At 37.2% G+C, this 267,220-nt stretch overlaps 1 protein-coding gene and 1 pseudogene across 1 annotated transcript, besides 1 other annotated feature; both read right to left on the bottom strand.

Annotated features, from left to right (window-relative positions):
• Positions 38,443-38,737: a silencer, noted in NCBI's record as "tiled region #1727; K562 Repressive non-DNase unmatched - State 24:Quies". NCBI's record gives its function as "represses a minimal TATA promoter and a strong SV40 promoter by Sharpr-MPRA in K562 cells {active_cell/tissue: K562}" and the evidence as "EXISTENCE:reporter gene assay evidence [ECO:0000049][PMID:27701403]".
• GRXCR1 (glutaredoxin and cysteine rich domain containing 1) lies at positions 78,711-216,656 on the bottom strand. The gene is made up of 4 exons (NM_001080476.3): positions 215,719-216,656; positions 146,235-146,477; positions 88,950-89,015; positions 78,711-79,008 (listed from the first exon to the last, which is right to left on the bottom strand). The coding sequence occupies exons 1-4, from the start codon at positions 216,100-216,102 to the stop codon at positions 78,829-78,831; spliced, it is 873 nt and encodes a 290-aa protein (NP_001073945.1). The 5' UTR covers positions 216,103-216,656; the 3' UTR covers positions 78,711-78,828.
• Positions 216,751-216,973, bottom strand: RN7SKP82 (RN7SK pseudogene 82; annotated as a pseudogene).

The raw sequence follows: 267,220 nt of genomic DNA, 5'->3' as shown, positions 1-267,220 counted from the left end.
GGTGAAACCCCGTCTCTACTAAAAATACAAAAATTAGCTGGGGTTGATGCGCACACCCGTAATCCCAGCTACTCGGGGTGCTGAGGCATGAGAGTCGCTTGAACCTGGGAGGTGGAGGTTGCAGTGAGCCAAGACAGCACCGCCGCACTCCAGCCTGGGCAACAAGAGCAAAACTGTCTCAAAAAAAAAAAAAAAGAAAGAAAAGTTAAGAGAGTATAACATGCTTATCACTTATTGCTATTGACAAGAAAGGAGATCCAAATTCATCATGATCTCGTCTAGCCTGTACAGAGCCAGATTCTTGTCCTTCCTTTTTTAAAAAAATTTTCTTTTTTCCCTTTTTTTCCTTCTTTTCTTTTTTTTTTTTTGTGGATTGAAATGCTATGAAAAAAATCAATTTTCTATTTAAGCAGTTCATTACATCTTGAAATTTCACAATCACCTAGACCAACACTATAAGCAAAACCAATCTATGGCTTCCAATCTCTTCCAACTCCTACTTACTATATACGTGAGAAAAAGAAAGAAGTCTTTCTATATCAGTAATGGTAACAATAGTGACTATTTTGTTATGACATTCTTCTATCTCATGCCTTCAGTTATTCCTTGGGGGCTCCGCAACATAACCTCAATCTATTTATGTGACTTTTCTCCCATTGTTCTACAATTGAGAGATACTCATCTCCTTATTGTCCCCCAAACACACCTGGTTCAGGTTTATCCCTAATCCTGTTCTGTTCTATTTTCTCTACCTAAATGCATTTTTCTTTTTTCCCTATCTAGCCAAATGATTTCTATCCTTCTACCATGAAGGGTTTCATTTTCCAGAAAATCTTAGATTTAATTTATCTGGCCCTCTTGTAATCATCTGTACAATTTACTACCTACACATTAATTGCTATATTGCCATATTTGCTTATCTATGGCTTAGTTACTGAACTGGTTTATATCCATTTTCCCCCACTAGGATTTTAAGGTATTGGAATCGGGAATTATCTGTTGCAGGCATTTTTCCCCTGGAACTAAGCTATGCATATACAGTTATTTAGTAAATACCAAATAAATTAGCACTTGGTTATTTTATTTATGCCTCACCTTAATCAATAAATTTTACATGGCTCCACGAATTACATGCAGTAAAACAGTAAAATGTGTATGTATGTATATATGTATATATATATATACACACACACACACATATATGCACATCAGTCTCATATATAAAGATTATATTTATATACCAGGAAAAAGAAAACACAAAATAGTTGCCAATTATCATTTTATTAAACTACATATTTTATTTGTGTTTTATATATATATATAAATTGAGAAAAAGCAAAATACAAATTAAATAGGAAAGTAAAACAAAAATATATATGTCTATAAATGCATGTCTCATAAGAATCCACCAAGATTCAAAATAAGGGCTAAAATTTTGTTCTAGGATTTCTGACCACTAAAGGAAAATAAGTCCAGACACATGGCACGTGGTTTTCATGTTTTATAAGAAAATACTCCCAATTTCTTAGAAAAAACAAAGCTATTTCTAGAATAAATTTCTAAAAAAAATTTTCATAATGTCCAAATGAAGAATAGAACCTTGAAAGGTGATAGGTAAAATGGTCAACAGCCCTCTAGAATATGGCGTTTTTTCACAGATCCTCAATTAAAGCTAATGCCATAAATGTTAACTCCATCTCAGTAAACTTCAGGTTTTAAACATAACTGCTTGCCAGACTGAATAGATTGAAGAACATCATTCTAAATTATACACTCTATGGAGCTACCAGGACACATATCAAATTAATAAAAATAATTTAATAACATATATAATGCCATTCTAATTTCATTCTAATTCATTAAAACAAACCTATATCATAAGCATTTTTCTGTGTTTTCTCTATATCAGAAGAAACATATCTAAATCATACCAAGATGGCTAAAATTTTATGCTATTTAATATTGTGATATAATCTGTTCTCTCTGCCCCTTGCAGTCCTGCTAAACTGCACACCTTGGTAATGGACTTTTAGCTCATGCAGATTAACCTCCATTATTCCTGTCCATAGTTTGAAGGCTGAAAAAAATTCAACAAAATTTACAAACAATTATATTACTCTTTTTAAAAAAACTTTTATTTTAGGTTCAGGGGTACATATGCAGGTTTGTTATAGAGGTAAACACCTGTCACAGGGGTTTGTCGTACAGATTATTTTGTCACCCAGGTACTAAGCCTAGTACCCAGTAGTTATTTTTTCTTATCCTTTCCCTCCTCCCATCCTGCACCCTCAAGCAGGCCCCAGTGTGTGTTACTCCCCTCTTTGTGTCCATGTGTTCTCATCATTTAGATCCCACTTATAAGTGAGAACATGTGGTATTTGGTTTTCTGTTCCTGCATTAGTTTGAATTACTAGGTATATTACATTACTTTTAACAGGTATCTCAACACATTGATAAAGTGGCTGGTAGTAGAACAGCCATGTCTAAAACCCACTGTATCCTTGTTTAAGTATTTGCCAGAAAAACTCAGACCTGGAGATGTTTAAGGAGGAAACAGTCATGAGGTCTAGTCGGACTGTGTAGCAGACTGACTGACCTCAAATTTGAAAGGAGAAAAGCATCTCTCCTCAGAAAAGAGAGCACATAATTTGGGGCCTATCCAGGTGGGAATCTACCCGTGGAGTTGATTAAAGGAATCAACTGGTGGAAATGGAGCCCACCAGTCAGACCAGAACTGATTCAAGTTCTGGGCACAAAATGTCCTTGCTCATAACTTGTCCATGGGTGGGGTTAAAAGTGAAATCTCCAACAGATACATCATTTACCTATCTGTTAATAATGCCAGATTTTGGTCTTAATGCATTAGGAGAGGTCTTATTCTTATTAAATTGGCACAGCTCTCTCCACATAAAAGACAAAAGAGCACATCATCGTTCCAAGAGGGCATTTAAATCTCAAAAGATGCTTATCTGTATGTTAGGGAAGGTACTTGCAGAACCCCACACCCACCCTTTGGGCAGGTGACAACCGATAAGGCCTTATCTCAATGAGCATGAATTGGTGTATATTCATAAACAAAAAGTAGTTTTAAAATAGGTGAAGATATAAAACACAAGGGAGCCACACTATGTGTACAAATGCCTAAACTCCGACTCACCTCTCAGTTTATTGTATTTCAAATATAAAGTGCTTTGAAATATAAAATCTATGAGAAACATTAACATATTAGAGCCAACATATGGGTACATCATATAAAGACAATCTTAGTCAAGAATAGTATTAAAAACGAATTTGACAGATATTAATTAAGTCATTATCCTTTTTAAGATTAAAGTAAAATACAATTTTGTGATTGTGCTGACCCATAGCTAGTTTCTGAGGTTTTTAAGTCTCTCTGATTACAACATTCTTCTCAGGAAAGCACTTTACTTACACATGGACCAATATGCCACATATGTATGTGTGTATTCGCATTTTTTAGAGCTGTCATAACAAAATACCACAGACTGAGGGGCTTAAATCACAGAAATTTATTTTCTCACAGTTCTGGAGATTAGATGTCCCAGATCAAGGTGTCAGCAGGTTTGGTTTCTCCTGAGGCCTCCCTCCTTGGCTTGCAGATGACTGGCTTTTTACCGTGTCTTTGCATGGCCTTTCCTTTGTGTGCATACGTCTCTAGTGTCTCTTCCTCTACATACAAGAACATCAGTCCTATTTGATTAGTGCCCCATCCTTATGACATCATTTAATGTTAATTACCTCTTTAAAATCCCCGTCTCCAAATACAGTCACATTCTAAGGTACTGAGTGTTAGGGCCTGCATTAGCCCGTTTTCCCACTGCTGATAAAGACATACCCAAGACAGAGTAATTTATAAAGAAAAAGAGATTTAATGGACTCACAGTTCCACATGGCAGGGATGCCTCACAATCATGGTGGAAGGCGAAAGGTATGTCTTACATGGCAGCAGACAAGAGAGTGAGAGAGCCAAGTGAAAAGGGAAACCCCTTATAAAATCATCAGATCTCATGAGAGTTATTCACTGCCATGAGAACAGTATGGGGGAAACCGCCCCCATGATTCAGTTATCTCCCACCAGGTCCCTCCCACCACTCGTGGGAATTAGGGGAGCTACATTTCAAGACAAGATTTGGGTGGGGACACAGTCAAATCATATTAGGGCAACAGTATATGGATTTTGGGAGGTTGGAGGGGGCAAAATTCAGCCCATAACAGTGTGTATGTGTTTATTATGTGACTGCAATAAAGATTTACAAAGCAGTACTTACCCATACTCTATATTATGTGACCTGATATTGTCTTTCGATTCTAATACATTGTATTCTTCAAACAAACAAATCTTGGTTGTGACCCACTAGTTTAATTTTGTGACCCACTAATGAGTTGCAAATTGAAGTTTGACAACATTGACCAAGTATATCTGGACAAGTATATGGTCCACTGAGTTCTTGGAGTAGGAGAAACTGTGGGGATATTGGATGAGGTCGTATACATGGAGTAGTAATCACTAAAGAGTCAGCCAATTGAAAAATAATAGTAACAGTATGTTAAACATTATTTCAAAGTAGACTATGATACTGATTTTAAAAACTCTAGACTTCTGAATCATTGAGTCAAGAATAGGAAGGTAATTGCATTTGGAAAATTTCTAAGCTTTCTCGCTGCTGACTTAGAGAGGGATCACCAGTGTGACTTGGCAAATGCACTTCGAAGATGCAGGAGACTCTGCCAACCCAGTGAAAGGAGGCTGCTCAGCATAAGTACTAGATGTAGAGAAAGAGATCATGGGAGAAAAATGTGTTCAAGAGATGTTTCATCATAATCTAGCCATAAAGTCTTATTAAATCATCCTTCAGAGAAACTAGCCTTTCCATCTTTGGAAATATTATATTCTTCTAGGCACAGTGAGGACTAACACTCCATATGAAAGTATCCTGTCTGGGTTTCCTTGTGGTCTCTAGATTGTAGTACAATTTAGTAGTGGCAGCTTCTTATGTCCTAGATATGCCATTTCTCCCTTGGGCCTCGTAAGTTCATTGTTATTTCTATAAACCATTGACAGGCAAGCATTCTCTCTCCTTAACATCTGCTCCTCAACTGTTCTCTGTTCGTATAGTGCTTCAAATACTCTTATAGTCCTCTAGTGCAGGCACTGGGCTCTTTCTGAGAATAACACTTTAGAGAAAAGAAAAAAAATTAATATTTTTAAACTGGCAAAAAGAAGCATAATGTGTCACACTCTAAGACATCTACATTTGGGTAGGAGAGTCATGGCACAGATTTCCAAACTTCAGCTTGGTCTGTATTCCCTCCCACAAGGGTCCTGGTACAAGTAACTAAAAACTTGTTATAAACCCTAGACTCCTCATATTCCCAAAGGCAATCTGGTGCCTGGTTTTTCCCTTTAGATAAACACACAAATGTGTGTATGTATGTTTGCACACTTGTGTGCATTTGTGTATTTTTGGTGTGTATACCAACACACACACACACACTCACACACATGTATAGGTATACACATACATACATACATACACATGTGAATATACATGCATATGTTTATTCTGTAACGTCTTTTACATAAATATCAAAGAGCCATTCCAATGTCAATTTACCTAAACCCACTCTCCAGTGAGGTAGGAGATATTGCTTTCATTTTTATAAATAGACAACATATAGAACATAATTTTGACATCTCCCCCTTTATTTTAAAAGGTTAAAAATAGATCAAAACAAATCTCATCCCTTTTATTCTTTTCCTATAACAATAATTTCATTACTTTGTTAACTCTGAATATCTACCAGACTTTTCTTACTAAATTCAGTTTTTTAATGCTACGAAAGCAATCCAAGAACAACACTGAAGGGGAATTATCACAGTTTCTGGTGACTAAAATCACTCAGTTTTTGCTGTCTGGTTCATCCCTGAGGTTTCTTAAGAAGCTAAAATGTTTATTGTGACACAAAAGCCAAGTTCTATAATGTCTTCCTTCACAGCAGAGTTGACTAAATGCTTTCGTTTTCCCACATAGAGGTTTCAAGGCAATAACTTTGCATAGTAAGGAGAGTTGTCATAATGTCATTTTCAGGAAAGTCAAACACACATAGTGATGAAGCTGTTGACAGAAATATAAGTGAATTATGGCTTGGCAAAGCATGAAGCCATTAAAGGAAAAATGTCCTCCAAGTCATCCCTAAGGATCAGCAGATTTTATACATGACAGCTTTTCTTTGCTTAATGGAGTTTCAATGGGAATTATAGTAGCACAGTTTGCATTACACTATTCGTTATTTAACATGTTGAAATATGGCTCCTAGTCAGAGTAAGTTCTAGAGAGAAGCGGGAAATAAGGACCATAGAGACTTACCTAGAAATGGGGATTGAAATTCCATTTAAAACCCCATGTTCACACTTGGTGTAAGTGATATTTTAGGGAGAAACACTTCCCTAAATGAGTGATAGATTGGATGTTTCGATGGATTTTTTTTCCAACTCTAAGTTCTCTGAGTTTTTTAATAATTTTACATTAGACATTGTTAGATCTTTAAACTGAAGTTTAGAGATCCTTAAACTTAATACCGACTTGACTCAATCAACTTGACTCATAATTAGGACTAGTTGTTGTCTGCTTCATATCCAAAACATTTATTTGTAGAATCCAGCTAATACCACTGGCTTCCAAAGGACAAAGATTCAAAAGACTAAATTATAAAAGGTAACAACATTTTTTTTTTGAGACTGAGTCTCGTTCTGTCGCCCAGACTGGAGGTGCAGTGGCGCAATCTGCAAGCTTGCAGTGAGCAAGCTTGGCTCACTGCAAGCTCCGCCTCCCGGGTTCACGCCATTCTCCTGCCTCAGCCTCCCGAGTAGCTGGAAAAGGTAACAAAATTATTTATTGTGTACCTTGTTTTGGCCATATGCTGTGTTAAAGGTTTTATTTCACAATTAATCGTTTCAATTGCCCTGAGACAGCTGATCCTCTTTTTTCCCTTGGTACCAGAAACCAAATATTTTTAAAAATTACATGAAGACTATGAAAGCTGTTTTTTTGTGTCTTAGAGTTAATAGGGTGAGTGTTTATCATAGTGTTCTAATTTTATTCGAACTTTTCTTACTCAGTTTATTCCAAACACCTTTCCTTTCTGTAAAGTAGTTCAGAAAGTCTTCATGTCCTGGCTGAATTTATTCAGTCAAACCAAAAGGAGAAAATGCTGTTTAAATGCTGTTTAATACGTGTGTGTGGGTGTGTGTGAGTGAGTGTGTGTGTAGAGTAACATATATATATGTTTTATATATAAATAAAAGTTTATATATAAATATATATTTTTTATATATCAAATATATGCTTATATTTTATATATATATAATGTTTTTTTTTCTTTTTGAGACAGAGTCTCACTCTGGGATTACAGGCATCTGCCACCACACCCAGCTAATTTTTGTATTTTTAGTAGAGATGGGTTTCACCATGTTAGCCAGGCTGGTCTCGAACTCCTGACCTCAAGAGATCTACCCACCTCGACCTCCCAAAGTGCTGAGATTACAGGCATGAGCCACCCCGCCTGGCCAAAATGTTATATATATATATATATATATATATATATATATATATATATATATATATATATATACACACACACACATACATACATACATATATATAACTATATATAAACATATATATAACTATATATATAATTTTATTTATATATAAAAAGTTTTATATATATGTTACTTATTATACATCATACTCATTAAACATTATATTCATTCAACATTATACATTATACTATGCTTGACCAACTATATCACACCTAAAAGCTACTCATTTATATATATATATATAAATCTATATATATAAATCAAGCATAGTTTCTATTAAGAATGTGTCAGTGTCTTTGTGTTTATTTTAGAGTGTAAATACCTTGCTAAGGTCACCTGGATGATGGTTCTGCCATGAGCTCCAAGTTCTTTGTGATAACTTAGATGTCCAGCATCATGTACAATCATGTACAGATCCACTTGAATAGAGCATCACTGTATTTCTATGACTATAAGCTATTAAGGAGTAATCATAGATTGCTGAGTAGAAGATAGCAAACCAGTTTGACTGAATTGACATGGGTAAAACCCTTACTTGAAATACGGGAGTAAGTAGTATTGCTTATCTGGAAAACTAAAAGTTAACATTCAGGAGAGTCTAGAGAGATTCAGTATTGGCAGAGAAAGTAAATTGAAATGAGAATGAGAGGATTTGGTTGTTAGGGGACTAGGCTCCCAATCCTGGCTCTCTCCACCTGGCTTTGTGTCATTGGGCACATACTGGGTCTTAGTTTTACCTATAAAATGGGTTGTTGGATTAGATTTTTTTTACATCTTCAGTTGCCCCTTTTTTCTCCCATTTTAAATCTTTTTGGAAGCTCTAAAAATGTACTAAATTGAATACTTGACTACATGGACAGTTCTGCTGTTCCTTTATTTTACCCAGTTCTTCAATTAAAGCTGATTATGTCACAATTGATTTCATTGCAGAGATCACTGGTCAGGTAAAAACACAAATTGAGTCAGTTTAACTTATTAGCATAAGTTAATATATGGGAGATCTTGGCCATTTATGAGTTGTCTTATTCTTTCTTCTATGCACCTGCCACACTTTATATATATATATATATATACACATATATAAATATATACCAATTACATAGATTTTAGCAACTGATACGTTGTATTGTCCTGTTTTATACCTAAGAAGCCTGTAATTCTCACTGCCTGGATAATGTGGATAAATTTTTTAGTGTCTTGGATTGAGATTTGGCTATATTTCTTTATTTATAACTTTGTAGACTACAGTTACTGAAGTGAAGGTTTGCTACTGATTTATGAGTAATGGGTGCTAAAATAAAGTATTACCTCATATTTTATTTATGAATATGTTTAAATATACCTATTAGGTCAAGTAAATCCGAACCATGGAAACTAAATATCTGTAAAATAGTTAAAGTTGAAATTCGTAAGATCAGCAAATATAACTATAGCTCTTTCTACACACCAGATATTATTTTAAGTGCTTTAGAGATATAATCTCATAATTTCCACAGCAACCCTTTAAGGTCAGCACCATACTGAACCTCATTTTTCGGAGAGATTAAGTAACTTTCGACACAGCTGACAAATGGCAGAGTTGGGGGTTGAACTAAAGTAGTCTGAAACCAGAGTCCACATCTGCCTGAACATGAGAAATATTTTCCTGTCTTTAAGTTAACCAGTAAAAATGAAAATAGATGATTTTTTATAAGATTAATTTTTCTAGAGCAGTATTGGCAAACTAGTACATGAGGGAATTCTAGCCTTCTGTTTTTGAAATAAAGTTTTATTGGAACACAGCCATATGCATCCATTACATCTTGTCTATGACTGATTTCACATTACAATGTCAAAGCTGAGTAGTTACCACAGAGACTGTATGGCCCACAAAACTTAAAATATTTACTATGCTACCTATTACAGAAAACATTTGCAGACTTGTGATCTAGAGGAATCCTACTCAAGTTTCTTCTCTTTGAATAATCAGCCTTCTTCCAACCTTCCTCTTGTAAATCCATAATGAGAAAGTGTCACTGATAATATATATTCACATCCATTCTGCCCATGCCAGGATTCAAAACATGGCATTCTTTTTGCCTTTTTTTTTTAACCATTCAAGCCAACTTTCTTATCTATTTCCTTTTCTTTCAATCATTTAAAAAAATTTTAAATCTTTACTTTGTTAGCATTTATTTTATTTTTCATATATGTAATATTAAAGTCCACATTTAACTCTGATTAAAATATCTTTCATATCTCATATTTATTAACATATGTAGTAGGTAAGTGACTTTCTTTTTTTCTTCTTGTGCTGATCTCGAATCAGTCTGCTCTCAGATCCATTCCTTCCCCTTCTTTGGCTTTACTCTCTATCGGAGGGGACCTGATCCCTGCAGCCTTTATTTAAGAGATTCCTCAAACAGATGGCATCCAGCTGGATTCAACAATAGGAGGCCTCTGGAAGACGGGGAGGTAGGGAAAAGCCAAAGTATTTCTTGCCCTCCTTGCACCTACTCCATGGTTTATTGTGGTTCCAGTTTACTAGATGATGGGGTGGGAGACACGGCTACAGCTCATGGATTCTAATAACATCCTCTCCCCGCTCTGGTCCAAGCCTCTTGATATGGCTAATTTCTGTACTGTCTCATCACTCCATTTGGCTTTGTTGCCTTTCCATCTCTTGTATAACCAATTCCCCTGCATTTAATTACTTTGGGTTCTTGAAGTGATTTCTTTTTTTTTTTTTTTAATACTTTAAGTTTTAGGGTACATGTGCACAATGTGCCGGTTAGTTACATATGTATACATGTGCCATGCTGGTGTGCTGCACCCATTAACTCGTCATTTAGCATTAGGTATATCTCCTGATGCTATCCCTCCCCCCTCCCCCGACCCCACAACAGTCCCCAGAGGGTGTTGTTCCCCTTCCTGTGTCCATGTGTTCTCATTGTTCAATTCCCACCCATGAGTGAGAACATGCAGTGTTTGGTTTTTGTCCTTGAGATAGTTTACTGAGAATGATGATTTCCAATTTCATCCATGTCCCTACAAAGGACATGAACTCATCATTTTTTATGGCTGCATAGTATTCCATGGTGTATATGTGCCACATTTTCTTAATCCAGTCTATCATTGTTGGACATTTGGATTGGTTCCAAGTCTTTGCTTTTGTGAATAGTGCCGCAATAAAAATATGTGTGCATGTGTCTTTATAGCAGCATGATTTATACTCCTTTGGGTATATACCCAGTAATGGGATGGCTGGGTCAAACGGTATTTCTAGTTCTAGATCCCTGAGGAATCACCACACTGACTTCCACAATGGTTGAACTAGTTTACAGTCCCACCAACAATGTAAAAGTGTTCCTATTTCTCCACATCTTCTCCAGCACCTGTTGTTTCCTGACTTTTTAATGATTGCCATTCTAACTGGTGTGAGATGGTATCTCATTGTGGTTTTGATTTGCATTTCTCCGATGGCCAGTGATGGTGAACATTTTTTCATGTGTCTTTTGGCTGCATAAATGTCTTCTTTTGAGAAGTGTCTGTTCATATCCTTCACCCACTTTTTGATGAGGTTGTTTGTTTTTTTCTTGTAAATTTGTTTGAGTTCATTGTAGATTCTGGATATTAGCCCTTTGTCAGATGAGTAGGTTGTGAAAATTTTCTCCCATTTTGTAGGTTGCCTGCTCACTCTGATGGTGGTTTCTTTTGCTGTGCAGAAGCTTTTTAGTTTAATTAGATCCCATTTGTCAATTTTGTCTTTGTTGCCATTGCTTTTGGTGTTTTAGACATGAAGTCCTTGCCCATGCCTATGTCCTGAATGGTATTGCCTAGATTTTCTTCTAGGGTTTTTATAGTTTTAGGTCTAATATTGAAGTCTTTAATCCATCTTGAATTAATTTTTGTATAAGGTGTAAGGAAGGGATCCAGTTTCAGCTTTCTACATATGGCTAGCCAGTTTTCCCAGCACCATTTATTAAATAGGGAATCCTTTCCCCATTGCATGTTTTTCTCAGGTTTGTCAAAGATCAGATAGTTGTAGATATGCGGTGTTATTTCTGAGGGCTCTGTTCTGTTCCATTGATCTATATCTCTGTTTTGGTATCAGTATCATGCTGTTTTGGTTACTGTAGCCTTGTAGTATAGTTTGAAGTCAGGTAGTGTGATGCCTCCGGCTTTGTTCTTTTGGCTTAGGATTGACTTGGCAATGTGGGCTCTTTTTTGGTTCCATATGAACTTTAAAGTAGTTTTTTCCAATTCTGTGAAGAAAGGCATTGGTAGCTTGATGGGGATGGCATTGAATCTATAAATTACCTTGGGCAGTATGGCCATTTTCACGATATTGATTCTTCCTACCCATGAGCATGGAATGTTCTTCCATTTGTTTGTATCCTCTTTTATTTCCTTGAGCAGTGGTTTGTAGTTCTCCTTGAAGAGGTCCTTCATGTCCCTTGTAAGTTGGATTCCTAAGTATTTTATTCTCTTTGAAGCAATTGTGAATGGGAGTTCACTCATGATTTGGCTCTCTGTTTGTCTGTTATTGGTGTATAAGAATGCTTGTGATTTTTGTACATTGATTTTGTATCCTGAGACTTTGCTGAAGTTGCTTATCAGCTTAAGGAGATTTTGGGCTGAGACAATGGGGTTTTCTAGATATACAATCATGTCGTCTGCAAACAGGAACAATTTGACTTCCTCTTTTCCTAATAGAATACCCTTTATTTCCTTCTCCTGCCTAATTGCCCTGGCCAGAACTTCCAACACTATGTTGAATAGGAGTGGTGAGAGAGGGCATCCCTGTCTTGTGCCAGTTTTCAAAGGGAATGCTTCCAGTTTTTGCCCATTCAGTATGATATTGGCTGTGGGTTTGTCATAGATAGCTCTTATTATTTTCAGATACATCCCATCAATACCTAATTTATTGAGAGTTTTTAGCATGAAGTGTTGTTGAATTTTGTCAAAGGCCTTTTCTGCATCTATTGAGATAATCATGTGGTTTTTGTCTTTGGCTCTGTTTATATGCTGGATTACATTTATTGATTTGCATATATTGAACCAGCCTTGCATCCCAGGGATGAAGCCCCCTTGATCATGGTGGATAAGCTTTTTGATGTGCTGCTGGATTCGGTTTGCCAGTATTTTATTGAGGATTTTTGCATCAATGTTCATCAAGGATATTGGTCTAAAATTCTCTTTTTTGGTTGTGTCTCTGCCCGGCTTTGGTATCAGGATGATGCTGGCCTCATAAAATGAGTTAGGGAGGATTCCCTCTTTTTCTATTGATTGGAATAGTTTCAGAAGGAATGGTACCAGTTCCTCCTTGTACCTCTGGTAGAATTCAGCTGTGAATCCATCTGGTCCTGGACTCTTTTTGGTTGGTAAGCTGTTGATTATTGCCACAATTTCAGCTCCTGTTATTGGTCTATTCAGAGATTCAACTTCTTCCTGGTTTAGTCTTGGGAGAGTGTCTGTGTCAAGGAATTTATCCATTTCTTCTAGATTTTCTAGTTTATTTGAGTAGAGGTGTTTGTAGTATTCTCTGATGGTAGTTTGTTTTTCTGTGGGATTGGTGGTGATATCCCCTTTATCATTTTTTATGGTGTCTATTTGATTCTTCTCTCTTTTTTTCTTTATTAGTCTTGCTAGCGGTCTATCAATTTTGTTGATCCTTTCAAAAAACCAGCTCCTGCTGGATTCATTAATTTTTTGAAGGATTTTTTGTGTCTCTATTTTCTTCAGTTCTGCTCTGATTTTAGTTATTTCTTGCCTTCTGCTAGCTTTTGAATGTGTTTGCTCTTGCTTTTCTAGTTCTTTTAATTGTGATGTTAGGGTGTCAATTTTGGATCTTTCCTGCTTTCTCTTGTGGGCATTTAGTGCTATAAATTTCCCTCTACACACTGCTTTGAATGTGTCCCAGAGATTCGGGTATGTTGTGTCTTTGTTCTCGCTGGTTTCAAAGAACATCTTTATTTCTGCCTTCATTTCGTTATGTACCCAGTAGTCATTCAGGAGCAGGTTGTTCAGTTTCCATGTAATTGTATGGTTTTGAGTGAGTTTCTTAATCCTGAGTTCTAGTTTGAATGCACTGTGGTCTGAGAGACAGTTTGTTATAATTTCTGTTCTTTTACATTTGCTGTGGAGAGCTTTACTTCCAACTATGTGGTCAATTTTGGAATAGGTGTGGTGTGGTGCTGAAAAAAATGTATATTCTGTTGATTTGGGGTGGAGAGTTCTGTAGATGTCTATTAGGTCCACTTGGTGCAGAGCTGAGTTCAATTCCTGGGTATCCTTGTTACCTTTCTGTCTCGTTGATCTGTCTGATGTTGACAGTGGGGTGTTAAAGTCTCCCATTATTATTGTGTGCGAGTTTAAGTCTCTTTGTAGGTCACTCAGGACTTGCTTTATGAATCTGGGTGCTCCTGTATTGGGTGCATATATATTTAGGATAGTCAGCTCTTCCTGTTGAATTGATTCCTTTAGCATTATGTAATGGCCTTCTTTGTCTCTTTTGATCTTTGTTGGTTTAAAGTCTGTTTTTTCAGAGACTAGGATTGCAACCCCTGCCTTTTTTTGTTTTCCATTTGCTTGGTAGATCTTCCTCCATCCTTTTATTTTGAGCCTGTGTGTGTCTCTGCATGTGAGATGGGTTTCCTGAATACAGCACACTGATGGGTCTTGACTCTTTATCCAATTTGCCAGTCTGTGTCTTTTAATTGGAGCATTTAGTCCATTTACATTTAAAGTTAATGTTGTTATGTGTGAATTTGATCCTGTCATTATGATGTTAGCTGGTTATTTTGCTCATTAGTTAATGCAGTTTCTTCCTAATCTCGATGGTCTTTACATTTTGGCATGATTTTGCAGCGGCTGGTACTGGTTGTGCCTTTCCATGTTTAGTGCTTCCTTCAGGATCTCTTTTAGGGCAGGCCTGGTGGTGACAAAATCTCTCAGCATTTGCTTGTCTGTAAAGTATTTTATTTCTCCTTCACTTATGAAGCTTAGTTTGGTTGGATATGACATTCTGGGTTGAAAATTCTTTTCTTTAAGAATGTTGAATATTGGCCCCCACTGTCTTCTGGCTTGTAGAGTTTCTGCTGAGAGATCTGCTGTTAGTCTGATGGGCTTCCCTTTGTGGGTAACTCGACCTTTCTCTCTGGCTCCCCTTAACATTTTTTCCTTCATTTCAACTTTGGTGAATCTGACAATTGTGTGTCCTGGAGTTGCTCTTCTCGAGAAGTATGTTTGTGGCATTCTCTGTATTTCCTGAATTTGAAAGTTGGCCTGCCTTGCTAGATTGGGGAAGTTCTCCTGGATAATATCCTGCAGAGTGTTTTCCAACTTGGTTCCATTCTCCCCATCACTTTCAGGTACACCAATCAGATGCATATTTGGTCTTTTCACATAGTCCCATATTTCTTGGAGGCTTTGTTCGTTTCTTTTTATTCTTTTTTCTCTAAACTTCCCTTCTCACTTCATTTCATTCATTTCATCTTCCATCACTGATACCCTTTCTTCCAGTTGATCGCATCAGGTCCTGAGGCTTCTGCATTCTTCACGTAGTTCTCGAGCCTTGGCTTTCAGCTCCATCAGCTCCTTTAAGCACTTGTCTGTATTGGTTATTCTAGTTATACATTCGTCTAAATTTTTTTCAAAGTTTTCAACTTCTTTGCCTTTGGTTTGAATTTCCTCCTGTAGCTCGGAGTAGTTTGATTGTCTGAAGCCTTCTTCTCTCAACTCGTCAAAGTCATTCTCCATCCAGCTTTGTTCCATTGCTGGTGAGGAACTGCGTTCCTTTGGAGGAAGAGAGGCATTCTGCTTTTTAGAGTTTCCAGTTTTTCTGCTTTGTTTTTTCCCCATCTTTGTGGTTTTATCTACTTTTGGTCTTTGATGATGGTGATATACAGATGGGTTTTTGGTGTGGATGTCCTTTCTGTTTGTTAGTTTTCCTTCTAACAGACAGGACCCTCAGCTGCAGGTCTGTTGGAGTTTGCTAGAGGTCCACTCCAGACCTGTTTGCCTGGGTATCAGCAGCGGTGTCTGCAGTACCACGGATTTTCGTGATCCGTGAATGCTGCTGTCTGATCGTTCCTCTGGAAGTTTTGTCTCAAAGGAGTACCCGGCTGCGTAAGGTGTCAGTCTGCCCCTACTGGGGGGTGCCTCCCAGTTAGGCTGCTCAGGGGTCAGGGGTCAGGGACCCACTTGAGGAGGCAGTCTGCCTGTTCTCAGATCTCCAGCTGCGTGCTGGGAAAACCACTGCTCTCCTCAAAGCTGTCAGACAGGGGCATTTAAGTCTGCAGAGGTTACTGCTGTCTTTTTGTTTGTCTGTGCCCTGCCCCCAGAGGTGGAGCCTACAGAGGCAGGCAGGCCTCCTTGAGCTGTGGTGGGCTCCACCCAGTTCGAGCTTCCCGGCTGCTTTGTTTACCTAAGCGAGCCTGGGCAATGGCGGACGCCCCTCCCCCAGCCTTGCTGCCGCCTTGCAGTTTGATCTCAGACTGCTGTGCTAGAAATCAGTGAGACTCCGTGGGCATAGGACCCTCTGAGCCAGGTGCAGGATATAATCTCCTGGTGTGCCATTTCCTGAGCCCATCGGAAAAGCACAGTATTCGGGTGGGAGTGGCCCAATTTTCCAGGTGCCATCTGTCACCCCTTTCCTTGACCAGGAAAGGGAACTCCCTGACCCCTTGCGCTTCCCGAGTGAGGCAATGCCTCACCCTGCTTCGGCTGGTGCACAGTGCATTGCACCCACTGTCGTGAGCCCACTGTCTGGCACTCCCTAGTGAGATGAACCCGGTACCTCAGATGGAAATGCAGAAATCACCCATCTTCTGCGTGGCTCAGGCTGGGAGCTATAGACCGGAGCTGTTCCTGTTCGGCCATCTTGGCTCCTCCCCCTAAAGTGATTTCTTTACTTTGGTTTGACATTGACCATTATAATTCTATTTTGTATGATATTTAGAGATAGACTATACTCTTAACATTTTGTTAATTGTCAAGCATGACTTTACAAAAAAAACAGGCCTGTGAGAGTTAATTACCCAAGTCTTTTACATGAAGTATATGTTTGCAAAAATATACCACTAGTGGAACAATCTTATAAATTGAAGGCACACACACAGACACACACACACAAGACTTTCCACTTACTTTGAATTCTGTTCAAGCACAACAGATTGCCAAATTCCATAGAAAAAAAATAATAAACCCAATCTTCCTTTGCAAGCATGATACATTTCATCTTAACCAAACATATTTCAAAGTTTCAGCCTTTAGACGCAAAGAATTACTGGAAAATTCAAAATTAAATATAATACATGAGAATTTAAGAAAAAAAAGCCTCTTTCTGCTATTTCCTCATTCTGAAGCTGAACACTCAGTCAGAACTCAGCATGAAGGCAACATGAATGCCTCCCTTAGGATTCTTGCCTTTCCCAAACATAGAAACCAAATGTGACCTGTAATGTGATGCTGAAGTGAAAAAGAATAATCGTCAATAGATATTTTCAGATTTAGAGTTTAGCATGCCTTGTTCTGTAAAAAATGGTTTCATATATATATCACATTTTACACATGACATAGTTTTATATATTATATATAAAATTTTATGTTTTTCTTTTCAAAAAACTGCAAAAATTTGAGATAAAATACATTATAGGTCATGTACATAAACTTTAGGAATACTTATATGAATACACAGTGTCTTTTTTATTATCAGAAACAGCAATCAGTGTTAGGAAATACATTTTAATATCTCTTGATGCTGAAAGCAGGATGACATTAAGGATGTTTTTTATTGGCTGAAAATTTACTGAATTTCTTATTATTCTTTCCTTCCTCCTCTCTCATTTTTTCCAACTTCTCTTTATTCTTATTTTAAGTATGCTTTGTAATGTTATGGCAAGAGTAGGGATTTTGGAGTCAGGGACATTCAGATGCAAATCTCAGATTCTCCACTTCTTATCTGGGACAATTACATACTTCTTTGAAAGTTTTATTTCCTCCCTTGCAAAATATGTGTAATGCTATCTCTTCCACAGAAATTTTTAGAAAAAATATATTCAATTCCTTTCAATATGCGCACTCAGTATATCTTAGTACCCTCTACTTCATACCCTTTTCTCCCTGCTACCTTCAGTATTTAACATAAAAGCCAACAAGTGCCATACACACCATTATCTGTGTTAATTTTCCCTCTTGTAAGCTTGGATTGCCTTTTTATAAATATATCCATTTGAAGAATTAGAGGAAAATATGAATATGCAAATTTGTAATTCTATTTTATTTCTGTTTATTCCTTTATATCTCTACCTCCAGCTAATTTTAATTTAAACAACCATTTAGAAGGTCTATAGAATTCTCCTTCTTTTTTTTTTTTTTTTTTTTTTGAGACGGAGTCTTGCTCTGCCACCCATGCTGGAGTGCAGTGGCATGATCTCTGCTCACTGCAAGCTCTGCCTCCTGGGTTCATGCTATTCTCCTGCCTCAGCCTCCTGACTAGCTGGGACTACAGGTGCCCACTACCACGCCTGGCTAATTTTTTGTATTTTTAGTAGAGACGAGGTTTCACCATGTTAGCCAGGATGGTCTCAATCTCCTGACCTCGTGATCTGCCCGCCTCGGCCTCCCAAAGTGCTGGGATTACAGGCATGAGCCACCACGCCTGGCCTCCCTTTTTTACTTACTCCTCCAATCCATGCATAGTAAGCCTCTCTTACCCTCACCACCACCCACACAACTTAGTAGGAAATGCACAGCCAGACATGGGAAGATAAAAAAGAGATATAGATAAGGGAATTTGTAAGCCTGACAGGAGAGTCAAGGCTTTTGCTCCAAAAGACCTGTAGGATGAGCCACTAATTAGAAAGGCCATTTACTTGGAGCAAGTAACAGGTTGTCATAGGTGAAATTCTGGTAATTCTATTAGAATAACATGTGTGTTGTCAATTATAGACAGCTAACTCCCTGGAGATGCTAAAGCCTGAAAACGAGGCAAATTATAAATATTCAGCATGAATATTGCTCAGGAGGTGAAAGCCAATATTTGAAAGACATGTTCTCATTTTACTGACTTTTGTTCCATTGTGATAGAAAAATCCTACTCTAGACTGATTATTTATGCAAGTCCCTAAACTTCAATGAAACATAAGCAGGATATATTTCCACATGCCTATACCATCCATAGCTCTAAGTTCCTAAGTTATCTCAAAGGGGATGGTTTAGCCAGTTGCCAATTGCCATACATTACTTGTTTTTGTTGCACAGGTATAACTTAGAATCCTACTTTTTATACCACTTAGATATTATGGGGTGCTTTCTAATAAACATTTTAACTTTTCCATTGAAGTATTTCATTTGATATCAAGCCAGGCACTTTTAAAAGTATATATTTTTACTAATAATGCAAGAAAAGGCATGGTTGGAGAGAGGGGTGGGGGATTAAGGAACTGGGGAAGATACTCTTTGCTGTTACTCCCAGGAAGGGTAACAGGCCTTGATGTTTTCAAAATACAGGCTTTCTTTGTGAATCCACTAAAATTCATTGTTTTAGAAATTAAATGATTGTGAGAGTGAGAGAAGATATAAAATAAACCTTTCATGTTTCAAGAAGTTAAAAACAAATTACCTAAACCCCTGGCATAAAACTGACCCACTTCTTGCCTCCCACGATTGGGAAGGTCTCAGTCTCTGCTGGTTTTACCAGGTGAGCAATTTAAACAACTCTGGGGCCAGGACGCCTGAGGTGTGTGGTTTTGAAGGGAAAGGGCTGTTGGGGGTGCTGCCAGGAGAGACTCAGAGCTGAGTCATGGGGACACAGCCAGAAAATTCAGAGGAAACATGGCTATTTATGACATCTCCTTCTTTGGACATAGAATCCAGGAAGGAGACTTGATTACACTCTACAGCACTAGTGCCAGACAGACTGGGCAGAATTGGATTAGCTGGTGTTGGGACAGCTAGACTAGAAGATACCAAGTGCAGTGGAGAACTGAGGAATTCTAGGGCTTTTTCCTGCTGGAAAGGGAAGTCAGGTGGATCTCCCTTTTGGATTATATAGGCCCCTTGAGATTTTAATCATTACAGAATGGAGAGCCAGGGGAGGGTGATACTTCTTGCCAAACAGGTAAGGACACAGAGTTGATTCTAGCTTAATGTGAAAATTAAAAGGATCATTGAAACATTACCAGTACCCTGATTATCATGGAATATTGTATATCTGTTGTTTTTAATTAACCTCAATGACCATTAGTTAGTTTTTTCAGCTTTCACAGGAGTAGTAAATAAAAAATCTCTTTTGATCTATAATACCACTTTTGCTGTCAAACTGCGTAGTGATGGGGGACGTACAGTAAATTTGAATTATCACTCAAGCGGCTGTTTCCAAATTACCCAACTTTCTTCACAATATTATATATCTCAGCTCTATTTCCACTCCATTTGCAAAACTGCATAATTGTTTGAGGTTTGTGAACAAATTGCTACATAATACCACGGAAAAATCATGTGTTGTCATCATGGCTATACTATTTGCAATTATGCTTTAATCTGTCTTGATTCTTTGCTGTCTGATCAAAGTGTGACCTTGTCATCCAAATGGCTGGATAGTTCTTGGCAGAGCCATGAGCGGTAAAAGACAGAAGTGTATATATAAAACATTTTATATATATACACACATACACGTGCACACACATATCTTTACACTATACAAACATATATGTCTATATGTTTCTACCTTTCTGCTGAGTCTTATGTAGGTTTTGAGTTTTAAAACTGATATAACTAATACAATGAATTAGCAAGGTATTTGGAAAATATTCAGAAAGCAATACTATTCTTTATCTTAAATTGTCCATCCAAGCTTGGCAGGTTCTTTCTCTGAGTCCGGGAGAAATTTTAGTCAGATTTCCTATAATCTCTAACAGCTTTGATAAATAATGGGCATACAGTAGACTGCATATACTTAAAGCACATAATGTGATAAGCTGTAACATCAAATATATAAGTATGTACTTTCAAACCCATTATTTCAATTAAGGTGGTAAATCTCCACCAAAAGTTTTATCATGCCCCATTTTAATTTCTCTCACCCACCCTTTTCATTCTCCATCCCGAAGCAATCACTGATCTGCTTCTCTCACTATGTTAAGTTTTCTAGAACAGTATATAAATGAAATCATACAACATGTAATTTTGTTTGTCATATATCTTTCATTCCACACAATTATTTTGAGATTCATCCATGTTGTAGTGTGTATTCGTATTTCATTCCTTTTTATTGTTGAGTAGTATTTCATTTTAAGGATATACTATAATTTTGTAAAACCAGTTACCTGTTGATGGGCATTTGTGCTGTTTCCAGATTTTCACTAAAATTACTATGAATATTCAAGTACAATATTTTATATGCACATATATTTTATAGCTTTGGGTAAGACAAAGATTTTTTACATATAAAACTAAAAACAATCTACAGAAGAACGAATTAAAAATGTTTGCTTTTTAAAAAAACACCGTAAAGAACATGTAAAAGCAAGACAAAGACTAGGAGAAAATATCTGCAAATCATATACATGATAAATGGCTTATTTGCAGAATATATTTTTTCAATCACAAAACTCAATAATAAAACAAAATAAAAATTGGGAAAAGATTTGAATAGACACATTATCAAAGAAGGCTTAAGGGTGGCAAATAAGCATATGAAAATTTGGCAAATACTATTAGTTATTAGGGAAATTCAGAGCAAAACCTCAGAGAGATACCACCACATACTTACTTACTGAAAGTAAAGACTGATCATACCAAGTATTGGAGAGATTGTAGAATGAGAACTCTCATATAATGCTGGAGGGAATTTAACATTGTTATGATCACTTTGGAAAACAATTAGATCATTTCTTAAAATGTATCATTCCCACAGTTTTACTCCTGATATTTACTCAAGAGAAATGAAATAATAAGTCTGCAACATTTTTTTCACTCTCAGGTAATAAAAGTTCATCTAGCCATATTTAGTCATCAAAAGTTTTTATCACTCTCAGGTAATAAAAGTTCCTCTAGCCATATTTAGTCATCAAAATAATCTTTTTATGCTGAGTAAAATTTCCATTTTCACATAGTAATGGAAACTCTAAACTACAGTCAAAATCAAAGCTTCTTCTCTCCCCAAGCTCAGCCTTGCTTAAAGTTGATAGCCTGAAGAGGAAAAGGGTTGCATGACTAACCTCTTCTTAGTCCCTCTTCAGCCATCAAATCCTTCATCCCTACATCACTAGCTGAGAGTTCTGTTCCTTCTGAGGGACTGGCCCAGGAGAAAAACATACCAGGATCTCATATGACAGTATCAGAATAATATGGTTTCCTTTGGTTTAGGTCGAACTGACCTTTTCCTTTTTTTTAAGAGATTATTTGTGGGCTTCAGGGAGATATTCCTTCCATACCACTTCCAGTTGCTGAAATGTCTTGTTGCAGATCCCTGACATCTCTGGCAGGATACTTGTGACTCCTCATCAGATTTGGGAAACCAGATACCATGCCCCTATACATATTCTTCATGGACTAGCTCTCTCATCCATGGGGCTCATATCTCATCCTCAGAAAGTACTAATGCATGGTTCAGCTTAAGTAACTCTGGGAGTCAAGGTTATTGCCAAAATGACAACCTCTTCTCAGAACTGGACACAGTGTCTCAAGATGATGGCTCACAGAAAAGTTTTCTGTAACCCCTGACCTCCAGGGACACAGTTCAAGCTCTCCAAGGCCTTAAGGTGAATGGAATATACCACTAATTTTTCCTCCGTGGGAATTGGCATCAGGACTCTTAGTGCCCTTTTTAAATGTGTTGATGTTAGAGTGTGAAGAAATACTTCTATTTTCCAAACAACAATAACTTCAGCAACTTGAACTCTTTTGACCTTAAAAGGACATGCAGAACTATTTATCACAAAACTGATTTTTGAGCATGTCTTTATAACCCTATTTCATTATGCTCACACCTTACTTTAGAATGCAGAAGTGCTTGCCATATATATATATACACATATATTCATACCTATATTCATACATACATATATGAAAAATTATATAATATATATACACACATACATATATATATGTATACACACATACCTATATCTATGTGTGTGTATAGATACATATATATGAGAAAAGAAATTCTCTTGGGACCAGAAATGGAGATGCAGCTCTAAAAGAAAGAAGCCAACCAGAGGTACAGCTCTAAACAAAAGTAACCTCCATGGATCTGAAGCTGACTCTGCACTAAAGCAGTGAGGAGATCTTTTCTTTAAAAAGAAGAATAATGAAGACATAAAGCACTTGAGAATCCCAAAATATGTGAGGAAATTCAACACCAGCACGTTCCCAGCTAAGGTGGAACAAGGTGACACTTCGACTTCTTGTTTCAATTCTCATACCGTGAACAACTGTCATGGTCTATATAGTGCCATGTTTTTCACACTTTTGTACTTTTTGTTGGTGATTCCCTTGCCTAAAATGGCCCTTAAGCATAATGCTGAAGTGTTGGCTAGCATTCCTAAGAACAAGAGGACTGTGATGTGCCTTTCAGGGAAAATAGGTGTGCTACATGCAATTCTTTCAGGCGTAAATTATAATGCTGTTGGCTCTGAGTTCAATGTGAATCAATCAATAAGACATCTTAAGTAATGTTTGCTTAAACAGAAATATACATAAAACAAGCTTGGGTATTCATCAGTTGATGAAAATGCTGTGACCAGAGGCTTACAGGCACCTAACCTTGTATTTCTCCTAGAAGCAATGGTTCAATAACTCTTAAGTCAGTGTTCCCGGAGCCATTATAGCATATAATTGCTGTGAATAACAAGAGTCAACTGTAAATAAGTAAATAAATAGCAACCATATTAGAAAGAAAAACATGAAACTCCTTATTCACAGACAAATCAGCTCTACCTAGAAAATCCTATAAAAATGGTACTAGAATGTATTAGTATGTTTAGAGAGTTCATGAGATAGTTAATACACAAAAATAAATTGCATTTCCACATAAAAAATCAAGCAATCAGAAACTGAAATTTTTGAAAAAAAATAACAGCACAAAAATATATATATTGCTTATGGATGACCTAACAGAAGAAGTGAAACACCTGTACACAAATACAAAGTATTGCTGAGAGAAATTAAAGACCTATATAAATACAGAGACATATATGTTTATGGAATAGAAAACACAATATAGTAAAGAAATCAATTATCTCCAGACTTATCTAAAGTATCAATGTAATCTCAACCAAAATTCTATCAGAGACTTTTGTAGAATTGACCAGCTGACTCAAATTCACAAGGGAATTCATTAGAACTTAAAATAGCCAAAAATATCTTTAAGTATCTGTGTCAAAAACTTTGGTTCTCAGAACCTCATTTTTCTTATCTGTAGAATGGTAATACAATACATTCCCCATGAGAGCTGTTTGTTGAAGATTCAATGAAAGATGTATGCAGAAACAATTTTCTACAAAAAAAAAGCAGTTTTGATCTGTAATCATGAGTACAACAATAATAAGCTATGATAGTCCATCCTTTAAAGGTAAAAAAGAATACTCCTGAGATCCACATGTGCTCATATCATTTTCATTTCTAACCAAATTACAGAATACTTAAAAAAGAATAAAAGGTGACTTTTACCTGAGAGAGTTCAGTAACAAAGCAAATTATAATATGTAAACTTCAGAGTCATTTTAAGTATAATGAGCAGAATAGACAAAAAGAAGATATGTGGTTGGTTGTTACACTATGGGGCAAAAATGTTCTTGAGCAAAATGTCACAGAGATACAGAATCTCACTAATTAGAATGAATTAGTATTGGTAAGGCTCCCATCAAATAGATTTAAGACTGGCTGACATGTAATCAACGAAGAGTAATGATAAATGATGGTGTGCTGAGTTGGGGTGATGTGATTAATAGAATCTACAGAAGTCCAGGCTGCCTTTTATTTGGCTTAATACTTTCCTGAGTGAATTCAAGAAGAAGTTTTTTCAATCACATCAATTTAAATGAAGAAGAAATAGTGGAGATGATGGACGTTTTAAACCCAAGGGAAGTCAAGCAAAAGATAATATTACTTCCTCAAGCTCTTACAGGGCTATTTACAAAGGGCTCCTGCATTCTATTATTTAACCCTCTTACTGACATAATGAGTTAGGCAAAACAGGTATTAACCCCCATTATATAGTTGAAGAACCTAAATTCAGAAAGCCCAGGCTGCCTGTCCAAGTTCATATCACTAGTAAATTTCAGAACTGGGACTATAGTGAGTCTCTGCAATATTTTCATCTGCTCAGAATTTATTATGTATTCTGAAAATAATACTCTTATTTTGGGGGGGAGCTACCATCCCTCTCTCTTCCATCCTATTTTCTTTACTCAACAGTCATGTAATTTTATTTTAGCAAATTAAAATAGAAGATTAATGAAAAAGAAGCAATATGTTTATAGCTAAAAAATTTACCTCCGTAACAAAACTACACTTGTACTCCCTCAATCCATCATGTGGTTTTAATATGACAAATACCATTCACAGGTCTCAGGGCATGTGTTAGAACTCCAACTAGATTTATTAGGGGAAACAAACATCTATTTTTTAAATATATCTAAAAATATGTCTAACCAAGGAGGTGAAACGTATCTACAAGGAGAACTACAAAATACTGCTGAAAGGAATCATAGATGGCACAAATGATAAAACATTCTGTGGTCATGAATTGGAAGAATCAATATCAATACAATGGCCACACTTCCCAAAGCAATCTGTAGATTCAATGCTATTTCTATCAAACTACCAATATCATTTTTTACAGGATTAGAAAAAAACTATTCCAAATTTCATTTGAAACCAAAAACAGCCTGAAAGGCCAAGGAAATCCTAAGCAAAAAGGATCAGCTGGAGACATCACATTACCTAATTTCAAACTATACTAGAAGGCTAGAGTAACCAAAATGGCATGGCACTGGTACAAAAACAGACACCTAGACAAATGGAACAGAATAGAAAACTCAGAAATAAAGTCACACACTTATGGCCATTTGATCTTCAACAAAAATTAGGAATGAGGGAAATAAATGGTGCTGAGATAACTGGCTAGCCATATGCAGAAGATTGAAACTGGACCCCTACTTTTCACAATATACAAAAATTAACTCAAATCGGATTAACAATTTAGATCTAAGACCTAAATCTATAGGAATCCTGGAGGAAAACTCAGGAAACACCATTCTGGACATTAGCCTTGGCAAATAATTTATGGCTGAGTCCTCAAAAGCAATTGCAACAAAAACATTGATAAGGGGGTACCTAATTAAACTGAAAAGCTTCTGCACAGGAAAGCAAACTATCAACAAACAGACAACCTACAGAATGGGAGAAATATTTGAAAATTATGCATCTGTAAAGGTCTAATATCCAAAATCTATAAGAAACAACAATTCAACAAGCATAAAACAAATAATTTCATTAAAAATTTAGCAAAAGACCAGACACTTCTCAAAAGAAGACATACCAGCAGCCAACAAACATATGAAAAAAATGCTCAATGTCACTAATCATCAGAGAAATGCAAATCAAAATCACGATGAGACATTATCTCACACCAGTCAGAATGGCTATTATTAAAAAGTCAAAAAACAATAAATGTTGGTGAGGCTACAGAAAAAAGGGAATGCTTATACACTGTTGTTGGGAATATAAACTGGTTTTCTCACTATAGAAAAAAGCTTGGAGATTTCTCAAAGAATTTAAAACAGAACTACCATTAGACCCAGCAATCCCATTACTGAGTATATATCCTGCCTTTGCTTCAAGTCATCCTGCCTTTCCAGACTGAACCAATGTACTTCTTGCATATATTAATTGATGTCTCGTGTCTCCCTAAATGTATTAAACCAACCTGTGCCCTGACCACCTTGGGCACACGTTGTCAGGACCTCCTGTGGCTGTGTCATGGGTGCGTCCTCAACCTTGGCAAGCTTTCTATGTTAACTGAAACCTGTCTTAGATTTTCTGGGTTCGCATTTTGGTAACCATAGGGGGATTCTGAGTGGAGATGCCCCTGACCTTTGACAAATCTCCTGTTGGTGCTTGGTACCAGTGGTACCGGGGGTTCCTTGCTCCCAGAGCTCCCAAGATGGTGGTGGGCCACTTCCAAAATGGCAGCACGCCACTTCCAAGATGGTGGCAAGCCTCGTGTTCTCTGACCTGGGATTCTTGGCCTCATGGATTCCAAGGAATGGAATCTTGGGCCATGCGGTGAGTGTTATAGCTCTATTAGAAGCCGTGGGTCACAGAAGAGAACCGTGGAACACAGTGACTAGTGTTCAGCTCGATTAAGACGAACCCAGGCACTTAGCCATACAGGAATAATGGCAAGTCTTTAGCCTGATCGGGAGGGGCAATGGGAGCCTCACTGGATCAGGAGCACAGCAGACACCCTGCCAGATCTGGAGGGATGGAAGTCAGCGGCGGCTCTGCAATGGGGGCAAACAGCAGTGGTGGACGGCGAGCGAAAGCTCAGCTCCAGCCATAACAAACACGGACCAGAAGAGTGCAGTTGCAAGATTTAAGAGTGAAATAGAGTGAAAACAGAGCTCCCATACAAAGGGAGGGGACCCAAAGAGGGTAGCCATTGCCTGCTTGAATGCCTGGATTTATATCCCCATCATTGTCCCTCCCACTGTGCTCTCAGGCATTAGATGATTGGCTATTTCTTTACCTCTTGTTTTTGCCTAATTAGCATTTTAGTGAGCTCTCCGATTGGTTGGGTGTGAGCTAAGTTGCAAGCCCTGTGTTTAAAGGTGGATGCGGTCACCTTCCCAGCTAGGCTTAGGGATTTTTAGTTAGCCTAGGAAATCCAGCTAGTCCTGTCTCTCACCAGCATGAGCTAACTTTATGACTCAAACCAATAGGACAATTTACTGAGGTCTGAGAGCACCCCCTCCAAACAATCCCTCATCTCCCAAAATTTGGTTGAGATCTAAAGTTTATTTTACTGTACAACTCCTCACTCCTCTTTTTTTTTTTTGGAGTTTTACTTGCTTCCAACAGGAAGGCAAGTCTTCCTGCTTCCATGACAATGGAAGGCAGGTAACTCCTTTATGGAGTTTGAGCTCGTTTGGAACAGAGAAAATGAGTTTTTGTTTTGTTTTTATTTTTTCTGCTTCTAGGATGGTAGAAAGCAGTCTACAGCTTGAGACCCATCACTAGGTGACAAACTGGTTTGGGATTCGGTCTTGCAAATTCCTTTTAAATGGCTGAAGTTAGCATTTAACAACCAGTTGGTGTTAATTCCTGCTTATACTTAGAGTGCTCAGAAATCATATAATTTGTGTGATCATTGTTACCTTAGCAGCATTTTGTCCTAGCTGAAATATGGCAATAAGATTAAAAAAAATGTTTTTTAAGGAGCTCAATGGTTAAAAGTCAGCTTAATTAAAAGGCTAACATCCAAGATATGTGTGTGTGCGCGTGCATGCATGTGTGCATGTTTGTATTTGAAAGGCCTTCATGTTTTCGGGTTTTGTTTGTTTGTTTTTCTCCCCCTAAGACCCTTTTTCTTTTTAAGCAAAACTCTTTTTTTCTTTTTCTTCTCAGTTGACTGAATTCTGTTTTCACCTGATTTTTTTTTTTTTTTTTACTAAAATAATTATTGCAACAGTGGCTGCTCTTGGGTTTTTAAGGAAGAGGTAGTTTAATTTTACGATTAATTTGGCTCAAAGAAAAATCAAATTGTCTCCCTCTAGCACTGCCAGACTTTGTCCTCTCCTCTCTGTACTTTATGATGTAAATTTTGCTATTTGATTTTCTCTTGAGTTGTTTCCTTTAATGTGCAAATTTAAGGCTATTTAGCTGATAACTGCCTAGGGTTGTGAAACAGGTTATCAAGAATCTGAAAGTCTAACATAGGAAAAAAAAAAGGGTGGGGAGTTCTTTATAAATCTATAAAATGTACTACCGTTGGCATGCCTAAAATGTTTTTATATGTATTTATGTGTTGTGTACAGGGTGTTTCGCTACTAAAAAATATATAAAAGAGTGCTAATTAATTGGCTAAAAAACTAAAAGCACTTAAATTGACACTAAAGAAAGAAAAGACTAGTAAAATCCTTTTTCAAGCTTATGTAACTTAAGTTAAATCTTTAATAAATAAGATAGCTTTAAAGTTATTGGTAAAATAGTATTAGAAATGTCTTAAGAATTGCCCAGCATACATTTTTGTGTTTATTAATCGAGCAATTTCCTACTTATCCCTGCCAAACACTGTAAGGTGTCAAAATTTGGCATAGGGGTTATAAAACTATAAACCCAGCCCAAAACAGAATGATCTTTGTTTATGTAATTTTTAATGAATAAGACACTGATATGGGTTTAATGAAAATAGCTACATTTTGAATTTAGTAAGATTACCATGACTTCTAATCCTGTGGCTTTAAGCAGCCTGGTCCACAGACAATAAGGAGGCTTGTTTTGGAAAAGGACAGTTATCGTCTTTGTTTCAAAGCTTAACTGTAAACTAAGTTCCTCCCAAAGTTAGTTCACCCTATGCCCAGCAATGAACAAGGACAGCTTGGAGGTTAAGAGCAATATGGAGTCAGTTAGGTCAAATCTTTTCTGTTATAATTTTGCAATGGCAGTTTTATAACTTTAAATCATGACTATCATAGTTTTCATAAATAATCTAGGTAAACAATTAAAATAAAACATTTAGGTAAATGTAATGGGATAAATACTTGTAAACAAACTGGTCATAATTTAGAAGATAAAGTAATATTAAATTAAATAATAGATATTTCATTATTTGAGTATTTTCCAATGAATATATACTGTAGAAAGGCATTCTTGCTAAAGAAAAAACAAAGTGTGTCCTTTTTTATATGTTTTTTTTTTTTTTTTGAGATGGAGTCTCACTCTGTCGCCCAGGCTGGAGTGCAGTGGCACAATCTCGGCTCACTGCAAGCTCCACCTCCCAGGTTCACGCCATTCTCCTACCTCAGCCTCCTGAGTAGCTGGGAATACGGCACCCGCCATCATGCCTGGTTAATTTTTTGTATTTTTGGTAGAGACGGGGTTTCACTGTGTTAGCCAGGATGGTCTTGATCTCCTGACCTCGTGATCCTCCCGCCTCAGCTTCCCAAAGTGCTGGGATTACAGGCGTGAGCCACTGCGCCCAGCAAGTGTGTCCTTTTTTAAATAAAATTTAAAAAGGTAAACAAGTTTTGTCTAATTCAAAGCTTTTTTTAAAGGTTATGTATAAAATAAGGTGAAAACACCAGGAATTTAAAAAAAAGATGTAAAGAAAGTTATAAAAATAAAGAGGATTTTTTTGAGGTAAAAAAGCTTAAAGATAAATAATTTTATATAAGAAAGAATCTTGTATAGTAAATATAGTCCTAAAATAAAATAACTGGTTGTTTAAAAAGGAGGGATGTTCAGAACAAATCAGAAAGTCTAAGCATGTCATGAACAGTCAGTATAAGTCACAATAAGAAGATTTATATATTTAAAAAAAACTTTTATATAATCAAGTTGTCATATTATTATTGAGTTTTAGTTTGCTTAGAAAAAAACTGAGATAAAATTTTTTAAAAACAATTAAGGTTATTACATCTGTGTATTTTTCTATATGTGCCTTTAAAGTCCTTGTAACACTGAGTTACAGGGTTTTAACTCCTGGGTCTGAAAAGGACACCAAGTCCTGCTAAATCTTAAACACAGACAGCCATTAAAGTCTTATCTTCAGGCCCCATAGAAGATGCCAATCAAAACAAACTGCATTCCTTGAGACATGGCAAGAAATTAAAGCTATTCAACTCCTCAAGATCCAGGGATGATCACAGAAGAGGCGGGTGTGTAAGATTGTAAGATAAAATAAGTTCAGTTTCTCTATAAATTAACTGTTAATGTCAAAGGCATACTGATGCAAAACCAGTATATGGACCCCTGTGTCAGATTAACAAGCTTCTCTTGAAGCGCATTAACCAACTTTGTTGTTGTTGTTGTTGTTATTGTTGTTTTTGAGATGGAGTCTTGCTCTGTCACCCAGGCTGGAGTGCAGTTGCGTGATCTCAGCTCACTGCAACCTCCACCTCCCGAGTTCAAGTGATTTTCCTGCCTCAGCCTCCCAAGTAGTTGGGATTACAAGCATGTACCACCATGCCCAGCTAATTTTTGTATTTTTAATAGAGACAGAGTTTCACCATGTTGTTCATGCTGGTCTCAAACTCCTTACCACGTGATCTGCCTGCCTTGGCCTCCCAAAGTGCTGGGATTAAAGGCATGAGCCACTGCATCCATCCACATTAACCAACTTCGTAATAAAAGTTATAAACGTTATAAAAAGGCTTATGGAAGTTACATTTTATAATCAAGATTAAATTTTATAGATTGTTTACAAAATTTTGAAAAACAAATGTAATTGGCTTTATGCTGCTTTTATTAGGGTTTCTTATTTAGAAAATTAAGTCTCCTCTCTCAAAGAATGAAGGTTTTTGCTTTTTTTTAAAGTGCTTGAATTATCGCTTTGGTTAAATAAATGACTTTATGATGATCTGTAATCCTATTTTGTAATATCAAGTGTTTTAAACCTTTTATATTTGACAAACTTTCCAAAATCAAATTATAAATTATGTCTTTTTCTAACCTAATTAATTCTTTAAGACATTAGGTTCCCTAAAGTCCAAAAATGACATAATTTGGCTTATTTGATATAACAGTTATACACAAAGTATTGTCAAATATGAAAGTGTGTTTGGTTTTCTTTGGGCTGTATTTGTTTAAATATGTTACTGGTATGTGTTCCAAAATTATTGGAAACTCCTGCAATTCTGATATAACTTAGTGTGCATTATCAGTAATAATCATAATTGTTATGGTAAAATTATTGTGTGCCACAGAGGTAACAAATTTCTTTGTCAATTGTGTCTTTTAACTATGAGTGCCTTAAAACCTTTATTTATCGACAGATAATTGTCTTTTTTTAGACCCTCTTTGAAAGGTGGGTTTATAATCAGCTATAGGACACTAACAGGTGCACTTAAATGCAGGTTTTCTGGTAACTTTGGTACTTGTGATATTGGAATAAAGGAAAAAACTTTCAGAACTCTCATGGAGAGCTGAAATGTTCATGACTATCAAACAAAACAGGAGTTAACTGAATTAACTGAACCAATAGAAAACTGAAGTAATCTTTTTTAATTTTTGCTTAAAATGTTTGCCGATCTTTTGTTTTGTTTTTCAGTCTCAAAACTTTTCTTTTGAGCTATTGACAGCCTTTAATAATTTAGTAAACTCCTATGAACACAATTCAAAGCATATTTGTTTGTTTCTACCTGATTTCTCAAGAATTTGAAAACTATTTGTGAGTATTCTTAACTTACGGCAATACAGCTATTTGCTTCAGTGCAATAAGAATCTGTTTTCACTTGGAACAGGACACAGTTGGAGAAATTGGTTACTTTACCAAGGCTTTGATTAGAATTGTATGCTTTCCTTTAAGGAATCAAACTTGACTTATGGAGGCAAAAAAGCCCTTTGGAAAAACTGGCCTCATATATTTGTGTACATAGTCCCTGTACAGGGTTTCTCACCTGTGGTAAGTAAAGAATGTCACTTTCTGACAGACACAGAAACTCCAAGTTTATCTTGGAACCTCAAGAGGAGAGGAAATTCACCCAACTCATTTGATGGCACAAATCCATGACTGGGCTCAGCTATAAAAAAGTCTTATCTGAGATCCTTTCTATGGAACAAAGTTCCATAAAAGTCAATTTAAAAGCCTATGTAAAAAGTAATTATTCTTGCTGCATTGTATATAAATAATGAGGCTAAGTAAAATAAAGCAAACTAGTCCTATCATAATTTGTCTTTAGTGAAAATGGGAAACTGGAGAGAGAAAAATTATGGTTCAAAACTACAGTAGACCTCTTACTAGATTCTAGTCTTGTCTAATTTTTTTTTTCAATTTTTATTATTTTCTACAGTTTGGACCAAATTCAATTTTTCTTGGCTGCAAATCTTCAAAATAAATGTTTTCAATTTTTTTTCCTTCTTTTTTCCATTTTTCCTAATTTGGAGTCACTGAAAACTAAGCTGTGCTTTCTTGAAACCATGCAAACTGAAGCCAGACAACTTAAACTTCAGAAGAAAATAACAGCAACCTATTTACATACATAAGCCACTTTCATACCTGCCTACTGATGTATGGACCTCAAAGTAATGAGGCCTACATCAAATTTTCCAGGATTATTCTTTTGTTTCTTGTTGTTGTTTCTCCCTTCCTCCCTGCTATTTTCTCCTCACAGGACATGAGACTTCACAACCTTCTAAAAATGAGATTTTGGGACATATGCATCTAGAAATAAACCATCCTAGCCATGAGAGATCAGACAAAACCTGGGACCAGAGACTCATTTTCTTGTAAAATGCTTTCTCCAAAAGATTTTTAAAAAGAAAAGAGAGGAAATGTGAAAGGTAAATATCTTGGGCCCCCGAAATCACTAAGGAAAACTCAAACTGAAAACTGCTTAGGGCAAACCTGCCTCCCATTCCATTCAAAGTCACTTCTCTGCTCACTGAGATGATGCATATCTAATTTGCCTCCTTTGGAACGGTTAATCAGAAATTCAAAAGAATGTAACCGTTTGTGTATCACTTACCTATCTGTGACCTGGAAGCTCTCTCCTGGCTTTGAGTCTTCCTGCCTTTGCTTCAAATTGTCCCACCTCTCTGGACCAAACAAATGTACTTCTTGCATATATTGATTGATGTCTCATATCTCTCTAAATGTATAAAACCAAGCTGTGCCCTGACCACCTTAGGCACATGTTGTCAGGACCTCCTAAGGCTGTGTCACAGGTGCACCCTCAACCTTGGCAAAATAAACTTTCTAAATTAACTGAAACCTGTCTCAGATATTCTGGGTTCACAATGAAAATACAGATCTACCAAAAGTCACCACATGTCATCTGGGAAATGCCAAAACTCATATCTTGAAGCCTAATCCCCAATGTGATGATATTGGAGGTGGGGCCTTTGGGAAGTGTTTAGGCCAAGAGGTCATGAGCCCTCCTGAGTAGGATTACCTCCCTATAAAGGAAACCCCAGAGAGCCCCCTTACACTTCTATTATGTAAAGACTCATCAAGAGGACAGCTCTACATGAACCAGGAAGCTGGCCCTCAATAGACACTGAATGTACTAGCAACTTAATCTTAGACATTCCAGCTTCCAAAATTGTGAGAAATAAATTTCTGTTGCTTATAAACCACCCAGTTCATGATATTTTGTTATAGCAGCCCAAATGGACTAAAACAGATATATTTATGTGTTCTTGTACATTCTGCTATATCTTCATTCATTTAAGTGGTAGACAGTTTGTTCTATATGTCTTTGCTTAAGGGAAATGTTGTAGCAGCACTGAAAGCCAAAGTTTTATCTGAAAGATATCTCCCTTCTTAGCTCTTGTTTCCCAAAACCAAATCCCCTTGCTAGGAACAACGCTCAAAATCCTAAAGAAATTGAGCACTTGAACAAAGGGTTCTTAGCAAAGCAATTTTAGTTCTTCGCAGAGGGGTGCCTTGTTGGCCAGTCGCCACGAGAGCACACCTGAAAAAAAGGCACAAGAGCCTTTATTCCTGATGCAAGTCCTGCCCCTGTACCCTTTCCCCACTGGCCGGGTTCGGGTCGTACAATCTAAACTAATGCCGGTTGGCTAAACATTTGACATTTTTTAGATAAGGTGGGCACGTAAAAGAAAGTGGAGAAGAAGGGGAAGGGGTGTCTGTAAAGAGCTAGAAAGCTAGTCCTCTTTCCAAATAAGGAAAGGAATGTGAGCTGGTACTGATAACGCCTGGTACTGTGGAGTGCCTGGGCATCTAACAAAGGCAAAAAGGAAAAAAAAAAAAGGAGAAAAAGGAAAAAAGGGAGGGGGTACTATGAATTAAAGAATAAAAGATTGATCAGATTATTTGAAGAGAAACCTCATCATATCCCACAGCTTCCCTCTTTTCCTTCTGTTATAACTCTTTCTCTTCAAATCTTTTTAGCATAATTTGGCTCCGTTGTTCTACTTGGTTTTCCAGGAGGAAAAGCTTATTTGAATCAGGGGGAGGAGGATCATAAGAAGTTTTAGTGAGAGCTGTTACAATAATTCTTTGTATTAATCCCCAGGCACAAGGTATGATGCAGCATCCTATGAGAATAAGCAACCCTATTCCAATGGCCAGAGAGATGAGGATTGAGGACGTAAGTCCCTTCCATCTACTGAACCAATTTCCCATTAAATTTGTGCAGGAATCATTTAGTCCAGAATTTTTGGCTAGCACATTTGATAGGGCAGTAAGACCCTGTAATGCTTTACTTATGGTCCCACTGGGAGCAGTGTTATTAGGGATATAAGTACAGCATTGGGTCCTGATCATGACACAAATTCCACCTTCTTTTGCTAGTATCATGTCTAATGCTATCCTGTTTTCCCGGGCCATTTGACTGGCGGGTCCTAATTGTTCAGCTATTCCTTTAATAGCATCTCTAGTATAATTAATAAATCATTGCTGATTGTAATAATTGTAATTTATCCAATTCACATTTTTATTTACAGTTAACCACCAGAAGAATGTAGATTCAACTCCAGAAGTTATTTGGTTTCAGGCCTTAAATTCATTTGGCACTCCTCTTGGGACCCCAGTGGCATCTATATAAACATGAGAATTGAAGGACCCATGGGGGCCCTCTCTTGTTTGACGATGTTTGGTTCCTACCCTCTCTGGTTGATGAAATGCCAGTGTGAGATGGATGGCCAATTGAATTAGAGCACAAATTCCACTCCAGTTACTTGGCAGAGTGTCCAGTATTGGTCCACCACAATACCACCACGCATCTGCTCAAGGATGGCTAAGTGCAGACTGATGGGTAAGCTCTTGGAAGGGCATAAGCTCATTGCATCCCGTTAAGGCTCCCAGGAAAGCCAAGTTCTCTCCCTGTCATGAGAGACACGAAGTAAAATTGGCATTGGGAGATGGACGCTGAATGGCCCTTGGGGGCCGACCCACAGGGTGTTTAACTTCAGGGAACAGCAGAGAAAGAGCTTGGCATGATTTGTTGCCCCAGGCTGAGGAGTTTGGGAAAAGAGCTGCCATACAGCTCATGCCCAGTCGGCTGGAAGACAATCCAAGTGGAAAGGGGACAATCTGGGCCTATGGTCTACCATGTGCACAAGCATAACATTCACTTTTGTTTAAAGTGTGAACGGAATATTTAATCCATTCCAGCCAAGCATTTGCATCTTGATACCCTGTCTCTAGAGCTATAGTTAGCCTTAAATTTTCTACCTTCACAACCGTTACCTTGGTTGGGTCATTTTGGAGATGGTAGGAGGATGTTGAGCTCGCTATACTTGGGGAGAGCGTTGGGTTCCACGTGTCTCCCAGACTTTGGGTCTGAACTCTTTTATTATTGTTAACCAGTGGTTTAACTAACCTTAGGGAGAAGATTCCTATAGGGTCCTGTCCCTCAACGTCTGCACCTAACCCATATCGTTCGAATATAGAGGGCTCTTGGGCCATTGTCCAGGGATTATTCATAATCAGCAACAAGGGGTTACAGTGTAATGGTTTACAATTTAGTGAGGTGGGACCACGGACTAGTTGGAGTTTTTATTTCAGTCCCCATAACTTATTTGAAGCAGGGGGCTTGGCTGTCCACCCTTTGTACTTAGTAGTCCACCAAACATCCGCCCAGTCACCACAGGGACTTTTTAAGGCTCCACACTTATACTTGCTTGATTCCTTGAGGTATGGACATAGATACTTATCAACACGGGATGGCTTCCTTTGAGCTTGCTCATCTCCACGCGGGATGACTGAACAGGCATCGAACTGAAGAGTTAAAGGATGACTAGCCTGAGTTACATTGATGACAAGATGACCTTCTGTCGAAAAGAAAAAAGAGAATAAACAAGTGATTATTAAGCTCTTTTTAGAGTTAGTTTGGTGGGGGTGGGCCCTGGAGTGACAGTCCATTATTCTGGAGGTGGTCGCGCCTTCTTGACTCGGGTGTGATGAGTCCATCCTCTTTCTACTGTCCAGACTGCAGTCTCAGTAGTTAGGAGCACTAGGTAGGGTCCTTCCCAGGCTGGTTCGAGCTTCCCTTCCTTCCACCCTTTGATGAGAACGTGATCTCTAGGCTGATGCTGATGTGGCGGAAACTCCAGGGGCGGCGCCTGTGCTAGGAGGCCTTTAGTCTTAAGGGAAGAGAAGGTAGAGGATAGACCAAGTATATAATTTTTGAGGAACTGATCCTTTCTTTCAAATGTAGGGATGTTAGCAGTGGAGTGTGTCAGTGACACAGGACCTGGACGCCAGTCATGTGAAATCCACAGTGTGTTGTATTTCCCTGGAGAGAGCGTGCTGCAGCAATGATGCATTGGATTTCCTGCCCACCCAATAAAAGGGAAAGGGAAGCTCAAAGGTGAATTGATTTTAAAAAGCCAGGAAGTGTACTATTTATGTTAGTTTTTGAACAAAGATTCTTACCTGGTTCTACCTCTCTTCTACCCTTTTTCTAGAACACCTTTTGTTAACAACATATTGAATAAATTGCCTGAAAATACTACCTCCTGATCATTGTTATATGTACAGCCCCTAACTCCCTACCCACCCCCAGAGAAGGAATCAAACTCAATTGCTACTTCGTTATTTGTTATCTAGCAGTAACATTTTATTGAATCTACTCCTTCTATAAGGTCACCAAAGAACTTCCTGGCTTGTGGGTTCAATGACAACCTCTGCAAGATGATAACACTGAGCTTTCAACTGTAGTAATTTGGTTATATTAAATATACAGCTCCTACTCTATCCACCCCCAGCATAGAAATCATGCCATATACAGTACTGAGAACCCAGATTGCAGGAAGGAAAGATAAAATGAATGACTGAGAAAATGTACTTCTGTGTACAGGCATGGTGATGAGGAGCAGCTTTTACACCAGAGTGGGAAACTTATCTATATAATATTCTATTGTAACCATACAGTTTTGCCTGAAAAATACATTTTAAAACTTTCTTTTCTTTCTTCTCTTTTTTGACTAGTCTCAAGTTGTAACCTTGAAGCTTACTGCAAAAGCCTTTTTTTCCCCATCCTTAGTCTTAGATTATAGCCTTGAAATGTACTTTCTTTGAAATACCATGTCCCTCTTTTCTCACCATATACTCCCTTACATCATGCACATTTATCTCATTGTATGCTAATCATTTGCTTACTTAGAAGTTCCAGATGCTAATCTTAACACAGACCAAGCATAGAGACCCAGTCGTAAAATCCCAGAGATTATCTCAAGGCAGTTATTCAACAACCTGGCCATTGTTGAGATGATGCCACCCTTCTGAAATGGGAAAGTTCCCTGACTCCCCTAACAGGACGTGGGACAGGGGTGTGGTTCATCTGTTCAGTCGCCACCGCTGCTCAAACCCCTTACAGGAGGGGGAGCACACAGATGGACAGGTGCAGGAGCCCAAGTGGCCATGTGTTACAGTGCACTCTTTTAGCCTTGCTGTCCACGGATGGCTTAACTGTTAACCAACTCAGTGGACTGTCTGTCTTTTTGCAAGGGTCTTATCCAGTGTCCCAGAAGAATCGGGTCACACACAGACTTGAAGAGTGAATGTGTGGGTTTTATTGAGTGGTGGAGGTGGCTCTCAGTGAGATGGATGGAGAGCTGGACAGGGGATAGAGTGAGAAGATGATCTTCTCCTGATGTTTGGCTGTTCAGTGGCTGATTATCTGACCGTCCCCAGCTGAACTCCTCCTGACATTCAGATGCTCCTTCTCTTCTCTCCTGCTCTGCCGTGCTGTTCTGCTACTCGTCAGCCCCTCTGTTTGTTCCCTTGTGGAGCCTGGGGTTCAGGATTTACATGAGTAAAGGATAGGGGGCGTGGTGAGCCAAAAGGCAACTTTTTGGATACGAAAACAGGAATACCTGTTCTCACTTTAGGGCCCCAGGTATCCAGGCTTGGCAGGGGGCGGCCTTTGCTGGGGACCCACCCTCTTCTACCCAGTATTTCCCCACCTCCTGTCTGTATTACTTGCTCCTAGTGGACCATGGCTTCAGATAGCCACCAAAACAAAATATGTACATCCTGTACTCAGCACCCCTCCCTCATGCCTCCCATTTCTAGCTCCCCTTTTTAGCCCTATTCCCCAGCCTAAAGTTTGAAGTGATTCCTAGAGGCATAAGCCAGCTGCCTCCCCCAGTGCTAGCTTTGGAAAATAAACTCACTTTCCTTTCACTGCACTTTGTCCTTGTCATTGGCTTTGCAACTGGTGGGCAGCCAAGCCTGCGCTCAGTTATACTGCCCCTAAAGTTGGTTTAGTGATAGAAATTGCTTATTTTAGAAATAATATCAAGAAAGAAAAAGAAATATCTTGACTTTCTTTGAAATTGAATGATTCAAAAATAAGTTGTCCAGTGATTTCTATTTTGCCGTAGTCGATCCTGAGCTCTTCTTACTAAGAAGGGAGACTTCAGGGACATTATATTTTAGAGTCAATCCTAGTTTGTGATTGGCAGCAAAAAGCTCGTTATTTGCATATCAGAGCCTACTAAATGTTCTTATGGCTTGATGTGTGTGAAGCAGACTGGAAAAAAATGTAGGAAAGATGTGCAGCAAAGTGACAATGACAAAAAAAACAATGCTTTCTATGTGCTAAGTACTTTTTAAAGACTTTATAAGTATTATCTCATTTAATTTAACTGATCAAAAGTTTTAGCAAGAAATTATGTTAGCAACAAGGAGACTTGTTTCTAACATAAGAAACAAGTAAGCTCAACTTTATTTATGTGTTACATAAAACTGTTGCTATTATAGCAACCTTATTTCTTTGTACATATTTACCTTGTGAATTGGTAATATTTTAATAATACCTCACATCAATGAAACTGTTATGAATTTTATTGCACATATAGCTATTAAACTTTAATCTCTTTAGATTTTTACTTAAACAATTAGAAACATTAAATAATATGAACAGACACATTTATAGATAGTGCTCAAAGTCCAAAAGAACAAGGCCTATATTTTTCCTTTTATTCTGGCACATAATATTTAAATACAATACCTCTTTCTTTTCTTCTCAGTGACATTTTGAGATCTGAATCTGCATATAATTATTCTTTTTTTAAAACCCCTGAAATGAAAGCTGAGCTTACAAAAGAATATTTAAATCTAAGAACTTTTGAACAATTTTCTCTGAGTCAGCTAGAAGAAACTTTATTTTATTAATATTTTAATTGTTTTGAATTTTTGACTTCCCAAGGTGAATAGAAGGTCTCTGATATGGGGGAAACAACTGTAGGATGGTACTGAGAAAATCTGTGGCTTAAACAATCAAAGTAAGGTTTTCTAGAATGTTTGGAACTAAAGAATACTAAAATCCAGTTCCTTTCCAGTTCCTTAAAAGCACAGAGACTTTTGCCACCTAAGAGTTTTCCCACAAGCTGCCTCCTCTCCTTAGAGTACCTGCCCCATCCGGAGCCACACCCAATTATTTAACTGCCTAATTTCCACTTATTCTTTTTTTTTTTTTCTTTTGAGACGGAGTCTTGCTCTGTCGCCAGGCTGGAGCGCAGTAGCACGATGTCAGCTCACCACAACCTCTGCCTCCCAGGTTCAAGCAATTCCCCTGCTTCAGCCTCCCGAGTAACTGGGACTACAGGCGTGTGCCACCATGCCCAGCTAATTTTTTGTATTTTAGTAGAGTTGGGGTTTGACCATGTTGGCCAGGATGGTCACCACCTCCTGACCTCTGCCTGCCTCAGCTTTCCAAAGTGCTGGGATTACAGGTGTGAGCCACTGCACCCATTCAATGTCCACTTATTCTTTAAGTCAGCTCAAAAGGCACTTCCTCAGGCAAACCTTTCTTCCTGGTAGATGCTCTAATATAACCATACACTTTCACAGTTTATAATTATACCTTTAGCTATGTACATTTTTATTTATCTCTTTTAACAAAATTGTAAGCTCTACTCCATGAAGTTAAAAGCTGTGCTTTTCTTGTTCCCTGCTCTATTTCTATCATTGGAATGTCTAAAATATAATATATGGACCATAAGTATTTGATAAGAAAAAAATGAGAAAGATAACAGGGATCTTCTAAAAAACTTCAAAAGATTATTTTTTAAAAAATTTATTTTATTTTATTTATTTATTTATTTATTTGAGACAAAGTTTCACTTTGTTGCCCAGGCTGGAGTGCAACCTCCACCTCCTGGATTCAAGCGATTCTCCTGCCTAAGCCTCCCCAGTAGCTGGAATTACAGGCACCCGCCACCATGCCCAGCTAATTCTTGTATTTTTAGTAGAGACGGGGTTTTACCATGTTGACCAGGCTGGTCTCAAACTTCAAACTTCAGGCAATACACCTGCCTCGGCCTCCCAAAGTGCTGGGATTACAGGCATGAGCCACCGCACCCTGCCAAAAGATTATTATTAGTAAAGCAATAATGCAAAGAATATTTTTATTTTCTACAATCCTATATTAATTGGTAAATAATATCAAATTTATTCACTTAACAAATACTTAGCACATGCTACATGCTACACAGTGTGTTAAATGATGGTGCACAAGACATGATCTCTGCACTCAAGATACTTGCAAGTCTATGGGGAAAACATTCAGTAAGAAACAATGATGAGGCACTGTGACAAGTATGACAATAGGATAAGGACAGAGTACAGTGTAAGCATTATAGGAGGGGCAGTAATTCTAGATTCTGGGTCACAAATTATCCCAAAACATAGTGGCTAGAATATTGTGTTAATGTTGATGCATTAGAAGCCTACCATTGAGACACTGTAATCTTCAGAGATTGGGAAAATATTAGAGGTTTCAGATAAGACGCAATGGCTCACACCTGTAATCCCAGAACTTTGAGAGGCCGAGGCAGGCAGATCACCTGAGGTCAGGAGTTCAAGACCAGCCTGGCCAACACGATGAAACCCCGCCTCTACTAAAAATACAAAAATTAGCCAGGTGTGGTGGCGCACGCCTGTAATCCCAGCTACTAGGAAGGCTGAGGCAAGAGAATCACTTGAACCCAGGAGGCAGAGGTTGCAGTGAGCCAAGATTGCACCATTGCACTCCAGCCTGGGTGACAGAGTGAGACTCCATCTCAAAAAAAAAAAAAAAAAAAAGCAATATGCCATTATCCACTCCACATTGCCACATTGTCAAAGATCTAAACAGAACATTTGTAGGTAAGGTGAATAAGCTACAATTGGCCACAATTGTTTATTCACATTCAAGAAGCTATGAAGTGTGTTTTACTGGCTAGAGAGAGATTTTCTGACTGGAAAGAACCAAAATCACAAAGCAAGCAAGGAAAAACAATAAGGATTTAAATAGTAAGATAAATTAATATAGTACTAAAATCTTTTTCAAATTTTTTCTGTTTTATTAAGGGATATTAATGGGGGAAAAATAGGCAGAAAACTATTCTGGTACAATCAGCAATGGCAGCATACAAATTATTGTTCAGCAATAGCCATTGGTGAAGAATTAAACATTTCTGATTTTAAAGTTACAAGCAAAATAGATCTATGTATAAGGATCATAAGCCATGTTAATGAAGAGCCAAATCCCTAAATAGCCTCTGGTGATTTGTTTTCTGTCTTTGGGAAAATTCTTCATAAACTTCTGGTTTCAACTACTTCATCTCATATTAGGAGCATTTCCCACCTAGTACTTTCTAAGGGCAACAAAGTTAACTCAACTGTTAATCATTTGTGTCAAAAATATCTATTGAACTCTTTGTAGTCACAAAACCCAAAGCTTAATTCAAGTGATTCAGTTTTGAAAAGACAGGAACCTACACTCAATGAGTATAATAATTAAGCAATTAATTAAAAGTAAGCAAGTAATCACAATACAGTACAGTAAGAATTTCAATATGGGATAATTACTGATCTAACTTGACAAACATTTATTAAGCAACTTCTATGTGCCAACCAATATTCTAAATACTGATAAGGATACAAAATAAACTAGCACTATTGCTAGCAGGATGTAATCCAGTGCCAATATGTGTGACCCTGTTTATTCATGATTCAGAGTATGTCCTAGGGTGTGGACAGATACCTAGAGATTTAGCTCACAAGTAGACACAGGAAACTCCAACTATTCTTCAAACATAATGCAACTACAGAAGGGGTTATCTTTGTATAGTGTCCATATCAGGAAGGATTTCTCTGCAATGACTGTTATTTATGCCTTTTTAAGTCTATTAAAATATTTTTTATATTATAACTAGACACATTCAATTTACTTTATTAACACGGTTATAATTGGAAAGAATTGTTACTGTTTGTAGCTTATGACTTTTTACTAATGTTGGAGGTTACATAAAGTTTGTTTATACAGAAAAGCATTTGCAATATGATACTTCAGAATGGTAAATGGAAGGTATAGTTTGGTCCCAGCTGCCAGGCCTTGTGAGGGAAAAATAAACTGGTTTTTAAATGCTTCTCCAAAGATTTCTTCAATTTACTATACTCTTATCCCATTTCAGTTACTTTGTAGACTCTATTTCAGAATTTTGAAGCTTAAGAAATTCATTATAAGGTTTCTGATTTTTTAACTAAGTAGCAGAACACATGATTATGGATCCTTAAATGCCCTGATATAAAAAGTTTTTTATCATTAATGATAAGTTAAAATGATTCACTTTTGGTATTTTAGTTATGAAGTCAAGCATAATATGAGCCAAGTGCTAATGCTACTATAGACCTTATAATCTCTACTAACGCTCTAAGAGCATGACATAAGTGAAAAACATCAATTAAATTTGTGTAAATATATGTTATGTATTTGGCTTCAGTTAGAGTAATTTATTTATCTACTATTAGCATGACAAAAAGTTACTAATGAGTTGGTGGTTGGAAAGTCCTAGACTATTAGTTTGCATGTGCAAAAGAGGTGAAAGAAAATTTGGCCAACATTCAGACAGTCCACGTGCTGGTGGCCAGGTGAGCTATACGTCCTATGGGTGACTTCTAATTTCTCGAAGATTCACCACACTCCTAAGATCAAAAAATCAGTCAATGTCTGATCCTTTTATAGTCATGTGTCATTAATGACAGGGACAGGTTCTGAGAAATATTTCATTAGACGATTTTGTTGTGCTCTCTATGATGTGTACTTACACAGACCTAGATGATACAGCTTACTACATACCTAGGCTATGTGGTATAGCGTATTGTTCCTAGGCTACAAACCTGTATAGCATGTTACTATACTGAATATTATAGGCAATTGTAACACAATGGTAAGTATTTGTATATCTGAACATATCTAAACATAGAAAAGGTTTAGTAAAAATACAGAATAAAAGATTTTAAATGGTAGACCTGTATAGGGTACTTACTATGAATGGAGCTTACGGGACTGGAAATCATTCTGGGTGGATCAGTGAGTGTTGAGTGAATGTGAAAGCCTAGGAAATTGCTGTAACACTACTATAGATTTTATAAATAATGCACACTTAGACTACACTAGCAATTTTTTCTTTAATCATATACTAACTTTAGCTGACTATAATATTTTTACTTCATAAACTTTTATATTTCATTTTAACTCTGTTTTGTAATAACACTTAGATTAAAAGACAAACACATTATATAAAAATATTTTCTTTATATTCTTATTCTATAAGCTTTTCATACTTTTATTATTTCTTTATTTATTTTTGAGACAGGGCCTCGCTCTGTCATCCAGACTGCAGTGCAGTGGTGCCATCATGGCTCATCACAGAGTCAAACACCCGAGCTCAAGCAATCCTCCCACCTCAGCCTCCTGAGTAGCTGAGGCTACAGGCACACGTACCACCATGCCAGGCTAATTTTTTTTCTTTTGTAGAGACAAAATCTATGTTAAACAGGCTAAGGTTTTCCAATTTTTTTTTTGTTAAAAACTAAAACATAGACACAAACATTAGCCTGGATATACAGAGCGTTGAGAAGATCATTAGTAATGTGTTGCACTACAGCTATGATATCCCAAGGGGAGAGAAATTTTTCAGCTGCATTATAATCTTATGGGACCATTGTTGTATATGTCATCTGTTATTGACCAAAATGTCATTATGCACCCATGACTGCATCTGGTAAACTTCAGTAAAGGTTGGCCACTAAAGAGATAATCATGTAAGAAAAAATGTTTTGACTAAAGGAGAGACATCCTAAGATTGAATTAGAACCAGGTAAAAAGTTATTGAATCTATAGCAACAGGTCAAAAACCCAACATCTGGCATGAGGTCAATTTATGAACAAATAATTCTGTTTAGTCTTCTTTAACTTATTCTTGAAACAATTTCTCTGATGTTAATTTAGGCAGTAAAAAGCAAATTTTACATTTAAACATTTGTTAAATTTTGTACTTTTGCTGACGACAAAATCAGCCAGCTTGAGAACTATTCAAGCGTTCGCAGGACAAAGCCTGCTCTTGGAGAATGCATCGACCTCAGGACACCCATACCATAGCCATAATTTAGTTATGAAGCCTTAGGCACAATCAAGACAATACTGTGTGAGGCATATTAGCCCTGTGGTTGTTGATGAAGGTAAAATACAATAGAAATCAGGAATTCTACTTGATAGTAATTCTTCATAATGAGATGTAGAAAAACTCTATTGTTTTTGCCACCTCACTTCTCTTCGGTCTTCTTACAGAACAGTACTTTCAATTTCCTGTGGAAAGCTACTTTGTACCTACTTTACTGCCATGCTGTCATATTTGGGGGGATTAGTATTCAGCAGATTTACCTGGCTACAATAATTAGTAGAGGGATGGACACATCAGCCATTGAACCACTGGGGCATTTGCTAGGATTTCTAGGGGAAAAGACTCCATCTTAAACTTGGTTGAAGTAGACAGTAGCTCTTACAACCAACTTGCCCTTCATTGAGCCTGAGATAAAGACAACATTCTAAGAGCAAGTGAAAAAGAAAAAATAAATAACATGGAACAAGGCTCTAGCTTGGCATTGTGTCTTCATCAAGCTGCAGCGGAAATGAGATTCATCAGTTGAATAAACCAAAAAATCCTCACTTTTATTAAGCAATTTAATTAGTACTAACTGATGCATGGACCTCTACCCAAAATATAAAGAGGCTCTCTAGCATAGTATAGGAGATTTAGAATCCAGCACCTCTGGATTCGAAACCTAATTCTGCCACTACCTAAATATATGACCCTGGGTAAGTGACTTAATCTTTGTGCAATTAGTTTTCTTATTGTAACACACAAGCAGTAAAATCTGAAATATCCATGACAAATCTATGAAAGGCTTTGAATACAGTATGTGTTGGGCTGGGTGTGGTGGCTCATGACTGTAATCCCAGCACTTTGGGAGGCCGAGGCAGGCAGATTACCTGAGGTCAGGAGTTCAAGACCAGTCTGACCAACATGAAGAAACCCCATCTTTACTAAAAATACAAAATTAGCCAGGTGTGGTGGCGCATGCCTGTGGTCCCAGCTACCCAGGAGGCTGAGGCAGGAGACTTGCTTGAACCCGGGAGGCAGGGGTCACAGTGAGCCGAGATCATGCCATTGCACTTCAGCCTGGGCAACAAGAGAAAAACTCTCTCTCAAAAAATAAGTAAATGAATAAATAAATGCAAAAAAATTTTGATTATTGTTATTATTTTCTACACAACAGAAATGATGAACCATTCTGAAAATCCTTATTGGTATTCATAAGAAACTAAATATAAATCGTAGAAAAAAAAACAAGAATACAGAACTTTTTTTTCTGGTTTTGTTAAATAAATTCAAATATTCCAATGCTACCAATTGTATAGCTTTGGGAAAGTCATCTCACCTCTTATTACTTCAGCTCTAAAATGGTTTGTTTGGAAGATGAATGTCAATCAGTATCTCTTCTATTTCTAAACCTCTGATTCATTCATTCATATAACTGAACAGTTCCAGGTGAATTTGTATCAAATCTTATAAATATATTAATCAACATGCTCCTTACAGGAAAAATGAAAAAGTCATAGCTCATTCTTTCGACCTGGTTAGTTATCTTGAAGGAGTAATTTGGGAAAACAGTTTTTACTAAAGAAAAGCTTCTTGGAGATAATAATTGTTTTGATTATAATGGCAGTTGCTTGCCTATCTTCTTTCCTTCCTTCCTTTCTCCCTGAATAATTTGTCCATTAGGAGGGATCAAGAAAGGTAGCTGTCAGTCAGGGTTAGGGGAGGTGGCAGCCATTTGAAATAATATGTTGTAGCCAGAACAAAATGAGGACCATGTCCTTGCACTGGTATCTAGTACTGAAGGTTGTTGACAGAGCCTAAGTAGGGTGAAAAGAACAGGCACAAAAGGGATAAGGGGACAGTGAGAGTGGCAAACAGACATTGGTAACATGATGGGAGAATGAATTTACTAAGTAATATATTGAAGATTATGGGATATATGTTTCTCCAGAGAAGAGTTACCAATATAGAAAAGAAAAAAATTAAAATAAATACTTCCTTGCTGAACTAAAATTAAAAGTATCAAATGAGGCCGTGTGCAGTGGCTTATGCTTGTGATCTCAGCAGTTTGGGAGGCTGCAGTTGAAGGAGGATTATTTGAGCCCAGGAGTTCAAGAGCAACTTGGGGAAAATGTTGAGTCTCTGTCTCTACTGAAAAATGTAAAAATAAATTTTAAAAATGTTTTAAAACTAACCAAACATGATGGTGCATGCCTGTAGTCACAGCTACTCAGGAGGCAGAGGCAGAAGAATTGCTGGAGCCCAGGTATTTGAGGGTGCAGTGAGCTGTGATTGTGCAACTGCACTCCAGCCTGAGCAACAGAACAAGACCTTGTCTCTAAAAACAAAAGTATCAACTGAACTAATGTTTATATAGATATAATGTTATATTACATATAACACATATATAATTAAATGTGCATATACATACATATACTACCTAATTCTGTCTACTGAAAAGATGCCAGAAGCAGTGACACCCAAGAGTGATAAACACATCTAGGGTCCAGATGTTGGTTTCTAAATACTCCTGTCCACTAAAAGGACCCAAGACTCATTGGTGATATCAGGGTAATACTGGCCTTGTAGAGTGAGTTTGGAAGTATTCCCTTCTCTATTTTTCGGAATAGTTTGAGGAGGATTCGTATTAGTTTTTCTTTAAATGTTTGGTAGAATTCAGCTGTGAAGCCATTGGGTCCCAGGCTTTTCTTTACTAGAAGATTGTTCATTACGGCTTTGATCTTGTTACTTGCTATTGGTCTGTTAGGTTTTAGATTTCTTCTTGGTTCAATTGTGGTAGGTTGTATGTATCAAGGAATTTGTCCATTTCTTCTAGATTTTTCAGTTTATTGGCATATAGTTGCTCATAATAGCCAAAAATGTTACTTTGAATTTCTGCAGTATCAGTTGTAATGTCTCCTTTTCCGTTTCTGTTTCTATTTATTCGGATCTTCTCTCTTTTTTTCTTAGTGTGGCTAAAGGTTTGTGATTTTGTTTAACATTTCAAAAAAACCACTTTTTTGCTTTGTTGATCATTTGTATTGTTTCACTCATTTCAATTTCATTTCTTCCTGCTCTGATATTTATTGTTATTTTTATTCTATTAATTTGGGGTTTGGTTTGCTCTTGCTTTTTTTTTTTTTTTTTTTTTTTTTTGAGATGGAGTCTCACTCTGTCGCCCAGGCTGGAGTGCAGTGGCGCGATCTCGGCTCACTGCAGCTTCCACCTCCCGGGTTCACGCCATTCTCCTGTCTCAGTCTCCCAAGTAGCTGGGACTACACGCGCCGGCCACTACGCCCAGCTAATTTTTTGTATTTCTAGTAGAGACAGGGTTTCACCATGTTAGCCAGGATGGTCTCGATCTCCTGACCTCATGATCTGCCCGCCTCAGCCTCTCAAAGTGCTGGGATTACAGGCTTGAGCCACTGCGCCTGGCCTTGTTCTTGCTTTTCTAGTTCTTTAAGATGCATTGTTGGATTGTGTATTTAAAGTTTTTCCTCTTTTTGATGTAGGCGCTTATACCTATAAAATTCCCTCTTAGTACTGCTTTTGATCTATCCCATAGGTTTTGGTATGTTGTGTTTCCATTATCATTTGTTTCAAGAAATTTTTCAATTTCCTTCTGAATTTCTTCATTGACCTGCTGGTCATTCAGGAGCATATCATTTAATTTCCAGGTATTTGTATAGTTTCCTAATAGTTTCCTCTTGTTATTAATTTCTAGTTTTGCTCCATTGTGGTCAGAAAAGATGCCAGATATTTCAATTTTTTTGAATGTTTTAAGACTTGTTTTCTGACCTGACATATGATCTATCCTTGAAAATGATCCATGTGCTGAGGAAAAGAATGTGTATTCTGCAGCTCTTGGATGAAATGTTCTTTAAATATCTATTAGATCTATTTGGTCTATAGTGCAGATTAAGTCTGAGGTTTCATTGTTGACTTTCTGTCTGGAAGATCTGTCCAATGCTGACAGCGGGGTGTTGAAGTCTCCAGCTATTATTATATTGGGACCTACCTCTCTCTTTAGCTCTAATAATATTTTTTTTTGTATATCTGAGTGCTCCATTGTTGGGTGCATATATATTTAAAACTGTTACATCCTATTGATGCATTGACTCCTTTAACATTACATAGTGAACTTCTTTGTCTCTTCTTACAATTTTTGTCTTGAAATCTATTTTGTCTGATATAAGTATAGTGACTCTTGCTCTTTTTTGGTTTCTATTGGCATGAAATCTCTTTTTCCATTTATTTATTTTCAGTCTGTGTGTCTTAATAGGTAAAGTGTGATTTGCATAGGGAACAGATCAATGGATCTTGCATTTTCATCCATTCAGTCTATATCTTTTAGTTGGAGAGTTTAGTCCATTTATATTTAATGCTATTATTGATAAGTAGGACTTACTCCTGCCATTTTACTTGTTTTCTGGTTGTTTTGTGGTCTTCCTTCTTACTTTCATTTCTGTCTTCCTCTAGAGAAGATGATTTTCTCTGGTGATATTATTTAGTTTCTTGCTTTGGTTTTGTATCCACTGTATTTTTTGTTTGTTTGTTTGAAGTTACCATGAGGCTTGCAAATACTCTTATAATCAATTATTTTAACCTACAACTTAACACTATTTACATAAACAAGCAAACAAGCAAAAAGAAAACTAATAAAGACTTGCCTTAACTTCATCCCCCTGGTTTTTAATTTTTTGTTTTTTCAGTTTATATCCTATTGTATTGATTATGTCTCAAAAAATTGTAATTATTACTTTCATTCATTCATTGATTAGTTTTTCTACTTAGGATAAGAGTTGTTTATACACCACAGTCATAGTGTGATAATATTCTTTATTTTACTGTGTAGTTATTATTATCCATGAGTTTTGCACCTTCACGTGATTATTCATTGCCCATTAACATCCTTTACTTTCTGATGGAAGTTCTCCCTTTAGCATTTCTTTTAGGCCAAGTCTGGTATTGATGAAATCCCTCAGCTTTTGTTTGTCTCAGAAAGTCTTTATTTCTCCTTCATGTTTAAAGTATATTTTAGCCAGATATACTATTCTAGGGTAAAAGTTTAGTTCCTTCAGCACTTTAAGTATGTCATGCCACTCTCTCCTGGCCTGTAAAGTTTCTATTAAAAAATCTGCTTTCAGGCGTATTGGAGCACCATTGTATGTTATTTCTTTTCCCTTGCTGCTTTTAGGATCTTTTCTTTATCCGTGGCCTTCGGGAGTTTGAATATGAAATGCCTTGAGGTAGTCTTCTTTGGGTTGAATCTGCTTAATGTTCTATAATCTTCTTATACTTGGATATTGATATCTTAATCTAGGTTTGAGAAATTCCCTGTTATTATCCCTTTAAATACTCTTCCCGCCCCTATCTTTTTCTCTACCTTCTCTTTAATGTCAATGACTATTAGATTTGCCCTTTTGTTTCTTGGTTTTCTATTCTTTTTTCTTTTGTCTCTTTTGACAGTGTATTTTCAAATAGTCTGTCTGCAAGCTCACTAATTCTTTCTTCTGGTTGATCCATTCTGCTATTAACAAACTCTGATGTATTTCTCAGTATGCCAAGTGCATTTTTCACTTGATTTCTGATTGATTCACAAAATTTCTACTTGATTCACTGTAATTATTTCAATCTGTTTGTTGAATGTATCTGATAAAATTCTGAATTCCTTCCCTGTGTTATCTTGAATTTCTTTCAGTTTCCTCAACTCAGCTCTTTTGCATTCTCTGTCTGAAATGTCACATATCTCTATTTCAACAAGATTGGTCTCAGGTCCCTTACTTAGTTCACTTAGTGAGGTCGTATTTTCCTGAATGGTGTTGATGCTAGTAAATGTTCTTCGGTGTCTGGGCATTGAAGAGTTAGGTATTTATTACAGTCTCCACTGTCTGCACTTATTTGTAGCCAGCCTTCTTAGGAAGGCTTTCCAGATACTTGACAGCACTTGAGTGTTTGGACCTAAACTGTTTCTGCTTTAGGGGGCAACCCAAGCTCAGTAATGCTGTGGTTCTTGCAGACTCATAGAGGTACCACCTTGATGGTCTGGGACAAGATCCAGGAGAGTTCTCTGGATTATCAAACAGAGACTCTTCTTCTTTTACTTTCTCTCAAACATACAGAGTCTCTGTCTCTGCTCTGAGCCACCTAACACTGGGGTTGGTGTGACTTAAGTACCCCCGTGGCTACCACCACTATCACTGTGCTAGGTCAGACCTGAAGCCAGCACGGTACGGGGTCTCGCCCATCACCTGCTGTAACCACTCCCTGGCTATTGCCTATGTTCATTCAAGGCCCTGGGTCTCTACAGTCAGCATATGGCAAAGCCAGCCACAACTATGTCCTTCCCTTCAGGGTGGCAAGGTCCCCCAGGCCCTGGGTGGGTCCAGAATTGCCGTTCAGGAGTCAAGGACTAGAGTCAAAAACCTTAGAAGTCTACTTGGTGTTCTATTTTGTCACAGCTACGCTGGCATACCACAAGATGCAGTCCTTCCCACTCTTTCCTCTTCTTTCCAAAGGCAGAGAGGCCTCACCCCATAGCCAATACCACCCCTGGCCACAGGAGTACTGCCAGACTACCACCACTAGGTATATATGGGATAAGGCCCAAGGTCTCTTAAGTCAGCTTGTGGTGAATGCTGCCTGACCTGAGATTCATCCTTTAAGACAGTGGGCTCCCTGCCAAGGGCAAGTCCAGAAATGCTATCCAAGAGTCAAGCCCTGGAATCAGGGACTCTAAGAACCCACTTGGTCCTCTACCCCCCATGGTAGTGCTGGTACCTAAGGTGCAAGACAAAGTCCCTTTTACTTTTCCCCCTGCTTTTCTCAAGCAGAAGGAATTTTGCCCTCTAGCCACCACACCTGGTAATGTGCTGAGTCTCACCTGAAGCCAGTAAGTCTCAGAGGCTCACCCAAGGCCCTCAATGTAGTATCTGGGTATCGCTGCTGGTTATTCAGGGCCCAGGGGCTCTTCAGTTAGCAAGTAATGAATGCTGCCAGGACTGGGTCCTTTCCTTCAAGGCAGCAGCTTCCATTATGGTCCAGGGTGTGTCTAGAAATGTCATCTGGGAGCAAGGGCCCAGAATGGGGAACTCACAATTCTGATTGGTGCCTTATCCTACTGTGGCTGAGCTGGTATCTAAGATGCAAGACAAAGTCCTTCCCACTATTCTCTCTTTTCCTCAAGTGAAGGAAGGGGGTCTCTTTTGGATCCATGGGCTGTGCAGCCTAGGGCAAAAGAGTGGTGATGCCAGCACCCTCTTGGCTGCTTCAGCTGGTGTCTCAGTATGTCACATGCCCTTCACCCCTACCCCAGTCTATTGTCTCAGGGCCTAGTTCAGCCCCAAGACTCACCTAAGAGTTGCAGTCCTTATGGCCTAGACTGCCTTTTGGTAAACTCTACGTGTACTTAGAAACCAAGAGTACTTTGGCCCTTGTTGACAAGGTTTGTGAGCACTCAAGTTCAGACAGCTGGGATAGGCGAGTCCCCTCTGCAAAGGCTGGTTTAAATGCTCTGTCTGTGAGTGGGTTTTGGCTGAGTTTGGTCTGGTTTTCTTTTCTTCTTTAGCAGGACAGCACTGAGTTCAATGCCTCACAATTGCTGTGTTCTCCCTCCCTCAGTGCCCAGAGATGCTCTCCACACCATGGAGCCACCACTTCAGGGGATCGAGGAGGGGTCGTGTTGGTGATTTAGGACTGTTTTTTCTATCTCTTCTGTGCCTCTTTCAGCAATATGAAGTTAAAACCAGGTACTATGAGCACTCACCTGATTTTTTATTCTCATAAGGTTTTTTTTTCTATGTAGATAGTTGTTAACTTGGTGTCCTTGCATGGGGGATGATCCATGGAGCTCTCTGTTCTGCCATTTTGCTTCATCCCAAGACTCATTGGTGAAATGATTGATTTCTGGTTTTAGAGCAGGGACAAGAAAAATTAAAAATAAGCCTGGAAAATATTTTAGCACAAAGAAAAAAGTACTCAAAAATAATAAAGACATGTTAAAGAACAAAAAGACTAGCTTAAAGGGACTCTTAACTGAGCAGATTAGGACAATTTACCAGTTAAAAGTCATTTAAACTTTAAGAATCCATGAATCCATACTAATATAAATAAGCAAATAAATAGGTGCAGATAAGAGAACATATTTGCTTTTGGCATAAAGTCAACCAATAAATGTAAAATGAAAGATAGAATTAGAAAATCACAATTTGGCACAGTAATATTCATTTAGCCCAAACGTATCTAATGCTAAAATGAGTAGATTAAATTTTGATGAGCAATGGGAATTTACACAGTCTCAAAGTACCTCCCTACAAAATACTTATTAATCACAAAAGGTCACATGGGTAATTTTACAGTGGAAAAGCATAGCAGATGCCACCTTAATCAAGTGATCAAAATTAACATCACCAGTAATGGACAAATTAAAATTGTTTAGTAACTGATAGGATACAATGACAAGAATGTAATATCACTTCTCTCATATTCTTGCCAAAAATATGTAACTTTAATCATGGAAAAACATTAAGTAAATCCCAATTGAGGAACATTCTACCAAGTAATTGGTTGTAATTCCAAAAAATATTGAGATCATGAAAGGCAAGGAAAGACTGAGGAACTATCACTGATTGAAGGACATTAAAGAGATTGCAACATGCAGTCATGGTTTGAATCCTTGGGACAACTGATGAAATTTAAATGAGGCCTGTAGATTCAATGACGATAATGTATCAGCATTCATTTTGATGGTCATATTGTGGTTTTGTAAGGGAATGTCCTTGTTTACAGGAATCACACATCAAAGTATTTGGGGTAATGAAGCATCATATTATTGACTAATTATTTAATGATTAAGGGAAAATGAAATTATTTGTGCTATTATTATAACTTTTATCTAAATTGGATATAATTTAAGAATTGAAATCATCTTAAAATAAAATAAATACCACAAAAACCCAAAGTTGGAAAGAACAGAAATATTCATCAAAAGGTGAATAAAGAACAACTTACAGTGCATTCATATAGCATAATACTATTTAATAAATAAATGCAACAAACTACTAATGCATGCAATCGCATTGATAAATCTCACGGGTACTGTGCTTAATAAAATAAGGCAGATACAAAAAATAATTACTGTGTGATTTTGTGAATAAGAAATTCTAGAACAAGCAAAATTAATCTATAATCAAAGAAATCAGATTTGTAGTTTCTTGGCTCTGGAGGGTGGGGAGTCATAGGGAACAGGCAGCAAAAGGACACAAAAGAAGCTTCTGGGTGATGGAAACGTGCTCTGTCTTTATGGAGATGGTCATTAAGCAGGTGTATACTGTTGTCAAAAGTCATCAATCTATACTTTTAATGTGAAAATTGTTTTATGTAAATTACACCTCATTAAAACTGATTTTAAAATAAAATATTGCTTGTCATAAAAAGTAACAACAAAGGAAATAAAACAGAAAGTAAAATAATAGAAACAATAAATTTTAAAGACCAGGTGCAACTGTTCTCTGTGGAAGTATTTTTAATAAACAGTCATGAAATTGTGAATTACCTGTTTATTTACTGAAACTTAATCAGCTAGTAATTTTAAGGGGCTTATAAGTATTTAATTTACTTATCTCTCTTCATTTTAATGTTACATGTTTAATAAAATCTTATTATAAAATTAAAATTTGTAAACCAAACCACTTCATTATGTAAATTTGTTTATTTAATGTGTTCCTTATCATCATAGCTTAAATTTATTTTAATTATGCTGTATTAAAACAGTGTGGTGTGTTTTAAAACTAAACAATTCAATTAGCATAAATATGTAAGCAAATGCCTTTCTTGGCTTGGTCAAATAGAGTTGCTTAATCCATTTGTGCTACTCTCACAAAATACCAAAATACAGACTGGGTGATTTACAATGAATAGCAATGTATATTGTTTATGATTCTGGAAGCTGGAAAGTCCAAGATTAAGGTGATGCAGCTGGTTAGGGTCTTCTTGCTGTATCATAACATGATAGAAGACATCACCACACAGCAAGAGAGAGCAATAAAGGGCCATACTCAATTTTATAACAAATCTGCTCTCCCAATAATGATCTCATGCTCATGATAATGACATTAATCCATTCCTTAGGCAGAGCCCCTATGACCTAATCATCTCTTAAAAGTCCCACCTCTCAACACTGTTGCACTGGGGATTAAGTTTCTAACACATGAACTTTGGGGAACACATTCATCCCCCTCAATCCACATTCTTCTCACATGCAAAATGAATTTCATCCCAATACCCCCAAAGCCTTAACTTATTCCAGCATCAACTCAAAATTTAAAAAATCAAGAGTCTAATCTAAATCATATATGGGTGAGACTCAAGACACTATTCATTCTGAGGCAAATTCTCCTTTAGCTTTGAGCTTGTAAAGGTAAGTTATCTACTTCTAAAATACAGTTGTGGGATAGGCATAGGATAGACATTTATTTTCTATGAAAGAGAACACAGACAATAAAAAGAGGTATCTGGTCTCTGGTAAGTCCAAAGCCCAAGAAGAAAAACAATATAAAATTTTAAGATGCCTTAATAATCTCCTTTGACTCTATGTCCCATATCTTGGACACACTGGGACAGGATTTGGGTCCCTAAGGCCTCGGGCAGTCCTGCCTCTGTGTTGTTACTGGGCTCACCCCACCCAGCCACTGTCTTGGATTGGAGACTCATGCTTGCAGCTCTCCCAGGCTACAGCTGCACACTGATAGCCCTACAGTTCTAATATCTCAGAGACTGCCCTGCTTCCATGGTTCCACTGTGTATTGACCCAGTGGGGACTTTCTGCAATGGCTCAGCCCTTTGACAAGTCTGTGCCTGGGCCCCTCAGGTTGTTTGTAACATCCTTCAAAATCCAGATGGAGGTGTCCCTGCCCCCACAGCTCTTGCATTTTGCATGCCTACAGGATTAGCACCACATGGACATCACCAAGTTTTAAGGCTCATACCTTCCAGAGTGGCTGGTCAAGGCACACCTGGGCCTACTTGATTTATGGCTGGGGCAGCTGGGGATTGCTGTGTCAGAATTCAGGGAGCAGAGTCTAGAGTCAGTGCAGGGCAATGAACGCTGAGATTCTCCAGGCACCTCTCTGGAAATCTTAACCTTAGTAGAAGTTCTAGGTTGCCTCAAAGATCTCTGAAATGCCTTTGAGTCATTTTTTGATTGTCTTGGTCAGTAGAACCTGGCTTTCTTCTCTTAATATTAATTTCTTTAGTAAACAGTCCCCTGGATGCAACCTTAGTTTGTTCTCCTAAACACATCTTTTTATTCTTTACATGGCAGGTTGAATTGAACATTTTCAAATTTTTTACTTTCTACTTTCTTTTTAATTACAAATTCCATCTTTAAATCATTTTTCTCTTCTCTCATTTTACTATAAGTGGTCAAAAGAAGCCATGCAGCATTTTGAACATTTTGCTGTTTAGATAGCTCTTCTGCCAGATGTTCTAGTTCATCACTCCTAAATTCTGCTTCCATAAAACCCTAGGAAATTGACACAATTCTTCCAAGCTCTTTGCAACTGTAAACAAGGATAACCTTTACTCAAGTTTCTGATACTTTATTCCACAGTTCCATCTGAGACCTCATCAGATGGACTTTACTATCCAGATGTCTACCAGCATGTTGAATACAACCATGTAAGTCATCTCTAAGAAGTTCTAGATATTCCCTACAGTTCTCATCTTCTGAGCCCTCATCAAAATCATCCTTAATGCTTTATATATGGTAACTGAGGCTTTTTCTAATTTGCTCCTCTAAACCCTTTCAACCTCTACTCATTGCTTAATTCTAAAGCCACTTCCACATTTTCAGATATAGATGCTTCTCAACTTCTGATGGGGTTATGTCTGGATAAACTCATCATAAATTGAAAATATTATAAGCCAAAATTGTATTAAATGAACCTAGCTGGTCAAGCATGGTGGCTCACATCTATAATCCCAGCAACTGGGGAGGTCAAGGTGGGAGGATTGCTTGAGTCCAGGAGTTCAAGACCAGCCTGGGCAAAACAGGGAGACCCTGTCTCTACAAAAATTAAAAATATTAGCCAGGCATGGTGGCACGTGCCTGTGGTCCCAGCCAATTGGGAGGCTGAGGTGGGAGGATCACTTGAGCCTGGGAGGTTGAGGCTGCAGTTAGCCCCACTGCACTCCAGCCTGTACAACAGAGCCGATCCTGTCCTTAAAAACATAAAAATTAATAAAAATTTAACTTAATTTTAAAAATAAACCTAACTTACTGAACATCATAGCTTAGCCTAGCCTACTTCAAATGTGCTCAGAATACTCACATAAGCCTACAGTCAGGCAAAATCATCTAATGCAAAGTGTATTTTATAATAAAGTGTTTAATACCTCATGAATTTATTGAATATTGTACTGAAACTGAAAAACAGAATAGTGGTCTGGGTACTCACAGTACAGTTTCTACTGAATGTATATTATTTTTGCACCATCATTAAGTCAAAAAATCCTAAGTTGAACCATTGTAAGTGGGCACCATCTGTATTTGTTTACAGTAACAGCCCCACTTCTCAGTACCAATTTTCCATCTTATGCTATTTTGTGTTACTCCCACAGACTACCACAGACTGGGTAATTTTTGATGAACAAAAATTTATTTAGCTGTGGCTCTGGAGTTTGGAAAGTCCAAGATTAAGAGGCCACATCTGACGAGGACCTTTATAACATGGGAGAAGGCATCACATGGCAAGAGAGAGCAAGAGAAGTCTCAACTCCCCTTTATAACAAACCCTCTCTCACACTAATGAATCTATTCCTGGTATAATGACATTAATCCATTCAAGAGGGCTTGGCCATCATGATCTAAGCACCTCTCCAAACTGTTGCACTGGTCATTAAGTTTCCAACACATGAACATTAGGGAACATATTCAAACTATAGCAGAGAGAAACCTTGTGAGTTTGTTACCCACAAATATTTTATATTATTTGAAATGTTTACTACAAGAACATTTTGTCATGACTCTAGTTCACCTGAACACAACTTAACCTATTCTCCTGTTTGATATACAGTATCAAAAAGATGAAAATGATTTATGTGACCTGAGCCTTGCAGGAAAAGAATAACAAGGCTTTATTCCAGCTGAGCCTTAGATTGGGCTATAATCTTTTGGCTCCTTGCAGAGGACTCGGTCCAAGTGGCACTGATGAGTTGCTAAGAGCTGATATTTTAAAATTCTACACATAACCCATTCCTTTTAAAACAATTCTTTTTCAGATTCATTATTCTGGAATAAAAGACAAAAGACCTCTAAGATTTAAATATCAAAAATTATACACCACCATTTTGCTACTCAATTCATGGGTGGATTGATTATTCAGTGCCCTTAAGTGCCACCCCTAAATTATTTAAAGGAAACTAAGCAATCTAAATTCTTCCGCTGCCTGAATTATTTAGGTCATAAATGTTTCCTGTTGAATGCTTTTGTGGTCACGTTTTATGTTTTGGTCTAAGTGAATAAAATTAGCTTTAATGCAATAATACGAAAGCAATGGCTAGAAATAATACATGAAGTGACAGTTATTGTTTTTGTTCTTATGAAACTGATGAAGCAGATATCAGCAATAATATGCATTTTTAATGTTTTAGTAAAGTCTTGCACCAACAAGAAATCATTCCTCTGTGTGTGTGTGTGTGTGTGTGTGTGCTTGCACATGCATGTGTCTTTTATCTTACATGAAAGCCAATAGCAATAAATGTTCCTCTGCCAAATTTTTAACTTACTTGCTAAATCTGCTGTTGCTAGCTCAGGTTTCCATACCTATTACAATATTTTATGTTGGCCATAATATACTTACCACAGTGGCCAATTACCTTGCTGAAGAGAAGCTGGCAATCTGTCATTTTATGTGAAATCTCATGCATTCTCTCTGGAGTGTAGCTTTGATTATATTGCTAAAAGATAACATTGTGGTTCATTTGCCCCTCAGGTTTAGGAACAGACTACTTTGAAGCCTTACTAGAGCCTCGTTTTTGTCATTAAATTTAATTGCCTCTCATTTACTGGTGTTTTTAGCAAGTCCAGGCCACATGATTTGAATTTCAGATTTTATTTCTCTTCTCATTTTCTTGTTAGGGAGGTGGGAATAGGATAAGGAAGGTCAGTTAAAAGTTACGAAAATAAATAAATGAATCAGAAGTAGAATAAGTAATAACAAAATTATTTTGTTCAAGTGATACACTCAAATTAAATTGAATCAAAAATATTTTAAATGTAATGACAGTCCTTTGACAGAGATTTATGTTTGCAGGTAACAGAAGCCAACTCAAGATATTTTAAGGAAAAAGAAAAAAAAACCTAGATGGGCTGGGAAGATAAATTTATTATATGGACAAAGAAATTTATCATAGAATCCAAGGGAAGCAATTCCAGGTCTCCCAAAGAGACTGCAACAGGAAGTTGGAAAGTTGTAGCATTCTCACTACATTTCCTAAGTCTGATTCTCTTTGGACTTTCTTTTTATTTTCCTCTCTCAGTAGATGGCCTTTCCTGTTTGCATAGAATGCAGAACTTGGCTAACCCAGAGTTCTGAAGGTTAGATTTGGAAGTGTCAGGAGAAGCCCAGACTCATCTAAAATTTCTGAGAGAAGAATCTCATCAACCTAGCTGGAGCCAAATGCCTTTTCATGGTCAAATGAACTGTGAACAAGGATTTCATAAACATTATGTGGCTTGAGGGACTGGGGTTGTAATAAAGCTGCAGAGGAAAGGAGACTTTATTGTTTTATGAGCTGGACAGATACTCAAAATATGCCCACCACAGAAATTTGCAGCTAATTCCTTTTAAAGTTAATTGTCCTTTTAAGTCAGTTCCTTTAGTAACTTGCATCCTTAAAATAATGTGCTAAACACCAAGAAGTTAGACTTCTAGAATTCTACGTTTTGTCTGAACAAGTGCAAAAACTAAACTTTCATTTTATAAAGTGTTGTATACTTTGTAAATTGAGTGTTTTTCTCCCTCCAGTATCTACTTTGACAGTAGTTTTCCTGTTTGTCTATCAGAAACACAATTTCCTGTACTTCCCTGAAATACCCTTCAAAAACTGGCAAGTTCACCATCAATTTACCATGACCTCTACCCGCTTCTAAGGTCTAATTCAGGAATGCAAGTAAGATTATAAATGCAGGCTACAGTTCCTATAATCTTTCTTGCGTGATTCCAGGTTAGTTTGCCAACAAGAGGTCTTCACATGAGATTTGTCAGATAAAAAAGGAGAAGCCATTGTGTTTTCAAGGCATTTGCAGTCCGAAGCATGGACAAACATGAGACCCAGTGACTTCCTACTAAGCTCTAGAACTACAAGCCTTACCACTGTAGACTGAGTATGTTGATAAAAGCTTCCTGGAGATGCCTGAGAAATATAGCGCCTCCTGGTGAGCTCTTGACAACGATCAAGTATTTTATAATTTCAGGTTGAGGTTTTTCATGTTAGCTCCCTTGATATCAGCTCTTCCAACAATTACATACCTCCTTGATTCATATATTAAATCTTATATACCTAGAATACATGCGTCACCTCTGTGTTCTTGATTGACCGATGTCAGATAAAAAGATTGTTAAAATCTATTATCAGATTTGATTCTTTTTCCTATGCTATACAATGTACCTGACCTCTGGAGTCTGTGATCTTAATCACTCTAAAATTAAGTTCAAAGGACTCTGTTGTTTTATTTTCATCTCAAACAGTACTTTTACTTGTTTGATGTGGAGTTTGATTAACTAACTTAGGGTGACCAAAGTTTTAATTCTTTTTTTTGTTATTATTATTATTTTTTTTGAGACAGGGTCTTTCTCTGTCACCCAGGCTGGAGTGCAGTGGCGCAATCTCAGCTCACTGCAAGCTCTGCCTCCCCGGTTCACGCCATTCTCCTGCCTCAGCCTCCCTAGTAGCTGGGACTACAGGCGCCAGCCACCAGGCCGGGCTAAATTTTTTTGTATTTTTAGTAGAGATGGAGTTTCACTGTGTTAGCCGGGATGGTTTCGATCTCCTGACCTTGTGATCAGCCCACCTCAGCCTCCCAAAGTGCTAAGATTACAGGTGTGAGCCACCACGCCTGGCCCGAACTTTTAATTCTTAAAGTAATTTGCCAAACACCAAGAAGTTAGACTTCTAGAATGCTACATTTTGCCTACACAAGTGTAAAAATGAAGCTTTCATTTTATAAAGTAGCATATACTTTGTAAATTGAGTGGCTAATTTTCTCCCTCCCATGTCTACTTTGCCAATAGTTTTCATATTTTTATATCTGAAACAAGTTTCAGAATACTCAGAATTCTCACAATTCATTGTATTTCTTTTCAGAAGGTTCTAATATCATTACTTTTTAAATGTATTACTTCTCCTTAAAATACCGAGAATTTTTGGGGAATGAACCTTGGCAATTGTTATGTTAGTCTTAATGACTGCCTATCATCCAATAGCTGCCTTCAAAATTGCTACCTTTCTATCTTACGTACTACTTTGGATATGACTGCCAACTCAACTGTGTTCTCTAAAAGTTTCAGAGGCAAATGTAGTTTTACTTTGGAACCCCTTTGAAACCCTCATTGCTTCCTGCTGGTAGGGTCTTGAGAGCAGAAAGCATAACTCATCTGTCCATACTTTCCTTGTATGCTTCTGCTTTCATTAAAACCAGTTTTGGCTGCTAGATTTGCCTTGGATGTTGAATTTTTATTAAGTTCACATCAGAGTACTGGGAGAAATAGGTGCAGAATAAATAAATCAAATCAAATGAATAAAGCATTAGGTGGGCTGTGCAATGGGGCAGAAGTGTCTGTATGTTTGCAGGAAATTCGATATGAGATGAATGGCTTTGGAGAGCATGTGCACAGCTAGGGAAGGGTTCCAAATGAGCAAGCCAAGAGCAGTTAAGTCTTACATTCACAGTTCAGTTGCCCATAAGACTCAAATTTGCATGGTCTTTGAAACCCAGCTGTTGAAACTCTCTTTTTCATTTTGAAACCAAAGGCATTGAATTCTACTATGAATTTCACACAATGAAATAAACATCTCCATTGATAGTTTATTATTCTCTTCACTAGAATTTGTGAAAGTGATGAGATGAAGTTTACAGTAAATTGGAAGATGTTGATGAGGGTAGATTCATAATTATCAGTGGCTTTCTTTACTCCAGCAGTTGCTTGTGTTATATGGTTACAGTCCTACTGAAGTTTCAAGCTAAAATTTGTTTTTCAAAAGGCAGTAATTTTCTGAACTTGTTTTCTACATTAAAACAAAACATACTTCTAGGATGTGATATGTCAAGCTGTGAAAAAGCAGTAGCATGTATTTCACCAACATCCACAACCTTCTTTTAGATCATGAAAAATGTCACTATCTTTCACTGGTGAGTTGGCAAGAGTTTGAGAAATGTCAGTAAGGCTGAAAAAACAAAAAACTGACTGTGTTTTTTCACTTACATTTCATTTTCAATGTGTTGATTGACCTCCCCGTTCACTGCTTGGGGAAAAAAGTTATGAACCTAATTATATGTTTTGGTTTTAATTACCTTTTCCCAGTAACTTTATATAGATATTTTATTACAAATTATAAGGCATTCTCACTTATCAAAAATCTAGATTTTGGCTTTTTAGTAACCTGATTTATCTTTTAAACCACAGGAAAATGTTTAGTACATTTTCTGAACATAGCTAAACAACACGTTTTTACCAACCACTCTAGCTCATCGCCTGGATTTTCTTAAGACAGCAGCTTGAGGAGGGAGAAAACATGCAGGAAAATGTAAGATTTCTGTACCCATCCTCTGAACTAATCTTCAAAGTAGAGGAAACAGCAAAAATTCAGAGCAATGCGGGATGATTGCAGGAGGCTGTTACTGCTCAGAAAAAAAGTTAGCAAAACTGAGAGTCCTTTAAGAAGAGCTAGTGTCATCCCTCTCAGGCTGTATACAAGAAGCAACAAGAATTTTAAAAGAAAGCCTATCTTGCTAAAAACTTGCCATCAATTTCCCTGGCAAAATTACCTAATCGTGATTTTTGTTCAGATCTCAGACTGTCAAGTCTCTCATTCTATGTTTTAGCTCATAATCTATGCGGCAGCCCCCACCCGCAACACACACACATACACACACAAATCTAGAAATACTAGTGTCCTTTGTGTTAAGACTGATAAGCAAGGGAGAATTGGGATAATTATTTGGAGCAATATTATACCAATTCAGTCAGTGAAATTATATGGAGGGGGAGAATATTTATTCATGTGGATTTCTCCCTTATATATTTTTTTCACTGGATCGTTATCCCTACAATAATTTCACTCATAAAAATTACTAAATAACACAGTTTAAGGCCTCTTTTAAAGTTGTCTAGTTTCTCCAGATCAAATGTCAACACTAATACAATCTACCAAGTAATACTTGAATCCTATATCACTTTTCCTTAGTAAGGACAGCTAGATATTAGAAGATACACAAAGGAATAACATTTCATTTCTTTATTTTTAAGATGTGTCTAATTAATTCAAATAACAGTAAATGTTTTTTATTCTTTATTTTTTGTTTGTTTGTTTTTTGAGTATCTTCTGTATTATCTGCACTATCTCCCTGGATTTCAGATTGAAAGATTGCTGGTATAAGGCAAGCATCACAGTGTACTTAGAACTAGTGAGAAAAATATTAACACCCTTAAGCAGCAATAAACTCCAAAGATGATTTCGATATTCTAAAATTCAACTTTGTATTTATTATATGTTTATCGCATGCCAATTTTGAGCATGTCAGAAGGTGAGAATTCTAAAGGGCATTTCCAACACCTGGAGAGAAAAATGGAGGAGCTAGAATACTGGTCAATATGTTTGAGTACAAAGAAGTCGCCCAGGGTATCAGAAACTGCAAGATATGTGTCAAAATTTTACTTCTGATGCTACTTAAAGCATATATACAAAGGTCTTGGAGATTGTTTCTTTTGTTTTATAATCTAAGTGCTTCTAATTCTGTTCTATAATTTTTAAATAATTTTCCCAGATGAGTATTCCAATGAGTTGCATCCATATGCCCCCTTTTAGCATCTCAGTGCGGTTTAGAACGTACATTCTGTTTTTTTCCGTACCAGGAATCAGGAATGAGCTGGCAAACAACAGGGAGAATTCTCTCTAAGGAACAACAAAAGCTCAGTTGTCAACTTATGCCCTTATGTGGGAAATTCTAGGTAATGTCAGAAAAATCTTTCATTTATAGTCTGAATAGGGATTTTTCTATCTCTACTTAGAAAAGTGGGGGGAGGGGGGGAGGGATAGCATTAGGAGATATACCTAATGTTAAATGACGAGTTGCTGGGTGCTGCACACCAACATGGCACATGTATACATATGTAACTAACCTGCACGTTGTGCACATGTACCCTAAAACTTAAAGTATAATTAAAAAAAAGAAAAGTAATAATTTTTCCATTCAAGAAGTAAAATTTAAGAGTGAATAACTCTTTTGCACTTTTTAATTCATGTTGTTATAGCTGCACTCCAGGCTATAAAATATTTATGTTGTTCTGAGGAAGGTAATATATACCAAACATTATTGGCAGAGATTTCAGCTATTCTGAAGTACAAAGAAAGTGGAGTTTAGCCAAGGGCTTTAAGAGGGTTAGAAGATTGCAGCCTTGAATCAACTTCTTTCTTATATTGAATGCATCAATGGGTGTAGTTTGAGTGGTTAAAAGATTCCTTTAATACATTGCACTCAGTAGTAGATCTTGAGAAGCATTGTCACCGCTACCAACCTATCCTGTGAAAAATCTTTGAAAAGGATTCAAACACAATATATATTTTACAGTGGATTTCCTGGCCACTATACCTATTGAGGGGTGACTGCACTTGAATGCAAAGATAGATAAACGCTGCTGACTTCATGAGTATAGTTTATATTGCTCTTTCTAAGTCACTAAACACTGCTCAGAATGGAACTGGGGAGAATAAAGGGAGAACAGGAGCCTGAAGTTCCTCAATCTGACAACAAATATAGTTATTTGCACAGCAAGGCCACATATGAGGTAACTAACTTCTATATTTACTCTTTCTCCTCCACCTACTCTATAGGAGGATTTGAATGGGACCAAAAATATGGAAATTATCGGCTTACAGACTTCAACCAGTTGTCAGAGCCAGATCCCATGTCTCTTCTTTCTTGTGTTATATTTCCATACTTGATAGGATTTGGGTAGCAGGAGATGTAGAGTCGTGTGGGCAATCAAATAGGCATTCAGCAAATCTTAGTCAGAAATACAGCATGAGTCAAGTATCATGCTTGTCATTTCTGATATAAAGGTTAAAAAATATTACCAGCTGACCATTTGCAATCTGAATCTGAAATCCAAAGTGCTTCAAAATCTGAAAATTTTTTAATAAGAACATGATGCCACAAGTGAAGAATCCCATCACCTAACCTCATGTGACAGGTCATAGTAAAAATGCAGTCAAAACTTTGCTTCATACAGAAAATTATTTAAAATATTGTATAAAATTAGCTCTACGCTATATGTATAAGGTATATATAAAATATAAATGAATTTAGTGTTTAGATACGGGTCTCATCCCCGAGATATCTCATTATGTATGGGCAAATATTCCAAAATCAAAAAATTAAATTTCAAAACACTTCTGTTCCCAAACGTTTCAGATAAGAGAAATTCAACCTGTATTAATATCAGCAAGAAGGTTATAATCTATTCAGAAGACTCTGTGAGCTTACCAGTCAATCATTTTCAACATCCAATATACTAGTACATATCTACAAAGTTCAGTATATTTTTAGATATTAAATAACTATTTTAGAATATTATTTTTAGAATTACCACTAAGAATTGCGAAAATTGGTCAGATACAAAGTAATTTTACAAATCAACTTTTCAAAAGCAAACTATCTATAAATCACTCAGAAATACATTTGGAAAACAAAATTATTCACCATAATAACTTTAACAAAAGAAAGGAATAGGACACATAAAATTAATTCTACCATAATAACAATATCCAAAAAAGCAGACTACATAGCAATATATTAACAAAATATTTGAATTACCTACATCAATAATAAAGTTTTATTGAATTATATAAACATTTGAATAAATTTATTCAACAAATATTTAATGAGTTTTTATTGCATAACTGTTATTGTTCTAGTATTGAAGGATAAGGCAGTGAATGTTTATCCCTGCCACGATAAACAACTAAATATAGACTACAAGAAGCTCTCTGGCTAAGACGACATTTGAGCCACACTTAAAAAAGTGTTGAAGAAGAGATGGTCTGTTTCTTGATTTGAAGAATAAAAATAAGTAAGAAGAAATATATTTACAGAATGATCCAAATTTATACTGCTCATGCAAATGTAGGCAAATGTCTGGTGTCAGTCTGTTTTTGCATCACAATAAAGAAATACGTGAGACTTGGTTATTTATCAAGAAAATATTTAATTGCTTACAGTTCTGCAGGCTATACAGGAAGCATGGTGTCAGGATCTGCTTCAGCAAGAGCCTCAGGAAACTTACAATCATGGCGAAAGGCCAAGCAGGAGCAGGTACAACAAACACATGGTGGGAGCAGAAGTGAGAGAGAGACAGGAGGAGGAGCCAGGCTCTTTAAACAACCAGCTCTCATGTGAATGAACAGAGTGAGAACTCACTTGTTACCATGGGAAGAGCACCAAGCCATTCATGAGGGATGTGCTGCATGGTTCAATACCTTCCACTAGGCCCCACCTCCAACATTAGAGGTCACATTTCAACATGAGATTTGGAGGGGAGAAACATCCAGACCATATCATGTCCTGAAGGAAATAATTTCAAGGACTGCATTTGTGCTGGGTTTGGGTTTTCTTTTTTCTGTATTTCTTTATTTTACAAGAAAAAAGATACGATGATGATGTTTTAGTTTAATATTCAGAAATAAGTAATTTTATGCATCAAAAATTACTCCTATTTCTCAGATATGCAAAGAAAATGTTATGCATATGCCTTCTATAACATTATTTTGGTTTATCCAATCAATTGCTCAAATCTCCATTTTTCTTATTAGCAGGGAGTAAATCTCTCACATGTAAGGGTTTCTTCAGTCACATAGATTTTTCACAATCCTGAGAGGATCCTGCTTCCCTGAACTAGTATATGATCATTCCACTAGTGGCATATTTTTTGCCACAACATGAGGTCACTGTTGAAGACACATCCTGTACAGTTTGATAACTGATGCTTGTTACTTCCTACTAGGTTACACTTGCTATTCCAGATTCCTGTCCAAGCCAGAAAAAAAAAGGAACCAAATGTATACCTATTTTTAGCTTATACTCCAATCCCCAGACAGTATTCTCCAAAGCACAACGCTATACCAGTGTTTAAAAAATGTTCTCATCAGCTATATGCTGTGCTGAAAATATCTCCCTCAACAGTAAAAAACCATAAATCTTTCATTTTAACCCAGATTTTCCCTGGATTCAAAATGAAATTGTGACTGAACTACAGAAGGATGAAGCTGACCCAGAGATAGAGACAATGGCTGACAATAATTAATGGGGATTTGATTGGAATTTACAGTTAAATATGGACTCAATTATCAAGTTACTTACCAACTCCATATTCTGTAAAACAAATAGGGGAAAGTGAGAGGGGAAAAGTAGGGATATTGGTTGATACTTATATACGTTGAGATAATAGATAAAGTTATAATACGGATAAGTATTCTCATCTGTATTTCCACACCTGATCATCATATTTGGTTTGTATTTATAAACTTCTTTTTTTATGTTTTCCATGTTAAGCCTGCACCTCAGTGGAATGGGCTCTTCTCCTAGTAGGATAATCTAAAATCTAAAACTTTCCTTCTAGAAGCTCTTACCTTCTGGTTGTCCTGCTTTTGCTGCAGTACTGTAATCTCCCATTAGCTTTTATCTCCAGATGTGGTAGCACTAGGTGGTGTCTAAGAAAGAGTCTGGGTTCTAGACATCCTTCTTCCTGCACACATTGTTTACCAGCAATACATGTTCCATTGATAAATAGGATCAATCATTCAGCCAAACAGTAGCTTTTTTTTCTGTGTGATTGATAGCATCTGAAACTAAAAATGGCCTTGTGAAAGAACCATTGTCAACAGAACCATTGCTTTTGCCTTATTAGAAGAACTTTTCTTTTGAATACTAAGATAGCTATATCAATAGTCTGATATAATGGGGGTGGGAAACAAAAATATGTTGAGCAAAATATTAACAGTAATATTTAGAGGATCCATTCCCATTTTTAACTTTTGGTTCCCAGACTCAAGTATTCTGACGATGCAAAAATAGTGCCATATATTGTCATTGGTTAAGAGTATATATTGCACCCCAAATCTCAACTTATTTTTTCCCAGACCCCTCAATTCCTTTAATATATAATTACTTTCTTTTTCTAAACCAACATCTCATGGAATAAATACCTTGACTGAAAATGCCTTGATTGCCTACAGGATAAATATAAAAGCCAGCACCTTCAAAGCTTGTCACTATCTAGGCCTAGATTATCTCTACTCATATGTGGTGGGTATTGAATTAAAGACTTCATCCATAATAACCTAATCACCAAAGAAAGCCATTTAATTAGATACTAGTATTATTTTCATTAACAATAAGAAAACTGAGGCACAGAAAGTATAAGTTACTTACTTAAAAACATACAGCTAGTAAATGGCAGAACTGGGATTGAAAACCAGAAAGTCAGGATCCAGAGCCTAACCACAGTGATACACTACCTATTACCGTCACCTTTGGGAACATTTGAAGCATGCAGTGAATGCTTGCCCTCTTCCAGGCTAAGTACTTTGCGCTAAGCATTTTGTTTTCCACCTGCCTGATTCCATAGCTGAGCTATGACTTTCCACCCATATCTTTGCTGTAGAAATCCTAGCTGTTATCAAATACACTCCTTTAAGCGAATTTCACCAACAAAGGCTCTCATGTTTATATATTCTGCTCCTTTGAGCATCCTCTAATATTTATAGTCTCCAGCTGTCATCTAATAATCAATAACCGGCATAATACAGTTTGTGTTCTAGTTATCTTTAAGATGACTTATCTTCCCAATCATGATAGGGCCAAAACCATGTCAGATTATGTATATTCATCTCCCTCACAATGCCTAATATATTTTTGAACTGAACGTCATGGCTAGTAATGATTCCAGAAACTCTGGGAGTTTTCTATAATTACTTATCACCGTAACATTACTAACAAATTCAAATATTTAATTTAGAGACAAAAGTACTCCTACCTCATAAATAGACTCAAAATTTGTCCCCAGTTCCTATTTTTTGCAAACGGAAAGAGAGGAAAATGGGAAGAAGCACACATGGGGTGGGGATTAGAGCTACTGGTAGCTGTTCACATATTTATAACAGCAAAAGAATGTACAGCAACTACTGAAAAAATACAAAGATTGTAGCAGTTTTACCTTAGGGAAGAATATTCTAAAAAACAGTTTGTATTTCTTTTTACTAAAAATAAAGCATGCTATGATATTTCCTTCCCAGAATACAAAAATGTAATGGAAAATATATTGACAATTCTGTCTCTAGGTAAAATCTACAGCAGACAAGTAACTCAGAACAGACATTTAAAGGTCAAAGCATACATGTAAACTTCACAGCAATAAAGTGGCATCCGGTATTCCAGGAAACAGCACCTTAGATTTTGTACCAGTGCTTCTTCTAGGGTCTTCAAGTTTCACAATGTCTTTATTCATCCAATGAAATGTTCAAAATAGGAATGAAAGCAACCAGCAATTCAGAAGAGCAAAAATTAAAAGATTACTGTTTTCCATTGGTTTTAACTTCATTTACTGCAATAAATCAGCACTGCACCATAGCACCATTTTCTAGATTATGCAAACATTTTGCTTTCTAACTGATTGATGACCTCTATTCTGGGTACTCAGATAACATTTATATTTATATTCCTCCAACAAGGTGGTGCAAAGAAAAGGATTAAGACCACAGAAAATATAGAGAGAGAAAGGTAACAACTTCTGGGCACAGAATGCTAAATGAGGCATGTGCACTGCAGAGAATCAATATGGATTTTCTAGATATTGATTAAAAGTAGGCTCCAGTTTTACTATATATAGCCAATGCTCTTAGGACATCTTATATTCCTCTATGAAAGCTTTGTTCCAATTCAAAGTCACCTTGCCGCCAAATCATACATTTTAAATTTTTCCATATATTCTGTGCTAGGTTTAATGGAAGAATTCAAAGACTTCAAAATAGAACCAGAAAAAAGGTTTCCATCAGAACAAGTAATCCTTCTTTTCCTAGAGGAATTGTGCTTCAAGACATGGATACTTATACATGAAAAATATTTTTATCTCTATTGTCCAGAATTATTATAGCTTGTCAAAGAATGCCCAAGGAAGAAGGTGCTTCTTGATAGGAATCCACTGCAATCACTTTCAGTAAAGCATTAGTCTGCTGCTGCTGCAGCATGCTGAATGAGACTGTCTGTTTCTAAGTGAAGAAGGTGCACAAAGAGCAACATGTCTTCCAAAGTGATTGAGCCTCCCATTAAGCATGGTCAGCATTAGAAATGCTGGTACCTAAGTGATGCCAGTTGCCGATGAGCCTGAAGGGAGGTCAGAAAGGCAATGATGAATAACCTTGAGCATATCATTAATGATGCCCTTGGTTATTGTCATGGCCACATAAGTTAGCTAAAGCTTTCATAGCCAACTTAGACTTCACATACTTTCAAGGTTGGTCGACTTTCCCCATTCCCTCTGTGACACGTTCCTTCTGATGCTCCTGTCTCCTGAATGTTCTCCGACCCAGAGAACCACTCTTGTCTGCTGGTACACTTCCACTACCAGTAAACAAATTAATATCCTAAGAGTCAGTTTTGTTTCTTCCTAAGTTTGATAGCTGTATAATTGTGTTTATAATTATACATACATATAATTATACATATAATTGTATAACCTAATAACATTAATCTTAAATGTAATAGTTAAGGAAAGAAAGAAAGCTGTTTATTCTATGAAAAATAACTTTGATACCTTGGAAATAACTAAGTCAAATACTTAGAAAAAATACTGTCAAATTAGTCATGGATAAGGAAACTGTAAAAGTTCGGGAGAAATAATCACAAAAATCCAAAACGGTATTACATTCTGATTGCTTTCTAAAAGAGTCTTTAAATTTTCACTCCACTTTGAAGGAGCCCAGAGTAGCTTCTTTACATGTGTGAGGTTTGTGCATGAAAGACCAGATAAAACTTTAATCAATATGCTAATAATTTATCTTTTTAAAAAAGACCTTATGACAGATTAGAAAAATAAATATGTATTTCTATTATTTAGGTATATGTCATTTTTTAAGATCCCTCCCTTAATCTTTTTTTTAAGTTTATGAGCAAACTCCAGCCCTGATTGCACTACTATATGTCCTTTGCAAACAACCAGCATTGTTGACTTTTGAAATCTATTAAGAATTGCCAAGAGGAATGTACGAAGTTGTAAAAGCATAGAAGCTCAGGACAGACTTTTCATTCCAACTTTATTGTTGATGTCAGGTTTATCTTTGAGCAAGTTTATTGTTTTCTTGACTGCTTTCCCACTTTATACCAGACATAAAGGCAACTCACATGGACACAGAAGCTACAACAAATTAACATAAATTTCCAGACTTTCAGAGAAGTAATTAACACTCTGAATCACAGTTTCTTCATCTATGAAATTATGGGATACTGTGAAGAATAAATGAGGTACCTTCTACAAAACCTAGCAATCAGAAGAATGTTCAACAAATATTAGTTCTTTTTTTAATCTGGCCAATAAAAAGATGTGTTGCTAATGCATAATTTTTGTGTTAATTATGAAATTATTCTATGCCTCATAGTATGCTTTGTCTTTTTTTAAAGTACTTTCCTATATATTTGAATTAATCCCACACTATGACAGTGTGAGGTAAATATAGCAGTTATTATTATTTGCCATATATATATCATAAAACTGAAATAGATAGATGTGAAGTGTCTAAAGCAAGTTATCTCAGAAAGTTAACATAAATTTATGTTTAAATGAGCCTATTCTAAGCTTGTTCTGAGCCTATTACTCTCATTAACTTTTGCAATTCTAAGAGGTATCTGAGTTTATTTTTTTCAAGTTTCATTACTCTTTCATAATGTTCTTCCTTAGAGCCTTACTAATAATCAACAGAAAACACAACCTTTAATCTCATGGCAATGCATGCAAAAAAGGAATAAAAGATAAAAATAATTTTTTTAATATAATTAAGAGTCAAGAAGCTTTTGCCCTCAGAACCCATGGTTTAGGATAGGGCCTAAAAATTAGATTCCCTTGTGCTATTCTAATTCTCCAACCTGATTATTATTACCTCAGACAAGGAGGACATTGAGACTATGTTTGGATTTGCAGAAACGGAGCCAGGGCTCAAGTAGTGAGAAAATTTTGAGATTCTACTTAGAATCTCACAACGATGTTGGAACAGTGATGAGAAACTCTCCCTGTTATAAGAAACTCTTTGCCTCTGTAATAGTCCATTTTCCCCCTGCTGATAAAGACATACCCAAGACTGGGCAATTTACAAAAGAAAGAGGTTTATTGGACTTACAGTTCCACATGGCTGGGGAGGCCTCAGGGTCATGCCAGGAGTCACGGAGCAGCAAGTCACATCTTACATGGATGGCAGTGGGCAAAGAGAGAGCTTGTGCAGAGAAACACCTGTTTTTAAAACCGTCAGATGTCGTAAGACCCATTCACTATCACAAGAACAGAACGGGAAAGACCTGCCCGCATGATTCAGTCATCCCCCATTGGGTCCCTCCTACAACGTGTGGGAATTATGTGACCTACAAGATGAGACTTGGGTGGGGACACAGGGCAAAACCATATCATTCTGCCCCTGGACCCTCCAAAATCTCATATCTTCACATTTCAAAACCAATCATGCCTTCCCAACAGTACCGCAAAGTCTCAACTCATTTCAGTATTAACTCAAAAGTCCAAAGTTCAAAGTCTCATCTGAGACAAGGCAAGTAAGTCCCTTCTGCCTATGAGCCTGTGAAATCAAATGCAAGTTAGTTACTTGCTAGATATAATGGGGATACAGGCATTGGGTAAGTACAGCCATTCCAAATGGGAGAAGTTGGCCAAAATGAAGGGGCTACAGGCCCCATGCAAGTCCAAAATCCAGCAAGTCAGTCAAATCTTAAAGCTCCGAAATAATCTTCTTTGACTCCATGTCTCACATCCAGGTCACACTGATGCAAGAGGTAGGTTCCCATGGTTTTGGGCAGCTGCACCCCTGTGGCTTTTCAGGGTACAGCCTCCCTCCTGGCTGCCTTCACAGGCTGGTGTTGAGTGTCTGTGGCTTTTCCAGGTGCATGGTGCAAAGCTGTCAGCGGATCCGCCATTCTGGGGTCTGGAGAATGGTGGCCCTCTTCTCACAGCTCCACTAGGCAGTGCCCCAGTAGGGACTCTGTGTGGGGGCTCCAACACCACATTTCCTTCTGCACTGCCCTAGCAGAGGTTCTCCATGAGGGCCCCACCCCTACAGCAAACTCCTTCCATACATCCTCTGAAATCTAGGCAGAGGTCCCCAAACCTCAGTTCTTAACTTCTGTGCACCTGTAGGTTCAACACCACGTAGAAGCTGCCAAGGCTTGGGGCTCCCACCCTCTGAAGCAACAGCCTGAGCTTTTAGTCATGACTGGAGCAGCTGGGACACAGGACACCAAGTTTCTAGACTGCACACAGCAAAGAGACCCTGGACCTGGCCCACAAAACCATTTTTCCCTCCTAAACCTGCAGGCCTGCAAAGGTTTCTGACATGGCCTGGATACATTTTCCCCATCATCCTGGTGATTAACATGTGACTTCTCATTACTTGTGTAAATTTCTGCAGCCAGCTTGAATTTCTCCTCCGAAAATGAGATTTTCTTTTCTATTTAACTGTCAGGCTGCAAATTTTCTAAACTTTTATGTTCTGTTTTCCTTTTAAAACTGAATGCCTTTAACAGCACCAAAATCACCTCTTGAATGCTATGCTACATAGAAATTTTATCCACCAAATACCCTAAATCATCTATCTCAAGTTCAAAGCTCCACAAATCTCTAGGGCAGGGGCAAAATGCTGCCAGTCTCTTTGCTAAAACATAACAAGAATCACTTTTGCTCCAGTTTCCAACAAGTTACTCATCTCCATCTGATACCACCTCAACCTGGACCTTATTGTTCATATCACTATCAGTGTATTGGTCAAAAACTTTCTACAAGTTTCTAGGAAGTTTCAAACTTTCCCACATTCTCCTGTCTTATTCTGAGCCCTGCAAACTGTTCCAATCTCTTCCTGTTACCCAGTTCCAAAGTCACTTCCACATTTTCGTGTATCTTTTCAGCAATGCCACACTCTACTGGTACCAATTTACTGTATTAGCCATTTTCATGCTGATGATAAAGACATACCCGAGACTGGGCAATATACAAAAGAAAGAAGTTTATTGGACTTACAGTTCCACATGGCTGAGGAGGCCTCACAATCATGGCAGAAGGCAACGAGAAGTAAGTAACATCTTACATGGATGGAAGCAGACAAAGAGAGAGCTTGTGCAGAGAAGCTCCCATTTTTAAAACCATCAGGTCATGTGAGACTCATTCACTATCATGAGAACAGCATGAGAAAGACCTGCTCCCATTGATTCAATTATCTCCCACTGGATCCCTCCCACAACACATGGGGATTATGGGAGCTACAAGATGAGATTTGTGTGGAGCCACTGCTCCTAGCCATATATTCTTATCTCTATTGAGTAAGTAACTAGGAGTAAACTGGTGTTTGGTGTATATTTACCTCATCAGAGGTTTTCCCAAGTGGTCGTACCATTTAACATTCCCATTAGCAATGTAGGAGAGTTCTAGTTACTCCACCTCCACACCATCACTTAGTATTTTCAATCTTTTTAAACAAATTTTAGTCATTCTAAATATTGTGCAGTAATATAACATTGTGGTTTTAATTTGCACTTCTCTAATGACTAATGATGTCATATTTTACTAAATGTTTTTGGCCAGCCATAGCCTCTTTTGCAGGCACCTGTGACCCATTTCTTCATTAGATTGTCTTTAGGGTGTCTTTTTATTTTTGATTTTTCAGAGTTCTTCACATATTCTACATATTTTGGTCCTCTGGCAGACATTTAGGTTGTGAATATTTTCTCCCTGTTATGGCTTCCCTTTTCATTTTCTTACATGTCTTTTGTGAGAACATTTTAATCTTAAAGTCCAATTTATGGTTAGGTGTTTTTGACTTACTTGCCCAAAACATCTTCACCTATTCCAAGATTGTAAAACTATTATCTTGATTTAGCTTCAACATTTAGATCAGGGTGTCTAAGTCTTGGCACTACTGACATTTTGGATTAAATAATCCTTTTTTGAGGCAAAGGGTTATACTGTGTTTTGTAGAATTTTTATCAGTACCCCTGACCTCTACCTACTAGGTGCCAGGAGCAGCAGTGGTAGCAGTGTAGTAGTAGTCATTGTCATAGTCATTTTTTCCACATGGAAATCTAGTTGTTCCAGCACTATTTGTGAAAAGACTTTCCCTTCTCCATTGCCTCAAATTGGCATCTTTCTTGAAAATCAGTTGATCTTAATGTGTGTGTCTATTTCTATATTTTCTAATCATTCTATTGATCTATTTGTCTCTCATTATTTTACTCTACTTGTTCAAAAATATCTAGGTTATATGCATTTTTATATAAAATTAGATTTATTCATCAAATTCTACTAAGAATCTGGTGAGGTTTTAATCGAGATTGCATTGCAAATATACAGACCTTTAAAATGTGAAGTCTCTCATTCCATAAACATTATATATTTCTCCATGTATTAGGGTCTCCTATAATTTCTCAGCAAAATCTGCATTTTAGTTTTTGATGTTGAAGTCTTACCCACCTTTGGAAAAATGTATTCCATGTATTTTGTTTTCTGATAGTGCTTTAAATTGGACATTCAACATCCAACTGGATATTAAATTGGAAATTTTATATTTAATTGTGTGTTTCTTATATATTGCATTTCAAATTTCATATAATGTCCTTGAATCCAATAATTTTGCTAATTTCAGTTTTTAGTTCAGTTGCTTATAAATTTTTTTAGATTTTCTACATCCCAATTACATTGTATACAAATAGTGAGCTTTATTTTTTCCAATTTTTATGACTTTTTTCCTTGCTTTATTTGTCTAGCTAGGACCTCCATCACAATATTGAATAGATGTGATGAAAATGAATATTCATTCACTGTTTCTGATCTTGGGGAGAAGGCATCCAATATTTTACCATTATGTATGATATTAGCTCTAGCATTTCATATTCAAAGAGTTCCTTTCTATACCGAATTTGCATGTTGAGTTTTGCTCTAGCATTTAGTCAAATACTAAAAGATACCATAAAACCATGGAGGTTTGGTTACAGGAATTCTACCGGCAGCAGCCGATCTCTCTGCTCAACTTTCTGGTCCCTTGGCTATAACTTTCCTCTGCCTGTGTAGGTTAGGAATCAGCCCAGGATTTGGGTGAAATTAATGAGCAGATGTTGGGGCCCCCTTATGTTTGGTCCCCTCATTTCTTGGAAATTTCCCCTCACTTCCAGACACTCTGGCAGCTCCAGATTCCAACCTCTATCTTTTTCACCCAGTAAGACTACAGTTTCTTTATGAGGCATATTCTATGAAAACTGGAAAGTACCTGCAGAGGAAATGCTGGATAAATGTGAGGTTCATTGTGTTTCCAATCTTTCAGTGAATGAATCCTCTCCTGTTTCTTTTCATTTGGGGTTGTTTTCTAGTACTTCAACAATTGTGTTTGTTTTTTATTATTTTGTTCAGTGTATATGCGTTATTAGCAGGAGGTTTATTCTGCTATAAACTGCTCCACTATTATGAGACACCCACTCCTACATTGGATTTGTTACAGTTCTTCAACTACACACCTTTCCTCTGACCTCGGGTCACCACATATGCTATTTCTCTACCTGAAGCACTATCCTCTTGCTTGTTGACTAACTAGTTTCCAATTTCCCTCATGTCTCAGTTAAAATATCAGTTGCTCGGCAAAGTCTTTCTAATCATTTTCTACCTCATGTAGGTTGGTCCTCCTGTGATACTTTCCCATAGCACATTGTACTCCTTTTGTAGTTTTTTTGTGTGGTTTTTGTTTTGTTTTGTTTTGTTTGAGACAGAGTCTCGCTCTGTCACCCAGGCTGGAGTGCAGTGGTGCGATCTTGACTCACTGCAGCCTCTGCTTCCCAGGTTCAACCAATTCTCCTGCCTTAGCCTCCCGAGTAGCGGAGACTACAGGCGCTGCCACCACGCCCGGCTAATTTTTTGTATTTTTAGTAGAGATGGGGTTTCACTGTGTTAGCCAGGATGGTCTTGATATCCTGACCTTATGATCTACCCGCCTCTGCCTCCCAAAGTGCTGCGATTACAGGTGTGAGCCACTACGCCTGGCCCTTTTGTAGTATTATAGGACTCATCGGCTCATATTTATTTGTTGAATACTCCTTACTTCTTAAAGTGTAAGCTCCATGAAAGCAGAAACCATCCCTTACACTGGGCCTAGCTAATTAAAAAGTACTCTGTAAATATTTGTTGCTTTTCAGAAAACCAAGGAGCAAAATATTTTGATTACCTTATCACAAATACTGTGAAGGCAATTTCTAAAAATCATTGATAAGCAAATCCATCCGAGTACAGACATGTATATAGGTAGTCATCAGCCAATAATTGCAGCAAATTTTCTTTTTTTGCACATTCTTACCTAGAATGTGTTCAAACGGTAGAGTGCTCTGGTGTCCCGCTAAGAGGACAATAAAGAGCCACCTTTTTGAATGGCTTTCAAGTGACAATGGCAGAAGCAATTCTATGTAACAAACCTTCACATGTACCCCCAAAGATAAAATAAATAAATAAATAAATAAATAAATGTCCAGATAAGTCTTCTGGTAGCTTTTGTATCAACACCAAGAAATCCACCTGATAACATTATGGTTTATCATTAAGATCATCAGCTTTGAGACTATTCTGCAGCTTAAAAAAAAAGAAACTATTCTACAGCTTAAAAAAAATTACTGCCTAAGTATAAAGGTGATCATATTTTTTCCACTATCCAGAGCTCTCTTCTTCCTTGTAGAATGCCTAGGAATATGTTCTGCTTCTAGGTAGTTGCATTAACTCATCCTAGTCAATAGGGTGAGGTTGCAATAGGCACCATTATCTAGATTTTGTTATTTTCTTTAGACGAGCAAACACATTAAGGGAATCAGACTTTAGATATCTTGGAATGGTTTGGGGTACTCCATTAATTCCAATTAGAAACCAGGGTCTAGCACAGGGCTTGGCACATAGTAGTTGTTAAATAAACATTTATTTAATACATCAATGAAAATGATTGCAGCAAAAATTCACCACAAAGACAATTATAATAAACAAAGTTTATTGATTAATCCATAAACATAACCATTTAAAAATATATATATAAACCAAAGTATTGCCTTTGATTAATAAAATGAGGTTTTTCCTGGGTAGAAGCTCCAATTAACCAGCACAGTTCTTACAACGCTGAAGACCATTTTCATTGCAAGCCGTACACTTCAGGGCTTTGAAAGAGTCTGTGAAGCAGTTTCGAAACATGGACATCTTGCTCCCATGGCACACGGAGCATGGAAGAAAGCCAAAGCCTCCACAAGAGGGACACTCATGTGGATGCTGTACTCTCTGTATAAGGTGGCAGGGGAACAAGAGAAAACAGAGGATGTGTTAGCATGAACAACTCAATCAGCCTCCCGGTCTTTCTGAACTGTGAGTGGTCATAAAGCAATATTGGCATAATATGGCTATACACTTGAATTCACCTACCATTAATACACATTACACCCAGGAAAGTAATTAGTTGAAATTCTCCTTCATTCCCCCGCCAATGGCCATCTATACCACAGGCTTGGTTTGTAAAGTGGGTAAATTTTAGGTTGAAGGGCACATAACTTCAAGAAATCCATCATATGAAAACATCTGTCTACAAACCAAATAATTCAGAAGCTGGCTTTTTGTATTAAGGGAAAATACTTTAACTTTCCCATTAGTATCATTTAACAGTTTCATGTCTGTTTATAGAATAGCATATTAATAGCAAGTCTGGAAAATCAGAAAGCTAACAGCTGAAGTGTGCAGGAGCCACTATAAACTGAAGATTACTAATTATATTGTACATTTAGAATAATACTTCTTTTTTCAAAGCACTTTGAAATGCATTTTTGTATAGAATCTTCACCCACCCTAACAAGTACACATACAAACACCTTTTTCAGTAAAGACTTAATTCGAGCATCATTATCCTCATTTTATCTTTAAGAAAACAAACACAGAAATTTAGAGACATTTCTGTAAGTCTATTTAGCTTCCCACAGTAGCTATCAACCTTTCTATCTCAAGCAAAGGTAAAGTATCTCTGATAATAGAATGAAAATAGCCCGATAGTGTGTTGAGAGTAATACTTTTAAAATCATTTACATGCATTTCTGTTTGCTTTTCTGAGCATATAACCTTTACTGGTGTCCTCTAGTGGCATCCATCAGTTTAGGGGAGATTAGGTGCCATTACAGAATGAATACAAAGAGAAAATAAGTAAATTGATACTAAGCTTCCGACTTGCAAAAAAGGAATTTGCAGCAGTGTTTGAAACCCTGGCTTTGTGAAGGGAATAATTGATAAAATAAGCTCAGGAAATGTGGATACACACACACACAAACACATACTCAGACAAACATGCTTAACATATTGACACATACATATAGCTTTTCTCCAAAGATTTATAATTGCACATATTAAAGCCTCAAAAATATTCAACCTAAAAGAAACCTGATAAACTGAGTTTAACCCATGATTGCTTCAGCACATATAATTATGAGAATTTTTATCGAGTCAATAATATAATTCTCTCATAATTAGTAACCTGTGGGATGTACTTTGGTATTCAAACATTAGGATCTAATTGATACTTACAAAACATCAATCTAATATTGATATTTTAAGACAATATAAATGGGCATTTTCTGTATATAGCAGGATTCACTTGCAATTATAGTTTGACTTGACTATTATATCAAGATGGCTAAACTCATATAATATCTCGTTTCTAATGGCACTGAATCACAGAAAGTAGTTGTTGTCAATCTGAATAAAACAAACAATTAATTTTGTCAAGACTGTAGAGATTTAAAGCTCTTCCAAAAAGATAGATTGAATATGTACAGCAATTTGGTCACTTTGTTGATGGATTTTTGTCATTTCTTTGTGCAAGAATTGACTTAAAAAAAGGATGCACTGCACTTAAATTTTGTGTAATATTAAAATAGAAAAAAGAAAAACTTTGAGTAAAAACAAACCCAATGATGGAAAAATAGTGTACTTTAAAAGCTAAATATGAGAAAATTCCTAAGTAGTGGAGTTCTTATCAAATACTAGAAAGAATATAATGTAGATAGATCCTTGTCATTCACTATTGCTATGACATTAAATATGCTAAAAATATTTAATGACTTGTACAACAAGTGCATCAAGTCAGAATAAATGCTGGGCTGGCCAAGGTCCTACAGTAAGGACCTGCAGGGACCCTGAGTCCAGCCCTTTACTCATTACTGCTAGATTGTAAATAGATCTGAGTTCCTAGTAAAGTAGAGTTGTCAGATTTTGCAAATAAAAATACAGGACGCTCAGTTAAATTTGAATTTCAGATAGACCACAAATAATTTTTGTTTAAGTATGTACTAAATATTGTATGAGACATACTTAAGCTAGAAAATTATTTATAATTTATCTGATATTTAAATGTAAGTGGGCATCCTGCATTGTATCTGGCAAAATTTATAGGTTAGAGTTGACATAGAAGAAAAGAGATATTAATCCATCTTGGGCAATGGCTATTTACCAACCGTATAAATTATTTCAACATCTCTTTTTTTTTTTTTGAGACGGAGTCTCACTCTGTTACCCAGGCTGGAGTGCAGTGGTGCGACCTCAGCAGCTCACTGCAACCTCCTCCTCCCAGGTTCAAGTGATTCTCCTGCCTCAGCCTCCCAAGAAGCTGGGATTACAGGTGCATGTCACCACGCCTGGCTAATTTTTGTATTTTTAGTAGAGATGGGGTTTCACCATGTTGGTCAGGCTGGTCACAAACTCCTAACTCAAGTGATCCACCCACCTCGGCCTCCCAAAGTGCTGGGATTACAGGCATAAGCCACCATACCTGGACCAATTATTTCAATATCTTAATGAGTACAAACATATTTCAATATTTTCAATAACCACAACTGCTGTACCAGTGCACACTAGGTGAATATCAACTCCTGCTATGACCCAAGACACTTGTGAATGACCATATTCTTGAATAGCCATATGGTTTTCTCATGAAATATATTTGTGACTACAAGCAAAGAACAACAAAGCTGGAATGAAATGTTAGTGCTATGCAGCTTTCTGAGCTCCTTGTCTATGTGTGGCACTTCAGACACCAGGCTCTGAGCACACAAAATTCAAAATAGTAACTCAACACAATTAAAAATTATTTTACATAATGGGCCTACAACATCACTTACAAATATTACTTTCAAAGGCTAAAATATCAAATGTTAAATTCACTAATACCAAGAGTCTACTGTTTCTTCATAATTTATCCCCTTGTCAGAACAAATTTCCTAAAATAAACTTAATATATAAATACCAAAGCTACATTTTTATTTCTAAAAATAATCACAAATACAACAAGGCCATTCTAAAATAGGATCCTCAGAGTCTGCAATTCTGTGATTAGATCTCTCTTTCATTCAAAGGATTGTTGAGAGGATTCAATGAACTAATTCATGGGAGGTGAACAGCACATTGCCTGACACATAGTAGGCACTCAATACAGTTAGTTATTATTAGCCATTATTTTATTAATAAATTCCTATTGAAATGATTTTTATTAACTGCTACCTTAAGCTAAACTGCTTGTGGTCACATGACACAACCATTTTCTACACTTCTAAGAGTCATTCAATTTAAACACTTGTTCCATACTTCGCCTTCTGGTTTAAGGTTTTGCCACTGTAAGAAAGGGAGAGTAAATGTGTTTCAATTCATGTGCTATTTCTGTTGTCTTGGAGAATAGTGCTGGAAAGATTCTCGGGCTACTTCCATTCTCAGGAAAAATTAGCTATTTCAGCCATAAACGTAAGAGAGGAAAGGGATGGCTTATATCTTGTGTGGAGGAGTCTTTGCCCCCTTCTCACACCAACCTGATGTGATAGACACCACCGTTTTACAAATGAGGAAACACAGCCTCTAAGCTGGTTTTTAAAAAGTAATTATCAAGTTATAACTAGAAAGTGGAATATTGAAGAGGTCTCTTTATGAGCAAAATCTATGGTCTTCCCTCTATGATAGTAGTTTTCAATGTTTATTTGCATCCGTTTTTTCCCAAATTATCTAAACATGAGATCCCCAAATGTAAAGCAGTTGAAAGGATAAACGCTATGACTAAAGCCAAAGTGGTGGTGAGGTGGGTGGGTCTTCAGGCAACCCACTAAAGCTCCCCAGTGACCCCTCAGCACCCAGGAATCTCATTCTTGCTTGAGGCAACCCACTAAAGCTCCCCAGTGCCCCCTCAGCACCCAGGAATCTCATTCTTGCTACATCTTCCAGCACAATTTATGCTATTTATTATTCTAATAAGAATAAATAATTTAGTCATGCCTAGCCATGTCTTTCAAAGAGCAATTTGTTATACTGGAAGTCTGGTCCTAATTTAGAGGGTTCTGTACAAAGAAAACCCAGTTGGGTTATATTGGATGCTCTTATATTAGTGTTGCTCTGAAGTCTAACCCTTCTGTAGACAGTTTTGCCCACAGATCAAGATAGAAAAAGAGCTAGGAATTTCCCAAAGAACACGGACAAAGTTTGGAGTTGGAGGAATAACTGAATAACTGAAGTTGATGAAACAGACTTCTACTTTACTAATAATATTACTAATTATTAGTAACATTACAACTAGTAACAAAACAGGCTTCATTACTATTAGTAACTATTAGTAAAAATACTGACTTCCACTTTTTTTTTTTTTTTTTGAGACGGAGTTTCGCTCTGTTTCCCAGGCTGGAGTGCAGTGGCACGATCTCAGCTCACTGCAAGCTCTGCCTCCCTGGTTCACGCCATTCTCCTGCCTCAGCCTCCCGAGTAGCTGGGACTACAGGCGCCCACCACCCTGCCCGGCTAATTTTTTGTATTTTTAGTAGAGACGGGGTTTCACCGTGTTAGCCAGGATGGTCTCGATCTCTTGCCCTGGTGATCCGCCCGCCTTGGCCTCCCAAAGTGCTGGGATTACAGGCGTGAGCCACCGCGCCCGGCCCTGACTTCCACTTTCAATGAAGAGATTGACTGCTGCGGAAACGTTGACCTGCAAGCAATTAAGAATCCAGGCAGACCTGGTTGAGAATAGCACACAGAGTACTGAATCTACAGACTGTGTCTCCTCTCCTCTGAATAGTGGTTTGGGTTGAGACAAGTCACTTTGGAGTGGAGCTCAAGAGAAAAAGAATGAGAAATCACCCTCCACTTTACCTCTTTCTGTTCATTTATTCCTGTGAGTGAGTTTTAAAAGATAGATACTCAGTGAGTGAGACCTTTTACTTATTCATTCCATTCCACAAATATATATTGAGTATTCACTAGCCAGGCACTGTGTAAGGCAATGGGAATATAGCAGTAAACCAGACACTTCTCTGCTTTCCTAGTAGTACATCTCAGCCTCACCCCTGAGTCTTGGATAGGTCTGCTCCATATTGCAGTCATCTCAACTAAAGCACACGAAATGTATTGTGTCTCTAACAAAGGACAAAAACGACAAACGACAAAGATAATGGCAGAGTTTATGAATGATTGTGAAATAGACTTCCTTTGTAGCAAAGGAAATTTGAGTTTCAAATTTCAAGATGTAAGTTTACCCCCAGTTATGCAATATAGAAACAGGATGCTAAGATCAAGAGTCTTCATGTCTTCTTTGAGATCAGGAAATGAAGCTCTTATTATTTTTAACCTCAGATCATCAAATCCTATTCCAATAGAGCTTGAAAGTCCGTTAAGTATCCTATCAAAGAGGAAGCAACTTATTTGACCCTCTATGACAATACACCTCATTATCCAGATTGTCTATGAAGCAGTATTACCCATAAAACAAATTGTCAGAGTACACGCTTGGCATTATAATCATCTCTGGATGATTCATCTTGGTCTATGTATTTTGTTTTAAACTAGATTCAAAAATTTAATTCAGCAAACTCTTAAATGCCTACTAAACACCCCTCTGCCTGACCAAGCTGCTAAAAAAATAAATAGAATCTTTTCTGATCATCAGTGTTTCCGGCATCCTTAATTTGCAGAGTTGAGAAAGAAGCCACTGAACAAAATGCAGACAAGGGAAATTTGTAGCTCATAATTCTAAATGTATAAGCCTGGATATAGGAGCCTGATTCTTAAACCAGATGGGATGAACTGCCATAAACCTACTTAAATAGATGTTTTTATTTCAGAGAAAGCAGATGACATGGCCTGATTCCCCAGGTGAATCTATAGGTGGTTTCTATGGCTGTAGCCTCAGAACAGGCTATGGCCACCCCCTTTCCCCTAGGAAGGACCATCATACAGAGCTATACTTCTCCAGGGAACCTCAGGACAGTCTCTGACAGCTCCAATACCTTGCACAGACAGTCTGTGCCATTTTTGACATACTAAGTGTGTAGCCGGGAATCTTTGCTCGGTTCTTCATGAACAAATAAGTGGTTACCCGCCCTCAGGGGAGAATCAGATTAAGTAATTTTTATAAGCTTTACCAAAAAAAAAAAAAAAAGGACAGAAAATGGACACTATGTTGGCAATCTCAGTACAAATGGCAACAAAACTATTTACTCATATCTTCAAAAAAATAACAAGGCAAAGCTTACTTGGAGCTTCTCTGCCATCTGAGATCTTTAATTCAGTGTCTGCCAGAACCAGTGGTATGGTAATATATCTCAGCACTCCCCTGGCTCTCCCTGCATGGACACCAGCAGAATTAGCTATCCATCTTGGTTATTGTATTGTGAGGACTCCTTAGACACTTCGTTGCTTCTCATTTTTAGCCTATTTATTAACATAAATAAATATCATTTACCAAAAAGATGGTGGTTTCATTCATCCTTTCAGCCACACATTCTTTTATATAAAATAATAATTTTCTCTTTCTTTTCATCTCTTGAATGCTTTGCCTCCTCCAAAAAAGCTTTGGATGAAAGAGAAGTCATTTATTTATTCCCTCAGAAAATATTTATGTATGCCTGGGATATCCCAATCCCTGTTCTAGGCACTAGAAGTAAATAATAAAAAGAAATGAACATCTGTGTTCACATGGAGCTCACATCTCAGTGGGAAGATTACCTGCAAACTGTCATTTCAGGAACACAGTCCCCATTGGTACAACCAACTCTACTGAGACCAGATCTCCATAGAAGCTATCACATGTGTTACTAGCTTCTGCTGCCTTTGGCCAGCTCCTCACGTTTGAGGCCACTAATAATCTTCATCAACAAATCAGATCGACTCAGCTTCCCCAGCAATTTTCAGTTGGGTGGGATATATGATAAGATTCTTGGTGCACAAAAAATTTGGAATTATTTTCTGACTCCATTTCTGATGGCCCAACCACAGCTGCTAAGCCTCTCTCTTCAGCATCACTTGAAATAACTGCTAGAAACTGGAACCTGAATTATGAGGACCAGGAGTGGTCATAAACTACCATGTAGCAACCCAAGTAACAGCAAACTAGAACTTGCCAGGATATGTCTAGTGTTAGAGCCCTGTGTCAAAACCCAGCCTATTCCCTGGACCTAACATCTTTACTAGCTTACCTCCTAGGAAACTACTAACCCAGGTTTTGTGTCCTGCCACAGTATAGTCAGATTTCCTAGATACCTACATGCCACTTAATTTGAGAGTCATGGCAGCATAGGTTCATAGTTAATTAACATCATGGGTTTGGAGTCAGACTGATTAGAATCATAAATCAAATACTGACTACCTAAACACTCTTGAGCAAGTGATTTTGTCTTTCTGTACCTCCATTCCCTTGCCAGTAAAGTGGGGATAATAAGAGAACTCATTTAGCAGAGTTGTGAGCTTTCAATGATTTAATACATATAAAATGCCGGGAATATATCTTGCTATATAGTAAGGACTGAAATGTTTCCTGCATCATGAAAATTGAACTCCTACTCTACTGTCAAAAGCCAACCAGAAAAGTGGGATCGGTTTGGATCTGTATTTTGTATCCCTTATCCTCTTTGCATGGCTCTCCCAGTGCTTCATTTCACCTGGTCTCTTTACTTCCTCTTAAACTCCAGCTACCTCTCAGGCAGAGTTCTGGGTTTTCTTGATTGACTACAAATTCTCCACCAGTTTTACTATATCCCAAAGCAGCCGAACATAGTGATGGCACCGCAGAGTTCCTATAACAGTAGAAAGCCAATGCCATACCATTATTTTGAACATTAAAAATAACTTAAAGTATTTGTGCCTTATTTATGTCATCTGTAGAATGGAGACAGACTTAATGAAGAGAAAAACATCTTCTTTTCCAAAGTTTTTGAGCTGATGGAGAGAGAGAGATTATCTACCATGGTACTGTTGATCAAGTTGTAGAATTGAAGAATTACAGACTCAATGGAATAAAAGTTCAGAATAGCTAAATCAGTCATCAATCTGTACAAAGAAAAGCAATTAAGGATATTCATCCTGTAAGATCCTAAAAGATGCTCTTAAACCATAGAATTAAAATAGTATGATATTGATGCAACAAGAAGTAAATAGATCAATGATACTGCATAATACAATTTAAATTAGTTTAAAGTGTGTACAGAGAATAATACACATAAACCAAATTGTTTAAATAAAAAGGTATATAATAATGTAAGTGAATGACTTCACAGGATTGGGGTAGTATATGAGAACAGAAAGAAATAAATAGATCCATTCATACAGCTTTTTTAGCTAAGAGGAGTTTTAAGAGGAGCAAGTACACACCCCGATTTAATAGATAAAGAAATCAAGATACTGGCAGGTGAAAGGTTATGCCCAAAGTCACACAGCCAGAAGCAGAGCTGAGGAAGGAGCTAAAAATCTTCTGATTTCCAAGTCATAATACTTCAGAAATTATAAATTATGGAAAAAAGGAGATTTAAAACATTTTACAAAAACAAATTTACTCTCTGTATGTATCGCATGGCTTTTGAATTTAGAATCAGACCATAGTAAATTATTTTGCTAAAGCCCAAGCATTCTCCTCCCGTATAAGCACTATATTTCTGCCCATCATCCTCATTGAACCACAATGTCTAAACATACTCTATTGTTTGTATTACGACAAAAACTGATAAAAAATGATTTTGAGTTATTTCTATAGGTCTGCAGTACATTGAGAGGACATTGTTGTCTCCCTTAGCAAAGTACCTGTAAACAGTAGATACTTAATAAATGTTTGTTGAATGAATGAATCCATTGTTTTCCTTCTGGGAAAGGTCACAATATGAATAAAACATGAATCGTTCAATCAAGGAGCATCTAGTTCATTTGGGACATGAGTCAAATACTAAAAGAAAGGTAATACAAAAAAGACTTTTATAAGGCCCCTAAAAAGAGGGTTATAGGAATTCAAAGGCAGGGGAGATCAGAAATGAATATTGGAAGAACTGATACTGAAGATGGGCCTTGAAAATGGTGGAGGGAAATGAGGAATTGGAACAATATCATTCTAGGCAGACAGAACAACTTGCACAAAGGGATAGTAGTAAGAAAGCATGAGAAGCCACATAGTCCTTTCTTTTATCTAGAGTGGAAGGAATGGTAGAGAATCAGAAATTAGGTTAGCAAAGACTAGAGCAATAATAACCAGTAGTGACATATAGATACTGGATAACCATATGACCTATTTCTCCTGGAAAGTCCTGTTTCACATTTGCTGTCCCAGAACAATTACTAACGCATACTTTTTACTCTCAAAGTGTCCCATTCAGGACAATGAAATATAGAATCTTCTTACAAATAGGGAGAAACAATCTGATAAAATAATTTAGCAGTGAGGTAATAAGGGCTTTCCGGTTGCATGTTAATTTTATAAGTATTTGAATAAGTATTTCTCTGATGCTATATGTATAAGCACAGGAATACAAATTAAAATGTGCTTTTTGGAGACACAAGTTTTTCTTTAATCTTTATAAATGATGTAGTAAGCTCTTCTATATGTAGGAAGATCCATGGGAAAAATAAAGTTGTTTCAATGAAAAATTTTAATGTGCATCAAGACCATTTCCTGACTTGAAACACCTCATCAACGTCTGTATTACAGAGAGTTGGGATCAAATAAAGCTGACCATAACACTCACCTAATAGTATGAGATCATTAGAAGTTAACATTAAAGTCACTCTAGCTGCAACAAACCTAATAACAGAAGATATCAAATTAAAACTGCCACATGTATCCTATTGCATATTTGTAAGAACATGGGGAGAGAGAATTCAATTAGGAAAACTCAATTATAATCAGAATGTGTTTAATATTTTGATTACTAAAACTAAGTTGCTGAAAGCACATTTACCTCAATTTTGGTTAGGATGTCTTGCAGTTCTCCTGATTCATTCATTGACAAAATTTTCTCAGCACCCTATTAACGAGAGAGAGTAGGGAGAAAAATCCATTTTTGTTAGTATTTGAGAAAATAAAGTTCTAACAAGGAAAGCTTAACCCACAAAATACTGAGCACAGTTCTTCCCTTTGGAGCTGAGTAAATGTACAACTAGGATGCCAAAGAGAAGAAGACATTTTTCCTTACTGCCACATACTCTTCCATCTAGTAAGTCTTACCTCAGGTAAGAGGAGGGCTGCCAGCAGGAGGCAAGCTCCAGGAAACCCACAACAGTTAGGTTTAAGTCCAAATACAGAAAGGGCCAGCATACTCTTCAGGATTGTTTAGGGAGCCTGGAGCCAGTCTACCATCTGGGAAAGGAATCCTTGGAGCAAATTCCCACCCTCGGTTATCTCTACCTTACTCCAAGCAGTACTAGACATGGCCCTCCTTAACAGCCATGCATGTAAAGATAGCAGCAGCTAACAGCAACAATAATGATAATGACTACCAACACTACTTAAGCAGATATTTTGAGTTTGGCATAAATATCATCTCCTTTGCCGTAGCAGACTCTATTATTTGCAGATATTGAGCCTCAGTGAGATTAAATAACAATTCCAAGGCCACCCAGAGAAGACACAGAGAGAAAATTTAAACACAGGTAGGGCATGCACTCCAGAGCTGATGCTTTTAACTTCTAAAACATTACTATGAAAGTGAGAAAGGGGACAATGTGTGTTTCTTCGAACTACTCCATTTTTCTCTCCTGTCCAGCTGCTTCCCATTCTACCACTCTACTTCCCAACATAAAACCATAGAGAAGGAAGAAGGAAAAACTGGAGTAATTATTTTTAATCAAAGACGGAGACCATGTCTGCCTTGTTGTCACTGTGTCCTAGGCGTTCAGCACAGTTGCTGGCTCAGAATAGGTATTGGATCAATTTTTGATCTGTGAACAAGACAGGGAGAAATATAATCCCACACTAAACATTTTTTATTCCTACTTGTGCTAAGCAGGGTGCCAAGCAGGACTCATTTAAAAAATAAAAACGTTCTAGTTCTTATGGAGGTTACTATATACATTTATGTAAAAGTGTATTTTTTTGTAAATGCACAAAAAACTAACCCACAGGGTAGAATGAAAAATAAGTGCCAAATGAATAATGAATAAACAAAGATAGGCTAGGAAATCACAAGAGGAGGAAAACTGTACTTTATGAGAGTAGAGAAGGCTTTCTGAGGTTGGTGGCATTTGATCTGGACCTCAAAGACTGGATGAGGTTTCTAAAATAGGTTAAACAGTCCTATAGTATAGGAGTATTTACTTCTTGGTTCCATTTTATTTCAGTCTATCTTGTATAACCTATGTCATCATAATCACCATAAAAAATGTCAAACTGATACATTCAAAAGCAATATGAACGAACGCACAGGGCTACAGAGAATATATATTGCTCTCTGAGGCAAGTTATATCTCTTCATTTATTGGTAGTTGGGCCAGGAATACAGACGTGAAACCTCTAAAGTAAGAACAAAGGTAATGAAAGCACCATGACAACACATTAAAGCCTAAATGTAGTAATAACTGGTAACATTTTACTTTTGCTATATTCTATTTCTTTTAAGAGATAGCTAAGTTAAAATGGGAAAGAACTCTGGGGAATTTGATACATGAACTAAAGCAGTAAAGAGAATATATGCCCCCATTTTTCTCAAATGAAAGAAAATTCCCCACAATGACTCCAAACAAAATGAATGTACCAGAAAAGCTATCACACATCTCCTACCTGGCTCTTTTCTTATGATAGCATTGTGTCTTAGTCAGTTGTTTAGAGTACAACGCATATGCCAAGAAAGGACCTGTCTCAATATTCTTAAATACAAACAACTCTTGCAGCATTACTACCACGGGAGAAGATTCCACATTGCAGTAGAAATGCAGGCTTTGCTTACGTTAAGCAAAGTACTTAAAGGCATAATGGTCACTGATTTTCAAGACACCTGGGTGTCTAGTATACAGGTGGTGTAATGAGTGCTTAAGGTTGGAAAAAAGCTGCTCCATAACAGAGGACAGGCAGCTGAATACCTACTTCCCTCACCCAGCCACTGCTACTCAACACAGCCTCCACAACCCTACCTGCCCTGCCCTCAGGTCTTTCCCTTGGAACCAGGCCTTTGGTCCCCATGCCACATGCTGAGCATTGACAGTAGTCAAAGCCTCCTGTTCCCTACTGGGTCCCATGTCTCTGCCCTCCACTTGACCCTGTCATTACCAAGCCTAACAGCAAGATCCTACAGGGGACAAGGAAATCAAATGATCGCCTTCTCTCATCCTAACTGCAGCAGCAGCAATAGCAGAATAGAGATTTTAGCCTACTTGGCACATTTCAGGGAAATATTACAGATCACTCCCATGCTGAGGTTTGGAGCATTTATCGGGGTAAATCTCAATCTGCCCTGCTTTCCCTGCATTTGCATATTCCAAAGGTCTCATTGCCACACTTTTTCTTATCAAAGACATTCTAATTATTACTTGATCTATAAAGAAACCTCTGTGTCCACAAAAGAGAGTGTATTTCCTTACACATTGACATTCTTAGGAAATTATCTTTTCCTGGTTGGTATTTGGCTAAGAATGTCAGACATAAGTTTGTTTTTACATACACTCCACCATTCAATTCTATGCTAGTGGAAATTATTTACTCTATTACTTGGCATAGTTTATCAAGACCTCCACGACACCTATGGAAATATTTCTTCCATATTTTTAATTGGTTCAGAATCGATTTTTTCTTAAAATTAATATAATCCTGAAAATAATGATAATAGTAATGTGTTAAGTGCTTTACAAACATGAACTCTTCTAAGCATTGGTGCGAAGTAAGCATTTTTTAAGAAAGGAACTATCTCAGTTTTTTAAATAAAAAAACTAAAGTTTAAAGAGAATAAAGAGCATGCCCAGAGTCTTTCTGTTAATCAGTACAAGGCTTGGGTTGATCTTGAATTCAGGTTGAGCTGACTCCAAAACCTATACTCTTTCCATTGCACCCTGCAAGCTGCCTGCTCACTGATACAGCACAATTGTATTATTGAAAAATGGTACAGAGAACTCCTAGTCTGGGGTATATGAGAGACTGTGGTTTGAACTCACTGTTGACTAGGTGCCCAAGAAGCTCAAGTGAATTGAAGGCTTTCACTGCAGTGACTCCACGCCCAGAATGAACATGCCAGAGAAGCTATGAAATGTCCAAGTTCTTTCTTTATAAATCTCAGCATTGCATCTTATTCAGTTATTTAGAATAATTGCATATGCCAGGAAAGAATCTATCTCATTACCCTTCAATACATGAAAAAACTCTACCTTGCTCAAACACTTTACAACTTAAAATTCAGAGCAGTGAGCTGTAACATGTGAACAAGACACTTGGCTTTACATTTATGTAACAAACTTCACAGACGAAGATAAGGTAATCTATTTAATTTTTCCTTATCTATGAATCACCAAGGAAGAAATACACATTTCGAGGAATAAAAAAAGGTAGGAAAAGAAATCAGGCCTCTGCCAACTAAGATTGCCAGAAAAACACTTACCACATGACCTATGAATGTGTAAGTGTGCTACCGTACTCATTCATGCATTTATCCATTCATTCAACATTATTTTGAGTCTCCATTAGGGATTAGGCACTGTGCTGTGTTAAAGCTATACAATAAGCAAAAAAGCCACACATGCACACACACACACACACACACACAAACACACAACTGCTTCCCGTTACTGAGGAAATGTACTTTTGGGGGAGACAGACTTTACACAAAAGATTACACAAATAAATGTAAACTTATTTATAATTGTTGAAAATAGTACAAAAGGGGCATGCTACAAGATGCTAAGAACACAAGTAGTAAGGCAAATTTAATAAAATTTTTGGTTAAAAATTTTTCGTTAAAGGAGAAGGCTGTCTCCACAAAACAATCATTAAGTTTTTATCTTTAGCAAGAATAGCAGTTGACCAAGCACACAGAGAGAATGAGGGAGGGCAACTAATAGGGACAATAATGCTACCAAATATTATTATATGTACATGTCCTTTCGTAGTCACCATTTCCCTCCATTCAAGATCAGAAGAAAAGCTATGTTCAATAAAACATCCTAGCAGAGTCTCTGCATAGCAGTTTGGGTTGATGCCCTGGAAGGAACATAGGTGAGACAGCATGCCATGGCATAAGCAATCTATTTTACACAATAAGCTAAAGAAAACAATAAAGTGATATAAATCAGCTTGTATTTAGCATACTCTGTTAGGTCTTAGGGAAGAATTGCTAAGTCAAGAGTTTCTAAACACTATTATCAAAAAAGAAAACAATCAAACATTTAAGTAGTTTTTCTCAAAATTTTTAAAGCCACACAGATTTTAGCTATCTGTGTACGGATATCCAGGGTCTGGAATTCCACATGGGACATCAACATTTGAAACTATTAACTTAAACATTTCTGAGGAGCCCAGAAGGACTAAAAATAAAGTTCACATTAACCAAAAAGAAATATAAATTTTAATGTATATATACACATATATTTATATGTGAATGCACATATATACATATATAATATATAGTTTTATTTATTTTAATTTATATTTAGTCATAAACCACCTCATCTTACTAAGAAAGTAGCTTGCAATAAAAGATCTATAACATAGTATAATAAAATAGAAATTTAATGGAAATTTATAGGAAATACTCTAAATAAATCTCAAAATGGTAGCTATGGGTGAGCCTTAAATTTGATTCTGAGTTAGCTTTTTAGATGAAACAGTTTTCTAAGCACAGTAGTCTAAACAATATAACAATATCTTGCATAAAACTTTGGATGGACTGGTTGACATAATAAATAGTATTCTTGCTTTTTTGGTAACCATAAAAATATTGTTTTCAAATAAATGTTATTACAGAAATGGCTCCTACATCCAACCACTACCAGTTTTTATCCCTTCTTCTAACTTAAACCAGGCTCCTTTTCCCTCTCACTTAACTGCTTCCCTGCCATTTATTTATCTTCTGTAAAGATAAATAAATATTATTGTTTACCTCATACTACTTGTTAGAGTATCTTCTAGTGATTAGGGTAAAACCCAAACTCTTTTTAGCATGGCCTACAAGTGTCTTCACTATTTGATTGCACCAATATTCTTAGCCCTGTCTTTTGATATAATAAGCTTCTCATACCCTGAATTTCTCTCCTTCTCCTGGACATCCTAGGTCCTTGCATGAGATTTTATGCCTTTACACATGCTCCATTTTTTTCCTGATATTTCTTCTATCTTTCTTCCACCACCTCTTGGGAAACTCGTATGCATCCTTTCAAACCCAATTTAAATGTCACCTGCTCAATAAAGCTTTCTTTATTTTCCCAGACAAAATCAGTCAATTCCTTCTTTGTGCTCTCAGATCACATTTTGCTCCACTGCACAGCAAGTCCAGTGGTGATTTCAGGGGCTATGACTTCTTCGGGCACACAGCATTTTGTGTAGTGCACCATAGATAATCAATCAATAAGTATTTGCTGTATTAACTTATTCAGTTTTTGGAGTAAACACAGCATTCAATTCCAAGTGGGTGTTTCTTTTAGTGATTGATGATTTCAAATAGAAAAACAAGCCAAGGCACATCAAAATGCACCTTTGTAAAGTGGTAGGGACCAAGCTGATGTGATGTGACAGTAAAAGGCCAGATACATAGAGGATTGAGAAGGATGAATACTATATAAATGACTTCTATCGCTTCTCTCAGCTGGGCATTTAATGGGAACTGAAGAGCAAACCACTGGAGGCTGCACTCTCTGATGAGGACCAGGAGCATAAGACTCTTTAGTACTGGCTGATAAAGGATCCTTCTGCTATGTAATCAGGAGAGCAGATGGCAGGGCTGGCATTGAAGGAGTTCGACCCGCACCTAGCATGATGCCTGCCAAAAGATGTGCTCCGTAAATGTTTGTTGCTGTGACTACCATGCCCATCAAAAATGGGAGGTTTCATCAACTCTGCTTGGAGATGGGCCACCTGAGCCCCACCAAAAAAGAATTTATTTCAGAAATCAGCTCTGGATCTTTTCCAGTGCATGACCAGACCCCATTGAGTCCCTGGAGTTCTGTGCCAAACACTTAGGCCTGGAAAATGTTCAAGGCAGGTGTAACAATATCCCACCAGTGTCTTTAAAAATGCAGTAAAGGCTCCTGTGGATAATCTCATCCTAAAGAGCGTGGTTTTTCTGTATCCCTGGCAGGAAGAATTAACTGCAAAATTAGCTAAACTAGTTGACTTTTTTTTTTTTTTTTTGCAATTATGTAATACAGACCTTTGGGTGTCAGAAAATGCCTGCCAAAGACAGTGATTTTAGTTTTATATAATTAGTGCTGAGCCACTTCTTTCAGCATAATTGTAAAGAACAATTTCCCATAGAGGCCAATCCTGATTTTTTATAATAAAGCCATATTATCAAACTAGATGTTCGCAAGGGTGTATTATTTGCTTCTCTATGGCAGAAAGCCATCTCTCCCATTCCTTCGGAATTAATATCAAATTATATAAAAGTAATATCAAGTCACTAGGCTAGAAAACAGGTAGTGTTGGGAGTTGATCTAGATAAAACCAGAAGACTGTTCTATTTAAAAGATTAAGATTGTTGTCTGCTTCCCCAGATTCTCTTTGCATAAACTGATTTTCATTTTTATTTTTTACTTTTTTTGTAATTTAAACTTGTATTTTCGATTCAGGGGTACATGTGCAGGTTTGTTACCTGGGTATAATGCATGATGCTGAAGTTTGGGGTATAACTGATCACACCACCCAGGTAGAGAGCATGACAACCAATAGTTTTTCAACCCTTGCTCCCCTCCATCCCTCCCCACTCTAATAGGCCCCAGTTGTCTATTGTTGCCATCTTTATGTCCATGAGTACCCAAAGTTTAGCTCCCCCTTATAAATGAGAACATGCAATATTTGATTTTCTGTTCCTGCATTAATTCACTTATGATAATGGCCCTCAGCAGCATCTATGTTGCTAAGAAGGGACATGATTTTCTTCTTTAGAGCTGAGTTATGCTTTTTCATGGCTGCTGATGGACATCTATGTTGATTTCATGTTTTTGCTATTGTGAATAGTGCTGTAATGAACATACAAGTGCATGTGTCTTTTTGGTAGAATGATTTGTTTTTATTTTGCTACATACCCAATAATAGGAATACTGGGCCAAATGGAAGATCTGTTTTAAATTCTTTGAGAACTCTCCAAACTGGCTGAAATAATTTACTTTCCCATCAATGGTAATACAAGCATTCCCTTTTCTCTGCAGCCTCACTAGCGTCTGTTATTTTTTTTGCTTATAACAGCCATTCTGACTGTGAGATGTTATCTCATTGTGCTCTGATAATTAGTGATGTTGAGTATTTTTTCATGTTTGTTGTCTGCTTGCATGTCTTCTTTTGAGAAGTGTGTGTTCATGTCTTTCGCACATTTTTAACGGGATTATTTGATTTTTGCTTGTTCAATTGATAAACTGATTTTTAGAACGCAGTGATTAAGCTCACCAAGGTTTTTTTTAAAAAAGAAATAATAATAAAATCCAGGATTAAATCTTAGCTCATCAGTTTACACATTAACTTGGACAAATAACTTCAACTATTAAAGACTCAATTTTCTCATTTGTAAAATGGGTATAATAATGTTTATAGGGTTGTTGTAAGGATTACATGAGATAATATATAAGAATTTAGAACGTTGCATGACACATAATATGAACTCAATAATTAGTAGTTGTTAGTTAGAAGTAGTAGTAATAAATTCCCAAAGAGCAACTAAGAATCATTGTCAAGCACACAAACATTTCCTGTCCAGAGTCAACAAATAATGAAAGATTAATGGAGTTTGACAAAAGTCTTACATTGTCTTTGGATAATGTCATAATAAAGTAAAAAAGAATGTAATAGAAAAAAACAAGGGGAATGGAGTAGTTGGGCTTAATATATGATTATTTCTTATACAAGATATTGAGAAGAAAGACCTAATTTTATGGCTTGTTAAAATGAAAAGGTAGCATGAAATTTGAGGATGTTCCAGTCATAAAATTCCACAGCTAAACTGTAGAATACATAAAGTGTTCTTCAGCCTAGCTAAATCTCTCATGCTAAAGAGCCGCATGCTAGCTAGGCTCTCTAAAGAGTCAGAAGACTGAGGACAGTTAGTGAACAAACTGCTAAGGAAAATTGAGTCAATTTTTTTTTCTGGGATGAAATGGATATTTAATCACTCAGCAGGAAAAATATTTGAAGAAGATTCACATAGTGAGAATAATTGAGAAATATAATTAGTTGATCAAAGTGTCAATTAAAATTCCATTCGCAGGAGGGAGTTCCAACTTGAATGGGCTCTCATTCCAGATGGGATCCAAGGATGTTTAGGCATGAGCAGGTTACTGAAGATCCATCATTGCAGCTTATCCATTCAGTAGAAATTCCTTTATTATTCATGCTACTATCTTAGTAAAATGACCAAGGAATCAAAGACATCATCCCCAGCTGTCATCAAGAAAGACCTCCCTACAATGTGCTGAAGCTTATGGGCAAGAAATGAAACAGGCATCCCATTTTTATAAGGCACTACAGCACTAACAAGTCATATGTTGCTCAATAATTGTTCATTTTAAACTCATGATGATAACCCGGTTTATCTTTTAGGATCCTAGCAGAAAACAGAGTGCATACCCAAAGAATTTTATTAAAAATTGTTTAACGAAGAGCCCCACAATAGAAGTGTGAACAAGGTTAAACAAAGAAGCTTGATGAAGCACCCAGGAGCTGTCAACAATGAGAAGCTCTTACCACCCCTAGGTCTAAGGGTCATGGGGAAGGTACGGTATTACAGAACCAAACAAGACCTGTAGCTCTGGGAAGAGGACTAAGAGGTACTCAACAACTGCCAAAACTATGCCTCAGGAGGAAGGGAGCAGAGGCAATACCCCCAACCTCTCTATCCTGCTCCAGCTTCCCTCTGACCAAATCCAACTAGAAGTCAAAGGGCAAAGGCCCTTGTGTGATTCAGTCTATAAAGTTCTCCTTCATGAGACTCCAGGTAGGCCAGGGAAAAGGAGAAAACGGACCTGGAAGGGAAAACAGAAATTAACCAGCACGATCGACAATAAATTAAATGATTTCACTCTTTTGTGGTCGATCCCTGCTTGAGTCTATTTATTATGTGTTTTCAAAACAAGAGAATAAGGCTGATGAGAATCTTCCTGTAGTCCTGAAGGGAAGAAAAGTGATAGGTAAGAGGATGTGTTGGGAGGCTGCAACATTCAGGTTTGACATCGTGGGCTCAGCCACATGAAATCCTGTCTCCTCCACTTATTAGCTGTGTGAGCTTGTGAAAGATATTTAACCCCTCAAAACCTCACTTTTCAAAGAGAAAAATATTTCTATCATGTAGCAGTGTAAGAAATAAATGAGATAATATATGTTGAGTATTTAGCATAGTGCCTGGCACACATAGCACCTTAGTAACTTGTTTTTAAAAGACTAGTGGAAGTAATACTAGTCTAATTTTTAGCCTATTTCAAAGAGCTTTTTTAAAAATCACACTGTCAACTTCTTTCTTTTTTAAATCTTTTTTAAATAAGCGATCACTTTTTTACGTGATCTCTTAAAAATCACTTTTTTAAATAAGTGATCTCTTATTGGAACTACCCTCCTGCTATTAATAATTAAGAGAGAATAGTAATTACCTCCATCCCCACCCCACCCCCATCCATTCTTCATTCTTTCTTTTAGTTAGAGAATCCTCTAAAATTCATCTGGGCATAGCATTTAGCGAAAGGTGATATTTCTCAGCCTCCCATTTGGTTAGGTATAGCCATGTGATAAAGCCCTTGCAAGTAAGATGTCAGCAAAAGTAATGCATACAACTTCCAGGCCACACTCTTTTTTTTTTTTTTTGAGATGGAGTTTCTCTCTTGTTACCGAGGCTGGAGTGCAATGGTGCGATCTCGGCTCACTGCAACCTCTGCCTCCCAGGTTCAAGCAATTCTCCTGCCTCAGCCTCCCGAGTAGCTGGCATTACAGGCACTCACCACCACATCTGGCTAAGTTTTTGTATTTTTAGTAGAGGCAGGGTTTCACCATGTTAGCCAAGCTGGTCTCGAAGTCCTGACCTCAGGTGATCCACCCATCTTGGCCTCCCAAAGTGCTGGGATTACAGGCATGATACTCTTAAAAGCAAGCTGCTCACTTCCTCTTTTTCCCTTCCAGAAAATATGTGATGGAGTTGAACTATTTTTAACCATGAAGTGAGAGTTCAACCTAAAGGGAGGTACAACAATATAGAAGAGTCACTCCTGAAGCAGAGAAATGTATACCCCTGCATTCTCCCAACCCAGATTTATTTGAAAGACAAATAAATGCATAACTTGTTTGAATCACTAGCTTATGATTCATATGGATGATATATAGGCACATAGATACATAGATAGATATATAGAAAATATATATAGAGAAATGTATTGCTGTAGAATGAATGTCTACAGCAAAAGTCATATGTTCAAATCCTAACCCTTAATGTGACACTATAGTAGGTGGAGTATTTGGGGGGGTGATTAGGTTATGAAGGCAGAGCCCTGAGGAATAGGATTAATGCCCTTATAAAAGAGGACCCAGAGAGCTGCTTTGTGCCTTCTACCATGTGATGACACAGGAAAAAGATGGCCATCTATGAACCAGGAATTGGGCTCTCACTAGACACCAAGTCTTCCAGTACCTTGATCTTGGACTCCCCAGTCTCACAATTGACAGAAATGAATTTCTGTTGTTTGTAAGCCAACCAGTTTATGGCATTTTTTATAGCAGCCCTAATGGACTAATACATATAGATCTATGTGTAGATATATGTATACATACAGATTTAAATACAAGTAGATAGAGATAGGATGAGGATGACAGTAGAGAGAGTTGGAGGACAGCATGAACTCTTATACCCAAAATTTAAAAATTTATATTAACTACAATGTTTATGAAAAGAAGTGAAACAGGGTGGCAATAATAACCTTGTCTAGAAAGATTCCCTGTACATAATTCTAGACTCTTTTTCTCTATTTCTCCAGGGATTCTACCTGCCAGAACTGTGTCTGGTTTGGAGAGGCAAATCAAGGAGTTAATTATCCATGGAGGATTAATAAACCCAGGTCTCTAAATCTGGATTAAGAACAAAGCCTGGTATTCCTTCATAATCTTTGCCTTGGCCTCTGTGGCCTCCAAAGAAGGCAAGCTTGAGATTTTCTGAAACATACAAGGTTGCTGTGATTGATCTTTTGAGGACCTTTGATATTTCCATGGATAGGACAATGCCAGGAAAATGTCATAAGAGGTGCAGGAGAAGGAAGGTTGCGCAATGACAAAGTAACAGACTCTAAAGAGAAAGCTCTAATAATTTAATAAGATGCTCTTCAAGCATTATTTATTTAATCTTCACTGCATCCCTGCAAGTTGTCTTTTAAAATTTTAAGTCTTAAAAATAGGGAAACAAACACAAAAATATAAAAGTACAAGTGTTACAGGAATATTGTTCAAAATCACACAACTAACAGTTGGCAGGGTCAGAATTCACATCTAGGATCATGCTTTTCTTCATTCAATTTCACTTTATTTACTTATAAGAATATTTAAAATTATATCTACCTCTTAGGGATACTATGAGAATAAGCCTGATACTAATAATGTCAAACCACAGTCCAATATAAAACATAGTAAATGCTTAATAAATTACTTTTACTAGTATTATAATCACACACTATGATAGTAATATATTAAATTTGTCAAATGCACACTGATGGAAGATATGTTAAGAACACAGATTTTAAATCTGGTCATAGATCTTGTGCCTCATAGACACTTCCAGGATTTTGCTTGTGCCACTTGTAAAGGCAAACTTGTGCTATAAAGAACTTCTGACCTGTGCATCTCCTATTTCCCTTCTCATGAAACACAGGAGCAAATTACAGGTTGTTTGTTAAAAGACATAGGCAGGTCTGTATTGGGACCATCCAGAAAGTAAATATACCGTCCTCTTGTTTAGAAGATGGGCTAATAGAAAACCTATCCATGCAATGACTATTTATCTTGCTAGCCACTTACTGAGGTAAAACACAGTCATAGATAAAAATTAACATACTAAATACTAAAAAGATGAAAAAATGAAGAGAAATTAAAATGTACTTAAAGAAGCAAAAACTAAAACGTTAAAAAGTTTTTATTCCAAGAATGAAAAGAAATTTAATATAATCAATGAAAACTAGATAAAACTAAGCAAATAAAAACTAGGAAAAAGATGTTAGTGAATAATGTATTATAACCAGAGTCACAGAAAACTTAAAAGTTAAGATAAAGAGAGCCTTGGAAACATTGTAAAAATGAAACAAAATGGGCAAAACGCTTTAAAGTGTAAAATTAGCCAGTTAAGATATTATGAGGTGTGAGAGTAAAAGCCAAAGACATTTATTAGAATGAGGCAGCTTCTAAGATCCAAAGCAAAAACTCTCACATGGAAATGATTTGGACTTTTAAGCTAAAGCATGTAGCTACTAAACGATAAATGGCACTACCAAATATTCTCTTACTCAAATCAATATTCTAGCCATTGACCTTGACTTCTCATTTTTCATCATCCCACATTCAATTCATCAGTAAGTCCTGTTGATTTACATGCAATGTTTATTTTAAATGCATCCATTTCTTATCACTTTTACTGCTAACACACTATTTCTGGGGTCCACCACCTCCCTGGTTTTATTCTTGCTTGCCTCCAACCTCCTCTCTATGCAGAGGCCGGAATGATCTTTTAGAAACTCATCAATGATCACTTCACTTGTCATTCTCCTGATTAAAAACATTAAATACCTTTGGTTTCCACTCATATCAGAAGCCAAACTCTTTTCCCTGATCTACAGGATCCTGTACAGCATGGCCCTGTCTAACTCTCTAACCCTACCTCACAACCCCATCTCTGTCTGATGTTCATGAAGGTCTCACTGGGCTTCCTTTCCATTTTCTTCTAGCTCCTAGAACAAGCCCAGCTCCTTCTTGCATTAAAGCATCAGCACATGCTTGAATATACAAAATCTCCAATGCCAGAAGGTCTAACTGCCATTGGTGGCCTCATTGGAATGCTTTAAGTCTCAGATCCTCAAGTAAATCTTCTCTGATCACCAAACTAATTAACTTATTTTCCTAATTGCTGTCAATCCCAGAATCTATTAGTTAACCCTATTTCAGTTTTCAATCTGTAATGGAGTGCATATTTATTTACCTGCTCCTCTACTGCTCCCCTTTCCCAACACACAATAGGATGTAAGCTCCTTTATCGGGGAACCTGCCCAGATAGTCATGTAGGTTCTTTTCTATTTTCCTTAAGTGTCAGCCAGCTTGAGAAATAAAGGGACAGAGTACAAAAGAGAGAAATTTTAAAGCTGGGTGTCCGGGGGAGACATCACATGTCAGTACGTTCCGTGATGCCCCACAAGCCACAAAAACCAGCAAGTTTTTATCAGGGATTTTCAAAAGGAGAGGGAGTGTGTGAATAGGTGTGGGTCACAGACATCAAGTACTTTACAAGGTAATAGAATATCACAAGGCAAGTGGAGGCAGGGCGAGATCACAGGACCACAGGATGGAGGTGAAATTAAAATTGCTAATGAAGTTTCGGGCACCATTGTCATTGATAACATCTTATCAGGAGACAGTGTTTTGAGATCAACTGGTCTGACCAAAATTTATTAGGTGGGAATTTCCTCTTCCTAATAAGCCTGGGAGTGCTATGGGAGACTGGGGTCTATTTCACCCCTGCAGTCTCGACCATAAGAGACAGATGCACCTGGGGGAGCTGTTTATAAGCCTATATCTCCAGGCATGTATTCTCTTTCCCAGGGATGTTCCATGCTGAGAAAAAGAATTCAGTGATATTTCTCCCATTTGCTTTTGAAAGAAGAGAAATATGGCTCTGTTCTGCCCAGCTCACCGGCAGTCAGAGTTTAAGGTTACCTCTCTTATTCCCTGAACAATTGCTCTTATCCTGTTCTTTTTTCAAGGTGCCCACATTTCATATTGCTCAAACACACGTGCTGTACAATTTGTGCAGTTAATGCAATTATTACAGGGTCCTGAGGCGATATACATCCTCCTCAGCTGACAAGATTAAGAGATTAAAGTAAAGACAGGCATGGGAAATCACAAGAGTATTGATTGGGGAAGTGATAAGTGCCCATGAAATCTTTACAATGTATGTTTAGAGATTGTAGTAAAGACAGGCATAAGAAATTATAAAAGTATTAATTTGGGGAACTAATAAATGTCCATGAAATCTTCACAATCCACATTCTTCTGCCATGGCTTCAGCCGGTCCCTCCATTTGGGGTCCCTGACTTCCCGCAATATCCATGACAACAAAATATTTAATTCAACACTGTATAACTGGTGCCTAGCATGGGACCAGATTCATAGTCATTTCTCATAAACATTTGCTTCATGAAGACCATGCTGTATGTCCCTTTCCAAACTTTGGCCTCCCCAGTAGACAAGAATTCTCAAGATTGAACACCAAGAAACAGATGCTGGATGCTTGGTCTCCCTGCCCTTCACCCACATCTGGAGTCTCACTTTCCAAGGAGTACTTCCTGCTTTGGATGTTAGTGTTAGAATAACTCAGTACAGCAAGGCAAAATTCTGTGGCTTGAACCCTTGGTGTTTATAGTTTGCAATCTGGCCACAGTCTCTCATCTTGCCGTGGTAATTTGTTCTTGAGCAACATAAAGTTGGATGATACAGCATTACTCTCATTGTCAAAACTGATCCAACATTGGGAAAAAGAACCTAATCAATTTACAGGAGTCCACAAAAAAAGTGAGCATAGAATTAAAGCTGAAGATTGTGCTATAATAATAAAATTGTTTCACCACAACAAACAGGTATAATTTGCAACTAAAAAATGTCAGAAACTAAACTCGTTTGTATTAGTCTGTTCCCAAACTGCTATAAAGGACTACCTGAGACTCAGTAATTGGTGAAGAAAAGAGGTTTAATTGACTCACAATTTCACAAGATTAACAGGAAGCATGACTGGGAGGCCTCAGGAAACTTACAATCATGGCAGAAGGTGAAGGGGAAGCAAGGACCTTCTTCACATGGTGTCAGGAAAAAGAGAGTGAGGGGGGAACTGCCAAACACATTTAAACCACCAGATCATCTCATGAGAACTCACTCACTATCATGAGAACAGCATGAGGCAAACTGCCCCCATGATCCAATTGCCTCCCACCAGGTTCCTCCCCCAATATGTGGGGATTACAATTTGATATGAGATTTGGGTGGGGACACAGAGCCAAACCATGTCATTCCACCCCTGAACCCTCCCAAATCTCATGTCCTTCTCACATTTCAAAATCAATCATGCCAACAGTCCCTCAAAGTCTTAACTCCTTCCAGCATTAACTCAAACGTCCATGTCCACAATCTCATCTGAGACAAGGCAAGTCCCTTCCATCTATGAGCCTGTAAAATCAAAAACAAATTAGTTACTTCCAAAATATAATGGGGGTACAGGCATTGGGTAAATGCTCCCTTTCCAAATGGGAGACTTTGGCCAAAACAAAAGGGCTATAGGCCCCATTCAAGTCCAAAACCCAGCAGGGCAGTTATGAAATCTTAAAGCTCCAAAATAATCTCCTTTGACTACATGTCTCCAGGGCACACTGATGCAAAGGGTGGGCTCCCAAGGTCTTGAGCAGTTCCACCCCTGTCACTCTGCAGGGTTACCCCCCACAGATGATTTCATGGGCTGTCGTTGAGTGCCTGTGGTTTTTCCAGGTGCATGATGCATGCTGTCAGTGGATCTACCATTTTGAGGTCTGGAAGATGGTGGCCTTCTACTCACAGTTCCACTGGGCAGTGCCCCAGTGGTGACTCTGTGTGGGAGCTCCAACCCCACATTTCCCTTCTGCAGTTCCCTAGTAGAGGTTCTCCATGGGGGCTCCACCCCTCCAGCAGACTTCTGCCTGGACATCCAGGTGTTTCCATACTTCCTCTGAAATCTAGGCAGAAGCTCGCAAAGCTTAACTCTCATCTCTTGCACACTCACAGGCCCAACACCATGTGGATGCCACCAAGGCTTGAGGCTTAAACCTCTGAAGCAATGGTTGAAGCTGTACCTTGTCCCCTTTTAGTCATGGCTGGTGCTGGAGTGGCTGGGATGCAGGGTGCCATGTCCCAAGGCTGCACAGAGCAGTGGGGTCCTGGGTCTGACCCACAAAAGCAGTTTTCTCTCCTAGGCCTCCAGGCCTATGTTATGAGGGGCAGTCAGTAAAGTCTCTGGCATGCCCTCAATACATTTTCCCCATTGTCTTTGCTATTAATATTCAGCTCCTCTTTACTTACGTAAATTTCTGCAGCCAGCTTTTATTTTCCCCCAGAAAATGTTTTCTTCTTTTCTACCACATGGTCAGGCTGCAAATTTTCCAAACTTTTATGCTCTGCTTCCCCTTTAAACATAAGGTCCAATTTCAGACCCTCTATTTGTGAATGCATGTGATTGTATGCTGTTAAGAGCAGCCAGGCAATTTCTTGAATGCTTTGCTGCTTAGAAATTTCTTCTGCCAGATGCTGTAAATCATATTTCTGAAGTTCAAAGTTCCACAGGTCCCTAGAACAGGGACACAATGCCACCAGTCTCTTTGCTAAAGCATAACAAGAGTGACCTTTGCTCCAGTTCTCAAGAAGTTTCTCATCTCCATCTGAGACCACTCAACCTGAAATTCATTGTCCATATCACTATCAGCATTTTGATCACAACCATTCAACAAGTCTCTATGAAGTTGCAAACTTTCCCTAATCTTCCTGTCTTCTGAGCCCTTCAAACTGTTCCAACCTCTGCTTGTACCCAGTTCCAAAGTTGCTTCCATGTTTTCAGGTATCTTTATAGCAATGCCCCACTTTCCTGGTGCCAATTTTCTGTATTAGTCCATTCTCACACTTCTGTTTTTTTTAATTTTATTATTATTATACTTTAAGTTTTAGGGTACATGTGCACAATGTGCAGGTTTGTTACATACGTATACATATGCCATGTTGGTGTGCTGCATTCTCACACTTCTATAAAGAACTACTTGAGACTGGGTAATTTATGAAGAAAAGAAGTTTAAGTGACTAACAGTTCTACAGGCTTAACAGGAAGCATGCCTAGGAGGCCTCAAAAAACTTACAATCATGACAGAAGGCAAAGGGGGAAGAAAGGATCTTCTTCATGTGGTGGCAGGAGAGACAGGGGAAGGGCTGGAATGCCACACACTTTTAAACCATCATATCTCTTGAGCACTCACTCACTATCTTGAGAATAGCATGGGGGAAAACTCTCCTCATGATCCAATCAGCTCCCACCAGGTTTCTTCCTTGACACATGGGGATTACAATTTGTCATGAGATTTGGGTGAAGACACAGAGTCAAACCATATCATCATTCAATACAGGTCCTGTCTACATCATTCATAAGTTTCAATACCTCCTTTTTCTAGGATATCAAGATAAATTATCATCTTTTTGTCCCTGGAAATTTTAAGCTGGATAAAAGGGTACAGGAAGAAGGAAAAAGCATAGCATTGATACATGTAGCCCAGTATTCAGGGATAAATCACCTAAAATATTGTAGGGAAAAGAAAGAGAGATCAGACTGTCACTGTGTCTATGTAGAAAGGGAAGACATAAGAGACTCCATTTTGAAAAAGACCTGTACTTTAAACAATTGCTTTGCTGAGATGTTGTTAATTTGTAGTTTTGTACCAGCCACTTTGCCCCAGCCACTTTGACCCAGCCAGGAGTTCACAAAAACATGTGTTGTATAAAATCAAGGTTTAAGGGATCTAGGGCTGTGCAGGACGTGCCTTCTTAACAAAATGTTTACAGGCAGTATACTTGATAAAGGTCATCGCCATTCTCTAGTCTCAATAAACCAGGGGCACAATGCACTGTGGAAAGCCGCAGGGACCTCTGCCCTTGAAAGCGGGGTATTGTCCAAGGTTTCTCCCCATGTGATAGTCTGAAATATGGCCTCGTGGGATGAGAAAGACCTGACTGTCCCCCAGCCCGACACCCATAAAGGGTCTGTGCTGAGGTGGATTAGTAAAAGAGGAAAGCCTCTTGCAGTTGAGATAGAGGAAGGCCACTGTCTCCTGCCTGCCCCTGGGAACTGAATGTCTCAGTATAAAACCCGATTGTACATTTGTTCGATTCTGAGATAGGAGAAAAACCGCCCTATGGTGGGAGGCGAGACATGTTTGCAGTAATGCTGCCTTGTTATTCTTTACTCCGCTGAGATGTTTGGGTGGAGAGAAACATAAATCTGGCCCACATGCACATCTAGGCATAGTATCTTCCCTTGAACTTAAGTATGACATAGATTATTTTGCTCACATGTTTTTTGCTGACCTTCTCCTTATTATCACCCTGCTCTCTACATTCCTTTTTGCTGAAATAATGAAAATAATAATCAATAAAAACTGAGGGAACTCAGAGGTCGGTGCCGGTGCAGGTCCTTGGTGTGCTGGAGCACCGGTCCCCTGGACCCACTGTTGCTTCTCTATACTTTGTCTCTGTGTCTTATTTCTTTTCTCAGTCTCTCATCCCACCCAACTAGAAATACCCGCAGGTGTGGAGGGGCAGGGCCACCCCTTCACAACATAATGAGGTATCACACACAATTACAAAGAAGCTATTTGGAAGCTTCCAATGAGACACATACACCGAGGACATGTGTTTTTACGAGTACAAATAAAAACATTTCTCCCCGGGAAAACACCACATAAATTTAGAAATCCTTCCTCAGAGTGAAGAACACATAACTGTCACTGATTCCTGAATTCAGCATTTTAAACTGGATACTTTCCAAGAGGCAAAAACTCAAATAAGAGAGCGAGCTTGACCTTCTGCAAAGTCTACCATCAAGCCCTACGCCCAATTATCTACTGAGGCACGATGGGACTTAGCTCTTGCCCAAGGTGAATTTAAAAACAATAATGAGATAATCATATTTAAAACAAGCAAAAGAGCAAAGTAGAGACTCACTAAAAGTATATTTTATATTTTACTGCATACACAGCTAATTGTACACCGGGGGGAAAAATGGACAGTGTTACAAAGGCATCCTATCGTCTTTAAAAGATAGAAGTTGACATGGTGAAACCTTGTCTCTCCAAAAAAAAAAAAAATACAAAAATTAGCTGGGCACAATGAGGGCTCCCTGTAATCCCAGCTACTCAGGAGGTTGAGGCAGGAGAACTGCTTGAACCCGGGAGGTAGAGGTTGCAGTGAGCCGAGATAGCACCACTGTACTCCAGCCTGGGCAACAGAGTGAGGCGCCTTCTCAAGAAAAAAGTGAAAAAAGAGAGAAGTTGAAGAAAGAGAAAAACACCTATAGCTATAAATACAGTCCAAGTATACGGCTAAAAATATACGAATTGGTAATATAGTCATCACCACTTTTCCCCATATGTTTTAGTAATGACACAATCAGAGTAGGCTTATACAGTAGTGCTCCCTTCTCTGGAGGATACATTTCAGGACCCCCTCGTGGATGCCTGAAACCAAAGATGGTACGGAAGCCTATATATACTGAGGTTTTCTCTGTATATATATATATACCTCTAACAATTTATAAATTAGGCACAGTAAGAGATATCAACAATTAATAGTAAAATAGAATAATTGTAATAATATTCCAGCATCACAACTCTTGCACTTCAGGGTCATTGTGAAGTAGAAAAGGATTACTTGACCATAAGCACTGCTATACCATGAGACTTAGATGCCTTCTTTTTTTTTTTTTTTTTTTTTTTAAGATAGAGCCTCGCTCTGTCACCAGGCTGGAGTGCAGTGGCGCATTCTTGGCTCACTGCAACCTCCTAGTCCCTGGTTCAAGCGATTCTTCTGCCTCAGCCTCCTGAGTAGCTGGGATTACAGGTGTGCACCATCACACCCAGCTAATTTTTGTATTGTTACTAGAGACAGTTTCACCATGTTGGCCAGGATGGTCTCAATCTCCTGACCTCATGATCCACCTGCCTCGGCCTCCCAAAGTGCTGGGATTACAGGTGTGAGCCACAGTGCCCACCCCCTTAGACGCCTTCTAAGTGAGTAACAGGCAGAAAGCATGTATAGTGTGGAGACACTGGACAAAGAGATGATTCACATGCCAAGGGACAAAGCAGGATAGTGCAAGATTTTATCATACTACTCAGAACGGTGCACAACTTAAGATTTATGAATTGCTTATTTCTGGAATTTTCCATTTAATGTTTTCAAACTGCAGTTGACTGTGAGTAACTGAAACCATGGAAATCAAAACTTTGGATTGTTTGGGGAATACTGTGTATCACGAAAGGTGAACAAAGACACATTAACCAGAAACTAAATTCCAGCAACCATCTGATAGCAAACAATCTTAGGAATTTAGTAGGTTTATTGTCTTTTACCGATGCATACAAACAATTGAGCCAACCATGTACTTTAGGCTGCATCAAGTTGTCTACTTTTTAGATACTGTTAGTGAATTAAAGCTGTTTTCTTAATTTAGTGTGCAATAAACTTTAAATGGGTTTTTAACAATTCCTAATAGTTGTACCAAGCAATCAGACTTTAAGGAAAAAATCTGAATTATGGAGAATGGCCTGATCTTGGGATATCTTGAGGGAAAAAGTGGACCTGAGGATGGGAGAGGCATAGGAGCCAAAGACAGCAAAGGAGAATGGCCTCACTGTTGTATAGGAAATAAAGAAAGATGCTTTGTTTTTACTTCCAAAGAAAGGGGAGTGGATGGAAGAGACTTGGAAAGGTGAGGATGAGGTGACAGTATGTGCAGTGACAAGATGGGACCAACTAAGGCTGTGTGGTGAAGAAGCCTGAAAGGCTGTGCAGTCGAAGGACCTTGAAGAAGCTCATGTTTAAGTGGAAGCTGTCTTTTTTAGTACAAAGCAAGACCCTCCTTTGTCTCTCCTCACACCCAACTCTGAGCATTGAGTAAATTCTATACACACATGCTTTGTAGGTATGATGTGCAGAGAAACCAGAAATGAGCTGAATTTAACATCAAGGTTGACTGTAGTGCAGGACACAGACTATACAAAGAAGAAATACACCTGAGGCAGAAAGGATCATAAGAATGCAAGCCTGCCTGCCCTCATCACTCCTTCATTCTCAATAGTGGACATGCACCAAGAATGCAGTTTTGCAGCTTTTAATATTTCCTATATCCTAAGTGGTCAGGGACCTCGGTTGTTATCTGGATTGTGCACCTATGAAGTCATTTCTTCCTAAGTTCTATTGACTTAAAATACTTTTTGACAGCCAAGAAGGATCTAATATAGGTACCGGACATCAAGTCACCAATGTTAGCTGTATTGCATGCCTGGGAAAGCCAAATCTACCAATTTGCCAATCATTTTTTAAAGTAAACTCTCAAAACTTATCTCTGACACACAAAATTCCAACTATTGACCATAGTCAAGAAGAATGATCAAAAAGGTGAAAAACATTTCTTCTGTTTAAATTTCCATTTTCAGAGGTAATTATTCCTTGAAACAAGACCCTCTGCCTTATGGAAAAGTCAGAACACATGAAATGTTTGGGACAGATGATGTCCTGTCAGGAAATGCCACAAACATGAAATTCAAGCATGTCGGCCCAAATGCAAACCTGCTGTGTTTTCTTTATTTTTTATGAAGAACCACAAACAGACATTTTTTTCCTTACAAGCCTGGCCATTTTGACAATGTTTAGTCAATCATTAACATTTTTACAATGTATCTTTCACTTGCGTTTTTGTGATATTGTCTTCAGAGACTGTCCTTTCCATATTTTCTATTATTTTCCAGATGTGTGGAGGTAGTATTTATACTCTACTTAATTACATGTGCATGGAACATTTGTACATGAATAAAAATGTGGCACTCTCCATTTATAGATTAGAAGTTTTGGTGTATTCTTTTCAAGTTTATCTTTATTAAGAAAGGGGTCAGCCAACAGAAGAAAAGTAAGAATGGAAAGGAAGTGGATGAATTTGCTGATGTTTTTCAACAGAGCAGAGTTAAGTGATAGGAAACATATTTTTATGGACTCACGTTCAGAAGGCCCTGTTTTAAACTTTGCTCTATCATCTCCTGGCTGTGAAATGTTGGCTGTGAAATGAGGCTCACCCAGCCTCAGTCCCTTTATTTGGAAAATGGGGGTAATAATTGCATTTACCTCATCAAACTGGAAGGACCATTGTGCCTGACATAAAGTAAGAAATATACGCTTTTAAAAAAGTATTATTCTCTTCTATTTTAAAATGTAGGTTTTATTATTATTCAGGTATGGTGAGGCCAACAGATGAGAAAACAATTGACATGGAAAAGAGAGTTTGTACTCACAGTTCCCGAGAGGAGGGAGGAGGCACGCCATGCCATGCAGGAGCCACACAGGGAAGAACTGGGATCATTAGGAGGCAGAGGGAGAGAGGCAGAAATGAGGGCAGGGGCCTTTATTGTGGTTTCCATGGAAAAAGCAAGGCAGGGTGAACAGGCTTACGATTGGCTGCTTTAAATAACTTCAGTGGGCTCTGGGACAGAAAGGCCATCCCTAGTTTTCTGATTCCGGGCCCTGGGGTGATCAGGGAGATGGCGCACCCTGAGTGTGAGAGTCCCATAGGGGAGGTGACTGTGGGGAGGAGCTCCTTTGCATTCAAGACTCATTTGCAATCAAGACTCGTTCTTGAGCAAGTCCTTTGCTATCTCTAGGAATTAGATGACCCTGGAGGAGCAGTCTCTCCAGTGTTAGCAAGGTCCCAGATGTTAAAGCCTCAGAAGATACAGAAAATAAAAAAACACGGTTTATACATTTTCAGCTACATATTTTTATTATTATTCCCTTCTGCTATAGATTTTAGTTACAGTTTGAATATTAGCCAGGACACTGCCTATGTAAATAGACACACTAGATTTCTGCTCATTAAAATCACAATTTGCTAATCTACTCTGTGATCAATAATAAGCTTCACTAAATATTTGAAGTGTCCTACAGATGACAAAAATAAAGGGAAAAAAAGCAAACCAAATTTCAACTTTCAGTAATCTATTTTAAGACATCATCTACCCCAAATGTATCTTACCTATGGGTAATAACCTATTAATATAGAATATTTGCAAATATATGTACATATTTATATAAATTAAAATACATATAAATGACATCAAAGGATAAAATTTATTTTCTCAATAAATTGTCAAAATGGCTACCAACTAAACATAAGAGACTGAACTGATATAGTGGGAATTAAGGAAAAGGAACAGAAGTAAATAATATTCAGGAAGTAGAACATAGAGTAGTTGGTGGCCAAGAGATTGTAACAAAGACAGCCCATCCCATTGTGAAGGATAAGACAGAAAGGTGTACACATACGTATTGTAAGACTTTTATAATTACTAACGTGTCTTTTATTAATATAAAATATTAACATAAAATTTATATTTATTAGACTTTATATTTTATTTTGTCAGGATGTTATTTAATCTTCCTTTATAGATGGAATTTTGCATGTTCACTACAGAGTCATCTTCAAAACATGATAATTAAGGATGATAGCTGTCTACAATAAACCTACACTTGTAGGATTTACAGTTTTGCTGTATAAATTCACAATAAATGGAATAGACTATTTGAAAAAAAAAACTTGACCACAGACAAAGCTGTTGTTTTACTAGAATTACATAATACACCTTCAGAATGCATAGATTATTGGTCAAGATTTTTTTGTTGTGCAAACTAAAAGGCCACATATCAAAAAGCACAAGTTGGAAAAACTAGGCTGATTTATTCTCCAAGTAACTTTAGGTCAAAGTTAAAGATGACTTACTAAGGCCATAAAATATCACTGGCTGGAGTAAATTTATGTCTTTGCTTTGTTCCCTGTCATTTTGTAACCAAAGCTATTTCTATCCTGCCATAATGTGTATTTTTAATCAGACGGTATTAGCCACAGCAGAGCACCACAAGTCACAAGGACAGATGATCGTAACTTTATTTATGTTCAAGATAGATTTCTGTAGCACTACATATAAAGCAGGATTTATAAACAAAATTAAATCTCCACTTCACTTCCATAATAATTTTGCTTCTAATAAAATCATTTTGACCTCTAAATTTCATCTTTAAAACATACTTGAAGAAATATATAATTTTTTGTGCATGCTTCTAAAGTAACACTAGTCTGAAAAAAATAATAACCACTCTATTGATTAAATCCTGCCTGTGATAAAGTAGCATAATGAAGAAACCTGAAAACTCATATGCTTATATTTGAGGTGTTCTCCTGTAGGACCCATAGTAGTAGATAAAGCCTTTCGCATGACATCAGTCCTGAGCAAGTACACTGCAGAGTTGCACTGAACAACTTCTAAGTCCTCGGACTCAATCAGACCTTGTCCAGAACTGGCTGGATTCCTCAATTCTTCAAACCTGATATTTTGTTATGGACAAAATCATCCACACTTTTGTGACATGCTGTTTCTTGAGGTAGAAGGTAAAAAACATAAAAATTTAAAATATCATTGCCTGATTCACCAATTTATTTTATTGACCGAAAGAGTGGCGTACATATACTTCTTTTTCTTTCTAAGGCAGCAAATGTGTTGGCATTTTAATAAGATTTGCACCACGTGTGGCTTTTCTCAACGCCACTCAATTAGCTTTGTGCATAGGACTGTAGGTATAATCTCCTGCAGTGAGGATGTGGTAAACTAGTGACTCCTAGTGGTTGGTACACAATTGTGCAATTATCTCTTTCTAGCAAAGAAGACAGGGAAAATATTTGCTGCTTCTTTTCCTTTTAAACAAAAATGTTTTTTCCACCAAAAAAAATATTAAATGGATCATTTCTACAAATGCAAAGCAAGTATATACAAATAAACAGGTTTAAAACTCTTTATAGTAAAAGGTGCATGGCAAATTTTCCAAAGCAGGAATACCAAAATGTATTGATGAATATTGCTAAGATAAAACTATAATTCAGTGCTCCCATCTATAGGATTTTTTTCTTAGTAACATAATTCAACAGGAACAAAAATCTTTATACAGTGAACCCCAACGCTGGACACATTAATTTCCAACTAGAGGGAAATATCTTAACAAATTCAAAAGTGTCACAGTGATGATACATAGTAAAGTAATTCCCAAGTTTATGTATATAGACTAAGGAAAAAATGAAAAATGCTTTTGATAAATATTCAGTTTAATAAACAGATTAAAAATTGTCCATTTATTGTGAATGTCACCATAAAAATATGTATGCATGTATATACAAATTGGAAGGCAATACAGAAAATTGAACATGATTGTATTTAAGACAGTAATATTAAGCATTTTTGATGTTTAAAATATCATTCACCTTCCCAATAAAAAATTAAAGAAAATAAAATATCTAGATTGCAAGTTTACTTTAAAGTAACATGTAAGGATAAACTAACAGTGAACTTTCAAAATTCAAATCTAATCATGTCCTCTTCTCCAATGCTTATTCACTTTCAAAGCTCACCTCCTGTCACTTCCTCAGGAAAGTCTTCCTTCACTCTCTAGTTTGGGTAAAGGTACTTTACTAGGTATTCTCAGAGACCCTATTCCTCTTCTTCACAATATATCTCTCACTTTGTGTTATATGCTTATTAGCATGATTAGTAAGGTTTGTTTCTTTCACTAAATTATGACAGAAAGACTGTGTCCATTGGAAGAACTCAATAAAGTTTGTGGGGTAAGTTTGAATAACAGCACACACTCAGTGGGATAACTAACTTGTACAACTTCCTGTCTTTACTCCTATAGAAGCTGCAGCAGAGTAAGGCATGGGTGTTGTCTTCAAACATTCTGGCAATTTTCACCAATCTGCATAAAAGTGTTGATGTTCTTAGGATTACCTTGCACTCTGTGGTAAAATAAAGCAGAATCTCCAATTCTTGATTTCCTCACATTTATCAATACTTCATAATTATCTTCAATGAGAGACTTTGAAAGACTAATGACTTTTCACCTAAGACCTCCCTTGTCCTTGTCCCCTGCAGCTGTTTGTCCCCATCTCCTCTTGCACATGACTTATAGTCCTCTCCACCTTTCTTGATACAACACGAACTGACTGAAAGTTGTTGCTAATCTGCAAGAACAATGCATCCTCTATAAAGAACCATCTTTGGCCAATAAATTTCTTAAACCTGATGAACTTCTGCTGACCTACTCTTGCTACGATCCTATAAAACATTTCTTCCTTTCCTAAATAAGAAAGTTACTTCAAAGCCTCCTTGTGCTGGCATTATCAAATAATGACTTACGATCACAGTGCTTGGGTCGATTTTCTTCTACACTCGTTTATTTATGAAAGAGATAGAGAAGGAACAATATGTCTGTTCCACTCTTCAGGTACACAGCATCCAGCACAATTGCTGATACTTATTTGGATCCTAATAAGTAACTTATTAGTTGAAAGTAAATACAGATATTTCCTGACTTAACTTACAATGGTTCAACTTACAATTTTTTGACTTTTCTGTGGTGTGGAAATGATACACATTTAGTAGAAACCATACTTCAAGTACTCATACAACCCGATTACGCTTTTCACTTTCAGTACAGTATTCAATAAATTGTATGAGATATTCAAGAGTTTATTACAAAATAGAGTTTGCATTAGATAATTTTGCCCAACGGCAGGCCAATGTAAGTATTCTGAGCATGTTTAAGGTAAGCTAGGCTAAGCTATAATGTTCAACAGGTTAAGTGTATTAAATGCATTTTTTATTTATGATATTTTACACTTATGATGAGTTTACCGAGACATAACCCCATTCCAAGTCAAAGAGCATCTGCAATTAAAAACTAGAACATATAGTTTAAAGATTGACACAAGAGGCTAAAGCGAAAATTCTAGTTCTTCATTATATTTTACCATTTTTTCAGCTCGGGGCAGAGAGGCATCAAGAAATTAATATCCCCATGTCCAGAAAAAGCAAAAAGAGGACCAATAATGAAGAATAAAGGGAATGTTTTTCAGATGTTATAGATGTGAATAACTCCCATCTGGCCAGGAATACACTTTCAGCTGATCTTTTTATTTCACTTACCTTTTACTTGTCAAAGATAAAATACAGTTTACTTGGATGGAAGGAAGAAATAAAAAAAGAAAGAAGAAAGGAACAGAGGGAGAACGAGGGGACATAGCAAGGGAGAAATCCCACCACTTATTAAAGCAGCATTTGCCATTTCAGATCTGAAATAAAATGAGGATGTGTGGTGTTTGCTAAAGAAGGAAGGGGGGAAAAAGCCTTCAGAAAACTACATTTTTATTTTTTTCTCCCCAAATTGGTTAATGTAAACAATGAAATGTAAGAAGTAATGTAAACAATGAAAAGTATAAGTAAACTAAAGGAACTACAAAATTTTTAACATTTTTATAAACATTTGAAACCATTTTAAGAAATGCACTTAATTATATTTAAATACATCATACCAAATATGCTAATTTTATCATCACTCACAATCACCTCACCTTAGGATTCTGAATGTAATGGCAGCTGTGAACAATGAAACGTTCATTTTCTTACCATGTCGTATGCTTGGATCAAGCTACTAAGCATTATGGCTTTCTAATGGCTTTGAGGCTCCTGAGGCAATAGTACGGCCTACTCTAAGTATATGAAATATAATGTAAACAAATCTGATTATCACTCTTTTCCACAGTTACACTGGAGTTCTAAGCAAGAAAACTGTAATTCAAAAATTAAAATTATTTGGATCATTAACTGATGGCAATCTTCGAGGCAGAAAAAAATAGCTCCCTACATTATACATAACATATAATGCATAAAATCACATTAAATTATCATCTGTGTTCTAATTAATATGAAGAGTGACTTTGGTGTGCAGAGAAAGTGGCATTAATACAAAATGATTATCCCAGGTTTGACGTATAGCATTACTATTTCTCCTACGAATTGTCAACCATACTAAGTTATCCAGCTTTCTGAAGAAAAACATTTGCTGCTTTTCATTTTAATGCCATTCCTATGGTTGTATTCTATAATCTTCTTAAGAAACAGCCACAAGGATTTCTGAGTAAGGTGGTGGTATAATTCTGTAAGTATAGCCCCTCTATCCATCACCACTAGATTTCCCATGAAAAGAAAAAGGAATATAGGAGAGGAGGGAAATTTGATTTAGTGATTAAAAATTGGAAAAGGATTAAAAACTAGAAAACCATCCACATGTCAGATGCTTTAAGAAAGTGCTGCAAAAGGAAGGGCAGCCAGGACTGAAAGTTCCATCAAATCTGCCATATACAGAAGCCACATGCCTATAGGAAAAAATAAAAAATACTTTCAAAACAACACTTGTTCTTGTAGAAGTGGGTGGCAGTAATGAAACCCCTCTGTGCAGCATTCTCGATGAGGGCAATATTGTCTCCAAGGGATTGAAAATTGATTCTTCTGGTGGGGAGGAGTGAAAAAAACTTACTTTTTAACTGCATAAATCACAGATATACATACAGTATATAAACAGAGGATGATAATGAAAAAAATGACTGAGAAATATGTTGTACAATACCAATTACACAGAGAAAGTCTTCTAACACAAGAAATACTGAGCCATAACAATGGCAGTTACACTTGGTAGACAATGTTTCAAAGAACTCCTGGCTGCTTCACTGAAAGAGGCAGTTTATTGTTGCAACTACCTCACATGCTCTCTCTCCCACCTTGTTCCCTTAAACTGCAAAGAAAGCACAGTACTTTTAATGAATGACAGATATATATATATATATATGTATGTGTGTGTGTAGAGAGAGAGCAAGAGGTATATATAGATATATATGTATAATAAAAAATAAAATTTTAAAAACTTGAAAAACACAAAGCACAAAATGGCATAAGAATGGTAAGAAAAAAATTTTGTTTAAGACAATAAATATAAATGGGTTAAGTTCTATTTATTAAAGCATAAAGATTCACAGATGTTGCCAAATATATAAAATCCAATTATGTTTTTGTTTACAAAAGAGACGAACCAAAATTAACAAGAAAAGAAAAACAATTTAACAAATGAACAAAGAAATATAAGGCAAAATAAAACAAAATGCATAAATAAAATACTGGCAGCTGTGAAGTGGGCCATCTGAGTATTCATTTACAACGAGGAAGAATCCAAGTCAAATGCATTAACTAAACAAAGATAATTATGTTACAAGAATAAAAGATTAAATCATAATATAGACCTTCCACAAATATATCTCTCATATTTAAATATATGAAGACAAATTGATAAAAACTAAAATATAATAGATTACTAAGAGCTTACCATATGTATTTGATGAAAAAGTAGATTAAAATACAGAATATTTGAATGGAATAATTATGATGTAATTTAACAACTGTGTGGCATTTATGTACGCATATATGCATATATATATGTAAAAAGGAGACTACATATTCTTTCCAAAGAGCCATGAACATTTTACAAAAATTATCATATATTAGACTACAAAGAAAATATCAATAAATTCCAATTAATAGGCATATTATGGGTCATAGTGTCTAATGACAATGCAATAAAAGTAGAAATAAGTAGCAAAATATAAAACAAAAACATTTAGTTTCTTGGAAATTGATAAAATCTCCAAAGAAGTATTAGGTCAATGAGGGAAAACTTAAAATTACCAACTCTAACTATAATAAAAATTAGGATGTTACAAATTAAATTTAAATATACTATGAAAATAATTTTTAGAGATAAATTCATGCCTAGTTTTGATTCCTTAGGAAAACATAAAAATAAATGAACTAGCACTTTGGGAGGCCGAGGCGGGCAGATCACGAGGTCAGGAGATCGAGACCATCCCGGCTAAAACGGTGAAACCCCGTCTCTACTAAAAATACAAAAAATTAGCCGGGCGTAGTGGCGGGCGCCTGTAGTCCCAGCTACTTGGGAGGCTGAGGCAGGAGAATGGCGTGAACCCGGGAGGCGGGGCTTGCAGTGAGCCGAGATCCCGACACTGCACTCCAGCCTGGGCGACAGAGCGAGACTCCGTCTCAAAAAAAAAAAAAAAAAAAAAAAAAAAAAAAAAAAAGAACTAATAATTCAATTCAAGAAGTTGCACAATGAACATCAAAAGTATTCTACAAAAGCAAGAACAGCAAACAATAAAGACCAAAACAGAATTGATTCCTGAAACAAAAAAGGCAGAAAAATCTTAGAACTGCTATATACTATGCTCAACTGGAAGCTATTAAAGTTTTTCAAGCAACTTTCTTCAATTATTAAATAAAAACTTTTCACAACCTTGGAAATATTTATAAATCATACATATAAATATGGAAAATGATAATATATTAATACCTTCCTTCAGAGTTTAAGAAGAACCCCATATTTAGCAGAAAAAAATTACTTGAGAGGTGCTTGCAGATAGGAGATAATACCATAAGAGACTTAGGTATTGGTGGAACTTTTCTAAGAGAAAGAAGAAACACTTGTTTATTGCTCTAGATATAGAAAGTGAGATCAGAAAGGAATGGGGATTGCATCTCCAAGAAGAAATCAAGCTAAGTAGTACATAATGTGACCCTTCTGTGTATAATCAAACCCTGATATGCTTGATGTAAGTGGATTGACAGTGAAAGACAATGAAGTTCTACACCCAGTTATTGCAGGATAAGATACAGGTAGCTCATAGGAGCTCAACAGCATAGAGGGAGAAGTAAATTTAAATGGAAATTATATGGAAGATTTTGCATTGTTATAAGCTGGTATGAATTAAAATAAATTAAATTTAAATAAATTAAAGTTCATATGTTTAAGCCCTAACACTCAATGTAACTATATTTGAAGATAGGGCTTTTAAGGAGGTAATTAAGGCTAAATGAGGCCAGAAGAGTAAGGACCTAATCCAATAGGATTAGTGTCCATATTAGATGAAGAAGAGACAATAGGAAGAGAGAAAAGGCCACGTGAGGACACCCCAAGAAGGCAGCCACCTGCAAGTCAAGAAGAGAGGCCTCAGGAGAAACCAAATCTTCCAAAACTTTGATCTTGGACTTTCAGCCTCCAAAACTATTATTTAAGCCACCCAGTCTATGGCATTTTGTTATACCCGTCCTAGTTGAGTAATATATAAGCGATATAAAAGAGGAAATTATAGAAAGTGTGTTTCCTGATATCTTCTTCCACCACAGTCTAGCTCTGGAGGCCTATAAGCAAAGGCAACTAGCTTCATGTAACAGAGAACAGCCTGTGGGTGATCCCCTTTTATACATGTGAAAGTTGAAGTGTTTAAGGTCACCCAGTCAGAAAATTTTTGCCTGTTATATATGGAGAGATGATTATAATAGAGAGAAATTTTACTTGCTCCAAGAAGCCTTTCTTGATAACTTTCTTATTGATCTTCTTATCCTCTGATAATATATGACTTATAGTCTGAAAAAAACTATATTGCATACTGGCATTCCATATATACACTTGCCTCATTTTCTCAGTCGCAGTACAAGTTTGTGGTGGCAAAGACCACAGCTTATATGGCTACAAAATTTTCCAAAGGGACCAGCCAGCACACCATATTATAGGTTCTCATTCATCCATTCATTAGCCACTTCAAAATACTAAATTATTTAATAATAAAGAGTTAAAGAAAATTCACCAAGGTTTCTTCTACAAAGGAAAAATATACTTATAACTGAACATTTAATTCTACTTTTATTCCAATTTCCTAATAATACAGTATGAATTATAGTGTGTTCTGAAATATGTGTTTTTGAACCTAGGAAAAAGGAAACCTTGAAAGGTTATTTTTTGTGAATAATTTCCCTTTAATCTGACTTCTGCTCTACCCCAACAGAAAGAGTAAGCTGAACTTGGCAGTCTTCAGAATAGATGATATTTTTATTTTTATTATATCTTTTACCTGAGAAATGACGGAAATGTGGTGTCACTCTGCATCAGTGCTCTCAGATGGTGACAGAAGAAAATTGATTTATTCCTCATTTTGCATTATAAAAATCTGAAAATATAGGTCTTGCCTATTTTCTCCAGGGACAAAACACAATAATAGACAGAATGAAGCCAGGATTCTCAGCAAGTATCATTGCTGCCAAGGTAGCACTCTGCACTACCCAGCCCCTTCAGATTACCTTCTTATAACTTCTCTTGAATCACTCAAGAGAAAATCAGAAGAATGAAGCTCAGGATCAGGTTATTTTAAGCTCTAGCACACAGGATACTCCAGAAACTGTGTGACATCTGAGGACCCCAATGAGAAGAGCAAGGAGGGATTCTCCTGCCCTTAGGAGACTCTAATGCCATCTAGTCTTTGATTTGGCAGCCACAATAGAAGGTAGATAGCAAGGAAATTGGTTACAATCTGCTTTGAGTTGAGTTCTGTGTCATAGAAGCCTAGTAAAAACTTCTTCCCTAGTCTCTGACGTTTTGTAGAGATCTAAATTGATCTGGAATTCCTTTAGAAAACTTCATTGAATCCCTAGAATTATTTTATCTAGAATTTTATCACCTAGATCTTTCCCAGAACTGAACTGAACCACACCTCATAGGGAAATCCAACATGGTTATATGTCAGGTATAGCAAAGGTTTGTTCTCTCTAGAAATCTTTCATACTAGGAACACACGTGGCATGGAATTAAGGGTACATTTTCACCACTTCTTATTGAAATCTTCTTATTGTTTAGGCCAGGTGGTGGATCCTAACACTTTGGGAGGCTAAGGTGGGAGAATCACTTTAGGCCAAGATTTCAAGACCAGCCTGGGCAAAATAGTGAGACCCCCGTCTCTACAAAAAATAAAATTAGCTGAGCATGGTAATGCACACTTTTGTGGTCCTAGCTACTCAGGAGGCTGAGGCAGGAGGATCACTTGATCTCAGGAGTTTGAAGTCACCCTAAGCTATGATCACACCACCACACTTCAGTCTGGATGACAGAGCAAGACTCTCTCTTTCTCTCTCTCTCTCTCTCTCTCTATATATATATATATATTATATATATATATTATATATTATATATATATAATATATAATATATATATAATATATATATGAAAACTATGAAATCATACTCATTTTTCAAAGCACAGTTCAAAGTATGTCTCTCTCTCCTCTTCCTTCTAAATAAATCTTTTTTTCACCATTAACTTAGCACTTAGCACAACTAGCATAGTATGTAGTGAGGCAGTATGTTTTCACACCCACAACACTTACCCCCTAAACACACACACACACACACACACACACACACATACACATATCTCTTAAATTTTGAGCCTAGATGGCAGGGACTGTGTTTAAAAATCTTTTACCCTCTAGAACATCGCACAGAAGGTACTCAATGTTTGTTCGGTGACTGTTTGGCTTCTTCTTTCCAGGCTTAGGGGGACTAATTTTAAGATAGCCTGGAGGCTCTACAAGGAGACATATCTAGACTTGTCCCACATGAGAGAGGACTACCACACTCCACCCTGAATTAGAAATATTACCTGAGTTCCAGAGAATCTCAAATAAGATAAAATTCCTGAAAATAACATTAGGCATTTGTTTCAGAGTTCCCCTAAGTTATTCAACTAAATCTTTCTGTTTATTATAAGTCATTCAAGAGAAACCATACGTGGAGTACAATAAAATGTATAAGTAAAAAGTATAGATCGGCATTCAGCAGAGAGCTTGAACTTCCTCCCACCCTCACTACCCATCAGATATTCCGTAAAGAAAGCTTGAAGAAATCTCCAGGGCACCACAGAGATTAATTTGAAACCACGAATCCTAATCCAGCCTCCCCAGTACTTCAGATGAGAAACATGAGTCAGAGAGAGGTGCTGAAAGTCAAAGGAAATGGATGAGAATTGACTGGCCCCTGGGCCCACTCAACCTTGTTAATTTCCTGCAAGACAGACATAGGTTACACTCAGAGAAAAAGCTCACAATGAGCCCCTCACTTCAGCATTTTAAGTCTTACTGCTGGAGAGATGGTTTGCTTCATTTCATTCATTTTATTTATTCTTTGAATCTAACCCAGAAAATAAGCACCATCAGGACCAAACATATGGTCAGGTCTTTAGCTTAATTTTTGTGTTTTGGAAAGAGAGGCTTCTTGGGCTATGTTCAACCAAACTGGGAGTCTAAGAAGTGATTAAAAACAAAACAAAACCACAACACAATGTATTATAAACCTACCTGAGCATAAGGAAGCCTGCAACTTGGCTCAGGAGCTATTTACATTCTCAAATCCCTGGGTGAGATGTTTGCTCAGTTGTAATCATATATAACATCATGGCAATAACTAGATGTTTATGGAAAATAAATCCTGAGGGCCAGAAACTCTCAGAGAAAATATATGCATTTTCCCTTTATTTTTTTCAAGTCAAGCTATAAATGAATAAGATAAATGTTTGCTTCAGGATTAGACAACGAATAGCAAAATAGTTATTGTATTTGTTTTAACTTTTTGATAATCAATTTAAAATTGGCTCTCCCAATTCTTTCTTTTCTAAAAGGAAACCTAGATTTGAAACTTTGTTTATAACCTACATATTTAAGACATTCTTTTAATCGCACTCTAAAAAATGTACATCACAAATGATTTCTTCTATTTTTATTTATTTTTAATATATTTAATATAGTTTTTCTATTGTGAAAGGTGTCTGGTGGTTGAGAGAATACTAAATCTCTATGCTCATAAAAACAGAAATAGAGCGTTTATTATCAACTAAAGCTCTTCTTTACTAAGATACTGACTGCAAGTTCCATTAGAAATAGATGCTTATTAAAATGTTTATTAACTTTCACCTACCTACAGAATAGCAGATTAATTTACTTTTATGTATTTTCCAGGATTCAGAAAAAATCCTTGAAAAAATGTTACAGGTTATACCTTTAAATTCATATTTAGAAAAAACATGTTGCAGGTTATATCTTTAAATTCAAATAAAAAACACAGATTATACATTTTTTCTTCAATCAAATTAAGAATGGTTAGTGGTTTACATTTAATTTTAAATATAGGAGAGAAGAGTGAAGCAACATGGCAGAAGAGGACTTTCCGGTGATTGCCGCCTCACAGAAATATCAATTTGAACAATTATCCAGGCATGAAAATACCTTCAGAAGAACTAAGGGAACCAGAAAACATGCATTGAAGACAGTAAGAAGAAAGAGTTTATATTATCCATGTCACCCCTCCTTGAACCCCAGCCAACAGAGTGCTGAGTGAGGTATCATACACTTAGGATTAAGGAAGGGAAGTGATCATAAGACTTTGCCTTGGACCCCAACCTCAGGCCCATCATACTAAATATTAGAATCAGGTAGCCTCCCTCAGCCTCAGACTCCAGGCTGGTACATGTGGACTGAGCCTCCAGACCCACTTCAGCACCAGGCAGGGTCCCACAGTCCCAAGCGTTTGGCCTATGAGGCAGAATTGATATCCAGTCCACACCACTGTCAGGCCAACTTCAGCAGCCCCAGATTCTGGACAACTCTCATCAACAGGCAGGCCTCAGCAGTTCTGAGTTTCTGGTCTGCTCCAGTGTTCCACCAACTACAGCAATCCCAGGCTTCAGGTCCACCCCAGCACCAAGCCAGTCCCAGCAGCCCCCAGGCTTCTAGCCTGTCCCAGAACTGTGCCAGCCTCAGTGACCCAAGGCTTCAGGACTCTGCCAGACTGCCTGCCAAGAATCTCTGAAGGAGCTGACTGTTGAAGGGCTAATTCAGACAAGGCCAGTCTAGAAGACTAGAATAGGTATCTACTTTTTCAAATGCACAGACATTGACACATGTCCACAAGGATCAAGAACAGTCAGAAAAACATGACATTACCAAAGAGACAAAATAAAGTGCCAGTGACTGATGCTAATGAAATGAAGATAGATGAACTGCCGGATGAAGATTCAAAATAACTGTTTTAAGGAATCTCAGTGAACTTCAAGAAAATACAGATAAACAATTTAATGAAATGAGAAAAATAAAAAGTGACAAGAAAGAAATTTAAAAAAGAGATTAAATGTTTTTATATCAAACAGAAACCCTGGTGTTGAAAAATACAATGAGCAAAATGAAAAATGCGATAGAGGCATTAATAGCAGAATAGAGCAAGCTTAAAAATGTATCTGTGGGCTGGGCATGGTGGCTCATGCCTGTAATCCCAGCACTTTGGGAGACTGAGACAGGAGGATCACCTGAGGTCAGGAGTTCGAGACCAGCCTGGCCAACATGGCAAAAACCCATCTCTACTAAAGGTACAAAAATTATTCAGGCATGATGGTGGGCACCTGTAATCCCAGCTACCAGGGAAGCTGAGGCAGGAGAATTGCTTGAACCTGGAAGATGAAGGTTCCAGTGAGCCGAGATCACACCACTGCACTGCAGCCCAGGTGACAGAGTGAGACTCTGTCTGAAAAAAAAAAAAAAAGAAAGAAAATCTCTGAACATAAAGACAGGTTACTTGAAAATATACACTTAGAGGAGAAAAAAGAAAAAAGAATAAAAAAGAATTTTAAAAAGTTAACAGGATTTATGGCAGAGCATTAAAATAGGAAATATTTGAGTCTTCTCCTTTAAGAAGGAGAAAGAGAAGAATCAATATCGTGAAAATGGCCATACTGCCCAAGGTAATTTACAGATTCAATGCCATACCCATCAAGCTACCAATGACTTTCTTCACAGAATTGGAAAAAACTACCTTAAAGTTCATATGGAACCAAAAAAGAGCCCGCATCGCCAAGTCAATCCTAAGCCAAAAGAACAAAGCTGGAGGCATCACACTACCTGACTTCAAACTATACTACAAGGCTACAGTAACCAAAACAGCATGCTACTGGTACCAAAACAGAGATATAGATCAATGGAACAGAACAGAGCCCTCAGAAATAACGCCGCATATCTACAACTATCTGATCTTTGACAAACCTGAGAAAAACAAGCAATGGGGAAAGGATTCCCTATTTAATAAATGGTGCTGGGAAAACTGGCTAGCCATATGTAGAAAGCTGAAACTGGATCCCTTCCTTACACCTTATACAAAAATCAATTCAAGATGGATTAAAGACTTCAACGTTAGACCTAAAACCATAAAAACCCTAGAAGAAAACCTAGGCATTACCATTCAGGACATAGGCATGGGCAAGGACTTCATGTCTAAAACACCAAAAGCAATGGCAACAAAAGCCAAAATTGACAAATGGGATCTAATTAAACTAAAGAGCTTCCGCACAGCAAAAGAAACTATCATCAGAGTGAACAGGCAACCTACAAAATGGGAGAAAATTTTCGCAACCTACTCATCTGACAAAGGGCTAATATCCAGAATCTACAATGAACTCAAACAAATTTACAAAAAAAAACAAACAACCCCATCAAAAAGTGGGCGAAGGACATGAACAGACACTTCTCAAAAGAAGACATTTATGCAGCCAAAAAACACATGAAAAAATGCTCATCATCACTGGCCGTCAGAGAAATGCAAATCAAAACCACAATGAGATACCATCTCACACCAGTTAGAATGGCAATCATTAAAAAGTCAGGAAACAACAGGTGCTGGAGAGGATGTGGAGAAACAGGAACACTTTTACACTGTTGGTGGGACTGTAAACTAGTTCAACCATTGTGGAAGTCAGTGTGGCGATTCCTCAGGGATCTAGAACTGGAAATACCATTTGACCCAGCCATCCCATTACTGGGTATATACCCAAAGGACTATAAATCATGCTGCTATAAAGACACATGCACACGTATGTTTATTGCAGCATTATTCACAATAGCAAAGACTTGGAACCAACCCAAATGTCCAACAATGATAGACTGGATTAAGAAAATGTGGCACATATACACCATGGAATACTATGCAGCCATAAAAAATGATGAGTTCATGTCCTTTGTAGGGACATGGATGAAATTGGAAATCATCATTCTCAGTAAACTATCGCAAGAACAAAAAACCAAACACCGCATATTCTCACTCATAGGTGGGAATTGAACAATGAGATCACATGGACACAGGAAAGGGAATATCACACTCTGGGGACTGTTGTGGGGTAGGGGGAGGGGGGAGGGATAGCATCAGGAGATGTAGCTAATGCTAGATGACGAGTTAGTGGGTGCAGCGCACCAGCATGGCACATGTATACATATGTAACTAACTTGCACAATGTGCACATGTACCCTAAAACTTAAAGTATAATAAAAAAAAAAAAGAAGGAGAAAGAAAGACAAAGGGGTGGAAAGCCTCTTTAAAGCAATAATAGCAGAACACTTTCCAAATATGAAGAAAGATATAAATATCTAGACACAGGGAGGTCAAATATCTGCTCTGCATTCATATATTATATAATCCAAACAAGAGTATTCCAAAACATAATATAATCAAACTGTCAAAAATCAAAGATAAAGAGAAGATCCCGAAAGCAAAAGAAAATAAGCAAATAACACATACAGAAGTTCCAACATGGCTAGCAGCAGATTTCCTAGCAGAAACCATAAGACAAGGAGAGAGTGGGGATGATACATTAAAAGTACTGAAGAGAAAAAATAAAACTGTCAACCAAGAATACTATAGCCAGCAAAACTGTCCTTCAGAGGTGAAGACGGACTTTCCCAGATGCACAAAAGCTGAGAAAGTTCATCACCACCAGATCTGTCTTACAAGAAATGACAAAGTTCTTCAAGCTAAAAGAAAAGAACACTAATGAGTAACACAAAGACATCTGAAAGTATAAAACTCACTGGTAAAAGTATACATGAAATTCAGATATTCTAATACCGTAATGGTGGTTTGTACATCACTTATATCTTTCATATGAAGGTTAAAATTCAAAGCTATTGAAATTCATAAAAGCTACCATAATTTTTAAGGGATATGCAGTATAAAAAGACAAACTGAAACATCAAAAATTCAAAATATGGGGGGGCACATTGTGGAGTAAAATTGGAGAGGTTTTCTGTGATGAAAGTTAAATTGTTTTCAGTTTAAAATAACTTGTTATAAAAATAAGATGTTTTTTATAAGTCTCATGATAACTACAAAGCATAGCATAGTAGAGACATAAGAAAGTAAAAAGCAAAAAGAAAAAGAAAGTAAAAAGCAAAAAAAAAAAAATACCACTACAGAAAATCATTAAGCTACAAAGGAAGACAGCAGAAGGAAAAGAAAGAGAGAAAAGATCTATAAAATAACCAGGAAACAACTTGCAAAATGGCAGTAGTATTATCTATCAATAATTATCTTTAATGTAAATTGATTCAATTCTCCAATAAAAAGATACAGTAGCTGAATGGATACAAAAAAAAAACACAAAAAAAACAAGATCCAACCAAATGCTCCAATAAAGGTCTCTCTTCACCTGTAAGGGCACATAAAGACTGATAAAGAAATATTGAAAGATTTTTGATGAAAATGGAAACCAAAAAATATTATAAATGTATATGCACATAACACTGGAGCATCTAAATATATAAGCAAATATTAATAGATTTGAAGGGAGATATAGATGTCAATGCAATAATAGTAGGAGACTTCACTATCCCGCTTTCAACAATAGACAGATTATCCAGACAGAAAATCAATAAGAAAATATTGTATTTAAACTGCGCACTAGACAAAATAGATGTAACAGGCACATACAGAACATTAAAAAGCTGCAGAATACACATTCTTCAACTGCACATGGAACAGTCTTCAGGACAGATCACATGTTAGGCCACAAAATAAGTTTTAAGAAATTTAAGAAGATTAAAATCATATCAAGTATCTTTCTTGACTACAATGATATAAAATTAGAAACCAATAACAGGAGAAACTTCAAAAAATTTACAAAAACAGGAAAATTAAAAAATTATTCCTGAAAAATCAACGGTTGAATGAAGAAATTAAAACAAAATTTTAAAAATATCTTGAGGCAAAGAAAAATGGAAACACTACATACCAAAACTTAACGGAATACAGCAAAATCAAGTCTAAAAAGGGAGTTTATAGCAATAAACACCTACGTCAAAGAAGAAAGATCTCAAATAAACAACCTAATGTTACACTTCAAGAAACAAGATGTACAAGAACAAACTAAACTCAAAGATAGTAGAATGAAGAAAATTAACAAAGATGAGAACAGAAATAAATGAAATAGAGACAAAAATAAATCAACAAAACTGAGTTGGTTTATTGAAAAAATAAAATCAACAAACCTTTAGCTAGACTAAGGAAAAAAAGAAGAGGACTAAAATAAAATTAGGTATGAAAAAGGAGATGTTACAATTGATACAAGAGAAATACAAATGGTCATAAGAGATACTTATCAACAATTATATACCAAAAAGTTGGATAACTAAGAAGAAATGAATGAATTCCTGGACATATACAACTTGCAAAGATTGAATTATGAAAAAATAAAATATCTGAACAGACCAATAATAAGGAGATTGAATAAGTAATAGAAAGTATTTCATCATACAAAAGCCCAAGACCTGATAGCTTTACTGCTGAATTCTACCTAACTTTTAAAGAACTAACACCAATTCTACCTGCCCCACACACCAAAAAAATCTCTTCCAATAAACTCAAAATGAAGAAAATACTTTCAAACTCATTTTAGGCAAGTATTATGCTGATATCAAAGCCAAACTAGGACATTCCAAAAAATAAAAATAAATAAATAAACTATAGGCCAATATTTCTGATACAAGTACATGCAAAAATCCTCAACAATATACTAGCAAATCAAATTCAACAGCACATTGAAAAGATTCACCATGATTGAGATTCTTCCCAAGGAGAAATGTGATATATCACATTAACAGAATGAAAGAAAACAATATATTATCATTTCAATAGATGCAGAAAATATTTGACCAAATTCAACATCTTTTCATAATAAAAAACTCTCAACAATTTAGATATAGAAGAAATGTATCTCAACACTAAAGGCCGTATATCACAAACTCATAGCTAAAATCATACTCAATGAGGAAAAGATGAAGGCTGTCCCTCTAAGATCTAGAACAAGACAAGGATGCCTACTCTCACCACATCTAGTCAACATAGTACTGGAAATCCTAGCCATAACAATTAGGTAAGAGAAACGAATAAATAAAAAGCATTCAAATCAGAAAGGAAGAAGTTAAATTGTCTCACACTGCTATAAAGATTCTGCCTAAGACAGAGTGGTTTATAAAGGAGAGAGAGGTTTGATTGACTCACAGTTCAGTATGGCTAGGGAGGCCTCAGGAAACTTATAATCATGGCAGAAAGTGAAAGAGAAGCAAGGCACCTTCTTCACAAGGCAACAGGAAAGAAAAGTCCCAAGTGAAGAGGGAAGAGTCCCTTACAAAACCATCAGATCTCGTGAGAACTCACTCACTATCACAAAAACAGCATGGGGGAAACTGCCCCCATGATTAAATTACCTCCACCTGGTCTCTTTCTTGACCAGGGGGATTATAGGGATTATGAGGCTTACAATTCAAGATGAGATTTGGATAGGGACACAAAGCCTAACCATGTCATTGTCTCTGTTTGCAAGCAGTTTAATCTTACATGCTGAAATTGCTGTTAAAAAACTCTAATAAAATATGTTAGCACCAAAAAATAAATTTGATAAAATTATGAAATACAAAATCAACATACAAAAATTAGTAACATTACTGTATATTAACACTAAACTATCTTAATAAGAAATCAAGAAAACAATCTCAATTATATAAGTTACAAAAATAAAGTACCTGGAAATAAATTTATTGAAGTAAAAGATCTCTACACTGAAAATCATAGAACAATCACAAAAGAAATTGAAGAAAACACAAATAAATGAACAGATATTCTGAGTTCATAGATTAGAAGAATATTAATAAAATGTCCCTACTAGTCAAAGCTAAATACAAATTAAATTCACTGTCTATCAAAATACCAATGATATTTTTCACAGAAATTAAAAAGTTATCCTAAAATTCATATGGAATGACAAAGTACCCCAAATAGCTAAATAAATCTTGAGCAAAAAGAAGAAAGCTAGAGGCATCACACTACCTGACTTCAAGTTATGCTACAAAGCTATAGTAGCCAAAGCAGCATGGTACTGGCATAAAGGCAAGTAAATTGATACATAGACCAAAGGAACAGAATACAGAGGCCAGAAATAAATCCACACATTTGCAGCCAACATATTTTCAACAAACGTGCCAAGAATAAACAATGGGGAAAGCACAGTTTCTTCAATTAACAATGTTAGGAAACCTGGATATCCAAATGTTGAATAAAATTAAACCCTTGTCATACACCATATACAAAAATCAACTGAAAATGGATTACAGACCTAAACATAGGACACAAAACTATGAAGCTGCTAGCAGAAAACATAAGGCAAATTCTCCACAACAGTCTGGGCAATAATTTTTTGGATATGACTCCGAAAGCACAGGCAACAAAAGGAAAAATAGACAACTGGTGTTACATTGAATTAATAAACATCTGCACAAGACAAAAAACTATCAACAGAGTGAGGGGACAACCTGTTGAATGGGAGAAAATATTTGCAAACTATCCATCTGACAAGGGATGAATTTCCAGAATATACAAGGAACCCAAAAACTCAACAATTTTTTTTAATTCCATTAAAAACTGAACAAAGGTCATGAACAGATATTTATCAAAAGAAGGCATAAAATGACTAATAGTTACATTTTTTAAATGTTCAACATTGTTGATTGTTAGGGAAATGCAAATTAAAACCACATTAAGAGTTCACCTCATGCCTGCTAGAATGGCTAATATTAGGCAAAAGATAATTGTTTGTGAGAATGTGGAGTAAAGGAACACTTGCACATTATTGGTGGAAATGTAAATTAACATAGCCATTATGGTAAGTGGTATAAAGATTCCTCAAAAAATTAAAAATACAACTACCATATGATCCAGCAATCTCACTACTGGGTATATAGCCAAAGAAAATAAAATCAGTATGTCAAAGAGATATCTACACTCCCTTGTTCAGTGCAGCATTATTCATAACAGTCAACATACAGAATCAATCTAAGTGTCCATCAGTGGATAAATGGATAAAAAAATGTGAAATATATATACACAATGGAATACTATTCATCCATTAAAAAGAAGAAAATCTTCTCATCTGTTACAACATGGATGAATCTGGAGAACATTATGTCAAGTGAAATAACTCAGCCACAGTAAGGCAAATTGCACATGATCTCAGATATATGTGGAATCTAAAAAAGTTGAACTTATAAAAGTAGAGAGTAGAATGGTGGTTACCAGGCACTGGCATAGTTGGGGATGGATAATTGTAGAGATATTGGTCAAAGGTTACAAAATTTCACACAGAAGGAATAAGTACAAGAGATCTATTGCATCCAGTCTATTGGAGGACTAGAGTTAATAACAATACGTTGCATTCTCGAAAAATGCTGAGTGAATATTAAATAGTCTCCCCACAAAAATGATAATTATGTGAGATAATGCTATGTTAATTAGCTAGATTTAGCCATTCCACGGTGTATATATACTTCAAAACATCATGTTGTACATGATAAACACATACAATTTTATCTGTCAATTTATAATAAAATAAAATAAGCCATTAAAAAATTACATACATGCAAAAGAATATTTGAGATTGGTTATCTATGGAAGGAATATGAGGGTACCAAGAATGGGAGGTTTTGGTGTACACTAAAGTTGTATTTATTAACCTGGGTGCTGGTTTCGTGGGTGTGATCATGTCATAATAATTTACTGACCTATACTCTTGTGATATATGCATTATTCTGTGTGTACATTATAATTCAAAAATAAAGTTGGTTTTAAGAAAGATATACATAGCATCTTTTAAAGATATAAAACATACAGAAAAATCTTTAAAGATTTCTTTAAACTCTGATAAATGCCATGGAACCATTACTCAAATGAAGACCATAACTAACTAAATTAATGAATAAATGGCTACACATATAGGTTAATGGGCTCCTCAAGCTTTTTACCAGATTGCATGTTCTAAGTCTTCATTTAACTGTGACCAGGTCACCAATAAACAGAACCGCTTTATACTTTTATAGTGCAGAGGTCCAAAGTACTAAATTAAAGCCTCAGGTTTTGACATAAAAAAATCATTAAACAATGGACCTGCTAGACCACTTCACAAGTATCCTGCCACACAGAGAATTACAGCAGGCAAAACTCAAAGAGGCAAAGTCATGGGTAAATGTGACAATCAATTTAAATCTGTGAAATGATAAAGACAGAATATACATTAAGGAAAGACTGTACGTGAAGCTGTTCCTTGGGTCTATAATTTAGGAATACTTAATGCCTGCATCCTTCAAAAGTTCTTTCTCTTTAATTGACTAAGTTTATGGAATGAAAATTGAATTGTGCATAAAGAGGCTTCAAAGTACTTACTGCTATACATTTCATACCAAATATGAGTTAAAGAAGATGTGGTTGTAGTACTTCTGCATTTCTTCTTTGAGATTAAGACTTGAGGGAAGAGGAGATAGCCAAACAAATGTCAAAAGTCAAAGGTAAAGATTTAACCAATGGACCAAGGGTAAGATGCTACTGGTAATGCTACAGGATTACTGAAAGAACAAGATGATGGAGTGTGACTACGGAAATATGAGGGGGATTACAGTTTCCAGTAAGACCGTGGACTCCGGTATCACTGCCTCCAGCCTGATAATTACATATGCTGGAAGAGACATCTGTTAAAGGCTTCCCTCCAGCCCTTGGAAAGAGTCCTTTATTAGGTGTTATTAAATCACAAAGGATACATTATTAGGTGCTATTAATTAATCATTGGGCTGTTAAGTCTCAGGTCTTTGACTCCTAGGTACACATAACTGAAAAGGGCACTAATTCCTGCTAAATCTTAGACATTGACACCAATATCTGATGACAAACTCAATTTAACCACAGCCTTGTCTCTAAACCCAGGAGGTGACAATAAATTGCTTTCATGAGGCACAGAGCCAGATATTAAAACTATTCAATCCCTCTAGGCCCAGGGACTATCGTAGACTTATAGATGAGTCAGTTTTGTAACCTTACTTTTTGGTTTTTGGTTTTTGGCTCCTACAATGCTCAAAAGGTTTTTATGGATTAATGAATGCCTGTGCACCTCCATTCCCATCTATCTTGGAAAATTTAAATGGTTATATGTCTTTTGGCTCTAAGTCCCTTGGCCATAGGAGTCCCACTGAGGTACAGGATGGACCCAGGGCAGGTAGTCATACCACCCTTTTGAAGTCTAAACACAACTGACCAGATTTAATGTTAAAACAGAGATCATAAGACAAACAGAACAGACTTGTGGCAATAAGATCTCAAGGTTTTCAGTCTATTTTACAAGGACTTTTGAAATTTAACTCACAATTCTGACAATAGGGCTTGTAATATATCTTATACTCTGGTGTTCAATTAAATTCTATGCTAAGCCAATGGACAGGAACACTAATGTGTTTATGCCACAGCCCCAAGATCCCCAACCAGGCATTCATGAGTGCTTAATGGTTACTTCCAGGCAGTTTCGTTCCTCTAATCCCGACTCTTACCCTGACTATGCCTCTTGCAAGCAGGAAGCAATAAGAGTGGTCTTAGCTCTCGCTTCAGGATTGAGGTATGATCCAGCCCAGAGGGACTGAAACCGGCCCTATAAACTTCATAAAATTAATCAGGAAAGAAGTTGGGGGAAGAAATGAAATGAAACCAAGCTCACAGCACATTCCGCATTAGTGATTAGATCAGCTTGCTCTCTGACCTTGCTCATCATAGCTGTTTGGTACCAATTGCCTCAGAATCACCTAGACCCTGTTACAAGATTATAGTTCCCATTAATGCTCTATAGATAAACACTTAAAAATTATGAAATCTTGTTCAGTTTTCCCTTTGAGGTTTTCTTTCAGGTCCTTCAAACCAGTGAAACTACTGACTTCAGCAGGTCTAATAAAGGAACCCACAAGAAGATGACTCATCAAAGAATGCAGTTTCCACATTTTGATGATTTCATCCCTCCTACCCTGACCAATCAATCCCAATTTTCCAGCCCCCTACCCTCCATGATCCACTTAAAAACCCCAGCCCAGAACTCCTCAAGGAGATGGATTTGAGAGTCTTTTTTCATCCCCTCATTTGGTACCCTGCAATCATTAAACTCTTTCTCTGCTGCAAACCCTGCTGTCTCAGTGCAATTGGTCTGTTTCTGTGCAGTGGCCATATGAAACGTTGGTTCTATAACAACTGTAGCATGCACTTTGGTACATTGTTGTGCAGATAGCCACCAATTTGTTTGTGCTTTGTTGTATGCACACCCCTAGAACATGCTCTAGCCTTAGTAATATTTAATTTTAGCAAATGTTTACTGAGTGTGCATCATGTTCTAGCCACTGTGAGTTTTTATGCTTCATCTCATTTCATCTTCACAATATCCAAAACTGTAAGTATTCTATTATCTTCATTGAAAGGGGATCAAATAACCTATCCATCAAATATAACCAGTAAGAAAAAGAGTTTATCCTTGCATGCAAATATGTCTGCCTCTACTTTACTTTGATATACCCACTTAGGTGAGTTCTTAAAACTTGCAAAATAGAGATCCACATATACTACAATAAATCTTGGCAACTGACTAGATATGAGGCAAGAGAAAGTAGGTGGAGTCAAAGAAAACTGAGTAAGTGGGGGAATTGTGAGGCCATTAATCAAAAGCAGAGTATTGGAATAAGAAACGAATACTGGAGTGTGGTTCTGTGGTATTTTTTTAATGTCAAGAAAAAAAAAACATCGGCAAGGACCCCCAAAATGAAAAGACTTTACAAGATTAGAGCTGTGAAAGTGAAGAAACAGGAAATGGCAATGGAACTTCTGTTTGGGGAAATTAGAAAAGATGTTGAGCAATTTGTTATGTGGATCACAATAGAAAACTAACAAGATATTAATAGGAAAATGAAGTAATGGGCCTAGATAACGCTGACAATACAACCTTGTTGTATATCTCTTTGTTATGGTTTGGGGATTTTCTAAATTCATGCCCATGGCAATGTGGAGTAAGAAAGAAAAAACAACTGGAGGGGTTTGCACAGAACTGGGAACTAGCAAACTTGGAAAGTCTATAGAACTTCAGCAACAAGTGACTATAGACTGGCTATTATTATATTTCTGAATCTAGTAAGGTAAGGAGACAAGTGAAAACAAAATTGTGACTATAAGCTAAGAGAAATTGTAAAGGAGTAAAGATTAAAAATGCCAATGATGAGAAAGTTCAATAGGGGAACAAATGGAAGAGACTAAAGGACAGAAAATTGTGACCAAAGCAGGACGTTACTAAGTTCACAATTTTGAATATGGAATCATTTCAAGTGGTGAAGTAATTCAGCATGTAAATATGCTGCTAAAGAGTAGAACTGAAGGCCATTGTCAATTGATTAGAACTTTGAGTCCTCAACTTTTAAAAGCTCAAGCAATAGCCAGACACACCTAAATTTGAATCATGGCTACACCCATTGTGATCTGAAGATGATTAAATAGTGTCTTAGCTTCTCTAAGCTTAAGTTACTTCAAGTATAAAATTTGGGTTTTGAAAGATGATAACAGTGCCATTCACAGTATTATTTTCAAAAGTAAGAGATAATGCATGTAACATGCTTAGCAGAGTATGACATTCAAATTAGCTTTTACTATCATTGTCATTGTTCTTATGACTAAAAACTATCCTGAGTTATCCAGGAAAAAGGGACAGAGGAGCAATCACACAAGCAACTGCTTAAATTCTAAAAGTCTGGCTTTTGTTCTAAATTTTAAATTTCTCTATCCCTGTACTATCTGAAGGCCAGAACAAACACTTCGTGGCTTTAAACAACAAAGCTTGAAGATTTAACACTTATCTTGCCTATTACCAAATAAGATCCAAAACAATAAAAGAAGATTTGAATGTTCATGAGACTTTCCTCCAACCAGATCTCTGATGGAATTTCTAATGATCAAACAAGTGACCAAAAAGAAATGAAGATAACAAATAAAAAGGAAGAGTAATAAAAACCTAAATTTCATCAGTTCCATAGTTAAATAATAAAAAATGAAAATTAGCTATGATAGTACATGTGATGAAATGGGTCACACATTGCTAAATAAAATGCTCAAAGACAAGCCTGGGCAAATGGTGAAACCCCACCTCTACAAAAAATTTAAAAATTAGCCAGACATGGTGGCTCACACCTCTGGTGCCAGATACTTGGGAGGCTGAGGTGGGGAGATCGCTTGAGCTGGAGTCAGAGATTGCAGTAAGCCAAGATTGTGTAAGTGCCCTCCAGCCTGAGCAACAAAGCAAGAACCCTGAATCAATATCAGAGATGTTTTTTAAAGTTATTCTTAGAAAACTAACTTCCCATCTTAAAAAGTACCTTGGAGATGGTTCTTAGTGAAGTGTATCCTACTTTCTAGCTGTCTTTGAGCATTTTTTTTTTGAGACATGAGATTTGGAAAGGTACAGAAGTATAATGATATGGTTGGCCCTGTGTCCAACCATATTTGTCTCATCTCAAATTGTAATTCCCATGGGTCATGGGAGGGACCTGGTGGGAGGTGATTGAATCACGGGAGTGTATTTTCCCCTTGTTGTTCTCATGACAGTGAGTGAGTTCTCCTGAGATCTGGTTTTTTGAACGTGGGTGGAACTTTTCCCTTCACTCACTCACTCTCTCTCCTGCTCTGCCATGGTAAAGACATGCTTGCTTTCCCTTCACCTTCTGCCACGATTATTAGTTTCCTAAGGTCTTCCAACCATGCTTCCTGTTAAGCCTGTGGAAATGTGAGTCAATTAAACCTCTGTTTTTCACAAATTACCCAGTCTCAGGTAGTTCTTTATAGCAGTGTGAAAATGAACTAATACAGGAAATTGGTACTGGTAGTGGAGCATTGCTATAAACATATATAAAAATGTGGAAGGTACTTTGGAACTGGGTAATGGGCAGACTTTGGAACAGTTTGGAGGGCTCAGAAGAAGAGAGAAAGATATGGGAAAGTTTGGAACTTCCTAGAAACTTGTTGAATGGACTTGACCAAAATGTTGATAGTGATATGGACAATGATGTCCAGGCTGAAGTGGTCTCAAATGAACTTGAGGAATTTTTTGGGAACTGGAGTAAAGGTCACTCTATAGCAAAGAGACTGGTGGCATCTTTCCCCTGCCCTGGAGATTTGCAGAACTTTTAACTAGAAATTGATGATTTAGGGTATCCGGGCAGAAGAAATTTCTAAGCAGCAAAGCATTTAAGATGTAACCCAGCTGTTTCTGAAAGCATACAGTCATATGCATTCACGAAGAGATTGTCTGAAATTGGAACTTATGTTTAAAAGGGAAGAAGAGCATAACAATTTGGAAAAATTGCAGCCTGACCATGTGGTAGAAAAGAAAAACTGATTTTCTGCGGAGAAATTCAAGCTGCTGGCTGAAGAAATTTGCATACGTAAAAAGGACCTGAATGTTAATAGCCAAGACAATGAGGAAAATGTCTCCAGGGCATTTCAGAGACCGTCAGAGCAGTCCCTCCCATCACAGACCCAGAGGCCTAGGAGGAAAAAATAATTTCATGGGCCATCCCCAGGGCCCCACTGCTCTGTACAGCCTTGGGACATGTTGCTCTACATCCCAGCAACTCCAGCTCCAGCTTTGGCTAAAAGGGGACAAAATATAGCTTGGGACATGGCTTCAGAGGGTGCAAGCCCCAAGCCTTGGCAGCTTCCACATGGTGTTGGGCCTGCAAGTATGCAGAAGGAAAAATTCAGGTTTGGGAACCTCCTCTTAGATTTCAGAGGATATAAGGAAACGCCTGGATGTCCAGGTAGAAGTCAGCCAGAGGGGTAGAGTCCTCATGGAGAACCTTTACTAGAACAGTGCTGAGGGGAAATGTGAGGTTGGAGCCCCCTCATAGCTCCACTGTAGCACTGCCCAGTGGAGCTATGAGAAGAAGGCCATCGTTCTCCAGACCCCAGAATGATAGATCCACTGACAGCTTGTACCATGTGTCTGGAAAAGCTGCGGACACTCAATACCAGCCCATGAAAGCAGCTTCTGGGACTGTACTCTGCAGAGCCACAGAGGCAGAACTGCCCAAGGCATTGGGAGCCCACCCCTTGCATTAGCATACCCTGGATGTGAGACATGGAGTCACAGGAGATTATTTTGGAGCTTTAAGATTTAACAACTGCCCTGCTGGGTTTTGGACTTGCATGTGGCCTGTAGTCCCTTGGTTTTGGCCAATTTTCCCTTTTTGAATGGGAGCCTTTATCTGATCCCTGTATCTTAGAAGTAACTAACTTGTTTTTGATTTTACAGGCTCATAGATTGAAGGGAGTTGTCTTGTCTCAAATGAGACTTTGAACTTAGACTTTTGGGTTAATGCAGGAATGAGTTAAGACTGTGGGGGACGGTTGGGAAGGCATGACTGTGTTTTAAAATGTGAGAAGGACATGAGATTTGGGAGAGTCCAGGGATGTAATGATATGGTTTGGCCCTGTATCCCCACCCAAATCTCATCTCAAATTGTAATGCCTGTGTGCCAGGGAGGGACCTGATGGGAGGTGATTGAATCATGGAGGCAGACTTCCCCGTTGTTGTTCTCATGATAGCAGGTTCTCACGAGATCTGGTTGTTTGGAAGTGTGTGGCATTTCCCCACTTTGCTCTCTCGATCCCTCTCTCTCCCGTGCTCCACCATTGTAAAGACATGCTTGCTTTCCCTTCACCTTCTGCCATGATTGTAAGTTCTCTTTGTGAATGCATATGACTGTATGCTTTCAGAAACAGCAGCTTACATTACAGAGGTCTTCCAACTGTGCTTCCTGTTAAGCCTGCAGGACTGTGAGTCAATTAAACCTCTTTTCTTCATAAATTACCCAGTCTCAGGTAGTTCTTTATAGCAGTGTGAAAACAGACAAAAACAAAAATATCAACATCTTTCAGCAGATATTCAAAGACTCCCATGACCCCAAAATTTAAAAATTACTTCTCACATGCAGATGTTAAATACTTTCACATGGTTTAAAACAGAACACTTTCAAAACATAACAAAGCACTTAACTTTCTGTTAATGGTTTATGACACTAGTTATTATTTTATATAATTATAATAACACTCCCATACAGAAACAACAAATTTACCAAAGGCTCCCCACCATCTCTGCAGCCCTTATTAACAGAGTAGATACTAGGGAATCATTGACTACATGAAAATAACTAATGAGAAACACATACAGCTTGAAGAATTGTTCTAGTCAAAATGAGCTTTGATCACCTTGGCAGACACTAACTGCCTACCCAATATCTATGATCTCTCTTTTCTATGCAGTACTAAGAAATACCTTATTTTTTAAGCCTATCAATGTGACATCTAGAATATTATATTCCTATCCTTCTTTGCTACTAAAGGTTAACAATAAAATGCAAGTGGAAGTTGGGTGAGATTCCTGAAAAAATAAAAAAAAACTCTTTGAAAAGGAACTTCCTTCTTTTAAGAAGGAGGTACTTTTTTGCTTTTCTTTTTTATTCCATTTCTGAATGGAATACAGGTATGATGGCAAGAGTTTCAGTAACTACCTTATACTATTAGGAGAACTTGAGGATGGAAGACCTGTGCTAAGAATGGCAGAACTGAAAATTAGAAAGTGGTCCTAGATTGTATCATAAAACTTTATACTCTCTCCAGTGCACTTTTCTGTACATTTTGCATATGAGAAAAAAATACAAACCTCCTAGATTTTAAAGATTTAAGTTTCATTGTTGTTTAGTGTGTGTGTGTGGAAAAGAACCATTATTACTCAGAAATGAATGTAATTTATAACTGTTATAGTCATCTAGCCTAAAAATTTTATTTTACTTTGTTATTTTGCCAGAAAGTAGACCAATTGTTTTATTTTGATAAACAATAATAATGTTTTAACCTTTGATTTTATAATATTGGACATCAGACAATAATGAATGATGATCTCAGAGATGTAGAAAATAGATGATGAGCTCTATGGCTACCCAAGCTGACTGCCATGACACGTTTTCCAAGCTGTGTACAGGAGGGCTGGGGTACTTCCTGAATTGAGGAAACAGACTTGAGAGTCGGAAGACCAAGATGGCTAGAGTTAACAGGATAGAGTTTTAGAGAGTAAAGAGCTTCACTGAGAACTCTGGATATAAGTAGAGGGCCCAGACTGGCTGCTCAGCAGAGTGCTGATCAGTATCTTCATCTAAGAAAACCACTCAAGGCAAGCAAAATAACTATCTGAAAGAATTAAAGGAGACATTATCTAGGAAAAGGACCTAAAATAGTACCTGTTCCCAACAGTAAGACTGGAAAACCTCATAATTCATGGGGCATTGAGTAAAGTGCTCACAAGATCTTGATCAGTACTGGAAACAGTTAGCTTTAGACCAAACACTATTCTGGCCCTGACTAGAAAACCTTAAGAAACAAAACCCAAAGGCTCAAACTCTTTCTAAGAAACTTAACTGTATCTCAGCAAAAAGCTGAAGAATATGTATAGGTATAAAAAATTATCCCAACAATGAATATTTTTACCTAACAAGGTAAAATTCACAATATGTGACATCTAAACAAAAATTACCAAGTAGGCATAAAAATAGAAAAACATGACTAAAAATGAAGAAAAATATCAATCAATTGAAATCAACTAGAACTGACACAGATACAATTGTCAGATAAGTAGGTTGAAACGGTTGTTATACCTATATCCTATATACTCAAAAAGACAAATATTGAGCATATTAAGTGAGATATAAAAGAAATATTTCCAAAAAATTTGGATTAAGTTAGTAAAAGAATAGATAAATGGCCAATAGAACAGTATAGATTTATAGAAACAGTATAGAACCCAGAAATAGATCCATATAAACATAGTCAACTCATCTTTGACAACACAGCAAAGGCATTTCAATAAAGAAAAGATAGTCTTTTCAACAAAGGGGCCTAGAACAACTGAGCATCCATATGCAAAATAAAATTAATCTAGACACAAACATTATTCCTTCACAAAAATGAACTCAATATAAAGACTTAAATGTCACATGTTAACTATAACACTCCTAGAAGATAACTAGGAGCAAATCTAGATGATCTAGGGTTTGGTGATGATTTGTTAGATACAACATCAAAAGTAGGATGCATGAAAGAAATTATGCATAAGGTGACAAAGTGAACTTCATTAATCTTAAAAAATTTTTGCTCTTAAGAGACATTGTCAAGAGAACGAAAAGACAAGCCACAGACTTAAGAAAATACCTGCAAAAGACATATCTAGTAAGGAGCTGTCATCCAAAATATACAAAGAACTCTTAAACCTCAACAATAAGAAAACAAAAAACTTGACTTAAACATGAGCCAAAGACCTTAACAGACACCTAACCAAATAAGATATGCAGATGACCAATAAGCATATTAAAAAGATGTTCCACATCATATGTCATTAGGGAAAGGCAAATTAAAGCAACAATGAGATATCTCTACACATCTATTAGAATGGCTAATATCCAGAAGACTCACAACACCAAATGCTGGTGAGGCTGCAGAGCAACAGGTGAATCACAACAAATGCAGTGGATTTCTGGAGCCAACTCCTTCTTGACTATGGCAGAAGCTTCCTTGGGCACCCATGTCTGCTGAGAAATTTTGTGAGTGTTCCTTAGAAATATACCTACAGTTTGTGTTTCTAGTTTGTAACCTAGCTGTGTCACTTGCAGCAAAGGAATTACGCTCAATACTAGTGGTCTTTACTCTTAAATAGAATAATGCAGTACTTTAAACATATATAGAATTATCAATCAGTCCCACCTCAATATCAGGTAGTTAAGAAATCTATTTTTATCAATAGCCCTTCTATTCCTCTCTCTGTCACCAGAGACCCCACTTAGGTTCATTCTACATTTTATAGCTCCATTCCAATGTGGGTTTTGTGGATTTCTACTGTGGAGGCTCATGATTGGTCCAGACAGGCCACTATTTCTAATTTATTTCCCACTGGCATTTCTAAGATAATTTATGTTGTAACTACTTGAACACAATCTTGTTTTGTGTAAAAAAAAATTTCTGATGCAAAATAATGAAACAGTTGCCTTAAGCAAGTTCCAAACTGAATTTGCTCCCCTGCCCCCCACTGTGGAGTATCCAAGGGCAGTGCAGATTTACCTTCTAAAGTATTTTTTTTTCCTTGACTGTTTCATTGCTTCCATCTTCATTTTTTAGTTTGGTTGGGGAAGAGAGTCATCAGGAAAAAAAGAGCTTAGTGTCCTTGTAATTCTTCTTGTCCATTAAACTCTGTTATTTTCACTTCGATGAAGATAACTAAATTTCTCTGGCACCCCCCACCCTGGATTGGGTAACACTGACAGTAATGCAAAGGGAGCTACAAAATGTTCTCTTGTTCTCCGTCCCATCTCCCCCAGTCTGCCTCCAGATGCCTCACTTTCTGCCTCTGTCTACCTCATTCTCTGGCTGTTTCTGTCTGTTTTTCTATTTTTCTCTCTCCTTCCTATAAAAAAATTGTATTGTGCAGATGATTCACAAATCTTGATTTTTCTCACCCATCTAAATTTAAACTAAATCAAATGGTTTCATGTGTCTGTTTAAAACACCACAGATGTTAAGGAAATTACCAACATCAGCTTCTTTTCCTCCCTTAAAATTACATTTCACCAGGTGTCCAACCCAGCAGAGGGCATCCTTCCATTTCAGATGCATGCATAGTGCAGGAAAAGGGCCCTATAATTCAAGCAATGTATTCCATTTACAATCGTGCATTGCAATTTAAATAAACAGGCTATTTTAATAGGAGGAGAATTCGTTGTTTTGGAGTGTTTGCCATTTTGAATTAAAGATTTAGAAGTAATTTTCCTTTTATAAGCAAAAAAGAAGGGGGAATATCTGTTTCTGGACTCTCTCTAGGTTCAGAGCATTAGCTTAAATTAAAGAAACAGCAAGGTAGCACCTGTATGATAGTTCCTCCTCTAGGCTACCATGTGTATAAATAAAGTGATCACAGAAAAAAGCAACTGGGAAAGAAGCATGCCCCCTATCTCATTTGTCTGTTTCACCCTTCCTGTGAGATTCCTCAAACTATAGGGCAAATAGCAGGACGGGCATTATAGCCTCTTATATTGTCTCAGAAGTAGTGAGAAGATAAGCAGTTTGGCTTCCGAATAAGAACAGCCAACTTTATACCTGTGCATTGAAGGCAGTTGCCCACTAATTTTAACTGTGCAGTTGCACAGGAGTTGAAATTCCACAATGGGAAATGTCTTACATTGTCAGACATTTTCCCAAGTTAAAAAAGGGAAATGTTCATAGCCCTTACAAGTTACATTTTCTCCCTAGTGTGGTTGAGTTTATCAGATCCCTTCTTTGTGAAAGAATGTCTTAGAGAGAGAACAAAAGAATATGATGAGGCAATATAGCATAATTCATCCATCCATTCAACATATGTTCATTTGAAAACTTACTTTGCATTAAGACCTGTTTGTGGTCCTAAAACTATACCAGCAAACAGGCAAAGATCCCTTTCCTTGAGGTGATGTGCCAAAGAGCAAGGGTTTGGGGAGTCAGACAGACATAACTTTGATTGCTGGCCTTGCCACTTAGCCAGCTCTGTCACTTGGAGCAAAGGAATTAATGTTTTCTTTTGCAAAACAGGGATAATTGTTCATATTTCCTAAAAACATACTTTGTTCCAGGTACAGGAACCAAGTGCTTAATATGTATTAGCTCAATATTCTCACAATCAGCCTATGGGATAAGTTGTATTCTTATTCCCATTTTACAAATGAGAAAACCAAAGCACAGAGTCACATGGTAAGTGTCAGGACAGGAATTTAAAACAAGTCTGTCTGACCCCAGTGCTTGCTCTTAACCAGTATGCCATATGAAAGTTTATTTCTAAGACTACCCTGAGGATTACATGAAATGACAGATGCAAAGCTGTGAGTGCAGTAGAGTGTTATTATTACTATTATTATTTATTTTTTTACCATGATTGTTACTGCTATTGTCATTTTCTGCAACCTAAGGATATATGTTGAAATGCAACAAAAAGAGGATCAATACTTCAAATCAGCATTCCTCTACTACAGAATGTAATGTGTGTCCAGCTCTGGTTAAAAGTACAATCACATAGTGTCATAGCTATTGAATCACAGCTTCTCTACATTTATCTTTTCATAAAATGACAGGGTATTAAAACACAGATTGATTCCCTGAAACAAAATGTGAGCATCTCCTGTTCTAGATTTTTATAACCTCCTCTGAAAAATGAAGGTTAAGAGCAGATGCTAAATGAAACCAAGATCCAAGTATCCATCTGTGGTTCGACGGTCTCTGTTCTGTGATAAGTGATCATGTAGTCAGCTCCTAAACTGGTTGCTGGTGTCCCTTGGCTCTTTGCTCTCACCTTTTCCAAAGTGTACTCTCTGGAGCCCTGTCTGTGGGCTTCTTCCACAGGATGTTCACAGATCAATGGGAGTTAACTACACTAACAATATTATTCAAAGAGCAATGAAACAGGCATGTTCTGCTGCTGCTCTGGGAGTTCTCTCTGCTTACCGTAAGCCTGAATTTATGTCTCCAACTGCTGCAGTACCCAAGTTAAAAATAATTTTAAACAAGCAGATAAAATTCTGGCTCCAGGCCCCATTTCTTATTGATTTCATTTCAGGACTATCATCTTAGGTTCATTAGTAGGAAACTGATTGATAATGCTGTATATGAGAATTTATAAATATATATCTTATAAATATCCATTTTTCTTGCCTACACTAAAAATACAGTCTTTATCCCACATGCCAAGCTTCACAGTGCAAAACTGAAGTTAACTGAATATTTTTAAACATTTATTTCTATTCAAAAATGCAGTTTCTTGTTGATTTTATCTCACTGTACTTCTTCAGGGAGGAGCACTGTGGCAGCTCATTGTCTGGGACAGAAATAAGTGCTCCAATCCCTTTGGTTTGAGCTCCAAAAAAACCAGCAAGTGTTCCAGTAGTTACGCTGCAAATGTATAGATGGTTATAGATTTCTATCAGCCCTGGTTGGGTTCTATGAAAAAGACTTTCCTGGGCAGCTTACTTACCCCAAGGTAATGGCCATCAATGAACACAACAGGGAGGGAAGGAGCTTCAGAAACTCGTCGGCATCGTTCGTCTAACTCTTTTCCATATTCACCATTCAGGGCTATGTTTTTCTCTTCAAATTTTACGCGATGGTTTTGGAAAATCTTTCTAACCAGTTCACATCTTTCAAAGGTTGTCCGGACCACACGAAGGCAGGTGGTATAAATCACTACACGGTCAAATTCTAGATCAGTTGATGGTTGCTGAAGGGAAAACATTGAGTTGTAAGAATGTTTGCTTTTACTTTCTTGTGTCTTATGATTTTAAGACAATTAAAAATTGCGTTAAAGCCATGCAATAAAATTGAATGAACACATTTGTCAATTCAAAGACTTACCTTTTTAAGTTACAACATCTGTAATTGGGATACAGATAGCAATCAATATAATATATTACATAATTTAATTTTTTTCCTTTTCTCAGTAGCATATCAAGTAATAGCTAATCTTAAAGTTGATCACATCTCACATGGGATGCCATGTGGTAAAATAGTAAATGACTGAAATATTTTTCTTATGTTTCATAGACATTGCTCAATTACGATATCTGTTTCATAAACCTAAAGTTTATGCCACAGAATAGTCAAGGTTATAATGCATTTAGCCAGTTAAAATTCTTCTACTTATCAATTTATCCAATTGTACAGTCTTTGGGGCAACAATTTCCTGGGAATAACAAGACCTATTATCATGGGATTTTTCTAAGTTTTAAGTAGCATGACATATGTGCAAGGGCTCTGTTGAGTGACAGGGCTCCCACATGTAGTGAGAAAGTTATGCCACAAGAAATAAAACAATTAAATGTTCCAGAATGGGAGTGCACAGAAATCAACACCAAAGTGAGTGGTGGGTCAAAGCCAGGCATAAAAAGGAAACAAGGAATCAGACACACTGGAGGGGAGGCAAGCAACACTCAAAAACAAGATGAAGACTGTCCTGTGTGAGAATCTTTTTCTACATTTCAGATGTCAGTGACTGCTTTCCCAGGAAACCCTGGCCAGCACTGCTAATGTGTGCTGAAGAGCCATACCAGGTAGGTACTGAAATCAATAAGAAAGCTTCTCTTCTTCCTTATCACAGTCTTAGTTGAAGGAAACTGAACAGAACACAACTATACCATGAGACCATGGGATACATGAGTCTTCACAAAGCTGTAATTTTTTAAAGCACAACCACACAATTTGCAAAACCCCTGTGGAGTCAAAACTTTGGAAACCATTCTGGACAGCTAAATACTAAAGCAAGCCAGTAGGACACTAACCTCCACCACTTTGTACGCAGAGAAATCAGACCACTCTGCCAAGATGCACGTGGACAGGTAACACTCCAAAGGTTCAATGTCATAAAGATGCCAATACAAAGTTCTCCACCTTATGGAGAGAGAATTTTTCTGATGATAAAATGTAATAAAGATGCAAGAATCATTTCTTTCCACAATAGAGTGTAGAGGTTAAGTTGAAAACCCAGAGGCCTGGAGGAATTAAGTTGGTATCATAAATGCTGAAGCAGGTCAGGAGTAAAAGAAATACTAGGGAAATGCTAAGAATAGCATCTAAATAGAGAAATGTTACACAGATTAGGCAATTGTTGTCTTGCAGGCAGGTGACTTCAGTGTGGTTACACATAATTATTTTACGTAGCAACTTAAAATCTGGATTTTTATAGGAAATTTTCTGATTTATAAATGGTGATGCCTAACTGTAAATGCTTTTAAAGATCATGTGGACCAATATTTCTGAAGACTGGATTTGGCACATACTGCAAATTTACTACAACTAAGATAAAGAGAGCATAGCAGCACTATTGACAATAGCAAAGACGTGAAATCAACCAAAATGCCCGTGAATGATAGCCCGGATAAAGAAAATGTGGTACATATGCACCATGGAATACTATGCAGTCATGAAAATGAATGAGATCATGTTCTTTGCAGGGACATGAATGGAGCTGAAAGCCGTTATCCTCAGCAAACTAACATGAGAACAGAAAACCAAACACCACATCTTCTCACTTATAAGTGGGAAGTGAACAAAGAGAGGATGTGGACACAGGGAAGAGAACAACACACACTGGGGCCTGTCAGAGGGTGAGGTGGGGAGAGTGAGAGCATTAGGAAAAATAGAAAATGCATGCGAGGCTTAATACCTAGGTGATGGGTGGATAGGTGCAGCAAACCACCATGGCACACATTTACCTACATAACAAACTTGCACATCCTGCACATGTTCCCCAGAACTTAAAATTAAAATTAAAATTTTAAAAAAGGAGAGGATAAGCTTGAAAATCAGATATACCTGAGCTCTGCCACTGGCCACCTGTGTATCTTTGGGAAGCTAATGAACTATTGTCTCAGTGTTCTCATCTGTGATGACAGTGATGAGAATGTGATAATAACAATAGCTACCTAACAAGTTTGCTGAGAAGATTAAGTAAGAGAAAATGTGAAAAAAAAACACAAGTGTAGGACTTGTGACACACTACTATTCTAAGTTGAGCAGAGAAAAATATTGCACTTCACATCGTGGAATTTTTAAGATTAAAAAAACAAATATAAGTCAGTGGAAAAAATCAGTGTAATTGATGACATAAAGGAAATTATTACTATGTTTTGATTTAGAAACACTGATCTTTAGAGGGAGCAACCAAGTGCCCAAGGGTCTATACCTCCTCTTCATATTAACAGGTATCAGCAAGCAAGGCACAGAAACTCACTGCAGATGCTGCAGCTTTCAGAAGAGCACCGAAGTTCTCTTTTTTCTTATTATATTATCTGTGTAATTATGCATTTTTCCTCTGAATACAAAGACTACTATTACTGCATTAGTTTTCTACCAAAATGATCCACTACTTCGAATAGGTACATTTACTTCTGAATTATTTGTTCTGAAATACTTTTCCCAGATGTGTCAAAGTGGAAAAATTTAAGATTGGACCAACTTGCTGCCATGTTAACCAACTCATGTAAGATTCTCTCTGAATCTTATAGAACAAACCATGTATACCACCTTTCTGTGTCTCTAAGACACATGCATTTTCAAAATACTAATAAGATGACCCCTATCGGGTAGCCACGTTGGATGTCATCTAATGTATGAGATCACATGGATATCCCTTTACCTGTTGTTGAGGATGAGCTTTGCCTGGAATCAGTGGATCTCAAGAATGTTGAATGTTAGAATAAACTGGGGATCCTTTGAAAATCTCCAAATCCTAGACCAAGCCCATACCAATTAAATAAGAATCACCAGGCTGGGGCCTCTGAATTGCAATTTTTTTTTAAGTTCTAATGTGATTCTAATGTAGAGCCAAGTTCTAGAGCTAGTTAGATAAAGATTGGACATGCAGAATCACAGGCCTCGCCCCAGATCTACTGACTCAGAATCTACATTTTAAAAAGCTTCTTGGAATTTGGAAACATATTATATATTTTTAAGTTGTACATACTTAAGGTGTATAATATAATGTTTTGATATACAGAGTTAAATAATTACTGCAGTCAAGCAAATTAATACATACATTATTCCACATAGCTACATTTTTGCGGTAAAATTGCCTAAAACCTATTCTTTTAGCAAATTTTGAATATGTAATATAATATTATTAACTATAATCCTCATGTGGCACATAGAACATCTCCCTATTATATCCCCCTTCTTCCCTTCCATCCCCCACCACTAACAGCCACCATTCAACTGTTCCTATGTATTTGAGATTGCTTTTGTTTGTTTTTCAGATTCCACATATAAACGAGATCACGCAGTATTTTTCTTTCTCTGCCTGGCTTATTTCACTTAGCATAATATTCCCTAGGTTCATCTATGTTATCACAAATAGCAATATCTGTTTCATTTTTAAGGCTGAATCGTATTCATTGTTTATATATACCACAATTTCTTTATTAATTTATCCATTAAAGGATACTTAGGTTGTACCTATATCTTGGCAATTGTAAATAATGATGCAATAAACATAAGCATGAGAGTGCAGGTGTCTTTAAGAGTTGGTAATTTCATTTCCTTTGAGTATATACCCAGAATGAGGATTGTTGGGTTATATGATAGTTCTGTTTTTCATTTCTTTAGGAATATTCATAATGTTCATAATGGCTACAGTAATCTACTTCCCACCAACAGTGTATGATTGTTCCCTTTTCTTCACACATGTGCAACACTTGCTGTTTCTTGTCTTTTTAATAGCAGCCATCCTAAGAAGTGTAAGGTGATATCTCACTGTTTTGATTTGCACTTCCCATTGTGGTTTCCATATTATTGATGTTGAGCACTTTTATATATCTCTCTTGGCTATTTGTATGTCTTCTTCGGAGAAATATCTATTCTGGTCATCTGTTCATTTTTTAAATTGGATTATTTGGTTTTTGCTATTGAGTTAGTTATTTGTGTTCCTAAATACTTGGGATATTAACCCCTTATCTATATATGGCTCACGAATATTTTCCTCTGATCAATTAACTGCATTTTCATTTCATTGATAATCTTATTTGCTGTACAGAAGCATTTTAGTTTTGCGTGCTCCCACTTGTTTATTTTTCCTTGCATTACCTGTGTTTTGGGGAAAATATCCAAAACTTAAAAAAATTCTTGCCAGGGGTGATATCAAGGAGTTTTCACCTATGTTTTCTAGGAGTTTTATAGTTTGGGGTCATATACTTAGATCTTTAATCCATTTTGAATATGTGGTATAGGATAAGGGTCCAATTTCATTCTTTTGCATGTAGATATTCAGTTTTCCCAACACCATTTCCCATTGCATCTTCTTAGTCCCTTTGTTCAAAATTAGTTTACCTTGTGTAGTTGGGTTTATTTCTGTTACCAGGAAGTGTAGGAGTCCTCATTTCTTGTTTAACTTAAAAGAAAGAATTCAGCCAAGAGACACATAGCAAGGGTTAAGAAGCAAAGTTTGCAAGAGTCACAGCATTCCTGGCATTGGTATGCCCTCTAATGCACATATGGGTACAGTGACCAAAGATTTAGATCACAGCATTCAATTCCCTTTGAATACTTGGAAAGCCTTCTCAAGATAGATGGGTACAAACAAGCCCATGCTGCAAAGGCTGGAATAAATACCTAACTCTTCAATGCTCACATATTGACAGACATCTATAAGCATTAAAAGCATCCAGGAAAACATATCATCAAATGAATTAAATAAGTTACCAGTGACAAATTACAGAGTGACCTGTCAGACAAAGCATTTAAAATAGCTGTTTTGAGGAAGCTCAACAAAATCTAAGATGACACAGAGAAGGAATTCAGAATTCTATCAGATAAATTTAACCAAGAGCTTGAAATAATTTAATAAAAGAATCAAGCAGAAATTCTGAAGCTGAACAATTCAATTGACAAACTGAAGAATACATCAGGGTCTCTCAGCATCATTGATCAAGCAGAAGAAGGAATTAGTGAACTTGAAGACAGGCTATTTGAAACTACATAGTCAGAGGAGTCAAAAGAAAAAGAATAAGAAATAATGAAGCACACCTATAGGATCTACAAAATAGCCTCAAAGAAGTAAATCTAAGAGTTATTGGCCTTAAAGTGGAGGTAGAGAGAGAGGGATTGGGGTAGAAAGTTCACTCAAAGACATAAAGACAGAGAACTTTCCAAACCTAAAGAAAGATAGCAATATTAGAGTACAAAATAACAGCTACCCATTCATTCAGTCATTAGAATAATTTGTTTGCCAAACACAGTATTAAGCACTAGGTGTATAATGGTGAGCAAACAATATAATTCCATATCAACATGGAGTTCATAGTTAAAAGTAATAGAAAGCCAAAATATCACATAAATATAGAATTACAAGCTGCTAGGTACTATTAATGAAATGCAGAAGTAATTAGGAAAGCATAGTGCGTGGGTACCTTCTCTTCTTGTCTTAGAGATCAAGAAAATATTTTCTGATATTTGAGGTTAAGTTGGGAGAATAAAAGTTAACAAAGAAATTAGGTAGAGAGTGGAGGAAAAGCATTTCATGCAAGTACAAAGATCTTAAGATGGGAGGAAGATAACATGTTTGACACTCTTCAAATGTTATTTCTTGATACACAAGAAGGGAAAAATGGAATGGTATTAAGTGACTCTAGATAGGTATGAAGGGTTGATACCATGTTGTATTTTATAGCCATGTTGTATTTTAATGATCTTGGGTCTTTTACCCTACAGCAACGAGAAACCCCTAAAGGGTTTTAGGAAGGATAGAAGGAGTTGCACTAAACCTGGTTTACGTTTCAAAATGATAAGTAAAGAAGGACCAGTGGGGGTAGTTGTGCAAGATACACACTGCACAAACTTAGGCAGGGCCATTAGTAGCATATTCTAAACAAACAGTTCCCCCAGGGTTGTGTAGTCCACGTTTTGAGCCATTATACTCAGTCTCATTGCCAGTTCCCTTGCTCAGGAGACTGAGGCTGAATATGGGGCAAATTCAGGGTAGAAAGTATAGTTATAAATTAAAATACACTATTCAGTAAAATGTTCTGAAAAAAGATTTTACTGTACAATTTTTGTATGATTTGGAAGTAGGTCTTTCTAGAGGTAGAGTGATAAGTTGGATGATTTCTCAAGGTCTTTTCCAGTTTTATATGAACTTTAAATGATATTGCCTTTGGCAAAAAAAAAAAAAATCCTCCTCTTCTACATTTGCTACATTTTCCTTCCCTCAATAGATTTGTCAAAGCATCTGGCCAGAAGTCTAAAAATAGCCTCTAATGGCTGTCCCTCTTCTCCCTTCCTGAGGGTTACCATGGGAATAGCGTATGAAGGATGGAAGCATCTGAGACAGCACTGAGAAGCCTTTGGGGTCTGCAGCCTCCAGCTCTGAGAGAGCCGACCTAGATGGTAATAAAGATAGGCCATTTTTTCCTTTCTGTTTATTAAAAAGATGAATCTTAGGGATGCCTGGAAGCCTTACAACAACCTGCAGCACATGCAGATGTGTTGGAAAGGGATGGAAATTACTGCAAATCAGACTAAGGAGTTACCAAATAGCTAACCTATGTCCTCAGCCTGCACATCGCCCTGCAGTAGCCACAGCACAACAATGAGTACTTTAGTCACCCCCTCATCTTGGGACAATTGTGGAGCTTCCACATCCACTGAAACTAATCCTGGAATTCAGGCCAAGAATTATTATCCACCCATCCCCCACAGAAGATCAGCACGGAGCAGGCTCAGCTCCTCAGGCAGATGCAAATCCAGTGGGTTATTTCAAGCTATGTCTTTTTAGCTCTAGCCTCGCACTGATTTTAAAAGCCCTCCTGAAATGGGTCTCCTAGCCTTGCCCCAGTGAGTCCCCAAATCACTGAGAACTTAGAGGCCTCCAGAAAGCTGCAAGAATTCAGACCTTAAGCAATTTGTTTAAATAAATAAAAAATAACACATTTGAATATCAGTGGCAGACATAATGCTAATAACTTTATATTCATCAATTCCTCACAATAACTTACATAGTGTTGCTGTATTTACAGATCTAGAAACCTAGGCTCAGAAAGAGTAAGTATCCTCATATCCTTGACAAGGAGACAGAGTTGACGTTCAGCAAAATTAGAAAATTGGAACTCAGTTGTGCACCATTCCAAAGTCCACGTGCTTTCCACTGAGCCAAGACGAAACACTGAACCACACGTGGTTTTGCTACCCACTCCTGAGGATAAAGTTGTTACTAAACTACAAACTGCTATTGGCCTAATTCATTGCTGGTGAGATAATGGTTGTGAATTAAAGAGGTTTGCCTCTTTAATAAATTATGGTCCCACATGTATCGGTCACTTACATCACACGGGGCATGTTGAATATTTTTTTTTCAGTCTAAAATGATTTCTTTGAGATGGGTGAGGGAGAGATATTTTTTCCTATACATAAAGGCAAAGAGGCAAAGTGATTAGCTCAAAGCAATACAGCACGTCAGTAGGCAAACTGGGACTAGACCCAGATTTCTTGATTATCAGGCAGTGGGCCAACCTGGCTCCAGGAACAGCGATTTTAAATAGCAGGCACATGCGGCTGGAAGCAGGGCTGTGGGCCTAGTAAAGGGCAAGAAATTTTACATATATCGCTCTCTCTCCCTCTCCATGATATTCTGTAAACCTCTATAGTTAAATGTGCATTATGAGATTCTTCTTAATACTAAATTTGAGTAAATAAATCTCTGCCCACCTTGCTCTCAAATCACATCTTGAATTCTTATTCTTGCACTTAATATGATTTGTAAATAAACTTTATCCACAGCAAGCTTTATCCACATCAGGCTTCTCTCTTAGCTTATTTCCTAGATCTGTTTCCATTCTAACCATACTCTCTATTCAGCTCTGAAGGTGAGTGGTAATTTTCTACATCAAATTCCCCTCCTCACATTTGGACCACAAAACATCAAAAGGAACTTCTCTATGTGCCTCTATAAGACACAAATTATAAAAAATAATTATTTATCACATGACTGCTGCATATTTATATGCAGTTCTAGAGACTGCAAAAGGAACTCTACATATGCACTTTTCATTTATCATAGTGGTAAAGATTATGGCCCAGGTTTTATAGACATGGAAACTAAGATGTGGAAATAAAGTTAAGGTGCCCAAATGAGTTAGAGGGGAAAAGGGAGCAGAACCAGAATTTGAACCTAAGTCTGCCTCCTAAGTCCTTACTCTTTCCTTAAGAAGATGTTATATAACCTTCTTAAATACAATGACCAAAGGACCACCCTGTTCTAAAATAGTGGTAAAATGTACCATGAAGAGGCTGTCACAGGGACAGTCCTAGAAATTCCATTACTCATCCCTACGCTTTCTTCTAATCTCTGGTTAAATGTCACTTCTCAGACAGGCCTTCCCTCATCGCACTATGGGAAACCCCTCTATCCTCTTACCCAGTTCTTTGCTAGTACTGCTGGATGTTACATTGTATATACTAACTGGTTCACTATCTATCCACACACATTAAGACATAAACTCACTGAAGCAAGGACTTAGTTTTTTTCATTAGAACTAAGAACCCAGAATATAACCTAGTGCATATGGATACTCCATAAATATTTTCTGGCCTCTTTTCCATACATTTAATCAGAACTTGGTGGCCGGTAATTTCCCCCTTAGTAACCGGATAATCCTGGACAGTTTCCTGACCAGTCTTAGTTTTCTTATCTTTAAATATAGACACTAGTGCCTATTTCATGGGGATTTGTGAGGTTTGAATGATTAAATGCATAGAAAAACCCTTATTAGGAAGACTAATGAATCATGAACTCTCAGTAAATGATATATTTTTATTAATATTATTATAAAATGTTATTGACACATATCAGCACTATCACCATTATTGCTATGAACAAAAAATCCAAATCCACAGTCTTCAACCTCATAAGCTCAAATGGCAAACTTTAACCTCATAATTACACAATGATCAAAAAAACAATCTCTTATTGAGGTAAATTGCTCTTTTCTAAAAAAAATCAACAACAGCATTTATTTTTCTCATGAATTTGCAATTTGGCTATGGCTAGGTGAGGACAGCCCATCTGTTCTACACTTCCCACCAGCTGGGGAACTAGAAGCCTGGGGCTGTAATCATGTGAAGAACCTTTCACTCACATGACTGGCAGTTGATGCTGGCTGGTGGCTAGGATTGTAGCTGAAGCTGTCTTCCAGAACACCTACTCATAGCCTTGTCCTGTACTTTCTTGTAACATGGTGTCAGGTTCAAAGGGTAAACATCCTAAAAGAGCAAGGGCCGGGTGGAAGACTTATTGCTTTCTAGCCTTCACTTGGAATCACTTTTGCTGTACTCTATTCATGAAAGCAGTCATGAAAACCCACACAGATTCAAGGGGAGAGGAAATAGACTCCCACTTCTTGATAGAGGAATGGCAAAGTTCTGGAAGACCATGTGGAACCAGAGATCTTGCTGTGGCCATTGTTTTTGGTGGGGGAAAGTATAATTTCCATGCAACCTGGTAAGTTTGCTACAATCCAGAGTCTTGGCCCTCAGACATGCAACCTGGGAAATTCACCATTGGCTGGCTTTTTGGATCAAGATACTGATGTGTAAGACTAGAATGCCTATTTATTATTTACAATAAAAAGAACATGTCCTTGACGTAGGACCGCTCAAATTCTCTATGCTTTCAATATTCTTAGTGAGCATAGAATCAGAACAAAGGAGTAAGGGATTTGATTCAATGGCTTGAATAGGAGCAGGTCAAATTATGTCTGAATTTTTGAGTTGTCAAAGGGATATGAATTATTAGTATTCAGTGACTGAGACTTCTGGGGTTTCTCTCGATGCTTCCCTCTGTGATTCCCCTTTGTGTAGCTTCCTTAGCTGATCAACTGCTCCTTTGGAATATTCTTTCTTTGGGTGTGCTGTTCCACTCAACCTCATCAATCTAGGTTGGCTGAGGGGAGCCATTCTGCTCCTATGAGTATGACTTTCCAATTTAATTTTCTAATTTATCTTGTCTTGATCTTATAGGGTATATCTCAGAAAGCAACCCTAATTCTTTTATTTCTTATTTCTTATGGGAAGAAGAAGTACAACTACTGACAAGAGAGTTCACAGTAGTCAAGGTGGGAGAAGGTGGTTTGGACTAAGGTAATGTTGGTGAGGTAGGGGGTGGTCAAGTGAATGGAAAGGGGTTAGGATGGTATAGTCAGCTTTGTTGGTGCTTTGTGTAGGCCCCTTCACGAGGTCAGTGCCTCAATCCCCCAGGTGGTGTGAGTGTTGCTTGCTAACGGCTCTCAGCTGCCTTCTTCTTTGGAGAATTGGTCTCACTCAGTGGAGCCTACTCAGCTAGAAAAGTGGTGGGAACATAAAGTTTATAACCAACAACTAACTGATACTGGAGTAATAAAGCCCTGCTCTCTTTTCTCAAAATGAGGCAACTCTGCCCTTCACATTTGTTTGGGATATGCTATCAATTCTGATCATGAAAAACAATAGAGTCAAGCATATATAAGCATACAGCAGATGTCATAAAAATCTCTCCAAGTTCAGTTGCCCACTTTGTGGCATAACAGAGATGCATAAGCATAATCTTTGCATAAAAAGATTTCTTCAGAGTGTTTTCTATTTTCTCAGTGCTCTCAGATCAAATAAGTGAATTTCAGTTATTTCCTCAGGAATTATCCATTTGTCCACATCAATTACTGAATGAGCCTAGACGTTAACTGCAAAGACAATGAACCCAATAAATCTTCCACACCAAAAGAAAATCGCTGATTATTAGGCAAATGCAAATCAAAACCACAATGAGATATTATCTCATGCCAGTCAGGATGGAGATTATTAAAAAATCAAGAAACAACAGATGCTAGTGAGGATGTGGAGAAAAGGGAATGCTTTTACACTGTTGGTGGGAATGTAAATTAGTTCAACCATTGTGGAAGAAGTGTGGTGATTCCTCAAAGATCTAGAAGCAGAAGTACCATTTGACCCAGAAATCCCATTACTGAGTATATACCAAAAGGAATACAAATCATTCTATCATAAAGATACATGAACACATACGTTCATTGCAGCATTACGATGACTGGGATCTACCTCTTTAGCAACGTATATCAGAGGAAACTAAGACTCACTCAGTTTAATTATTTGAGTCAAACTTTTCTTTAGGAACAAAAATGTTGCTGTGCAAAGAAAACCAATCTCAAGCCTTTGCTTTGACAGTTAGTAGCTGTGATGGTTAATGTTATGTGTCGACTTGGCTAGGGGATGCTCAGATATCTGATTAAACATTATCTCTGGGTATGTCTGTGAGGGTGTTTCTGGAAGAGATGAGCATTTGCAATGTAATGAGCATTTAGAAGCAGATAGCCTTCCCTGATGTAGGTGGTCAACGTACCATCTGTTGAGTGAGTGAATAGAACAAAAAGGCAGAGGAAGGTTGGATTTGCCTTCTCTCTACCTGGCTGCTTGAGCTAAGACATCAAGCTTCTCCTGACCTTGGTGCTTCTGAATCTTATGCCTTCAGACTCAAACTTAAATCTACACCATCAGTTATCTGGATGTCAGGTCTTCAAACTACATCATTGGATTTCCTGAATCTTGAGCTTGAAGACTACAGGTTGTAGGGCTTCTTAGCCTCCATAATCCCATGAGCCTATACCATGTAATAAATCTCTTCCTAGATATAGATATCTGGATACATAGAGAGAGAGAGAGAGAAATATAGACATAAATATAGACATATAGACATAATGTAGACATATAGACATAGATATTATACAAATATAGATACTATATTGGTTCTGTTTCTCTGGAGAATGCTGACTAATATAGTAGTGGTATGAATTTGAGGAGGTCCATTTACTTTTCCAGGACTAGGTTTTCTGTTCTCTAATATGGGAATAGCTACAGTCTCGCCTACAAGAGAGTTGTAGGATTATATGTAAAATCCACATGAAGACACATTGTTAATTATAAATATTCACAAACATGCCATCTATCACTACTACCCAAAGTGTCATAGCTGGAAGAAAGAGGGATTAGAATCTAATTCAGAAATATCTCCCGGTAACCACATTCCTACTAAACAAAAATGTCTATCTTGTAATATGAATATCTTGGCTTCTATACATATTGTCAAAAATGCTATGTATTGGCATTTTACATTTTGCTAATCTCTGTAGATAAAACTGATATGAGGATGACCACCAAAATCATCATATTCAGGAGCCTCTAATCTCAAAATTATGAGCTTACAACAGTTAAAAGCCAGGCAGCGAATAAGTCAGGAACATCTTGCAAATGGAGAAATTTCTAAAATATTTTTCCTCTTATTTGTTAAAATATTCAAGTTGCAGACCAGAAGAAAAGGGACTACAATATTGAACAATGGCATCAGAGTATTAAGTGGCTAGAGAGCCCCGCATTAACCATTTTCGTAACACCCTTCATCTTTGTTACAAGAACCCCAGTGCTCTCTCTTAAAGGGAAAGGTGCCCTTTCTCTTCTACTGTATTTTATATATTATATCTACAATATTATATAAGATTAAAGTGTTTCTCAATTTTCTGCATCAAGAAAAATGCCTGAATAATCACCTAAATGCAGCCAATCCCTTTCTGTGCATTTGGATGCTGTAAGAATCTACTTTACGGGTTGAAATACCTGTACTTCGTCTCAGCCTGATTCTTTCATAAATGTCAGTGTGATGAAGAGAAGTTATTTCAGTCCCTGTAGAATTCCCAGAATAGACTGAGAACTGAGGGCAAGAAAGCCAGTGAAAATTCAGAATTTGAGAAAATTGGACACAGCCTCAGGGAAACCCCCATTCCCATTTCCTCCTCAGGCTTCCAGGCTTCACTCTTATGTCTCTCTGACTGTACTAATGATCATGGTCCCAGTGTCACCTAAATACACTGAACTCCAGGGAAGTAAGAGCTAGAGGCCATTTATGAAAGCTTGGTTGGTGCAGAAAGCTAATATTTTTTATAAATAGCGAGTCCTTTAACTCTATAAGTAAGGTAGGTACTGTTATTATCTTAGCTTTACAAATGAAAAACCTGGGGCACAGAGAAGTATGTGACAGGACTAATGTCAGGCAACTAGCAAATGATGGAGCTAGTATTTGATTCAAGTAACTTACAGAACTCAACTATTTATATGACCTTATTAGCCATGTTCTGACTCTCTCTATATCCCAACTCATGTGATAAACAATAAGAAATTAGAGGGACTAATACAGGATTTATGAATTTTAAAGTTGTTTTTTTTTTTTTTTTTTTTTTGAGATGGAGTCTTGGTCTGTGGCCAGGCTGGAGTGCAGTGGCGTGATCTCAGCTCTCCACCTCCCAGGTTCAAGCGATTCTCCTGACTCAGCCTCCCAGGTAGCTGGGATTATAGGCACGGGCCACCACACCCAGCTTTTTTTTTGTGTGTGTGTGTATTTTTAGTGGAGAGGGGGTTTCAACATATTGGCCAGGAGGGTCTCGATCTCCTGACCTCGTGATCTGCCCACCTTAGCCTCCCAAAGTGCTGGGATTACAGGCGTGAGCCACCGGGCCTGGCCCAGAGTTTCTTAAATACATAGAGATTAAAAATAGTGTATTGGTTTCCTATTGCCGCTGTACTAAATTACTACAAAGTTAGTAGTTTAAAAACACAAAAAATTTATCTCAACAATTTCATGGTTTAGAAGTCTCATATGGGTTTCAATGGACAGAAATCAAGGTGTCAGCAGACTCATACTCCTTTTGAAGGCTCAGGGGAGAATTCCTTGTCTTGCCTTTGCCGGCTGCTAAAGGGTCCCCCATTCTGTGGATAATGGTCCCTTCCTCCATCTCTGATTCTGATCTTCCTGCCTCCTTTTTATAAGGACCCATGTTATTACACTGGGTCCATCCAGTAATCCAGGATAATATCCCCATCTCAAGAACCCTAACTTCATCACATCTACAAAGTCTCCTTAACTGTAAATTAACATATTCACAGGTTCCAGGGATTAGGAGAGGGACACCTTTCGGCAGGGTGCGGGTGGGGGCGGGGAGCTTTATTCAGCAGCCTATCACAGACAGATGGATTTTAAATACCAAGTTATAGGCATAAGACTAAAGGGCTTATTGGACTACATCTTCCTCGTGCTTATCAACTTGCTCTAGAAACACAATCTGATGGTAATTCTAATAAGGTAACCATGAAACACACTGTTCTTCCAAGACCCTTGATACAATCACTTGTGTGTAGGACTTTTCTCCAAGATGCTACTGAAGAAATGGAAAGGGCATAAAAAAGAAACAAGTGCATTAAAGAAGGGGAGATAATTTGCCTGTTCTTTATCTATCTTTTCTACTGGTTTCTATCTCTTATCTTGCAATATGCTTTCCTTTCAGGTATTAAAAAAAAAAAAAAGCCCTAGAAATTGCTGTGAAAAGCAAACACAGAGCATGACTAAGTGAGGTACTTCGCATTACATGAAAAGGAAGACACAAATGAAAATGTTTTAAATTTTTGCATAAAGCCAGAGGTTGAATTTGTCTATGTGCTCCACAAAGGAATCTAGATAATTTTTCAGCTCAGCTTCAAAGAAAACAAATAACGACAAGATTTCAAAAGCAAAAAAATGTTGCCTTCCCATCTCTTCTGCAATTTCCCCAAATTAGGTTGCTTTAATTAAAGCACCTAAATTGTGAAGCACATGAAACATACACAAGTAGATGTGTGCAATAATAGTTAAAACTATAAAAGTCATCTTTTTTCACTACATGTACTATACCATTTGGCATGACTGATGTAGTTTTGTAAAGGAAGGTTAACATTTATTATTGATTGTATATTCAAACTAAAAATAAATGCAGCTTTTGAAAACAAGATTGATTGCTATATCATTATCAGAAGGAAGAAAAAATTATTTCTGGAAACATTGGGAATTGTTTCTGGAAAGGAAAGCAGACTCTGCTTGGTTTGTCACCACAGCTCCTCAGTGGAGCTAATTATTAGATTTTGGAGATTTAGCCATTAGGAAAGGCAATCTAATGAAATTATTGAACAAAATAATAAGTCTCATTAAGTGGCAGATTTTATCATGTACAATTTTATCAGTAACCCAATCAATATTGGAAAAAGCAATCATTGAATGAAGTCTATATTCCAAGCATTATGTCAATTGAATGTACTGCCATAATCTTCACAACATACTATGCAATAGATATTATTATTTCTTTTTCATTGACAAGGAAAATGAACTACAGGGAGATTTCTAACTTGCTTAAGGTCACAAAATCATGAGACTCTTTTCCCATTGGCAAATACAACATCCCTCGTCCCTAAGTTTTCCCTGACATGTCTGGTCACTCCTCTGTGTCCAGCTAGGGTCACTCTTTCCCCTGAGCCTTCTGGTTCTCAGAGTCTCTCAGCTTTGTCCACTGACCACCTCATCCTCTCTGATGACCTCGTCCAAAATTTCAACAGCTAACTGAAGGCTGTTGAAGCCCCCAAATGTACATCCTCAGCTCAGACTCCTTTCCTACAACCCAGACTTGAAGTCCAGCTATCTGCACTCTACTTGCAAATACTTCCTACACCTTGAATTCATGAAACCTACCAAAACCAGGTCAAGCAGCACTATCTCTAGGGAGCCCTTCAAAACTCTCCATTCGGTGGGTTGTGCGCTGCCCATCTTCTGCACCCCCAGCACTAACTCCGCACCATTACGTACTTTCTGAGATCAAAAAGTGTATGTTATGTAATTTTGCATCCTCTAGACTTAATAGAATATCTGAAACATGATCATAGACACTGCTTTGGTCTAAATGACTGTGTCCCCTAAAAATTCATATGTTGAAATTTAATCCTCAATGCAATAGTATTAAGAGATGGGGCTTTTGAGAGGTGATTAGGTCATGAAGGCAGAAAACTCATGAATGGGATTAGTGCCTTTATAAAAGAGGCCAGAGGGAACTGGGTTTTTCCTTTCACCATGTGAGGATACAGCAAAAAGTTCCCATCTATGAGGAAAAAGCCCTCATCAGGGAAGCAATCTGCTCACTGTGATCTTGAACTTTCTATGCTCCAGAACTGTGAAAAATAAATTTTGTTGTTTATAAATTGCCCAGTCAAGGGTATTTTGTTATAGCAGCCTGAATAAGCTAAGACAGACAGTAAGCACATATTTGTTGAATAAGAATAAACTAAAATTTGAATGTAAGGCAGTCTGATTCTAAAGTGAATACACTTTTCACACTAGGATAATAACACAATGTGACATAAGATAAATTTTTTAAAAAAGAAAAATACCAATAATGTTTTAATTCAAAATAAGCAAGCCAACAAAATCTCACTAGTACAATATCAAATAATTGTCACTTAAGGAAGCATTTGCAGTGACCTTTTTCCTGTCTCATTAACAATTTTTAACATAACGATGATGACTAATTTCCTCCTAGCCAAATACTTGAGGTGGAAATTCAGGTTGTTGCTGTGGCATGGCTATTCCACTGGGTATATATCATTCTGAACAGTATAATTTTATAGCTCTTGCCTCTGATTAAATTGAAACTACATTGCCAGGCCAAAAGCTTCAGGCTGAGTGTTGCACAGCAGCCAACTGCTTACCCTGAGCAACATGATATATTCAAACAAATCACCAGAAGGACTCTTTTGCTTGCCCTTATCTTGTCATTTTAACAACATATAGAGAAGGAAAAGGCTGAAAAACTTGTTTACAATTAAAAGGAAATAATGCGGTAGTTTAAGTTAATTATTTTAAAACACTGGAGAGTAAGACAGTAAAGTGATGCTCAAAAACATGTATTTGTGAGAAGAGAAAGGAGGAATAAAATAAGCTAACCACCTCTAAAATAAGACAGAGAGCATCGTTATCCTTTACTACGTGGTTAAATGCTTGTGCAGATGTTAACCATGGCTGAAGAAAGCCAAGCCTGTGCCCTTCACATCATCTACCCTCCACCTGGTAGCACTCACTGTAAAGTTACCTAAAAAGTCTGCAAGAAAATAACCACCCTCTGTAGAGCTCAATTTACAATCCAAACCTCTATGCCACAGCCACTTCTTCAGCCAGAACTGGGAGGGAGAAAGCATCTTTCTCTCTATTTTCAAAGCTGTGAGAATATAAGTATAGAAGATGCCAGACATGGTGTTACCACTCCCAAAGGTAAGGAAGAAAAGAAGGAAAGAAGAAGCAGAAAGGAAAAAAGAAAAGGGGTCTTGGCAGTGTTTCCACTTTCACTGTCCATCTCCTTTCGTGCCATATCCATGATTTATTTACATGAGTCCATAAATAAATTTCTCCTTCTTTCTTTTTATGAGGTTTTTTTACATTTCTGTCATGAGCAACTGTCTGAGTCAGCTTGGGTGGGTATAACAAAATATCCTAAACTGGGTGACTTATAAACAACAGAAATTTATTTCTCACAGTTCTGGAGGCTGGGAAGCCCAAAAGCAAGACATTAGTAGATTCTGTGTCTGCTGAGGGCCTGTTCCTTATAGATGGTATCTTCTCCGCGTGTCTTCACATGGTGGAAGGGGCAAACAAGCTCCCCTTGGCCTCTTTTATAAGAGCGCTAATCTCATTCATAAAGGAAGAGTGAAGGTGACCTAATCAGCTCCTAAAGGATTCACCTCCTTTACCATGACCTTGGGAGACACTTTCCAATATATGAATTTTGAGAGTGTACAAACATTCAGACCATGACTCCAACCAAGACACTGACTGATACAACCAAGATTCCAGCAGATTTAGTGAGCTAGATTGATTATGTCTTTTGTCCTCCAAAAATAAAAACCTTTCCCAAAACAGCCTTTTTTGAAATAAAGGAGGTAGCATTTTTCACATGCTTTGGGCATAAATTTATCTCATATAGCACCTGGACTTGCACAGAATTAATGCAGACCTTAAGAATGCCTGGCTGAGCTCCTTCCTCTTGACTTCTGGTACACACAGTATTAAGAATTCTGAATTTAGAGGTAGGAAACGTAAGTTTTGAATCTTATCTCTGGTACTCTGTAGCAAGGTGATTTATAACTGATTCTGGTATTCATAAAATAGATAAAAACGTACCTACATATCCATGCCACCCAGCCCTTATGAGGATCAAAGAAAATGAATGGCAAGACTATACCTTTATAAAAATGCATAACTGGCTGTTATTAATTACTGGCATTCCCCAAGGCACGGTCTCTGAACCTCTGATATCTTTTCTATGAATTTCCTCCCATGAAGATTCATCTATTTGATTGCATAAAGCTATCATCTTGCTGTTCCTGGATCCAAGATTAATATTTCTTTTCTTTTTTTCTCGCTTGTGCTATAGTCTAACAGACATAGCACATTTAAAATCCTGATACAATCTCAAACTCAACAAGTCTAAAAGTAAACTTTTCCCCAATTCCATGTTTTCTCTGATCTTCCCTTTGGTTGGTCCATCTTCTACCAGACCCTGTAGTCACCTTCCATCCAGTCTTCTCTAGTCATCAGACTCAATCATAGGCCAATTTATATTGGGGTGGTATCCTTATAAATGTTCTCTCTTATCTGTATTGCTCTGTTCCTATTGCTGCCTTCCTATTGCCAAACGTGTTACAATTATAAAAATACACACTTTGTTAGGATACAAATCTTATTTGCTGTCTTTGTCACTGATACCTAGAATACAGTTTCTCAACCTTAGCACCATTGATATTTTGGATCACATTTTTAATTTCTGGAGGGAAGAGGTGCTGTCCTATACATTGTAGAGTGTTTAGAGGTATACATGGCATCTACCCATTAGATAGCAGTGGCAACCCCCAAGATGTAAAAACCAAAAATGTCTCTATATATTGATAAATGTCTTCTAAAAGGCAAATTTACCCACTTGAGAGCCACTGACCTAGGGCAATATCTGGCACATAGCAGGTGATGAAAAAATATTTCTTGAATGAATAAGTGATAAATATGTACCTCTACTTTAGTGATGCTCATGCTCTTCTCCATAAATCTGTCATTGCTGTTGTTGTTGTTCTCATTTTCATAACTTTGGTTTAGTTGTTTTCCGTGCTCTAGATGCTCCCTGCCTGTTACCTTAACCTAAGACCCACAGGAGGTGCTTATTAAAACTAAGTGTCCAGGACTCTGCCCTGGAAATTCTGATTCAGAAGCTCTAGAACTGGGCCCAGGGATCTTATTCGTTAGCAAGTACTTCTAGCGATCCATAAAATTGTGTAAGTTTGGGAATGAACACTGAACTGGAAGTCAAGACATCAGAGTTCCTTTCCCAGGACCACTAAACTAGCTGGGTGGGCACAGAGAACTTAACTTCAAGGCTTCACTTTCAGTATATTTCCCTCTAATTTATATACACAAATTTTCTTTCAAGGATAAACAAAATAACTATTTATTGAACAATTAACTATGCATCAGGCAATGTGCCAAGTGATTTCCCATGTTATTGAAAATTTACCTATATGTGTTATTTTTTAGAAAGGTGGAAGCTGAGACTCAGAGATATAAAACAATTTGTCCTAGTTCACATAGCTATGATGTGGAAAACCAGGATTTAACTCTGGTACCTCTATATCCCAAACTGATAATGCGATTCATTTATTAACTTGCCACATCCAGCCCTTCCATTAAGGGCTTTGTGGCTTCCTCCTGCTCTAAAACATCGTCCCTTCTCTCCTTACTCTTCAGTCCATGCTTTCCTGTGTCATTTATTAATGGCATCATATCTACAAAGTAAATTGTGAGCACCATGAAGGCAAGGTTCAGGTTTTCAAGGTCTTTTGAGTTATTATTATAGTTATCTATTTTTTATTACTTTCCACTTCTGAAATAAAACAGTATAAGGAAATAGAAAGAGCAAGGAAAATTAAATATTCTGAAATTCCTGCAAGACACAAGATGCTTTTACAAAATGTGGTCAACAGATCACCAGCATCAGCTCTCCTGTGATGCAGGTCCCAGACCCTGGTCCCACTAATTTTGTTATAGTAACCCTGTTGCTGGAGTAAGAAGCCCTCATGATTATTAGACACACTGCAGATTGCAAATCACAGAAACCTGAAGGCTTGCAGTGTTTTCACCATAAGACTGAATTTTCAAACTGCATATTTTATTTGTGCCCCATAGAGAGTAACCAAACATTCTACAGAAAGTTTGCCTATTCTTATGACTGTCAAGGGATGAGACTGTCACTTTCTTTTTCTCATTTTCACTGAAAGAGCTTCTAATTAAAACCTCCCACTGAGCTAACAGTGAGTCAGGTTCAGGTAACTACTGTGCCTTATTTCCTTGATTTTGTGAGGGAAGATAGAGTGAAATCTTATTTAAAAATACAATTTTTCTTTAAAAATACTCATCTGATTTTTAAATAAACTTCAACTCCCCCACCTTTTCTCGGTATATATGTTTCACAATGCATCCAGTTTACCATATCTGGAGTATTCAAAATTAATTATATCACATTTCTTCCTCTTGCATTTTGTAGAAATAATTTCATTGTTGTTACCATGCCTACTATCAGAATAGTTTCCAATTACGATGCTCTAGTCCCACACAGATAATTTTAGCTTTACTCTCTCTTTTAAAGACAGGACAAGAACAAGCTGTGAATTGAAACTCTCACAAACATGTTTTGAAATTATGTGCTCAAGTTGCTGTGTTAGTTTTGCATATATATCAAATTAATAAGGAAAAATGTTTCTTGATAGTTTCCTAAATTGACCTTTCTATATTATTTTTTTTAAAGAGGGAAAATGGATATTGCCACATACCTTAACTCTGTTTGTTTGTTTTGATTTTCAATAGTGGGGATAATTTTGTCTTCTAGAATTTACACACTCATTGATACGTATCATAAGATGACTGATCAATGTTAGGCCCTTCAGTTTATTACCTTTAAAGAGAAGCTTGATCTACACAATGCCAACTAAGGCCCACACCATGGTGTTATAGGGATAATATTGTTCTAGGAATCAGAAGTCCCAGATCTTATTTCTAGTTTGGTCACAACTCTGGAGCCTTTATGTTATCCTTCTGGAACTCATTTGCCTCTCCGTTAAATAAGAGGGGTGGATTAAATCAGGGGAATCAAATTGAAAGGTTTTTCAGGAGCTGAAAAACAAATGTGGGAAGCAGATGTCGGAAGCCAAATAATTATGTAATTCAACAGGGAATAGTGGGAACTATGAGGAACTGAATTTTCATTCCTCCTCAATAGGCATTCAAATTAAAAATAATTTTAAAACATGGTTATAAACAAACCTCTGAAAGTCAAACTTAGCCTTCAGGTTACTTACAATTCCTGACCTAGAGAGTTTTTCCAGTACCTTCTGGTTTTAACTATGCATTAGTCTAAAATAGCAAGTAATGGTAATTGAAACTACCAAAGATAATAACAAGTGTTAACATTTGCTTAGGGCATACTGTATGCCAGGCTCTTATCTAGGGACCTCACTTACAGCTAGTCATTTTAGTTCTCACAACAACTCAGTGAGGTAGATTTATGGTTACAATTCCTCTTTCCCAGAGGAAGAAATTGAGGCAGAGAGAGTTTGAATAACTTGTCCAAATTAATCCATTTATATTTCTGTATGTATAAGAATTATACACACAGGAATATATATTATTCTACACCATACAATAGAGCAAATCAGGCTTAATCAATTTCATAATTGATTAAATATATTCATGTTATAAACCTTAATAAGAGACTTAATGAAGAATAAAAGTAATATTTGAAAATATTTTATATGGCAACATTATTTAATGTTCTATTCCACTAAAAGTAGTAAATAAAATTATTTTGATGTCTCTCTATCACTGAAATAACACCATATGCTTAGAGGACAAATTGTAATTATAAGCCCTAGAGCAAAAACGAGAGTAAAAAGTGAATTATCTAAAATGTGGATAATTTTTAAAGTTAAATGACAAAAGATTTTATCAATGCCATTTTAAAGCTAATATAGGCTCAGAATAACAAAATCAGAAAAGTTTTCTAGAAGCCAACTAATATTATTCCTTGATTCATTTATTGCAATATATTAAAGTTGTCAATCTAATCATAGAAAGTAACAATTTATTTTCTTCCAAAATGCCAAATGAGATCACAGTCATTGAAACTTAATAATTTGCATTTTTTGTTTCAGCTCCAGCATGTAAAGAGGTTGAAAGTTGTTGCTCCCATCCTTACAACAAGATAAAACTAGACAATACTGAAAATTAGTCAGTTTTGGGGTGTTCATGAAAGAACTAAGGTTGCAGGACAAAATGCCACCCTGAAAACTATAGAGACAGATGCATTCAGAGAGCTGTAGCTAAGATCTGCTCATCTGAAGCAGAAGTAACTGAAGCCATAAATTGGTAAGAATATTTACATGGTAATTTTGATAAGCTGCTGGAGGCAAAGTGTGTACTAGCATGAGAGGGAGAAAGACCAAGGGGCCACTGTCTTAGGAGGACTCCCACACTTTAATTCCAGGGTTTTACCTCCAGGAATTCCAGCAGATTCTCACCATGAAGAACTCAGAAAGATCCTCCCATGGCTCTGGCAGGCAGAGGAGCAGAAATAGAATAATCACTGTTCAGTGTGCCCAGAGCCGTCTCCACCACCGAGGCCTGCTCTCCACGGGTAAAGGCTTTGCCAGAGCATTATCTCAATTAAGAAAAGGACATTGCTCCCACTCGGCCCTTCTAATACTTCTGTCTCAACTAAGGGGAAAAAATAGATAACAGGACTCCAAGGAACTAGATCAGGAACACAGATGGAGAATGGAGTAGATGGCAGTGGTGGAGGAGGATATACCCCTGGGCAAACACTGTGAAGGTCACAATGCAGAGACCCAGACTCATCAAAAGACAGAGATGTAATCATAATATAATGGAATCTTCTCCCTCTCCCACATATTGCCACCATACTATCTGGACTCCAGTACAATAATAAAGAATTGTAACTGAAGGAAATACAAGATAAATATTCTTTCTCAGCATGGGTGCTTAGGCAATTTCAAAGTTAGGAGGCAAGACAAAAACAAGAGCATTAGAGGGAAACCTTTCCTCTAAGATATGAAACAAGACAAGGATGCCTACATTCACCATGATTATTCAACATAGTACTGGGAGTCCTAGCTAAAGCAATCAGATAAGAGAAAGAAATAAAATTCATCCAAATTGGAAAGGAGGAAGTCAAATTATCCTTGTCTGCAGATGATATGATCTTATATTTGGAAAAACCTAAAGACTCCACCAAAAAACGGTAAGAACTGATAAACAAATTCAGTAAACTTGCAGGATAAAAATCAACGTACAAAATTCATATTATTTCTATATGTCAACAGTGAACAATCTGAAAAAGAAATCAAGGAAGTAATATCATTTACAATAGCTACAAATAAAATAAAATCCTAGAAATAAACTTAACCAAAAAAGTGAAAGATCTCCACAATGAAAACTACAAAACATTGATGCAAGAAATTGAAGAGGACACACACAAAAATAAAAACATATTTTATGTTCATGAGTTGGAAGAATCAACATTGTTAAAATGTCTAGCCAAAGCAATCTATAGATACAGTGCAATGCCTATCAAAATACTGATGACATTCTTTACAGAAGTAGAAAAAGCAATTCTAAAATTTATCTGGAACCACAAAAGACCCAGAATAGTCAAAGCCATCCTAAGCAAAAAGAATAAAACTGGAGGAATCACATCACATAATTTCAAATGATACTACAGAGCTATAGTACCCAGAACAGCATGGTACTGGCAAAAAAAAAAACAGACACGTAGACCAATGGAACAGAATACAGAACCCAGAAATAAATCCATACATCTACAGTGAGCTCATTTTCAGCAAATGTGTGGAAAACATACACTGGAGCAAAAATTGTCTCTTTAATTAATGGTGCTGGGAAAACTGAATATCCATATGCAGAAGAATAAAATTAGACCCATATCTCTCACCATATACAAAAATAAAATAAAAATGAATTAAAGACAAATATAAGACCTCAAACTATGAAATTCTACAAGAATATATGGGGAAAATCTCCAGTACATTGGTCTGAGCAAAGACTTCTTGAGTAATACCACAAAGCAGAGGGAACCATGAGTACAACCACTATAGAGAACAGTGTAGAGGTTCCTTAAAAGACTAAAACTGTTATGGAACTACCATATGGATGCAGCAATCTCAGTGCTAGGTATATAAACAAAAGAAAGCAAATCTGTATATCAAAGAGGTATTTGCACTCCCATGTTCGTTGTAGCACTATTCACAATAGCAAAGATCTGGAGGCAACCTACTGTGTTCATCAACAGAGAATGGATAAAGAAAATGTTGCACATGCACACAATGGAGTACTAGTCACTAATCAGCCATAAAAAAGAATGAGATCCTGTCACTTACAACATGAATGGAACTGGAAGACATTTTGTTAACTAAAATAAGCTGACACAGAAAGACAAGCTTCACATATTGTAACTCATTTATTGGGGCTAAATATTAAAACAATTGTACTCATGGAGATAGAGAGTAGAATAATGGTTACCAGTGGCTGGAAAGAGTAGTGGGTGGGTGGGGGAAATTTGGATGGTCAGTGAGTACAAAAATATAGTTAGATGCAACGAATCAGATCTAATTTTTGATAGCACAACAGGGTGACTGCAGTCAGCAATAATTTGTTGTACATTTTACAATAACTTAGAGAATTCAATTGAAATGTTTATAACTCAAAGAAATGATAAATGCTTCAGGTGATGGACACCTCATGTACATTGATGTGATTATTATACATTTTATGCCTATATCAAAATATCTCATATCTCAATATATACATACCTACTATGTATCCATAAAAAATAAAAACTTTAAAAACATATGTTACAATTGCTATACATGTATATGAGAATTGAAATATTAAGTAAATAGATGATGGGTGATGGGAGCCAAGTTTCTTATTGTTGAGAGTGGGAATTTAGAAATAAGCAAGGGAAGGAGACTAGAATCATCCATGTGGTAATGGATTAGAGTCATGGGCACCAGTATGAACTCGTGTTTAGCTTGATTCAGATACAAATGGTTGCATATGGAAATATTTATAGATGTGGAAATACACAGGATAGCATACCCACATATATTTCCTTGGTCTGTCAGCTGAGAGGTCCTAGAAACAATGACATCCCTGGAGCAGTGAACACACTTAGCTCTCTTGGCTCCCAGATATTGCTAATACCATTTTCCAATAAAACGAACCAGAGCTCCTTGAAGAAACAGCTAATTATAGCACTGGGGCAGAAAAAAAACACAAGGTGAGCCTGGATCATCTTACATTGCCAGAAAGTACTCAAAAAATAAAAATAAAAATAAAAAAGACCTCAATATGAGTATGTCAATGGGACTCAAGAGCCAATTTCAATGACCAAAGCTGGAACAATTTGAGCAACAAAATAAAGTGGTATTAGATTATATAATCAAATTATAAAATAAATACCTATGAGTCCACACTGATATACATAAATGATTGAATAAATAAATAAGGACTAAGCCAAATCTTCCATGAGAGGAATTTCAAATGCTGTATGTAGATACTTCATTCTCAAGGAAGTAGAGTGTAACTCCTCACCTGGTAAATGTGAGCTGAATGACTTCTTTCCAAAGAGTACAGTGTGGAAAGTAGGGAAAAAGAGTAACTATATAGTGGAGAAACCTAGCAATCAGCACCTCATCCAGGGATCAAGTTTAACTTCAACAATGAAAAGTCATGTTGATAGCATGTACTCTTTACAGAATGATATAAAAATGAAGCATTACTTCTGTTATCTTCCTTTCCAAGACACATAACCATAATCTAATTGTGGAGAAAATACTGAACAAATTCCAACTGAACATTCTTTAAAAACCTGACCAGCACTCTCCACGACTATCAAGATCACCAAAACCAAGAAAAGCCTGAGAAAATGAATGAAATATCTAACCTAGATGAGATCCAGGAACAGAAAAAAGGACACCAGATGAACCCTAAGGAAATCTGAATAAAGTATGGACTTTAATTAATAATAATTTATCAGTATTGGTTCATTAACTGTGACAAATGTACCACACTTATTTTAACATGTTAATAATAGGAAACGTTGGGTGTTGGTCATATGGAAACTCCTTGTACTATCTTTGCAATTTTTCTGTAAATCAAAAACTATTCTAAAATAAAAAATTCTTTAAAAGGCAAAAGGCCAGTAAACATAAAAAATTCTAACACTAGTAATAGTAATAAAATTCTGCAAATTAATGTAAAAATCTTAACAGCTTACTATAACTCAGATTATTAATTAAAATTGGATAAATGGATGTTGTTTTCTTCTTAAACACTAATTTTCAACTTGGTATGTGGTCTCAGATGTCAGCAAATTTTGGTCTACAGTAATTTTTATTGAACATCAGTTTCAATAAAAATTGACCATCTCATTTTCTAATATTTATATTATTTGACAAAGAAACAAAGTCACTCCAAAGAGGGATAATTCTCACCTGTTCCTCCTTGTTGCCCAAATTAACATAAGCCAGGACTACAAGTCTCCAGAGCATAGCTGGTAAATATTTAGTAGAGCATTTCCCAAATTAAATTACATAAAGTGACAAATGCCAACAAGTGTTCTTTCACAAAAACAAAAAAGTAGGATGGGAGTTCTTTAATGAAATATTACATTCCCCCCTTTTAAAAAGCAGTGTTATTTAGTGTAAAAGACTGGAACATCCCAGAGTAAAGAAACCTATTATCTCACTTCGTATGGTCATTGTACAACTTTTGAGAAGGCATATGTTAACATCTGAAGGAACACTAGACTTCCAAGTAATAAAACGCATTAAGATTATTCAAAAAGAACTTTAATCTAAATAATTTTAAATCCCCTTTTTAATCTTGCCAGATGCTTCTGCCTGGCATTCACACCCTTTTACTATACAGCCTGTTTATCCTTCGTTGTACACTCATCCCATGTCTCAGAGGTTCTTCACCACAAACCTCCACTCTTACAGAGCTTCTTTGTATATCTGGATCTTAATTTTATTTCTTACTCGCCTAAGACATTGTGCCATCTGACTGTCAGAAACATATTCTTCCTTCCCTCCTCTCCAAATGCTACCCATCTTTCCAAGCCTAGCTTAAACCACATCTGTTGCACAAAACCCTCCCTCATTTGTCCAGACCCTAATCATTTCTTTCCCCTCTTCCTTCCTATACTTCTGTCTGTAATACTAACTTTACCACTTAGTGCACAACATCCAATTATTTCCCCCAATAGTTCTCAAAATGTGTTCCATGGACCCCCAAGTTTTAATTTGGTGTTGTTTTTCCTATCTCTTGGTGCTAGGATTCTAGATACCTTATTGAGGAAACTGCTAACTTTGCTACTGTTTCTGTCTCTGAGTGCATGCAGCTGTGTATCTTTCTCTCTAAGAGTCTATAATTCTTTGAAAGTAGAAAATATGTCTTTCACTTATATGTAACCTATAAAATGTAATGTTTAACATATGGTACATGAAAAATACTTGTGGCCTTGAAATATTCCTGAGCAGTCAGAGTTTCAGGCATTCCAAAATAATCTGGTTATTCAAGGAACTTTTTAAAGAAACTTTCTGTCCTCACCAGAAGCCAAGAGTTATGGAACCCCCACTGTAATCTTCAACCAAAATCCCAATTCCAGACTCAAATCCTGGGGAGGAAATGTTCATTGCATAGTTTACTAAACTTCAGAGAAAAGTGTAACTGACCATAAGAATAATTTCTGTCCTGGCTGCTAAGCTTTCTTTGAGCTCATTGACATGGCCTCGTCATCACCAATCAACTCTTATCAAGTTCCTATTCAGACATGAATCTGTATGAGTCACTAGACTTAGCTGTTATATATGTGGCCCTTATTATTGCAAAGTTTATTCACAGAGCAGGTTTAATACAAACATGGATAACAGATAAGTGAAAGTATTTTGTAAAAACACAAAATAGAAGTCAACGTTTTAAAAAGCACTCTATTTCATGATAGAGCAAGTGTAGGACTGGAGAAATGTGTAGCATTCTGTTAGCTAAGATGCAAAAAGAATTTCTTCCTTTATGTGTGACCTAAAATCCTTTCTATAGGAAGTTCTTTCATATAATTCACATGGAATTATATTAATTCTATGAAAAGAAGTGCTAATCCATGTGTTCAAGCATAAAAGAAGAGAGAGAAACTCTGTGAGTGTGTGTGTGTGGTGCAGAGGCAAGATGTTAAACTGAATTTCTATTTTCTTATTACAAAATTGTTCAATGCATCCATTTTGCACTTTTTACTGCTTAGTATCTCCATCATTCAAACAGTACTTCGGATATGCTAAACTGTGTGGATACATATATACATATATATATATATATAATATCACATCATACACATATAACAGTTATATTATGAAGTCTCAACTCAACACAAAACTTATGTTTTCAGTTAACTGTCTCTACCTGTGTTCTATGAGATCTCATAGAGAAGAAGAGGCCTCCTTAAAGAGTCCACAAGTTGTCTGCTCCTTTCTGATTTAGAACTCCTTCATTTGGATATTTAAAATAGTACTAATAATTTTGAAACTTTGATCTGGAACATGGACCAAGTTTTCTCCTGCTCCAGGTTCTGCCTGCATCTCCCCTTGATTCATCTCACTTGGGGGAAGGAGGTGGAGTGGCGTGCCCTGCTCTTTACTTCCCCTTTCTCGTCCATCTTCAGAACATCAGCTCCTCCTTCTTGGGGGTGAGTGTCTTACTGTGTTCAGGCTGCTATAACAGAATATCATCAACTGGGTGGCTTTAAACAACAGTTCTGAAAGCTGGGATGTCTGAGATAAAAGCTCTACTAGATTTGATGTCTGGTGAGAGCCCATTTCCTGGTTCAGAGGTGGCATCTTCTCTGCATCTTCACATGGTGAAAGGGAGTCTCTGTGCTCTGGGGTCTCTTTTATAAAGGCACAAATCCTATTTATGAGGGCTCCATGCTCATGACCTAATCACCTCCAAAAACCAACCTCCTAACACTGTCCCATTGGAGGTTAGGTTTTAATATATGAATTTGAGGAAGATATGAAGATACTGATTTAGTCAATAGCAGTGAGGAAAAAGAAGAGGGAAAAGGGCAAACATCTCACTTCACTGAGCAAGTAGTCATCCCATTGTTGAACATGACAGTTGTTGCTGCTACATGAGAGTTATGAGGGGGTGGGTGCTGACTCTAACAGACCCAGGCAGCTCTCCTTGATGTTGTTAGTTCCTTGGAAGAGTGACCACTTCTTCCAGCTGTTCTCCAGCTAGCGGGTTCAAGCAACATGGCTCTGACTCATGAGTCCCCTTTTCCCCCATAAAGCACTGGTTTTAGAAAAACTGTAGCCTCCTGTGTCACTACCCTCAATAGCCAGGCATAAAGAGGTGGAGGTGTCTCTTTTGTACTTATTTAAACTGAGCATTAGACATGGGATGTGTCCTGATTTCCTCTTTGCTTAGTAATTTCTCACCATGCCATGTCTGCCTAATTCTCTTTACCTATGTTTTAATAATAAATTGGCCAGTTAGAAGGTTTTCTCATGAAGCACAGGTCCAATAGTTGAGTAAAGTGGTAGTGTCTCCTTATCTGATGTTCCCTAGAATCATATAGATGATTCTCTCATCATTCCCTGCACTGACCTCCTTTCCTTAGTTTGAAAAAGAGAAAATACCAGATCCCCTTATTTCCTCTCCACCTCAAGGCATAGGATGAGGGTCAATGGAGGAGTACATTCTCCCAACTACTGCCAACTCTCTCAAACTCAGGAGCACTTAACCTCTTTTAAAGTTGGCCTTGGTCTTGGCTGTAATTCCAGGGTGAAAGGGAGTAAATTCTCTCTTAACAAATAACCTGTAAACTCTCTGGGACAGAGAGGCTTCATATTTTTTAGAAGCCCTGCATAGCACAGGGCCCTGTACAGATTGCCTCTCTCTCTCTCTCTCTCTCTCTCTCTCTCTCTCTCTCTCTCTCTATATATATATATATATATATATATATATATATATATATATATGGAAGGGAGTTTAAGAGAAACACTCAAAGAGAGTTTGGCCTGATCTATTTCTCTTGGAGCTGATGAAAAGTTCTACAGGCAAGAGGCTGCTAAGAGACCATGGCTGCATGATAAAGAGATGGCAAACTGCGGTGAAACAAATTCTGGAGGAGTAATGTATTTTCTCCCTGGGACAAAATGTGCGTCATGAAGCAGGGAGCAACCTGGAGCTGTCCTGAATCCTTGTGTAAGAATACTGCTGTGGGAAATATATTCCAGGGACTGAACAGAAACAGCTGGATGCCAGGGGCCAAGGAAGGAATCCGCACAGGCCTGGCAGGAGGACTGTAATGCATACATCAAGAGGAGGGCAGCGAGATGTTGGTCAAAAGACACAAAATTTCAATAAGACAGGAGAAATAAGCTTAAGAGATACATTCTACAGCCTGATATGGTTTGACTGTGTCCCCACCCAAATCTCATCTTGAATTGTAGCTCCCACAATTCCCACATGTCATGGGAAGGACCCAGTGGGAGGTAACTGAATCATGGGGGTGGGTCTTTTCCGTGCTGTTTGCCTGATAGTGAATAAGTCTCACGAGATGTGATGGTTTTATAAAGGGTAGTTTCTCTGCCTCTCTATTGCCGGCCACCATGTAAGACGTCCCTTGCTCTTCCACCATGATTGTGAGGCCTCCGCAGCCATGTGGAACTGTGGGTCAATTAAACCTCTTTCCTTTATAAATTACCCAGGCTCGGGTATGTCTTTATTAGCAGCGTGAGAAAAGACTAATATAGTGACTATAGTTGATAACAAGGTATCATATTCTTGGAAATTGTTAAGGGAATAGGTTTTACATGGTCTCACCATACACACAAAAATGATAAGAATGTGAGGGAGTACATATCTTAATGGCTCAATTTAGCCACTTCACAACGTATACGTATTTCAAAACAAAATGTTGTACAAAATAAATATATATAATTTTTTGCCAATTAATAATAAATTTCTTAAAAAAAAATTGAAAGGACCCAAAGAGGCTATCACAGACACAAAAGTATCTAATGAGAGGAAGAATCTGGCTTGGAAAGGCAAAACTTCTGGAAGATACTATCACAAGGTTACATTTTATCAGCCATAGACTTCTTCTCCCCCTACCAACAAAAAACTTAAAGAAATCAGAGAAATTCTAATGGCAGGTGGCAAACAAGATGAGAAGTAGAAAAGTCCCATATACCCCAATCCCTGCTGCAGACCCACCAGAATGTAGACAACTCCAATTGGAGGGTGGAAGAAGTTAACTTTGAGTGAAATTCAAAACTTTGATTATTATACTGCAAACTTTACTTACTGACTGTACATTTTACTTATTGAAGTGGGCCTGTAACCAGGACAGAAAACCTTTTAGTTTCTATTCAGCCTTACTGAAAGTTTATCCAACATTTTGGAAATAAATAATCCATACATTTAAAGGACAGAAGAGAGAAGGAGTATTTATACCCTTTTCCAGTGCCATTTGTAAAAAGGGAAAAAAAAAAGCTTTATTTTGTCCTCAGGAATGTTGGCTCAAACATGCAGTATTGTCCTTGCATATATTCCATGTCATCACTCAGATATAACTGTTGTTACTAATCCTACTGGCTGTTTGCTTTAGAGTTTGCACCTGATGTAAGTCATTTCTTACATTAGCAAGAAAATTTACTAGCTTGATAAATTTCTAATTATTGTCACAGCAAAAGAAAAGAAATAGAAGAATGGGAAGGAAGGAATTAACATTACTGAGTGCTTTTCTATGTGCCAGGGACTATGCTAGGACCTTACACATGTATTATCTGATCACTATGTCTATCGATGATCTGAGGAATCCAAGGCTCAAAAAGGTAATAATTCACTTATCTGTGGTTGGCTAATAGACAGAGGAACTAAAACTTTAACCCAGACCTTGATGACTACATTATGTTCCAATCTAAGAAAACCAATACTTTTTAAAAAAGAGTCTCTATTTTAGCCATTAGTCTCAATAATCAATCAATGGGAGTCAATATTAGCACTGTGATTCAGATGCCAGAAGCTAGACAACTACATAGAGGGATAAAAGGAGAGGAGAGATAGGAAACACAGAGATTTTGAATATAACCTATTGCACATCTTAAAATTAACATATCCTAAATAAACATCTGGATATTCAAAGACAGACCCATTGCTTGGTTTAGAAGTTAGAAGCTAATCTGTATAAGGAAGAATCTAAAGAAAGAGGGAAAAAGTCCTGACTGAGATGGGGAAATGGTCTAGAGAAATTCCTCATGATGGAGAACAGCCAATGGAATTTTAGCACAATGTTGCCTAATAATAAGTATTAACTTGGTGCTTCTGCTGTGCTGGGATCCCTTCCCCTAGTCTCCCAACCTTTGGTAACACTCTGATACAGGACTGCCTTTTGATGTTAATTGCATTTTAAGAGAACGAAGAAATGTATAAGGGTGATAATAGCCAGGATGTGGCAAAGAGGGCTGATCAACAGAAATGAGATCAAGAATGGACAGAGAGAATCTACTGAGAGCCAAAAGGCAGAGCATAGATGTTAAGGCTTGGCTTCAGCTCTCGGTCCTGCCATCAATCAACAGTGTGGTCTTAGAGATGCACTTGAGCTCTTTATACTTCAGTTTCCTTACCCCTAAAATGGAAATAGTAATAGAATTGGCTCAAAGGAGTGATCATGAGAATTTATGAGATAATACATGCACAGAGGGTATAAAAATGCTTGGAACAATTTTTATGGTGCAGGTGTTATAATTATTATTATTGCTATATCAAGGATTATTTTGAGGAATGGTGGGCCCCTCTCCATTCATTGGATGGGGGCAGCTTGGGTCATTCTATTTGAATACTACATGAAATTAGACCCATTTTGAGAGGCTCAGGCAGCCTACACTTGTGTGACTTTAAGTAGCATTTCTCCGTCTTCCACCTTCTCAAACCTACTCACTTCCCCCACCCACACAAACACAGACCCAACCTCCAAATCCTCCCCAAATAAATACAGGAGTTTCTAAGGGAACTCACATATGCTTATGAGTGAGATTCTCTCCACAGGCACTCTGAGGCTGCCATATTTCTCCTCTTCTGCTTCATCTCTGTCTCTCCTGCCTGATGACAAGATTTCTGCTGAGAAGCCTCCATGACATCTTTGTTAATAAAGGCCCTAATGCTAGTGCCACTGAAAGTGATCTTTTCTTTCAAGACTTCTCTGCTTCCTATGCAGGCTATTATAGGCCACTGTGCAAACCTCCTGTGTGGGGACATTTGCCTGCTGGGGTGAATCCTTATAAGGCCTTGCCATTCCATAGACAAATGGTGCCTCTTGTTCACAGACAGGTCATCATTTTTATATTTGCAAAGTGATTGCTCTTGTGTGACAGCTGGTCATCCTTACATAACCTATGCACAATATAATAAGAGAGTGCTGAAGACATAGTAAGAAATTATATCCAGAACCCAGATGTTAAGTCCAGGTGTGCAATTTTTGCAACCAAATAAGGTAATATCTGGAGTTTCAGATGGTAGTGTATGTATTTTTTTATTTTCTATATATAATGATGTTTTGACATCTTTTTAAAAATAAAGAAAAAAGTCTTTCTAGATGGGGAGAAAGTGCCCTTCCATGGCTAGGCTAGTTCTTAGAGACAGCAAAGGACTAAGCCTGAATCATGCCTTTGATATGCAAACTAGCCAATCCAGAGACACACATCCTATGTCTGTGGTAATGTTCTGCTCTAATTATCCAAGGGTCAGGGATCAGACAACTAGGGACCACCCCTATAGCATTGAGCCAATCCTAAATTGTTTACCCTCCCTTGCCTTGCCTTGCCTTTCCCATGGAAACACCAGTAAAGGCTGTGGCCCAATCTCTCCCCTTGCTCCTATCTTCTGCCTCCTGAGCACTCTGGTGTGCTTCCATGTGCTTTTGCAAGGCAGGCAGTGCCTCCTATCTCTAAAACCTGTGAGTATAACAAACATTGTTTTCCTGAGCCTCTCTTCCATCTCCTTTTGTGGCCACACCTGCCTGACTATCCCATCAAAAATACCAAACACAGAATAACGCAATTACTCATATAAAAGTTATGATTATCCCCTGCCAACAGGACCTTACTCTGGGGAGGCAGAAGACCATTGCCTCTAATACCTCTCTCAAGAGGAAATGGAGAGACATAAGGAACCAAGCTTCCTGAACATCCTCAGGCCTGATATTTCCTCATGTCATCTGCTGGATGGGTATTCTTTATACTTATTGTAGTGAATTCCAACTTCTAAAACATGTTATTATCAGAGTGATTTTAATGCCAAGCCTGGAAACGTGTGCAGGACTATTTCTCCATATGTGCTTCCAAGAGTAGAAGTACTACCTAATACTCCAATGATTCACGCATTCCCAGGGTGTGTCACTAATCCTGCTGCACATGCCTGTAACTCTCTACCCATCGGCTTGCTCTCTGCTGGAATTCTGGAGAGTTAATGCTCCATGAAGTAACCCTTAGCCAGATAAGTACTGGAGGATAAATATGCCAGATTCCTTGCCCCTCTGAAGAGTGTTCTATACAGGATTGAGCTCTAGCTGTCTACAGCAGTAACTTGTTTAAGCTCAAGCAAGTTTGGTTTTCTTTTATTGGTTTTCTTCCCTTCTCTGCTCAATCCCCACTCTCCTACAGGGGCTTCCTGAGATCACTTCCCAAATAAATTACCTGCACACAAGTTCTTGTCTAGGGAACTCAACCTAAAACATTTACCCTTAATGGGGAAAATTTCCCTCCCCACTTTCCTACTTCCCATATTTCTACTCTATTTTCTGTTCTTGAATTTCAAATCAAGCTTCTCTTGGGTCTCCAAGGTTTCCAAAAGATCTTAGCAGAATTATTTTTTTTTTCTGTTTTCTTGCAGTTCTTTCTTTCTTAGGTCCAGACATTTAAATCATCTTATTCTATCACTGTTGTTTCCCATATATTCATCTCTCTCTCCCAGGTAGCAAGAACTTGGGTGAAAGAATTGAATTTTAAACACCTTTTTACTTCTTTAAGATGCCTAGTGAAAAGTTTAGCATTTTAAACATTTCGTAAAAATCTGTTTGTAAATTTATAGCAAATTTATAGTCTAGGTTACATACTGTCAGATGCCATTCTCAGAGGAATTTCTGTGAGGTCTCTAGAAGCATCATTGTAGCAGGGGCGTAAGCATGCTCTCTCCTTGAATTTGGCCTTGTTAACTAACTTTTGGTAGCATCATCTCCAGCATTTGTCTTCCATATTTGGTTTCCCCTTGGATATTTTAATCATGGTTCTCAGATCATAGCAAGACAACCCCAGCCTCAGTATGCTGAAACAGTTTGCCACAATGTATTTCATGCAAAACTACCAGCTGGTCTACCCCTTCCCTGGAAACTAAACTAGGCCATCCCTGAATCCTGTGGGATGGTTGAGAACCAACAAATGCTCTTTAAGAGGTCCCATTTGATCCTAGGTAATGTCAATGGTGGCATATGGGTAAAGACAAATAAAAGGTCTCAGAATAATAATAATGATTTGGGTGATGGTTAGTTTTGTTTTCTGTCTCCCTTATAACTCCAGAGCTTATAGTCTATGACAATCAGTTTTGCATTTCCAGCACTGTAAGCTGTGTTGCAAAACTTAGTAGATGCTCAATATGCATAAGCTGAATTAATGAATCAATGCAGAATAAGTAACTCCAGGAGAAACGAAAAGAAAACCATGGAAAACCAATATGCTATTTGGGAACTGATTTTTCTGTTGGATGATTAAAAACATCTTCAACCACAATTTAAAAGTTAATTAATGAAAGACATCTTCAGCCACAAGTTTAGCTATCATCCCCAATTAGAGCATAAGTCAGCTACAGGTTTTGGTGTCAAATATGATCTGCAACTAACAGAAACTTACAATTTCACAAAAAAAAAACAATGTGAAATATGTGTAACGTTAGTTTTGAATAGTAAAATTGTACAGCACAATGTAACTAAGCATTCAAATGTAACAGGAAAGTCCACATTATCACTGAGTCAAGGGAATGCTTTCCAAAAGTTGGAAAAAAAAAACAGTATTCCCAAATCTGTGAATGGTGAGTTTTAAAAATATAAGTTGGGTGATACCAGCTCCATTGTTCATTTATTTTAAATAAAGTTAATTGTTCCTCTGCTATATGCCAGGCACCATTCTGTGCACTGGTGATACACAAGTAAATAAAACAGACCAAAAAATAATTTCTGCTCATATGGAGCTAACATTCTCGTTTATACTTCAAGTATTTTTACCTGTATTCACCCAGGGTTGAGCAAAAAGAAAAAAAAGAATGAAAGGAACATCACAATAAGCTTGTCTCTTAGAACTGCCAAATTCCACTTGGTACTGTTAGGATTGCTTGAGTTTATGAAATCCTACAACATAGTGCAGCCACTCAGAATCATTGTGCACTCACTAACAGCAATGTGACAGCTAGCAGGAAACATATTAGTCGAGTATCTTCAAGTGGAAAAAGTCGAAAGGTTAGAACACTTTGGAAACAAACTTTTTTTCTCAAGGAGCTTGGAAATGTTCAGTGAAAGTAGTTTTTTCCATGGCAGTATTTAATAAGTCATTAATGACCCAGAGTTATCTGAACTTCCCCCACCCAAACTCCTTCTACACTAAAGTTCTCACTCATTTATTTCCAGGAAGTGTCCAACTCGGCCTTATGTCTGATCTATGGAGCTGGTAAAATGGCTGGTGGGATTAATTGAATCAGCTGTCTTTCAAGACTACCTGTGTTTCTCCATATTCTGCCCCTATCAGAGTAATTTCTCTCCATGTTACTCTATCTTTCCAGCTCATTAAGTCCCCTGCAAAGATGGTGGAAGGGTACAAGTCCAAGTGATTCTGTTTCATTTCTAACTGTGAAGAAGGAAATAGACTGCAACATTTTTACATGAATTTAGCATATTTTTTGAAGACAGTTATATCTGAGAATATCATTCTGAGAAGGTCATTAAGAAAATTGCTGAAATAAATGGCAATGATAACCAAATTGCCGGAAAAAAATGAGCAGGCAACTGAAATTAGCAAAATTTGGTTAACTGGGCTGCTGCAATTTATTCTTAAAATGAACCTTTGATTCAGGATCCTGATGCACTTTATAAAATGCCTCACTTCTTATTTGCTTGTGGAATTGAATTATTTCAAGTTTTTTACATTCCTTGAGTAATACAAACATGAAATGCCTTCAGTTGTTGGAACATCCTACTTCCATTGGCAATTTGCCTTTACTCATGCCCCCCAACCAATTCTTCACCAACTCTCTCCTCTCCATTAAATTTCCTTCCACCTTCCAAAAACATGTAATCTTGGTCCTAGTTAAAGGGGCATCCAACCTTTACACCCAAGAATCACAGGAGCTGTACCTACTTGATATATAAGGACCTATGTGCTCTTTAAATATACTCAGACATCTTCTCATGCTTCCAGAAACTCCTCATAAGCTTTCTTTTTTTTTTTTCTCTTTCATGCTTAGGGCCAATGCATACATTGGCATATAATATAACTATTATCTGCAAACAAATTGCAGAAAGCAAGTAAAAGTTTCTGCTAACAAATGCATATTGTTTACAGGGAAATTGTGGAATTTAGATATTTCAATAAACCTGTCAAAGTCTTGGGAAGCCTGGCAGTTTTTAGACTTCCCTGACGCCAGATGTAATATGGCACCTTACTCTTGCCCTTACCTGTTACCCCCATCCTGCATTCTCAATCTCCTTTCCTTTTGGAAGTTTGCTTCAGAGCATTTATCATGACTTGATGGTACATTATGCATTTATTTATGATATTTGGTTGATTAGTATTTGCCTCTAATTAGGAAGTAAGTTCTAGGAGGGCAGGCAGGAACATTGGATAGTTTCTGCTGTATACACAGCACCCAGAAACATTCCTAGCATTCATAATGGGTCTTCCAAACATTTTTGTTAAGTAAAGGAAAGAAGTAAAGAAGAAAGGGAGAGAAGGAAATTGTGACTAGAAAATTGGTTTGGATTTAGAAAGTCCTGAGCTGCAAGACAGTTTTCATTGCTTCTTAAATGTACAACCTTGGGCGGATTATGTAAATTTTCTGAGCCTCTGCTTTCTTATCTGTGAAATGAAATTAATTTTGCCTCTCCTGCAGAGATACTTTGAGTGTAAGTGTGACAATATAGGTAAAATCATCAATCATCATTCCAGGTGCCTTACACACACACCCACATGCATACAAACACACACACATATGTGTGTTTATTATACAATCCAAGCATTGTTTCACATAAATATTTCTAACAATATCAAAACTATGTAAAAGTAAAACAGTAGTTAATGAGCACTTGTCAAATTTGAAAGTGAATTGTAAGACCCGATTCTTGTATGTAGGGTCTGCCATGAATTAGGATTCCTCTCAGGCATCTCCCAAGCATCAAAGCTTCTCCCTTCATTATAGCATCTTGCTGTCTATTGCTTTTTCTACTTTAGGTGAGCTAGGGAATTGCTTGTCAACTTTAGTATCACAATCAGTTGTGCAATTTGTGGCAGGCAATTTATTACCAATAACTGCAATGATGTTGGTGAGTGGTTTACTTTTTAATATAAAATAGAGTGAATTCAAGGTCTTCTCCATAATCACTTCTTGCTCCCTCACCAGCATCTTGAAACTTCCACCTGAATAAAAGGGAATAGGGTGAAAGTACCACCCCGGAAGCTATGCATCACCTTCAGTGCTACCCATGAAATGTTGCTTGGCCAGTGAGCAGTATCTATCATGTGTGTCTCTGAAGCAAAAAAAAAGAGGCATGTTGAAGCATCCTTGGATATTTTTTGAGGATTTGGTTTTTGTGGGAATACTGTGTGTGCTTCTCCTTACCCAGTGACAGATGGAGGCATAGAAGCATGGGGCAAGGCTAGGAAGAAAAGGAATTAAATTGTTAACTTGGATGTGGCCCAGGACACATTTTAAAGCCAAATTACAATCATGCTATTTGTGTAACTGTGAGGTAAAATAACATTTCTGTACACAAAAAGCAAAGATCAAGGTAAACATTTGGATAAATAGTCCATTTTTTTAACTGGCAAAGTTACCTCCTCTAATAGAAGATATATTTTGTTTGCATGCATATTAGGATATAGAGAGATTTGCTTATTGGGCCTCGAATGGACTACTGAGGTTGTAAGCCAAGAATGTAAGCACATAAGGTACCTAATAATTGTGGGTCAACAGCCTCTCTTGGGTTTATTAAGAAACAAACAAACAAGCTCAGTTATCACATATCCTACTGCTATTACCCAGCTTACATGAGCAGAAGGTAAGGGGGACAGAGGACCATTGAGTAGGCAGTTGTTAGCCTGGGAAGGCAGGGCTATCTCTTATCCACTCCTCCCTCCCTTATGGAGGGGTGAATAAGAAGACTCCTCTGCTGAGCCCAAGCCAGGAGAAGTCCAAGAGAATCATTCATCAAGATTGAGAGGTATCTGTGAGAAAGCAGACTAATGTCAGGTTGGGGGTTGAGTGTTCATTTATGCAATTATTGTGCAGATCTGATGTCAGTGACTATTTTGACCAAGGAAAACAGAAGTGGAGAGAGCTGGCAAGGTGATGGAAGGGCACAGTGAAGCCACTTACTTTCTTACTATTTAGCACTGTGAAGCCAGAGGAGGATACCGTAGGTGAAGTGAGTACCACAGAGGCATCTTGCTGGCACCATATGAAAGAAGATTGGTCTCTAGGTGAGAAAATTCCAGCAGCAAAAGGCCATGAAGGGGTATCTAGCATGGAGGTTATGACTGATAACAAAAGACAGCAAGGGGAATATATTTCCCATATTTACAAGCCATTTACAAGGAGGCCTCAGGATCTCACTGATACCACCATTACTGCTCCCTCAGAACTGGGTAACAGGGGCCAATACCTTTAACCTACTCTCTAGAGGACTTCATTCTTGCCCTAATGGGGGACATGGGGACATACATATCTGAAACCTTCATCCTCTTCTAAATCATGTTCTAAGTACCCAGCACTGCAGAACTATCTCTCCAGATGGGCCCAAGCCTGCTTCCAGAGCCTCATGGGCTTCTTCGTGAGCCCATTATCTTGCAAAGCACAAACTTCAGATTCAAAGAGTGGCCAAGGGGTGGCAATTTGCAGCTGATCGCAGGAGGTAAGAAGCTTGAAAATGTCAACTAGGCTGACCACACACAGGTGTAGGAGGTCACGGTTAGTGTGAGACAGACCTAGGGCTAGAGAGAGAAGGACAGAAGGCCTTGGGCCACAGACAGACCAGGAGGCAGGGGCAGTGACAGTGTATCCCATGCCACCATGCTAACATACAAAATTCCAAGAAGTTCAAGAAGTCTAAACCCCAATTTGACTGTGCAAATCATTATAAATATATATCTATCAAAATAAGGGCATGGAACATATTTTATTTAATACTTTGTTACCTTGATCTATAACTTCTTAATATTTAGACAGAGGAAACCTAGACCTCCATTTGTACTCATATCCCAGGCCTAACAGATGTTGGGGCAGGCAACAGAGAGAAATCTGTGGCCACCAACCAATGCCAGAGAAGTGATAAACAAGAAACACTGTCACTTCCAATCGCTTTTCTCCTTCCTGCAACACAGGCATGTGGACACAGGAAGGGGAGGAGGATGAGGAAAAGGAAGGTGGGCAGCATGTTCCAGGAGTAGGGCACAGACCCTCGTCTCTCCTAGTTCTTCCAGCCCTAAGTCAAGTCAGCAATAGAGAAAAGAAAAGATCGAATGGTATCAGAGAATGAATGTTTTAGAGGTAGAACATTCTGGTATCATTATGGAATTTAAGATGTTGACAAGATTTTTTTAAGAGAAATTCGATAAAACATATTTAAATATGGTAATCTGAAAGAAATAAAACCATCCATTTTTTAAATCTCACCAAATTCACACTAAATAAGCTGTTTAGAGAGGGACTGAGTACATATACTCAGGTATATCTATATATACATAGTACACGGTGTACCCCATACTCTGCCCATGAATTCTAACTAGAGAATTATTCAATGTCTGCCATCATAGTATTTCCTGCAGTTGGATATTTAGTTAACCAGAAGCATGATACAGTTCTGAATTTCCAAATTTAGAAGACTCTTAGAGAAAAAAGGAAATTCTAGAAACAGATGTGTCTTAGACCACTTGGGCTGCTATAACAAAATACCATAAACTGGGTGGCTTATAAATAACAGTAATTCATGTCTCTGAGTTCTAGAGGGTGGGAAGTCCAGGATCAAGGTACCAGCAGATTCCATGTGTGGTGAGGGACCGTTACTTGTAGATGATGCCTTCTCACTATGTCCTCACATGGTAGAAGGGGCAAGCAAGCTCCCTTGGGCCTATATTATAAGAGAACAAATCCCATTTATGATGACTCCACCCTCAGGATCTCATCATCTCCCAAAGGCCAACCCTAACGCCATCATCTTGGAGGTTAGGATTTCAACATATGAATTTTAAAGGGACACATTCAGACCATTGCAGAGTAAAAAGTGGATGTAGGTACTAATAGAGCCTGTGTGGAAAGCTCATTGGAATTTGTTTTCTGTAATAGAGATTAAAGAGAAAATTATTGCAAACTTGAACTTGAATGATAGCCGCATAGCAAAGTAGACTGGGAATAATGTACTGGACTCTACTTACTAAAGAAAATCAAAAAAACCAGAGGGAAGAACTATTAAGGGCACTATCATAAGGATTTAATCAGAATTAGTGTAATGGCTCAGTGTAGGAAATGAGAGAAGAGTAAAATGTACATATTTGATATTCCAAAAATTATTTTTAAGACATTTTATAAGAAACAAAAGAAAAATGGAAGGAAGGAAGTGAGGCAGGGAGAAAAAACTTATACCCTGCAAGAGTTATCCATCTTGATAAGATAAAAGGACCCACTGACATGCACTGGGATCTGCAGTAGAACCTCTGCACCTTTCTAATGGCTGCTTTGTACAAACCACGTCAACACATTCTCTAAGCTTCCAGCTCTTCTAGGCATGCTTACCATACATTACAATGCTATTTGCTATTTCTGTGTGACACATTGTCTCAACTTATATATCGTTATTTCATACTTGGCTTTGAATACCATTCTTCCTGATGTTTGCATTTAATGTGGTGGCAAAGGTAGCAAATTAATTCACTCATTGGGCCATTATAAGTTGTAAATAAAAGGCTTTTTGGCTGAATGAGCAGGCATATCATTAGAAATATTAAAACATTCTCTTTAGTTGAGGTAACTCCTCAATGGTATATACTCACTGCCTGTGCTCACTGCTCATCCCTCTTCCTTCATCCTTCACCTTGCCAATTGCTGACTCCAAGTAGGGCAGCCAGTTCTAGAAGTCATTTGTCATTTGTCTATTGTCCTTCAATAAACTCTGTCAGCCAGTGATGCTAAAGAAGCTCTGCTAATGAATGGTCAGCAATGTCAGACCCCTGCCTGCTCTGCAGACACCAGCAAGACTTGTTGCTCTTCTCTAGGAGGTTTGAGTCCATTTCCTTTTACCACAAAGGCCATGATGCTTTGCACAGAGCAGAAACTCTACAGACATCCTGAAAACATACATAACTCTATATTCCATTTCTCCCGCAAACCACATTATATGATGCATCAGACCTCTGAGAGATGAAGTCAACTGACAGATTTCCAAATCAATAATATAAATGATGAAGAAATTTATATTATAGAAATTTACATTTCTAGAAATCAAAATTTTAATCTCAAAATATAAAATAAAGAATGAGTTCTGGGAATATATTCTTTTCCCCAGCATGTAACACATTTCCTGGAAATGGCCTTGTTTCCCCTGACCCAGTGGAAGATACTGTGTGTTCTAAGGCATCCAGTGAGAACAATGAAGAAAACATGGCCTGGTGAATTGAGTTTTGTATCATCCAAATGTATTTCTTTCACATTCTGTTGAGCCCTCAACTCTGAAGGCAGTAATCTGAAATACCTCAATCTGTTTATCTCTGGAATCACAACACCCCAGATTTATCCTGGAAAGGAATAAAGTTTTGTAGCGTATCATTATAAAATGTAAAGCAAAAGTGAATGGCACACTTTTAAAATACCACATCCAAGAAGGTAGACTAAGAAGCTGCCCCATATCCTCAAATTCAGACACCCACAGGAGATAAGCAAGCAATGTACACATGAAGGACATGGGCCAGGTATAAAACAATAAAAGAGTAGATATGAGGATAACTAACAAGAACCCCTGGTCATGGATTTAGGGACATAATAAAGACGAGTAGAGACAGTGCTGAACTGAAAGGCATGACTGTCTGACAGGCCAGCCTCTACAGCTGCTGCTGCTATTACCTGAAGAACTATAGGCCCCGTTTTGCCATGTTGGTCAATTTTCTCAAAAGATGACACTAATCCCCATTCTGTATAAAATATCTTGATTTTAAATATTAGCAACTAATACAGGTTTTTTTAACCCAAAGTATTATTAAATGGTTATGCTGGCTATTATTGACATGACAACTAGAAGAAGAGGTTATTCTGATTTCTGCTGCCTTCTATTATTTTTGTAATAAATTCTTGTGTTTTGACCATCTCTCTTTTGATACATGACTTCTCTCCCAATAGGTATCTCAGTTAATTCACATGAACAAAACTCTAGACTCCACTCGCTTTTTAATTTTCCAAACAGGAAGATCAAAGGAGCTCTTCTATCTACAGGATAGAGTGAATTTATCCTGTCCAGCTTGATCCTAGGATAGATTCACTCTAGGATTGAGCCTGTAATGGAATGTCAAAAAGGGAGCATAGTCTAGAGTTTTATTCGTGTGAGTTAACTTAGATGCTTATTGGGAAAGAACTCATGTGTCAAAAGAGAGATGGTCAAAACACAGGAATTTGTTACAAAATTAATGGAAAGCAGCAGATATCAGAATAAATATTCTTGGTGTTGTCATCTGCTCTTTCAAGGCAAAGCACAAAGGACTTCAGCCCAGAGCACAGGGGCACCTGTGGAGGGAGCACTCATGTTCAGCAGAAGTGGATGTTCACAAGAATAAGCATCAGCCACAGTGGGAAGCAAAAAATGGAACTGGAACATAGAGGAGAAAATGGGGGCATACCATGAAGCCAAACTTTATGGTTTGAATATTTGGTCCCCTCCAAAACTCATGTGTTGGAAACTTAATCACCAACGCAACAGTGCTAGTAAGAGTGGCCTCATGGGAGGTGTTTAGGTCATGAAGTCTTCACTCTCATTAATGGGTTCATGCCACAAGTAAAAATGGCTTTCAGGAGTGAGTTTGCCTCCTTTTGCTCTTCTGCCTTGTGAAAACAGTGTTCCTCCCCTCTAGATGAGGTGCCATATTGGAAGCAGATACCAGACACTACCAGACACCAAACATGCTGGCACATTGATCTTGGACTTCCCAGCTTCCAGAACTATGAGAAAGACCATTGACAACACCAAGAGTATTTATTCTGATCTCTGCTGCTTTCCATTATTTTTGTAACCAATTATGCAGATATATATTTCAGTTTCAATATATAATCAGTTTCATATGAAACTGATTCCAAACCACTTTATACACAGATAAAAGTAAGTGCTGACTTTTCTGGAATCCTAAAATGCCTATTCACCAGTTAGGTTTTGTATCATATCTCATAATATTGAAAAACTAAATGTTAAGATGCTTGTTCATGGACTTCCTTCCCTCTCTCACTTTAATTGTCTAATTTTTATCTTGTCCTCTAATAGTCCTATTAGAACATTATGGTTTGTACTTAATAGCCCCCGTTCATCCTGTTTCCCCTAGAAATACTAAGGTAGCCTTTCTGCCAGGGCAGCTTCTTTTCCAGTAAAATTTATTCACCCTAAGAAACTCTTATCTCAGGAACTCTAAAAAGCCCTCTGTACCTCCATCCTGACTGGCCACCTGCTTCAGTGACAATTTAATTAAAACAGGTGTCAGTGGCTCCATTTGTCACTCTCCCTATGTAAGGGAGAGAGATCATAAAGTCATGAGTCGCTGCCAGTGAAGTCCTCTCTGGTGAGTCTCAGCTGAGCTGCAGATATACAGCATTTTCACTGGCAGTTTTTCCAACCCTTCATTTGGGATTAATTACTCTGCAGGAGCAGTCTGCCTAGCACAACAAAACAATTTCATTCATCAGCTGAGGGTGTGAAATTAATGAAAGCCACAATCTCATTGGAATGAAACACGGAGCTCTCATTTGTGCCATCAACACCAGAGGAGATGGGATACTTTTTTTCTCTCCCATATATTTCTACTTTCAGCAATAAAATCAGATTAGATTTTTGTAAATGCCAAGGATTCCACTTGATAAATAGATAGACAGAGAAATAGATAGATAGATACCAAATGTATTGGGAAACCATCAGCAGCCTCTGGAGACAATGAATAAAAGCAAATTACATAAGACATCTTCATATCAGTCTTCTTTTTAAGGGGGAAATTCTTGGTTTTGTTTCCTCTCAAATTGCCTTTGACCCTAAGCAATCACACATTTTTATGGCAAAATAATAGTTTATTTGTCAATCTATTGATCCTCAATATGTATACTCAATATGTATATATTGGAGAACCTTACATAAGGTTCTTCCTTACATAAAATTACGGACTAATAACCATAGGGAAGAAATCATCATCTTGCAAACTTCATTCTAAAAACTGATTCAGGCAAAAATAATCAATAGATACTTAATCTTGGATGTAGAACTTTGATGAGGAACAGATTATTTACATAGCCTAAAAGTATCTCCCAACAAATTATTTATTAATTACATTGGGGAAAATGGCTGTACAGTAGAGAAATTGGATAATACCATAGTAAAATGATGAAAATTAGTATTACTAATAGGGAGTGAACGGAAATTGTGCGCCTTCAGATATTATGCCCCCAGAAGAATGCAACATCATTCATATAATATTCCAGACAAGAATGTTTATGTACCCTGAATCTAATTAGGAGGAAATATCAGATAAATCCAAATTAAAAGATATTGTATCAAATAATTGGCCTATGATTTTCACAATGTCAATGGTATGAAAAACAACAAAAGGTTAAGGCGATATTATCTCAAAAAATGACAGATATTCATTTGCTTAACATTTGAATCATGACTATTTTTTAGCTTGTGTAGTTCTACCTGGTGTTTATAACTTACTGTTTTCTTAGGTGGTCCTCTTTGTGCCTGAAAACTTCCCTTTAACTACCATTTAGCCTTTAATGAAGGCTAAATGAATTAATCCAGTCTGGACCAATTGCTCTCTGGGTCTGCTGAGGGCTTTCATCATGGTATCTTCCTTTACTGTTTTCCTGAGTTGCATCCAGTATTTCTTGAGTTCCAAATCTTATTTCCCTGCTTATAACTTTCTGTTTTACAAAAGCACATGCTTCAGTAATCTTTTTTTTTTTTCTGAAATGATGTAAGAAAGGTAAACCCTCTTGAATCTTCAAACATACGGAATTTTTTGTTCTATTCTTATACTAGATTAGTAGCTTGGCTGGGAATAAAATTGTCTGTTCAAAGTCATTTTTCCAAGAGATGTCCAGTCAAGATGGCATTGTAACTCTAAGTTTAGATGTGCCTCCAACCCAAAGTTCCAAGTACCTAGCAATGGGAGGTAAAATAAAAAAAGAGTAAAATCTTAAAAAAATCTAAACATGACATTCATGTTAAGGATTAGAAATGAAACAGAAACAAAGTAATAGGCAAGGATGAAGCATCTATAGGCTCCAACCATAGGCTCCACAGCAATGGACTGAAGCCAGAATCACTGCTTGAAATGGGACTGGGCTATGACTCATCATCTCATGACAGGTACAAAAAAAATGAACTCACTAGATATATAGAAATGCAGCTTATATGAGACGTGTCAAGATACACACAGAGCTTTGCAAATAGGACCTGAGCCAAGCTACTCTGTTGTTTTGTAACAGGATCTGAGACATACCCTGTATCACCACAAAACAAAAGTCTTAAATCACCATTTAAGATATAGTTCCAGACTGGGTGGAGATACTAAAAACTACTAAAAAAGGAGGAAAAAAAAGAGAGAAAGAGAAAAATATCTTTTCATTAAAGACAATCCTACACACCCTAATTGATTCCAAATCTGTGAAGAAAATGAGCTCTAGGAAAAATAGTCAGTGCAAGTGAAATGAAAATGCTGGTGCAATCTGAAGAAGACTTTGTGTCACATGCCTCTCACATACCACTTCAGATTTTCATGGCCTTGCATCGTTCCCATCCCATTCTTTGCTATGATGGCAAGCTGTACATTGGATCAAACCAGATTTAAGTGGGTGCAAGTTAGCAAGGTTTACCGCAGGTTTACCCCGCCTCTTTTACTGCTGCCCAGGGAGTGCCCACTCAACACTAGACTGAGACTACAGGTTTGTTTCTCTGAACGTAGCAAATTGTATTAGTTCATTCTCATGCTGCTATGAAGAAATCCCCAAGACTGAGTAATTTATAAAGAAAGAGGTTTAATTGACTCACAGTTCCACATGGCTGGGGAACTTACAAGGCCTCAGGAAACTTACAATCATGGTGGAAGACACCTCTTTAGAGGGTGACAGGAGAGAAAATGAGAGTCAAGCAAAGGGAGAAGCCCCTTATAAAACCATCAGATCACATTAGAACTCACTCACTATCATGAGAACAGCATGGGGGAAACTGCCCCCATGATTCAATTATCTCCACCTGGTCCCAGTTTTGACACATGGAGATTATTATATATGCTGCCAAAGCAAGCACAACACATGGGGATTATTACAATTCAAGGTGGGAGTTGGGTGGGGACAAAGACCCAAGCCATATCATTACAACCCTAAACCCTCCCAAATCTCATGTCCTCACATTTAAAAACACAATCCTGCCCTTCCAACAGTCCCCTAAAGTCTTAACTCAAAAGTCCAAGTCCAAAGTCCCATCAGAGATAAAGCAAGTCCCTTTCACCTATGAGCCTGTAAAATCAAAAGCAAGTTAGTTACTTCCCAGATACAATGAAGGTACAGGTGCTGGGTAAATACAGCCACTCCAAATGGGAGAAATTGGCCAAAACAAAGGGGCTACAGCCCCCATGCAAGTTCAAAATTCAATAGGGCAGTTATTAAACCTTAAAGTTCCAAAATGATCTTCTTTGACTCCATGTCTCACATCCAGATCATGCTGATGCAAGAGGTGGGCTCCCATGGCCTTGGGCAGCTCCACCCCTGTGGCTTTGCAGGATACAGCCCCCCTCCCAGCTGCTTTCATAGGCTGATGTTGAGTGTTTCCACTTTTCCAGGTGCAGGGTGTAAGATGTCAGTGGATCTATCACTCTAGGGATTGGAGGATGGTGGCTGTCTTCTCACAGCTCCACTAGGCAGTGCCCAAGTGGGGACTTCTGTGGGGGCTCCCACCCCACATTTCCCTTCCACACTGCCCTAGCAGAGGTTCTCCTTGAGGGCTCTGCACCTGTAGCAAACTTCTGCCTGGAAATCCAGTCATTTTCATACATCCTCTGAAATCTAGGTGGAGATTCCCAAACCTCAATTCTTGATGTCTGTGCACCTGCAGGCCCAACACAACATGTAAGCCACCAAGGCTTGGGGCTTTCATCCTCTGAAGCAATGATGTGAGCTATACATTGACCCCTTTTAGCCTCACTGGAGCTGAAGCAGCTGGGATGCAGGGCACAATGTCCTGAGGCTGTATAGAGAAGCGGGGGCCCTGGGCTCAGCCCACAAAACCATTTTTCCCTCCTAGGTTTCTGCACCTGTGATGGGACAGGCTGCCATGAAGGTCTCTGACATGACCTGGTGATATTTTCCCCATTGGCTTGGTGATTAAGATTCAGGCTTTTGGTTACTTATGCAAATTTCTGCAGAAGGCTTGAATTGCTCCCCAGAAAATGGGTTTTTCTTTTCTATCTCTTCATCAGGCTGCAAATTTTCTAAACTTTCATGCTCCAATTCCTCTTGAATGCTTTGCCACTTAGAAATTTCTTCTGCCAGATAACCTAAATCTAAATCATTTCTCTTTAGTTCAAAGTTCCACAGATCTCTAGAGCACATGCAAAATGCTGCCAGTCTCGTTGTTAAGCGTAGCGAGGTCACCTTTGCTCCAGTTCCCAAGAAGTTTCTCATCTCCATCTGAGACCCCCTCAGCCTGGACTTCATTGTCAATCTCACTATCAGCATTTTGGTCAAAACCATTCAACAAGTCTCTAAGAAGTTCCAAACTTTCCTACATCTTCCTGTCTTCTTCTGAGCCCTCCAAAGTGTTCCAACTTGTTCCTGTTACTCAGTTCCAAAGACACTTCCACATTTTTTGGTATCTTTACAGCAGTGCCCCACTCCTGGTACTGATTTATTGTATTAGTTCAGTCTTGCCCTGCTGTGAAGAAATGCCTGAGACTGGGTAATTTATAAAGAAAACAGGTTTAATTGACTCACAGTTCTGCATGGCTGGAGAGTCCTCAGGAAACTTACAATCGTGGTGGAAGACACCTCTTCATAGGGCAGCAGGACAGAGAATGAGTGCCAAGTGAAAAGGGAAACCCCTCTTCACTTATAAAACCCCCTTATAAAACCATCAGATCTTATTATAACTCACTCACTATCATGAGACACTAGAGGGGAAACTGCTCCCATGATTCAATTATCTACATGTGTCCCACCCTTGACACATGGAGATTATTACAATTCGAGGTGCAATTTAGGTGGGGACATAGAGCCAAACCATAACACTAATGATTTAAAATTTTTCCTCACTAAAGTGATGAGATTTATATTTCATATCACTAGGATCAGCACTTTAGTTTCCCAATGTCCCAATACTTTTTATAAGATAATAAGGGCAAAGTATAGAAAATGTTGCAATCTCTGCACATACATGAATATATAATGGTCTTGTCACTGCTGAAACTAAACTATTGACTAATGAACAGAACTCCAAACCTGGCATATGAAAATTGTTCAGGGCTATCATTTAAATATGAAGTAAGAAACTTCCTGTACACATGAGCTGTGCTAGTTTACATGCAATGAGCATTGACTTCCTCCCATGGTTGTTTTACTTCCATAAAGGGTTCAAGTTCACATACTTCTTTGAACATTTCCAAATGTATTGAAAGCAAATCACAATGTGTCAATATAAAAAATGAAGCATGAATTCCACCTGATTATCTTCAGGTCCTTTTCAATACTAAGTCTTTGTAATTCTATGGAAACAAATACGATTTTAAATAAACATGCAGTGGTTTCTTCCTAACCTACAAACTGCTCTCCTTCAATGCATCTTACACATTTATGCCGGATAATCTCCTCAAATCCCCATGACTCTTGTTTAAATACCCATTTTTTGAATATTTTTATCAAAACAAGACACTGGATAATGAAAGTTGCTCTGATAACTATACCTGGACAATTGACAATCATTAAATGTCAATTATCCAGGGAAAACCAAGATATACATTCACCCTATCTTTGTTTGCTCTTGTTACTGGCTCACTTTTTGAATCCTCACTAAGAACTCAGAACAGCTTTCCAATTTTATCTCCCATCATTTTCCCACATAAACCCTCTGCTGCAAGTAAACTAATCCCCTCACTGGCTCTTAAACATACCTTATGTTTCTGCTAAAAGACTAACTTCCCCATTTTTAATGTAAGTTATATCACATGTAACAGAAGTGTTATATGCCAGGTACTGCTCTAATCTATATACATGTGTTAATGAATTTAATCCTCACACTAACCACATGAATTAGTTATAATTACTAGCATCAATTTACAGATGAGGTAACTAGATTTTGCCCAAGATTTCACAGCTAATGGGTGTACATGATCTAGAAGTTTGAGCCTAGGGATTTTTCTTTCCCCATAGTCACTGCTGTAAATCACTACACACACTGTTTAATTAAAGTCCTATCTGCTGCTTGGAAACCTAGTTGCCCTTCTATCACCAGAAAATCTCAGAATTCTCTGATATCAGAGAATATATATTTTCTGCTACTTATTTTCCTGTTCACCCATACTATCTTGCAATATTTCATATTGCAGTGTATTTCCCCCTTTTATTCTTATTCATCGTTTGATACATGTGTGTCTTATCTCTACTGAATTCTTGACAGCAGAAGTTGTATGTTCATTAGTACTGATTTATTGTTTGATTTTATACACTTTTGTTGCTATTGCTTTTTTGATTATATGTATTAGAGGCATATTTGGAAACCTAGTAAACTTCTTTCAAAATATATTCATGCTTCAATTGCTTTGGAATGGCCTAAAATTAGATTGGATTTTCCTTTTTTGTAATATACCAGCTTAGCCATCCATTGCATATCAGAATGTATTCATTCATTTAGTCCACAGGTATTTATGGAGCATTTATGATGTAGCCAAGTACTATGCTAGGCACTCAGGATATGAAAATAAAAAATACAGTCCCTCACAGACATGTGGGGAAGCTGGGTAGTAAACAGATTTCTGTGTTAGAGTTACAGTATGTTGTAATAAGGGCTTTTGTAGAGCTATAATATGGGTGTTACAAGAGCTATAGAAGACTTAACACTAAGAGGAGAACCATGGAAACTTCCAGCAAAGAGTCACATCTGGAGTTAGTCTAAAAGATTAAACCAACCGAGAGAAAAAAAGTGGCAGCATTTCAAGAATCAAAATCAGCATGCACTCCCCTTCCAAAAAGAATCAGACAATATAAAATAGCAAAGTACGTTTAGGATACCTGTATTGGTATATATGTGCTGTAAGGGAGAGTGTGTCCAGCGATAAGACTGGAGGAGTCAGAATGGAAAATCAAGGACAGCTTATATGCCACGTGGGTCAGCTGCATCTTTTGTTCCATCTCACACCCTCCAGGCCTCATGCTGAATTCCAGCCACAGCTTCAATAAACAGTTTTATGCGCAGTTTGTACTAATAGAAACTTGCTGAGAGCTTATGACCTGAATCATTTATTTTCTATCCTGTGCTTTTTCTGACTCCTCCATGGGGCATTCACGGAAGCCCACTCAGCATATGTAGCCCAGGAGTATAAGTGGATAGATCTCTTGGGGCAGCTCTTTAGAAAAATGAGAGAAAGTCCATAAATGCATCTCCCTGTTATTGCTGGGTGGTGTAGATTCTGAAAGTCATTCTAAATATTCCTCAGAAGGCCCTGGAGAGACGCAGGATCAAATCCATGTGGTTCATAGCAGTAATCAATACACGTTGTGTTATGTTTAGGCTTTGTGTCCCCACCCAAATCTCATCTTGAATTGTATTCCCCAGTTGTTGAGGGAGGAACCTGATGGGAGGTGATTGGATCTTGGGGGTGGTTTCCCCCATGCCGTTCTGGTGATAGTGAGTTCTCGTGAGATCTGATGATTTTAAGTGTTTGGCAACTTCCTCCTTCACACTCTTCCCTCTCGTCTGCTGCCATGTAAGATGTACTTGCTTCTCCTTCTGCTATGATTGTAAGCTTCCTGAGGCCTCCCCAGCCATGTGGAACTATGAGTCAATTAAACCTCTTTCCTTTGTAAATTACCCAGTCTCGGGGAGTATCTTTATAGCAGTGTGGGAACAGACTAATACACATCTGTATTGGCTTTTCCTCCTTCCCTCTTGAAAATGCCTTCATCCCTCCCTCCTACCCTACACAAGTCTTTATTCACACTTGGCTTTTGAGAGGGACTCAGGCTAATACACCAGATTAAGAAGTTTGATTTTATGTATAAATGCTACAGAGAAACATGGTTTGTTTTTAGCAGGGGAGTAACATGATCAGAGTTACAATTGGATGATGAACAGATTAGCTGAGGGCAAGACTGGAGGCTGGAAAAGAAAATAGGAAGAGTTTCTTCATATTTCATACTGCAACATAGACGTAAAGTTACTAACCAGGAGGTAAATGGATTTTTTAATGAGAAAATAACAATAATGACCCTAAAAATTGGCTAACCAGATGGCACTTTCTGATTGCATTTTAGAAAAAGGAAAATGTGCAGGGACGAGCTCTGGCTCCAGGATACATTATTAAATATGAAGAGTTTGTTTTGTGTTTTGTTTGTGTTTTCTGTTTGTTTTGTTCCTTTTTCTTTTTTGATATTGTCCTTAGAAACTTTCTAGTATCCCCACTTCCAGAGATGTGCGGGTAAACTAACTTCGGGGTATGGGGGAGCCTTAATTTGTAGTCTTCACTAATTTTTTATGACATATAAAACTGCCACCAAGGCCCATTTCGAACTGTCAAGGGTTTAATAACTTATTTTCTGTATGTTAGACAAATCTGACAGCAATAATTTAAGCATGGCTTAAGAATTACCCTGTATGGCAGATGCACCTGCAGCAATAACTTAAGGAATGAGGGTTGCCACGTAGAGGTTACTGGGGAAAGGGTGCTAAGTGAAGATGCTATCTAAAGCGTTTGCTTTTTACAAGCAGTTGTGATTCTCCTGTTCAGCTCACAACCACTGGGGCATCCCCGCATGTAAGTCCTCAATAAACCCTATGTCTTGTTTGCTGGCTCTGGATCTCTTCGTAGGCTTCTTGAACCTGGTGCCATCTCCACTGGACTCAGTAGGGTTTGGGCACAACATGTGCCAAATTTCTTCATATTTAACACTCCTCTCTCCAGCACACCACTGCCAATTCCCACAGGAAAGGGCCCTGGCTACTCAGAATCCCTGGCAACCAATATTCTCCTTTCTCATTTCTATCAAAATGTGTCTGCCTTTCATTGCCTGTATTCATGCAATTTGTTCAGACATCCCAGTCTCCTAAATTGTGATTTTTTCTCCGCTCACCACCATTCCTTGTTGTCTGCAGATAATCTAATTTTGTGTTAACACCATGTAGTAGATGTTTTGATGCGCATCCCCCATCCCTCTTCAGGTTTTAGAATCCATTTATAAATAGGCATAGAAGATTACTTGTTTTGAGTAGAACTAACAAATAGAAGGACTTTGCAATAGCTGCAGGCTAAAATACAAGAAAATATGAAGCTTACTGCACACAATTCTGCAAATCAGATGTCACTAAAGTTATCTGTGGTAAAGAAGGTCACCATCTGGAGTCTCTGGCCAGCTTCAACCGAAAAGTCACAGCACCAACTCCTAGGGTTCTGGATCAAGCCCAGGCAAGATGCAGGAGATAGCTACACAGTATTTAAAAGCAGCTTCTGGCATGACCTCGGCCCTGGTAGAAACTCAGCATCTACCCTACCAGACCGTTACAACTACCTGTCAGTACCATAACATGTATACCGTCATACTCACAAGGTCAGGCAGGTATAGCAGCAATTCAGTGTAAAATAAAGGTGGCTTATCTAAGCTCAGGCTCAAGCAGGTTCAGAGAGCTCAAGTGAGCAATACAAACAGGAAGGAACACTGGCCCTGCCAGGCATCATGCCATGCAGACCTGCCACCTGCTAGAGCTTTAGAGTAGCATCTCGAAGGTGTGGCTGATGCATCAGTTCAGGAGATGACCCCCCTGTAGGAAGGCAGCATCACTCTTCAGGATGCCACTTATACCTAAACCAGTGGTTATTATGTGGTGCTACATTGCCAATGGCTAGAATTCATGGATCCAGGAACCAATGGGAAGCTGTAGGAGCATATTCACCATTACTCCCAGTCACTCACATGGAGGATTGTGATTTTCTCTGCAATGTTAGGCATTCAGAGTCCAAGTCCTTGATCCCAGAACGGAGCTTTTCCCCCAAGCAATGCAGTAAGAGTTCCACTAAACTTAAAGTTATAGCTGACATCTAGTCACTTTGGGCTCATCATGATAGTAATCTAGATAGCCTAAAAAGCAGTTAAAATACCGGCAAGGTTAACTGACCATGACTGTCATGAGGGAGTAGAACTGCTACTACATATAAGGAGCAGGGAGAAATATGTCTGTTTGGCACTCAGGGCCTCTCTTGGTATTCATGGGTCTAGCAGTGAGTCAGCAAGTACAGCAGCTACTTCCTGAGAAGGACATAATGCTCAGAGCTCAGACTCTACAGGGACTGAAAATACAGTGCAACCATGTGAGCCACCTAATTGAGTAGAAGTGCTAGCTAAGAGGAGAGGTGTCTAAAATGGATAGTGGAAGATTATCAGCTATCATTTCAAAGCCAACAGCAGTGTGGGAACTGTAATTTATCCCACTAACTCTCCCATTAACTGTGACAAGGCTGTGCTTGGATGCAATAAACTTAATGGAAGGAAGCAGATACATCTGAAGAGTGCAAGAGGTGAACTGTAGTGAATGTTCCCAGACCCCTTAGTAATGCTGGCTGATGCACCCCCAAGCTACTGAAATATTGGCTTCTAAAAGCTCACAGCCAGTGGCCAAAGACAGGTGAGGCCAAATACATGCTACAATTTGTATTCCAGACCATCTCCAGCGTCTGGGCTGGCGCTGGCTTCTAGCCAAGATGACTACCTTGTTTCGCTTTCTTCCCTGCCTAACCTGCTTCCTTCATGCCCTTTCTTCTGAGATCCTCCCTTAATAAATCACTTTTTACAAGAATCCAATTTCAGTTTCTGCTTCTAAGGAACTCAATTTAACACGAAGGAGATCTCTCGAGTGTGGAAATAGGGAAAATAATAAAAAGAATTTCACATGGCAGATCAAAATGAAAGCCAAAATATTCGGGGACAAATGTTTTTTCATTGTCCTTTAAATTACTTTGGTTTGTTGTCAGTTTATCTCATGTAAAATACATTAATATTTACCTTGTAAATTTGTCATGAGGATTAAAGAAACAGTATTATAAGAGAGGCACCTGCGATAGTTTCCATCACATGTAGGCATTCAATGAAGGGTTGCTTGTATTGCTAATACTACTAGTATCCTCTTAAATAGTTCAAAAATAAAAACAAGCTTGCTGGTGACCAATAAAATCAGGAAAGCTGGAGCTGCATTGCTGAAAGGCTTGCTGAGAGTGGGTCTGCCCTGCTCTGCATGCAGAGAGCTTTTCTAACATTATTCTCCTCAGATGTGAAATGAGTTCCAGCTCACTAACTGTGGAGCCCCTGAGGTGACTGGCATCCCAGGCAAAGAGTAAAGGAAAGAGCTGTGGGAATGACTGCTGTGGCTCTGTAGTCACTGTGTTTTATACTTTATTTTGCTTTTGATGTAATGGAGCAAGCAGCAGAGAAAAATAAAGCCAAGTGCGCTGTGGTGGGAAGTTTCTTTCTGTTTTAGACTGCCCAGCTTGGGTGAACTATGGTGCACATCTTTTTAAAATTGGACAGCATCTTACTATACAGAGAATAGATGACTACTAGAGATAATGATAGGTAAAATAGATAAATACTATACTAACACTTTTACTGCTGTTAATGAAAAACTGTTCACCAGCCCTATTGTCTTTTGAGGTATCCAAAGTTGTCGTGTTAGAATAATTAAACCCAAAAGGTGAAAAGCTGTGAACCTGAGAAAATATGGATTTAAAAAAAATAGAAAGATTAAAATCCTCAAGGACAGGCAGAAAAAATGTACACAGTTCATGAAATGAGATTACTATAAAACGCTTTTGTCATTCAGAAGCATGACCCAATGTGAGCCAAATTACATACAAGAAAAATTAATATCATAGCAAAATTCCTGGATAATGGTGTGGCAGGCACTGTTGCTTGTTTGTTCATCAGCTATTTCCAACCCCATCCTCCCATGCTATCTTCTACCTAGGAGGCAATGCCAGATACATTCCTGCCCTCTTACAATGACAAGGAACGATCACATGAAACGTAAGACACTAAATGTAACAGAATGCATCGGTAATTTTCTGGAATTTTCTTTTCCTTTCTGATAAAAGAGGCACACCTGTAAGGAATGTTTTCTTTTGCCACACTCCCTTTCAGTTTTGACTCTGGTCTGGCTGTAAGCTATGGCATCCATTTTGAATCCATGAGAGGACATCAACCAACAAGCCAAGAATGACCAGACAGAACAACGGGAAACGTCTGGGTCCTTTATCATATATAAAGCCACGAAAAAAACTCAGCAACAGCCTCTTTTGAATGTCTTAAATGATGTAATAAATGTCTGCACAATTTCAGCCATGTCTAGCAGTCCACCGTGTGGCTCATAGCAGAAGGCATTCCATAGAGATACAAATAATTCCTTGCATTGGCATGGAAAGGTATTAAAAATCAATCCAGGCAATTACTAAAGAAGAGATTGATTCTGTCTCTACCCAGAAGGCGCAAGCAAGGCTTTCAGGATGACAGGTGTTACCAAGGAATACTCAGACACAAGGCATGTGGGTGGCTGGCTGAGTTCACAGGTATAGAGCCAACTGCAGCAGAGCCAGGCTGGCAAACATTTGGCCAAATAGACACGGAAGTTAATATTAAGGAATCCAAGGCAAAGGCCTAGGTAGGGGCCAAAGCCAAGACAGGATCTCCAAGAGAGGAATTGGCCGCAAGACAACAGGTTTGTGTGGCAGGGTCGGAGCCAAGTTTGGAGGCAGCAGCTAAGATTTTTCAAAGTGAAGTGATTTCTGCCAAAAAATCTTGTGGTACCAAGATGCCTTTTACGGAGTGGCCCAGGACTTCCCACACAGCCTTAATTTTAAAAATGTTATCTGAGAGGAACAGAATCTCTATAAAATTTATAGAATTGGGTCAGATGTCCCACCTCTGTTCCTTAATAAGCTCTTGAGTTCTTGCCATATGTTACAGTAGCTATGTGTTTTGTGTATCTCATAAGAAAGAATTAGATTCTCTGAGGACTGAAATCATGCTTTTTTCATCTTTGCACCCTCAATGACTAGCAGAATACTTAGTAGTATTTGATTCACAATTTGTTTGAAGAAGGATAATAAAAATGATAGTATTTATTGAGTACTTATAAGGTACCAGGCATCGAGAAACATGCTTTATACACAATAACTCATTCATTTCATAGAAATAGTCACAACCATTATCCCCATTTGACCAATAAAGAAACTAAGATTTATAGAAGATAAGTACATTTTCCCACATTAAACAACTAGGAAAAGTTAGACTGCATCTGAAACCAGGTCATCTCCCTCCAGAGAATAGTGCTCTTATGTCTAAATGGAGAGAAAGCGAGCACAGTAATTATTTAAGACACTACTGGGGAATAAGGTATTTTTCTCTTCTTTCTCTCACAAAGAAAAGGGGGGCTTTGATTTCTAGAACTTAGGTTTTCTCTTGCTCCTAAGAATAATTGATAGAAGAATGTTTTCAAGAGTCTAGACATAAAGGCAATGAAGGTAAGTAGTCCCAAGAGTTGGAAGGAGCGAAAGTTGGGCATCTTATGTGAAGGGCTTTGGGCACTGCCTGCAGCATCAGTGTAGCACATGGACTGAAGGAGTAGCAATGAAGATGGACACCAGAATCCATGGACCAAAATCATCTCTAGACATTCTGGCCCCTTGTGAACCCATATATCTTGCTGATCACAATGTGTGGGGAAAGAATCCTGAATGATGTCTAGTACAGAACTCCCTGTCCATTCCTACATGGAGGATCCAAGAGCCACTTTTAATCTGCTTTAGAAACATCAAGGCGAATTATGTTCCCTGAAATAGTTGGTTGTGTATCATATTTAAACCTCCAGCAGAAAGGAGGTAAGGAGAGAGGCAAAGACTCTTATGCAGGATGGGTAGGCAGCTACTTAATTTCCAACACAGGCTTTGGGTCTGTTTCAGTTCTCATAAGCTCTCACCACCAAGGCCTTTTGGGAGGGGCAAGTATAATTTCATCTCCAGAAATTCTTCATGGAAATATAAAAAATATTCCCTGAAAAAAAATCAGCTTGTAATTGAGTAGCTGAAGCAGGAAACATTGGCCTTGGAAAATGCTGAAGCAAGCGCAAATTTAGGGGAAAAAAGAAAAATGGGAAGGGGCATATATAAATGTATGAAAAGGGAAATTCCATAATTAGAGGAAGAGCCTTGAAAGCTGTGATTAAGAATATCTATCCCAGCACTCTGGGAGGCCAAGGCGGGCGGATCACAAGGTCTGGAGATAGAGACCATCCTGGCTAACATGGTTAAACCCCATTTCTACTAAAAAATACAAAAAATTAGCCTGGCGTGGTGGTGGGTGCCTGTAGTCCCAGCTACTTGGGAGGCTGAGGCAGGAGAATGGCATGAACCCAGGAGGCAGAGCTTGCAGTGAGCCGAGATCATGCCACTGCACTCCAGCCTGGGTGAGAGACTCCGTCTAAAAAAAAAAAAAAAAAAAAAAAAAAAATCTACAAAGCTGTGGCCCAAATTTTTTATTTGGTTTTCTGTGTAGTTAGAAAGAGAGGTGGCATCCTTAGTAAGTATCATTGGTTGATTTGTGTTATCTTTGTAGTAGATTTTCTAATATTATTTTAAATAAAACATGTGTAAAACTGTACTATAAAGCCAGCTGTTTAAAGCACCAGGCACTGAGAGAGGCAAATCTTCAGCCTTCGGGCTCCGGTTGTAGCCTCTGGGTTTCACATGAAACCTCCTGAGTTCTAGAAGCCCAGTGCTGGATTATTGATTCAATTGATTCAATAATGTTTATACTCTGACAACAAGCTACACGCTTCTCTGAGATCATAGTTATTTCCCTCAGACTATAGGAATTAAGATGACCCCTTGGGGACAAATGACTCCTTTTCTGAGAAAAGTTTCTGGCACTACAAGAATAATGTGTTAGAGTCATTCTTCATTTTTCTTCAACTTTTATTTTAAGTTCAGGGGTACATGTGCAGGATGTGCAGGTTTGCTGCATAGGTAATTATGTGCCATGGTGGTTTGCTGCACAGATCATCCCATCACCTAGGTGTTAAGCCCAGCATCTATTAGCTATTCTTCCTGAAGCTCTCCCTCCCACCACTCCACCCCTGAAATGCCCCAGTGTGTGTTGTTCCCCCAAAATGTGTTCATGTGTTGTCATCATTCAGCTCCTCATTCCATTACAAAGATACATGCACACGTATGTTCATTGCAGCACTATTCACAATAGCAAAGACATGGAATCTATCTAAATGCCATCAATGATAGACTGGATAAAGAAAATGTGGTACATATACACCATGGAATACTATGCAGCCATCGAAATAACTGAGATCACATCCTTTGCAGGGACATGGATGGAGTTGGAAGCCATTATCCTCAGCAAATTAATGCAGTAACAGGGTCACTGTTATAGAAACTGATAAGAGGACACCCTGGAGTCCTCTGAGGCTGATGTGTTCTGCATCACAACCACTCTCGCATCATTTGTCTTTCTCTTCTTTCCATAAAACCACTAGTTTAACTTTATTGATGTATAATATTTACTAAACCAAACATTTGTTGCTTCATTAGGGGTGCTTAATCTTCTCTTAATTCATTTCTTTTGACTCACTTGGTGTTATTCTATACTGACAATTTGCCATGATCAACACTGTGTTATATTTACTCAGTAAGGTATATAATACTAAGATACAACTAGATTCAAGACCAGAGTCCAAAAAGATTTTAAATGCCTGGACTAACATAATAAAATTAAATTATATTGAATGTAGCATCATATACGTAACTACAGAAAGGAAACACACAAAACAGCATTATAATGTTTCCACAGGAAAGGTATCTAAGAGGGCAAGCCCAACAATGCAAACCAGTTTCAATACTTTGATTGTGCCATATTTATTACCATCCTTTCAGCCAAAGGAAGTCACATGGTCAAGACCAAAGCCAAGGGCTGTGGAAATACACTCTATCCCCTGGTGGCCATGGCAAAAGTATGCCAATGTATGATACTACCACAGGGAACCAGGAAAAAATGAAGCCAATGATTTAGTCTACAACAAGGCCTCAGTCTTTTCATGTACAAAATAAGCTTAATACCAAGTATAGAAGGCAGAATAATAGCTACCCATGTCCTAATCTCTACAATCTATGAATATATTTCTTTACACAGCAAAAGGCACTTTGCAGACATGATTGCATTAAGCATCTTGAGATAGGAAGATTATCCCAGACTGGATAGGCCCAACGTAATCATGAAGATCTTTATATGGGAAAAAGGAGGGCAATAGAGTTAGAGAAGATGTAATAGTGGAAGCAGAAGTCAGAAGGATGCAGGGCCACAAGCCAAGGAATGTGGACAGCCTTTGGAAGCTGAGAAATGCAAGAAATGAATTCTGCCGTAAAGCCTCCAGAGAGGAAGCAGCACTGCCAAAACTTTGATTTTGGTCCCATTACAATCATTTCAGGCTTCTGACCTCCATAACTGTGAAGAGATAGATTTGCGCTGATTTAAGGCTCTAAGTTTGTAGTGATTTGATTTGTTTCAGCAGCAATAGGAAACTAATACACCGGGTGAGTAGTAATTGTTGTTCAGTCTCTTCTGAATATGGATACCGCAGGCTTTATTTTTCACATAACCAGCATGATTAATGTGGATGCCAATGACCATGTTCTTGATTTCTGGGAGAAATCATGAGTCTTGGGTCCTTAAAAAGGGGATATTTACTTGGGACAGTTTAGAAGCAACAGAACCTTGGGAAACTGGAGGGCATCCCTTCTGCTAGATGCGCCACAAGCATTGTGCATTTGACAGCTGTCAAAGGAAGGTACTCATGAGAGGGCATGTGAACCTGGCTCTTCACCAAAGGTGATACGCGAATAAGAACAGTTGCCCTGTGGCATGGATTAGTTCTGGGACCCTCATGAGCAGAGTTACCCAGTAGCCTCTCCCTGCTGACCCTGCTCTAGACCCTCCCCTCAATCTGTAGACCCCCCACAAGTTCCTGAGGTCACAGACCACCCAGCTCTTGTCCCCTTTTTAACTAAGATGACCCTCGTTAGTCTCCATTCATTTGGTACTCTAAGTTTCCCTATTCTCTTTCCACTGACCTGTAATAACACAATTCCCCAGAGCCTTCTCATCTGACAAAATCTATCTCTAGCAAATCAACACCTTGGTTTTCACTACTCTACCCTCTTTTGGGCTAGTCAAGCTTATACAGAGTTTTCATATAAAAGGGATCTTAAATTTCTTATAATTAATTACATAAAAGATACAAAAAAGAAGCAACTAATTATTTCATAGCCTAACTTTGTTATTTAAGAATCAAAAAAAGGGAATACTCCTATTATTTACTTTATTTGCTATGTAAAAGAGTCTATTACTTCACTCCTGATGCAATGTTCTAAGGCATAATTTATCAGCAATTAAATGAGATAATGAATTATTAGAAAAATAAAATTGAGCAAAGATGTCTCAAATCTTTATTGAGTAGATTTGTGCACGTAAATAAAATGCCCTTAACTGAAAATTTCTGCATGACATCTTATTCTGTTTATAATTTTGTAAATCCCTTCCAGGCAATAATTATTGAAGGATTGATACATTTATATGCTGTGTCAGTGTATAGACTATTAAATGTTTATATTACTTTTATACAAAATTTAAAATACTGGGTTTCAGAGAAAATATCAGCATGAGCAATATCTGCCAGCATGAGCAAGCCAGCAAAAGAACGTTTGCCTTGCTCAGCTGTTAAATTGCATTTTTAAGTTTTAGAAACATTAGGTGCTAATTCCTTAATTATGTGGTAATCATGGGCCACCCATAAGCATTCATTAAGCAGTTTCAAGTCATATTGTGGAATCTGTGACTTTGCTCAGCAGGTTGTTCTAAAGCCAGAATTCAGACAGATTCATAGGATTAAGCTCAGGGAATTACCAATGTTCCACAGTTTAAAATGTCATGATACAAAGATTCTGATGAACCAGGAAAAAATGTGATTTTCCAACTTAGATATTAATTGAACTAACTTTAGAAGGAAAGTTTTAACATGATGAGTAGAACTTGGATAAGTCGGTGCTAATGGTCAGAGTCACTGTTATTCACTTCTAGAGATTTGCAGGATCAAGATAAAAGTCATTATACAGATGAGCCTTCAGTTATTGTCCTTGAGACAGAACTCAACTAGAAAGAAAGCAAGAGCAAGCTAAAGAAAAAGATCCAAAATAAAATGATGGTCTAATAAGAGAAAGACTAAAAGGAGAAAAATATAAGCATTGGCCTGAGGAATGCATAGAGGCTGGTAAACCAACAAGAAAGCAGAAAGAGAGAATCTTCTGGGGATGAAAACAAAATCTTTTGTTTCTGAGTTCCTCCAGGAATTGCTTTACACAATCATTCACAACACACTGCTGGATAGTCCATGAAGGCAGGAATTGGGTTTTAGTCCTCACATTATCTAACATATTTTTTGTCTCACGGTAGATATGCAGTAAATAGTTATTAATGAATGATTGAAAATGATCAAAAGAAAGAATGGAATGAAGCAAGCCAGCAACACTTCGCCATGCAAACTCTAGTCCTGTCCGTTATGGGAAATCTCCAAACCCAAAAGAGATGGAGAAGAGGAAAATAACCACTAAGAGGGTTAATTCATTAACTCAAGGAAGAAAATTTATTGAGGTCCTACTCAGTATGTGCGCTAATACCATAAGCAAGAGCCAAGGATGGTATGTGCAAGGTGGTCACAGGACTCTAAGTTCTATCAGTTTACAATTCTTTAATTGTGCATAAATATCAGTAGTACCAACTCATCTTTGCTGCTTTTTCTTTCCTGCTTTTTACATAAGTCACTTAATCTCTTAGTGTAGTTTCTCGCATCATTTGGAATTGTATCAAAAATCCTAGAGCTTCTTTACCTACCTCTTAATATCTAAAAAGATAATATTTCCATTAATACATGATAGTCTTGACAGAACACTACATAAGAATTTCTCAGGATACATAACATTTTAAATCCTATAAATTAATGTTTCTGTCAGAGAAGAAGCTCAGATCATAATTAATTGATAATTAATTGATTAATAGTAATATACCTCACAGGGTTGTTGTAAGGAATAAATATCAATGCACATAAATAATGTCAACAGTGTCTAATATTCAATAAGTACTTAATGCTAATTATTTTCCCAGAGTGGTCCAAATGAACCACTGGGACTAAGGAGTCATCAAGAATATCACCTTGTTTTTACTGAACTATTATTCTATTATCGGAGTTTGATTCAGTGAACCAGAGATGCATAATAAATACTGCTGGAAAGGTGTGTTAACACTACCCATCCTGAGATAGTGAACCACTGTAAGCACCAGTATACTTGAGGTAAACAAGTCATCCTCTTTCAGTGTCAATCCTTGCAACCTCATGACACTTTAATCAAACGATGTTATAGAAATGATATAAACCTTTTAAAAATACAATTCAAAGCTGAATTGAAGCTATTTAACTCTGCAGAAAAAAAAACCTTTCTAGATGAAGATCAAATGTTCAATAAATGATAAATTGTAAAACCTGCTAACTAAATGTTGAAATTTCAAAAGGCCAGATTATATAATAACATGATATGTTTAGTCTTATTACATGATACATTTAGTCTTCATGTTTGTTATCATGACATTTCAAAACATAAAGTTGGGAGTTTATGCATATAGTACAACACTTTTGAAAACTGTGAAAGCCAAAACAGCAAAGGGCAGAGTTCTTGCATTACTAGCTTTGGGCCAGAGACTGGATTTCTCTCACACTTAGTTATCTAAAAACAGACATAATAAGAATAATAATAATAATAATAATAATAATAATAATAATAGTAATAACTTTTCTGTTCACTTTATAAACTTTTGGGCACAATTAATTAAAATAATATATGTGAAATCCCTGTGTAAAATGCAAAATAACATTTTATTCCTCATTACTGAAAAATTTTAGAAAAATTATTTACTTTCTTTAAAAATTAGCCATTGTTACTTCATGCTAAAGAAATTACAAAATCACCACACAGCTCATACCTCTCAGTAGCCAGTTGACATCATTAAATTTGAGGTATACTTTGTTCTTAGCAGCAAAATATTTCCAAAATCTCTCAGAATGAGTCCTTAGGTTTTTCCACAAACATACTGGTTTTTCCACAAACATACTACTTTTATTTCATTTGTCTTGAAATATTAGAATGCTTATAAATACAATCACACTAACCGGAAATATCCATGTACATACATAGACGGAGGTTATATGTTTAATTTGAGTTCCTAGAAAGGAAATGCCAAATTATAGTATGTGTTGTAATTATTTTCCTTCTTTGCACCTATTTATCTCTAATACAGTAATTTTAAATTTGGAGAAGGAAAGGAAATTAAAATTATGGAAATGACAGTACAATATTCTAACAGTTTATTCACACAGTTTGAGGATAAGGTCAAGAAAAAAATCGCTGTCTGAAATGTAATCTCATAAGAATAAATTATCAAAAATAAGCAGCCTTAATTATCTGCATCATTGACCCACTCTAAGAGAATTTGGAAATATTTTGCTGCTAACAGCAAAGTATATCTCAAATCCAATCATGTCAACTGTGTACTGACAGGTATGAGCTATATGTTGATTTTATAATTTGCTTAGCATGAAGAAACAATGGCTAATTTTTAAAGAAAGTAAATATATTTTTAAAATTTTCCAGTAATGAGGAATAAACTTATGTATCTAGATAGAGATATTCTAAGAGCAGAATTTCTTAAAGAGTATTAAAAAGAGACCAACTACATCAGAGTGTCCTGGTAAGATTTCTGGACCTGTTCTCAAATTAACTGATAAATTTGAATATTCATGGGAAACATGGCTGTTGGGATAACCTTTATTCATCTTTGGCTCAGAAAAATTTTTCTGATAATCTAACCTGATCAAAAGAATGAATAACAAGTCATTGCATATCTCATTCATTTTCTTTATTAAATATTGAAGAGATAAGGAACATTAATATTTTTATTTACCCTTGGGAACTGGATGAATTTCTCTTTGATACTCTAGGTCAATGATTCTCAAGCCTTAGTGCATGTAAGAATAACCTAAAGAACTTCTAGTAAACGCCTATTTCCAGGCCACAGTCATGGCTAGATTCTAGGTTTTCAGATTTCCAAATTGGCCTCTCTCGAGCTCTGTATTCTTGTTATCTCTGGGAGAGTTGGCAAATTCAACCACCTGGAGCTGAAGCGCCATAATCTAGAACAGCTAGAGACATTTTGCTTCACCATTAACCACTCTCTACAACGCCCACCTGAGCAGCCAGGTGGCCTTCTGCTTTTTGCCTCCTGGTTCATCACTACCTTTAACAACCTTGATTAATTTTGCACATCATCAAATACCCAGGATTATATAAGGTAAACTAATTGACCAATAAAATGGAAATTCATTCTGATATTCCTTTAATAGACAACTTTCTAAGTAAGTGCTGCTACAAAGTAAAAATATTTTAAGGCAAAAATTGCAATGACTTTTTTCTGTGCAGTTGAAATTTTTGCAGGACATATACCAATGTTTTATGAGACAGGGATAAAAGAGTGGGAAACTAATACAGAAGAAGCAAGTGATTGACAGGGTCTTTGAAATATTTTATTTATATTTAGGGTTTTCTTTCACGTTTAAGGTTAAGTGCTTTAAGGTTTTAAAACTTAAAAAGAAAAGCCTCACTGTTTCTTCAATCACAGTTCCTTGCTTCAATAAGATTGGCTGTGCATTGAAACCTTAATCAAATATCCAAGATACCGACTGCTCACTTTTTCCTCCCTGAGGGAGATTACTAAATTACATCCAGTCAAGTTTACCGCTTACTTTGCAAGGGATATGGAAAATATATAGGGGGAAAAGTCATATCTGGTAAAGGGTATAGGAATAACTGAATAATAACTTCTGCTTCTAGCCCCTGGGGCTTCTCTGTGGGATGCCTATGGGAATATACACTATCATCCTAAGACATATGCCTAAGATGTACATTACCCCAAATGACATACACATACCTTAAAAAGTGTGGCAAGCATCCAAATCAGATCTCTACATAATGTTGAGTAGGGTGTATTGCACAACTTTAAGGGGTACCATTCATGCAGACAATGGGGAATGGAGCTCCTTGGGCAATAATGCAACTAGCAGCCCTGATCCAAGTGTAGCCACTCCTTTAACTTATGTTTTGTCCTGGAGATACCAGAGAACATTCACACAATTAAGATGCTGCTGATGACAATGAAACTAAAGATAATGACCAAAATTTGTGAATGCCTACAATAGGCTGATGACTTTGCCAACATTATAAAGAAAGGACCAGATTGGTGGGCAGTTGGGAGGGATAGATCTGATTAAGTACCAGAGACCTTGAAGGACCTCTGCTAATAATCTTTATTGCTCTTCATTGCTCTAAAACAGGGAATACGTGGAATGGGGCTAAATTATTAGAAAAAGGCAGTTTTATTGCTTTTTTCTCAAAATGGGGCTATGGAACTATGCATAGAAAAATATGCAGGTAAATATTGTAAACTAATCTAGTGTTAAAATTTTGATTTTGGAATTTCTTCTCTTTCTTTTTTGTGAGTTTAAAGCACTGTCAGAGTAAACACATAGGGAGAAGAAAGTTTTTCTCTTGTAGGTTTTAAAGGCTTAAGATATTTACTCATAAACAATAAATTTGGGGGGAGATTTGAATAAACAGATGCAAATCAAAGTACTAAAACTTTTAGTTTTGTAAACAACCCTCCAAATCATAAGGCAATTCAAATAATAACAAACTAAGTTAATCATAATGAATGTAAACATTTTAAAACTTCATTGTTGCAAAAAATCTTGGTCTACTCCTTAGCAATAATAATTTCTGCATTTGGTGAAACTTGGTGGCCACTAAGATTGCCATAACCAAATAATCACATCTCTAGAAACTGAAACAAGATTGTTGCCAACCTAGTAGAACACAACATCAGTTTCTGATTTTCAGTCTCCAACCTCACCCCAATATGTAAAATTCTTTACCGGTAATTGCCATATATTAAAAAGAACCTTTGCTGTCAACTGTTTTTATCCTTTAACAAAAACTAATTTTTTAAATCCTCCTGATATTTTCAAATACTTTCTTTGAAATAAAAAATATTTAAGTACTTTCATTGAAATCCTCTCTCTTCACCACTCACACATTCTAATATAATATAGGGACATTGAATCATCACAAGAGATCATTTTATTTAAAAATTGAGAATATAAAAAGGAATTACAATGAAAAATATTGGCTACCTTAATGATAGCAATCATAAATTCCATTCCCGACATAATGATATCTGTTTTTAACAAAAAAACAAATCACTTTACCAATGCTTTCAAAAACTTGTTAACATTAGATCATTGTCAAAAGCCCCAATACCTGAATAATATATTTCTATATTACTCTGCAGAATCTATCACATTTAAAGTAATAAATGTTAAAAATTATTATACAAAATCTAGATCTCAGTCTGTACATTTATAGAGGAGTAATTTTTTCAAGCATCATCCTAGAATTTTTATGGGCAATTTAATAGAGAAATTGATATTGAATGAAGCCTGCAACCTCCTCAGGAATGGGAGGAAGTCGAAGTTAGTCTTTATTGCTGCACAACCTTCCAGTTGAACCCAACCTCGCTGAATTCATGCACTCAACATTTTCTGGTGTAAATATCTACATAAGTAATGATAAATGCTACACTGGTATTTCAAGGATAATAAACCAGAATTTAACTTTTAATCTTTGCTCAAATGCTTTGAACAGCATAGTTTTATCTTTTTCCTTAGCAAAGAAGTAGACAGGTTATATTAGTCATCACACACTGGAAGGAAAAAAAGACCACTTATGTGTTAGAAATTTGGCTTTGAGAACTCAGTCTATTTTCCCAAGCACAATGACCCAGTTTTTAATTGATAGCTGTTAGGACAGTATCTTAGGTGGAGGAGCGTCTCATGAAGCATGTAGGAGTTGCAAATAAGAGAGGCTTGCTTTAACTGGAGAACTGAGAGGTGTTCAGATGGTGAGTTAGGAACAAAGAGCAGGAGAAGGAAACAGCAATGACTTACCTGTAATACTTTGGTCAAATTGTTAAATAGAGCCTGGCCAGCACTCACTTTGTATTTGACGCCTCTGACTGTGCCATTTTTGCTTAAAATGTTGACTCTTCTTGTACCAAAACCCTTCTCACTGGCAGCCCTTGCTAACACCAGCAAGCTATCCTGGTCATTCTCATTCTCATCACCTTCTGACTCTATGTGGCCATTCTGCTGTCCATCGGAATCACCTAGTCCATCTATCCCACAGATACTGGCACATTCAGAATCCAGAGAGCCTGACGGTTGCCCATCTTCATACACTTCCTTCAGAACTCGCCCACTGTGAGAGGACGCGATCCGAAACCGGACTTTCCGTGGCCTGTCACTTTCTGGCTTCATCTCCCTTTTAAGCATGGTCACCTCCACCCATATGAACAGTTTACAGCATTCTGGACCCGTTGTTACTGCACTAGTCCACTTGCCAGATAGCAATATCAGAGCCAATTCTAGTGATGGCAGCACTCCTGTGAAACTAACATCAAAAGGAAAGAAGATTCCCAAGGACTTACAGTGTGTCTCTGCTATTAATAATAAATGTGTGTGTGTGTGCTATGGTTACCTTTAAACTAAAACCCGCAAAATGATCTCAGCCTTTAAATATTAAATAGCCATGGTGGACTCTTTAACAGGACAAGTGCAAGAAAGTGGCATGCAGCGAATCTGAAAATATGTATGGGGCAAGAAAATGAAAGGCTTGAACTTTGAAGCCAATGGTGGGCATTGAAAAGGACCTGAGCAGTGGACATGTCTCTACTATTCATTGTCCAAACCAGAGGTTAGAGGTAAAATGTGGAACCAAGTTTGTAGGATAAGAGCAGTCACAGTTTTCTCACAGGACTTATTTATTCTTTAAAGGGCAGTGAACACGCTGCATGCTGCATGCCTGCATAGAGCTATTACTATTAGTTCTTATTAAATCATCAGTTAGATTTCATCTACATTGCATAAGATGAATGTCCAACTTACATCTGTCTTTACCAAGCTAAAGAATAGCTTGGTAACAAAAATGCGATTTTTTAGCTTTTTTGAAAAGGAGAACTTTTGCTTTGTTGCTTTCCCCCTTCTGCTAGTAGAAAATGTTGTTCTCTTTGACAGAGAAAAGGTTTCAGAAAGAAAACATATGCAACAGTAAGGGAAGAATGGAAAAACCCTCCAGGCTAGCCAGATCAGCCAAAGCAATCCAGGTAATCAGCATTGATAAATATTATATCCAAATCACCCATGCATAGAGAAAGTTCCTCCTCATGCTGTGCTCAGTGTATTTTCTATCACTTTGGCAAGCACCTAAGGAACCTGTTACGATATATAAGGTTATATTGAAATGTACACTATAGTGAGTTCCCCAAGCTGTCTGCACCTCCTGAGGGAGGAAAGCAGCTTGCGTGCATAAAGTACCACGTTTTTAATTTTTATAGTTTTGGTCTCATTATGAACTTAATTTACATTTATTTTAGAAAATTCAGAAAATAATAGCAAGAAGTTGAAAATAAAATCATGAAAAATCTCACTAGAGATGTTAATAATTTTGTGTATTTTCTTCCAGTGTATAATGGCAGAGATGCTCCATGGCTCACAAAACCAGATTGCCCAGACTCTTGAATTTAAGGGAAAAGGGAACAAGTGCCTAGCTTTTGACAATAATTGTGAGCAAAAGTGATGCATCATTTACGCACCAAGTCAATTGAGACAGAGCCTGCCCTGTCTGTGCTATGTTTCTTCCTGCCTCAACTGCTAGCTGCATGGCCCCAGAGCAATCTGGAAGCACTACACTGAGCTTGTCAGAGTTACAGAGAAATTAACAACCACGACCACCCTGCATTAGATGATGTCATGGGAAAAAATAAGCCTTTATTGTGTTAAGCAATGAAGATTGAAATTTAAGAGTTGTTTGTTAGAGCAGATATCATTACTGAATCTGATTAATATGCTCTCATATACAAAAATATATTGCATTTATTTAGTATCTTGGTTTTTTCAGTCAAACTTATAACATGAATCATTTCCCATACCATTATTTCTGAAAAACATAAATTTAATGTGTGTATTAAAAAACCTACTGATAGCCATGTTGTATTTTACTTTATTCTTTCTGGATTGCTAGATGTTCATAATTTAAAATATTTGGTAAAATAATGCCATAATTAATATTCTTGCTTAAAAATCAGTGTACATATATCTGGTTGTTTAGCATAAATTTATTTGGGTAAAATTGATGAGGTAAGAATTTTTACAAATTTAAAGCTCTTGAAAAAAATTGTCATTTGCTTTTAACACAAATTGTATAACTTACACTTCTACTAGTATATGAGTGCCTGTTTTATTGCACTTTTGCCAGTGCCAACACTGAATACAGGCATACCTCAAAGATATTGTGAGTTTAGTTCCAGACTCCTGCAATAAAGCAAATATTACAATAAACAGTCACATGAATTTTTTGTTTCCCATTGCATAAAAGTTATGTTTATACTATACTATAGTCTATTAAATGTGCAGTACTGTTATGTCTTTATAAAATGCACATATTTTAATTTTAAAATATTTTACTGCTAAAAAATGCTAACTATCTCCTTAGCCTTCAGAAAGTCGTAATCTTTTTGTTTAAAAGGGGTCTTCCCTCCATGTTAATAGCTGCTGACAGATCAGGGTGGTAGTTGCTGAAGGTTGGAGTGGCTGTGGCAACTTCTTAAAATAAGACAACAACAATCTTTCACAAAAGATTTCTCTGTTTTATGCAATGCTGTTTGATAGCATTTGATCCACAGTAGATCTTCTTTCCAAATTGGAATTGATCCTCTTAAACCCTGCCACTGCTTTATCAACTAAGGTTTTGTAGTATTCTAAATTGTTTGTTTCCATTTTAACAATGTTCACAGCATCTTCACCAGGAGTAGATATCATCTCAAGAAACCACTTTGCTCGTCCATAGGAAGCAACTTCTTATCCATTCAAGTATTATCATGAGATTGCAGCAATTCAGTCTCATCTTCAGGCTTCACTTGTAATTCTATTTCTCTTGTATTTCCACCACATGGAAGTCATTTCCTCCACTGAAGTTTTGAACCCCTCGAGTTATCCAGGAGGGTTGAAGTCAACTTCCAAACTCCTGTTAATGTTGATATTTTGACCTCCTTCTATAAATCACAAATGTTCATAATGGCATCCAGAATAGCAAATCCTTTCCAAAAGGTTTTTAATTTACTTTGCCCAAAGCCAGCAGAAGAATCACTATCTATGGCAGCTATAGCTTTACCAAATGTACTTCTACAATAATAAGACTTGAAAGCTCAAATTAGGCTGGGCGCAGCAGCTCACACCTGTAATCCCAGCATTTTGGAAGGCCGAGGCATGCAGATTGCTTGAGCTCAGGAGATAGAGACCAGCCTGAGTAACATGGCAAAACCCCAAAATCCCCTCTCTATAAAACAAGACCAAAACAATTAGCCAGGCATGGTGGCTCATGCCTGTAGTTCCAGCTACTTGGGAACTGAGGCAGGAGGATCACTTGAGCCCAGACAGTCAAGGCTGCAGTGAGCCAAGATCATGTCACTGCATTCCAGTCTGGGTGACAATATGAGACCCTGTCTCAAAAAAAAAAAAAAAAAAAAAGGTTAATGTCCTTGTGTATCTCCATCAAAGATCTTGGTTGACCAGGTTCATTGTAAATGAGTAGTAATATTTTTAAAGAAATCTTTGTTTTTCTGAGAAGTAGGTTCCAACAGTGGACTTAAAATATTTAGTAAACCATGCTGTAAACAGATGTACTGTCATCTGGGCTTTGTTGTTCTATTTATAAAGCATAGGCAGGGTAGAATTCATGTAATTCTTAAGGGTCGTATGATTTTCCAAATAATAAATGAGCATTGGCTTCAAGTTAAAGTCATTAGATTCTAACAAGAGAGTCAGCCTGTCCTATGAAGCTTTGAAAGGATTTCTCCTCTCCAGCTATGAAAGTTCTAGATGGTATTGTCTTCCAATAAATGGCTGTTTTATTCACATTGAAAATCTGTTGGTCAGTGTAGCCATTTTCATCAATTATCTTAACTAGATCTTCTGGATAACTTGCTGCAGCTTTTACATTAGCACTTGCTGCTTCATCTTGCACTTTTATGTTATGGAGATAGCTTCTTAAGCCTACAAACTAACCCTCTGCTGGCTTCAAACTTTTCTTCTATAGCGTCCTCACCTCTCTCAGCCTTCACAGAAATGAAGAGGGTTAGGGCCTTGCTCTGGATTAGGCTTTGGTTTAAGGGAATGTTGTGGTTGGTTTGATCTGCTATCCAAACCACTCAAACTTTTTTCATATCAGCAATTAGGTTGTTTTGCTTTCTTATTCACATGTTCACTAGAGTAGCATTTTTAATGTCCTGAAGGAAATTTTCATTTGTATTCTCAATTTGGCTGTTTGGTGCAAGAGGCCACTCTTTCAGCCTATCTCATCTTTCATCCTGTCTTCTTCACTAAGCCTAATCATTTCTAGTTTTGAATTTAAAATGAGATACATGTGAGTCTTCATTTCACTTGAACAGTTAGAGGCCACTGTAGGGTTTCTAGTTAGCCTAATTTCAATATTGTTGGGTTTCAGACAATAGAGAGACCTGAGGAGAGGGAAAAAGACTTGGGAATGGCTGGTCAGTGGAGCAGTCAGAACCCACATAGTATTTATCATTAAGTTTGCTATCATATGGGTGCACTTTGAGCTGGCCCAAAACAATAATGATATTAACATTAAAGATCACTGAACACAGACCACCGTAATGGATATAATAATAATAAAGTTGGAAATATTGAAAGGATTACCAAAATGTGACACAGAGACATGAAGTGAGCACATGCTGTTGAAAAATATGGCACCAATAAACACTGAACACAGGGTTGCCACAAACCTTCAATTTTTAAAAAGTGAAATATATATGAAGCACAACAAAGCCAAGTGTAATAAAAAGAGGTACGTCCACATTGCCAATTTTCAATTCTTTTTATTTTGCCACATTGAAGAGCAGTATTTCATTGATGTTATAGTTTCCCAACTTTGAACACTATTGATGACTTTCATTCTAAATATTTTTTAAAAAGAACTCACATTGAAGAGAAAGATAGAAAATAAGGAGAATCTCTCCCTCACAAATAATCAAATTGGGAAGTAAAATGATAGAGAAATCTATGTAACACAGAGAGAAAGAGAGAGAGAGAGAGAAGATGGTTAATTTTATTACCAAAGGAAAATATAACAAACATGTCTAAATGACAGTGTAAGTGGCTTTATCTTAGTAATGTAAGAGTATGTAGTCTTTTACAAAGTATATAACAACAGAACCTAAGTGAGGAAACACTTATTGGGACAAAAGAAAAATAATGCAATTTTCTTTCCAAATATCCAGATCTTTCAGAATATACAGCAGTGAGTGAGGGGGACGTGGATATTTGCCTAATAAGGAAAAAAAAATAAAATTCTATGTTTGTACCAATTTTTTTTCATTCTAAGCTCCTATTTAATCTGCTCCAATTCCATCTTTCTAGTTTTTTGAGTTGGAAACAGTGTGTTGTATCACGAGCAAGATTTTGGAGTTAAAAACACCTAGGTTCATCTCCCAGCATACCTTAGTGAGAATGTTCTTTTTACCAAGCAAGTTTTCCATTTTCCCAGTAAAATAATGGATACAACAATATACCTCAGAGATTGTGCTTGCAAAGTATCTGGAACATATAATCACTTAACTCAATTAGCACATACATATACTGTGGCATGTATATATACTGTATAATATGTGTCCTCGGAATAAAAATAACTAATTTTAGCCTGACTATGGTAAGACAAAGGCTTGCCATGTGATCCAAGCTCACAGTCACAGATACAAGGGAATATAGATAAATAATGCAAAGAAATCAGAAAAACAATTCAAGATGCAAATGAGAAATTTACTAAAATGATCAATTTTTTTAAAAGAATCAAATAGAAGATCTGGAACTGAAGGATTTACTGAAGAAAAAACAAAATACATTTGAAACATTTCACAATAGAATAAATAAAGCAGAAGAAAAAAACCTCAGAACGTGAAGATGAGTCTTTTGAAATAATTCAGTCAGATAAAAGTAAAGAAAAAATAATTCAAAAGAATAAACAATGTCTACATGACTTATGAAAAACCAAAAAGTGAGCAAATATTGGAATTTTTGGTGTCCCAGAACGCAAAGAGAAAATGAAAGAGATAGAAAACCTTCTTAACTAAATAATAGCTAAAAACTTTCCAAGTCTAGCAAAAGATTAAACATCCAAATACAAGAAGCTCAGTTATCCCCAAATAGACACAATTCAAAAAGTCTTCTCCACAGCACATTATAGTCAAATTGTCAAAAGTTAAAGACAATGAGATAATTCTAAAAACAGTGAGAGAAAAGCAACTAAACACTTATAAGCAAACCTCCATCGGACTAACAGCATAAACCTTACAAGCCAGAAGAGAATAGGATGATATATCCGAAGTGCTGAAAGATAAAACACTGCCAGTCAGGGATACTATGTATACACCGGAGTTATCCTTCATAACTGAAAGAGAAATAAAGCCTTTCCCTGAGAAGAAAACTGGGAATTCATTATCACTAGACCAGTCCTACAAGATGGGGAATTCATTACCACTAGACCAGTCCCACAAGAACTACTTAAGGGAATCCTACACCTGGAAGCAAAAGGATGCGATCTACTGTTATGTAAGCACACAAATGTATATAACACCTACAGGTAGAACAAACACATAAATAAAGAAGAGGAAGGACTCAAATGTTAACTACAGAAAGCCACCAAACCACAATTATAAACAATGAGAGAAATAAAAGAACAAAAGATATACTTTTAAAAAGCCTGAATCAATTAATAAAATGACAGGAATAAGGTCTTACATGTCAATAATTACCTCGAGTGTAAATGAATTAAAGTTTCTACTAAAAAGATATAGATCAGCTGGATGCTTAAAAACACATGATCCTACAAGAAACTCATCCCACTTGTAAAGAAACACAGAGACTGAAAGAAAAGCAATGGAAAAACAGATGGCAAGCAAATTGAAATGAAAAGTGAGCAGGAATACCTATACCTACATGAGTTAAAACAGATTTTATATCTAAAACAGTAAAAAGAAACAAAGAAGATCATTATATAATGATAAAGAGATCAATTCACTAAGAGAATATAACAGTTACAAACACATCCACCCAACATTGGAGCACCAAGATATATAAAGTTGATATTATTAGTTATAAAGGGAAAGATAGACTCTGATACAATAGTAGTTGGGAATTTCAACACCCTACTCAGCATTAAACAGCTCATGTAGAGAGAAAATTAGCAAAGAAACATTACATTTAAACTGCACATTAAACAAAATAGACCTATAGGCATTTACAAAACATTTTATCCAACTGCTGCAGAATACACATTTTTCTCATCAGTACATAGAACATTCTCCAGGACAGACTATGTATGTGAGCACAGAACAAGTCTCAAAAAATTTTTAAAAATCAAAATCATAATAAGTATCTCAGATCATAGTGGAATAAAACTAAAAATAAGAGGATCTTCAGAAACAGTACAAATACATGAACATTAACAATACGACCATTGAGTCAAGGAAGAAATTAAGATAGAAATCAAAAAATCAAAGACCAATGAAAATTCAAACACAACATACCAAAACCTATGGGATAAAGCAAAATCAGTGCTTAGAGATGAATTTATAGTAACAAATGCCTACATCAAAGAGTAGAAAGTTTTCAGATGAACAATTAAACAATTAACCTCAAGGAAACAGAAAAGCAAGAACAAACTAACCCAAAATTAGTAGAAGGAAAAAACTAATAAAGATCAGAGTAGAAATAAACAAAATTAAGGCTTAAAAATTACAAAGAATCAACAAAACAAAAATTGGTTTTTGGAAAAGATAAATGAAGTCCAAGCACCGTGGCTTATGCCTGTAATCCTAGCATTTGGGGAGGCTGAGATGAGAGGATTCTTGAGCCCAGGAATTCAAAACCAGCCTGGGAAACATAATGAGACCTGGTCTCTACAAAAAATTTAAAAATTAGACAACTATAGATGCATACACCTGTAGTCCTAGCTATTCTGGAGGCTGAGGTGAGAAGATCACTTGAGCCCAGGAGTTCAAGGTTGCAATGAGCTATGATCACACAACTGCACGACAGCCTGGGTGAGAGCAAGACCCTGTCTCAAAAAAAAAAAAAAAAAAAAAAAAAAAAGAAACAGATAAACAAAATTAATAAAGCAGTAGCTAGACTAACCAAAAAACATGAGAGAAGACCCTAATAAAATCAGAAATGATAAAGGAAACATTACACCTGGTGCCACAGAAATACAAAGATTTTCAGAAACTATCATGAATAACCATTCACTAACAAACTGGAACACCTAAAGGAAATGTGTACATCTCTGGACACACACAACCTATCAAGATTGAATCAGGAAGAAATGGAAACCCTGAACAGACCAATGGTAAGTAATGGATTCAATAAATAATAAAAAAAAGTCTCCCAACAAAGAAAAATCTGGGACTCGCTGGCTTCATTGCCAAATTCTACCAAACTTACAAAGAAGAAACATCACTTCTCTCACACTATTTCAAAAAAAAGTGAAGGGGAGGAAATTCTCCCTAACTTGTTCTATGAGGCCAGCATTACCCTGATACTAAAACCAGGTAAAAGTGAAACAAAAAAGAAAACTACAGGCCAATATTCCTGATGAACATAGGCACAAAAATAACAAAATACTAGCAAACAAAATTCAACAACACATCAAAAAGATAATACACCACAATTAAGTGGGATTTATCCCAGGAATGCAAGGATAGTTCAACATGCAAATCAATAAACATGATATATCACATATATAGAATGAAGAACAAGGATCATGTTCAATAGACACAGAAAAAAAAAGTAATAAAATTTAACATCCCTTCGTGATTAAAATTCTCAACAATAGAGGCAAAGAAGAAACATACCTCAACATAATAAAGGTCAGATATGACAAACCCACAGGTAATGTCATACTGAATGAAGAAAAGCTGAAAGTCTTTTCTCTACTATCTGGAAGAAGACAAGGATGCCCATATTTGACACTCCTATTTAACATAGTTGGAAGTCCTAGCCAGAGTAATCAGGCAAAAGAGAAAAGTGAAAAGCATCTAAATTAGAAAAGAGGAAGTCAAATTGTCTCCCTCTGCAGGTGACATATTCTCATATCTATAACAACCTAAAGACTCCAACAAAAACTCTTAGATCTGATAAATAAATTCAGTAAAGGATAGAAAATCGACATACAAAAATCAGTAGCACTTCTACACACACTAATAAACTAGCTGAAGAATAAATCAAGATAGAAATCCCATATACAATAGCTATAAAAAATATAAAATACCTAGAAATAAATTTAACCAAGAAGGTCAAAGACCTCTACAAGGAAAACTACAAAGCACTAATGAAAGAAATTGAAGAGGACAAAAACAAATGGAAAGATTTTCCATGCTCCTGGATCAGAAGAATTTAATATTATCAAAATGTCCTGAAGCAATCTACAGATCTAATGTAATCCCTATCAAAACATCCACATCTTTGTTCACATAAATAGAAAACATAATCCTAAACAAAACAAGAGACAGAATAGCCAAAGCAATCCTGAGCAAAAAGAACAAAGCTGGAGGCATCACTACCTGACTTCAAAATATGACAATGCTTAATAACCAAAACAGTATGGTATTTGGCATAAAAACAGACACAGACCAATGGAACACAATAGAGAACCCAGAAATAAATCCACATATTTACAGCCAACTGATTTTTGCCCAGATGCTAAGAGCATACATCAGCAAAAGGACACCCTCTTCAGTAAACGATGCTGGGAAAACTGTGTGCAGAAGAATGAAATTGGACCCCTACCCTCACCATACATAAAAATCTACTCAATTTGGATTAAAGACTTAAATGTAAAACCTGAAACTTTAAAGCTACCAGAAGAAAACATAGGAAACACACTTCAGAACATTGGTCTAAGCAAAGGTTTTGTTACTAAGACCTCAAAAGCATAGGCAACAAAAGTAAAAATAGACAAATGGGACTATATTACCACAAAGCTTCTGCACAGCAAAGGAAACAATCAACAGAGTGAAGAAATGTCCTGTTAAATTGGAGAAAATATTTGCAAACCATTTGTCAGACAAGGGTGTAATATCCACACTAAGCATCAGAGAAATGCAAATCAAAACCATAGTAAGGGATCGTCTTATCCCAGTTAGAATGGCTACTATTAAAAAGATAAAAATAACAGATGCTGGTGAGGATTCAGAAAAAAAAAACTTATACCCTGGTGGTGGGAATGTAAATAAGTACAACCACTATGGAAAACAATATGGAGATTTCTCAAAAAACTAAAAATAGAAATACCATATGATCCAGCACTGCTGGGTATTTATCCAAAGGAGAGGAAATCAGAATATCAAAGGGATGCCTGCACCCCCATGTTTATGACAGCACTAATCACAATAGCAAAGATATGAAATCAACCTAGGTGTTATAAACAGATAATAAATGGATAAAGAAAATGTGGTATATAGACACAATGGATACTATTTGGCCATAAAAAGAATAAAATCATGTCATTTGCAGCAACATGGTTGGAACTCGGGGTCATTATGTTAAGTAAAATAAGCCAAGCACACAAAGACAAATATCAAATGTTCTCATTCACATTAAGAACTAAAAAAGATAATCTCATGGAGGTATAGAGTAGAATGATAGATACCAGAGGCTAGGAAGGGTGGGTGGGTGGAAGGGGGAGAGGAAAAGACATTGGTTAACAGATTCAAAGATATAGTTAGATAAAAGGAGTAAGTTCTAACGTTTGATAGACTAGGGTGATTATAGTTAACAACAATGTTATGTATATTTTGAAAGAGCTAGAAGAGAGGACTTTAAATTTCCTACCACATAGGAATAATAAATATTTGAAGTGCTGGACACCCTCAGTTCCTTCACTTTATCATTACACATTCTATGCATGTAAAAAAATATCATATATATCCCAACATATGTACAAACATATGTATCATTAAAAAAAGAAATAAAGATAAAATATAAATCATTACAAAAACTGTCAAGAAAAAAGTGGACAAAATGGGAAATGATAAAAGGAAAGAGCATACTTTAGACTAAATAGACATAGGAAGCCTCTCTGAAGAGAAAACGTTAAGCTGGAGTCTACCAAAATTATAAGAGATTGAACATGTAAAACTTTAAGAGGTGGGCAGGAGTACTTGGACATAATTTCTTAGCTGCAAGCGTATATGCAAAGGTCTTGAAGCAGAAAGCCAGTAAACTTGTTCAAAGAACTAAAAAAAAAAAAAAAAAAGGTAAGTGGCTAAAGATGAGTATGACTCTCATTCTACAAAGCTCTTCTAAGACAGGAAAACCAGAAAGATTTTTCCTTTCTAACCTAATCCTTAATTTATATAACCCCTCAAAATATAAAACAAAAAAAACTGTAAGTTATATTACCAGTACAGAAACAGTTAAAGATAGGTTTGACACCAATGGATATCTATTTATTTAAAATAGTAAATTCCAAAAGCTATATAGAGGGTAGAATGCTGTGTTAATCAAACTAGAACTACTTTGGAAAACACTATTAAAGATGAATTTAAAGATTACAAAGTATCTTTTCTTCAATTCTCAGTGTAAACAGTAACCTAACAGCTAGACCTAAACTTGGATATTTCTTGTTGGTGTCAATTTTCTAATTAGAATATCTAATTATTTATTTGCAGAGAAGGTATGACATCAAAATATGATTATTTATCTCATCTCCAAAATATTACCCTCCAGTACTGTTCTGTGTGTGATTATATTGCATGATGAGAACTAATTTTAACCATATTCCTGGCTTTGTTGTATAATTTTGTAAATCCCTTGAGTTATACTAAATATATGCAACGTTCCTCCATTTGCTACTACTTTATATGTATCACATTATTTTGTTTTTTCCTCTTGAAAACATTAAGAATAGATTATTGAAAGAAAGTAAAGCAGAAACTCTGCCATTTGGCAAAGCATTTGTCTTTTCTCCAGCAACATTTGTCACTGAAGAATCAATAATGACTCACTCTCCAAGTGCTGGCCTCACAACTTCTGGATGGATGGGGAGAACTCATAAATTTTTATTTTCTAACTACGTTGATGATTAGAGAAGAAAAAGATTTACTAGCCATCAGTAGAATAGGGAAAATAAGCTTTTCCTGAAACTTTGTGGCTTATAGAAGATTGAACCTTTCTTAATTAATACACATTCATAAATCAAAATTCACAGCCCAGTTGTTAATCTAAAGTGCAGAGAATTTCTAATCTGAAAAGAAGCTAAATACATTCAAGAAAGTATTATTTGGAGACAGGCTCTTTTTTCATATGATAAGAAAGATGGATGAATTCTTAGTTTATAGATGAGTGGTTAAGAATGTATTTGTGTACACACAATACAGGGTTTGAATCTTGGATCTGCCACCCTTTGAGAGATCTTGAGCAAATTGCTTAATCTCCTTAAGCCTTAGTTTCCTCACCTGTGCTATAGTAGTTCCCACTGCATACAGTTTGGAAGGATTGAATGTAATGATGTATATGAAGTGCTTAGTGTGGTGTTCAAGAGGCAATAGCTATAATTTTAATCAGTTACCTAAAGTAGCTAAATACACACTCTTTGGAGGACAGCGAGAAGAACGGAGCTAGGTGAGCATAATTAACTTCAACAGGGAATCAAGATACGCTCCTGGCTGGGCACGATGGCTCACACCTGTAATCCCAGCACTTTGGGAGGCCATGGCAGGTGAATCACTTGAGGCCAAGAATTCAAGACCAGCCTGGACAACATGACGAAACTCCCTTTCTACTAAAAATACAAAAATTAGGCGGCGTGGTAGTGCATGCCTGTAATCCCAGCTACTTGGGAGACTGAGGCATGAGAATCTCTTGAACCCAGGAGGCAGAGGTTGCAGTGAGCCAAGATCGCACCACTGCACTCCAGCGGGGGTGACAGAGCAAGACTCTGTCTCAAAAAAAAAAAGATGCACTCCTACCTACCTATTTTTGGTCTGATTTTAGGACTTCAAGGTTTAACCAGTCTGTCATCACATAGCCCCTAGAGAAGTGCTCCAGCTAGCCACAGCCTCATTCACTCTGTACATCTGTGTGCTGAGTGGTTACTATATATGAAATGCTGTGCTGGGGGCTGGGAATTTCAGCGCTGGATTATAGGCTGTCACTGTGGAACGTGAGGGGGCATGGACTGCCGCAGAGTCCTGGGGCTGCTCCACTGTGAATGTAACATGCACACAGCAATTCTGTTAGTTAATTATCTAAATTCTCTAAAAATTAACACAACCACAAATCAAGGAGGATCAATAAAGAGTCCCCTAAGCAACAGCTTCCCCAAAATAGACTTTTACAGTTCATTTTCATCTTTCAATCCTACATTGTATCTTAGAGAGTGTTTTGCATATAAATAGTGCTTAGAAAAATATTTTCTGAATCAAAATGAACTAAGTTAGATTTTAATGTCAGAACCAAACTGACCTCACACTTAGGAGGGAGGGAAATAATTACATCTGTCTTTTTTTGTCTTGCTTCCAGTTTGCTAGGTGATAAATACCATTTATTTACTTGTCAGGCAAAATAACTGAGTCATATAACATTGATCCCATTAAAGTCACAACCTACACTCCTTTAGAAATTTTTGAATGCTAGAAAGCAAATAGTAAACTCTGCCTATAGAATCCAAGTTCCAGAAACAAAAAAAATCAAAGAGCAAGGAGTCAAGTGTACCTAATTCAGTGTTGAAAACTTGATTTGGCTACCTATAATTTATATGATCCAAGTGGCTTAAATATCCATCCCTCTTAGCACCAAGTAGCTACAAGCCCAAGCATAATTCTCAAGCATGAAACAATTCTCACGTATTGTGTGGCATAGATTCTTCAACCTGGAAGGAAAAAAGAAACATATCTTTTATGTCCTTCTTAGACTATCACTATGTAGATGTAAATATGTTTATGGTTATAAGACTTTTAAAATAACTGCATTATTACTCCAGTATATTAGTATGTTGGTACTAGTATATGGGTTTCACATCTCTTAATTCCCAATAAAGAGATGATCAATGAATGGAATTATGTATATTTTCATATGACACATGGGAAGTTTGTGTCTCAAAATTCTGCTTGGAACCACACCAATAGTAAGTACAACTGCCATGGACTAGGAAAAAGTTCATATATGGTGAATGAACAAGTCATTCAACAATAATGATTAATGAATAAAGCACCAGAAATATTGAGTCAGACCCAGAGATAGTCAAGATATCCTACTATATATCATGAAAACTAGGGTTCATTCTTGAGTTTCTGCCAGAATCAATACAGAAAGAAGAGAACAAGGGAGTAGAGTCGCATTATTAGAAATGTCAGCCTACGAAATGAAAAGCAGCTTTCAAATCAACAGCAGATTTCAAAAGAATGTCAGTACTGAATGTGGTAGCTTGAGAGTGTAAGTCCCTAGAGTGTCAAGTCAATTTCTTTCTCTATAGTGAAAACGTGGTTGTAGAAAGTGCAAATATCCTTAAGAAATTTCACAGCTACTGAGATAAAATGGCAATACTCTCAAGGGCTGCCCTGCTGATAAGTTTTCTTAATCATGTTTAAATTGATGAAAAAGTAGAATGTTAAGAGAAACACACAAAACTAACTGGAAAATACATGATAGAGAAATCCTTACCCTAAAACAACCTTCTTGTTTTATTGCTGTGGCTAAATTTCTTTTCAAATCACTGAGAGTTTAATGTATATTTTCCCAATAAATGCCACAAATTTAAAATTAGTAGACACTGTGCCTTTAAAGTATCACAAATTATATTTCATAATTGTGTTGTTTATCTTTTCTTGAAAGAGCATGATGCTCAAATGGCGCCCTGGGACATTCTAATTCTATTATCCTATCATCATTGCCAAGGTAGTCGTGGACTTGATTCTGACGTGTGAGATGAAGGTTAAAACTGGCGAGCAGAGGGAAAATAGGGACCGGGAAGCCAGAGAAAACCTGTGCTCATTTAGAGATCGAGAGATGTCTTCCCTTTTTTGGTGGAATTGCAATTTTGAGTCTACAAATAAATGAGAAAGTTTTTTTGAGAGCATGCAAAAGAGACCAATGAGAGGTACCCAGAAGAGGCCAGTGAGAGGAAAGTTCCCCCGAAGAGAAAGCATGATGAAATATTGATTATGAGCTCTGTGCCTGGAAAAGCACATCACCCAAGAAACTATAGCTTTCAGTTCTTGAAAGTTCTTGAAAGTTCCAATTACACACTGAAGAGAGGACTTTTGAAGAACATTAAGATATCTTCATCTGCCCTGCAGCGCCTCTTGCAAAATGAGTTAGTACAGTTTCCAAATCTTTGCATATGTAAACTGGGAATTGTAAAATAATCTCACTGATTTGGTTTTTATTTTCTCTGTTTCCCAAAGTGCTGGGATTATGGGTGTGAGCTACTGCACCTGGCCACAGATAGAATCTTTTATAGTATGAATATATCAGTCATATTAGAAACTAAGTAAATTTCATTGATTGTTTATGTTAACTGCTCACCATTAGAAAATATTCATAAAGGATATTTGAGACAATGTTTGCTGTCCAGTAGTTTATAATCTTACATTCATTACAAAGAGGAGGAAGTGTGCACAAATTGAGTAAAAGGTCATTCCTGTTGGCTAAAAACAAGTATGAGAGGACATCAATCATTATACCTCCTCTGCCTCTTTGCTTTGCACAAATTGCAGTGTACAGGTATCACTCCTATTTGTGGCTAAAAGAAGTATTGGTGGAGGGAGGGAAGAGACAGTATTATTGTATTTTTTCAGGGTCAAGCAGGGAAGCAAAAAGGACATTGATGAGTTCAGATGGTGGGGTGCAAGTCAATGATGAAGACGATATTTTGTATCTGTCTCCCTCTTGGAACCTTGGAATGGTTTAAAGCCCTAAGATTACAGCTGGAAATTTAGAGCCTCTTGGAAGACTCTGTAAACTCTCAGAATAAGCCTTGATGCTTTGAGATCCAGAGAATAAAATAAGACAAGGAGTTGAGGAGAAGACCATTGTCCCCACTTCTGTATGAAAACTCCTATATCTCTGACACTCTAGGGATTAGCGATCCCTGGGAGCATTAGAAGACAGCACCCTTGGCATGGATATTGTAGCTTTGCAAGGGGCAGAGGCAGCAGTTGACATCCATAAGTCATCTCTAGGCAGCTCCAGGTGTGTTGGGTACTGCTAAGCATGAGCCAAATGCGGAAAGCCTGCCACATGGGGCTGGCCTCAGAATATTGTGTGGTTTTCCATATGAGACTCACTGCACTCTCCCTTTCCTGAAATCATGGAGGCTTTGGAGTTGGGGAACCTGAGGCTCTGCCATCTGTCAGTTGAAAGTTCAGAGCTATTGTAATTTAGGAATCATTTGTTCCGCCAGGCTATGGAATCCTGCAACATATGTTCCCCAGCACATGCATGTGAGAAGCTCAATCTAGAATGCTGTTCAGCTACTTAAAGGAGAATCCTGAGGATCTTAGCACTGTTGAGTATTTATTCCCATATTTTATCCATTCTAAAGCATGCATTTTGTCTTCACATTTTAACAACTCTGAAACTGGTGCACACCTGATCCTCAGATCAGTCAGTGACAGTCATGAAATAGTTGTTATTGCCTGCACATTAAAGCTTAGACTGGGTGTCACTGGCTTTGAAGAAGATTCCAGAGACAATAGCAAAGCACGATTTTAAGAAATGCTGCATCATCAATGCCCTCGATTGCAGGAAGAACCAACAGCATTGAGGGAAATAGCACATACATCAATAACTCTAAGTGGAAAAGTAATTCGGAAAACTCAGACTGAATATGAATACATTTAGGAACATTGAATAAATTTACTTTACATTTATTTGCCTTTATATATATACTCAAGAGTGATAAATGAGGGAAATCTATGTATAAATACATTCAGAAGAGCTTTTTTGCACATGTTTAAAATAAAAATTTCAAGTGACAATAAAATACTGCCTCATGGTTAAGTTAGTAGGGTTTTTTCCTTTCTTAGTGGTTCATAAAATAAGGATGTATCTTTCAGCTGATTGCATCTTAGATTCAATGAAACATGGGCATATGCCACAATACTCATACATATGTAATCTTTATTTAGCGTCATGCAGCATCCAGAGGAACCAGTAATAAATAATTTTATTACCAGAAAGGGCACATTCTTAGTAGCATATCATCAGGAACATACTGGGATCCAGATGATGGGCCATTCATTTCTTTGTGATCTCCATAGGGTCATCTTTCTCTCCAATAAAACCAGCCTTGGGAAAGCATTCAGGATTTCCTTCTCCCTGCTACCCTCTTCCTTCTCTGCCTCTCTGCCCTCCTGCCAGGGCCCAAGCTTCATTTTGTTGCCACTCTGTGGGCCAAAGCCACTACATCAGTCTCCACTCACCCCTATACAGGAACGGGCTCCAGTCTTGTCAATATTGATCACATCTCACAGCATAAGTATGACGTTTTATTGTAGGGGAAATCCCCCCTGGCAGGGGTGAGGATGGAAAAGAACAAATAGGTGAAACAGACAAAGAACAATGCCTGTCATAGGTGAAACAGACAAATAACAATGCCTATCACTTTATTTAGTCTCATAATATTTGTGATAATAGTGAATTATGAAACACAGATTTTACAGATGGGAAAACTTGCACTAAATGTTTGAGTCACATGCTAATACTAACATGGACCAACAGAATGAGGATCTCCAGGATCACATTAGCTGTGGACTTACAATGGGGGGACTAACCTTATATTTTACTTAAAATAGTACTAAGCAATACACAGAGAGAGTGTTAATAATGACCTTTCATATATGTCTACAAATGTTTGTTTACAAAGAGTTTATGAAGGCTTACTTATAGGGGAACTAATTTAAAATAAAACAGCTATGATTATTTATATTCATATTTACTCTACCCCATTCTGATAGGGATTAAAAGAAGCCTACAAAAATGCATATGAGGTAGCTTATATAGCAACATAAAAATAAATTACGTTATGAAACAACTAAAGAAAAGGAGACATAGGAAAAATAAAGATAGAAGATAAATATTAACATATTCGCTTTCAAGATTGGTGAAAGTGAGGCACCACAAGATAAAATTAGTCCCAGTTATTATGTTATTCCTGCCAGTCTGTGTCCTATATTAATGGAGCATTTGACTTGAAGTTGAATGCCAGTAACTTTTCAAAAAGTCAGAAAATCAATCTTCATCTTTATCTTTTCACTTTTCCCTTTCAATTGCAATTGTTTAATTTCTCATCCCATTAATTTATTCAGCATACATGTTTTAAGCACATCTCATGTACCTAGCATTGCCCTTGGCCCTGCCCATATGTATATGAACAAAGTCAATTCTCACCCAACCAAAAAGTGGCCTGCTCAGCTTTTTCCTCTTCAGGTTACCGTGCAGTTCAAATACCAACACAGAACTATTTGAACATGAATATTTTAACCTCCCAAAGTTTGTAAGCCTACCTTGAATCATTTGTGTGTAAAATAGTGGTATTCTAAAAATAGAGTTTCTTCAGAGAAAATAATTCTCTTTGTTCTGAGTAAGTACACAGTAAAAGAATGAGATATTTCCTAGTCTATAGTCTGCTTTCAGCTCCCTTCTTAAGGAAAGTAATTGTCCTTCATAAATAAATTATATTATTCTGATGCAAAGCACAGTGCATAGCAAATTATATCCTCTCATCAAAAAATAATATTTTCATGGAAGCTTATTTCATCTTTTTCAGAAGTTTCTCATCCCCCATAAAAGTCTAAATTTCAAACAAGTGCAGAGAGTTACATTTTAGAAAGGAATTATTGTTAACACCCTCATCCTGTTTGTTTCATACACTTGAGTTTTTGGAATTCCTTTTATATATATCACTTTGTATTCTATATCATAGAAAATTTTGAAGTTAAATGTTAAAGACTCTTTTAAAGAACAATTCTTAATCTAAGTGTATGAATCTATTTAATTTGCGTATGCTAAAATAAATCCTTCTTCATAGATCTGTCTTGTTCAGCATGTCAATATTGAATTCTCCAAAGTCAATTTGTGGAAAATCATTGATGATCTAAAAGTATCATCCTAGCCCTTAAAGATTTGTATCAGAGATGGCATAAGAGAAGGGATGAATAATCGATATGTACATCAAACACCTAAAAATATTGAATCACTATGGAATAGAATGGAGTGTAAATATTGGCTTAAGTCCCCTAAACTGCATAAGGAAACCTGCAAGGAGGTTTAGCATAAGAAAAGTAAGCATATTGCTAAAACTGAAGGATTTTATTTTTAAAATTCTATGCTACTCTAAGGTAATTCTGGCTAATGAGTCTAGGCATTTAAGTTTGGTCTCCCTCTGCAAAAGAGACATGATATTCCTCATGGCTGTTTTTTACTTCCATTGACTAAATGTATGCACAGCAACATGACTGTCATGGTATATAATTGCTCTGGAAGTCAAGTTTTCATTTCCTGTCAGTTTATCATTTTATTTATTGAATCATTTATCTTTTCATTCAACATTTCATTAGTTTCTTCTAACTAAAGAGTTGTACTTAGAAACGCTCCAAGATTAGTGAAAAGTGGATCCCTATTCATGTTCAAGTGTCTGTGGATTATTTAATTATTAATTTGATAATTATGCTGCTTTACTGGAGTCTTGTCTGTGTCCTATATTAGAAGTATGTTTTACCTAAATATAACAAAAAGGATCTCAGTAAAACAAATGATGATAGTACAATAATGAATGTCTGGCTTTAAATATAGACATTAGTATGCTATTTTAAAACATGAAGAAATGTCCATAGTAAAACAGCTTTACAAGTAAATTACATAAAAGGAAAATTTCTGTTTTTAATACATAGAGAAAGCTAATTAAATACCTAAGTGTCAGAGAATGGAGAATCTTCCCAAATTACTGATGGGCTTGTACACTGATATAGATATTCTGGATCCATGACCCAGCAATCCCACTCCTGGGTATGTAACCAAAAGAAGTTGTCTCACAGAACCATGAGGGGACATGTATGAGGATACTTGTTTCAATATTGTGTGGGGTTGTGGGAACCTGGTAAACAACATATTTGTAAACTGCTTTGTAGAAATGGGACTCAATAAACTGAATTTACACAAACCCAGATAAATCCTTAATACTTTGTATTGAATAAAATAATTTCAAAATAGAATGGGTTCTAAAGGTAATAACATATCTTTTACATAGAATAAAAACAGATTCATGCATGAAGCAATACCACATATTCTACAAGGGTATTGTAGAATATGTACAATATTCTACATATTCTACTGAATATAAGTCAAATATATATCCAATAGGTATATATAAAATAGAGGAGAGAAATAGGAGTGAGAATAAAGAATGAAAGACAACAAGGGGATTTCCATGGACCAGAAATGATAGTTTTCCATGAACAGTAGAGTACAATTAGTTCACCCCACTGTGCTCAGAAAATAAATATGTGATTACCTGTGGTTGCAGTGTTATGGTTAGGTTTTACTTTTTTGTACTTTTCTGTATTTTCAAATGAGCATGTATTATTTTTATATTTAATGAGCAAAGCATAGTTGTTCCTTAAGTTTTTCTAGTCACATAAGTATAATTTACATACATTAAAATTCACCCTTTTAATGCCACAGATTGATGACTTCTAACAAACATGAACAAGATTGCTTAGATTTTTAAGTGACTTGCTTCAACCAAATTTTCTATACCCAAAGATAGTGCTCTTTCCACTACATCAAAATACTTTGGAAGATCACTCAAAAACTTTCGTTCACTTCTGTTTGTATTTCATAATACACCACACTCTTTTTTGCCTTGAAAAATTAATTACTATAATAAATGCCTCTGTAGAACTGCATGTGGGAGGAAATCATTAGACATGTCCTTTGTTAGGTGAAACAATGGAATTGAAGGAAAATAATTTTCAGCAGTGAAAGAGCAGAGGACCAGGCAGGAAATCAGGAAACCATAAGCCTGACATTTTCTTTAGTGTATTTTAATGCCTAGCCTTTTTTTCTGGATAGCATTTGACCTGTCTTAAAAGTATGCGAAGGTAAGTCTTCATGTATTTAAAATCATGCCATTCTAGCAGGAGTGACAATTTCCAATTCATTTATGTTTGTTTTTCTTTTCACTTGCCATGGATAGTTGTGAGGCTCCAGGGAAATTTTTGGTGGAGCTAGGAGCAGAGAAAAGCAGCTAGACAGACACGTAAAATAAAAGTAATGTTGAAGGGTAAGAAAAATGAGCTGCTCAGGTCCAACTGCCAGTGCATGGTTAATCTGGACACAGGAAGATGGATATGATATGAGGTCAGCCACCCAGAAGATGCATGATATTCCTACAGCTGTTAGGACATTGTCCTCAACTACACTGGCAACAGCTTGTAGTCTAGCTTAGAAATCAGATCTCCCTCACCCAAAATAAATTAATTAACATCCACCCCTTTGAATTAAAGAGCCCTGTCTGCCTGCCCAGCTTCTGTCAGCGTTCCTTCTTCCTTATTGCTTGTGCCTTCTCTGAGCTTTCCAATTGCTCTCAGAGCTGCCAAGCAGGCAGTTCCTGTTCTTTAATTCAGTTCTATCATGTCAGCAGATTGCAATCAAGCCCTAATAACATTCTACAGCCTGTGGAGACATTAGCTGTCCCTAAAGCCCAGCTAACTTTTTGTTACAGGCATCTGTTCAAAATAGATCAAAGACTGCCCAGGCCCAGTCTGCACAGGACATACACTCCAAAGAAGTGTCAATGAGAGGTCACAGAAACTGGGCTGTCAACTTTAAGTTTATTCCTTCATTTGGGTTTCTTATTTCTGATAGAAATTTGCAAAGATCATCAAGCGATGTTCTACAATCTAGAAGATGACTAAGCACAGTTGAGACGAAGATCTTAAGAAGCATTTTCTACTACGTTATCCAGGTGGCATTCAACTCATCATAAAGTTATATGATCGTGAGATTTGGCATTCGTTTTCTGCTTTAGTTTCCAAATAGCTCTCATATGCTGTGTCTTACACATCAGGTGGTAAAAGCAGAATCTGAAAAAGTCAGTTTTGCAAAATGATCACTCACAAAACTTCTTAATGAGAGAAAAAAATAATTTTCAAAGAGGTGATAATGTTGGCAGCCAAATACATTGGGGTAGGCTGTGATGATTCCTGAATGACCTCAGACACACCAGAAAAGAACAGAAGGATGAAACCAAAATCTCTAGCTTCCCAATTTGGCTTAATACCAATTATAGCAAACATGTCAATTTGCCTCCTGTACCAAGTCCCCTCCTGAGAGTATCTGCCTATATCATCACCAGATACGCAGCCAGAGGTCACAGAACCTACTTTGACCTCCGGGAACCTCTGACCATATCCTGATCAATTCGCTTGTCTCTCCAGGGAATTTCTAATTGAGATGCAGTGATTTTCATCAGTCTTTGTGGGCAACTAGAATTCAGGGACTTCCCTGGAGTGATAATTTTCCACTATGTACATAGATAAACTGAGAAAGTTGTTTATAAATAGAGGAAAAAGGAGATGCACACATCTAGAGGAAAACAGAAGCAGTGTTTAGGGGGCAGTGGCAGCACAAAGAGAGATTCCTTGGTTCCTGGTCTCATTCCTATTACTGGTTCCAGTCCCATTCTAGTAAAAGGCAGTTTCCCAGCCTACTTTTATCTCTAGACATCTTGAGAGACTTGGGATTTAATGAACCTTCACTGAAAACTAATGCTCAGCTTCGAGCAGGCTTCTGTTTCACATCCAGACCACAGCATTATCCTTGCAGTTCTTCTTATCCAGACTCTCATTTGACTATTCTGTTAATTTCCCTTCTTGATTCCCAAGCTCACGGTGCTTTCTTAGTGTTCACAGCTTGGGTGTTAGGATTTCATCCTCTATTCCAGATATTCTAGCACTGGGTCAGTGTTTTGCAGGATTACAGAATTTTATAGGTTCCACAAAGCTCCCTACTTCGTGTGTTCTAGTCTGAAAGCTTTCCAAAGACAGAAGCAATTAATCTACTTTATACAGCATCTAGTCTGTGAGGCACAGTGGAAGAACCATGAATTCAGGAGCCAACTGTCTTGCATTAAAATACTGGCTCTGATTCCAGATGTTGGGCTTTGACAAGTTTCCCCCTGAACTTCCCTTTCTTTGCCTAAAAAATATTAGGTCTAATTATAGAAAACTGTGATTTCTGCAGGTCAAAATGATAGAGCCTAAGTAACTTCACACAGATCCACCTAATAGCATATACCCATCTCACAGGTACGTGAGGAAGTATCTGGCAAAACATGCCCCATGAATAATGATTGTGAATCTTAAAATATTGCTGTTTTTGTCATGTGCCACAACATCTTGTGCCCACAGGTGCTTTATGGTGATGAAGAGGAGGAGGAGGAGCCAAACTGCTAGGATCCCCAGCCTTCTAACTCCAGAGTCAGTTTCTTGACAGAATATGATCTTACTGGGCTGAGCAGGGTACGTGTAGAGCAGGAGGCAACAGGAAAGCAGCCAGAGGGTGCTCAATAAGATGAATCATGACACCCAACAGCAGCAGGGTGAGCACCCAAAGCTGTTTGAGGATACCAAGAGGGCACCTAGAAGCAGAGTCTCCCTTGTACAGAAATTGGAACACCCAGAAAAGAGAGGCAGCAGTTATCCCACAGAAGCCATCCTGATTTGGTCAAGCCAAGTCACTAGACAGAAAGTGTTTCTCAACATAGAGTCACAATTAAGCCCAGCCTTTTTAAAAGCAACCTCCTCATGAAGCCATCTCTCTCAGAATATAGTTTGGAAAAGGCTGCCAATTGACCAGCAAGGCTTCTACTCCTACGAACAATCACCTGCATCAGTGGTCAGGCTCCAACAGGGCAGTCCAGACGGTCTTCAAAGACTCGTCCTTGAGGTAGCATTCCTAGGAAAGGCAACGCCATGGTGATATCCTCTCCTTGTTTTAACAATTATAAAATTACAAATATCCAATGCCCAGTCCAGGCAGAATGGTTCAAGCATTCCCTCTTCCTGGTCCACTTTGCCTCAGATAAACGCACCTCCTGCTCTCCAGTATCTCCTGGTCCCTGCTCAAAAGCCACTCTCTCTGGAGGGGAACCATGCATTACAGGTTGCCCTTGGAAGTCCCAACTGATGCCTGTTATCCCAGAGAAATTACTCAATAGTGCTTGCTTTCATACTCAAAGTATCCCCATTAGACAATAAATTATATCATCACTCTACATATCACTACTGCCTTCCCCTGAAAATAGATAAAATCATATTCCTCTGTCATTATTTCCCTTAACCTGATGTATTATTCTTCATATTTCACATGTCTTTGTGTCTTATGGTCTGCATTCCCCCACTGGAATGCAAGATGCACTAGAACAAAGACTTAAACAATTTTGATAAATGCCACATCCCAGCAGTGACTGGCACCTGGAAGATATTCCAAAAGTGTTGAATGAATTCTAAAAATGAAGGAATTAGACAAATTGCCTTTCTAAAGATTAATATTAATTTTAATTTTCCAGTGAAATAATAATAAATTTAATTGACTAAGTTCATACCAAATCTTTTCTTAAAATGCTTTGATATTGCAACAAAGCACCATGTTTTCGCCAATTTGTTGTCTTGATGTATTTCTGCCAACCTGCTCTGGATCCACCGTTTTCCACATAGTCAATAGAATGCCTCATCCATGATATTTTTTAGCAGGTATATTTTCAATTTGCTTGCCTTAGCCATGCCTCTTCACAGATCTGTTCCAGCAGCTCTACCAAGTGGGCAGTGGGTCATATAATCCTGCCCTTTGGGTGACCCATCAAATTACATGTAATTAGAAGAGAAAACAAGATGGAGAAAACTGCTGCTTTGATTCCTGGGATTTCCAGCTCTGGACTCCTTATGAGTCCTGGCATTATGTTCTGGCATTATGTCCTGCCTTGTATACCCCTAGTTAATACCCCTCTTTACTTAACCTGATTTGAATAGCTTTCTGTTGCTTACAACTAACAACCCCAACTGAGGAAAATTCGCCAAAATTCACCCCTTTCTTAGTATAACACACCACTCAGGCTTAAACTCCCTGGTGCTCCCTTGTAAACAATCTCAGGTATGTCCTTTCTCCTTATTCTCAGAGTATCCACTTAAGCCAAATCTTCCTTGCAAAAAGAGACCTGCACTCAGAATTGGTAGGTCTGGGTTTATTCCAAATTTCCCTACTCACTGGCTCTGGCTCCTATGTTGTTAAATGTAAAAATATAAGCCAGAGACTTTGAGTGGATGAACCAAGAGCAGCAAACCCAACTAGAACAATTAAGTGGATTAATGATTGTTTCTTATCCAATAAATTCACCCTGCTTAATAAACTTCTAAGTGCACTTTACCCATCAAAGTGTTTCCATATGGCTAGATTGTTTTTTCTCTTTTACCTTTTCATTTACCTCATTCCCTATTCCCATTTTCTCTTTCTATTTGTGAAACATCTTGTTTCAGCTTTCTCCACTTATGATTTTTATTCCCTGGCACCTGGTGAGCATATGAACAAGTTCCAGTTTTAGAAGGTGGCACAGCTGGGCTTTTATGGGAAATGGAAAAGGACAAAACCTCCTTTTGACAATCTGCAGAGCTCATCTGGCTTTTTTGACTATTGCTTTATGTTTCATTTTTTTAGAGAACTAAATAGCATTCTCATATCAACAAAGCACATATCAGTGGCCCTGAAAGCAATCCCTTATTGTAAAAGCAGGTAAAGATAAATAGCCCGACTTGTACATTTCAATATTTTAAAAATGAGCTCTCACCTCAGAGAACCATTTCAGACCCCAAGTCTAGGTCATAACTCAGTCAATGATTCACTGCATATGGTTATTCAAAAGTCTGAGTTTCTTCAACTGTATCAATGGTTCCTAACTGTATCAAAACCAAAATCCTCTGTTACACCAAATATTTTAATATCTCTTTTTACTATTCTGAAAAGAACTGCATAGACGCTATATTCCATCTACACATTAATAACACTTTTTTCACAGTTTCTTCTCTGTAATTCTAAAGCCCGATAAGCTCTGAAAACTGAAAACTTTTATCTAAGTTTGGTGCTAAACCTCACATCACTGCGTCTCCTCAGCTGAACTGATGGGGGCAATTTATTCTATTTATCCCACCTACTTGTAAATATTTGCTACAACAAATTCAATGTGTTTGGTTACAGGGTGCTCCCATATTCCACTGAGCGTTACATTATATTAGGTATTGTATTAGTCCATTCTCACGCTGCTAATAAAGATACCCAATATTAGGTATTGTATTAGTCCATTCTCACGCTGCTAATAAAGATACCCAAGAATGGGTAACTTATAAAGGAAAGAGGTTTAATTGACACATAGTTCAGCATGGCTGGAGAGGCCTTAGGAAACTTACAATCATGGTGGAAGGGGAAGCAAACACGTCCTTCTTCACATGATGACAGGAAGCAGTGCCAAGCAAAAGGGGAAAAGTCCCTTATAAAACCATCAGACCTCATGAGAACTCACTATCACAAGAACAGCATGAAGGTAACCACCCCCATGACTCAATTTCTAGCAAAGAGATTCTGTAAAGGAATCTTGGAACTATATAACCTACCTTCACACAAAGCACAATCTAACACTCTAAGTTTACCATGAAGAAGAAATAAATGAATACTAATTTATAAGAAGCCATATATTTTTGGCTGAATTATGACCCCCCCTCCCCCGACTAAAAAATGCATAAGTGGAAGCTGTAACCCTAAGCGTCCAGACTGTGGCCACATTTGATGATAAGGTCTTTAAAGAGGTATATTAAAATAGGGTATTTAAGGTGGGTCCTAACCCAGTATGATGGGTGTCCTTACAAAAACCGGGATTACGACAGAGACAGAGAGACACTAGACATGTGCGTGCACAGAGACAACCATGTGAACACACAATGAGAGGGTGGCCATCTATAAGCCAAGGAGAGAAGCCTTAGAAGAAATCAACCCTGTAGGCACCTTGATTTTGGACGTCCAGCTTCAAAAACTGTGAGAAATAGAATTTTCTGTTTCAGCCATCGGTCTGTAGTATTTTGTTATGGCAGCCCTAGCAAATTAATATACCTTATATATTTCATTATGTAAGCAGTTAGACTTGCCTTACACTGGAAAATGTATTATAGTGGCCTGATGCCTGCACCAGTACAAAGAACCACTCATTACTGGGTATGACAGGCAAACTCTCATGGTTTGCAAACTGGCACCCATGCAAATTAACAGGTGTGTCATGTCAACTGCTCAATTGCATGACCAACATTGCAGTCTGCAATCAGTGACATGATTTTCTGAAATGATGAATAACTTTTGGTAAATTGCTGAACAAAACAAAATGCTATACTCTTCTTTTAATTTACATGTTGTAAACACTTTGTATGTATATGTCAGATGGAATTCATTTCTAGGCTAACATGAGAATTGTACAGGTTACAGCATATCTATTTACTCTCCAGGGCTCTTCCACACATGACAGGACATCTAAAATGCCTGGATCCTACTTTACTACATAATAGTGGTAACACACCCCTCCCACAATCACCTACCCAATCTTTTCACAACCAGAAAACATGCTGACAATTTCCAGAATAACCTCCAGGGGGCAGTGCTTTCCTTACTGAGAACGGTTGAACTAATTTATCTTCTATTTCTCCCAGACCTCTCCAGCCTTAGCAGAATTTGGAAAAGGGGTTAAGTTGGGCCTAAACCCTAACCCAGGCCATTTGGGGTACTTTAAGATTCTCAAATACCTCCCTTCCCATTACGTCTCATCCAAACGGAAATTCTGATCTCATGTCTGTTAACAGCATCCCTCCAGGGACCTGCGTACCCCTCCTGCCTCTCCTCCAAGACGCTGGTTCTGTTCATCTTTGCAACTGTTAATTCAACTCATTATATGGAGCTCATGTCATGCTAAATAGGAGAGATTCAAAACTCTATAAGCTCCTGCCCTCTAGAAACTTCTAGTATAATTTGACAGACAGCATAATAGAGATCAATGAAGTAAAGAAGAATACGGAAATTAGGTAGATATGATGCCTAACAGACATAGAAGGTCAGGGAGAGCATCTGCCAAAAAATTAATCACATTTACTGCTGTTGTAATTCCCCTGAATGTTGAAGAAAACCCTTTATTGAGGAAAAAATAAATCTAAATAGATATGTCACTTGCACACTTAAAGAAAAATGATTTACTCCTTTTCTTAGTTCCATCATCAATGGAAAGAAAACTGGATAGTAGTCCCATCACACAAAAACATGTTTTTTCAACATCTATAAATACGGATTTATTGCATACCTGTAAATAACCATAACATATTATAAGTCATTTTTATTTTTTTCCCAAGTTAGGCAATAGATTAGAAAACAACTCAAGTATTTCCTTCTCAAGAGTTAATATTCCACATATGCCGCTGGGATTTCTCATTTTCTATATAAGGAGGATATACAGCTATAACTTAGCATATGTGTATTCAAAAGCATCATTTGTCCAAATAGATGTTTTTACAGATTTTATTAATTATCTATTCCATTTACAAATAAAAAGTAGGTGGGAGGGCAAATTAAAAGCTCAGTAGTAGCAACTTACTGTTCAATAAATAGGAGTTTTTAAAATAGAAATGTTCCTACTAATTTTTTGTTGTTATTTTACAAAGAATACCATAGCTGGAACATCTGACTGAGAAGTTGCTTCTCATACTGGAAAGATATGAAAGTATATTCCATTCTCAGAGCTTATTTAGACAGTTTAGCTGTTTACTACTTTGAATGTCAAAATATTCTTGTTCTTTACATTTATTTATTTATTTATTTTATATTTTATTTATTTATTTATTTATTTATTTATTTATTTATTTATTTATTTTGAGATGGAGTCTCGCTCTGTCGCCAGGCTGGAGTACAATGGTGCTATCTCAGCTATCACTGCAAGCTCCGCCTCCCAGGTTCAAGCAACTCTCCTGCCTCAGCCTCCCAAGTAGCTGGGACTACAGGCACACACCACCACGCCCAGCTAATTTTTGTATTTTTTTAGTAGAGATGGGGTTTCGCCGTGTTGGCCAGGATGGTCTCGATCTCTTGACCTCGTGATCCGCCCGCCTCAGCCTCCCAAAGTGCTGGGATTACAGGCGTGAGCCACCGCACCTGGCCCCTTTTATTTGTGAAACACATTTTTCTTAATTTTTCAGAAGTCAAATGTTATAATATTACATTTTGAAGTCTAATTGAAGATTAGATCCTGGATACTTTGTGTAAGTTGAAGTGAGAAATTCATTCCAGCCTGTATAGGTGTACTTCTTACTGAATAATCTCCATTCTGGATGCTTCATAAATAATAATAAACAACAATGATAAAAGTCACATTTTGTAATTTCCTATATACAAAAGTAATACTCCATATGCCATCTCTTTTAGTCCTAAAATAAGGCCAGGTAATATCTAACATTGTCCTCATTTTATGTATAAGAAAACTGAGGTTTAAAGCCATTAATACTTTACTCAAAATCATTAAAGCAGAGCTGGGATTCAAATGGTTGAATCTTGCATTTCAGCTTATAGACCTCATGGCGTCAGAACTGAAAGATCAACTCTTTAATGTCCCTTTCTCTCAAATATCTGGCTGGAGTAAGGTTTTTGCTTCTATCACTAGAAAATGCCTCTTATCCTTAATGTTTCCTTTATCTATGACCAGCACTTTCCCATGACCTCTGTGCAATAAAAAGGTTTCATTCAAATATCTCTTAAGAACCTTTTGGGAGTATCACATGGAATAAAATAAAATTCCCCAGAGTGGAGAATGGCAGCACAAATTCACTTGGTAGTGGTAGACCTTTCATAAGCTGGATGCCAAAATGTTGTGATATTTATGAAACCAGAAATTAAATACTACAGAGCAATAACTACTATTTTACAATTTATGTGGCTGGTTTCATATACCATCATCCCCAACAACCATAATTTGTTTTCCATTTCTGGAACATTTGCACCTATAAAGGCTTTAAAAAAAAACCACTTGGCTAAACTGATAATGTACTGGCCCAGTTGTGAGAATGGGCTGTGGAAAATGCTCATAAAATATCAGAACTAGAAAGGAACTTAGAGGTAAAATTTAGTCACATCCATTTTCAAAGGAGAAAATCAGGGTGGTCACAAAACTAGCTAGCGACATCACCCAAACTAAGACCGGCTTTAGTGGAGACACTGTTCCATTACCATTGGTTCATGGTATCAATTCTCGATAGTGCCTATGAGATCATATTTACACTCTTTTAAGTTTTAGGTTCACTTTATTGCTCTGCCCTGTTCATTGTTGGATATATAGTCACCTGAGGCTGTAAGTATTGTTGTAGATCCTCTTTCCTATTAGTTTCTCCTGATAAATGCTGGTCACCTGTTTCTCTATTATTTTCCCTTCCATTCCACACCTGCTGGGCTCCACAGCATCTGGCTCTCCAAACTCACCTAGTCATTTGTCTTTCTCCCTTCTCCAATTACAATGCAAAGTTTTTATGTGCTTTTATTTGGAAAGACAAGAATGAAAGTAAAGCCTGATAGAGGCCAAGGAAAAGGTCAAGACCAAGGAAGAATGTCATTATTCAGGCTGGCTCAAAGAAGGGACTTGTTGAGGAGAGGAGAGAGGAAGGGATAAAAGAGACAAAACTAGGAATGGACAGCATCAGGGTTGGAGAAAACAGATCAAGAGGCGTGATCAGTCTCCAGAAGTGTGTGACAAATTCATCTGACATTCAACGACGCCTATATCCAATGAAGAGTGGAGCAGGTGGGCCCAGCAGCAGCAGAGTCCAGGCGGGGGTCATTTTAAATGCAAGGCTAGGGTGACGTAGGGGAGAGGACTGGGTCAGGATTCTGAATCATCATTCTTTAGTAACAGACTCCATCAAGTGCCCCAGAAAATGGGAGATTGTGTTCAGCCACAAATAGTAAGGAGAAAGCTAGCAAGTAGCAAAAGGTAGGCCTGAACTAGGCAGTTTCTGAGGCCCGTCAGAGTACATAAGGATTCAGGACTAAGCTCCAGTACTAGCAGGGACTGATGTAATTAACTTGAGATAGGTAGAAACCCAGTTGCATGGAGAGGGCCAACAATGTAAAGTAAGGCTACAATTCAGTGTCTAGTGGGGGCTTGTACAATTTTGTGGCTTTTGGCAGCAAAACTGTCTTGTCCTCTACTGATTGCTGGACTAAAATCTCCTACTTTAGTCTCTACAGTGCCATGTTGGCTCTGGAAATGAGTGGCATCTCAGTGCCCAAAGCTGAGCTAGGGAAGGCTAAGGTTGACCCAGGCCATGTGTAGCATACAAACCAATGTCAGAGGAGACAAATACATTGATGATAAAGGGAAACATGGGAACTGAATGAATATCACAATATTAACATGGGAGCAGACATGCTGCCCACAAAACAACTGGACTTTGAACTAAGGCAAAGTGTGCTTTGAGAATTTTCTATACCCTTCTCCATAGAACAGGCACCAAAGTCTAGCTTCATGGAATCTAACGTTTGCAGGACCAAGCAGTCCATGCTTGGAAAATACAACCCTTGCAGTATCCAGCACGCCCTGATCTCCTAAGAGAAAGACTCCCATGCAGTCCACTTTGGAATTACTTCCTCCATCTATGAAAATCTAAGCCCCTCATCTTAAGCACCCTACAATGCATGATTACTTCTGAGAGCAGCAGGCATCTTCCCACATATGCCGCAGATCACAGGCAAAGCCAACTTTTAAGTAGTGAGAACCACTTCATGCCAGGATCATCTTCACTATACATTCTCACATCATTCACACACAGAAAGAGATTACAACTTTCCTAAGGCAAAGACATTAAAGTAGAAACAAAATTAAAGGTGTGTTTTCAACCATCCTCCCTTTAAGAAGATAGGCACAGGAACAAAAGGCAATTTGCTATAGTAAAGAAAAAAGGATATCACTAAGGAATTGTGTTTATTTTATAAGAACTTTAAATAAATAATGCTGAAGTTCTATTTTTTTTTTTTCAGATGGAGTCTAGCTCTGTCACACAGGCTGGAGCGCAGTGGCACAATCTCAGCTCACTGCAACCTCTGCCTCCCGGGTTCAAGCGATTCTCCTGCCTCAGCTTCCCAAGTAGCTGAGATTACAGACATGTGCCACCATGCCTGACTAATTTTTGTATTTTTAGTAGAGATGGGTTTTTGCCATGTTGGCCAGGGCTGGTCTCGAACTCCTGACCTCAGGTGATCCTCCCACCTCGGCCTCCCAAAGTGCCGGGATTACAGATGTGAGCCACCGCGCCTGGCCTAAAAACCTTTTTAAAACATTATAATGTACAGGTAGACTCACAATCACCTGGAATCTATCTTCAGATTTGCGATTTCAGAAATTCTATTTCATTTCTGAATTGACAGGCTGAGAAATAACTTCATTTTCATTAACCCTGACGCCAGGTAGAAGCCAGAAACAGAAATACGACCCCAAGCAGGAATCAATATACCTTCTCTTAATTGAAATAGATATTAGTGATTCTGAAAAAACAAAAGTGCTATAGACGAGGAAATTGAAGAGTTTTCCTCTAATTTCCTCTCTTTTCTCTCAGCCTATGAAAATACCCAAGACTATCCATCCTAAATTAAACATGATGCTCCCCAGAGTTGTATCCTTGACTCTCTTCTTTTGCTTTTTACTTTATATATTTCTACACAGCAGACCACCATTCTTGGTGATGACTCCCAAATGTGTATCTCCATTTCTGATAGCTCCCAGAACATGGATCTGACTGCCTGCTAAACAGTTCCATTGTATCCTCATGGGAACCTAGAACTCAACATATCCAGCATTGAATTTAATCACATTTCTTCTTGCAAAACATACTCTTAATTCTATATTTTGAATTCTCATTAAAGACATCACAGTCAAGCAATCCAAGTCGAAAACATAATGATCACTCCAAATTTCCCTCATAATCCCACTACCCATAGACGTATCTAGTCATTTTCAGATGTTCTGATAATAAATCTATGCAGAAAATCTGTGTAGCTACTAAAACTGAGTTTGCAAAGTTCCAGGATCAAAGATCAATGTTAAAAATATCAACTGTATTTCTATATACTAGCAACAGTTGGAAACAGCAACTTTTTAAAAAATACAAGATGTGGACTACTTAGGAATATATTTGTTAAAGTATATACAAGACCTAATATTGAAAACTACCAAATATTAAAGAGATAAATTAAAGAAGCCCAAACTAAGCAGAGAGATACAACATTTCTGTAGGTCAGAAGACTGAATTTAGTTAAGTTAGCATTCTTAAATTGATGTAAAGGTTTAACACAATCAATCAAAATCCCAGCAGTTTTTTTTATGGAAGTTGACAAGCGATTCTAAAATTCAGTTAGAAATGCAAAGGACCTGGAATAACAAAAATAACTTTGAAAAGGAACAAAGCATTTTACCTTACTTCAAGACTTTTTACAAAACTACCATAATTGAGACTAAACTATTAACTCCAAGGTAGATAAATGAATCAATAGAATAGAAATAGACCAATCCATATATAGTCAATTGATTTTCCACAAAGCTTCATACACAATTCAGTGGAGAAAGGATAGTCTTTTTAACAGATGTTATTAGAATAATTGTAAATTTATACACCAAAAAAAATCTTCAATCCATACTTCATACCATATACAAAAACTAACACAGGAATGGATCATATATATAAATGTAAAATTTCAAACTATAACATTTCTAAAATAAAACTTAGGATAAAATTTCTGTGCCTTGGGTTAGGTACATATTTTTTAGATAAGATATCAAAAGCACCATTCATAAAATAATAATAAATTAGACTTCAACAAAGTGAAGAATTTCTGCTCAGCAAAAGATATTGTGAAAAGAATGAAAAGACCAAACCATATATTAGGAGGAAATATCTGGAAGTCTCATATTGGATTAAGAACTTTTATCCAGAATGCGTAAAGAGCTATAATAACATAATAAGAAGAAAACAACCAGTTTTCAGAAATGGGTGGATGATTTGAACAGATACTTTGCCAAAGACAATTTACTGATAGTAGGTAAGCACATGAACAATACTCAACGTCATCCATCATTAGGGAAATGCAAATTAAAATCATAATGTGATACTACTAATCACCTCTTAGAATGTCTACAATTAAAAACCATACCAAGTATTTGCCGGGGTATTGAACAACTGAAAGTCTGTTGATGGAAATATAAGTTGTCAGAACTACTTTGAAAAATAGTAGGACAGTTTCTTTTTTTTTTTTTTTTTTTTTTTTGAGACGGAGTCTCACACTGCCACCCAAGCTGGAGTGCAGTGGCGCAATCTCAGCTCATGGCAACCTCTGCCTCCTGAGTTTAAGCAATTCTCCTGACTCAGCCTCCCAAGTAGCTGGGATTACAGGCACCCACGATCATGCCCAGTTAATCTTTGTATTTTTAGTAGAGACGGGGTTTCACTATGGTGTCCAGGCTGGTCTCAAACACCTGACCTCATGATCCACCCTCCTTGGCCTCCCAAAGTGCTGAAATTACAGGCATGAGCCACCGTGCCCAGCCAGGACAGTTTCTTAAATTAAATACACACTACCATGTAACCCAGTAATTCCAACACTGAATATTTATTCAAAAGAAATAAAGGCATATGTTCATATAAATAGTTGCACATGAATGTTTACAGCAGCTTTATTTGTTAGCCAAAAACTAGAAACAATCCAAATGTCCATCAACAGGTGTAGGAATATAATAATTGTGGTCTATCCTTACAGTGGAATACTATTTAGCAATAAAAAGAAATGAGCTACTGATACATGTATCGACTTGGATGAATCTCAAAATAATTATGCTGAGTACCTCATTTTTGTTTTAGCAAACACACATGTAAACCTAACAGAATATTTTTAACAAATAACTACTCAAAATTACTATATTCTGCACACATTATACCTTATGATTTCCTACCTTTCATCTAAATGAATATGCCTGCATGGCAAATGAGTCTTATAGTATTATATACCTGAGGACCCCACCCTACCTCAGTGTCAGCAAAATGCTATCCTCAAGTCTTATTCCCAAGCAGAAGATCATTCCAATTCTCATTGTTTACCACCATTAATTTCTAATATATTAAAAACGATTGAGGTTGTTTAATAATAATATTTATGAGTGGATTAAGACATTCAAACTTCTGAATACAGCCTGTGGTATGTGTTTTGGTGAGCAGAGGACTCTCGCCCTGAAATTGGACTCCATACAACTTTGCAACTTCAAAGTTTCCAAAGCTTTTCACATACATGTCCCATCTGGTCCTTACAAAAATCTCATATGTAAGATAAGTGAAAAAGGCATTAAAACAGTTATTGGTACATGGTAAACATTCCACGGATGATAGCTACTACTACCTATTTTTATACAAATACTTAAATTACATTTCAAAAGATTTTTTCAGTTCTAGTTCAAATTACCCAAGAATTATTGGTTTCTTTCTTAGAATTACAGCAAATAGTCCTAATATTGTTCTGTATGTAGCAATTTCCTACTTAGACATAAGCCTTTATTGACAGTACTGAAATGGTAATTTTTACTAGCATGTAAATTTTCTGAAGAAGAAAATATATAAGCATGGTTTTCCTGTGTGATAAGGAAAGTTAAAATACTTTCTTACTTCTGAAATTTCCCCTTTCTTATAGCATTAGTGAGAACCATTACTTTCTTATAGGATTAGTGAGAACCACTACTAGTGAGAACCAGCCTACTTTTGATATCTACTTGGAGGAAACAAGCCAAATTTCCTATGAAAATCTAAATGTCATCAGTCCAGGTAATTTTCATTCTAGACACTACTTTCAAGTTGATTATATTTTTATTATGATACCATAGGGGACATTTTAGATCAGGAGTGAAGCAATATGCCCATTTATACTTTTTGAAGTGACAATAACCTTCCACTTCTGATTCATCTTCCTTTATTGCCTCAGATTCCTTCAGTGAGAATTGCCTCCAAATGTTCCATTTCTAATCAAAACTTTTCATATCACTCCTAGGGGGCTAAATACATTTTTAATTACTCTTAAAATTGATTTATAACATTATAGAATTTCTTACAGCTGGTTCAGTCATATTGAAATTTGTGGCCAAATTTTCTACCATCTGGAAAGGTGATGTGCAATTGGTTGGTCCCTGAGTGTATGCAGAGTATACATGACGGCATTATGTTCATTCTTTTTAATTTTCACTTTATCAATTTACTGTTCTTTGTATGCTTTCAAAAAGTCTTATACTTGATATTAGTTTGTTCAGGTTGCCATAACAAAGTATCACAAATGTTGCCATAAATAACCAAACTCTATTGGCTCACAGTTCTGAAGTCTGGAAGTCTGAGATCGAAGCATCAGCAGGGTTGATTCCTTCTGAAGGCTGTGAGAAAGAACTTGTTCCATGCCTCTCCCCTAGTTTCTGGTGGTTGTTGGTCATATTTTATGTTCCTAGACTTGTAGATACATCACTCCAATCTCTGCCTTTATCTCAGATAGGGTTCTCTCTGTGTGCATGTCTGCGTCCACATTTCCTTTTTTTAATGAGGACACCAGTCATATTGGATTAGGGCCACCCTAATGACCTCATCTTAATTAATTAAATCGACAAAGACCCTGTTTTCAAATAAACTCACATTATTAGCTACTACGGGTTAGGACTTAAACATATGAATTTTGGCGAGACACAATTCAACCCATTAAACACATTCTATATAGGAAAGTTTGTAGCATACTTTTAGTACATTTACGTTTGCTTTCTTCATGCCTTTTTTTCATACGATGAAAGCTTAAAATTTTTAAGACCATCAACGATGTGGAACGATAAAATAGAAGTGCTTAGGTTAAGTTACTTCAATGGGGCTAATGTTCAGCTAATTCTTACAGACTATCCTCTCTGTTGAACTAGACTATACAATCACACTGAAACAGGGACAGTCTATGCCCACCCTCCCTTTCCTAGTACATTTTGTTGTTTGCCTGCTACTTTCTAACTATAGTCATACATAGTCACCGTCTCATAATAAATTCTATAAATATAAAATACCATTTATAGGCTGCAGCTCTGTGTACAGTGCACATGATTTTTGCCATCAAGTTTTAAACAATGACAGCTTTGTGATACTGAATTAAATGAAACTATTTAAGTTAGCTTCACAAGTATTGACAAGCAGGGTAGCAAATCAGTTCCACTTTTCTCTTAGTGCCACTTCAGTCAATTAGTCAATTAAATTTCTAAAGAGCTTAATTGAAGATACTTAGGTCCAAGGGAATGGGAGGTGATTTCAGATTTTTAATGTCTACCACTAGTTGGGATCAAAGTGGCTTAGTCATGCCATGAGTCACCATCCTGTCCCTAAGTCACCCTAAAGCACCTAAACACAATTGAGGTCACCAAAAGACAATTGTCACCTAGATCAGATCTGAGGTCTAGATCATTCTGACCCCAGGTCCTGCTTCCCCCTAATTTCTTCAGTTTATGAATTATCTTCCTGACCCACACTAGATCTCTCTCTTTCCTACTTCATTGACCCTGTGGAAATCAGCCCTGAGCTTCATTCTCTGGATTGCCTCTCTCAGATTTTGCACCAATTATCTTCCAGGTGCTGTAGTCTAAAAGCAAATTAAGGTAAGGTAGAGAAATACTGTGACCACTACATTCCTGACTAGCTATTGTCGCTGTCAAGGAAGGTCACAGAATTATAAGACCTTCCTATGTCAGCATTCCAGTGTCCATTCTTCAGTTCCATGGATTGAGAGGCATGTTCCGTGACAGTGGAGGTTTCAGAGGTAGTGGCTCCCCTAGTGAGGCAGCTGTGCATTTTCCCTCAAGACATTTCTAAAGGCCTAACTTAGACCTCTTTCTTCAATCTCTCTAGTTATTCTTTTAAATATCCAATTGTTTTCTAAGCTCCTGTTTTCTTGTATTAATCCTCTTTCTGCTTAAAATACATAAAGTAATAATCATAAGTATGGTAGATTTTACTGAAAATGACGGAGGAGCAGAGTCAAAATGTGTATGGCACAGAAATGCAATTTCAGACCGAGCATTACACATTAACTTCTATTATTATCTTTGAAACAACCCCCTGTGGCAGTTTTTACTGGATACAAAACCAAGCTTTATACCATCTCACCCTTCCTTTCCAGATTGTTTCTGACTTGCTAAATTCTCCCTAATTGCAAAGAAATTCATGCTAATATTTCCCAACCCCAAACCTAGATCTCAGGTCAAGGTTGTATACATATCCAAACCCACCACAGTGCATAGCAGTTCAGAAGAATTCATGTAACAGGAGCCACTCTTTCTATGGCAGTTTTACTTATATGTAACGACTTTTTCATCCACTAGATAATGATAGTTGATGCAGTAGCCAATGGAATAGGGCTGACATGTCACATGAAAAATTAAAGTGCAACCCAAGGGTGGTGTTATCAGGCAACATCAAAGTTTCACCACCACATGACAAAAACACAGTGTAAGTTTTTAGGGTTAAGACTGTCAGCAGAATGAAGAGCCTGTATCCATCAGCCTGTTTTGTCTCTTTATCTCTCACCTCCAACCCTTGGTTATGAAAATCAATCCTGCCTGGGCACTTTCAATCTGCAATACACAAGTCTTTTTTTTTCAATCCACTGTTATTTTTCCCATTTGTTTTTTAATTGTTATCTTCCCTTATATCCATTCCTTTTTCTCCTTTTGGAATCCCTAGTATCCAGATTTTAGAACTCTTGATGCTGTCCTCCAAATCTCTTGTGTTCTTCCTCAAGATTTTATTCTCTTTGTATTTTTCTATGTTTTGAAATGTGTCTTGCACTTGACCCACCAGGCTGCTAATCCTAGTCTCTATAGTGAATTTCTCTCCTTAATTCATCTGCTCAAATTTTAAATTGAAAAATTACACTTTTTAAGTTTAGGAGTCTCTGTAAATCTATAATAGAATCTCCCTGAGCCTTCTTTAAAAAATATTTTGTTGCAATATGATTATTCTGGTAGTTGTCAGTCTCCTGTAACAGTTTTATTACACAAGAAGCTTTCCCATTGATGGTACTCTCTCACACTCTCTCTCTCTGTCTCTCTCTCTCCTCTCTCTTGCACTTTCTCTCTCTCTCTGTGTGTATATATATATATATGTGTGTGTGTGTGGTTTGTATGTGTATATATGTGTGTGTGGTGTATACATAAATACACATATATATTTGTGTATTTATGTGTGTGTGTGTGTGTATACATATATTACTCTCAGGTACTTTATTAACTCATCACTCTCAGGTACTTTATTAACTCAGTATGAGAAAAGACTCATGGGTATGCAAAGAAAATCACAGCCTATGGGCTGTGAAGAGAGGACTGCTCTACCGGGTCCCCATAGGCTGTGATTTCCTTTGCATACCCATGAGTCTATTCTCATATTGAATTAGTAAAGTACCTAAGAGTGATGAAAACCTGAAAGCAGTAGGAAGTACTACTGTTGACAAACAGGGATGTAAAAATTGGAGACTCTTCAATCCCTTCAGCAAACATTAAGAAGAACTTGATTACTGCTTTCATAGGCAGAGGGAGAAGGCTTAAAGATCAGCAAATCCTCCTAAAATGGCATGTGAGGTGAAATGCTTTGTGGGACATGACTGCCACTCTGCCCCAGAGACAGAGGGGCGAGTGTAGGGGAAGGTTATTGAAAATGAGCTGGTAGTAGTGGTCAGAAAGATAAGCTTTGGTCTTTTTAAAACAAGTCATCTCAGAACTTGATTTTTTTAATTAAAAAATTAATCCTTCCTCTCTTCCCTCCTGTATTTCTTCCCTCCTTTGTTCACTTATTAAAAATACATTGAATACCTTAAAAAATCACATGTGTGGGCTGGCATGGCTTTTCCTCTTGAGGATCCATAGGTCCTAGATGTCCAATATCCTTTTAGGAATAAAAGAGTTCAAATCCTTAGCCCAGGCCAACCTCCAGGCCCAGAACTGAGAATCATCCTAAGCTTGCAGCTTGACAGGGTCAGGGTCTTGCAGGGTCACAAACTCTTCAGTTCAAGCACCTGTCCCCCACTGGAGATGTAGTTGGTGGTTGGGTCAGTGTTTGAAGTGGATATCAGAGCAACAGGGATGTATATTCTGGCCACCATCTCATCAGAATCCTGATAACTATGGGGTAGATGGAAGAGATAAAAACAAAAGCAAAATGCAAGAAGGATTAAAACAGCCAATATTTATTTGTTTTATACTTTATCACTCTCCATAAAAGATTTAATATGACTTACGGCAAAATACATGCAATGAAACAGCAAAATGTAAACAGAGAAAGTCAGAATGAAGCAAAACATAATTTAGAAGAAGAGATTTAGATAAGGAGTAAAATGAAACAGGTAACTTTTATCTAGAGCTAGATCAATGGGCAAATTAGCCAGGGGGTTGCCAGCAACACTGATTTCTAGTGGATAAAAAGCATCACTGGAATAAATTTACTCATTAAGGTAAGTAGAGCCAAGTCAAAAGGCAAAATAGCCCTTACTACACTACTTTACCTTTTGGGATATTTTTTCCTCTGCTTATAGGTAATTTCAGTGAATTAGATGTCAATAAAATCAGCTGAGATTCTAAAACTAAAAAAGCCAGACCTAGGTCTGCTTTGGGAGAATAAGCAAATTAGTTTGTTAAATTTGAAAACTTATACTACTATTCCTTATAAGAAGTCATCTTGTAATTCTATAATTCTATAATATCCCCAAATTTAAAAATTATAAAAGAAGATAGAAAGATAAGAATAGAGAAAATAGAAACTAGTTTGACTAATAACTTTAATTGTATTAATGAATGAATACATAATTCTGTATCTGCTCTAACTGCTTAGAAAAAATATTTCTCCCACATCCACTGTATAAAAGTTTTTAAATATATTTTTTAAATTTCAGTTTGGAAAAGCATCAAGTTATTTAACCTGCCTCCTAAGTTCTAATATCTGTCTGGCCTTACATGTAACACATTCAGTAGTAAGCCTGCTAAAGCATTTCTTCTAACTCAGTTTTACCTTTTCCAGAAACCAGAATATTGACTACAATAATTAGGTCATCCTAGTTCAAATACGTAACTATGACAATACCTAGAATTATTTTGAAATTAATATTGTTTAAAGAAAAAGATTACTTGATTGAATACTATTAATCACACATTTTGAAATAAAAAATCTATACATATTACTGTACTGTAAATGTGAATAATAACAGATACAACTTTATATAAATAATGCTACAATTTCACTCAACACTAAAAGTTTCTTTGCAATAAAGAATTAACATTTACTGCTAAACATGAAAACAGAAGAATAACACCTGCTACCCCAAAAACACACTGAAGCTCATAGCCCACAAACACTATAAAACAACCACACAATCAAGTCTACAAAACAACATGCTACCAACATGATGACGAGATCAAAATCTTACATATCAATACTAATTCTGAATGTAAACAGTCGAAACACGTCACTTAAAAGGCATAGAGTAGCAAGCTGGATAAAAAGACAAGACCAAACTGTCTGCTGTCTTCAAGAGAGCCATCTCACATGTAATGACATACACAGGCTGAAAGTGAAGGGATGGAGAAAGATCTACCATGCAAACAAAAAAGACCAAGAGTTGCTATTCTTATTCCTGAAAAAAAAAAAAAAAAACAGAATTTAAACCAACAACGATTAAGAAAGACAAAGAAGGGTGTTTCGTTTCATAATGGTAAAGGGTTCAATTCAACAAGAAGACTTAACTATCCTAAATATATATGTACCTAATGTTGGAGTACCCAGATTCATAAAAAAAACTTCCTCTTTATCTATGAAAAGACTCAGACAGCAACACCATAATAATGAGAGACTTCAACACCCCACTGACAGTGTTAGAGATCATTGAGGCAGAAAACTAACAAAGAAACTCTGGGCTTATACTTGACATTTGATCAGTTAGACCTAATAGACTTCTTTAGAATATTCCATCCCAAAACCACATAGTATACATTTTTGTCATCTGCACACATGGAACATATTATAAGATTGATCATATGCTCAGTCATATGGTCAATTTGGGATGCAGCTAAAGCAGTGTTAAGAGGAAAGTTTATAGTGCTTTCAAACTTCATCAAGAAGTTCAAAAGATCTTGGGCGAGGTGCAGTAGCCCACATCTGTAACCTCAGCACTTTGGGAGGCCGAGGAGGGCAGATCACTTGAGCCCAGGAATTCAAGACCAGCCTGGACAATATGGTGAAACCCTGTCTCTAAAAAAAAGGCAAAAGAATTAGCTGAGTGTGGTGGCATGTGCCTGTAGTCCCAGCTACTTAGGAGGCTAAGGCAGGAGAATCGCTTGAGCCTGGGAAGTGGAGGTTGCAGTGCACCAAGATCACACCACTGCACTCCATGCACTCCAGTCTGGGTGACAGGAGTGAAACCCTGTCTCAAAAAAAATATATATACAGTTCTAAAGATCTCAAATTAACAATCTAACTTTGTACTTAGAGGAACTAGAATAAGAAAGAACAAACGAAACCCAAAGCTAGCATGCTAAATAACTAAAATTGGAGAATAACTTAATGAAATTGAGAAACAAAAATCCATATAAAAGATCAGTGAAACTGTTAGTTTTTCTAATGGGTAAACAAGATTGATAGACAGCTAGCTAGATTATGAAAGAAAAAGAGAAGATCCAAATAAATACAATCAGAAATGACAAAGATTACAACATCCTACAAGAATGCAAAAGACCTCCAGAGACATTCTGAGCACCTCTTTGCACACAAATTAGAAAATCTAAGGGAAATTGCTAAATTTCTAGATATACACAACCTCCCAAGATTGAACCAAGAAGAAAGTAAAACCCTGAACAGACCAAAAACAAATAGTGCAATTGAATCAGTAACTTAAAAAACCTACCAACAACAACAACAAAAATCCCTAGACCAGATGGATTCACAGCTGCACTTTACTAGATTTACAAAGAAAAACTGGTACCAATCCTACTGAAACGATTCCAAAAAATCAAGGATGAGGGGCTCCCCACTAACTCATTCTACAAAGCTAGCATCCGCCTGATACCAAAATCTGGCAGAAACACAAAGGAAAAAAGAAAACTTCAGACCAATATCCCCAAAGAATATAGATGAAAAAATCCTCAACAAAATACTAGCAAATCCAATCCAGCAGCACATCAAAAAGTGAACAAACCATGATCAAGTAGGCTTTATTCCTGGAATGCAAGGCTGGTTCAACATATGCAAATCAATAAATGTGATTCCTCACATAAGCACAGTGAAAGGCAAAAACATACGATTGTCTCAATAGACACCAAAAAAGTTTTCAATAAAATCCAAAATCCTTTCATAATAAAAACCCTCAACAGATTAGGCATTGAAGGAAAATACCTCAAAATAATAAGAGCCATCTGTAACAAACCCATAGCCAACATCATACTGAGCAGGCAAAAGTCAGAAGCATTCCCCTTGAGAACTGCAACAAGACAAGGATGCCCACTCTCACCATTCCTAATCAACACATTGCCGGAAGTCCTAACCAGAAGAATCAGGCAAGAAAAAGAAATAAAAGGCATCCAGATAGGCAAATAAGGAGTCAAACTATCTCTCCTCACAGACAATAAGATTCTATACTTAGGAAACCCTAAAGATTCCACCAAAAGGTTCCTGTAACTGATAAACAACTTCAGTAAAATTTCTGAATACAAAATCAATGTATGAAAATCAGTAGTATTTCTATATACCAATAATGTTCAAGCTGAAAGTCAAATCAAGAGCATAATCCCATTTACAATAGCCACCAAAAAAAATAAAATACCTAGGATTACATCTAACCAAGGAGGTGAAAGATCTGAACTACAAAACACTGCAAAAGAAATCAGAGATGGCACAAATAAATGGAAAAACACTCCATGCTCATGGAGTGTCAATAGCATTAAAATGGTCACAGCATTAAAAGCATTAAATCAATAGCATTAAAATGATCATTCTATCTAAAGCAATTTACAGATTCAGTGCTATTCCTACCAAACTACCAATATCATTTTTCACAGAATTAGAAAAAAACTATTCTAAAATTCATATACAGCCAAAAAAAGAGCATGAAGAGCCAAAGAATTCTTATGCAAAAAGAACAAAGCTGGAGGCATCACACTACTTGACTTCAAACTACACTACTATAAGGCTACTGTGATCAAAACAGCATGGCACTAATACAAAAAACACACACATAGACCAATGGAATGGAACTGAGAATCCAGAAATAAAGCCACACAGCTGCAACCAAATAATTGTCAACAAAGTGGACAAAAATAAGCAATGAATAAAGGACTTTCTATTCAATTAATGATGGTGGGATAACTGGCTAGCCATATGCAGAAGAATGAAACTGGACCCCTACATTTCACCATCTATAAAAACTAACTCAAGATGGATTATTAAAGATTTAAATGTAGGACCTCAAACTATGAAAATTCTAGAAGAACACCTAGGAAATACCCTTCTCAACATTGGTCTTGGCAAAGAATTTTTGGCTGTCCCCACAAGCAATTGTAGCAAAAACATTGACAAGTGAGGCCTAAATGAACTAAAGAACTTATGCACATCAAAAGAAACTATCAACAGAGTAAACAGACAACCTACAGAATGGAGAAAATATTCACAAACTATGCATCCAACAAAGGTCTAATACCCAGAATGTATAAGGAACTTAAATCAACAAGCAATAAACAAGTAACTTCATTTAAAAATGGACACAGGACATGAATAGACACTTCTCAAAAGAAGATATATAAGTGGCCAGCAAACATGAGAAAATGCACAGCATCAGTAATCATCAGAGAAATACAAATCAAAATTATAGTGAGATACCATCTCACACCAGTCAGAATGGCCATTATTAGAAGTCAAAAAATAGCAGATGCTGATGAGGCTATGGAGAAAAGAGAATGCTTATGCACTGTTGATGGGAATGTAAATTAGTTCAGCCAGCTTGGAGATTTCTCAAAGAACTTAAAACAGAGCTATCATTTGACCCAGCAATCATATTAATGGGTATATACCCAGAGAAAATAAATTGTTCTCCCACAAAGGCACCTGCACTGATATGTTCATCACAGCACCATTCATAATAGCAAATATACAGAGTCAACCTAGGTGCCCACCAATGGTGTACTGGATAAACAAAATGTTGTACATATACAACATGGAATACTACACAGCCATGAAAAGAATGAAATCATTTTCTTTGCAGTAACATGGATGCAGCTGGAGGTCATTATCCTAAGCAAATTAATACAAGAACAGAAAACCAAACACCACATATTCTCACTTACAAGTAGAAGCTAAACATCTTGTATACATGGACCCAAAGATGGGAACAACAGACACTGGGGACTAGCAGAGAGTGGAGGGGCCAAAACACTGCCCAGTGGGTACTGTGCTCACTACCTGGGTGACAGGACCATCCATACCCCAAACATCAGCATCAAGCAACATATAGCCTTGTAAGAAAATCTGCACATGTACCCCTGAATCTAAAATAAAAGTTGAAAGTATAAAAAATAAATGAGTTACATGAAAGCAAAGGCAGAGCTTGAGGAAAAAATAATAATGTTCCTTACCCAGCCTGGCCGAGAGAAGAGACTATGTTTTGGTCTAGTTTAAATTTCTCTCCTTTCAAAGTCTTATATTTGAACCTCTAATACTTTTAGCATGTTATTCTGAGGCTCTGTAACACAGTACAACTTTTTGTATATCAGTCATGCTTCAACAAAGTGATTGTAATTAAATACATACTTTTTTTAATTGAGAAGGAAAAGATACAAGGTTTCTTCAAATGACCGAATCTTTAATAATTGCTTTTGGTGGAAGATGACTTCCTCCAATGTTTTGTATTAAGGTTCATTCCTTTCTTCAAACTTGGCTCTCAACTCTTTGTCTCTTTTCACCATTGTAAATATCATTCTGAACCTCTGTTCTCTGCTTTGGTGTAGAGTCAAGAACTCCTATGATAAGAAAAGACACATTCCTATTGGTGTCCAAACAGGAAACATCTAACTAACCCCAATGGGCACAAAACAGACTGCCATGTCGCTACCTATGAAACACATTTAAATATCCCTATTTGCTAAAATATATCAGAGCTATTAATGTTAAATAATTTAATACCCCAAATCATTTGGGCTGCATACAGAGCTGCAGACCATAAATGTTATTTCGTATTTACAGAAATAAATATTATTTCCTATTTTCTCACTGGCACCCTCATTTGATGGCTGTCACAACCCTGGGAAGCAGGTTAAAAAGACATAGAATTAGTCTCATCTTACAACTGAGGAAACTTGGAGTCTTAAATCTGTAAGTCATGGCAAATTCATAGTCCATAAGGTCAGACAGATCTAGGTTCTAATCGCAGGGCATTCCCTTGAGGTAGGTTCTAAATCTCTATTCACCTTAGCTTCGTCCAACCTCGTAAAACTGTTGTGAGGTTTAAATTAGGTAATGCATATAAAGCACTGGTATGATTCTATCATTTTATTTATTTGTTTGTTAAATAAATAGCATTTTTCTCTCTTTTTCCTCCCTCAAAAAGCTGGATCTAACCACCTGGCCAATAAATGCCAGACTTCATAAGAGCACCCAACTTTTCTGACTCCTGACCAAGTGAGAAATGTATCAACTCAGAGATTAAATCTCCTTTTACATTTATAATTTATGGCTTGCCCATACCATGTGAAAATATCTCCAGCAGAGACATAGAGGCCGACCCATGTTTTGTGCAGCCTGACACAATTTACAAGCTCTTTCTTTATGAAAAGAATACAAAATTGAGGACACAGGATCACGTATAAAAGCACTATTTATTTCGAATGAGAGAAGAAATCACAACAAATTATAAATTTTAAAGAGCTGATTAAAAACTACAACATTATTAAAATCCAGAAAAATAATATAATAAATAATCTTTCACTATTAGACATACCTCTATCATACTTTTTTTCTACATTTTTTGGCTGCATACTTCATATAACAATTTTGAAACATTTTTCAAACTTGGAGATTACTGGAATAATTAGGTCATTCATCTAGCATAGTTGATTGTTTTACTGTATTTAAGGTTATAGTACGTGCTGTTTGGTCTAGAACCGCAAAACTGCATTAAGGTAAGAGATGTCAGATACTCTAAGGTGCCATCTGATGCATTAGAATGTATAAAATAAGCAAGCTCACCAGTTTGTCATACTGCTATGGATATGTCTCCTATAAATACAAGAATCCTGGTAAGTTCTATTTCATGTGATAACCATCAAAAAAAAAAGACGGGATGTTACTAACTAGAGATAACTTGGGCTTTCATTAGTCATCAATATGGACTGGATTCTCCACTTACAATTTTACATGTCTGAAAATTGGGAGAATTTTTCATAGAGTAGTTTCTAGCTCCACATATTTGAAGCTTTGCTTCACTTTCACCTCTCTTATCAACATACTTCAGGAGCAAGGTTTATATCAGGATACTGCACCCTTAGGTCATGATGGTGAATGAGTCACATGATAAGCACAAAGTGTGTTTTCCTGTGAGCTACGTGCATACTGGGATATCTAGCAATAACTTAGATATACTCTGAAGTGATTGCAAACCATGCAAATTATGTCATAAATCTTTTTAGCCAGATCCAAACAATGCATGCAATGTCTCTAATACCACACACCATAACAGGAAGTATGTCCAAGGAAATTTTAGAGTGGAGAGAGTAGTCCTAACTAATTGCTGTTAAAATCTCTTCTGGGTTTTCTTGTTTAATATTACAAAACCTGTGACCATTAGAAGTCATTGCCAGGGCACCTCCTTCCAGGGCCTTAGATGGGATGAGTGCAAGCGAGTAGCCCTGAAGCCTCCCTCAGCTTCGTACCCTTCACAGAAAATCCACCTCAGGGAGAGACCCAATCCAAAGCAATGTCAGGGGGCCAATTTAATCAGATGCTTCAATTTTTGCTTATAAGGGAGAAATATGTTTTAGAACTCTCAAGCAATTTAAAAGGATGAGATAGCTTCTTACAAGGACTACCTTCACCCCGCTTTTAATTGACTCTTCTTTGATCAGTTTTGTTGCTTTGAAAAACTTGCAGAGTTTCTAGGCAAAGAAGAGCAAAGAATTTATAGCAAGAAAGAAAAAATGTCTACTAATTGATTGTTCATTCCATGACATTTTGACACTGGAGCATATTTTTAACATTTGAGCTATAACCCCAACTTTGCCCCATGTTGTATTACCATTTCAGATTCACTTTGGCACTGAAAACACCAAGCTAAAATTTAGTTTCTGGGTCCACTAGCCACAGGTTGTAACTATTCTGACTTATTTTCATTCCACTGTGGATCTTTCAGTAGTCACTGAGCTAATTCAATTTTCAGGCCCATTAATCTGGAACTTCAAATCGAAAGAGAGACCGTGCATCTCCCTGATGGGTTTGCAGAGCAGCAGCAACTGTAGCAGCCCCATCTTAAAACTTCTTTTGCTGCCTACAGATCAAGTGTGTTCAGCATACCATTTCCCAGGGCCCCTGACTTGTATACAGATGGCTCCTTAAGTGCCAGAGGGAAGGGAAGAGAAAGGAAGAAAGAGATGATAATACTTGTCATTTCCTCATTGTTTGCAACTGATACTAACAAGACCCAGCCTTCCAACAATGCAAACTAGACAGTGCTTATTTTTGAAATCCCCATGCCTCCCACTCTCAGTCTAACTTTGGTTTGAGCTCTCAGTTTCCACTAGAGCCCAGAGTTCTCTTTCCTTGGTGTCCTTTTCCTCTCCAGTAATCTGTTTTTCAGAAAGATGCCTGATTTAAAAGAAAACAAAAACAAAATGCCCACACGTACATATCCCAGGTAAAAATGAATACAGTTTAGTGTCCCACCCACACAGTGTTTGTCAAAACCACCTATTCATCAAAATCTCTCACGGAGTTTTTTTAAAAATACCAATACCTGGGCTTCTATCCAGATTAATAAAAATGGACACTGGGGGTAGAGCCCAAGTGTGGGGATTTTTCTAATAGTTCCCCGGGTGAATCTCTTTTGTTATTTTATTTTTATAGGGAAAAGAAAGCATAAGGAAAATCTGGAACTCCCATTTGTATAATTTCAGGCAACAGAAAGCAAGGGAGGTATTTCAGGGACCAGATGGAAGAGGGCTTTCCCAGCAGCCTTAAAATCCCTTAAGTAGTCAATTTACTTCTCCCATTCATAGTTAGAGCCTGCTCTGAAAACGCTTCATGTATATCAACCAAATTTGAATTAAGCTGACTGAAGTGCCAATATGTTATAACATTTCAGACCCACAAAATCTATAAAAAATAACTTTCATATTTCAAATATGAGCTTCATCGACTGAATTTTGTGCATATCACAAATAGTGACAGCAGATGTCATTAGAGGACAGAAATTTTCTATTTCTCTGTCAATGTTGTTTATTAACAAGCACTGGGTGAGCAGCCATTGTAGATAACATGTACTGGTAACATGTTAGGGATTAAGAAATAATTACAGAGATAATCCCTCCTTAACTATAAAATCCTATGATGCTGTGGTACATCTCTTCTCTAAATGGTGAACACTTTAGAGAGGCCTCTTATGAGATGGGCTTTTTCAGGTATCAAAGACAAATTATTCCTCCACAGTGTTCCCTTTCTGATCTGCCTGAAATTCACATTCCTTCTATGAGTCAATGTAAGTTTCATGGACTTGACTTGGAAAAGATGACACATTACACTGTAGCAGCTACTGACCCTTAGCCAATATTGATCACCAGATCACTTAGAACAAATCCACAAGGCTTAGGACCTTGAGCAGGGACGTTCTGTAGGGAAAGAAGAGATTAGGAAATCCAAGCCTTGATGAGACAATGAGAGCTGCAGGCCAGGAAAAAAACACAGATGCCCAATAGAGAAGAGAAGAGCTGCAAGAGAATGGTCACAGAGAGGACAGGAGGTGGAGGGCAAAAGAAATGAACATCACAGTCTCTGCCTACTTCTCAGTGTTGCCTTAGAGAAGTCTAGACCCTGTGAATTCTGGACAACCTGTTACTGGTTTGGACCCTTTGGCTTTATGGCCATAACTTTACATTGATTGTTCTCCACCAGTTTCGCCCGTCTCCTTGCAACCTGACTCCCAGCTTTTGTACCCACTCTTGCCTGCTCCTGGTTTCTGCCTAACCCCACCTTCCACCAGCTTCCCACACCACTGCCTGACCCTACATGGAGGGTAGGATGATGCTTTTTTTAAAGAAAGGTCAAAAGCAAACTATGGGTTATTGTGAAGCAGAAAGATATGTGGAGATAACAGTATTACTAAGAATTGCTTGTGTACTAATGAATAGGCAATGTATAACATTTTGCTCTTCTATGCTGTAATGTCAGCAGTGAGCACCAAGTAAGTGTTCCCTTTTTTTTTTTTTTTTTTTTTGAGACAAGAGTCTCGCTCTGTTGCCCAGGCTGGAATGCAGTGGTGCAATCTCGGCTCACTGCAACCCCTGACTCCCGGGTTCAAGCAATTCTCCTGCCTCAGCCTCCTGAGTAGCTGGGACTATTGGCACGCACCACCACGCCCAGCTAATTTTTTTTGTATTTTTAGTAGAGACGGGGTTTCACGGTCATAGCCAGGATGGTCTCAATCTCCTGACTTCATGATCCACCCGCCTCGGCCTCCCAAAGTGCTGGGATTACAGGCTTGAGCCACCGCACCTGGCCAAGTGTTCCCATTTTTAAGTACATATTGCTATATTCTTCCCGTTTCTTCTTCCCTTCAATGGGATATTCTTGTACTCTTCTCTGTCTAGAAAGAGAGTATTTAAAGCACATGTGAAAAACACATGTAACCTCCAGTCTAGATGGAAAAGATCTGGGTGGGAGCTTCTTGCTGCTTAGTGGCTAAGGCATGAGTCCAAAAGAATGCTATTACTATTTTTATGTAGAATTTCTGAGGCTTACGTAATCTGAAAAATTATGGGACACACATATATAAGGTATTTTTATGATGTTGCTTTTACAGTCTACTTCCTTCAAGAAAAATTTTCATTTGTTAGAATAACTGCCTCTGTATCTTAAGATACATCCCAGTCTGTTAAGGCAACTACAACAAAACAGCATAAACTAAGTGGCTTATAAACAAC

Source organism: Homo sapiens, chromosome 4, assembly GCF_000001405.40.
Source record: "Homo sapiens chromosome 4, GRCh38.p14 Primary Assembly".
Taxonomy (NCBI): domain Eukaryota; kingdom Metazoa; phylum Chordata; class Mammalia; order Primates; family Hominidae; genus Homo; species Homo sapiens.
The sequence above is the reverse complement of the archived record's forward strand: the minus strand, read 5'-3'. Positions and strand labels throughout refer to the sequence as shown.

Excerpts from the sequence above, each read along its gene's own strand:
- GRXCR1 (NM_001080476.3), bottom strand. The coding sequence starts at position 216,102 with ATGCTTAAAAGGGAGATGAAGCCAGAAAGTGACAGGCCACGGAAAGTC. Across the intron at positions 146,478-215,718 it reads ATTTGACCAAAGTATTACAG|CAACCATCAACTGATCTAGA; the intron begins GTAAGTCATTGC and ends TTTTCCCTTCAG. Across the intron at positions 79,009-88,949 it reads ACATCCTAACCAAAATTGAG|AGAGTACAGCATCCACATGA; the intron begins GTAAATGTGCTT and ends CACCTTATACAG.